This window comes from Oratosquilla oratoria, chromosome 12 (assembly GCF_046742065.1).
Source record: "Oratosquilla oratoria isolate Oo_2021 chromosome 12, ASM4674206v1, whole genome shotgun sequence".
NCBI classification, from domain to species: Eukaryota; Metazoa; Arthropoda; class Malacostraca; order Stomatopoda; family Squillidae; genus Oratosquilla; species Oratosquilla oratoria.
The window spans coordinates 22845393-23055392 of NC_134788.1; the positions used below are offsets into that span (position 1 = coordinate 22845393).

At 41.5% G+C, this 210000-nt stretch overlaps 2 protein-coding genes across 9 annotated transcripts; one reads left to right on the forward strand and one right to left on the reverse strand.

Moving 5' to 3' along the window:
- Positions 1–43711: 43711 nt before the first annotated feature.
- LOC143031092 (5'-3' exoribonuclease 1-like) lies at positions 43712–125912 on the reverse strand. Of its 2 annotated transcripts, XM_076194510.1 has the most exons (21): positions 125658–125912; positions 116005–116136; positions 114805–114899; positions 112066–112279; positions 111046–111210; positions 108048–108644; positions 106865–107341; positions 103401–103562; positions 99477–99644; positions 97579–97743; positions 90907–91103; positions 84096–84297; positions 77005–77128; positions 75669–75835; positions 74720–74895; positions 72438–72627; positions 71162–71282; positions 66545–66768; positions 56123–56245; positions 49666–49812; positions 43712–48884 (listed from the first exon to the last, which is right to left on the reverse strand). In XM_076194510.1, the coding sequence occupies exons 1-21, from the start codon at positions 125730–125732 to the stop codon at positions 47337–47339; spliced, it is 5469 nt and encodes a 1822-aa protein (XP_076050625.1). In that variant the 5' UTR covers positions 125733–125912; the 3' UTR covers positions 43712–47336. The 2 variants fall into 2 exon arrangements, with proteins under 2 accessions (XP_076050625.1, XP_076050626.1); XM_076194511.1 differs by lacking the exon at positions 49666–49812.
- Positions 125913–126638: 726 nt separating this feature from the next.
- LOC143031094 (uncharacterized) lies at positions 126639–163584 on the forward strand. 7 transcript variants are annotated; one of them, XM_076194517.1, is made up of 10 exons: positions 126639–126796; positions 131196–131402; positions 133378–133533; positions 134506–134685; positions 137354–137610; positions 138312–138798; positions 145528–145657; positions 147237–147466; positions 153841–154119; positions 161363–163584. In XM_076194517.1, the coding sequence occupies exons 2-10, from the start codon at positions 131247–131249 to the stop codon at positions 161465–161467; spliced, it is 1980 nt and encodes a 659-aa protein (XP_076050632.1). In that variant the 5' UTR covers positions 126639–126796; positions 131196–131246; the 3' UTR covers positions 161468–163584. The 7 variants fall into 7 exon arrangements, with proteins under 7 accessions (XP_076050632.1, XP_076050636.1, XP_076050637.1 ...); XM_076194521.1 differs by having other exon boundaries at positions 153841–154104; XM_076194522.1 differs by having other exon boundaries at positions 133393–133533.
- The last annotated feature ends 46416 nt before the right edge of the window (positions 163585–210000 follow it).

Here is a 210000-nt window from a genome sequence, read left to right on the forward strand (position 1 = left end):
AAAGTCGATCAACTTTATTTGAAGCTCCCCTGAGCCTGGATCCACATAGAGCAAGACGTTCTCTGGTTTAATGTCCTTGTGAGAAACGCCTGCGTTGAGACATCTTTGGACCGTCTTTACGATGTCACAAAAGAGCCGCTTGATCTGTGGATAGGGGAGCTTACCGCGCTTTTCCATGTAATCATATAATGAGGTCGCTTCGGGCACAAGCTCCATGACCATGTAGAAATTGCCCTCGGAAACGAAACACTCGTGCAGCTGTATGACCCCAGGAACCGCTTGGACCTTCTGCAGGAGAGAGGCCTCCAAGGGCACTCTCGTCCCTTCGCGCCACCCCCAGTTGTCGATGAGGGAGAGAGGGGCTTCCTTGATCGCGACTTGGGTGCCGCTGGCTTGGTCCTTCGCCAGGTAAACACGCCCGAAGCCGCCTTCTCCGAGAGGTTCCTGCACCTCAAATCGGTCTCTCCAATGGGTGTCGTTGCTTTTCTTCATCGCTGTCCAAAAGTCTTCGACCCTGGAGGTGGACGCGACCGATCACGTGACCCGAGGTCGCATCACAGATTGGGTCACTGAGTGCGCTCGTGTTTACGTTCTTTGGCGGGTACGGAACGCAAATTCCTGACCAAACCGAAAATATCTGTTGATGTCAACGTTGGTGTATTTAGGAAGAAGTCCTTTTAGTATTTCTTCGTTGATAATTACTAACGTTCCCTATTAACTGTGCGCATGTATGTTTCACGACTAGCGCACATAAAGAAAAAATGTGTGCACACAAGGTTTTCAAATGATATAAAAATCCATTCAATAAAGAAGTTCCATCCAAGCATCAGGTTGTAGATTCTCTAAAAATATGGTAACTTGTCTACCGTCAAACCAGTAATTGTTTCTTTCTCTCTCTCTCTCTCTCTCTCTCTCTTCTGTTTCCATTTTCGCTCCTTTTTCTTTTCTCGTTTCGTTCCTTATTTCCATTCCGTGTTTTCTCCTTCCATGTCAGTGTTTTCACTTAATCTTATTTTAGCGTTTCTTGTTTTCACTTAATCTTATTTTAGCGTTTCTATCCTATTTCCATTTTCTCGTTTTTCTTTCATTTCCATTTTTCACTTAATTTTATTTTAGCGTTTTTCTCTTCTCTGTCTCTCATTGTTTAAACATTCCTTGTCTGTAAACATGAGTGAGCAAGTGTCTGTGCTTGTGTGTGATGCATCACGGTCTTGGATCACGTGTTGGGCACGTGATCGACAGCTTTTACCCTCCTAGATGAGGATTCATGATATATGATGCGATCTGTGAGTAATTCTGAAATACACGCACACACACACACACACACGACTCGGTGGCGCGGTAGGTAGAGTGTTGGACTGGGAAGTACGGTGGTGCTCGCAGTACATGGTTCGAATCCTGCCCAGGGCCGAAATTATTTCGGTATCGCTGCGCTTCGGGTCGTTACTCTGACTCTCGTGGACAGGGAGTTGGGTGTGTGTGTGTGTGTGTCTGAAAGGTCATAGCATTACCCATAGATCGGTCATACGAGCTCTGGGGCCGTATACACAAAACTTTTTTGTTAGCCTTAACAATCTCTGCTAGCTAGCAGAAAATCACAAAAAGTTATGCACCTATGCTTAACTAACAAATGTTAGCTAGTAAACAGTTGTTTGTCAAGTCCCGCTAAATAATGCTGAAGTTAGCAGCTTATGAACATGTAAATGGACGTATTATTAAAACTTGCACACATAAAACAGTGTTATTAATGCAGTTGTTCAGAATTTATTAATAGAGTATCATGATAGCACATAAATATCGTATGTATGTTTTTTTTTAGGAGTACTTATTGACCAACGACATATGTTTGGAGAAAGGCGCATCGCACCGTATGTTTGTATACATTGGTGCAGTAGAAATTTGTGCTGAGGAAATAAAAATGTATTATTTCATTTATTAAGATTATACAGTATATTGGAGTACTGTAGCTTGCCTGCACTGTATACGAAATATAGATTAATTATCTATTTATTAACAAGATTGGATCTCATGAAAATTGTCCACCCGAGTACCAAACTGAACATTGTCCACTACCCCAGCCGCGCTCTCATGAAGATTGTCCACTACCCCAACCGAGCTCGTATGCCCCACAGATCGCGGCATCCAACACCAAAGTTTAGGTTAGGTTAGGGAACGGTCGGGTCAGCTGAAGATTGTGCACCCAGTCTCGCTCTCATGAAGATTGTCCACCATAATAACGCGCTTGGGGTGGACAATCTTCATGAGATCCATAAGATTATATACTGTAGCATGTATGTAAAGGAAAAAATATATAAATTATATTATTTTATAAACTGTATTTGTTTCAATTCATTTTATCTTTCACTTTTGACTATAAGTGGAATGAAAACTTGGTAGTAGAGAGAGAGAGAGAGAGCACTGCAACAGCAATCACACCTTCATGATACCTCACTCAGCCACTGGTCTACTGCAATATAAAATAATGTACAAAAATTTAGTACAGTTTAGAAAATAAGACTGGCACCAATCACAAATATTTATGCACAGTACTGCATCTCTGAGCAAGGGTAATTAAGTAGATTTGTTTGTTTTAATAAATTTATTACGCCCGTGGGCGGCAAACAATAGTACATCTATCACAGCATTGTGTTAGAGGACATGTCATATATTATATACATTCTTTAAATGGAGACATAATACAATAATCATTCAGGATTCCCCGAAATGGTGATGGCGGGATAGTGGTACTATGTAAGTGTTTACATATAATCATCATGCCCCGTCTCCGGGGAATATTGTCTGTCACTATGGGTCACTGGAGACAATAATACCAAGGGTGTTCGTATTACGACGGTTACGCAGCCCGTACGGTGATCACCGTGGCATATCATCCGTCTAGGAGCCCCGTCACACAAGTCGACTCCCAAGTCCGAGCCGAGCACTGACATATATTGTGCCTTCGTACTGGTCTTGCGTCGGCGTTACTTGTGGCGGTTGGGTAGGAGGTGGTCGTATGGGGCGCGTGACGTCCATGACGTAGGTATAGGCTGCCTTGGAAAGATGGTCCACCGATTAATAAATTCATTGCTTCTGAGGGCGACAAACAATAGTATATTAGTCATATTGTTATGGAAAGAGATACAAAAGGAGGTATGATTGGATTTAACAATCAAAATCCCCCAAAATGGGGGTGGCGAGCTAGGAGTGTATCTAAGTTGTCGTCACTAAGTAAATATTTACATACAGTTATCACGTCTTGTCTCTGTGGAATACTGTCTGTCACAATGGGGCATTGGAGACAGTAGTGTTCAAGAGTGTTGGCGTTAGGGCGGTTACACAGCCTGCATGATGAGTAATGTGGCATATCTTCCGCCTGGGATATTTGCCACACAGGTCGATATCCGAGTCTGAGCCGAGCACTGACAACATTGTGTCTCCGTACCATGGGTCCGCGTCGGCGATACTTGTGGCGGCTGGGTAGGAAGTGGTCGTGGTGTTGAATGGAGACACTGGTGGCTCGTTCCGCATCTCTTCGGCGTGTTGTTATGGTGTGAGTGGCTGCGTGTATTCTGTTTTTGAGGCATGTGAGAGAGGGTACTACGCGTTCGTTATCTAAGACGAAGGCACAAGCTGCTTTGGCAATACGGTCCACAGTGTCGTTGCCAGCAAGGTCGACGTGTGAAGGCATCCATACGAGAGATACGGCCATAGATGCTTCATGAACAACGGCGAGTTGGGTCAGTATGGCCTGTACAACACGATAGTAGTTGGGTCTGGGTGAGGAGAGGGCGTGTAGAGCTGGTTGGGAGTCACAAACGATCACACCATTTACGTTACAGTCTACAAGATATGTTACTGCGTCGAGGATTCCGTGTAGCTCACAAAACGTGGAGCTTGATGTGACAGGTAACCTGCGGCCAATCCATCCAGCTTCCACAGGTGGCTGTAAGGTGGGTGAGTACATGGCACACGCTGCTCTTCCATCAGCCTGTACTGAGCCATCCACGTAGATGACATGCGCTGCGGGGATCTTTGAGGATACGCTGTCGATGGTCTCTAGTGCTAGTTGCTTTTGAAGTGCAGGAAGGTCATCTTTGGAGGTTGGTGTGAAGGTGACGTTAGGGAGGGAGATTCGCCACGGGGGCAAGTCGGGTTCAACCGTTTCTTCAGGGACGTGGATGTCAAGGTTTCTAAGTGTGTTGCACACTGTAGTGACGAGGTTGCGGCCTCCTGGTCGAAGTGGGAGGCGGGGTGCACTGTCAGGTTCGAGCGACGCTCTGATGGTAGCAGTAAAGTTTGGGGACAGATAGGGCGATCGGAGGCATTTTACAGAGAGAATGGCCATGTTAGCATATATTCTCTCTACAAGCGAGGGTAGACCAAGTTCACTTTGCATGTTAACGATGCGAGTCGAAGGAGGGCAACCTAAGATAAATCTCATTACTCTATTTTGGAATTTTTCGAGAGGTTCCAAAGCTCTCCTGGGAAGTTGACAAAGGGCAGGTGATAAGTAGTCAACGAGTGATCGAAGAAATGTGGTGTATAGAGTTCTGACCATTGGTAATGAAGCGCCGGTGGAATTTGTGGCAAGCCACTTGATAGGGTTAAAACGGGCCTGCAGACGATCAAGGAGATCATTAACAAGGGGATGGATACGTTGTCGAGTCGGTATGGCTGGAGTGATCCGGGCTGGTACTCCAAGGTATGTGTACTGTGTGCAATGAGGGATAGCATCACCTCCCATGTTGAACGTCGGTAGTGCTTGGAGAGTGCGAGATGAAAATATTCTGCTCTTCTCAGGGGAAATGATGAGACCACAAGCGGTAGTTGACGTATAGAAGCCATTTAGAACGAATTGGAGGTCAGCGGGCGAGTTGGAATGGATGCAGATGTCGTCCGCGTAGCAGAGAAGGGTTGTACCGGGAACGTTAGGAAGAAGTGAGAGTAAGCGGTGCATCAAGACGTTAAAAAGAAATGGACTTAGTACGCCACCTTGCGGGGTACCGAGTTTGAACTGCTCGTAGGAACTGCACACACCTCGAAAGAGAACACGTGACTTCCTGTTACTCAGATAACCTCGAATCCATCGAAGGAGGTTTCCTTGCACTCCGAAGGTAACCAGCTGGTCAAGAATTATTTCATGGTTGGCTACATCGAAAGCACTTTTGAGGTCCAGGAAGGCAACTACGCTGGTGGGAGAGAGGCGGGTGTAGAGCTCAGTAAGGCAGTGGTGCGTACTTCGACGTGGGAGGAAACCATACAGCTGCGGGGAGAGTTGACCTTGTAGACGATTCATGAGCCGGGCAAGGATGATACGTTCAAGCATCTTGCTGAAGCATGAAGTTAGGGAAATGGGCCTGAATTTATCAGTACCTGGTTTCGGTATCGGAACAATCGTGCTTAAAGTCCAGGCTGCAGGTACATGTCCACGAAGGAGGCAGAGGTTGAAGAGGCGAAGGAGAGGGTTGCCAGGAACTTCCAGTAGGAGTCGGAGCACTTGGTATGTAATGCCGTCATCCCCGGGGGCAGAAGTTTTTGTATTAGCCATGGCTAGTCGTAATTCATTTTCCGTAATCGGGACGTCGTCTTCTTCATCTGGGTGGAGAAGAGCAGCCATTAGGTGGAGATTACGGGTGTTGCGACGAGTGGAGAGTGCCTCTTGGATATGCGTAGGAAGATTGTTAGTCTGTGACTGTGACGACCATAAAGTAATGAGGTCCTGGGCGTAGGCGTCTGGACTGTGATGGAGGGCGCTGGGAGGTTGCTTCTTAACGACCCTTTTTACAAGGCGCCACATGGTCGCGATACTAGTCTGGTGATTTATGGAATCAGTGTATTTCTGCCAAGACTCTGTGTAGGCACAGTTCTGGAGGGCGACCATATTATCCCGTGCTATTTGGTACTGATGTAAAGAATCAGGTGTGGGTTGCGTCTGAAAAGTATGACCAGTAGTCTGTGTAGCTCTCTCCGCTTGGATAATACGGTGGTCCAACGTCCATGAGTGAGGTACAGGGCGGCGTGGTAGGTGAGCTTTGGTTACATAGCGGCTGTAGAAGTCGTGTGTGGTATTCACTAAGGACGTGTATAGTGCGTCGGGGGATAGGAAGTCAAATGTGGGAAGGAGACTAGAGATGTACGAAATATACGTAGGGCAATATTTAGGAGGAATGGATATACGGGTCCGGTGATGAGGAGTTGGAATCCGAGACGGTATGGAGTAGTATAAACTAAGAGCAATATGGTCGGAGAAGAGAGAAGGAATTGCTTGACAGGCGACACGGGATGGCACGAGGCCAGACGTGATGATGTGGTCAACTGTGCCTCCACGTGCATGTGTGGCTCCACCAGTTTCCCATCGTGTGAGTCGGTACCGATGTATGTAGTTGAGTAGAGGGATTCCACTACGGTTGGGGACAGGGGAGGCATCACCAAGAGCAGGATGTCGAGCGTTGAAATCCCCCATATAAATCATTCCACGATTTGTAGGTACTGGGAGGGCAACAAGATTAATAACACCAGGGGCAGAGTATACGTTGCAAAGTCGAAGTTTACCATTGCCCACAGTGACTTCAATTAACTGAAAGGTCATAGTAGTATCCCTGGAGCATCGAAGGAGCTTGTGTGGCATGGATGCGTGGACGTAAGAAATGAGGCCATTCCTGGCTGGATGTATGTACGAGACATAGCCAGACAGCGTAGGTGCTGTGTCGCAAGGCTGAGCACCACCGGGAAAGGCTTCTTGAATAAATATTATCTGGGGGTGATGGCGATGGACATATGCCTTGAGTGCAGTGAGTTTCGTGTTATGGCGTATTCCGAAAGCATTCCAGGAGATGACGTGAAGCGATACGAGATCAGAGAATCTTATTACTATGTGCTTTGCGAGAGCCGGATGAGGTTGGTGTTTGAATGTGGGCGCTGCCAGGCGGAGCATGGGTAGAGGAGTTCAAAGGCGACGAGAGCTTCTCTAGATGGGAGGCAACTGTATCAAGTCGCTCTGTAAGGGCTGTGACAGAGGTGATAACAACTTTGTGAGATTCAACTAGACTGGCAAGTGTGGTTGCTGTGGTAGCCTGTTGGTTAACTAAACTTTCGATACGGGCATCTATGGCATCGAATCGCTTCGTGAGGGCTGAACAGCGGGATTCGAGAGATGCAACAGCTTGGCGAAGAGCTTGTACTTCAGCAGAGTCCGTGGTGCTGGGCGTCGTGAGAGAGGTGGCTGGAAGTGGTGGTGGTCCAAGTCTTTGGGAAGTGGCCGTGGGTGTTCGCTTAGTACAGCCATGCCAAACGTTGACCCCTGGTTTATGACATCGGGGGCACTTCCATCGGGATGTGTCTGGTGGTGGGGATATGGAAGGTTCTGAGGTAGATGCGGAGTCGTCGGACGTGGTGGGTGGAGTGGGTGGGCGGTGAGGGCAGGAATGAGTGTCATGATTCTCCGCGCACCAGGCACACTTTGCGGGAGCGGAGCAGTATCTTGAGATATGTTTGAAGCCCCAGCATTTATAGCACCATGGAATTTCATCTTTCATTTTGCGAAGCTCACAGGGAGGGAGGAAAGGTAGGAAGGGGAACTCTAAGGTAGGCGGCGGTGGTTCAAGTAGGCTCCACGTGATGACTAGTCGGTTGATTGGCGTCCCATTTTGGACGAATCTGCGAGCTGTATGTATGCCTGGATATTCCTTGGCATGAGAAGGATCGATGCTGACAGAGTAACGAGTGAGGAGGTATGTAGGGAATTTACGTGGTCTTTCCGTGGAGTCCTGAGTGACTAGGCGTAAAGATAATATTTCTCCACTCGTGATACCTTTAATGATGTCTTGTCGTTGTCTTGAAACATAGACGAAACGAGATGTAATAGATGACATCTTCACCTCAGCCAGCTCACGATCGAGACGGAAAGACTTGGCAACGTTGGAGAGCCACCGAAGTTTCACGTCACAGCTTGAGTTGTCAGGGAAAGTTAATTTGACATATTTCTCTCTGGGAGCAAAGGCAGGAGCCTGTGACGGCGAAGTATAGGACGAGATTGGGGGGGGGGGGTAGGGGTGGGAGATGGTGTGATATCATAAGCTTGTGGCTCTGTCATTGGATTCTTCTTCGATGATTTAGCAGCAGGAGAAGGTGGTGGGCTGCTATTATTGGAGACTTCATTCAGAGTGCGTTTAGCGGGGGTAAATGGTTGTGGTGCAGAGTTGCCAGATGCAGGAGAATTTCCTTGAGTGTAATGGTTGTAAGTCGTAAGTGGGGGCCATATGTTGATTAGATCTTCATCGTCACTCATAGCGAGATCGGCTTCAACGATGGCAATAGCCTGTGGCCCTGAGTAGTCCATGATTACCACACGTTAAGATAATTCACAGGAGTTCAGGATTTATGAGGCAGTATGCGGGGAGAGCGATTCATCCATGTCGTCACAAACCTCTTACTGCGCATGCGCAGACTTGGCCGCCCTTGACCAGGAAGGTCGGAGGGATAATGTTTTCACAGCTATAGACTAAATTAGTTAATGTTCACACACCGTAATCACAAAAAATGGTAGAGGTGGTCTTATAATATCTCACAGCGCACAACGAAGGGTTGGAACACAATAACACTGCCGGAATTCTAACAAAGAGCACGGAGCTCAAAACTGTAGGACCGGTCACACGCCATATTTGTTTTCCTTTTTGGTAATTAAGTAGAGTACTATACTGTACTGTACTTAACCATTTATTAATTTAGTGAACATATATTGTAATGTATACAGTATACTGTATTGTACAGTATACAGTACAGTGCATTCAGAAAAATTGATAAGGATAAGTAGCACATACCTGAAATGAAAATTGGCAATGTAATCTCGAAATGGATGCCAGTTACGGCCAGCCAGTCTACCAGGACTAGGAGGTATCTCTGCTTCACCTGGCTCTTCTTCTTCTTCATGATTCATCTGCACCTAGTACGTCCCCTTCAACGGCATCGTCGAACAGTTCATCTTCCTCGTTCGGGACTGAAGTTGGTCCCTCACTAAATCAGCAGCCACTGTTATTATACCAGCACGGTTCATCCTGAAGCGTTTGATGAGTTCATCGCCATTGTACTCGTTAAATATGTCCCCTCGCTGTCGTCTCTGTAGTTGTTGTTGTTGCTCCGCCATCTTCTCTACTAACAGGAATTTGCTAAGAGCTTAATAGTCCTCCACAGCACTTTTACCTTAACAGTACTTTTAAGGCCCTAACAAAATTTTTGTATCCACTGTTAGTGCTTAACAGCTAAATGTTAGCCTTAACAGGAATTTGTTACCCTTAACAGCTATTTGTTAGGGCTAACAAGTTTTGTGTATACGGGCCTTGAACTTTAGACAAGATTTTTGAGTTACAACTTTTGGCATGTTAAGTGCAGTATATTCTTGGACCGTGGTAAAAAAAATCCGCTTCGTAAAATGGTTTTCCACTTTTTGCCAATATTATGACTAATGCTTCTGGACTATAAACTCAATAGAAAACGATCGCAGAAAATTTGTGACGTCATGTCGCTTGCCTTTGACCAGCCTCAGCGGAAATACGATCATACATATCTTTCATTTATTTTTCCTCACTCTGCGCCATTAATTGCACTGTTATTTTATGGAGCGAATATATGTATTTTGATACGAATACCTTTATCAGATAAATTTGGCAGTGAGTATTAATTCAAAGAGCAAGAGATCCACTGACGTCTACCAAGGCGAGCTTCCATTGAAAGCGGAATGGCAACTCCCGGGTTTCGAACTCGGGACCCTCGGGACGCAGCCCAGTGATCCTAACCACTGGATCACCGCGACATGAAAAAATAAGAGAAAAAATCAAAAGCACGGCGCCGCCGAGATTCGAACACGGATCTGCTGATACGGTGTCAGCCGTGTGCGCCATCACACCACGGCGCCGTGCACTTAGTAAAGGTAATTAGTACCATATATATTTCATATCGATACTGCAGAGACTTTAACGAAAACTCCTACGGGTAAGGTAATCAGCCCGTATTTTTGTGACCTTATGTTATTGCCCATAATACTGTATTAGTATTAAGTCTGTTAAATGATACAGAAGCAAAAATACACCTTCAATACTTGACAAAAGATAAATCGATTCGTATTGAGGCTGCACGCACCTGCTAATTCTCCAGCGCGGCATATTGTGGTCAGAGAGAAGCGACATGACTTCACCAACGCTTGAGATTCGTTTTCTATGGCATTGGAGAAGAAAGAAGGCTTCGTTGGTAAATAGAGTGATACGAAAACAGCAAGATGAATATTACTGATATAGATATTTATAAGTATGATAAAATGAGAAGTATGAAAGAAGTGAAGAGTGGAAGAGACAAGCGAGAAAGGCAATGAATTGCCTGATGAAAACAGGACCTACGAATTTTAGCAGTTGTATTTTCTGTACTTTTCTTCAATATGCCATGGATCGCGGCACTCTCGTATGTTTGTATGTATTTATGTACGTACGTACGTACGAAAGACCTGTAGATCAGATGTGGGAAATATTTCAAAATACGCTCACTAAGATGATTCAAACTTACATTCCTTTTAAGGACAGACGTCCCCCAAATCAGGCTCGCCCAAAGTGGCTCGACAAGGAAACTGAAAAAAGTATTGGTAAAAAGAGAAAGGCTTATAAGAAATATAAGTGCTCGGGTGCATCTAATGACTATGAAAGTTATGTATCAATACAGAGAGATTTAAAAAAGACAATAAGAAAAAGAAAACGACAATACGAAATGAACATCGCTGATAAATCCAAAGAGAACCCCAAAGAATTCTATAGTTACATTAGAGATAAAAAGGTTGTTAGGAATCACATTGGTCCACTATTATCTGCTGACGGTCAACTTGAATATTCAAATGAAGGAATGTGTGATATCTTAAACAATTATTTTAGCTCGGTATTCGTAAACGAAACACCTCAAAGTGAACTCCAAACTGAAACCTGTGAAAAGTCTAGAGTGAACTTACTACGGTAAATATAACAAAAGAAAAAATTAAAAGGTGTATAGAAAAACTCAAAGTTAATAAAACACCAGGGCCTGACGGTTGGCATCCAAGAATCTTAAAGGAAATGAAAAATGAGATTGTTGTTACATTAGAAATTATTTTCAAGAAATCCATCATATCCGGAGATGTCCCAAGAGAATGGAAGCTAGCTAACGTTACTCCCATATTCAAAAAAGGTGACAAAAAGAAGCCAAATAACTATAGGCCTATAAGTTTGACTTCAATCGTAGGAAAAATAATGGAAACTATCATCAGAGATGCTATCGAACATCATTTAGAAAGTAACCGTTTGATAAATGATAGCCAGCATGGTTTCAGACGGAAACGTTCTTGCGTGACTAACTTACTCGAATTCTACAACACAGTTATCTCGAATTATGACAAAAGAAACAATATAGATTTAATATATCTAGACTTTGCAAAAGCTTTTGATACCGTCCCACACGAAAGACTACTTACTAAATTAGCTTTACGCGGAATAAGTGGTAGCCTATTAGGTTGGACTAGTAATTGGTTGAATGGTCGAAAACAGAGAGTTGTTTTAAATGGAAAAACTTCTAGATGGAAAAATGATACAAGTGGAGTTCCTCAGGGTTCCGTTCTTGGGCCACTTCTATTCATAGTATATATAAATGATATAGACCATGGACTAAAATCTACTGTTTCCAAATTTGCTGATGATACAAAACTGGGCGGAGTGGCAAATGATCACTCAAACCAATTAGATATTCAAGAAGATTTAGATAAATTACAGAAATGGTCTGAAAAGTGGCTCATGAAATTTAACACAAATAAATGCAAGGTAATGCACATAGGTAAAAATAACAGTAAGTACGATTACAAGTTATTTGGAAATTCGTTAACAAAAGTGGATAGTGAAAAAGATCTCGGCGTAATTATTAGTAACGACCTCAAATCATCAAATCAGTGTATTTAAGCCACTCAGAAAGCAAATGAGGTTCTAGGACTGATTGCTCGATCTTTTGACTTTAAAAGTCCATCTCTCATTAACAAGTAATATAAATCGTTAATTCGTCCACATTTGGAAAATGCTGTTTCCGCATGGTCACCGAATCTTATTAAAGACGTTGACAAATTGGAAAAAGCACAACGGCGAGCAACACAACTGATTCTAAATATAAAAAATAAATCATACGTAAATCGACTAAAACAAATGAATTTGTTTTCCGTCAAAAAGCGTAGACTTGATACAGGTCTTTAAGATTCTATAGGGAAGTGACAAAATCAAAAGTGACATTTTTCACACTGAATGAGAATCAAACAAAAAATAATGGTCTCAAACTGTCAGGAAACTTATTTAATTTGGAAGTGGGTAGAAATAACTTCGCCAACCGTGTAGTTAATGAATGGAATAAACTTCCTGCACAGGTAGTGCAATGTAGTTCAGTTCGAAGCTTTAAGAATCATTTAGATAAACACCTAAGGAAAATGCTGTAATGATTATAATTTATTTTATATTATTTGTTTTTGTTTTGTTATAATTTGTCTGTCTGATTTTCATTTATTATTAGTTATATGTCAATTTATTATTATTTACTATTTACCTGTTTGTTTATTATTTAACTATACCTATGCATTTATGTATTTATTTGTTATTTACATTGTTATAGTTCTTATTTATTATTTTATTAATATTATGATTTTTTTTTCGCATCCGACCTAGATATGGACCAAAAGGTCTCCTGTCGGCATGCCCCGCCTTTGTAATCCTTTGTATGTATGTATGTATGTGTGTACGTATAAGAACATAAGAAGAAGAAGAACATAAGAAATAAAGGAGACTGCAAAAGACCATAAGGCCTACACTAGGCAGCTCCGTATCCATCACCACCTGTCGTCCCCATCCATAAAGTTGTCTAATCGTTTTTTAAAACAACTGATAGTTTCAGCGCTTACTACGTGGTTACTAAGTTTATTCCATTCATCGACCACCCTATTTGTAAACCAATTCTTGCCTATTTCCTTCTTAAATCTAAATTTGTCCAGTTTATACCCATTACTGCGAGTCCTGCCCTGTTGTTTTATTATGATGACCTTGTTTGCATCACCCTTGTTATAGCCTTTGATCCACTTGAACACTTCTATTAGATCACCCCGCACTCTGCGTCTTTCCAGAGAGTGTAAGTTTAGGTGCCTAAGCCTCTCTTCGTAAGGCAAATTTCCGAGTCCTTGTATCATTTTGGTCATTCTTCTCTGTACTGATTCTAGTGAATTTATGTCCATTTTGTAGGACGGGGACCAAAACTGTACCGCATAGTCAAGGATGGGTCTAACTATCGCTAGATAGAGTTTAATAATTACCTATGCACTTCTATTTGTTACCGTCCTAGCAATGAAGCCTAATGCCCTGTTTGCTTTATTTCTGGCGCTAATGCACTGCTTCCTGGTTTTAAGTATGTATGTACATACGTACGTAACGTATGTATGTATGTATGTATGTATGTATGTATGTGTGTACGTATGTATGTACGTACGTACGTAACGTATGTACGTACGTATGTATGTATGTATATTACCTTTAGTAATTACCTTTAGTATTGGCCATTAGGTACCCCGAAGGGAAATAAGACCACATACCAAGGTTTGGACGCTGTAGTGGTGTTAGTGTGCAGGTTGCAGACCTCCTATGCATTGAGAGGTCAGCAGGGAAAGTTGTACTTGTAGAGGTCTTTTCTAATAGACAATTCTTTCGCGATTTTACTTTTAAAATATTCTACGGTTTTGGCACTAATGGTTTCTTGGCTCAGCTTGTTCCACGGTTCTGTGATTCTTGCAGGTAGGAAGTTCTAGTTTGGTGTTGTAATTATAGCTTTAAGTTGTGACCTCTGGTCGCTGTACTAAGTGTTAGCTTGAAGATCGCTCTTCCACAGCAGTTGCATTCCCTCCTGTAGTCTACCTGGTCAATGTTCTTCATAATCTTGAAAGCTTGTCTAAGGTCCGCTCTATGCCTTCTAAACTGAAGTGTTGTTGGGAGTTGAAGACTAGCAAGTCGCTCTGAGTAGGATAGGTGAGACAGTCCTGTAACCAATATCGTTGCCCGTCTCTGTACTCTTTGGGGACCAAATTACCGAGGCATACTTCAGGTGAGGGCGAACTAGGCTTTTGTACAGGTGGAGGAAGGCAGTCTTGTCCGTCCATGGCCGTAAAAGTGTGCTTGATTGCTCCAAGTACTCTATTGGCCATTGAACTCCGATGACAAGATGTCTTGTCATTTGGTCAAATAAAACAAAAAATCATAAAACACCAAAATGTTTGATCAAACACCAGAAAAATATGACGTCAGTCCTCGCTTCGCTCGCGCTTCGCTGCGAGCGAAGCGAGGACTGACGTCATATTTTTCTGGTGTTTGATCAAACATTTTGGTGTTTTATGATTTTTTGTTTTATTTGACCAAATGACAAGACATCTTGTCATCGGAGTTCAATGGGTTAAACATGGCTCGAGAACTGCAGCCGCCGCTGATCCACCGTGATCCATTTCTTCCTCCGCTGACACCAGCGTGCGTTCAGGAGATCCATCAGATCCATTCATTCTATATTCATATAGTGGGTTGTTATTTGCCCGGTTCCACCATTTGGACTTGGAATTGGCATCCAGAACGATTGTTTATTATTTATTGTGGATACTTTGTTATATTTATCTGGACCACGATAAGAGAAAATAACTAAATAATCGCTTTAAATATTTACTTTCGAGTGTATGTAATTATGTCAATAGGAATTTTATTTCCTTCTATTGTTATATTTTACTTTTAACGTTACTCGAATGTGTGTGTGTTGGGCTTTCATATGACCACGAAACAGTGTAGTATGCTGAGTTACCACAGGAGAAAGAGATCTTAAAAGCAGCGATTGCATTCGAATAAAGAAAAATCTACTAACGACATTCCAGCAAGCCAAAGGCAGAGCTCATCTTAAAGATAACTAATAAATAGTCAACTTCTTTTGAATGACCATACACCTGTGATTTTACTTCGTTGGTACGCGCGAATTTTTTGTATCAAAGATTTGGCTGATTTGGGCACTTAGAAAAGTGCGAAGGGTATGTAATTAATGTTTTATTCAGTTATACAACTAAGGAATATCATATGTGGTTTAGTTGTGTGAGAATATAGTTTATGGTCCGATGACAGTAGTTGAGGTTTGGAATATAGTTGTATATAATTACCAATTTGTTTATTTATTTATCTATATTTATTTCATAAAATCAACCATTATCCACAAACCGACATATGCACAGGAAATTAATATCCACAGCTTTCCCAGTCCACGCTGGCATTGGCAGTACATGAAGACAGCTGTGTGTGTTTAGTTGTCGACAATTTATTATTATTATTATTATTATTATTATTATTATTATTATTATTATTATTATTATTATTATTATTATTATTATTATTATTATTATTATTATTATCATTATTATTATTATCATTATTATTATTATTATTATCATTATTATTATTATTATTATTACTATCATTATTATTATTATTATCATCATTATTATTATTATTATTATCATTATTATTATTATTATTATTATTATTATTATTATTATTATTATTATTATTATTATTATTATTATTATTATTATTATTATTATTATTATTATTATTATTATTATTATTATTATTATTATTTATTATAGCTTGGTAATTGGACAAATGTGTATAGGTTTGCAGTCTTTTTATTCAGGTATCTAATATCGAATATGTACAGAACTATCCTATTGTAAATTGTGAACGAACTAAATATTTTTGTTACTAAAACAGTAATGACAGAATTGTTGTTGTTATTTATTATTCGGGGGATTTTCTTATCACTACAGTTTTGTTTTATATTATTCGATTTCTTGTATTCATTTAGCAGTTGCTGTCTTCCTTGACTAGGCCGCTTGCGTGACCACAGTCAAGTCGTCTACAACGCCGACTGCGACTTTCCACTTGTTTGTAAAAGTACGCTGTGGTCTTTAGAAACTGTTTTCTGTCGTCGATAACTCGCCCTTGCCATAGTATTGATTATATTTACTTCATTTCTAATAGAGAATTATTGTTATTTTGTTATTCTTCAAGTATATCGTACAAGTATATCAATGGACATCTTCCACAGAGGTATAGAAATATGCGATGACGTTGCAGAATGTTGCGTCACGTTTGGGTCGGCTGCTTGCGTGATGTGTCTGGGGGCGTCTGAGCGATGTATTACGTTCAGTCTCAATGTATCATTCATCACGCATTTCTTAACGGATTCGCGCATTCAAACGTTTGTTGTATACAATTTTTTCAATGCAGTTGATGATCCTTGTGATGAAATTTTCGGAATTGGAAATTGCGATTTTCAGATACACGCACTAACCAATCGTAGATGTGTTTCGGAACTTGTTCCGTCTTAATGTTGGGGACATTGCGTATTTTGGAGATTTTCGTTCGAAAAAGTTTTACCCGTCAGCTGTGCGTCAGTCGTCTCCGTTTTCTATGAGCTGACAGATGGCACTGTAAAACTAGACTGTTTATTCATCTAGGTCAGTAACTGGGGACCGTGACATCCCAGCGAGCAGCAGGTTGACGAGGTGTCTGGTCGTTTCGCTACGATGCATGTCATGGTTGATAATTAAATTAGCATTTTTTAACGACGTGTCGAGGTGAGGCATGTGTTAATTTTGAATTTATTTTATTTATTTGTTAAATTTACATTGTATTAATTTTGGCTACCTCCCTTGGAAGGGGGAAAAAGCCTTGGTATATGTATGTATGTATGTATAAATTTATGGAGTTAAAATGCCTTAGAATATATTTCGTATCACTATATTTTAGTATTATTACTTTTTTGATAGAATGAAAAATTCTAAGGACTGTTCGTTTGAATGGAAACGACTTTGGTTATATTTTTTCGAATTTTCAAATGTCAAGTTAGTGTGCGTCAAATGGCGAAACCAAAGAAAGTATATTTATACGAATGCTAGACACTGCTGGAAGTTAATTATTGTTTTATATACTTTTTATTTTGTATTTTTGTTGGTGTATATTTTGTTTGTTATTATTATTATCATCATTATCATTATTATTTTCCCAGATCGTCATAAAGGCGCGCGTACACACACACACACACACACACACACACACACACGACTCGGTGGCGCGGTTGGTAGAGTCCCAGACTGTCAGTATGGCGGTACCGGCGGTACCTGGTTCGAATTCTGCCTAGAGCTGAAATTATTTAAGTATCGGTGCGCTTCGAGTCGTTACTCCAACTCTCGTGGGCGGGGAGTTGGGTGTGTGTGTGTGCGTGTAAGGTCACAGCATTATCCATAGATCGGTCACACGAGCTCTGAGCTATCTTCCGAGAGGGAAATAGCTGTCGATCACGAGTCCAACACGTGATCCAAAGACCAAGGTGAATCATACACACACATTGTAGGTAGAGATTGCAAAATGAATAAATATTCTACATCTTCCCTCCTCTTCCTCCATAAAAGATCTGGTTCAGCCATATCGGTTGACTTAATCTAGATTAGGTTGCTATGTCAATCGACTTCAGTTAACGTATGGACGTTTAATTAAACTCTCTCTCTCTCTCTCTCTCTCTCTCTCTCTCTCTCTCTCGTGATTTTTATAACAGGTGATTCTACTCATCTTGTTACGACTGGAGAATTGATATCCACTCAAGAAATTTAATCGATAAAATCTTCTCAAAGTATTTCATTTTGTTTGTGTAGTCAATTGACGCTAAAATTTGAAGGAAAAAGAAAATCGATAATTGGTAACAGGGCAAGAAACAAAATGGACGAAGATTTTTGAGAAAAGAACTTTACTAAAACCCAATAAACAAAATTATCTATTTCCTTTGTTATCTTATTTTATGCTTATATTTTTCATGTCTGTTTACATTTTATGTATTTTATTTTTTATTATAGTTTTTAAGTGACCAGCATTCTTATCTGGGAATCCGGGTTCATTTGTGATTATTAATAAACGCGTACCCCTGGGCCGTAGGGGTGCTCAGAGTCCTGTGACGTGTTATCTGCGCGCGAGAGGTGGTTGCCAATTTCCGACTCGCGATTTTTTTTATCAAATCCAACACAAAGTTGGACAAAGCTAACGCAATAAAAATGTGCATTATTATTTATTTATTCGTTTTAAACTTGTAATGAAAACGAAGCATTTTGGAAACAAAAAATGGTACCATGGAGGAATTATAACATTATTATTGTTTAAAAGTATTCGTTTTAAACGTATAATGAAAACGAAGCATTTGGAAAAAAGAAAAAAAAAACGTATCATGGAGGAAGTATAACGGTCTCATTATTCAAACGACTCTGACCGATCTCAAGGTCGCCTCGGTGTGGCCTTGCGCGTGGGTGGGGTTGGGGGGGTTGGGCGGCAAGCGGCCCGGCTGGCTGGCTGGCTGGCTGGCTGGCCCGCCAGCAATGAAAACTGGTAGAATAGGGTCAACGGTTATACGGGTGCAAGTCGAAGTACGACATTGTCGTTTGTTAAAAAAAGAAAAAAGAAGAAGAAAAAAAACAGTCATACGGGTGCAAGTCGATGCTTAGATTGTAGTTTGTTTTTGAAAACCCTTCATCGTCAATTTTTATTATTATTATTATTATTATTATTATTATTATTATTATTATTATTATTATTATTATTATTATTATTATTATTATTATTATTATTATTATTATTATTATTATTATTATTATTATTATTATTATTATTATTATCAATGATGCTATTCTATAGATTGTCGTTTGTTTCTTAAAAAACCCAACAGTCGTCATTCGGGTTCAAGTCGATGCTAAGATTGTCGTTTTTTTTAACCCTTTATCGTCTATTATTATTATTATTATCAATTATGCTATCTTATTATTGATACTATTATTTTATTAATGTTGTACACGGAGAAGGGGCTGCCCAAGACGACGACCAGGTGTGAATTTGTGTCACGTATGCTGCACAAGGTCAATGGGAGGGAAGAAATTGGGCGACTTTGAAAAGATTATTTCTATATTTTCACTTTCTTTATATATTATTGTCATTATATTATTAGACCCCAAGCTATTATCACAATACCATAGGTATTTATTAGAATACAGGCAGAAATACGGGAGAGGACCAGTGTTGTCTTTACGGAGGTTGGGGAATGACCGACGACGTATTTCCCCAGGAACCTATACATGTCGCGTTAGGACTTGACGTCATCACGTGGAGAAGGAAACTGTGTCTAACGTATATGGTTATAATAAGATAGTTCCAGGTCGTTAACAAGGCATCGTAACTTTACGACATAGGATATTCATCGTAACTCCTCTACGACGTCGCCAAGTTCTGAATCTAGATTTTCTATTCTTCGACAAATCTGCTAGATATATGAATTTGAGTAATGAGTTTTTGAAACCCAAATAACGTGTTTAAAATTGCAGAAAATAAGCAGAATTAAGCATTGGACTTTTTTTCGTAAATTTTTGTTTCGATTTTGGTCAAGTTCTTTTTTTCAGTTCTGTCCAACAACGGCCGTCCAGGTCCGCCATAAGACTTTTTCTTTTATTTGATATTTTCCTACACATTCGGGGACCAGAAATTGTGTGTAGGTTCGCATGTTTAATTATATCACGTAGCACACTCGACGATGGAATATTGAATGTACGACAATAATCTGATCCAAGCGTTGTAAATACATCGACGACATTACGTCACGCTTGCATTTCCATCGATTTTCCAATAGGTAGCGCCCTAACAGTAATTTTATTACTTTTATTATAATGAAATATGGTAAATAAAGATAAAATATGTCTTTGGTACCATCTGGTAGCAGTCATAAGAATACCGTAACCACGATTTTTTCAATTTATTTGTTTGTCGTCGACGGTCTAGGTCTGAGGCGCCAAAAATGCGGATGATGTAGATCACGTGACTACAGTCAGGCCTCACCTTTCGCAGATGTTTCCCCGTGGCCTGATGGTTCTCGTTCTAGGCTGAGAACCGTCCATTATATTTCGTCGACGCAACAGTTGCGAAGCGATGAGAAAAGAACTTGCGTGAGGTCAGACAAAATGTCGACTTTTTTCGCGTGTCTGTCGACGCTGGATGGGTCTGGATTTTTCCAGTGATTTCCTGCGTTATTGCGAAAGATTCATCTCTAACTTAAAAAAATAAAAATCGAGAATAACTTCAAGTGAGAGACTGCAGTGTAGTTTGTTGTTAAGGTAAAAGTTATGGGGATATTTTCCCCCTAACGCACAGCTAAAAACAGGATGGTATTCACTTATCTCCGTTTTTTTTTTGTTTTGTTTTTTTTACTCTTTTTCCCTCTGCAATTGTTGCATGGAGAAATGTATTGCTGTTTATCTAATTTAGGCGACGGAAAAAAGATAATATATAATAACGGCAATATGTACTTGTTTATTTGATTTATACATTTATCAATTTATATTTTATTTTATTTATATGTTTTTATTTACTTGTTTGCCCATGAGATAATGTCTGACACGAACGTTGTAGAATAGCGGACGAACAAATCTAGGAAATGAAATTATCGAACCTATGTCAACGTCAGCAGGTGGCAGTCCCCGGATACGACGTACGCGCGCGAGCGCCCTGACCCTCATGTCTTGGCTCAGGCAAGTGGCAATAACCCATTAAACTCCGATGACAAGATGTCTTGTCATTTGATCATCAAACATTTTGTTGTTTTATTATGATTTTTTGTTTTATTTGACCAAATGACAAGACATCTTGTCATCGGAGTTTAATGCGTTAAATAGGTTGGCCCCATTCTGAAGCTCCAACTCGCAGGTGTTAATGGGAACGGCCAAGGTTTTGTGTTTATTTCTATTAACCCATTCAACTCCGATGACAAGATGTCTTGTCATTTGGTCAAATAAAACAAAAAATCATAAAACACCAAAATGTTTGATCAAACACCAGAAAAATATGACGCCAGTCCTCGCTTCGCTGCGAGCGAAGCGAGGATTGGCGTAATATTTTTCTGGTGTTTGATCAAACATTTTGGTGTTTTATGATTTTTTGTTTTATTTGACCAAATGACAAGACATCTTGTCATCGGAGTTGAATGGGTTAAAACACGCCGTTATAATGTGTCAATATTACCGACTGTGCATAAGTATTTTAAGTTCACCTCTCAGATGATAAATTCACCTGGCGCAGAAAAATCTAAACATTACTTTTGAAGATACAAGCACCTGGTCGCTTATTGCATTCACTGAGTGGGCTTTCGGCGTCGTTTTGTCGACATTTTCCCCTTCCCTCTCTTCTCTCGATTGCTTCTTCCCCTTCCTTATTTTTGTCACTTTTTTCTTTATTAACTTGTTTGCTGCAGTCGTTTGTAGAGTTTATTGGTAATTCTTCTTCTTGTGTGCGGTCATGTTACCGAGAATTAAAGCTGTATATATTAACCGAAACTTAGCATAGTAATATGTCCTGGTTTTCCTTAAGGAATTCCTAGCATTTATTATTCATCCAACTAGTAGAGGGAGGATGGGTGAGGAGTTGGGTTTTCCTTGATTTATCTATTATTTTTACTTATTTCTTACTTATCTATTTCTATCAAGTGCAGTTAGTACCATGGGCGATATGGAAAATTCCTAGTTCGGGTCGAAGATGTCTTCTCTTTTGTAGTATACGCAGAGGGATTCAGTGTGCGTGTGTTGAATTTCTACAGCCGACTAGACAACATATCTACTATCAAAATCTACCAGTAGATCAGCTTCTTCTCCCGTGGACCGACAAGCGAGAGAGTGTGGACGTGCTGGTGGACTACAGCGCCCCAGTCCTCATATCGCTCTCCCGTATAGTAGCCAACAGGAGCGGCTCGAGGTGTTGCAAAACACCGCCATGAGGACGATGCTGGGAGCTCCGAGATGGACCAGTGCGTGCGTCATGCAGAACGAGACCCGCCTGGTGCCACTCACCACCAGAGTACAACAGATCGTGGCCTGCCGCGTGGCCAGGGTCCTGCAGCGCGACTCCGAAGGAGTAGCACAGAGAAGACTACGGCTTGCAATGACGCAAGGGAACGATGTCCTCCACCGCAACCCGTGGCTACTCCAGTCCACCCTGGCCACCCGCAGCCTCGCCCAAATTAACAGCTGGCGCTGGCAACACGGCCACCCGGATACCGGCCAGCAAGGCGCTCTGCACCACCGAGGAGGAGCTGCGGCATCACACCCTCATGGCGGTGGCGCAGGTGTCTGAGCCGGGCGGTGCCATATACTACACCGACGGCTCGGTCGACCCCGAAAGTGGCAGGACGGGCGCCTCTGCCATCACCGCTGGGACCGAACTGCTCGAGAGGACGCCGGATTACTGCTCCACCCTGCAGACAGAGCTTGTGGCCATCCACCTGGCCCTGGAGCACGCCCAGAACCGCCAGGAGGCTACTGTGGTCCTACTCACAGACTCCAGGACGGCGTGGCAGGTCCTCCAGCAGCCGTGCCCCAGCGACAACGTGGGACTCGTCACCGCCTGGGCAGCCTGCAGAGCCTCGCCGCACAAGGACGTCGGGTAAGGCTGCACTGGATGCCCAGCCACGTGGGCGTGCGAGGCAATGAGTCCGCCGACGTTGCTGCAAGAAGAGCCGCTGGCGCCCCCCACGTGACCAGGCACGTGCCACCTAGTCTGTCGTACGTGAAGGCGCGAGCCAGGCGTGCCGCAGCCCACCGCGCCCACCAGACTCACCGGCAGTTAGAAGGAGCAAAAAGACAAGCTGCTTGGTACGCCGCCACCACCGACTATCAGACGTTGAGCGCCTTCCATCAACAGCCCAGGGCGGACGGCGTACTGTTGCAGAGAGTTAGGCTGGGCTACTGCACCAGGGAGGAGCTGTACGACGGCTTCCAAGGGCAACAGTGCGATCACTGCGGTAGGCACAGCCGCCACCCGCTGCTGCACTACCTACTGTTCTGCCCGGCCACGGAGGCCCTCCGACCAGCGCCGCAGACCCCCGCCCACCCTGCAGAAGGCAGCCTCCTCAGCAGTCGGGCAACGAGAGCTGCCCTCCTTGTCCGCCACACGCCCATGGACGTAATGCTTGGGGTGCTCAGGGCGGCGCCCCCCCCCTCGCTGACCTCCCTACGCCCTCACCTTCCACCCACTAGGGCACAACAACTCCCCCACTGGCGGGCTGTTGCCCGCATTGTATATCAATGTATGTATAGCTGTACATATTTATACAATAAACCTTTATTAACTTATTAAAGCCGAACAAGCTGGGATCCTGGCGACAGGCGCAGCTTGTGAAGAACGCTGTAGGGCCACTCGACGGCATCCGCCAGACACCGTCAGGCGAATGGCTCATCAGTTGCTTAACTGAGAACCAGCAAGGCCGTCTGCTACGCACCGAGGTCCTCAAATCCGACCACATCGACCCAATCGGAATCATCACGAGAATTCCGAAGACCATCGTCGTAGGGGTCATCAAAGGCGTCCCCCTCGAGGAAGGCGCTGAAAAGTTACTAAGAGCTGATTTGGAGGCCCAGGGCCTCCCAGTCGACGAGATCAAAAGGCTCTCCACAAGGGATGGGTCGGCTACCGGCTCAGTGAGAGTGGCCTTCCTCACGGACGCCTTCCCCTCCACCGTTAAGCTAAGGTACACACTACACCAAGTGGTCCCCTACATTGCCCCCGTGCGGAGGTGCACCAGATGCCAATTGCTGGGGCACTCCAAAAAGGAATGCCGCCGCAAAGCCCCCCGGTGCGCCAAATGCGGAAAAGGCCACTCTACGCAGGAATGCAAGGATCAGCAACTCTTCTGCGTAAACTGCTGCGGAAACCACTCTGCGGCTCATCCCAGATGCCCAGAAGTGGCAATAAGAAGAATAGCGCATGAGCTAAAAAATCAGCGCTACACCCCCTTCTCGGAGGCCCTGATCATCGCCAGGGAACGCTGGGACTCCCACCTAAAGGAGGAGTGGGCGAGGGACCGTGATTTTGCTGTACCGCCTAAACCCACCCAGACAGCAAACTCACACCCACCCCCGCAAACCCCCGCCCCCGCAGTAACCACTACAAATCGGGGGGGAAGCACTCCCCCACCGGACACACGGAACGAACTTTCCCCTCCGAACAGACAGCATGGGCACCCCAAGTCATCCCTGCCACTGGGACCGAGGGCCGAAAGAAGGTTAAAGCAAAGAAACGGAAGTTCAAGGCTGCCAAGCCCAAAGATCGGGGGACAGGTTCACCTAGCATCCCCCCCCCCCCCCATCACGGACGAGGACGACAGCACCCCCATGGATGAAGTCGACAGCGTTCCCGAGGAAGAGAATGACAGCGCGATCTTATCCGAGCTCGCCTCACCAACCCCACCCACCACCCCAGATGCACCATCCGCAGCCAGCACCATCACAAACCTGAAGGCTACTGTCGAGTCCCTACAAAGGGACCTAGCCCGCTCCAGCCCCCAAGCAGCCAAACTCCTGGATGGGATCTTCGTGATCCTCAGCTCAATTGTCGAAATCACCAATAATGGCTGTGCTTAAAATCTTACAGTGGAATTGCAGGGCGATCAACACCGCCCGGGACCTCCTAGTGCAGCACCTGGCGGGGAGCTCCTATCAGGTACTGGCACTACAATCTCTCCACACCCAACCCTACAAATTACCAATCCTGCCAGGGTTTCACTTCCCTCCTTTCTCCGTGACAGACGACACCGGCAAGGTGCACACCGCCACATACGTCTCCAAAGGACTGGCTGCCCGCCCCGGGTCATTTCCGGGCTCTCCCTTGGAAGAGGGCTATGGGGGGGGGGTAACCTCCGTCACCGTACAAGGCGACCGATCGATACACATCCTAAACTACTACAATCCAGTTACGACGTGCCATTTCGAGTGGCTGGGTGCCCTCCCTGATGACTGGATTGTGGTGGGCGACTTTAATCGGCGGGACGCCCTCTGGGAAGACGGATACCCCCACTCCTCCCCGGAAATAACCTCCCAACTGGACGCAGCCGACGTTGTCCTCCTTAATGATGGTGGACCCACTAGGCTGCCTGACAACCCGAATTATAGTACCTCCGCCATAGACCTCTCCTTCGTGTCCCCCAACATCGCGGGAATCACCGAATGGGCGGTCCTGGACGACCCATTATCCTCCGACCACCTCCCCATCACTATCACCGTATCCCTCACCCCCACAATCTCCCCTCCACCTTCCCATGAAAAATTCAACCTGGGAAAAGCGGACTGGATTGCCTACCAAGCCCGTCTAGTCGACGCCCACTTCACACCCGACCTCACCCGCCCGGTAGAGGAATTAAACTCCCTCCTCACCGACACTGTGCTCGCGGCGGCCCGGGCGGCTATTCCTGTGACTGCCACCAGCCAGGGAAGGCGTGGCCATCCCTGGTGGACGAACGAGTGCAAGGAAGCTGTCGAACGAAAGAAACTGGCCTACCAACGACATGAGAGAAGGCTCGGAGGCTGCCTATACTGCAATGAAACAGACCAAAGCTACGTGTAAGAAGACCATAGCCAAGGCTAAATTAAATTATTGGAAGAACACCAAGGAGGATACACTACATCTCACGGAAGCGTGGAAGAGGTTCAAAGTGATAAAGAGCCAATACAACCCCCCCGACGGCGACCTCAAGACCTCCGACAGAAGGATAAGGCCAAGGATAAGGCGGCAAGCTTCCTGAATCACTTTGCAAGCGCGAGATCCTCTACCAGCCTTCCCGCTGACAAGCGAAATTTCAGGGCGGCCCAAGAAGACCAAATGAACCTCTCCCCCGCCCCCCAAAGGGGAGGACACCAACCTCACTCTCTTCGAGCTGAGGTGGGCCCTTAGGGTCACAAAAACCACCAAGATATCCCCAGGGGCGGACCAAATCACGTACCCTCTACTGCGGCACCTTCCCCCCTCCTACCAAGGAGCCCTACTGGCGATCTACAACAAATGCTGGAGGGAAGGGGTGGTGCCAACGGCATGGAAACATGCAATTGTGGTCCCCATCCCCAAGGCGGGCAAGAAGAGGAACCTAGTGGAAAACTACAGGCCCGTGGCCCTTACCTCCCACGTAGGTCCGGCATGGGGTCAAAGGGGCCGGCCTAGGGTCCTTCGTGGGGTCCAGGGGCACCGACCTGACGGGAGCTCTGCTAGGGTTTTTTGTTGGGGCTGAGGAGGGACTCGACATGTTAACGAGGGGGTGGTCTCAGAAAATAAACTCAGATGATGATCATCCACGAACATCTGAACATGGGAGGCATACCATGCTGTTTTGATCCCGGTAAAAAAGTTGATTTTCTAACCTCATTTATCTATTGTTCGAGTGAGGTATATCGAGTTTCCAAACCCACTGCTGAAAGTCTATTATTATCACTTCGCCGAGCTGCTATTCCACTTAGGTTGCAAAAAATGACACGGTACTTTGGGCAGGATTGTAATCAAAAACCCCTCTACATGCTCTGCATGAGCTGGATTAAATGTCTATGAATGGGGTATTATTGTCCGTCAATCATCAAATTGTGTAATTGGGTAAGGAAGGAAATCAAGTGTATATTTTTACCGTGACCAATCCATCATGCTGTATATGCCATAGGAAATTCAGGGCCAATGTGGAAATTCAAAAGCTTCTTATATAGTGTTGTGGGCCCTGGCATCTAATCACCCTTTTAACCCATGTAGCATATACGTCTGTGAAAATTGCTTCATGAAACATTACTTGAAGTAAGCTATATTTCATCAATTGTCGAATAAACAAAAACTGAAATAAAAACAAAAACAAAAAGGTTTTTTGGTTTGTAAAACATTTATATGAATGAAAATGAAATTCATATATAGCTGAACAAACACTTTTGAAACATAAGCACTTCGCTAGAAACTATTTACATATTTCGATAACAAAAATGTAATCCTCTTGCTAAACATAATTGCAAGTTGTTCCTTAAGATTAGTTTTAAACAGATAGAAATACATGTTTTCTTCATTCAGTGTCCTTCATGTGAAAAAGCCAGTAAATCCTTGATGTTTTGACATTTCATGGATTTCAACCATAAACAGATAAAGTTAAAAAAAAAAAGAGAAACTCACGATGATATATCTCAGGAAATATATCGCTCCACCTACTTTAAAATGATACGCCTATTCCTATGGTTGGCAGCAAATGCATCGATAATCATATCCCTGTCCATCATCTTTGCTCTTTGGGAAATGATGTTTAATACTCCAAGATTACTGGTACGTTTGTCACCGCTACTGTTACGAAAGTAGGCTTTCAGTTGCTTTAGGCACGATTAGCTTCTTTCACATGGTGCTGAGTTAACTGGAAGAGTAACACTAATACGCACTAGCTTATACAAATCTATGAATGTATCTTTGTACGGTTGGAGCATGATGGCAAGTTGCATAGGTGTGTCCACTTCCATCCCCTGCTCCTGCTTTCTGGCAATCAACCTTATTAGCTGGTACAGCTCTACGGATAGATGTTTGTCCTCCACCCCGTAGTTTGCAGCCATTCCTGATAGTTTTTCCTTGTTCAAAAAGTTTGGATGATTGGGGTTGAGGGCAGATATTCCAATAAGTACCTGACATGCATCGCCGGAAAACCTTCTTCTCAACTCACAGAGAAACTTGTCTATCACGAAGTAGTAAATCCGTCTCTTGGTAATATCGGAGTCATTCGAATCATCATCTTGTCCTATGCCGGATGTTATGACAAACTCATCCAAGTATCGTGGGGCTGCCCTTTGCCTCTGACGCGCAAGTTGTCTGCGAATCCCTACAGTCAGGCACAATTCTTCAGCATGATCTCGTAGTTGGTCCCAGCTCTCTTCGTTTCTCATCTCTGTGAGACTAGACATCACTGCTTCAACCAAATCAACTGCTGAGGCAAGCTGGAGATCGGGGGACTGGAGTTGATCTGACAAGGTTTTCCTCAAATGCAGCAAACTCTCCATGAACACCAGATTCGTCACAAAATGATGATCCAGAAGGGCAGTGAGTGACCTTGCTCCGCTGGCCCTATCCACATTTCCCCCTTCCATTAAATGTTTTAGGGTTGCAACGATGGCAGGCAAGGTCCTCTTAACAGCTTGGCAGGCTGAGTGCTGGCATGCCCATCTGGTGTCCGATAACCGTTTGAGTTCTATATGTGGTCTTTCTGGGTTCAGCACCTTTTGGAATTTTAGAAATTCCTGATGCACCACCGACGAGGAGAAAAAAATGTACAGTGATTTGATTGTGACGAAAAACTCAGAGATTGACCTTATATTGTTTACACAGTCAACTAAAACGAGGTTTAGCCTATGAGCATAGCAGTGGATGTATACAGCCTGTGAAACATCTTTTCTGAATCTTTCTTGGACCACATTGGTGCAACCCGACATAACTGCCGCTCCATCATAGCACTGACCGACACAGGTACTGTGGTCAATTTTACATTTGGCTAAAGTTTCTTTTATCTTCTGGTGTAACGATTCTGCATCAAGGCCTTCAGCCGGTGTGGAATCCAAGAATTCTTCATGAAGCTCCTGATCATGGAGATACCTCACAACAATAGAGATCTGCTCCTTCTTCGCTATATCCTTCGTTTCGTCCACCATGATGGCAAAGTGCTCTGCTTGTTTCACCTCATCACATATCTTTTTATTGATCATACCTGCTATTATTTCAAATAATTCATTCTGTATATCATGGTGAGTATATTTTGCATTCCCCGGACTGTTAACTTTTTTTGCAACTGCATGATCATATTTGGCTAGCACATTAAGTAATTCCAAAAAGTTTCATCGATTGTCGGATTCATCCCCTTCTCTGTGCCCTCTCTGGGCAACATTTTGGCATGCTGCTCCAAACGTCTGGGCCCTTCTTAAATTCGCTACAGCGCCTTTGGCAGGGAACTGCTAGCCATAGTCTCGGCCGTCAAGCACTTCCTTTTCTTCCTTGAAGGCCGGCCTTTCGTCATCCTTACAGGCCACAGGCCACTCGCCCATGCCCTAGACAGGGTCTCCAACCATCACTCCCCAAGAGTCTCCCGACAGCTGTCATTCCTCTCCCAATTTGATACTCGAATTGAGTATATCAAGGGAGAGGATAACCAGGTGGCCGACGCCTTGTCTAGAATCACCTCCAGCATCCTCCCTGACCACAACATAGACTACTCACGCATCGCCGCATCTCAGAATAACGACAGTGAACTCCGCCTCCTTCGTATGCACGACACCTCATCCTTATAGATAAGACAGCTTCCTAACAACCCCGTACCATTGTGATGTGACGTCTCCACAGGCAAACCCCACCCGTACATCCCCGCCTGCCACCGTAAGGACGTCTTCTCCTCCTTCCATGACCATAGTTATCCGGGCATCCGCGCCACACAACGCCTCATCACGGATCGAGTCGTCTGGCCAGGCATCGACAAGGATGTCAGACAATGGACCCGGACCTGCCTCCCCTGCCAGACGGCCAAGGTTACGCGCCACGTCCACGCACCACTCCAGCGTTTTCCTAAACCCACGGCACGTTTCCAGTCAGTCCATGTGACGTGATGCATCCTACGACCCGTCACACACTGATCAAAGAAATCTTCGGAGCTAGCCTTTCCAAGTTCCCGTAGTTGGCAAGCGTAGTTCGCAAGGGTGTCCCTGCCAGCCAGCGGTCAGCCAATCAGGAACTTGGAAAGCTCCTCACGTTCCCGCCAGGCTCCTTTAAAAGGTCGGCGTTTCGCCGAGATGGGAAGAACAGTACCGACCAGCGCACAAACTACATCTCCTCGTTCAGTCTTCTAGCCGTCCCATCGAGCCCCGCCGTCATCATCTGCTACCGCCTCGCTGACGTTAGGCTCCACGTCCAGCTACAACCATAAGCTCCACTAAGCTGTGGCCTTAGTCCGAGCTTCACCTATATTTCTCATGTGGCACTTCTAGTGTCGCACCTTGTGGCTAATTACCAAAAGAAAGAGATTAGATATTTTGTGTTGATTTTCATTTGTCCTGCCGTTGTTCCGAACCAAATACTACTACAGTAGTGACCATAGAATTGTAGGTTGCACAGCTAAATTCAATTTCAGAGCTGAGAGAAATAAACTAATTTTGAGAAAGAAAATCAGCCTTGCAAAGGTTAAGGATAAGCAGAAATTTCAGTTAGAAATAAAAAATAGATTTAAAGCTCTAGGAACAAACGAGGACAGCGTGAAAGATATTAATTTGAATTTAATGAATATCATTAGGGAATCGGCAAAGAAACTAGGAAGTACAAAAAACATTCGAGAAAACAAATACTCCAAAGCTACAAATGACCTAATAAAAAGAAGGACCATGCAGACCATGCAGGAGAGACGAAATAGAAAGAGTAGAACTAAACAAGCTTATCAATAAAAGGCAGAGATTAGAGAAAAGAAAGAGAATCATGGATGAAATAGAGGAAACTATTCGGAAAGGTAAAAGTATTAGAGTGACCGGGCGCAGACATGCTTTAGGAAGACAGCACGGAAAGTGAACAGCACTCACCAATTTTTTTTTATGAGAGGTGCTTGTAAGCCCTGGCATTGCCGAAGAAGACCAATGATTAATTCTTTCAAAATTAATTATTTCTCCTTCTTTTCTTTCTCTCTTTTCTTTGTTATTTAATTTTATGTTTCATCTTTTTTTTATCTATTGATCTATTTCTTCGTTATTTAATTTTCTTTTTTGATCTTTTTTTATCTACCAATTTCTGCCCATGACGTCACGGCGGATGCCCAAAAGACAACAAACCCAAAGACGGCTAACGATTAATTCTTTCAAAATTAATTATTTCTCCTTCTTTTCTTTCTCTCTTTCTCTTCTTCGTTATTATTATTATTATTTTTTTTTTTTGTCTTCCAATCTCTGCCCATGACGTCACGACGCATGCGCAAAAGACAAGCCCGAAGGCGACCAACGAAAATTAATTCTTTTTCCTTCCTTTCTCTTTTTTCTTTGTTATTTCATTTTGTGTTTTATCTTTTCTATGTATCAATCAATTTTTTTTTTATCTACCAATCTCTGCCAATGACGTCACGGCGCATGCGCAAAAGACGACAAGCGATTAACCTAAAATTCAAAAGTAATTATTTCTCCTTCTTTTCTTTCTCTTTGTTCTTTAATTATATGTTTCATTTTTTTTATCTATCAATCTATTTTTTTTTTATCTAATTTTCTTTTTTGATCCTTTTTTATCTACCAATCTCTGCCCATGACGTCACGGCGCATGTGCAAAAGACAAACCGGAAGACGACCAGCGATTAACCTAAAATTCAAAAATAATTATCTTTTCTTTTCTTTCTGTCTTTCTCTCTTTTCTTTGTTATTTAATTCTGTGTTTTATTATTTTTATGTTTTATCATTTTACCATTATCAATCAAACGCTGCCCATGACGTCACGTCACATGTGGAAAAGACAACAAACCCGGAGACGACAAACGATCACCATAAAATTCAAAATTAACTAATTCTTTTTTCTTCTTTTCTTTCTCTCTTTTCTTCATTATCTATTTTTTATCTTTTTATCTTTTTTTATCTACAAATCTCTGCCTATGACGTCACGACGCATGCGCAAAAGACAACAAACCCAAAGACAACCAACGATTAACCTAAAATTCAAAATTAATTCTTTCTCCTTTTCTTTCTCTCTTTTCTTAGTTATTTAGTTTTGTTTTATATTTTTCTTATCTAGCAATCTTTCTTCGTTATTTTTTTTTTTTTATCTACCAGTCTCTGCCCATGACGTCACGGAGCATGTGCAAAAGACAACAAACCCGAAGACGACCAACGATTAACCTAAAATTCAAAATTCACTTTCTTTCAGATCTAAATTTCTTTCTCCTTCCTTTTTACTTTCCTTTAAATTTCTTTCTTTTTTTTCTTTTTCTTATTTAATTTTTGTTTATCTACCAGTCTCTGCCCATGACGTCACGGCGCATGCGCAAAAGATAACAAACCCGAAGACGATTCAAAATTAATTCTTTCTTCTTTTCTTTCTCTCTTTCTCTCTTTCTTTGTTATTTTGTTATTTATTTTTGTTATTCTATTATCTATTTATCTATTTATCTTTTGATCTATCAATCGCTGCCCATGACGTCACGTTGCATCCAAAAAAGACAACAACAAACCCGAAGACGACAAACGATTCAAAATTCAAAATTAACTAATTTTTTTTTTGTCTTTCTCTCTTTTCTTCATTATTTATTTTTATCTTTTATCTTTTTTATTTATCTATTTTTATTTATCTTTTTTATTTATCTTTATCTTTATATTTATCTTTATATTTATCTTTATATTTATCTTTATATTTATCTTTATCTTTTTTATTTATCTATTTTTATTATTTATCTATTTTTTATTTATCTATCAATCTCTTCCCATGACGTCATGACGCATGCGCAAAAGACAACAAACCCAAAGACGACCAACGATTAACCTAAATTCAAAATTAATTATTTCTCCTTCTTTTCTTTCTCTCTTTCTCTCTTTTCTTGGTTATTTAACTTTTTATTATATTCAATTAGTTGTTTAATATTTTTTTTATCTATCAACCGCTACTCATGACGTCACGTCGCATGCGCAAAAGACAACAAACCCGAAGACGACCAACGATTAACAAAAAAATTAAAATTAACTTTCTTTCAAATTTAAATTTATTTTTCCTTCCTTTCTACTTTCCTTTAAAATTATTTCTCTCTTTTTTCGTTATTTAATTTTCTTTATTATCTTCTTTTATCTACCAGTCTCTGCCCATGACGTCACGGCGCATGCGCAAAAGACAACAAACCCGCAGACGATTATAAAATTCAAAATTAATTCTTTGTCCTTCTTCTCTCTCTTTGTTTCTTATTTTGTCATTTATTTTGTCATTTATTATCTATTTATTTATTTATCTCTTTTATCTATCAATCGCTGCCCATGACGTCACGTTGCATCCGCAAAAAACAACAACAAATCCGAAGACGACAAACGATTCAAAATTCAAAATTAACTAATTCTTTCTCTTTTTGTCTTTCTCTCTTTTCTTCATTTTTTTTCTTTTTTTATTTTTATTTTTCTATTTATCAATCTCTGCTTATGACGTCATGACGCATGCGCAAAAGACAACAAACCCAAAGACGACCAACGATTAACCTGAATTTCAAAATTAATTATTTCTCCTTCTTTTCTTTCTCTCTTTTCTTAGTTATTTAACTTTTTATTATATTCAATTAGTTGTTTAATATTTTTTTATCTATCAACCGCTGCTCATGACGTCACATCGCATGCGCAAAAGACAACAAACCCGAAGACTACCAATGATTAACCAAAAATTTTAAATTAACTTTCTTTCAAATTTAAATTTCTTTCTCCTTCCTTTCTACTTTCCTTTAAATTTCTTTCTCTCTTTTTTCGTTACTTAATTTTCTTTTCTTTTTTTTTCTTTTTTTTTTATCTACCAGTCTCTGCTCATGACGTCACGGCGCATGTACGAACCCGAAGACGGTTATAAAATTCAAAATTAATTTTTTCTCCTTCTTCTCTTTCTCTCTATGTTATTTATTTTTGTTATTTTATTATTTATTTATTATTTATCTCTTATCTATCAATCGCTGCCCATGACGTCACGTTGCATCCGCAAAAGACAACAACAACCCGAAGACGACAAACGATTCAAAATTCAAAATTAACTAATTCTTTCTCTTCCTGACTTTCTCTCTTTTTCTTCATAATTCATTTTTCTTTTTTTATCTATTTTGTTTATTTTTCTTTTTTTATCTATCAATCTCTGCTTATGACGTCATGACGCATGCGCAAAAGACAACAAACCCAAAGACGACCAACGATTAACCTAAAATTCAAAATTAATTATTTCTCCTTTTCTTTCTTTTATTATTTATTTAACTTTTTATTATTTTCAATTAGTTGTTTATTATTTCTTTTTATCTATCATTCGCTGCTCAACCAAAGTGACCAAAATGTGCAGCAGCAACGGCAGGAAGTCGCTGACATGAAGACTTTGCTCAACCAGTTTTTAGCCGAGAAGGGAAGCTATCAACCACCACGTAGCCGCGCTCCACGACAGGATACTGTCTCCTGCTGGTACCATACCCGCTTAGGAGTCAAGGCGCTCAGATGCACACAACCATGCAGCTGGTCGCAGGGAAACTCCAAACGCAGAGGTCGGTATGCACACAGTGCTGCCATCTGGTGAGGTAATGCGTGCTTACTCCTATTGTTAAGAATTGGTGCTTTTATGATAAACTAAATCGTTGAATTGGAAGAGGAACAAGTGGCTGAAGACAGAGGAAGAAGAAGAATAGTTGCCAGTAAGTAAATTCACCACTATGAGATTATCAGAAAGCTTTGCTACAATGACTTAAACAGTTGGAAGAAATTGACCCCAAATTCGAACGCTGTATAAGGATTGAAAGGATAAACGATGCAGAGCATCCATATCATGAGAGAAAAAAAAACAAATCCAAACGAAGTTTACAATGTTCATGAAACGCACAACTCTACCAGTCACTCCCACCATTGCCCCTGCTGCCACCTTAGTACCAACCGTTACCCGACCACGATCTACAACACCGACCGTTACCCCTCCTCCCACCACACCAACAGCTGACCCAGATGATCCACAACCCAGCACCAGCTATCAGCGGCGGCGCCAAGGGGGGACTGGGGGGGGGGGGGGCTTTAGCCTCCCCCAAAAAAGTGGTCAGCCCCCCCCCCCAACTGAAATGAGCAAATTAAAAATTCAAAACGCTCATTAAAATGATTTTATCATGTGGAATTTTTAATGGCCAGGGCTAAAAATTTGTCAGCCATCAGCGCTACCCCTACCATTAACCCCCTCCCCATCTGAAATGAGGACAATATATGTGTATTATTGCGGCGTTATGTAAGTTCAACTGCTTTCATTATATATGACCCACGTCTCAAATCACCTGTAACCCGTTGTAGAAATGTCACACATTACAGATAGCCTATCTGTAATGTGTGACATATATATGCATAGCCTATCTGAGATAGACTATGCAACGAATCAGGGCGTGGCCAGGCGACAATAGTATTCCCAAAGTATATAGACCAGGGGTTCTCAAAGTGGTCGATCGGAACATCCAACTGGTCGATGAATAGCCTGGGGGTCGATGAACAATCAGGGGGTCGGTGAATGTTTACTGCTGGAGTAGAAGAGACCATTTAAAGATAATTTCAAGCTACAAAATTACACTGTATTAATGATTATGCTAATGAACATTTCTAGTTTATACCAATCATTGCTTTAATACCGATAATATAAAAATACTTTATAATAGGTTACAATACATTATTGTAGTGCAGTGGTTCTTAACCTTTTTTTGCAGCGACCCAAAATTTTGCACAAATCAAGCATCGCGACCCAAATTGTCGGTTTTACATTGAAATTTCAAAACACTTCAAATAAATTTTCTGCTTTGGAGTTTTTATTTAATCATGGTCTGCTTAGAATCCTAAAACTAGGCATCATGTATTTTAATTATTACAGTATATAATTATAATATATTTGTAGTGGGAAAATAATTATTTTCTGCAAACCCTTAGCGACCCAATAAAATGGCTTGGCGACCCAAATTTGGGTCGCGACCCAGGGGTTAAGAACCACTGTTGTAGTGGTATATATATATATATATATATATATATATATATATATATAAATTCGACGCACCCAGGTTATATCACATTTGACCTCTGTCACACTCCAAACTTCATCATAGTTCTTAACTCTTCTTAAACTTTTCTTCGCATTCATTCTTATCCTCTACCCACGTTGATTTTTTCTCTGTCATATTTGAGATGGTGCCAATCTGATTGGATCTTATTTATATGGAAAACCAGATATAATTGATTTTAATGACTAATGAGACTGAGTAATTTCTTAAAGACGCAATAGATGAAATCAATTCAAACTAATTAAATAAAATCAATTGAAGTTTCAATTTTACAGCCTTCGTTGTCCGTGCAAGTTTAGCATGTAGTGTTCATAAGCAAGATCCATATTTTAGGCGAAATTGCGTTCTTGGCAACAATAAACTTCAATCAGTTTGATTGGAAACACTTTGAGGAATTTCGTGGTTGTTATTCATGCAGTTTCAATTTTGTTGGTTGTGGGTTTGTTTGTGATTTTGTACATGCTGAGGTTTTCAACTTTTTCAATCTTGTAAATCGTTTTCCCCACATGCAGATGATTTCACTTCTTGTATCTGTTTTTATATTGTGGTGCTGCTATTGATATATGGCCATTTTATGCATAATTATACAAAAAAAAAACCAACTGTATATGTACTTTCCACTATTCTCGTTTCGTTGTGAAGCACATGCTTTTTCTTTCACAGCTCCACTAATAACTATACAGGCTCTTGTTTCTTAAGGATGTTTTCTATTCATTTAGTGGTTGTTGCTCGCAGCACATTAGCGCAGTGGGACCCGCTCGGTTTCGAGTCTAATATTACCAATATTGGATTTTAAACGAATCCAGCGACCCTGTCAAGAAGACACTGTTAAATGTTGTTATTTGATAATAGTGATATTGAGAACGCCGATAATGTTTTATATGAATTTTGGGTGAAAAGACAAAGAGGAAAGATAGAAATGTTAAAGAAGAAATATTAATCTCTTCTTAGAAAATTAGAATCAATGTAAAAATTAATAAGCTTAACATATTTTTGTAACAAAAGTCATCTAAAGGATGGAATATTTATACAAATATTTAACCTGAGCTAACCTAACCGAACCTAATTTAGTTAATTCAGTTAAAACCTAAACCAAACCTAATCTACCTAATGTATTTCCCAATGGTGACAATTGACGAATGAGTCACAAAGTCTATAAGTAGTCCGAATCAGCCATTGCTAGCGAGGGCCGGATGAGCCACGGAAATGAACACAACTTCTGATTGTTAGTGAGTTATGTATAGGGCCTATAGTACTTAAAGAAAAAATCGTCCCACCCCCATTTTTAATCACGAGTTCTATTTTTCTGTATGGGTCGTGGATCGCTTCCTAATTCCCCACAAGAGGCAACGAGTTAATGACGACGATCAAGAACCATATACTTCTAGTTCTACTGAAAATCCGGAGTTGGAAGAGAAGGTGGATGATGACAGTACCCAGAAAAACACAAGACGTCCTCCAGGGCCAAACAACATCAGCCTGCTGCCAAATAGTGGGCCTACCTGTCCTGATTTGAAGAAATATCCTTCACACATGCAAGGTGGTCAGACAAGATCATTCAATAAACGATGGGACCAACAATATTCTTGGCTTGAACATTCCGTGGTCAAAGATGCAGCTTAATGTTTTGTGTGTCGTCATTTTACAACTTCCCATCTTGGTCGAGCTGAACAATCATTCACACACAACGGATTCAAGAATTGGAAGAAGGCAACCATGTCTCTGAAGACTCATGATACTTCAACTTGTCATAAATTTGCGATGCAAGCTTGGGGAGAATTCAAATTGCAGAAAGTTACAGGGACAACAATTTATCAAGCCATTGATGCCGGGCATGCCAAGACAGTGGTGGAAAATCGGCGGTATATTAGAGCAGTTATTGATGTACTTCTCTATACAGCATGTCAAAATGTTGCCCAAAGAGGGCACAGAGAAGGGGATGAATCCGACAATCGAGGAAACTTTTTGGAATTACTTAATGTGCTAGCCAAATATGATTATACAGTTGCAAAAAAAGTTAACGGTCCGGAGAATGCAAAATATACTCACCACGATATACAGAATGAATTATTTGAAATAATGGTAGGTATGATCAGAAAGGAGATGAGTGATGAGGTGAAACAAGAATAGCACTTTGCCATCATGGTGGATGAAACGAAGGATATAGCGAAGAAGGAGCAGATCTCTATTAATTGTTAAGAGGTATCTCCATGATCAGGATCCTGCTTAATGGAGAATTCTTGGATTTCACACCGGCTGAAGGCCTTGATGCAGAATCGTTACTCCAGAAAATAAAAGAAAATTTAGCCAAATGTAAAATTGACCACAGTACCTGATGGAGCGGCAGTTATGTCGATTTGCACCAATGGGGTCCAAGAAAGATTCAGAAGAGATGTTTCACAGGCTGTATAATCCACTGCTATGCTCATAGGCTAAACCTCGTTTTAGTTTACTGTGTAAACAATATAAGGTCAATCTCTGAGTTTTTCGTCACAATCCAATCACTGTACAATTTTTTTCTCCTCGTCGGTGGTGTATCAGGAATTTCTAAAATTCCAAAAGGAGCTGAACCCAGAAAGACCACATATAGAACTCAAACGGTTATCGGACACCAGATGGGCATGCCAACACTCAGCCTGCCAAGCTGTTAAGAGGACCTTGCCTGGCATCGTTGCAACCCTAAAACATTTAATGGAAGGGGGAAATGTGGACAGGGCCATTGGAGCAAGGTCACTCACTGCCCTTCTGGATCACCATTTTGTGACGAATCTGGTGTTCATGGAGAGTTTGCTGCATTTGACGAAAACCTTGTCAGATCAACTCCAGTCCCTCGATCTCCAGCTTGCCTCAGCAGTTGATTTGGTTGAAGCAGTGATGTCTAGTCTCACAGAGATGAGAAACGAAGAGAGCTGGGAGCAACTACGAAATCATGCTGAAGAATTGTGCCAGACTGTAGGGATTCGCAGACAACTTGCACGTCAGAGGCAAAGGGCAGCCCCACGTTACTTGGATGAGTTTGTCATAACATCCGGCATAGGACAAGATGATGATTCGAATGACTCCGATGTTACCAAGAGACGGATTTACTACTCCGTGATAGACAAGTTTCTCTGTGAGTTGAGAAGAAGGTTTTCCGGCGATGCATGTCAGGTACTTATTGGAGTATCTGTCCTCAACTCCAATCATCCAAACTTTTTGAACAGGGAAAAGCTATCAGGAATGGCTGCAAATTACGGGGTGGAGGAAAGATCTATCCGTAGAGCTGCACCAACTAAGAAGGTTGATTGCCAGAAAGCAGGAGCAGGGAATGGAAGTGGACACACCTATGCAACTTGCCATCATGCTCCAACCGTACAAAGATGCATTCATAGATTTGTATAAGCTAGTGCGTATTAATGTTACTCTTCCAGTTAACTCAGCATCATGTGAAAGAAGCTTTTCGTGCCTAAAGCAACTGAAAACCTACTTGTGTAACAGTAGCGGTGACAAACGTACCAGTAATCTTGGAGTAACATCAATTCCCAAAGAGCAAAGATGTGAGACAGGGATACGATTGTCGATGCATTTGCTGCCAACCATAGGAATAGGCGTATCATTTTAAAGTAGGTGGAGCGATGTATTTCCTGAGATATATCATCGTGAGTTTCTCTAACTTTATCTGTTTATGGTTGAAATCCATGAAATGTTAAAACATCAAGGATTTACTAGCTTTTTCATATGAAGGACACTGAATGAAGAAAACATGTATTTCTGTTTTTAAAACTATTCTTAATTAAGGAACAACTTGCAATTAAGTTTAGCAAGAGGATTACATTTTTATTGAAATATGTAAATAGTTTCTAGGGAAGTGCTTACGTTTCAAGTGTTTGTTCAGCTATACATGAATTTCATTTTCATTCATATAAATGTTTTACAAAACCTTTTTTTTTTAAGTCAATTTTCGTTTATTCGACAATTGAAGAAATATAGCCTACTTCAAGTAATGTTTCATGAAGCAATTTACACAGACGTATATGCTACATGGTTAAGGGTGATTAGATGCCAGGGCCCACAATACTATATAAGAAGCTTTTGAATTTCCACATTGGCCCTGAATTTCCTATGGCATGTACTGCATGATGAATTGGTCATGGTAAAAATATACACTTGATTTCCTTCCTTGCCCAATTACACAATTTGATGATTGACAGACAATAATACCCCATTCATAGACATTTAATCCAGCTCAAGAAACCCTAGTCACAGCATGCAGAGCATGTAGAGGGGGATTTGATTACAATCCTGCCCAAAGTACCGTGTCATTTTTTGCAACCTAAGTGGAATAGCAGCTCGGTGAAGTGATAATAATAGACCTCCAGCAGTGGGTTTAGAAACTCGATATACCTCACTCGAACAATAGATGAGGTTAGAAAATCCACTTTTTTACCGGGATCAAAACAGCATGGTATGCCTCCCATGTTCAGATGTTTGTGAATGATCATCATCTGAGTTTATTTTCTGATACCCCCCACCTCGTCAACATGTTGAGTCCCTCCTCAGCCCCCAACAAAAAATCCTAGCAGAGCTCCCATCAGAGCGGTGCCCCTGGACCCTAGGCCGGCCCCTTTGACCCAATGCCGGACCTTGGACTACGCCTTTCGGATTGCTGCTAACGCGGAAATTATAGTACTATAAGCCACCCCAAAATTTTGCTTGTTTCCTCGTCGAACTCCCGTTCCTGTACGTGGTTGCTTCTGGGATACACACACACAGAGCACGGGACCTATGCTAATTTCCCTACCGTCCAACTTCTAACACGATCCCCTTTTGTGGGCTTCCCGCCTTCGTCCACGCGCGCACACACACACATCCACACACCCGTGACCCTTGCCATGTACTGCCACCAATACCGACGCGCGGGCTTTCCCCCTTCTGGGGTCACCGACCCGCGCGCCCTCTTTGTAACAACCCTGTGAGTAGGATCAAGATCAGAGAAACGTGCCACATGCCCATGTTGACGTTTATGAATTATGCTGGTTTTCTACAAGGTTATTCCAATTGTCAATAGATGCTCCTCATTGGTCAACAACTCTCTCTAATACCCAGTCCAGACATACAGGGTGAGGATACACCCTTGCCTCATTCCTGAATTAACAGTGAAGAGGAGGCTGGACACGCCTCTTCCATACTTCACAGTACTCTGTGTCCCAAAAGGATAAGCCAGATATCAAGTCGATAATTACTCCTTGCAGGAATCCCACAGATCTGCAGAAGATCCTAGAGCACCCCAGAATCAAACACCTTCTTGAAATCAAGACAGGGTGCGACAAGAAACCCATGTGGAAACTTATGTCAGCACTCCACAAGAACACGAAATGTGAGAATCCCATCAGTTCTTGACTTACCTGGTATGAACTCAAACTGCTCAGGCTTCTGAGACTTTAGCAGGTATGAATAAAGGGTGAGACGAGTGGAAAACGTCGCTGTGATGTTGTTCTCATATTTGAAGTCAAGGAGGCAAGACGTACTGCGAGATCATTGGAGTAGTAGGGAAATATTCGAAGGTGAAAGGCTGTCGGTTGGTCAGTGTTAAGGAAAGATAATATAGGGAAGCTATCTGTTTACCTTAAGGGGTTATGGTAGTGTCAATCAATCCATTGCCTAAAGTCTCTTGCATAAGACCTGCAGCTTCCAAAAATCCAGCAACAGTCTCCAATTGGGACCATAAGTCACTTGAGAGAAGAGATATTGTGTTCTCTATGTGTGGGGCATAGCAGTATGAGATGTTTGATTTCTTCAGTGTAGTAGTTACATCTGGGGCAGTTTGAGTCTGTATTCATTTCTTGTTCACTTAATCAATACAATGCCCAGGTCTCTCTTGGAAAAGACCTGTAGCCCTCAGGCAACGTCCTCCAGCCGCATCATAAGTCACTCAGAGAAGATATAGAAAGGATTACAAAGGCTGAGCATGCCAACAGGAGACCTTTTGGTCCATAGCTAGGTAGGATGCAAATAAATATATATATACAATAATGATGATAAATAAAATGAATAAAAAATTATGATATAAATAATAATAAATAAAATAAATAAATGCAAAGGTATACTAAAATTGTGTTGATATCCAGGAAATGTTAATGTGGGGCATTGTAATATGCATTTTCTTTCCTGCGTGTGTGTGGTGGTTGCATTTGTTTTTCTTGTATAGTAGAACCATATTACTCCTTGAACGAGAACTCGTTTTAGAGTTCCATCTGTAAGTAATCACATAGTCATGGGATGTTCACTTTTCACACACTGTAGTCGAATGTTGCGTGTGGTTCCTTTTGGGCTAGGGTTCAAGCACAGGTTATGAGGGACTGGATTCTGTCATATTAGATTCTTGGTTCTAGTTCTACCATTAGGGACCTCTTAGTCTGGAGCCACATTTGGCAAGATTTTCTGTAAAAAGTCTCTCTTGAAAGGGTCATTGTGCACCAAAACATTATCCACTATCTGTATTTAGTACAAAGTATTACAGGGGATCTATGCAAGGGTCCACTTTACCTTTGGATCAAAACGGGAACTGGTAGATTAAGAGAAGTTTGGCCATGTGACTATGGTAGTGGTAAATGGTTGTGGCTCAATGATAATTTTGTTATTGACAGCAGCAATCAGTTCCCTCATTATGAGGGGGGTGGGGTTAATTGCTATTGTATCATCATAGTAGACCGGTTTTGAATCCAGGAGGTTTTATCACTGTTGATGGGGAATTGCCACAAAGCAGGGCAGTGGTGCAACAGAAGTGCTTTGTTGCATTTGATATAGCTGCTACTCTCTCCTTGCTTTTGTCACAGTTATATCATCATTTATGCTGTAGTTTGGGTAACCTTGCTCAGGTTGGATCCTCAGCCAGGTAAAATTGAGAAGAATTATCTTTGACCTTTTCCAGACTCCTTCTGATGCTGCAGGGCAAGGAATGCAAGGCCTCAGGAGGATTATTAGGCCTTGGTGGTGGTTACTGCCAAGCCGTACTCCTTTTCAGGCTCCCAAACAGGGCGACCACTAGGTTAGCAGTGCCTACCATGCTGGTTGTGACTAAGGGCACCCAGAAACCACAATCTCCTTCCCCTACATTACACCTATCATTGACTTCCCCAGAGGGAGATGACCCAATGGGGACACACACTGTAAGGAAGTTGTGAGGCAGCAGTTAGCTTTCTTTTGTGGAAGGAGCTCTGGAGGAAGGCATAGTCGTCTATGGCCTACCTTTTGGATGTGGCCTACAAAAATTTTCTTTGGTAGTATGTGGACCACTGGAGTTTTATTTCGGTATGAGGTGCTAAGATAAGAGGGAGGGTGGAGGGGTGTGGAGTGTATTCAGGGATGGAATGGGTGGGAATGATTTTATGCCTTTTCCTTTTTGGCTACCTCCCTTGTAAGGTGGAAAAAGCCTTGGTATATGTATGTATGAACCTGTTTCTTAAGCTTTAATGGTATGGGAGTGCTAACCGTGGCCAAACTAAAGCGGAATGCACCGAGGAACGTGCCCAGCTCTGCTTGTTTGATCCATGATGTCATTTTCATGTCACACGTTTGGAGAGCTTAAAGAATATTCAAATCTGAGTAGAAGTTCTTGCGTACATAGTTTTTATGATTAATTTTTAAGTGCGAGACAGATACTGTATTTGAATTCATGTTCAGTTACTGTCACCTCTCCCAAGTTCCCTTGAATTATATTTCTGAATATGTCCCTGCCTTAGGGCAACATGGTCATTTTTGTGGCTTTGAAAAGAAAATTGCATTTGGCACATACATACCAATGGCTTTTTCGCCCTTAGAAGGGAAGTAGCCAAAAGCAAAGGCATAAAATCTACTCCCACCCATTCCATCTCCACGTCCATTCACCTCCCTCCCTCCCTGTCTATATGGAAGGCATGTATTTGGTAAGTGTGAGAATGGTGATTCTTGAAACCATGCCAGATTTCACTCATAGGTAGAGAACTGGGAAACATATAGAACAATTCCAATTCATTCCACTTCAATAAAAAAACGATAACACATATACTAGTTTATTGCAATATGGATCATAAATGTATTTTCAGTGCACTGGCCAATAGAAAAATATGTTAAAAGGAAGTAGCACTATACTTTCCTTTTCCTTCAGTACTGCAGAAAATACAGTCATTAACATATTTTCAAATGCTTTGTGATTTAGCAATCAATAATGTCCCTGTTATTTTGTGGGCAGCAGGACTTTATCCCAAGATCCTAAAAAATGATGAAAGTCCGTTCCAATTAAGTGTGGGTTTTATTCGTGCCAGAATGAAACTCTGCTGCTGCTGGTGAAAGGAGCCACTCGTACGAAATTGCAAGATATAAAAAATGTTAAAAAGCACTGCTGCTATGCAATGTATCAACCGAAATCTATTAAAAAGTGTTTTATTTGCTTTGAGTAAAATCAAAAAGTCAATTTATATACCAGAATCTCGTTAAAATGTGGAGTCATTTCTGTACTAGAAAATATACGAGGCCAAATGAACTCGACTTATCAAATTTCCAGTGTTATAGTCATTTTGAACATGACCTCAACAAAATTGTACCCCAAGGGTTAATGTAGACCAAAATCTGCCATGGGATGGGTCAACCGGTAACCAGGCAACATCTGAATGACTGCAAAATCAAATCTACATTTCAAACTAGACTATTCCCCTTCCTAAGCTGAGTAGAATCTCTACTTGACCTCTTCAGGACAAATATTCAATTTTTCAAATACTTATGAATGTTGTTCTCACAAACACCACATTATCTTATTTGGATTAGCTGGTATGGAGGAAAAAAAATCTTTACCAGACAATCTTAAACCACCTCTCAAACACCCCTGGATCTTTTAAGGAACATTCAAATTATTCTATTATGGCTATTGCAAATCTTATTCAACATGAGGACACCTCTGGTTCTGAAAGACTTTCCCTTTTCCTCTCACCCCATTTCAGAATTTTTGGAAATCCACTCCCCTACTTAACCCTCAGTATTTGCCTGCTCACAGCAGCTCAACAAAAGTATCTTTCTTCTTGGTTCTGATGATTGGCTGGGTGAAGAGCCTTTGAGGTCATCCTTGGGATGGAGTGTTCTTTTCTGTGTATTTATGACAGCAAAGTGTGGGGTTAGTTTTGTCTGTTTAAAACATCAGGTGAGCATTACAGGGTACAACTATATGTAGAAGTATGCATGAAGTTAGTTCCAATATTGGCACCCATTTTTGTGTCTGCTCTAGTCACTCATGCACAAAGTGATATCCGAAACCAACCTAGTTCTCATGGTAATGTAAAGTTAGTGTAACGACTATGTATTGGAAAGGTGGGTGGGGACTACTGCAGGGATGATGCACCTTTTCTTCATAATACAAGTAACTGCTCTTTTAATTCCTCTTTCCAGGGTATCCATAACAAAAACAGACTGCCACAATTTTTCTAATGCCACCGTTGTTTGTCCCGCAGAATCTGAAGATACTTCTGCGAGCTACTGCGTACACAATTACTTATGATGACAGTAGCAACTCTCTTCCTCAAATTTACAATTATCTAGTGATAGCAGTAGTCATATCTTAAATATTTTGCATTTGTAGTCTACCCATCAACTTGTCTAAAGGATTACCAATTGACTACAAAGTTAAACATTTCCCAATGATGTTAAACATAATTTTGGTGTACTCAAAAGAGTACAAGAACTATATAAACAGCTCCTTTTCTGTAGTATACCATAATTCTTAATTTCTCAGGTTGCTCTTAATTTAGACAGACAGGAGAAAAAATAAATAAATGAAAAAAAAAAAAAAAAATTGAGAAGAGAGGGAGGAGGGTAACAAAAATTCCTATGACTTTCTAATTCGTCATTACCATGTGTGTGTGTGTGTGTGTAAGGGGGGAGCATATGCCACACGTGCGATTGATGACGGTTTTGGATTACATGTTGGACTTGTGCGAGTGTGTGCATGTATTTATTTACCTAATTGTTGTATACAGGAAACCAGCTATTTTCAATGGGTCGTCTCCTACTCTACAATGTGTATGTATTTACCTAGTTGTATCTTATGGGAAGAACGCTAAGCTCGTAGTGACCCGCTTTTGTATCTTTCAGCATCCAGTTTGATCTTAAATTCTTGTACAGTTTTTGCACTCACTGTTTCTTCATTGAATTTGTTCCAGATATCTACCACTCTGTGTGGGAAGCTATTCTTTTTCAGATCTCTTCTGTAATTATCCTTTTCAATTTTGTTTTCATGTCCCCTTGTTTTTCTTTTATCTGTGTGTGAACACATGTGTATATGTGTTTGGGCATATGTGTGTGTACAAAATAAAACAATACATAAAAAAAATCTATATACATTAAAACAAAATCAAAGAAACTCTGTGGTTAAACCACTCCTTGATGGTAAACTACAGGATGCCAGACCTACACTAGGATAAATCTGTCACTGGTTCTAAGATTTTATGATGATCCTTTTCTGGGACAGCGATGAACATCTTTACACACCTGTACCTCTCTTCTCTGTTCAACGTAGAAGAGGAGAACAAAGAAAACTAAAGAAGAAGAAGAGGAAAACAAGAGTAAGATGAAAAAGATGAAGAAAACTACAATGACGATGAAGAAAAGAGATTTACATATTTGCATTTGCTTGGGTGCTGTGTATGTAAAGGAGAAAGACTAACTGTTATGTGGATTAGTTCTTTTGAAAAGAAAATAGGTTCTTTGGATGAAGATTGGTTATATGAAGTTATTTTGCATGTCAATATCTCGTACAAACGAGTAAATACAATTCTGTGTCAGAATTTACAATGTTTTTAAGTTTACAACTTAAAATAATTGGTTTACAATTTTTCATACTTGTCCATCAATGTATATTTTGTTGGGTAAGGAGATAAATAGACTTCAATGGTAAAAAAATACATACCAATGGGAAATGCAATTTTTGCAACTATGCGTATTTTCAGCATTTGACATTTTTTTTTATTATAATTATTTCTTTTATTTATTTATATTTTTCATCAGATGTGGTAAAGGCATTGCTGTGCCTTTTTTACAGGGTATGTCTTCTTCGAGGTACGAGATATTCTATAAACCTGGCATTGCTGTATCTTATCCCACAACCCCCAAACCTAAAGCATCAAGGAATGGTTTGACTATGCGTTCTAAGACAATACTTGGAAAAAGAGAGGGGAAAAAAAAATAATAATAATAAATCCTATTTGTAAGAGAATATCACAACAAAACTCAACTTCTGGTGAATGTATACACCAGCTGTTTAGACAAATACCAAATACACCAGGTTTTTCACAAATACACCAGGTGTTCAGTGAACACACTGGTTCTTCTTACACCAGTTCTTGCATGACTACAGTACTGTGGAAGAATCCAAGGGAACTACCACAGTGACAAAGATATGTTTCAAACAAGCTAGTATTCACACTCGCCAATTCTGTTCAACATTTCCCAATCAAAGAAAAATAAATATAAAGTTCTAATAATCTGTCATACTGCAGCATTTGCAAATACAAGCAAATATAAATATATCTTTTTTTTTTTATTAAGTTTACAAACATTTATCTTTTTTCATAATCTCACTGAGATTAAAAAAATTTATAGTATAATGTTCTACTATAAGAATAGACTTAATTGTGTTATTTGTCATATGCAAACTTTACTGCTAATCGGTTGCGGCCTTGTTTCCTTGGCTTGTTCTGATGCTGGTGTGCATTACCTGCCCCATCTGGCTTTCTCCCCTCATTGTCCACCATACCTTCACTATGGGCACCCAAACCTTGGCCACACTGGAGCACTCGTGTGACCGCCGAAGTTGATGCCTCGTCTAAACAGTTAGATTCCTCCCTATCCTTGGCTTTTCTTGGCGTCTGGTTACGAATCACCTGAGTGGGTACAAAGGCAGACTTGACTGGAGATGTGGCCTTCAGGCACTCAGAATTGACCTCAACCCCCAACAAGGAGGAGGAGGACGTCTGGGCTTCTCCCGGAGGGTTGGGCCTCATGGCAAAAGAGGTACTGGCTCTGTTCCCCTGCTGGAAAGGGTGCGAGTTGTTCTGACTACTCTCCTGCAGGCGTGGTTGAGTCTGCCTGTTCTGGAGGTGCGGATAGATTACGGCCTGGGCCGCTGCCCCGTCGAGCATTGGCTGCGACTCCTTCACCTTCCTGAATCCCTGCTGGTTCCCCTGTGTCTTTGGCTTGAAGCTTTCCTGGTGATGGCTATGCCTGTGGCTGTGGTGCTGTTGATTCATGTTGGAGTTGTGATACTGCTGCTGATTTGTATTTGGGTACTGGTGGTGGCCGTATACAGGAAATACTGGATTGAAGACGGATGATGGTTGGTGGGATTGTGCACCTGGTTTTGAATGACTACCGCCACCTCTTCCCGGTCCCATGGAACTGTTGTTACCATTACCAGCCAGGGTCCCCATTTGACTCATGAAGAGTTCTTGCACAGACACCTCCTTCCGATGGGAGGAACCAGTGGGCTGACTGCTGTGGGAGGAGCTGCAAGTCGAGTCATCTGAAGAAATGTTAAGTATAGCCGACAGAAGCTGAGATGCATCTGTGGCTACCTTTGGTTGATGCCGTGTCTGTGACAGATGCTTTGGCTGCTGCTGCTGCTGTAGCTGTGGGTGCTGCTGTAGCTGTGACTCTGGATGTGACTGCGGCTGCTGGTTGTGATCCAAAGACTGCATCTGTTGCCAAATGTTGTGGAAAACGTGCATACCCTGAGGAGTGCCCGGTGCGGTCATCCCCTTCCCACGGCCCAAACCGTGCAATCCTTGCTGACCTTTAATCTTGACCCCTTCAGGGCCAATGCTGTCTTTGGTGGCCGCATACTGGGACGAGTAAATGACCTGATTGTTGGTGAGGTCCACCACTTTTGCAAAGTACTTGGGCGAAATGCGTCCCTGAGCATCCCCAAGGCTGAGCACCTGGCCGCTCTTGCGTCGTGCCAAGTGAACACCGTGAGTAAGAGCTAATGCTACATCTAAGTAGATGTGCAGCTGGAAGGCCTTGGGTCCTGTGTCGGTGCGCGGTTTACCTATGTGTAGACGAATTGGGTGAGAGGCATCCTTGGCCTGAAGACCATGCTGGGAAATGGAGGACCAGTAGCAGTAGTACGTACCATGTACCAAACACGGCACCTCGGATGCAGACGTGATTGGCACCAGATCGTCCAGCTGAAATACGAGTAATTACTTTACAGCCTCAACCTGAACTGATTCTGTTTACATGCAAAGGATTAAAACACAAATTGATCAGACTATCATTTTCTCAATGCCCCAATCTCGTGATTCCAGGTCTTCAATACAAGAGAGGGGCACAGGTTTTTATCAATGAAATGCAATTCTTTCCCTTACATATATACACCAAAGGCTCCTTCCCCCTTACAAGGGAGGTAGCCAAAAAACAAAGTCATAAAATCCACTCTCACCCATTCCATCCCCAACATACTCCACTCCCATCCACCCTCTTCCCTCCATCTTATCTTGGCACCTCCTGGATGACGGGTCATCCCTGCATCTTGCCCACTGCCCTGGGTCAGAAGCAGTGTTGCAAGACACAGCACATCCACAGCAAAGTGGCTTCATTAAATCGGCAACCCCCCTTCTCTGTCCCTTCATGCAGAAAAGAAGAAGACGGGGAGAAATCCCTTCGGGCTGCGTCAATTTATTTCTCATACATACTCCCTCACCCCCATCCCCCACCCACTCCCCCTCATGCATCACAGCATCATCCATACACAACCCTTCTCCTTTCACCCTTATCTTCTGTCCTCTCCCATCCTTCCTCAACAGACATTCCCCTCTTTCTCAATGCCCCTTTTACCCCACCCATCCATCTCATCCTAGGTCGCCCCCTCATGTTCACTCCTTCTCTAAGATGTTTTATACTTCACCCCATCTCACATGGCTCCACATTCCCAAAGCACTTTATCAACATTCCTTCCACATCACCCACCTGAAATCCTTGATCCTTCCTGTTTCCTTTCTTCCCAGGTGTCTGCTGGGCAAGCATCTGTGCAACCTTTAGCTCTGATGGACTAGGTAGCAAAGCTGCATCTGGAGGCTTGCGTCCATCTGCATCCAAGGTCAAATTTTCTGTTGCCTGCAAAGGACACAGTGCATACATACATATACCAAGGCTTTTTCCCCTTACAAGGGAGGTAGCCAAAAAGGAAAAGGCATAAAATCATTCCCACCCATTCCATCCCTGAATACACTACCCTCCACCCTCCCTCTCATCTTAGCACCTCCTGGATGACGGGTCATCCCTGCACCTTGTCCACTGCCCTGGGTCAGAAGCAGTGTCGCAAGACACAGCACATCCATAGCAAGGCCGCTTCATTAAATCGGCGACCCCCCATTACATAAAAGGAGAAGACAGGGAGAAATCCCTTCGGGCTGCGTCAAATTTTTCTCACACATACTACCTCACCCCCCATCCCCCCACCCATTCCACCTCATGCATCACAACATCATCCATATACAATCATTCTCCATTCACCCGTCTTCTGTCCTCTCCCGTCCTTCCTCAACAGACATGCCCCTCTTCCCCAAAGTCCCCTTAAACCCATCCATCCACTTCATCCTAGGACGTCCCCTCATGTTCACTCCCTCCACATCTGCCTTCCATATCTCTTTTACTAGTCTTTCTTCATTCATTCTTTCCATGTGTCCAAACCATCCTAATACTCTTTCATCAACCCTATCTCCCAACTCCCTTTCCACCCTTGTTCTCCTCCTCATTTCTCACTCTATCTAGCCTAGTAACCCCCATCATACTTCTCAGACACCTCATCTCAAACACATTCAAACTCCTCTCTTCCTCTCTTATGTTCCATGTTTCTGCCCCATACAGTGCTGTTGGTACAATCACTCCTTCATACAGTCTCCTCTTAGCATCCATTCCCAAATGTCTATTCCTCATTACACTCTTTAATCCACCAAGGCATTTACTTGCTTCTCTCAATCTACATTCTACCTCCACCTTCACTCCACCTTTTCCTGCCACATTTGCACCCAAGTATCTTAAACTATCCACTTCCTCCAGTCGCTTTCTTTTAATGCTCACTTCCAGTCTACTGCCACTTTCACCCCTTGTACATCTCATCACCTTACTTTTACCCACATTTATCTTTAGCTTTCTTCTATCACATACTCTCCCAAACTCTGTCACCAACTTCCTCAATCCCTCCTCCGATCCTGCCACAAGCGCAGTGTCGTCCGCAAACAACAGCTGGCTCACCTCCCACTTTTCTCCATTTTCTTTAATCATCTCCAATCCCTGACCCACTACCCTTGCATTTACCTCTCGCACTACCCCATCCACGTATAAGTTGAACAGCCAGGGCGACATAAATCATCCTTGACAAAGTCCCACCTTTACCTCGAACCACTCACTCTCTCCATTTCTAATCCTGACACAAGCTCTACTACTCTCATAAAAACTCTTGACAGCTCCTAGAAGCTTTCCTCCTATCCCGTATATCTGCATAACCTCCCACAGTGCCTTTCTGTCTACCCTATCGTAAGCCTTTTCCAGATCCATAAAAGCCCCAAAACATCCTTCCCCTTTCCTATAGCTTTCTCACATATCTGTCTTACCACAAAGATCTGATCTACACAACCTCTACCCGTCCTAAATCCACACTGTTCCTCACCAATTACTCCCTCTGTCCCTCTCCTAATCCTCTCAATCAAGATCCTCCCATAAGCCTTCCCAACTACACTCAACAAGCAAATCCCTCTGAAACTACTACATTCACACTTGTCCCCTTTTCCCTTGTAAAGAGGAACTATACAGGCACTCCTCCAGTCCTCCGGCACTCTACCCTCTCTCCAGCAAACATTGAATAACCTCACCAGCCAGTCAACCATCACTGTACCTCCTTTTTTTAGACATTCTGCATGGCATCCATCCAGACCAGGTGCCTTACCTGCTTTCATCATCTTAACAACTGCCTTCACTTCATCCTTCCTTATTTCTCCTCCATTTTCCTCACTCATCACGGTCATTTTCTTAGCATTTCCCACTGCAGCTATCTTTCCCTCCCTATCCTCCTTCACATTTCGCAACTCCCTAAAATATTCTGCCCATCTTCCCCTTACTGCCTTCTCTTCCATTATCATCTCTCCATCTGCACCTTTTACCTTTTCTTCTCTACTTGATTCACCTCCTCTTCCTCTCTTAATTTCTTTCCAAAACATCTTTTTTATTACTTTCAAAATTTTCTGTCATACTCTTACCCCATTTCACATCTGCTCTCCTCTTTGCCTCCTTTACCTTTTGCTTTACTTCTCTTTTCTTTTCTTTGTACTTCTCATATGACTCCCTCGTCCTATTTTGTAACCAATCTGTGAAAGCTCGCTTCTTCTCTTCTACAACCTTCTTTGTTTCCTCATCCCACCATTCACTACCCTTCCTTCTATTTCCTCCTGTCCTTCTTGTTCCACACACCATCTTTGCACACTTTGTGACTCCCTCCTTGAACCATCCCCATTCCTCCTCCACACCTAGCTCTACTCTATCCTTTACTCCCTCCCACTCCTCCTTCAGCTTCTTTTTGTACTCCTCCTTTTCCTTTTCATTCAAAGAGTTCACTCTAAGCACCTCCCTAACTTTTGTCCCTTTCCTCTTTCTCCATCTATCCTCCACTCTCAACTTTCCTTCCACCAAAAAATTATCTGATATTCCCCCACCCTCTCCCCTTAGCACATGTACATCCTTAACTCTTCCTATCATAATCCTATTTACCACTACATAATCCATTAACGCTCTATCTACCACCCTTCCATCTACCACCCTCTCCCATGTGTACTTATGCTTGACTTTCTTCCGAAACACTGTATTCGCTATCAACAACTCTCTTTCTAGACACATTTCCACCATCAACTCTCCACTACGATTCTTTCCTGGGACTCCACATTTCCCAACCACTCCATCAATTGGAACATTTCCTACCCTAGCATTAAGGTCTCCCAGTACTATTACATTGACATTTCTCCCTAAATCCTCTATGCACTCATTTAAATATATCCAAAAGGCCTCCCTTTCTTCTACACTCTTCTCACTGCCAGGCCCATATGCACTTACAAAGACCCACATCTCCTTTCCCAGTTTCACCTTCATCCACATTATCCTTGAGGAAACCTCCTTCCACTCCACTACCCATTTACCTATCTCTTCACTTACTAGAATAGCCACCCCTTTCCTCCCTCGCCCTCTCTTCACTCCCAATAACCTCCCACTTACACTCCCAAACTTACACTCACCCTTCCCTTTCAACTAGTTTCACTCAAAGACAACACATCCTTTTTTCTTCTCACAAACATACTACCTATCTCTTCCCTTTTACTCTCATCTGTACCACATCCATGCACATTAAAAGACCCAAACCTTAGGGTGCTGGTCTGAAAACTCCCAGACCCTCTTATGCCTTTACTTTTACTTTTAGGAATGTCCCCTGTGGGGCTACAAGGAGAAGGATGCCTAGTCCCACTCCCCGTCCCTTTCTTCTCGCCTCTTACGATCCAAGTGGGAATACTTGGTGGCAGTGTTCTTTTCCCCCACCACAGAAAAAAGAATACTCAGAGAGGACACAGTACTTTATATAAAAGAACAATTCAAAAAGTCTATGACACATAGAGACATATGAAAGGCCCTTTCCCTATTTATATTACATGGGTGTCTGAAAGATTTCTACACACCACAACCAAAGAGGAAATTCTATTCACACATAGATTATGGTATCACTTGTAATAAAGCATGACCCCCCAAATATATATGTATGTATGTATGTATATATATATACATATATATATATATATACACACACACACACACACTGAATGGTTCCCACAGCAGATATTAATCTTTTTCAAACACATTAACTTTTCACTTTAATTCCATGTCATCACAATCGAGACTGACAAAGAGCTTGACAGAGGCATATGCGGAAACTGCTACATAGTGAAGGCAAGGACTCGAACTCAGCTCCGACATACCAAGTGAACAGTGATTCTAACCCCTGCGCCATCAAGAGAGATATCAGTTGAGCACAGTTTCTTATATTTGTATGCTTGAGTTACATACATATGCATGAATCTTATGCTCAACCCATCCCCGCTATGATGGTGCAATGGTAGTATGTGTGCGTGGGTGTTTTATATATATATTTATCAATTCATTTATTCATTTTTTGTAACCAGGAGTAGCCACTGGATTGGCCCCCAAGTCACCCAAGGAAGATATAGTATGCTGTCCGTATATGGCTATAGTGGGATGGTGTAAGATGTCGTGTTCAGTGTCTTCTCTGGGATAGTTACATCTGGGGCAGTCTGACTACAGTTGTAGTTGTTGTTCCCTAGACTGTCTGTTCGAGCAGTCCTGTCTCCCCAAGGAATGCCACAGCCGAAACTGGGTTTTCCCACAAATCCTTTATAGAGTGTATGTTGTGTTGTTTGCATGCATGATTGTGTATAATGCAGTCTTCCGTTATGTGTTGTATGGTATGGGGTGAAGTGTTACACCCTGGGCAGCTGTTCACAATGCGGTCATCCAGCCTCTTCTGGTAGCTTATAGTTGTTGTTGTCCCCTAGACTGTCTGTCTGAGTAGTCCTGTTTGATTATAGTAGGACTATTCTGTGATGACCTCGTCTTAGTGTTGGACAATGTGCTAAATGCAGTTATGCTAGTATGGCTCTGGCTTCTTGTGAGAGGGTCTTCTCTACTGAACTATTGTCCAAAGGGTTTCCATGTTCAGTGGTCAATCTTGAAGTGCTTCTTTTGTGACCTGGATGTGAAAATGTTTTTGAACTTACATGTTATGTGGTGCGGGTCAAAGGTTATTGTAGATGCAGAGTCATATGCTGCTGGTGTAAGCATTTGCTGTGTATAGGGGGTTGTGTTTGTGAGAGATGGATTAGGGTTGAGGGCTTTTGCACAGAACTGATTCTAACCTTAGGCACAGAGGGAGAGAGTAGAGAGAGAGAGAGAGAGTGAGAGAAAAAAAGAGCTGTTATCTGGTTTGTAGAAGTGACACTCAGAATTACTGGAGGTAAACTTACGTCAAGACTCTATTACGGGGTTTATGGACATGACACTACACATCTCCCGTACATGAGTGATGATGATGTGGTTTAACATCACAAACTCCCCCCTATCAGAAGGCTAGAACGGTGCCCCCTTACAGAGGACTTTGTACATACATACATATACCAAGGCCTTTTCCCCCTTACAAGGGAGGTAGCCAAAAAGGGAAAGGCATAAAATCATTTCCACCCATTCCATCCCTGAATACACTCCACACCCCTCCACCCTCCCTCTTATCTGAGCACCTCCTGGATTTTGTAGCATGGAATTTAATAAACCATGCCCTTGGTTCAACTTTGCCGGTGGCAGGACTTGAACCGCCATCCCCTCGACCTTTGCTGCAAGTAACGATACCCTAACCCACTCAGACAGTGAATGAGTATTGGCTGAATTAAATGGCCTTTTCCCTCGAATTCATGTGATGATTCGGTTTAATGTCGCAAACTCACCCCATGAGGAGGCTCGGATAGTGCCCCTTACAGGACTTTGAAGCATGGAATTCAGTGAACTGTGCACATGGTCTAATCTAACGGCAGGATTCAAACTACCGTCCCCTCAACCTCCGCCACAAGTAGTGACACTCCAACTCGCTCGGCCAGCGAGTATCCATGTGTGAGAAAAATATGAAAAGAGAAGGACCCTAAAGTTCTTGAACTCACTTTAACAATGTGTAGAGACACACAGTGATGTTCTTGTCCCCTATTACAGAGTCAGTAATATTAATAATAATACGTGTAACGATAAATTCCCTCACATGATGGAAGAGGACCTTGATGTTTCTTTTGCCAAGCTTTGTTGCCGTTGAGAATGAGGCATTACAAAAGAAAGGAATGTCTGTTGAGGAAGGAAGGGAGAAGACAGAAGATAGAGGTGAATGGAGAGTGGTTGTGTATAGATGATGCTGTGATGCATGAGGGGGGAGTGGGTGGGGGATGGGGGGAAGGGAGTACGTGTGAAAAATAATTTGACGCAGCCCGAAGGGATTTCTCCCTGTTTTCTCTTTTTTTGCATGAGGGGACAGAGAGTGGGGTCTCCAAATGAATGAAGTGGCCTTGTTGTGGATGTGCTGTGTCAAGCTCCACTGCTTCTGACCCAGGGCAGTGGGCAAGATACAGGGATGACCCATCATCCTAGAGGAGCCATGAAAAGAGAGATGGAGGGAGAGATGGTGAATGGAAGTGGAGTAGGTGGAGATGAAATGGGTGGGAGTGGGATCATGCTTTTTGACTTTGGCTACCTCCCATGTAAGGGGGATAAAGCCCTTGGTGTATGCCAGGGTTTGTGAATAATAATAATTAACAATAATATGAATAAATTCACTCACAGTCAAAGATTGGGTGCCCAATGATGGCGGGGGACCTTGATGTTTCTTTTGCCAAGCTGGGCCAAGATACTGCTGTTGTTGTTGTTCCTGCGGCTGTAGTTTCCATCTGTTTCCTGATGAAGGCTGCAAAAGGCAAGCAACACCATAATTACTTAAAGCTCAGCATGTGAAAGTCCTGGGTTGTCACATTCTGAGTGCATGCAGAGAGAAAGGAGAGGAGAGAGACAAAGAGAGAAAAGACAAAGAGATAATATTCTTATTTACTTATTTATATACCGGAGTGGTTGGGAAGTGGGGAGTGCCAGGAAAAAGTTAAAGTGGAGATGTGTCTAGAGAGAGAGTTGATGATAGCAAATACATTGTTTGGGAAGTAAGTCAAGCATAAGTACACATGGGGGAGGGTGGTACATGGAAGGGTGATAAATAGTGGTATCCAGGAGGAGAGTAGGGAGAATTTTGGATGTACATGTTCTAAGAGGAGAGAGTGAGGGAATATCAAGTAACTTTTTGTAGAAGATAAGTTGAAAGTGAAGGATAGATGGAGAAAGAGGAAACAGACAGAAGGTACGGAGGTGCTTAACCCTTTGGCTGCCTGATGCTGGGAGGATTTATGTTTCCGAAAAATTGCATTTTACCCATAATATATGAAGTTCCTATTTCCTTCTTTTGCATAATATTCTGATGTTGTGGACACCATTCCCAATCCAAATATATCAATATTAGCTTTCTGAGATAATTCATATATTTTTTATGAATATTTTTTTCTGAAAAATAAAAATTTGGGGGAATTAAAGAAAATATATATATACAAGTCATTCTTTTGTATGCCAGTAATACTCAGTAAGGTAGATAATGACCATATGTTATAGGAACAGTGATATAGAGACACATAAGTTGGTCCTGAAGAAAAAAAAAATTACGTAAAAATTTATTTCTTAGGGTACCTAAATTTTCTATCAATAAAACGATTATTCACACATTTTACCATATCACATCTAGCCTATCATAATTTTCTATCACTGGAAGTATTGTAACTAGAATATTTTAAGGCTAAAACGTTTATTGAGAATATATATACGATCGATCAAAATTTTTTTCAGTCGTCTGCAGCTGCTACTGAAGAGAATTACCATACGCTATTATTTGTGGAAAAAATCATTATATTTCCTATTAGTGATTGTAAAACAACTACTCAACATATGAATGACAAAACTTAGCTATGAATCATATATTCGGCCTGTTATGCAGGTTTAAATGCCGATTAAAGTCCATTCGCTCGCACATGTTTACATTCTATCAGCTGATATTGCCGCGTAGATAAGGGCTATTAGTTCATCCACCTGGTAAGAGATGGCAGCACCTACCAGTTGTAAACTTGATCTCTCGTTTCTACAAGGTGTTGGGAGCATGGCGCCATGTTTAAAACGTTTTTTGGCTTGCGGTGCATTTTTGCGAGTTAGGGCTGTCATGAGACTGTTTTAATTTTCGCAAAAATGCGCATTGGGCAGTCAAAGGGTTAAAGTAAACTGCTTCAATGAGAGAAAGAAAAGGAGTACAAGAAGAAGCTGAGAGAGGAGTGGGAGGGAGTGAAGGATAGAGTAGAACTAGGAGTAGAGGAGGATTACAAAGGATCAAAGGCGGAGCATGCCGACAGGAGACCTTTTGGTCCATATCTAGGTCGGATGCGAAAAAAAATCATAATAATAAAATAACAAACAAAAACCATAATAACGTAAATAATAAATAAAATACATAAATAAATGCATAGGTATAGTTAAATAATAATAAAACAGGTAAATACATACATATACCAAGGATTCTTCCCCCTTACCAGGGAGGTAGCCAAAAAAGACAAGGCACAAAATCACTCCCACCCATTCCACCCCCAAAAACACTCCACACCCCTCCACCCTCCCTCCCATCTTAGCACCTCCTAGATGACGGGTCATCCCTGCACCCTGTCCACTGCCCTGGGTCAGAAGCAGTGTCGCAGGACACAGCACATCCACAGCAAGGCCGCTTCATTAAATCGGTGACCCCCCCCCCTCTCCGTCCCCCATATAAAGGAGAGGACGGGAAGAAATCCCTTAAGGCTGCGTCAAAATTTTTGCTCACACACACTACCTCACCCCCCATTCCCCTGTCCATTCCACCTCATGCATCACAACATTTTCCATGTACAACCCGTCCTTCCTCAACAGACATTCCCTTCTTCCCCAAAGCCCCCTTCACCCCATCCATCCATCTCATCCTAGGACGTCCCCTCATGTTCACTCTCTCCACATCTGCCTTCCATACCTCCTTTACTAGTCTTTCTTCACTCATTCTTTCCATGTGTCCAAACCATCCTAATACTCTTTCATCCACCTTATCTCCCAGCTCCCTTTCTACCCCTGTTCTCCTCCTCACCTCCTCATTTCTCACTCTATCAAGCCTATTAACCCCCATCATACTTCTCAGACACTTCATCTCAAACACATTCAAGTTCCTTCTCTCTTCCTCTCTTATGTTCCATGTTTCTGCTCCATACAGTGCTGTTGCCACAATCATACATATACCAAGGCTTCTTCCCCCTTCCAAGGGAGGTAGCCCAAAAGGGAAAGGCATAAAAACACTCCCACCCATTTCATCCCTAAATACCCTCCACACCCCTCCCACCCTTCCTCTCATCTGAGCACCTCCTGGATGACGGGTCATCCCTGCACCCTGCCCACCGCCCTGGGTCAGAAGCAGTGTCGCAAGACACAGTACATCCACAGCGAGGCCGCTTCATTTAATCGGCGACCCCCCCTCTCCGTCCCCCTTTGCATATAAGGCGAGGACGGGGAGAAATCCCTTCGGGCTGCGTCAAAATTTACTCACACATACTACCCCACCCCCCACTTCCCCGTCCATTCCTCCTCATGCAGTCACAACATCATCCATATACAACCATTCTCCACTCACCTCTGTCTTCCGTCCTCTCCCTTCCTTCCTCAACAGACATTCCCCTCTTCCCCAAAGCCCCCTTCACCCCATCCATCCACCTCATCCTAGGACGTCCCCTCATGTTCACTCCCTCCACATCTGCCTTCCATACCTCTTTAACTAGTCTTTCTTCACTCATTCTTTCCATGTGTCCAAACCATCCTAATATTCTTTCATCAACCCTATCTCCCAAATCCTTTTTCACCCCTGTTCTCCTCCTCACCTCCTCATTTCTCACTCTATCTAGCCTAGTAACCCCCACCATACTTCTCAGACACCTCATCTCAAACACATTCAAACTCCTTCTCTCTTCTTCTCTTATGTTCCACGTTTCTGCCCCATACAGTGCTGTTGGCACAATCACTCCTTCATACAGTCTCCTCTTCACATCCATTCCCAAATGTCTATTCCTCATTACACTCTTTAAACCACCAAGGCATTTACTCGCTTCTCTCAATCTACATTCTACCTCCACCTTCACTCCACCTTTTCCTGCTACACTTGCACACAAATATCTAAAACTATCCACTTCCTCCAGTCGCTCTCCCTTAATGTTCACTTCCAGTCTACTGCCACTTTCACCCCTTGTACATCTCATCACCTTACTTTTACCCACATTTATCTTTAGCTTTCTTCTATCACATACTCTCCCAAACTCTGCCACCAGCTTCCTCAATCCCTCCTCTGACCCTGCCACAAGCGCAGTGTCGTCCGCAAACAACAGCTGGCTCACCTCCCACTTTTCTCCATTTTCTTTAACCATCTCCAATCCCTGACTCACTACCCTAGCATTCACCTCTCGCACCACCCCATCCATGTATAAGTTGAACAGCCAGGGCGACATAACGCATCCTTGACGAAGTCCCACCTTTACTTCAAACCACTCACTCTCTCCATTTCTAATCCTAACACATGCTCTACTACTCATAAAAACTCTTGACAGCTCCCAAAAGCTTTCCTCCTATCCCATAAATCTGCATAACCTCCCACAGTGCCTTTCTGTCTACCCTATCATAAGCCTTTTCCAGATCCATGAAAGCCCAAAAAACATCCTTCCCCTTTCCTATAGCTTTCTCACAATCACTCCAGGTAAATAGTAAACAAAACAGGTAAATAATAAATTGACATATACATACATACATATACCAAGGCTTTTTCACCCTTACTAGGGAGGTAGCCAAAAAGGAAAAGGTATAAAATCATTCCCACCCATTCCATCCCCGAAAACACTCCACACCCCTCCACCCTCCCTCCCATCTTAGCACCTCCTAGATGACGGGTCATCCCTGCACCCTGTCCACCAAGCGAGTAAATGCCTTGGTGGATTAAAAAGTGTAATGAGGAATAGAAATTTGGGAATGGATGCTAAGAGGAGACTGTATGAAGGAGTGATTGTGCCAACAGCACTGTATGGAGCAGAAACATGGAACATAAGAGAGGAAGAGAGAAATTGACATATAACTAATAATAAATGAAAATCAGAGAAATGATAACAAAACAAAAACAAATAATATAAAATAAATTATAATCATTACAGCATCTTCCTTAGGTGTTTATCTAAATGATTCTTAAAGCTTCGAACTGAACTACATTGCACTACCTGTGCAGGAAGTTTATTCCATTCATTAACTACACGGTTGGCAAAGTTGTTTCTACCTACTTCCAAATTGAAACTATTTCCGGACAGTTTGAGACCATTGTTTCTTGTCCGATTCTCATTCAATGTGAAAATTTGGTCACTTTTGATGTTGTCAATTCCCTTTAAAATCTTAAAGACCTGTATCAAATCACCTCTGAGTCTACGCTTTTTTAGGGAAAACAGATTCATATGTTTTAGTCGATTTTCGTATGATTTATTTTTGATATTTGGAATCAGTTTTGTGGCTCGCCATTCTACTTTTTCCAGTCTGTCAATGTCTTTAATGAGATTCGGTGACCATACGGAAACAGCATACTCCAAATGTGGACGAACTAACTATTTATATAGCTTGTTAATGAGTGATGGACTTTTGAAATCAAAAGATCGCGCAATCAGCCCTAGAATCTTATTTGCTTTCTCAGAGGCTGAAATACACTGCTTGGATGATTTGAGGTTGTTACTGATAATTACGCCGAGATATTTTTCACTATCCACTTTTGTTAACGAATTTCCAAATAACTTGTAACCGTACTTACTGTTATTTTTACCTATGTGCATTACCTTGCATTTACTTGTGTTAAATTTAATTAGCCACTTTTCAGACCATTGCTGTAATTTATCTAAATCTTCTTGAATATCTAATTGGTTTGAGTGATCATTTGCCACTCCGCACAGTTTTGTATCATCAGCAAATTTGGAAACAGTAGATTTTAGTCCATGGTCTATATCATTTATATATACTATGAATAAAAGTGGTCTAAGAATGAACCTTGAGGAACTCCACTTGTAACATTTTTCCATCTAGAAGTTTTTCCATTTAAAACAACTCTCTGTTTTCGACCATTCAACCAATTACTAGTCCAACCTAATAGGCTACCACTTATTCCGTGCGAAGCTAATTTAGTAAGTAGTCTTTCGTGTGGGACGGTATCAAAAGCTTTTGCAATCTATATTGTTTCTTTTGTCATAATTTGATATAACTGTGTGGTAGAATTCGAGTAAGTTAGTCACGCAAGAACATTTCCGTCTGAAACCATGCTGGCTATCATTTATCAAACGATTACTTTCTAAATGATGTTCGATAGCATCTCTGATGATAGTTTCCATTATTTTTCCTACGATTGAAGTCAAACTTATAGGCCTATAGTTATTTGGTTTCTTTTTGTCACCTTTTTTGAATATGGGAGTAATGTTAGCTAGCTTCCATTCTCTTGGGACATCTCCGGATATGATGGATTTCTTGAAAATAATTTCTAATGGAACAACAATCTCATTTTTCATTTCCTTTAAGATTCTTGGATGCCAACCGTCAGGCCCTGGTGTTTTATTAACTTTGAGTTTATCTATACACCTTTTAATTTTTTCTTTTGTTATATTTACCGTAGTAAGTTTACCCTAGACTTTTCACAGGTTTCAGTTTGGAATTCACTTTGAGGTGTTTCGTTTACGAATACAGAGTTAAAATAATTGTTTAAGACATTACACATTCCTTCGTTTGAATATTCAAGTTGACCGTCAGCAGATAATAGTGGACCAATGTGATTCCTAACAACCTTTTTATATCTAATGTAACTATAGAATTCTTTGGGATTCTCTTTGAATTTATCAGCGATGTTCATTTCGTATTGTCGGTTTCTTTTTCTTATTGTCTTTTTTAAATCGCTCTGTATTGATACATAACTTTGATAGTCATTAGATGCACCCGAGCACTTATATTTCTTGTAAGCCTGTCTCTTTTTAGCAATACTTTTTTCAGTTTCTTTGTCGAGCCACTTTGGGCTAGCCTGATTTGGGGGACGTCTGTCCTTAAAAGGAATGTAAGTTTGAATCATCTTAGTGAGCGTATTTTGAAATATTTCCCACATCTGATCTACAGGTCTTTCGTTTAATTTTGCCTCCCAATCTGTAAGCTGAAGCTCCTGACGTAGTCCTATGAACTGAGCTTTACTGAAATTGGGTATTTTAGAAACACAAGTATCTATTCTAAAATTGTTTAGGAGTTTGAATCTAACTAAGTTGTGATTGCTATTTGCAACAGGTAAATACATACATACATACATATACCAAGGATTCTTCCCCCTTACCAGGGAGGTAGCCAAAAAAGATAAGGCACAAAATCACTCCCACCCATTCCACCACCCTACATCAGTTACCATGCTTTCGCGGCTAGTGATCAAAAGATCGAGTAAGTTTCCATATCTTGTGGGCTCTTTTACATGCTGAATTAAGTAATTGTCACCAAGAAAATCAATCAAGCGACTACCTATATGGCCATGTTCAAGGGTCATCCAATCAATGTCAGTAAAATTGAAATCACCCATTATCAATAAATCCCGGTTGCAGAAACTAGACAGTTCTTGAAATAAGTTTGTTGTCTGCTAATGATAATGTCTTTGGCCTATATGTTACACCTATACAGACACTCCTCTACTTATGTTCATTCGTTTTACGTTTTTTTTTTATTTTACGTTTGAACTGACTGTAAAAAAAAAAAAAATGTAATTTTTTTTTTTTTTTTTAGTTTAGCGCACTCTTCGTAGTTCAAACGATACTTACGCATGACGCTGCATCCATTGTTTACATGGCACAAACGACAGACTGAACGTGCCTTGCCTCCTCCACCATCTCAATTTATGTTGCTTGAATTGATTTGAAATTAATGTTATTATTTTACAATGTTATGTGTATAATTAATGATTTAGGGGTGTTTTATAAGATAAGGTAATAGAATTTACGGATGTATAGTACAGTAACAACTTACGTTCATTTTCAACTTACGTTCGGCCGTTCGGAACATAACTAAAATGTAAGTTGAGGAGAGTCTGTATTTATTTTTTGTCCATTTGTTTGGGTTATTTCAACCCACAAACTATCATATGCATCCTGTTTCATTTTCTCTAAAACACAAGCATGAACATTGTTTTTAACGTACAACAGAACACCCCCACCTTTCTTGTGGTTTCTATCCTGATGAAAGTGTTTAAATCCCGCAATATCAAATTCAGCTTCGAACTCTGTACTATTTAACCATGTCTCAGTTATTCCTATCATATGTAGATTTTCGCTTTTGACATACGCCTGTATTTCTTGAAATTTGTTCCTAATACTACGAGCATTAAAGTACATGGTTTTAAGAAACTCGTGATTATTTCTTTTTGACACATTTTGAGTTTCAATACCATATCTTACATTATCATTTTGTTTTTATTTATACCTTGCTCGATATCATTATTTGGTCCTTCATTGACATTCAATGCCTCATTAACATTTCTCCCATCAAAATTAACATTCACATTTTCCCCATCACCGACATCTGGTCGATCTCGGTCATCCGATCTCTTTTGTACATTTTGTCCCCCTACATCACCGTGATTCACGCCGGCCTCCCGTCGTTCAGTGACATTATGTCCGGCATCCTTTCCTAAAATTATATTTTGTCCTCCAGTGACATTATATCCTACAGTGATGTTTTTTACTCCACTATAATTACATCCTATCGTGATCTTTTCCACTGTCATTACATCCTATCATGATATTTTGGCCTTCGTTGACATTTTGTCCGGTATCCCTTCCTAAAATCATATTTTGTCCTCCACTGACATTATATCCTACCATGATATTTTCTCCTCCATTATCATTACATCCTATCGTGATATTTTGTCCTCCACTATCATTACTTCCCATCGTGATCTTTTGTCCTCCACTGTCATTACATCCCATTGCAACATTTTGTCCTATGACATTACATCCTAATGTAACATTTCATCCTCTAGCGACCTTATATCCTAAAATTATATTTTGTCCTATACTGGCACATTGTTCTACATTAATGCTATACTCTACACTGTTTTCCCAAGTACATTCTATTTCCCCTTCCCTTTGGGCTTCTACCCTAAAAAAGGAGCTAATTCATTACAAACTCCAATGAGGTTTGTAAGAACATCTTTGCCTCTGCGGGTAAGGTGGATCCCATCAGAAGCGTAAAGGTTATGGGGCCTAGAAAAGAGATACCAAGGATCAAGAAAGCGGTATCCCAATTGTGTGCACAATTGCGATATCCTATCATTGATCCCTATGGCTCTACTGTTCCAACACGAGCCTGCGTAGATCCTCGGGAGGATCCCACAGACTACATGACGGCTCCTACGTTCCTTCATCTCCTGAAGAAGGACCTTGTAAATCCGAACAAGCTCCTCTGATCTCACTCTACCTACATCGTTACTTCCCGTATGAACAATCGTAACCGTGTTCTTATGTCCTTGCTCCCTGATGGACTGGGTACAATCGGCGATCCCATGGCCCGGTTGACATACAAGCTTGCAACGTCGCTTAGTCTTCTGCTGCAGGATGTCGTCATAGCCTCGCACCATGGAGCCCCCCACCACCAAGAACTCCTGGTTTCAGCCACTTCATCCTCCAGTAGAGCAAAACGATTGGCTAGAGCCAGCGGTTGCTCCACAGGGCACAAGTCTACCGAACGCGGGTTCGACAAACGAAACCTCACGGAATGCCACTCGCTCACGGCAGTGACAGTAGGGGAAGAAGTGGAATGCTCTTTGGGTTGTGGGGAGGGTTCACTCTTCTCACGGAGCGCACTCCTGAGAAGACGAATTTCCTCCTCACACATCCTGAGATGGACCTCTAGGTTCACGCAACCTTCACAAGCCATTTTGCTCCTCCCTTAGCAATAAAAACGGCAAAGAGAAAATACAAATCAACAACAACAACAAAACAAAGCGGTCTCTCACAAACTAAATACGCGAAGCTTACTCTGCTTACCTTATACTATTTCTCCTACCTTTGGAGTACAGTAACAGAAAACTGTTTTGAATTTAAATAGAACACTACACTTTATCTTATATCTGTAACTGTATAGTGCTATATGTATACAATTACAAAAACACAACACAATCACTTAACACTATTCGGAGATATAAATTTCACAGGTATTCGCTAGCTGGTGTCTGTGCAGAAAAACGAGGTCTCTAGCTGAGGTCACGAGTGGACTTTAAGTACCTCCCTTGTAAGGGGAAAAAAGGCCTTGGTATATGTAAGATTATCTGTCATACTCTTACCCCTTTTCACATTTGCTCTCTTTTTTCTTATGTTTTAGTTCTCTTTTCTGTGGACCTCTCGTATGATTCTCTCTTCCTATTTTGCAACCAATCTGTGAATGCTCATCTCTTCTCTTCTACCACCATCTTTGCTTCATCATTCCTTCTATTTACTCCTGTCCTTCTTGTTCCACATACTATCTTCGCACACTTTGTGACTCCCTCCTTGTACCATCCCCATTCCTCCTCCTCCACTCCTAGTTCTACTCTATCCTTCACTCCCTCCCACTCCTCTCTCAGCTTCTTCTTGTACTCCTTCTCCTTTTCTTTCTCATTTCAGCAGTTTACTCTAAGCACCTCCATACCTTCTGTCCATTTCCTCTTTCTCCATCTATCCTTCACTCTCAATTTACCTTCCACCAAAAATATATATATGTATGTATGTATGTATTTACATGTATGTATGTATATACATGTAAACAGACAAAGCACTGAGATAAGAAGACACACTAAAACCAACCCAGCAGAACATTTTTATACAGAAACCAAAATCCTTCCTACAGAACATCACATAAAAATGATAGGTACATAGATTTATATGCATGATTTCAACAACAGGATGAAGAATAAATCTGCACCACCAGCATACTACTAGCACATCTATGGCAACCAACCACATGCACATCACAAATCATCCATCCAAAAATTCATTCACATTTGGATCACATATGATGTTATGATCTAGTACACGTCCTGACATACCTGTTGTTGCCCATGACCATTCTTCTTGGTCTTTGTACTGGCAGTCTGGAAGCTATTGCTAATTGTTTTACGTTCCCCAAAGGAGACGTTGATTATGGCCGCACGGTGAAGGCGATAGCAACGCTGCACTGATGCCTCTCCTGCAAGTTTGAGCCCTCCAGCAAAGGTCTCGTCAAACAAAATGTCGTACACGGTGTCTACCTCTTTGCCTGCTGGACGGATGCCTAGAAAAACAAAAGAGAAATAGTATCCAGGATCTTACTTTCAACAGAATATAATTGCCAAACATATTAATAATGTATACAGTTTAAAGGTAAACAGAAGACAACTCCTTCAGTGAGTTGGACCAAGGGCACGGTTCATTAAACTCCGATGACAAGATTCTTGTCGTCATTTGGTCAAATAAAACAAAAAATCATAAAACACCAAAAGCAAACAGCACCAGAAAAATATGACGCGAAGCGAGGACTGACGTCATATTTTTCTGGTGCTGTTTGCATTTTGGTGTTTTATGATTTTTTGTTTTATTTGACCAAATGACGACAAGAATCTTGTCATCATCGGAGTTGAATGTGTTAAATTCCATGCTACTAAGTCCTGTCAGGGGTACTGTCCTAGCCTCCTGATAGGGGGAGGTTCTCCATGTTAAACTGAATCAAGCATTGTTATCCCATGATGACAAATTTCTGCCTGCTTCCCACTCTTCTTAACTCACCTCTGCAGTTCACTAAGACCATACAGTATAACAGATCTTGATATACCAGATATCGGATATATTGGATGAAAAATCTGACAGGACAAGCCCTCACTATATCGGATGTGCTATATAGATCTTTGTATATAATGACAGACCCCTGTCCTCATATTGTCCATTATATCGAGGGTTTACTGTAATTTCCAAGCCTACTAATTTCTAATACTGGACAAACTTTGTGATATAATGGATCTGTCTGGTATTTCCATTGGATATAACAGATCCCTGGTTATAATGGATCTTCTGATGTAATGACAGACCCCTGTCCCCATATTGTCCGTTATATAGAGCGTTTACTGTACTGTCATTTCTCTCGTCTGCTTTCTCCTTGTCTTAGGGGGAGATATCATCATTATGATTCTGTTTAACATCACAAACTCCCCAAATCAGGAGAGTAGGTCAATGCCCCTTACAGAGGATTTTGTAGCGTGGAATTTAACGAACCATTCCCTTGGTCCAACTCACTAGCAGAAAGGTTCAAACTGTTGTCATCTCGACCTCTGCCACAAATAAAAATGCTCTAATGTGCTTCTCCATGGGGATGGTGGTTAGTGGAATATATCTATATACCAAGAGCTTTTCCCCCCATACAAGGGAGGGAGCCAAAGTCTAATGGACGCACTCACTCCCACCCATTCCACCATCCTTTTTCATCTTAGCTCCTCATGGATGAAGGGTCATCCTTGTATCCTACCCACTGCCCTGGGTCAGAAGCAATGTAGCAAGACACAGTACACTCACAGCAAGGCCGCTTCACTTATATGTAGTTCAAGATAAAAGTGGATAAAAGTAAAGTGATGAGATGTACAAGATGTACAAGATGTGGCAGCAGACTGGAAGTGAGTATTACCAGAGAGAGACTAGAGGAAGTGGATGTTTTTAGATACTTGGGTGCAAATGTGGCGGGAGAGGGAGGAGTGGAGGTGGAATGTAGATAGAGAGAATCAAGTAAATGCCTTGGGGGATTAAAAAGTATAATGAGAAATAAACTTTTGGGAATGGATGCTAAGAGGAGATTGTATGAAGGAGTGATTGTGCCGACAGCACTGTATTGGGGCAGAAACATGGAACATAAGAGAGGAAGAGAGGAGGGGTTTGAATGTCTTTGAGATGAGGTGCTTAAGAGGTATGATAGGGGTTACTAGGCTGGATAGAGTGAGAAACAAGGTGAGGAGGGGAATGGGGGTGGAAAGGGAGTTGGAAGAGAGGGTGGATGAAAGAGTATTGGGATGATTTGGACACATGGAATGAATGAGTGAAGAAAGATTAGTGAAAGAGGTGTGGAAGGCAGATGTGGAAGGAGTGAACATGAGGGGGCGACCTCGGATGAGATGGATGGATGGAGTGAAGGGGGCATTGGGGAAGAGGGGAATGTCTGTTGAGGAAGGATGGGAGAAGACACAGGATAGGGTGAATGGAGAATGGTTTGTATGGATGATGCTGTGATGCATGGAAAGGAGGGGGTGGGGGATTGGGGGAATATGTGGGGATGGATTGGGTGGGAGTGGATTTTATGCCTTTGTTTTTTGGCTACCTCCCTTGTACGAGGGAAAAAGCCTTTGGTGTATGTATGTATGTACATATACCAATGGCTTTTTCCCCCTTACAAGTGAGGTAGCCAAAGTCAAAGGCATAAATCCACTCCCACCCATTTCATCCCCACATACTCCACTCCCATTCACCATCCCTCCCTCCCTCTCATTTTAGCTCCTCCTGGATGATGGGTCATCCCTGCATCTCGCCCACTGTCCTGGGTCAGAAGTAATGCAGCAAGACACAGCATATCCACAACACGGCCGCTTCATTTAATTGGTGACCCCCTTCCATGTCCCCTCAGGCAGAAAAGGAGAAGATGGGGGAGAAATCCCTTTGGGGTGTGTCAAATATCCCCAACCCCTCCATCCCCCATCCACTCCCATAAATCACAGTGTCATAGATACACAACCATTCTCACATTCACCCCTATTTTCTGTTTCCTCCCTTCCTTCCTTCCTCAACACATATTGCCCTCTTTCCAAATGCCCCTTTTACCCCATCTATCCACCTCATCCTTGTTGACCCCTCATGTTCACACCTTCCACACCTCTTTTCATAATCTTTCTTCACTCATTCTTTCCATGTGTCCAAACCATCCCAATACTCTTTCATCAGCCCTATCTCCCAACTCCCTCTCCACCCCTGTTCTCTTTCTCACCTCGTTTCTCACTCTATCCAACCTAGTAAGCCTTACCATACTTCTCATGCATTTCATCTCTAACACATTTAAATTCTTCCTCTTTTATGTTCCAGGTCTCTGCCCTATGCAGTGCTGCTGGCACAATCAGCCCTTCATACAATCTCCTCTTAGCATCCATTCTAAAATATCTTTCCCAAAAGCTCCCCTTATTCTCAAAAGCTTCACTTATACCATTCATGTTGTCATCCCACCTCACACCTTCCTCTCATCTTATTTCCCTACTCCATACACCCCATTGCCTAAACTTGTATTCTTTTTCTTATTTGTTCTCATACATACATATACCAAGGCTTTTTCCCCCTTACAAGGGAGGTAGCCAAAAAGGAAAAGGAATAAAATCATTCCCACCCATTCCATCCCTAAATACATTCCACTCCCCTTCACCCTCCTTCCCATTTTAGCACCTTCTGGATGACAGGTCATCCTTGCACCTTGTCCACTGCCCTGAGTCAGAGGCAGTGTCGCAAGGCACAGCACATCCACAGCAAGGCCACTTCATTAAATCGGCGACCCCCCCCCTCTCCGTCCCGCCCTGCATAAAAGGAGAAGACGGGGAGAAATCCCTTCGGGCTGCGTCAAATTTTGCTCACACATACTACCTCATCCCCCATCCCATTCCACCTCATGCATCACATCATCATCCATATACAACCATTCTCCATTCACCCCTGTCTTCTGTCCTCTCCCGTCCTTCCTCAACAGACCCCCTCTTCCCCAAAGTCCCCTTCAACCCATCCATCCATCTCATCCTAGGACGTCCACTCATGTTCACTCCCTGCACATCTGCCTTCCATACCTCTTTTACTAGTCTTTCTTCACTCATTCTTTCCATGTCTCCAAACCATCCTAATACTTTTCCATCAACCCTATCTCCCAACTCCCTTTCCACCCCTGTTCTTCTCCTCACCTCCTCATTTCTCACTCTATCTAGCCTAGTAACCCCCATCATACTTCTCAGACACCTCATCTCAAACACATTCAAACTCCTCCTCTCTTCCTCTCTTATGTTCCATGTTTCTGCCCCATACAGTGCTGTTGGCACAATCACTCCTTCATACAGTCTCCTCTTAGCATCCATTCCCAAGTGTCTATTTCACATTACACTTTTTAATCCAACTAAACTAAAATGTCCGCTTCATCTCTCCTCAAATAACTGTTTATCTCTTATCTAGCCAATATCTAGTCACCTTTTTCAGATATCGCTTCCTCAGCTTTTGGCTGTGTCTATGTCACTGGCTCATAGGAGCAGCAGCAGGAGGAGGAGGAGGAGGAGGAGAAGACCACTCATTGATTTTCAGTTCTCCTTTTGTGAAAAGGTGAAGTTATAATCCAATTTGGTACAGAGATAGCCTGGACTCAGTCCAAAGACAGACTGTCACCCCCTTGGAGTTCTGACTCCAAATGGAGGTGAGGGCGTAGACAATTTTTGGTGGTGGTGGTGGAGGAGGAGGAGGAGGAGGAGGAGGAGGAGGAGGTGGAGAACATGCAGCTGGGAGATTGTTCCCTCTTAAAGGACTGTTATTTGAAAGCATCTGTCACTTGACATTCTCACATGTGGAAGAAGAAGAAGAAGAAGAGAAAAAAAAAAAAAAAAACACACACACACACACACACGCAATTCACTGACCAATAATGGTGCCACGGGCACCAAGGGGAACGGAGAAGCCCTCGCGCACGTTGATGATGCGGTCCAGTAGCTCAAATTGGACGGATGGATCTGGTGGAGAGCTACCCTGCAGAGAACTTGGCTGCAACAATACAGAGCACATAAGCAAACATCTTTGTGGAAAGGTATCATTTGTCCATTTGTATGTTTTGCTCATAACAAGCGAGACAATCGTGCTACATACTATGCTTACATTAAAAGAAATCATATACATGACACGACAGGCATATTCCAAGAATTTGATCAACCCAACACGTATGTACACCTAGGTCAGTTAATTCAACACTCGCCAACCGCCACTCATGCTGACATTTGGGCCCAGGACATAAACCCACTTTGGGAATTGGTGGGGCTGTATGTCCTAGGCCAATTTCCAAAGTGGATTTTTATGTCCTGGGCCCAAATGTCCACACAAGTGTGTTAAGAGACCTAGGTGTACATACAGACACATGATAAATATATTGGAAAGCATAAGTTATACTGCTACTAAAACATATTCAATATTATATATTGACAACGAATATAAATGTTCTCTTTAGGATCCACGAGGAGCCAAGACAAAAGGGAGAGAACCTTACACCTTTCCTTTACCACCTCAATGACTTCACTGCCAGATAGTTCCCAAGGACACAAGTGCTGGTAATTACTCACAAAATAATAATACATACATATACCAAGGCTTTTTCCCCCTTACAAGGGAGGTAGCCAAAAAGGAAAAGGCATAAAATCATTCCCACCCATTCCATCCCTGAATACACTCCACACCCCTCCACCCTCCATCTTATCTTAGCACCTCCTGGATGACGGGTCATCCCTGCACTTTGTCCACTGCTCTGTAGAACAGTGGTAACGTACAGGAAAAACAAAATAATAATAATAATAATAATGACTTACTTTTTGGCTAATGTCTCTAGCCTGTACGGGTTCAAAAGTAACAACAGCTATCTATATACCAAGGGCTTTTTCCCCCTTATAAGGGAGGTAGCCAGCCACTCCCATCCACCACCCTTGTTACCCTCTTATCTTAGCTCCTTGTGGATAAAGAGTCATCCCTGTCTCCTGCCCAATGTCTGGGTAAGAAGCAATGCAGCAAGATACAGCACATCCACAGCAAAGCCGTTTCACTTACATAGCACCCCCAACCCCACCCCCTCCCCATCCTCTTATGCGGAGTATTATCCCATGCAAAAGCTCCCGAAAGTGAGAAAGAGAAAGAAATATAACTTTACATTCTCACCTTGAAGAGGAGATGTGGGCGGACTTGCATCTTGATGGCTTTGGCTCGTATGGATTTGACCTTGTTTACTTCCTCAATCACGACCGGCACCAAGGTCTCTTCTGCACTCACCGTGCCACAGGGTCGCCTCTCAGCCTTGGCACAAGCAACTTCCTTCAACCACGCTGTCAACTCAGCCACACGCTCCTTACTGAAAGCAATAAATTGAATAGAGCAGCATTCTTTCACAAAATCAACGCATCAATTTCTTTCACACAATGATGTCTACATAGACGTCACGAGGGCCTAGTGGGTATATGAGGATGCTGGTATTGGCGTTCTGATTTTATTTATTTTGTAGTTGTAGGAAAGTGGGAGGGAGAGGGGTGAATGGGAGTGAAGTATGTGGGGGATGGAATGGGTGGGAGTGGATTTTATGCCTTAGTGTTTTGGCTACCTCCCCTACTGTATAAAGGGGAAACAGCCATTGTTATATGTATGTATGTACTTGTAGCTGAGTGACCACCAAATTCTGTAAGCTGGGCTGATCACATTTTCTATTCATTATTACTCAGAGTGAAAGAAAACGAGTAAATCAGCATTGACTTTATATAATGCGAGTATTGTGATACTTGATCAAATCATCATACATCAGGCATTCAATACTGCACATGAGAATTTGCATTTTATTGAAAAGGTTAAAGAATAAGTACATAAATAAATCAATTATTCAATAAGTAAATCAATGGAAAATTTATGGTATAATACAGTTTAATATCACAGTTCAAATCCCCCAAAACAAAAAGTGCATGTTCAAAAATGTAATACACAGGTCAGTTCCTATACTGTACTTCCCAACTAGGACCAATATCAGGTACCCCACTAGTGGTACTCTTGCAAAATGGACATCAAAGAGAACCGTCTCCCTGTCAATACCCTCACCTCCACTGGGAGGTGCAACCTCAAGGGGCTGACACTCTATCTCTGAACTGGTCCCATGATCTCTATCAACTTCCATTGTATTAAAAACTTCTACTATTCTTCCATTCTACTGCACCCCAGAATCTCTTATTTACAACTTCTGTAACTCCAACTATTTGGTGGATGCCAGACCCCCTGATATCCATCACTCTGAGTCCTCTCACCACTGAGAGGACAGAGTGGACCTGGCCAGGCTGTGATGCAGCTACCATCCAACCCTCCCAAGTTACCAGAGGAAGCCGGATGACTGCATCACAGATAACTCTTCCAGATATAACACTTTACCCCATACAACTCATTATGGAAGACTGCAGTGTACACAATCATGCATGTCAACAACAACACATACTCGATATGAGATTTGTGGGAAAACCTGGTTCTAGCCATGTTGTTCCTCAGGAAGGTGGGACTGCTTAGCCAGATAATCTAGGGGAACAATGACTTTTTGGTGCAGTATTGTCCCAAAGATAGACCAATTGTTTACTGATGACAACATCTTTCATCAGAGAAGACCAATGGTTCCTATGTCCCTCCTACAACTATAAACCAGAAACACTGTCCCACACAAGTAACAATAACTGTGAACTTGTTTCAATAACTGCAAACACACAGCCCCATAATGGTGGGTACTGGTCCTGAGGCATTCTTTGGATTGTTGTCTGTATTGGATTAGTGTAAGACTGTTTCTATGTAGTCATAGGAGGATGAGGACACCAATCATTGGTTATCACTGGCTCTCCGCACCTGATAAGGTGAGGGAAATACAGTGGAAGTAGATAGAGATTTTTGGCCTTGTCCAGAGGGAGGTATGTATCTAGTTGTATTATACAGGAAGGGGAGCTATGCTCGTGGTGTCCCGTCTCTGTACCTCGCAACATCTAGTTTGTTCTTAAATTCTTGTAAAGTGTTTACACACACTATTGTTTTGTCCTATTTGTTCCAGACATCCACCACTCAGTGGATTTTTTTTTTTTTTCCCCAGATCTCTTCTATAACTACCCTTTTTGAGTTTCTTTTCCTGTCCCCTTGTTTTTCTTCTATCCAACTTTAATAAGTCTTCTCTGTCAAGGACTTACATGCCTTTCATGATTCTGTAAATGGCCAATAGATTGCCTTTCTCTTCCAGGGTTGGTTAACACGTTATGATGATGAGAATGTGGTACATGGCATTAATACAACATATACAAGTCTACATGGTCTTCCCAAAGAGAGCAGAGAGGGAGGGGGATACTGCAGACCACTGTGGGGCTGCAGGTTGCCAGTTATTCAGAGGTAAGGCAACCATCAACAACATCTCATCACAAACACTCATTTCAACTCACCATTTTTCTTCAGGGAAGACCTGGTCTTGGTAGAAGAAGTCCTTACTATCAATGTTGGCAGACAGGTGGTCCAACACCTCAGGGAACTTCTGCTGGTATTCTCGTACTGCTTCGACTACCCGGTCTGAGTAAAGCCACTGTGTTGTGTCCTTAGGCCTTTGTGTATATCCAGCAACCTGTGTAAAAAAAAAAAAAATAAATAAACAAATGAATGAATCAATCTATTGCCCTGGGTCTTTTGCAGGGGACCATGGTTCTCAGGTAACCAGCTATGGCCAGTGGGTGAGCCCAGAAGTCACTGAAAGAAGAGATATTGAGCTGTTGTCTGGGGATTGTTAGCTCGGAGCACAGTAGAAAGAGGTGTTCTGTGTCCTCTGTGTGGTGGTTGGATCCAGGACTGTTTTATTCTGTAGCCAGTCCTGTAATCTGTTGATTGTTTTAATGCTGGATGGTATCCTATATGCAAGCATGTTAGTGTGGTTCTTATTTCTCTTATGAGAGGTTTGTCTGTGGGGTTAATGTCTGTGGATTGTTGGTGGAATCTGGTGGCCTGTCTTGAAGAGCTGGCTTGGTGATCTGGATGTGAATGTGTTTTTGTGTGATCTGGTACTGTTGTTAGGTTGTTGAATATGTAGGAATACAACAAAGTCTTGATTTATACATGTAAATTCAAAGTTATACAATGACCCAATATCTGAAAAAAAAACAATAACAATTTATGTGAAGAAAAAGAAGAAGAAATAATTGTGAAGCAATGTGAGATGGGTGTGTGTGAGGTCTAACCCTCTATAATTAATGCAATGAATGTTTCAACTTGTACAAATTTTCATCATGCAAGAATCAAATCCTCACATTAATCAAGACCTTGGTGTAGTATTTTATTTATTTTTTTCAGGGCAGTGAGAGGCTTACATGAGAATCTTAGGATTAAGATAAGAAATGTACTGACCTCTTCGCTCTTTGCATTAGACTTGAGGTTAAGACCAATGTTGAGTTTATTTCTGTTTTCTGTCGAGGCCATCGAGTCAGGAGTAGCTTGGGGACTCAAAAAGACTGACCCGGTTATGCGTGAAAACAAGTGTGACAACATTCCTAACTTCTGTGCTGCCTGGTAGCCTGCAATTCAAAAGGTAAAATAATAATAAAAAAAAATAATAATAATAATAAATAATAATAATAATAATAACATTTTGTGTACCCTTTAACAAATGTATCTTTAAGTAATAAACGGATATATAGAAATGAAATATAGGGTATAAAAATCTTAGAAGTATTTAGTAGTATTCAGTACAAAAAAAAAAGAGTCTAAATTGATATGGGAGACAATAAAGCAAAGAAGTCATCAAATACAAATGACAGTGATAGCACTAAAAAAAAGTATAGGAAAAACACTAATGAATGGTTTGTTAACCACTTCAGTGTGATGATGCCTACTTTGGTATCATGAGACACGAGTGAGTTCCCAAGGATGCCGGCATCGGCGTCTTGATTATATATTTTTTCTTGTGGTTGTACATGAGTTACCCCTGGATTCTGTGAACTGGCTTGATCACATTTTCTGTGTTTATTATCACTCAGAGTAAAAGAGAACAAGTAATACAGTGGTGACTTTATATTTTATAATGCAAGTAGTGTGTTGCATCGTACATATGGCAGCCGATGCTGTGCATGAAAATTTGACTCATATTGAGGCGGCTAAACAGTTCTCACAGCTCACGATACTGCAACTGCTGCTACAGCTGCTATTGCTGATGAGGAGGAGGAGAGGAGAGGACGAGGTGGAGAATGCTGATGATATTGACATTGATAATGGCAATACCATTGCTGCTGAGAAGTGAGAGAGGAGGAAGAGGATTAATCAATCAATCTGTTGCCCTAGGTCTCTCTTACAGGAGAACTACAGCTCCCAAATCACTGTCAACAGCTACTGGAATGGCCCATAAGTCACTCAAGCAAGAAAATATTGTGTTGTTGTCTGGGCAGGGCTAAGGTGGGCCAGTGTACGATGAGGTGTCTGTTGTCTTCTGTGTATTGGTTACATCTGTGACAATCTGTCTCTATGGCCAGGTCTATTCTTTGTTGGTAGGGTTCTAGTTCTGGATAATGATGAAGAGCCTGATATTGTTGTTGTTGATGGGAGAAGGTCAAGGAGGAGGTAGAGACTGATGACAAAGAGGGAAGAACGTATAGGGAGGAGGAGGAGGAGGAAGATGTGACAGAAGACTAGGAGGAGGAGGAAGAAAGGCGGAGGAGAAAAAAATCTAGTAAAATTCTTGAGTACGTACTGTTCATGAATAAAGTTGTGTGCTGGTTAAGATCGATCTGTGTCAAGCTGGGCTCGGTTGGCACGGTCATGCTGATGCGTAGTCGTCCCTTCAGAGCCCGTCCCTCCGCTTCTGCTTCCAGTACCTGAAACATAATTATTACTCAGAACAGCATCAGAGATAGGTATCCATGCTGTGTGTGCATGTGCGTGTATTACCTAGTTTACCTAGTTGTATATTGCGGGAGGAGAGCTATGTTCATAGTGAACTACAGTTGTATCTTTCTATATCCAGTTCTTTCTCAAAATCATGTATAGTTTTAACACTCAATGTTTCCTCTTTCAGTTTGTTCCATGTATCTATTACTCTGTGTGGAAAGCTGTTTTTTTCAGCTCTCTTCTGTAACTGTCTTTCTTAAGTTTCTTCTCGTGTCCTATTGTATTTCTTCTGTCCCATTTTAGTAGGTCATCCCTATCAAGAATTTTCATCCCTTTCATAATTCTGTAGATGGTTATCAAATCACCTTTCTCTTCTTTGTTCCAGAGTTGATATGTTTAATTTGTCCAATCTTTGTTCGTTTGTCAACTTCCAAAGTATTTGTGCCTTCTTTGTCATTGCTCTTTTGTGTGTGTGTGTGCGTGTGTGTGTGTGTGTGTGTGTGTGTGTGTATTATCTAATTGTAGTATACAGGAAAGGAGCTATGCTCGTTGGATCCCATCTCCTATTCTAATTTTCTAACATACCTAGACTCAAGTTTATGTACGGTTCCAACTTAACCTATACCTTTGATTTCCAATAACTGTCTTTCTTAAGTTTCTTCTCGGTCCTGACAAAATTTTCACATTGAATGGGAATCAGACAAGAAACAATGGTCTCAAACTGTCCGGAAATAGATTCAATTTAGAAGTAGGTAGAAACAACTTTGCCAACCATGTAGTTAATGAATGGAATAAACTTCCTGCACAGGTAGTGCAATGTAGTTCAGTTCAAAGCTTTAAGAATCATTTAGATAAACACCTAAGCAAGATGCTGTAATGATTATAATTTATTTTATATTATTTGTTTTTGTTTTGTTATCATTTGTCTGTCTGATTTTCATTTATTATTAGTTACATGTCAATTTATTATTATCTACTATTTACCTGTTTGTTTATTATTCAACTATACCTATGCATTCATTTATGTATTTTATTTGTTATTTACATTATTATAGTTTTTATTTATTATTTTATTATTATTATTATTTTTTTTTTTGCATCTGACCTAGATATGGACCAAAAGGTCTCCTGTCGGCATGCTCCGCCTTTGTAATCCTTTATATTTAGATTTGAACTTACGTATTGTTTGAGCTTGGGCTATATCACCTTCTAAGCTTATTCCACATATTTATACATCTATATCAAAAACTATTTCTTCACATCCTTTCAACATGGGGTCTTTCTTAATTTACTTCCATAACCTCTTAATGCACTCCCACATGTGTGTGTGTGTATTTACCTAGCTGTATTATACAGGAAGGGGAGCTATGCTAAGTGACCCGTTTTTGTATCTCACAAGATCAAGTTTGTTCTTAACCTCTTCACTCCGGGGCACATCGCACGTCTGGCAGCATTAGCTGCCCGACGTGCAATGTTGCGTCATAATAATCGCATTATAAAAAATAAAGTCAGTGCTCAATTGTTCGTTCTCTTTCACCCGTGTATTTTGATAACCATAGAAAATTGATGAAGCCAGTTTAGAAAGAATGGAGATTATGTAGGTACGACTACAATAAATATAATCAAAATGCCGACGTCGGCATCATCGAGTACCCACTTGCTCCTCAGGCCGCCTACGTAGGCGTCACCGTATGGAAGTGGTTAAATTCTTGCTTTGTGTTTGCACACACTATTTCTTCATCCAATTTGTTCCATGTATCTATCACTCTGTGTGGAAAGCTGTTCTTTTTCAGGTCTCTTCTGTAGTTATCCTTTTTGAGTTTCATTGCATGTCCTCTTGTTTTTCCTCTGTCCTGCTTTAATAAGTCCTCCCTATCAAGGCATTCTTTTCCTTTCATAATTCTGTAGATGGTTAGTAGGTCCCCTCATTCTCTTCTTTGTTCTAGGGTTGGCAATTCCAGTTTGACTAGTCTTTGTTCATATGTCAGGTTTGCAAGTGTTGGAACCAACTTTGTCGTTGCTCTTTGTATTTTTTCTAATTTTCTTATATTCTTTTTTTGTACTGGGTGACCATATCAGCACTGCATATTCCAGTTTTGTCCTTATCAGTGTTTGTAATATTTTCTTGATCATTTCCTTATCCAGGTATTTGAAGGCCACTTTTATTGATCTCAACAAACTGTATGTTTCTCCGACTATTTTATCTATATGTTTATCTGGCGACATGTCTTTGGTGATGATTACTCCTAGGTCTCTTTCAGAATTTATTTTCTTTTCTTCTTTTCCATCAATTTTATACGGTCCTTATATGCAAAGGGGGACGGAGAGGGGGGGTCGCCGATTAAATGAAGCGGCCTTGCTGTGGATGTACTGTGTCTTGCGACACTGCTTCTGACCCAGGGCGGTGGGCAGGGTTCAGGGATGACCCGTCATCCAGGAGGTGCTCAGATGAGAGGAAGGGTGGGAGGGGTGTGGAGTGTATTTAGGGATGAAATGGGTGGGAGTGTTTTTATGCCTTTCCTTTTGTGGCTACCTCCCTTGGAAGGGGGAAAAAGCCTTGGTATATGTATGTATGTATGTTATTCTCTTCTTGCTTTTTCCAAATTCAATTATACTGCACTTCTTGATGTTGAATTCTACCTCCCATCTTTTGCTCCACTCTGAGACTTTGTTCAGATCCCTCTGCAATGAGTCACAGCTTATTTCGGAGTTTATTCTCTTTAATAATTTTGAGTCATCTGCAAAGCACTTCATGTAACTTTCAATCCCTTCGTCCATGTCATTTACATATATAGCAAACATTATTGGAGTTGGTACTGACCCCTGTGGGACACCAATACTCATTTCTTCCCATGTGTTTTTGTGTGTGTATATGATTAGAGATGAAGTATTCATCTTCAAAATCTATTAACATCCTTATCTCAGCCTTAAAGAACTGAAACTTTATTTCTGAACTGATTCCAAGCTCTCTCTCTATTAACTTAATGTGTAAGAAATACAGTTCAACTTGACAGAGAGACCTTATTTGGAGGACGAGTGTCAGCCCTAAGTCTAATGTGGAGATGATTGGGTTGACATACATACATATACCAACGGCTTTTTCCCCCTTACACAGGAGGTAGCCAAAAGAAAAAGGCATAGAAACCACTCCCACCCATTCCATCCCTATCACACTCCACTCCCCTCCACCCTCTTCCCTCCCTGTCATCTTGGCACCTCCTGGTATATGTATGTATGTACATGCAGGTATCTGTCACAAGTCCTTTATATAGAAAATAAATGAATTTCAGAAATTTACAGATTACTTAAGATGCATTACAGTATACTGTTTATGTGTTTATTTTATTTACAAACCAAGGTGAGCCAGCTGTTGTTTGCGGACGATACTGCGCTTGTGGCAGGGTCAGAGGAGGGATTGAGGAAGCTGGTGGCAGAGTTTGGGAGAGTATGTGATAGAAGAAAGCTAAAGATAAATGTGGGTAAAAGTAAGGTGATGAGATGTACAAGGGGTGAAAGTGGCAGTAGACTGGAAGTGAGCATTAAGGGAGAGCGACTGGAGGAAGTGGAAAGTTTTAGATACTTGGGTGCAAGTGTAGCAGGAAAAGGTGGAGTGAAGGTGGAGGTAGAATGTAGATTGAGAGAAGCGAGTAAATGCCTTGGTGGTTTAAAGAGTGTAATGAGGAATAGACATTTGGGAATGGATGCGAAGAGGAGACTGTATGAAGGAGTGATTGTGCCAACAGCACTGTATGGGGCAGAAATGTGGAACATAAGAGAAGAAGAGAAGGAGTTTGAATGTGTTTGAGATGAGGTGTCTGAGAAGTATGGTGGGGGTTACTAGGCTAGATAGAGTGAGAAATGAGGAGGTGAGGAGGAGAACAGGAGTGAAAAAGGATTTGGGAGAGAGGGTTGATGAAAGAATATTAGGATGGTTTGGAGACATGGAAAGAATGAGTGAAGAAAGACTAGTAAAGGAGGTATGGAAGGCAGATGTGGAGGGAGTGAACATGAGGGGACGTCCTAGGATGAGGTGGATGGATGGGGTGAAGGGGGCTTTGGGGAAGAGGGGAATGTCTGTTGAGGAAGGAAGGGAGAGGACGGAAGACAGAGGTGAGTGGAGAATGGTTGTATATGGATGATGTGACTGCATGAGGAGGAATGGGCGGGGGAGTGGGGTAGTATGTGTGAGTAAATTTTGACGCAGCCCGAAGGGATTTCTCCCCGTCCTCTCCTTATATGCAAAGGGGGACGGAGAGGGGGGGTCGCCGATTAAATGAAGCGGCCTTGCTGTGGATGTACTGTGTCTTGCGACACTGCTTCTGACCCAGGGCGGTGGGCAGGGTGCAGGGATGACCCGTCATCCAGGAGGTGCTCAGATGAGAGGAAGGGTGGGAGGGGTGTGGAGTGTATTTAGGGATGAAATGGGTGGGAGTGTTTTTATGCCTTTCCCTTTTTGGCTACCTCCCTTGGAAGGGGGAAAAAGCCTTGGTATATGTATGTATGTATGTATGTACAAACCAAGGGCCTTTTCCCCTTGTAAGAGAGCTAATACTTGGGTGCGAATGTAGCAATGGGAAGAGTGGAGGTGGAGGTAGAATGTAGATTGAGAGAAGCATGTAAATGCCTTGGGAGATTAAAAAGTGTAATGAGAAATAGACATTTGGGAATGTATGCTAAAAGTAGATTGTATGAGGGAGTGATTGTGCCGACAGCACTGTATGGGGCAGAAACATGAAACATCAGAGAGGGAGACAGGAGTTTGAATGTGTGATGAGGTGCCTGAGATGTGTGATAGGGGTTACTAGACTGGATAGTGAGAAACAAGGAGGTGAGGAGGAGAACAGGGGTGGAAAGGGAGTTGGGAGATAGGGTTGATGAGAGAGTATTGGTATGGTTTGGACACATGGAAAGAATGAATAAAGAAAGACTAGTAAAAGAGGTGCGGAAGGCAGAGGTGGAAGGAGTGAACATGATGGAGCGACCAAGGATGAGATGGATGGACAGATGGGGTAAAAGGGGCACTGGGAAAGAGGGGAATGTCTGTTGAAGAAGGATGGGAGAAGACAGAAGATAGGGGTGAATGGAGAATGGTTGTGTATGGACAATGCTGTGATGCATGAAAGGGAGTGGGTGGGGGATGGGGGGTGAGGGAGGAGAACAGGGATTTCTCCCTGCCTTCTACATTTCTGCATGAGGGGACGGAGAGGGAGGATCACCGACTTAATAAAGCGGACTTGCAGCGCATGTGCTGTGTCTTGTGACACTGCTTCAGACCCAGGGCAGTGGGCAAGATGCAGGAATAACCAGCCATCCAGGAGGAGCCAAAAGAAGAGGGAGGGAGGGGGGTGGATGGGAGTGGAGTATGTGTGGGGATGGAATGGGTGGGAGTGGATTTTATGCTTTTGGTTTTTTGGCTACTTCCCTTGTAAGGGGGGAAAAAGCCTTTGGTGTGTGTGTGTGTGTGTGTGTGTGTTTGTGTGTGTGTGTGTGCCTTCTACATTTCTGCATGAGGGGACGGAGAGGGAGGATCGCCGACTTAATAAAGCAGACTTGCAGCGCATGTGCTGTGTCTTGTGACACTGCTTCAGACCCAGGGCAGTGGGCAAGATGCAGGAATAACAAGCCATCCAGGAGCCAAAAGAAGAGGGAGGGAGGGGGGTGGATGGGAGTGGAGTATGTGTGGGGATAGAATGGGTGGGAGTGGATTTTATGCTTTTGTTTTTTGGCTACTTCCCTTGTAAGGGGGGAAAAAGCCTTTGGTGTGTGTGTGTGTGTGTGTGTGTGTGTGTGTGTGTGTGTGTGTGTATATTCAACCACAAATCACTTTTAATTCCATGCCATTGCAGTCGAGACTGAAGAATCTCTCGATGGAGGCGATGGAGGCATCCGTTGGAAATTGAAATGTGGACAAGCTGAGGATTCGAACCCAGCTAACCCGTAACAAAGTTACAGTGACTTAAACCAATATGCTGGTTTAAGTCATTGTAACTTTGTTACGGGTTAGCTGGGTTCGAATTCTTGGCTCATCCACGTTTCAATTTCCAACAGATGCCTCCATCGAACAATTCTTCAGTCTTGACTGCGATGGCATAGAATTAAAAGTGATTTGTGGTTGAAAAAAGGTATTAATTGATCACTGGGAACCATTCAGTGTATATGTATATGTATATATATATATATATATATGTATGAGAGGTAGCCAGTCAAAGACACACACCCACTCCCATCCACCACCCTTTCCCCCCTCTCTCATCTTAGCTCCTCTTGGATGAAGGGTCGTCCCTGTTTCCTTTCCACTGCCCGGGTCAGAATCAATGCAGCAAGACAATCTTAATACTTCAAATAGTACTTTGTGTGACTGTAGGAAGTTTGTTCCAATCTCTGTGACCCTGCCACAGTTGGTGGTCCTTCCTATCCACTTCTAAATTAACCTCACACCCTAATGGTCGATGGCCATAGGTTCTTGTCTTCTGTATGACACTAATTTAGAGAAATGTATGAATGGCTGAACCCACACACCCACACGCACTTTATACATTATTTAACCACTTCCATACGGTGACGCCTACGTAGGCGTCATGAGGAGAAAGTGGGTACGCGATGATGCCGACATCAGCGTCTTGATTATTTTTATTGTAGTCGTACCTACGTTACCTCCATTCTCTCTAAACTGGCTTCATCATATTTTCTATTGTTATCAAAATTCACGGGTGAAAGAGAACGAACGATTGAGCACTGACTTTATTCTTTATGCGATTATTATGACGCAACATTGCACGTCGGGCAGCTAATACTGCCAGACGTGCGATGTGCCCCAGAGTGAAGGGGTTAATAAGGTCACTCATAAGACTATGATTGCAAACCAAGCACAACGGCTATTCAACATTCCCCTGAAAATTCCACCTACGTGAAGCGAACGGCGATTACCTCGTCAACTTGAGCAAACAGACGTACCTCGCCCATGCAGCCATAGTAGGGGTGGCCGAGCATGAAAACCTTAGTCCTGGGAGGGAAGAACTCCGCCACTGTGAAGTACTTCTTCAGTCCCGGATCGTGCGCTGCCAAGTCTCGTACCACCATTTGCATCGCATACGGTTGCACCAACGAAGACCACTCTTTCTCCAAAACCATTCGACCTTCATGACCGGGAATGTATCTGGAAATGAGAAGAAAATAAATAGATAAAAAAAATATATATATATATATATAAATCAAGATATATACATACATGCATACATATACAGTGAATCCTCGTTATACGGTACATATGTGTTCCTGAAAACCTTACCGCAAACTGAAATTACTATTGTAGGTTCAATAAAGGTGGTAAAGAAACGATGGAGTGTTCACTTGTTCACAACTTTTAATTTCACAGGGAAAATAACTGTGTCTCACACTCTCATTCGTAAGTAACTCGAATGCCCGCTCATCTCTGACTGACTGCATGACACTATTTCATACTGTTCGCGTGCCCAAGGCAGTTGCTAATTCTAATTTTCCACAATTATACCTAGAGTGAGAAATGAGGAGGTGAGGAAGAGAACAGGGGTGGAAAGGGAGCTGGGAGATAGAGTTGATGAAAGAGTATTAGGATGGTTTGGACACATGGAAAGAATGAGTGAAGAAAGATTAGTAAAAGAAGTGTGGAATGCGGAGGTGGAAGGAGTGAATATGAGGGGGCGTCCTAGGATGAGATGGATAATGGAGAAGGGTTGTGTATAGATGAGGCTGTGATGCATGAGGGGGAGTGGGTGGGGGATGGGGGGTGAGGAAGTATGTATGAGAAAAAATTTGACGCAGCCCGAAGGGATTTCTCCCCGTCTTCTCCTTTCCTGCATGAGGGGACGGAGAGGGGGGAGGGGCACCGAATTTATGAAGTGGCCTTGCTGTGGATGTGCTGTGTCTTGCAACACTGCTTCTGACCCAGGGCAGTGGACAGGATGCAGGGATGACCCATCATCCAGGAGGTGCCAAGATAGGAAGGAGGGAGGAGGGTGGAGGGGAGTGGAATATATGGGAAATGAAATGGGTGGGAGTGATTTCTATGCCTTTTTCTTTTTGGCTACCCCCTGTGTAAGGGGGAAAAAGCCTTTGGTATATGTATGTATATTCCTTGTACACAGAAATTTACATTCATTCATATTTCAGTTATACAATAATTAAAATTTATTCAACTTTCGCATTACAAAATAATTGATAATTTATTATAAACAGAATGGCAATTTGATTGTTCTAGAAGATTCACGCTTGCTACACGCATGCACGTATATACATACACACTTCCAACTACGCATTTACTTGTACAGACGCTCATCAACTTACATTTTAGTTACGTTCCGAACGGCCGAACGTAAGTTGAAAATGAACGTAAGTTGTTACTGTATTATACATCCGTAAATTCTATTACTGTATCTTATAAAAGACCCCTAAATCATTAATTATACACACAACATTGTAAAATAATAACATTAATTTCAAATAAATTAAATTCAAGCAACATAAATTGAGATGGAGGAGGAGGAGGGGGAGGAGAAGGAGGATGAGGATGAGGCAGGGCATGTTCAGTTTGTCGTTTGTGCAATGTAAACAATGGACGCAGCGTCTGCGCAAGTATTGTTTGAACTACGGAGAGCGCACTAAACTAAAAAAATTCACAAAATTCATTTTTTTTTTTTTTTTTTTTTTTACAATATTTTTGAGTCAGTTCAAACGTAAAATCGAAAAAACGTAAAACGAATGAACGTAAGTAGAGGAGCGTCTGTATCTCCTACATGTATACAAAGTGCTACCTTACCATATACCGAACCCAAATTTCAACTTGTGGTAGACATACCTTCTCCCTACTCTTTCCTCTTCAAAATATCTAATTTTACCTCCAAAACATGAGCGGATACCATATCTGTGAATTTTTCTTACCGTAAATAGAATCGAGGGTAGTAATTACCAAATACCATAACTGTGAATTTACTGGATAAAGAACTATCGTATAAGGAGGCCTCACTTTACCAAGGGCCTTTTCCCTTCACAAGGACGGTGGCCAAAGTCAAAGGCATAAATCAACTCCAACCCATTTCACCCCCACATACTCCACTCCCATTCACCACCCTCATTTAATCAACGACCCCTCTTCTCCGTCCCCTTGTCCAGGAAAAGAGAAGACGGGGAGAAATCCTTTCAGGATGCATTGAAATACCATTCACACATACTCCCTCAACCCCCAATCCCCCCTTTCATGCATCACAGCATTATCCATACACAACCACTCACCACTAACTTTTGTCTTTTCCCTTCCTTCTTCAACAGACATCACCCTTTTTCCAAACCCCCCTTTTACCCCATCCATCCAATATTCTGCCCACCTTCCTCTTACTGCCATCTCTTCCATTATCATCTCTCCATCTGCACCTTTTACCTTTTCTTCTCTACTTGATTTACCTCCTCTTCCTCTTCCTGCCATATCGGCGTCTTGATTATATTTATTGTAGTTGCCCCTGCGTAATGACATACTCTCTAAACTGTCTTCATCACATTTTCTATGGTTATCAAAATTCACGGGTGAAAGAGAGAACGATCGATATAAGCGGTGACTATATTTTATGATGCGAGTATTATTACGACACATCGTATGTCTGGCAGCTAATGCTGCCTGCGAGATTTTGGCCCGTACTGAAGAGGTTAATCTTTTAATCTTTTTGTCCTGTTTTGTCTCCTTTTATGTTGTCTTTTTATTTAGAGATTTTCATGATGAATAATACAGAATAAAGAATATAAAACTATTATTACTACACCCTGTATCTAATCATTTCATTTCATGATACATACATAGATCATGATGAAAATGCAATAAAGAATTATCTATATATGAAAATTATTCTTATTGGATCCAATGCTTAATATTAATTTTTAATTGCAAGTTCTTTCAAACTTTGAAAAAATGAGTTGGGGTGCAACAACTCAATATTGAGCAGTTGGGACGCATGAACTACCGATGAAGTAGATTTCGCCCAAATTTCTGGGGCGAATGGACTTGGGGCGGAGTTGGGGCGCAACAACTCAATATTGACCATTTGGGGCGCATGAACTACTGATGAAGTAGATCCGCCCCAACTTCTGGGGCGAATGGACTTGGGGCGCATCGTCACTGGGGCGGATGGACTGTAAACCCTCCTTTTCTTTCTCATTTAAGCAGTTTACTCTAAGGGGTACTCTGGGGTATTGGCTGCTTGTTATTGTGGCAAAGTAGCACGCAGTTGATACTTTAGGATCTATAAGGGGTGCCCCTATGGACCAGAGCCACACATCATTTTGTCTATGATAGAGGACTCTGTTCATAGAGAAATGATGACACTTTTATACTAGGAAGAAATGTCAATGTAATAGTACTGGGAGACCTTAATGCTAGGGTAGGAAATGTTCCAATCGATGGAGTGGTTGGGAAATGTGGAGTTCCAGGAAAGAATCGTAGTGGAGAGTTGATGGTGGAAATGTGTCTAGAAGGAGAGTTGATGATAGCAAATACAGTGGAGGATAGATGGAGAAAGAGGAAAGGGACAAAAGGTAGAGAGGTTCTTAGAGTGAACTCTTTGAATGAAAAGGATAAGGAGAAGGAGTACAAAAAGAAGCTGAAGGAGGAGTGGGAGGGAGTGAAGGATAGAGTAGAGCTAGGTGTGGAGGAGGAATGGGGATGGTTCAAGGAGGGAGTCACAAAGTGTGCAAGGATGGTGTGTGGAACAAGAAGGACAGGAGGAAATAGAAGAAAGGGTAGTGAATGGTGGGATGAGGAAACAAAGAAGGTTGTAGAAGAAAAGAAGCGAGCTTTCACAGATTTGTTACAAAATAGGACGAGGGAGTCATATGAAAGGTACAAAGAAAAGAAAAGAGAAGTAAAGCAAAAGGTAAAGGAGGCAAACAGGAGAGCAGATGTGAAATGGGGTAAGAGTATGACAGAAAATTTTGAAAGTAATAAAAAGATATTTTGGAAAGAAATTAAGAGAGGAAGAGGAGGCAAATCAAGTAGAGAAGAAAAGGTAAAAGGTGCAGATGGAGAGATGATAATGGAAGAGAAGGCAGTAAGGGGAAGATGGGCAGAATATTTTAGGGAGTTGCTAAATGTGAAGGAGGATAGGGAGGGAAAGATAGCTGCAGTGGGAAATGCTAAGAAAATGACCGTGATGAGTGAGGAAAATGGAGGAGAAATAAGGAAGGATGAGGTGAAGGTAGTTGTTAAGATGATGAAAGCAGGTAAGGCACCTGGTCTGAATGGATGCCATGCAGAATGTCTGAAAAAGGGAGGTACAGTGATGGTGGACTGGCTGGTGAGATTATTCAATGTTTGCTGGAGAGAGGGTAGAGTGCCGGAGGACTGGAGGAGTGCCTGTATAGTTCCTCTTTACAAGGGAAAAGGGGACAAGTGTGAATGTAATAGTTTCAGAGGGATTAGCTTGGTAAGTGTAGTTGGGAAGGCTTATGGGAGGATCTTGATTGAGAGGATTAGGAGAGGAACAGAAAGAGTAATTGGTGAGGAACAGTGTGGAGATCAGATCTTTGTGGTAAGACAGATATGTGAGAAAGCTATAGGAAAGGGGAAGGATGTTTTTTGGCCTTTTATGGATCTGGGAAAAGCTTATGATAGGGTAGACAGAAAGGCACTGTGGGAGGTTATGCAGATATACGGGATAGGAGGAAAGCTTCTGGGAGCTGTCAAGAGTTTTTATGAGAGTAGTAGAGCTTGTGTCAGGATTGGAAATAGAGAGTGAGTGGTTCGAGGTAAAGGTGGGACTTCGTCAAGGATATGTTATGTCGCCCTGGCTGTTCAACTTATACATGGATGGGGTGGTGAGAGAGGTAAATGCAAAGGTAGTGGGTCAGGGATTGGAGATGGTTAAAGAAAATGGAGAAAAGTGGGAGGTGAGCCAGCTGTTGTTTGCAGACGACACTGCGCTTGTGGCAGGATTGGAGGAGGGACTGAGGAAGTTGGTGGCAGAGTTTGGGAGAGTATGTGATAGAAGAAAGCTAAAGATAAATGTGGGTAAAAGTAAGGTGATGAGATGTACAAGGGGTGAAAGTGGCAGTAGACTGGAAGTGAGCATTAAGGGAGAGCGACTGGAGGAAGTGGATAGTTTTAGATACTTGGGTGCAAATGTGGCAGGAAAAGGTGGAGTGAAGGTGGAGGTAGAATGTAGATTGAGAGAAGCGAGTAAATGCCTTGGTGGATTAAAGAGTGTAATGAGGAATAGACATTTGGGAATGGATGCTAAGAGGAGACTGTATGAAGGAGTGATTGTGCCAACAGCACTGTATGGGGCAGAAACGTGGAACATAAGAGAAGAAGAGAGAAGGAGTTTGAATGTGTTTGAGATGAGGTGTCTGAGAAGTATGATGGGGGTTACTAGGCTAGACAGAGTGAGAAATGAGGAGGTGAGGAGGAGAATAGGGGTGGAAAAGGAGCTGGGAGATAGGGTTGATGAAAGAATATTAGGATGGTTTGGACACATGTTAAGAATGAGTGAAGAAAGACTAGTAAAAGAGGTATGGAAGGCAGATGTGCAGGGAATGAACATGAGGGGACGTCCTAGGATGAGGTGGATGGATGGGGTGAAGGGGGCTTTGGGGAAGAGGGGAATGTCTGTTGAGGAAGGACGGGAGAGGACAGAAGACAGGGGTGAATGGAGAATGATTGTATATGGATGATGATGTGATTGCATGAGGTGGAATGGGCGGGGGGATGGGGGGTGAGGTAGTATGTGAGAGCAAAATTTTGACGCAGCCTGAAGGGATTTCTCCCCGTCTTCTCCTTTTATGCAATGAGGGGACGGAGAGGGGGGGTCGCCGATATAATGAAGCGGCCTTACTGTGGATGTGCTGTGTCTTGCGACACTGCTTCTGACCCAGGGCAGTGGACAAGGTGCAGGGATGACCCATCATCCAGGAGGTGCTAAGATGAGAGGGAGGGTGGAGGGGTGTGCAGTGTATTCAGGGATGGAATGGGTGGGAGTGATTTTATGCCTTTTCCTTTTTGGCTACCTCCCTTGTAAGGGGGAAAAAGCCTTGGTATATGTATGTACTCTAAGCACCACCCTACCTTCTGTCCTCTTCCTCCTCCATCTATCCTTCACTCTCAACTTACCTTCCACCAAAAAGTTATCTGATATTTCCCCACTCTCCCCTTAAAACATGTATATCCAAAATTCTTCCTACTCTCCTCCTAGGCACCACTACATAGTCCATTACATAGTCCCTATCTACCACCTTTCCATCCACCACCCTCTCCCATGTGTAATTATGCATTACTTTCTTCCTAAACACTGTATTTGCCATCATCAACTCTCTTTCTAGATACATCTCCACCATCAACTCTCCACTACAACTTTTCCTGGAACTCTACACTTCCCAACCACTCCGTCTATTGGTTCATTTCCTACCCTAGCATTAAAATCTTCCAATTCCACTACATTGACATATTCTCCCTAAACCCTCTATGCACTCATTTAAATCTAAAGTATAACTCACATGAACCTCATATGATTCCATTTATTGTCACAGAACTTCCAATTTTAGAGGGCTTGGCTTCCTCACTAGCTTACCTGCCACTACACAGCCTCAACACCTACTTGAATCAGTGCTATAACATAAACTTGAGTGGAATTATGCCTTCTGCTTTGGCTACCTCCCTTGTAAGAGTGAAAAAGCCCTTGGTGTATATATGTATACATGTACGACATAAATTTGCTAACCTTTCCAGTTCAATTTACTATGAACATCTTACCTTCTTCCTGTCATGACCTTTGCATAGATAAGCATCTTTGTGTCACCCGTCTGCACACCCCATCGGTTAAGGTAGTGGCTACAGATGTGATTGCAAGACATGTTGAACTCGTCACGCTGCCGGTTCTCCAGCTGGCTCTCCTGCACCTGCCCACTGACCATGGAAAAGTACGTCTTCCCATCACTCAGTGCTACAACCTGCCAAAAAAAAATATATATATATATACATATATATGGAGAGAGAGAGCCAATTCCCTGTGGTGGGGGAAAAGAATACTGCCCCCAAGTATTCCCACTTGGATTGTAAGAGGCGAGAAGAAAGGGACGGGGATTGGGACTAGGCATCCTTCTCCTTGTAGCCCCACAGGGGACATTCCTAAACGAAAAAGAGAAAGCATAAGAGGGACTGGAATTTCTCGGACCAGCACCCTAAGGTTTGGGTCTTTTAATGTGCGCGGATGTGGTACAGATGAGAGTAAAAGGGAAGAGATAGGTAGTATGTTTGTGAGAAGAAAAATGGATGTGTTGGCTTTGAGTGAAACTAAGTTGAAAGGGAAGGGTGAGTGTAAGTTTGGAAGTGTAAGTGGGAGGTTATCAGGAGTGAAGAGAGGGCGAGGGAGGGAAGGGGTGGCTATTCTAGTAAGTGAAGAGATAGGTAAACGGGTAGTGGAGTGGAAGGAGGTTTCCTCAAGGATAATGTGGATGAAGGTGAAACTGGGAAAGGAGATGTGGGTCTTTGTAAGTGCATATGGGCCTGGCAGTGAGAAGAGTGTAGAAGAAAGGGAGGCCTTTTGGATAGATTTAAATGAGTGCATAGAGGATTTAGGAAGAAATGTCAATGTAATAGTACTGGGAGACCTTAATGCTAGGGTAGGAAATGGTCCAATTGATGGAGTGGTTGGGAAATGTGGAGTTCCAGGAAAGAATCGTAGTGGAGAGTTGATGGTGGAAATGTGTCTAGAAAGAGAGTTGATGATAGCAAATACAGTGTTTTGGAAGAAAGTCAAGCATAAGTACAAATGGGAGAGGGTGGTGGATGGAAGGGTGGTAGATAGAGCACTAATGGATTATGTAGTGGTAAATAGGATTATGATAGGAAGAGTTAAGGATGTACATGTGCTAAGGGGAGAGGGTGGGGGAATATCAGATAATTTTTTGGTGGAAGGTAAGTTGAGAATGGAGGATAGATGGAGAAAGAGGAAAGGGACAAAAGGTAGAGAGGTTCTTAGAGCGAACTCTTTGAATGAAAAGGAAAAGGAGTACGAAAAGAAGCTGAAGGAGGAGTGGGAGGGAGTAAAGGATAGAGTGGAGCTAGGTGTGGAGGAGGAATGGGGATGGTTCAAGGAGGGAGTATAAAGTGTGCAAGGATGGTGTGTGGAACAAGAAGGGCAGGGGGAAATAGAAGAAAGGGTAGTGAATGGTGGGATGAGGAAACAAAGAAGGTTGTAGAAGAGAGGAAGCGAGCTTTCACAGATTGGTTACAAAATAGGACGAGGGAGACATATGAGAGGTACAAAGAAAAGAAAAGAGAAGTAAAGCAAAAGGCAAAGGAGGCAAAGAGGAGAGCAGATGTGAAGTGGGGTAAGAGTATGACAGAAAATTTTGAAAGTAATAAAAAAGATGTTTTGGAAAGAAATTAAGAGAGGAAGAGGAGGCGAATCAAGTAGAGAAGAAAAGGTAAAAGGTGCAGATGGAGAGATGATAATGGAAGAGAAGGCAGTAAGGGGAAGATGGGCAGAATATTTTAGGGAGTTGCTAAATGTGAAGGAGGATAGGGAGGGAAAGATAGCTGCAGTGGGAAATGCTAAGAAAATGACCGTGATGAGTGAGGAAAATGGAGGAGAAATAAGGAAGGATGAGGTGAAGGTAGTTGTTAAGATGATGAAAGCAGGTAAGGCACCTGGTCTGGATGGATGCCATGCAGAATGTCTGAAAAAGGGAGGTACAGTGATGGTGGACTGGCTGGTGAGGTTATTCAATGTTTGCTGGAGAGAGGGTAGAGTGCCCGAGGATTGGAGGAGTGCCTGTATAGTTCCTCTTTACAAGGGAAAAGGGGACAAGTGTGAATGTAGTAGTTTCAGAGGGATTAGCTTGTTAAGTGTAGTTGGGAAGGCTTATGGGAGGATCTTGATTGAGAGGATTAGGAGAGGAACAGAAGGAGTAATTGGTGAGGAACAGTGTGGATTTAGGACGGGTAGAGGTTGTGTAGATCAGATCTTTGTGGTAAGACAGATATGTGAGAAAGCTATAGGAAAGGGGAAGGATGTTTTTTGGCCTTTTATGGATCTGGGAAAAGCTTATGATAGGCTAGACAGAAAGGCACTGTGGGAGGTTATGCAGATATACGGGATAGGAGGAAAGCTTCTGGGAGCTGTCAAGAGTTTTTATGAGAGTAGTAGAGCTTGTGTCAGGATTGGAAATTGAGAGAGTGAGTGGTTCGAGGTAAAGGTGGGACTTCGTCAAGGATGTGTTATGTCGCCCTGGCTGTTCAACTTATACATGGATGGGGTGGTGAGAGAGGTAAATGCAAGGGTAGTGGGTCAGGGATTGGAGATGGTTAAAGAAAATGGAGAAAAGTGGGAGGTGAGCCAGCTGTTGTTTGCGGACGACACTGTGCTTGTGGCAGGATCGGAGGAGGGACTGAGGAAGTTGGTGGCAGAGTTTGGGAGAGTATGTGATAGAAGAAAGCTAAAGATAAATGTGGGTAAAAGTAAGGTGATGAGATGTACAAGGGGTGAAAGTGGCAGTAGACTGGAAGTGAGCATTAAGGGAGAGCGACTGGAGGAAGTGGATAGTTTTAGATACTTGGGTGCAAATGTGGCAGGAAAAGGTGGAGTGAAGGTGGAGGTAGAATGTAGATTGAGAGAAGCGAGTAAATGCCTTGGTGGATTAAAGAGTGTAATGAGGAATAGACATTTGGGAATGGATGCTAAGAGGAGACTGTATGAAGGAGTGATTGTGCCAACAGCACTGTATGGGGAAGAAACATGGAACATAAGAGAAGAAGAGAGGAGTTTGAATGTGTTTGAGATGAGGTGTCTGAGAAGTATGATGGGGGTTAATAGGCTAGATAGAGTGAGAAATGAGGAGGTGAGGAGGAGAATAGGGGTGGAAAAGGAGCTGGGAGATAGGGTTGATGAAAGAATATTAGGATGGTTTGGACACATGGAAAAAATGAGTGAAGAAAGACTAGTAAAAGAGGTATGGAAGGCAGATGTGCAAGGAGTGAATATAAGGGGACGTCCTAGGATGAGGTGGATGGATGGGGTGAAGGGGGCTTTGGGGAAGAGGGGAATGTCTGTTGAGGAAGGAAGGGAGAGGACGGAAGACGGGTGAATGGAGAATGGTTGTATATGGATGATGTTGTGATGCATGAGGTGGAATGGGCGGGGGATGGGGGGTGAGGTACTCGTATGTGTGAGCAAAATTTGACGCAGCCCGAAGGGATTTCTCCCCGTCTTCTTTTATGCATGGGGGGACGGCGAGGGGGGGTCGCCGATTTAATGAAGCGGCCTTGCTGTGGATGTGCTGTGTCTTGTGACACTGCTTCTGACCCAGAGCAGTGGACAAGGTGCAGGGATGACCCGTCATCCAGGAGGTGCTCAGATAAGAGGGAGGGTGGAGGGGTGTGGAGTGTATTCAGGGATGGAATATGTGGAAATGATTTTATGCCTTTCCCTTTTTGGCTACCTCCCTTGTAAGGAGGTAGAAGCCTTGGTATATGTATGTATGTATATATGGAGAGAGCGAGTGATTTGAGGTAAAGGTGGGACTTCGTCAGGGATGTGTTATGTCACCTTGGCTGTTCAATTTATACATGGATGGGGTGGTGCAAGAGGTAAGCATATGGGTAATGGGCTGGGGATTGAAGATGGTTAAAGAAAATGGAGAAAAATGGGAGATATGCCAGTTCTTAGTTGCTGATGACACTGTGCTTGTAACAGGATCAGTGAAGGTATTAAGAAAGTTAGTAACGGAGTTTGGTAAGGTTGAAAGAAGGGAGTTGAAGATACATACATATACCAAAGGCATATGTATGTATCTTTGGTATATGTATGTATCTTTAACTCCCTTCTTTCGACCTTACCAAACTCCATGGAGGGCAGATGTGGAGGGAGTGAACATGAGAGGGCGACCTAGGCTGAGATGGATGGATGGTGTGAAGGGGGCTTTGGGGAAGAGGGGAATGTCTGTTGGGGAAGGACGGGAGAGGACAGAAGACAGGGGTGAATGGAGAATGGTTGTATATGGATGATGTTGTGATGCATGAGGTGGAATGGATGGGGGGATGGGGGGTGAGGTGGTATGTGTGAGAAAAATTTGATGCAGCCTGAAGGGATGTCTCCCTGTCTTCTCCTTTTCTGCATGAGGGGACGGAGAGGGGGGGGGGCGCCAATTTAATGAAGTGGCCTTGCTGTATATGTGCCGTGTCTTGCAACAATGCCCCTGACCCAGGGCAGTGGACAGGATGCAGGGATGACCCGTCATCCAGGAGGTGCCAAAATAAGAGGGAGGGTAGAGGGTGGAGGGGAATGGAGTGTATTTAGGGATGGAATGGGTGGGAATGGTTTTTATGCCTTTTTCTTTTTGGCTACCTCCCTTGTAAGGGGGAAAAAGTCTTTGGTATATGTATGTAAAAGTAAGGTGATGAGATGTAAAAGGGAAGAGGATGGCAGCAAATTAGACACGAGTATTAAGGGAGTGAGGTTGAAGGAAGCGGATTGTTTTAAATACTTGGGTGCAAATGTGGCAGAAAAGGGAGGAGTGTAAGTAGTATGTAGATTGAGAGAAGCAAGTAAATGCCTTGGGGGGTTAAAGAGTGTAATGAGAAATAGACATTTGGGAATGGATACTAAGAGAAGATTGTATAAAGGGGTGATTGTGCCAACAGCACTGTATGGGGCAGAAATGTGGAACATAAGAGAGGAAGAGAAGATATTAAATGTGTTTGAGATGAAATGCCTGAGAAATATGGTAGGGGTTACTAGGCTGGATAGAGTGAGAAATGAGGTGAGAAGAAGAGCAGGGTTGGAAAGAGCATAGGGAGATAGGGTTGATGAAAGAGTATTGGGATGGTTTGGACACATGGAAAGAATGAGTGAAGAAAGACTAGTAAAAGAGGTGTGGAAGGCAGAGGTGGAAGGAGTGAACATGAGGGGACGTCCTAGGATGAGATGGATGGATGGGGTGAAGGGGGCTTTGGGGAAGAGGGGAATGTCTGTTGAAGAAGGAGAGAGAAGACAGAAGATAGGAGTGAGTGGAGAATTGCTGCGTATGGATGATGCTGTGATGCATGGGAGTGGGTGGGGGATTGGGAGGGTGATGGAGTATGTGTGAATATTTTGATACAGCCCGAAGGGATTTCTCCCTGTCTTCTCTTTTTCTACATGAGGGGACGGAGAGGGTGTGTTGCCGATTAAATAAAATGGCCTTGCTGTGGATGTACTGTGTCTTGTTCCATTGCTTCTGACCCAGGGGGGGCAGTGGGTAAGATGAGGAATGACCTGTCATCCTGGAAGAGCCAAGAAAAGAGGAAGGGAGGGGTGGTAACCGGGAGTGGAATATGTGATGACGAAATGTGTGGGACTGGATTTATGCCTTTAATGTTGATTACTTCCCTTGTAAGGGGGTAAAAGGCCCTTGATATATGTATGCACGAGAAAAAATATAACTAGAAAATCACAAATAATATCCCATGGCTTTTGTGTAATTATTATCCCTTCTTTCAACATATATACACACATGAAGTGGAGCTTTTCTTCTTATAAGGGGAGACGAGTCAAAGCATACACCTACCTCACACCTATCCAAAAACCCATCCAGTGTCCTTGTGGATTAAGTGCCACTCTGCTCAGGTGAGAGGCAGTGCAGCGAGACAGAGCACTCATCAAACAGCCATGCGGTTCCTCACCTCGTCCACTCAAGAAATTGACAGAGCAAAGGAGAATATCCCCTCAGGATATCTATCTCCCCATCCACTTACGACCCCTCTCCATTCATTCCCATCTTTTGCATTCTCTCTCTTCCTTGCTAAAGAGCACACAATTCTCTTTTTGCTTTATCTGTCCACCTCATTCTTAGTCTTCCCCTCAAGCTCCTTCCATCGACTTCTGCTTTCCACATTCTTTTTATACGAATTTTTCATCGCTCTATTCCTTCCACATGTCCAAACCATCTTGGCAGTCTATCAAACCTAATTTTTCATAACATGGCCAAGCCACCTAAAAATATATTAATAAAAGAAAAAAGAAACAAATAAATTCTATCTACCAAGAGCTTCTTCCACCAAATCAAACGCACACACCCATTCCATTCCCATCCACCACCCTTTCCTCCCTCTCATCTTAGCTCCTCGTGGATGATGGGTCACCCCTGTCTCCTGTTGCAGCATTGCAACATCCATCTGTATACCATGGGCTTTTCCCCCTTTACAAGGGAAGTAACCAAGTCAAAGGACATGTACCAATTTCCACCCATTTCATTCCCATTTCCCCTCTCATCTTAGCTCATCATGGATGATGGATCATTCCTGTATCCTGCCCACTGCCCTGGGTCACAAGCAATGTAGCAGGACACAGTTGCACTGCAACAAATGAATAAAAATAGATATGCAAAGATGATCTCTTGTTGTAAAGCAGTTTGTGCATTACTTCAACAAGAAGACCTTGCTCACCTTCGCTTCAATCAGATGGGGCCAGGCGACGTAGACGATCTTGTCGAGGAATTGTGCAGCTGCCTGCCGGGCTGGTGGCGTGGGGCTTTCCGTAATCTGAAGAATGAAATTTTCCCCTCGGCTGTTTTGCTGGAACACCTTCACCCCTTCTTTTGCTATATGAACCTGTAAATGTCAACATCAATCAACTACACTTTTCTACAATATTTCATGATAATAACAAAACACCTTCACCACTCCCACTGTGTACTTCTACCTAACTGCCCCCTCCTTTGCTATATGAAGCTGTAAATGTCAACATCAGTCAACTATACTTTTCTAAGATATTTCATGATAAAAACAAAACACCTTCACCAATCCTACTGTGTACTTCTACCTAATTATATACCTAGGGTCTTTTCTCCCTTACGAGGGAGATAGCCAGCCAAGCCATGCACCTTCCTCCACCCATTCTATTTCCATCTGCTACACTTTTTTTTTTCCCTCTCATCTTATGGTACATACATATACCAAAAACTTCTTCCTCCTTAAAAGGGAGTTAGCCAAAAAAACAAAGGCATAAAAACCACTCCCACCCATTCCATTCCCTACATTCTCCCCTCTTATCTTGGCACCTGGATGATGGGTCATCCCTGCATCTCACCCACAGCCCTGGGTCTTAAGGTGGTATTCTTTATAATATATATATATATATATATATATATATATATATATATATATATATATATATATATAAATCCTTGAAAGATTTTTTTTCTTTCAAGAATACCACTGTAAGAATCTTTTGGTAGCATTCTTAAAAAAATTCTTTCCTTATATAAATATTTCCCTTCCAAGGATTTATATAAGATTTAGATCAAGAAAGAATTCTTTTCTAAGAATACCACCGTAAGAATCTTACAGTGGTATTCTTAAAAAATTCTTTCCTCATATAAATCTTTCCTTTCCAAGGATTTTTATAAGATTTATGTCAGGAAAGAATTTTTTTTAGAATACCACTGTAAGAACCTTACAGTGGAATTCTTAAAAAATGCTTTCCTTGTATAAATCTTTCCCTTCCAAGGATTTATTCAAGGAAAGAATTTTTTTTTTAAGAATACCACCTTTAGCTCCTCATGGATGAAGGGTCATCCCTGTCTCCTTCCCATTGACGGCATCAGAAGCAATGCAGCAAGACACAGCACACGGCAATAATGGAAACGGCCAATCACTGACTATATATATTTTAATTTTCACCATCCCTTGTCAGTTTGATGGGAAAGGTCAAACCCTTTGGTAATTGATGGAATGCTACCTCCTACACAGATGAATAAAACTGCCCAAAGGCAGCATGATGAAAAGATTTATCACTACGTCCGAGGCATACAATTTTATTCAGTCTATAAGAACTTTGAGGTTTTCAAGAGGAAAAAAGAAGAAAGTAAAAGAGTGCATGTGTGTTTGTGTGTGTGTATGTATATATATGTGTATGTATGTGTGTGTATATATATATATATATATATATATATATATATATATATATATATATACACATCCTTGTATAGTGGTAATGTTTTGCTGTTTTGAGAGGAGCCAAGAAAAGAGGGAGGGGAGGGAGGGGTGATAAATGTGAGTGGAGTATGTGGGGATGAAATGGATGGGAGTGGATTTAAGCCTTTGACTACCTCCCTTGTAAGAGGGAAAAAGCCTTTGATATATGTATGTATGTATATATATATATATCAATAGGCTTTTTCCTCTTTACAAGTGAGGTAGCCAGCAATGCCATGCAACCCCCCCCTTGACACTCATCCTACTTTCATCACCCATCTCCCTTCTTAGTTCCTTGTTGCATAATAACAGAAACAACACAAATATTTGAATAAATAAAATACATTGTGAGAGTACGAGTCACAAACCGTATGGGGAAGATGCTTGAGCGTTGGAAAACCTGCAAAATAGAGGTCCATGCGCACACCACTTGCCAGTCCTTTGATAAACCTGTGTGACGGTATCATCCATTCATCACGATACACGTGTGTCACTTGAGCATGGTTAACAGCAATGCTGGGGAAATACTCCGGGGCCTGAAAAACATAAATAAATAAATAGAAAAATAAATTAATAACTATTTGCAATGATAATAGGTAAATACACGCAAACATACATATACCAATGGCTTTTTCTCTTTTACATGGGAGGTAGCCAATGTCACAAATTTCTGTCATACTCTTACCCCATTTCACATCTGGTCTCCTCTTTGCTTCATTTATCTTATGTTTTACTTCTCTTTTCTTTATACCTCTCATATGATTCTCTTGTCCTATTTTGTAACCAATCTGTGAATGCTTGTTTCTTCTTTTTCTACAACCTTCTTTACTTCCTCATCCCACCATTCACTACCCTTCCTTCTATTTCCACCCGTCCTCCTTGTTCCACACACCATATTTGCACACCTTGTGACTCCCTCCTTGAACCATCCCCATTCCTCCTCCACTCCTAGTTCTACTCTATCCTTCACTCCCTCCCACTCCTCTCTCAGATTCTTCTTGTACTCCTTCTCCTTTTCTTTCTCATTTAAGCAGTTTACTCTACTCTAAGCACCTTCCTACCTTCTGTCCTTTTCCCCTTTCTCCATCTATACTCCATTCTCAATTTACCTTCCATCAAAAAATTATCTGATATTCCCCCACTCTCTCCCTTTAGAACATGTACACCCAAAACTCTTCCTATTCTTCTCCTGGTTACCACTATATAGTCCATTAACACTTTGACTGCCCAATGCGCATTTTAGCGAAAATTAAAACAGTTTCATGACAGCCCTAACTCGCAAAAATGCACCACAAGCCAAAAAACGTTTTAAACATCACGCCATGGTCCCAACACCTTATAGAAACAAGAGATCAAGTTTACAACCGGTAGGTGCTGCCATCTCTTACCAGGTGGACGAACTAATAGCCCTTATCTACGCGGCAATATCAGCTGATGGAATGTAAACATGTGCGAGCGAATGGACTTTAATCGGCATTTAAACCTGCATAAAAGGCCGAATATATGATTCATAGCTAAGTTTTGTCATTCATATGTTGAGTAGTTGTTTTACAATCACTAAGAAATAGGAAATATAATGATTTTTTCCACAAATAATAGCGTATGGTAATTCTCTTCAGTAGCAGCTGCAGACGACTGAAAAAAAATTTGATCGATCATATATATATTCTCAATAAACGTTTTAGCCTTAAAATATTCTAGTTACAATACTTCCAGTGATAGAAAATTATGATAGGCTAGCTGTGATATGGTAAAATGTGTGAATAATCGTTTTATTGATAGGAAATTTAGGTACCCTAAGAAATAAATTTTTACGTAATTTTTTTTTTTTCAGGACCAACTTATGTGTCTCTATATCATTGTTCCTATAAAATATGGTCATTATCTACCTTACTGAGTATTACTGGCATACAAAAGAATGACTTTTGTATTTTTTTTTTTAATTCCCCAAAATTTTCATTTTTCAGAAAAAAAAAATATTCATAATAAATATATGAATTATCTCAGAAAGCTAATATTGATATATTTGGATTGGGAATGGTGTCCACAACATTAGAATATTATGCAAAAGAAGGAAATAGACACTTCATATATTATGGGTAAAATGCAATTTTTCGGAAACATAAATCCTCCCAGCATCGGGCAGCCAAAGGGTTAAAGCCCTATCTACCACCCTTCCATCTATCACCCTCTCCTAAACACTGTATTTGCCATCATCAACTCTCTAGGCACATATCCACCATCATCTCTCCACTACGATTTTTTCCTGGAACTTCACACTTCCCAACCATTCTGTCTACTGGTTCACCTCCTACCCTAGCATTGAGATCTCCCCATACCACTACACTGCCATTTCTCCCTAAACCCTCTATGCACTCATTTAAATCTATCCAAAAAGCCTCCCTTTCCTCAATGCTCTTCTCACTACCAGGCCCATATGCACTTACAAATACCTACATCTCCCTTACCAGCTTCACCTTCATCCACATAAACCTTGAAGAAACCTCCTTCTACTCCACCATACACTTAACTATCTCTTCACTTACTACTATAGACACACCCTGTCTCCACTCCTGACACCCTCCCAACTACACTTCCAAACTCAAACTCGCCCCTCCCTTTCAACTTGATTTCACTCAAAGCCAACACATTCATCTTTTTTCTCACATACTGCCTATCTCTTCCCTTTTACTCTCATCTGTACCACATCCACATATATTAAAGGACCCAAACCTTAGGGTACTGGTTGGAAAACTCCTCCCAGACCCTCTTAAGCCATTGTTTTTTTTGTTTTTTTTTGGAATGTACCCTTTGGGGCTATAGAGAGTAGGATGTCTAGTCCTAATCACCGTCTCATTCTTATTACCTTTTACTACTCAACTGATGAGATAAGATTAGATAAGATAAGGAGGTGCTAAGATAAGAGGGAGAGTGGAGGGGTGTGGAGTGTATTCAGGGATGGAATGGGTGGGAATGATTTTATGCTTTTTCCTTTTTGGCTACCTCCCTTGTAAGGGGGAAAAAGCTTAGGTATGTTATGTATGTATGTACTACTCAATTGGGAACACTTGATGGTAGCATCCTTTCTCCCTTACCATAGGGTTCGACGAAAAAGGAAATGAATATTCAGAGAGGTGGCAAAGGAGAGTATTAAGAGTAGGGGGACAGCATAACAGATGTGTGGCTCTGGTCCATAGGGGCACCCCATATAGACACGAAAGTATCAGCTACATGCTACTGAGCAGCTTTTAACTCCACAATAACATGCAGCCAATGCCCCACATGGGGGAAATAATAAATAAAATAAAAATAAAACGCTTTCAATACAAATGGCACAAACCATTATCAAATTAAAAATCTTCCAACGGCATTTCTGCATATGTTACATCACCTATCATCCAATATCACATTGTACAAAATAAAGCTTTATGAATATTAACACAATACTCCAAATGCAACCCAACAGAACATTGGCACAAACAAAAATTCTCCATAAAGAAGACAATGTGAAAACAATATGCACACGATGTCAAAGAGCCTCCAACATTGCTCCTCTATTTCATTACATCACAAGCACAATTAATTAAATAGATAGAAAAAATATATATATATATATAAATAAATTAATAACAAAAATAAAGGAAAAACAAGACACACACACTCAGATCATAAAATATGCAATTCAAGAAGGACCACCACCAAACTTCTCTCAAAAAAAGAATAATAATAATAAAAAAAATAAATAAATAAATAAAATAAATAAATAAAATAAATAAATAAATAATGTATAAAAAAATAAATAAATAAATAAATTCCAGACAGTAATAGAAAAAACCCGACCATGAGATGCAAGAACCCCACTAGCACAACCATGCTCAGGTCACCATCCACTACTGAACCAATACCAACACAGACTTAGAGTGCCCACAGATTCAAAGCTGCCCCCAGATGCAGCCATCTCACAAAAGACATAGAACACCTCAGTCTACACTGCCCGACACACACTAGCCATACCCGGACATAGACACAGCTTCCTTGAATGACTTGTGGGTCAATCCAGTGGCTGCTGCCAGTTACCTGGGAGACCTGGGTCTCCTGCAACAGACCTGGGACAATGGACCGATTGATCAAACCTCTAATGTTCATACTGATCAATCTACCTTCTTTAGAAGGTTCATTCATGGGAGAGAGAGAGAGAGAGAGAGAAGGAAAAAAAAAAAAAAAAAAAAAAAAAAAAAAAAAAAAAAAAAAAAAAAGTTCCTCCATACAAATGCATTCTAATGTTGCCTCACCTTAAACTCGCCCAAATTCTGTGAGGTGAAGTCATAGATGTACATGGGCCCGTGCTGGTTACGTCGCAGTTCATCCTCTATGAGTTTCTCGTTACATGGCTTCATGGCTTCTAACAGCGCCTTCTCGTCAAGGAATGGAATTAAAACCACTGCTTCCCAGTCCTGTACAAAGTAAGCAAATTCAAAGTCACTTATTCAAGGCATGAAGTAACAGTCTTCCAAAAGTTAAAAATAAATTATATGCAAGGATTCCATGATGTAGTTAACTACTTTCGTAAGATGATGCCTATGTAGGTGGCATGAGGTACAAGTTGGTATGGGAGGATGCCGGCAGCGTCCGCTCCTTGATTATATTTTTCTTTTGTAGTTGTACATGAGTTAGCCCCCCAGATTCTGTGAACTGGTTTGATTACATTTGTTTATTATTATTACATACATACACCAAAGCCTTTTTTCCCTCTTATAAGGGAGGTAGCCAAAAATTAAAGCCATAAAGACCATTCCCACCCATTCCATCTCTAATACACTCCACTCCCCTTCACCCTCCCTCTTATCTTGGCACCTCCTGGATGATGGGTCATCCCTGCATCTCGTCCACTGCCCTGGGCCAGAAGCAGTGTCACAAGACACAGCACATCCATAGCAAGGCCACTTCATTAAATCGGCAACCTCCCTCTCCGTCCCCTCATACAGAAAAGGAGAAGATAGGGAGAAATCCCTTCAGGCTGCGTCAAATTATTTTTCATACATCTCCCTCCCCCCCATCCATTCCACCTCATGCATCATCCATACACAACCCTTCTCCATTCACCCCTATCTTCTGTCCTCTCCCGTCCTTCCTCAACAGACATTCCCCTCATTCCCAAAGTCCCTTTTCACCCCATCCATCCATCTCTTCCTAGGCTGACCCCTCATGTTCACTCCTTCCACATTTGCCTTCTTTTACTAGTCTTTCTTCACTCATTCTTTCCATTTGTATTACTCAGAGTAAAAGAGAACAAGTAATATGGCAGTGACTTTATATTTTATAATGTGAGTAGTGTGATGCAATTTACATATGGCAGCCAGTGCAGCACACGAGAATTTGAGTCGTACTGAAGTGGTTAAAAGACCCACATCACTCCTGCAATACATTCAAATTCTAATTCTTCCAAGTAACTCACAATATTAAGTTCGGGTTTGCACAAATAGGCACGTACACACAAATTAGATCTTAAGAACTTAGTCATGTTAACCACTTCACTACGGGACTTAAATCTCACGGGCAGCAGCCAATGCCAGCCGTACGACGTGTCGTAATAATACTCGCATCATAAAATATAGTCACGGCTTATATCGATCGTTCTCTCTTTCACCCGTGAATTTTGAAAACCACAGAGAATGGGATTAAAAGAAGATTAGGGAGAATTTAGAAACACCGGGGCGACTACAATAAATATAATCAAGACACCGATATGGCAGCTTCGCGAATCCACTTGCTCCTCATGACGCCTACATGTGTGGCACCGTATGGAAGGGGTTAAAAAATCCTAGAATATGATGATGTCTATATAGGCATCACAAGGCACGAGTGTGCATAAGAGGATGCAGGTGTCGGCATCCTGATTACGGTAAACCCTCAATATAATGGATCTTGACATACTGGATATTGAATATAATGGACAAAAAAATCTGACCGGACAAACCCTTGCTATAACGGATTTTCATCCGTTCTAGTGAGGGATCCTCAGTTATAACGGATCTTCTGATATAATGACAGACCCCTGTCCTCATATCGAGGGTTTACTGTATTTTCTAATCCTACTAATTTCTAATACTGAACAAACTTCAGGATATAATGGATCTGTCCAGTATTTCCATCGGATATAATGGATCTCAGGATATAATGACAGACCCTTGTCCCCATATCGTCCGTTATATCGAGGGTTTAGTGTAAATTTATTTTGTAGTTGTAGATGAGTGACCCCTGTATTCTGTGAACATGCTTGATCTTATTTTCTGTGGTTATTAATATTCAGAGTGAGAGAGAATGAGTATATCAGCTGTAACTTTATATTTCATCATCTGCATATTATGATGCATCATCATACATCAGGCAGCCTAATGTGCCCACTAATATTTGACTTGTACTGAAGAGGTTAACAAGTGAACTACTTCAAAAAATTACTCCCTTCACTCTAGAGCAGTGGTTCCCAAACTATCTTACCTGATGCCATTAACCTTTTTGTTTCCAGTATTCTTGCATTTATTTCTTAGCATTGTTCAGGAAAACAGATTTCTGTTTGTATTAAATTTTAATAATGAAAGCCACTCAAACAAATAATAGTACATTCCAGACATTTTTCTAAGTAACTAAAAACAAAACATTTGGTTCAAAGGGAGCGAAAAAAAAAGTTTGAACATTAGCAAATTGTGGTTGGTATTGGTGATGTGTCCAAAACCTGTAAGGAGGACTAGCTTAATAGAAAATGGGTTGGAGTGACTGCTATAATTATACTTTGCATGTATGTAATGGCAGATATTTGTTCTTTGAATTATTTTATCATTCTAATTAAACAAATATTTTTGAGCAGATGACTTCACACCCCCCTTGTATCCTCCTCACGCCTCCCTAGGGGGGGGCGTGCCCCCCCTAGTTTGGGAACTACTGCTCTAAACCAATGTTTCTCGACCAGGGTTCCCCGTAACCCTAAGGTTCCGCAAAAGGTCCCTAAGAGTTCTGAGAGAACAAGTGAGATAAGCTAATGCACTTTTGATTTTTTATGTAATTTCATATACGTAATATAATTAAACATGCACAACATATTCTCGGTTATTATAATAATGTAATATAGACATCATCCTATCTAACCTATTATTACAATGAAAATAAAATGAGAAAGATATGGTATATGTGTGTTTTTTTAGTTGTGCAGGGGTTCCTTGAGACATGCAATTTATTTTAAAGGTTACGCAAGGGTAAAAAGGTTGAGAAATGCTGCTCTAGACCTTTACAGATTTTCTTCCAGTTAACACCATCTGATTTTACACAGACTCTGGGTCCATCAAGAGTCTCTCAGCAACTACATTTACCCCCTCAACTGGACAAAATGATTTGGCAAAAATCCATACACTAAGTCTCTTAATCTAACACTCACCAACCGCCACTTGTGCAGGCATTTGATCCCAGGACATAAACCCACTTCAGGAATTGGTCCCCCAGGACATAAAACATCACCAATTCCCAAAGTGGGTTTATGTCCTGAGCTTAAACATCAACATAAGTGGATCAAGAGACCACTAGGTATACATATCATGAATTGCTGAGGATAATAATGATCTATTTAAGAACATAATTTACACCTTTTCTCTACCAAGTACAATGAGAAAAAAAATATATATATATATATATATATAATAAACAAATAAAAGTGATACAAATAAATAAATACAACATATACAAAGCATCTAACTGCTTCACTAACCTGTTGTTTGCCATTGAGATCCGTCTCAAACTTTTGCGGGTAGAACTTGCGCAGAGGCGACCCCTCGTCAAGTACAAGGCTCCAATATGCCTTGGGGAGGAGCTTGATGCTGTGAGGAGGAAGAACCCCAAGAAGCTGCTCAAAGGGTAAGAAGGGTTTGCCCAGATTGAAATTCATATCCATGTCGGCAAAGTCCTTGATGTCCGAGATGCACGGACTGTAGTGCTCGGGGTAGAACCAGGACCAGGAGCAGATGCCGTTATAATAGTAATTAAGAATCCACTGGAGGCCACGCACATAACTATGGGCCTGTTCGCGTAACATAGCTGCGTCGACTCGGGTGTAGTCCATCTTGCTCATGTAATAGTTCCTCTTGTACTGACGAAACTCTGCCTCGAAAATACTCTCTTCATCCTCTTCCTCGGGTTGACTGGCAACGCTGCTGCAGTCCGTTTCGTTGTCATTCATGGCTGGATCCTGTTCCCGAACAGAGCAATTGTTTCATTAAACATGTCTTCATTGGATGGCAGCACTCTTCACTTTATCCTGTCTAATACTTAATGCCCATCTTCAAAACATATCAACATCCTTAACCACCAGACTGAGCCCTAGATCTAACTCCCTCTCTCTCTATTGTAAAGGAAAAACCCACTCAACCAATTAACCCATCTAAGTACCTCATGGATGAGGGGCCATCCCTTTCTCCTGCCACACTGTCTGAATTCAATAGCCATGCAGTAAGGTACAGCTCTTCCACACTAGGGCCTAAAGAGCTGAAGGTAGTCTTATCCCGTGCCTCCCCTACTCATCTATGACGTATACAAAAGAGACCAAGGTCCTGAAGGGATTTCTTGTCTATTTTGTTTTCCACATGAGGGGATGGAGAGACAGGGTAGCCTTGTAAGTGCAGTGGCCCTACTGTGGATGTGCTGTGTCTTACTGCATTGCTTCTGACCCAGGCAGTGGGCAGGACACAGGGATGACCTTTCATCCAAGAGGAGCTAAGATAACTGGGAAACAAGGGTGGTGGATGGGAGGGAGTGGATGCATGCTTTGACTTGTCTACTTCCCTTGGTATACAGAAATATATACACCACCCCATCTATATAGACATCCCTTCATCTATTCCCAATATCCATTCATTCTTGTCTTTTACACTATTTCCAACTTCCCTTCAACTGACCTGTGAAATGCCCAGTTTATCCAAAGTCTTTCGAACATGTTCCTCCATCTCATCATCATTCAGGTCCTCCAGGGCCCCAAATGCGTTGTCAAACGGTTCATCATCAAACTGAAATGCTTCGAGCTTCTTGGCTCTATTTTCCGCTTCCCTCCGTGGAGTGAATGCCTTCCCTTCCTCAGCACGTTTTCCCTGGAAGTACTTTAAATCCGCATTGATCTCGTCAAATTTCTCCAGGTCAAATTGTGTCAGCTTCAACATAAACTTTTCAAAGCGTTTCAGGTTGAGCGTGCCTCCCTCGTTCAGATATCCATCTAGGGTGGGCAGAACTTCTTTGTACGTAGTGAAGAGCGTTGGTAAGGCATCTTTGTTGATGTGTAGGTGTGGAAGGTGAGGAATAAAGTCGTTGCCCACCAGGAACCCCATGAAGACCCAATCATCTATGATATTTTCTATGCAATACTCAAAAGGCAACAACTCCCTCAGGCTACTAAACTCGTAGTCTATATATTCCCGCATAAGGCTCAGATGTAGTAGATGGAAAGTCGTTTCCTCTGGGGTGGTGGTGCGTTTCTGGTCTTTCTTCCCTCCAAACCTGACCTGAAAAGAAAAACCAAACATTAACGATCATGTAACCGACTTACAATTCATGTGCATGACCTAGTTATGGACCAAAAGGTCCTGTCAGCATGCTCTTCCTCTATAAGAAAGGTGATCTAATAGCCGTGTTTGAAGCCACGAAAGGTGTGGACATACGTGTGCTCCTCTACTTACAAACACTCAACTTACGAACTTTGAGATGTACAAATAAAGCCTTGAGCCTAATTTACCAGTTTCAAAGGTAAGAAACCTAACAATAAAGTGATGATGTGGTTTAACGTCACACACTCCCCCCTATTGGGAGGCTAGGACGGTGCCCCTTACAGAGGACTTTGTAGCATGGAATTTAATGAACCATGCCCTTGGTTCACCTTTGCCAGTGGCAGGATTCGAACTGCCCTCACCTCGACCTCCGCCGCAAGTAACGACGCCCTAACCCACTCAGCTAGCAAGATTCCATTAAACATTAAAGTATTATTATAGTAAGTAATTTTTGTTTTATGGGAGTGGAGTAAGTGGGAATGAAATGGGTGGGAGTGGATTTATGCTTTTAACTTTGGCTACCTCCCTTGTTAGGGGGAAAAAGCCCTTGGTATATGTATCATGAGTGATGTGTTTTACATATACCAAGGCTTTTTCCCCCTTACAAGGGAGGTAGCCAAAAAGGAAAAGGCATAAAAAACTCCCACCCATTCCACCCCTGATTACACTCCACACCCCTCCACCCTCCCTCTTATCTTAGCACCTCCTGGATGACAGGTCATCCCTGCACCTTGTCCACTGCCCTGGGTCAGAAACAGTGTCGCAAGACAAAGCAAGGCTGCTTCGTTAAATCGGCGACCCCACTCTCCGTCCAATGCATAAAAGGAGAAGACGGGGAGAAATCCCTTCGGGCTACGTCAAATTTTGCTCACACATACTACCTCACCCCCCATTCCACCTCATGCATCACAACATCTTCCATATACAACCATTCTCCATTCACCCCTATCTTCTGTCCTCTCCTGTCCTTCCTCAACAGACATTCCCCTCTTCCCCAAAGCCCCCTTCACCCCATCCATCCACCTCATCCTAGGACGTCCCCTCATGTTCACTCCCTCCACATCTGCCTTCCATACCTCTTTTACTAGTCTTTCTTTACTCATTCTTTCCATGTGTCCAAACCATCCTAATACTCTTTCATCAACCCTATCTCCCAACTCCCTTTCCACCCCTGTTCTCCTCCTCATCTCCTCATTTCTCACTCTATCTAGCCTAGTAACCCCCATCATACTTCTCAGACACCTCATCTCAAACACATTCAAACTCCTTCTCTCTTCCTCTCTTATGTTCCATGTTTCTGCCCCATAAAATCAAGTAAGCAAGTTAAATATAACTGTTCACTTTGTGATTTTTACATTACGCCATCCCTCCATGAAGGTATCCCTCACATAAATCGAGAAATCCCTGTAGTGCAAAGTGCATCCACTTACGAGAAGCTAAGTTTTTGTTCCCTAGATTCTCGGGTCAAGCAGTCCCATCTCCCTCGGGAATGCCATGGCTGCAATGGGGTTTTCCCGCAAATCCCATATAAAGTACTGTGTTGTTGGTATACATGATTGTGTACAATGCAGTTCTCCACAATATATCATATAATATGGAGCTAAGTGTTACTCCTCGGACAGTTGTCTAGGATGCGGTCATCCAGCCTCTTCTGGTAGCTTAGAAGGTCTGGGTGGTGGCCACACTCCGGCCTGGCCATGTGGACTCTGTCCTCTCTGGGGAGAGAGGATTCAGAGGGATGGATATCAGGAGGTCTGGCATGCATCAATGTGTTGGCAAGGACAACAGATGGGTGTAGGGTAGGTATGTGCTTTGACTCAGCCACTCTCCTTATAAGTGGGATAGGGCTTTTTAGTATATGTTTAAGTATGCACGGATGCTCGCTGGCCGAGTGGGTTTGGGCTTCGTTACTTGTGGTGAAGGTCGAAATGACAACAATTCGAACCCTGCATTGGGTGAGTTGAACCAAGGGCATGGTTCGTTAAATTCCACACTACAAAGTCCGTTGTAAGGGGCACCATCCGAGCCTCCCGATAGGGGGGAGTTTGTGACGTTAAACAAAATCATATGTATGCATGTATTCTAAGTTACTACATATTGTCAAACAATCAATTAGTCTCGGATCTCTTGCACTAGACATTCTAGACATAAGCATTTAGGATGCTGACATAGGAAAATAAGTCAAATCTCTGCCATTTTGAACATTTATGTCTAGACTTTGGGGTTAGGACCTTTACTAAATTTGGCCCCAAGACACAGCCACCAAGTGACAATCGTCTGAAAGTCTTTTAAAGCTAATCAGTTCAGCTATGACACAAAATACAAGAGTTGTACAAAACCAATCTCATGAAATACTTGCCTCCTCCCGAAGTAATGAAAAGTGAGGCTCGTGTGAGGTGAGACCCAGCATGATGAGATCGGCATCGAGCCCGTACAAGCAGTGCCGCGTATTAGGGTCGTGGTCAGGCTGAGCTTTGCTGTATCGTATATACTCCATTATCTTGTGCTCTCCTTCACCGGGTGTCTGTAAATAAGTAGAAATAATTGTTAGCTCAATTCTTTACATACATACATCATGTACCAATGGCTTTTCCCCCCTTACCAGGAAAGTAACCAAAGGCATAAATCCACTTCCACACATTCCACTCTTTCCCTCTTTTCTTGGCTCCTCCTGGATGATGGGTCATCATCCCTGCATTTCGCCCACTGTCCTGGGTCAAAAGCAATGCAGCAAGACACAGCACATCCACAGCAAGGCTGCTTCACTTAATTGGTAACCCCTTTCTCTCTCTCCATCCCCTTGTGCAGAGAAAGAGAAGATGGGGAGAAATCCCTTGGGGCTGCATCAATTTATTTCTCACACATACTCCCTCAACTCCAATCCCTCACCCACTCCCTTCCATGCATCACAGCATCATCCATACACAACATCACAGCATCATCCATACACACAGTTCTTTACATGATGGAAAATATATATGTAAACCAAAGACCAGGTCACAGTACATAGCCACATCTTACAAGAGAGAGAGAGAGAGAGAGAGAGAGAAAGAGAGAGAGAGAGAGGGGAGAGAGTGGAGAGAGAGGAGAAAGGGGGAGAGAGAGAGAGAGAAAAGGGTGAGAGGGGGAGAGAGAGAGAAAAGGGTGAGAGGGAGAGAGATAGAGAAGAGAAAGGAGAGAGAGAGAGAGGGGAGGGGGAGAGGGAGAGCAACAATGAGATATGCAACATAAATTTGGTACCACCCCGACACTCAAGAGGTACTGGTGCACTGTCTGTACCGAAGCAGCCAGGATACGGTTGTTCAAGAAACCAGACTGATCTATATCATGCTGAACAACAACCTGTCTCTAGCTGCACACACAATTCCGACCTACTCACCTGATGACCCGAGTAAATAACTTTGCAGTGCTGCCATAGTCGATCGTGTGTGATTTTGTTGGAGACGAAGAACTGTAGCTGCTTGTCAAGGCGATCCATGAATGGTGTACCCGGAGTGATACAGTTGGAGTCAAAACGCGCCTCTTTCGGTAGCTCCTCCCCACGTTCCACAGCCTTTTGTTCTTGTTCTTCTGCCTCGCGTGCTGAGCGGAACCTGGCAAGTGAGGGTGACAGTGAAACATGCTAGTCGCTCTTCCACAATATGGTTCAGTTCGAAGCTTTAAAAATCATTTAGATAAACACCTAAGCAAGATGCTGTAATGACTGTCATTTATTTTACATTCTCTATTTATTTTGTTATCATTTGTCTGTTTGTTTATTATTTGCTTGAATCACTTTTATTATTAGTATGTCAATTATTATTTACTATTTACCTGTTTGTCTATTATTTAACTATATACATTTATTCTATTTATTATTTATATTTATATATATTTATATATATATATATATATATATATAATTTTGCATCCGACCTAGTTATGGACCAAAAGGTTTCCTATCAGCATGCTCTGCTTTTGTAATCCTTTGTAATGAGACAATCCAACCCAGGTGCCTTACCAGCTTTCATCTTTCTTATGATGATTGCTGTTGTTGTTTGCCCTTCAAAGTTGAAGATGGCCATGACATTGCCTTTTATTTTTGTTTTTCTTTTCTTCATTTTATTTTTGTTTTCCTCCCCACCTCCTTTCTTTATGATTAAGTTTAACATCACAACTCCTCCTTTCAAGGCACTATGATGAGGCTGTGAGAATCAACACCATGTGAGATCGATGATGAGGCCCTTTAGAGAGGACTCTGTAGCATGGAATTTAATAAACCATGCCCTTGGTTCAACTCAGCCATGGCAGGGTTCAAACCACTGTCACCTCGACTTCCATCGCAAGTAACGACGCTCCAGTCTGCTCGGCCACCAAGCATCCTCTTGTACCCTGATTGTTCTCTTCTACAACAATCACAGCCCTCCTATCCTCCACATTCAGCAGCTCCCTAAAATAATCTACCTATTTCCCTTCCGTACTGCACTGTTTCGTGTTCAGCTTTCAAGCAGCTGCACTGAGCACCAAGACAGTGAAGAACTGTTACTCCCCCAAGGGGTTGGAAAGCAGTTCTTCAAAGTCTGCCACAGATGTCAAATGAACACTACAAACCCCAACTTCCTGAAAGGGGAGCAGCCCCCCAAGAGGCTGTTACCAATTACCTGAGAGCTACAGGTCAAGCTACAAGTCTTCTGCAGGAGTTACCTTGCTACGTCATACCAAAGTTGTTCTAGCATCTACGGAAGACTTTATTCTAATGCAGTGTTTCTCAACCAGGGTTCCCATCATCTTATCTAACCTATTATTACGATGAAAATAAAATGAGAAAGATATGATATATATACAACCACTCCTCGTTTAACGACCTACTCGGTTAGCGATGACGCGGAGTTACGACGGGATTTATGACAGACCAATATTCATTTAACGTAAATCTCCCATAGTTACGATGTCGTGTACGATAATTAAGTTGGCTGAGGCAAATTTGTATGTTACAATTGAACTTGTACGGTGGATATTAGCTGTGAGGTAGTGTTATGAAGCTTAGGTCTACATTACCATCCTGCAAGCTGCACAAACTACCTGGGCTACAGTATATACCGGTATTGGTAAATTTTTTGTTTCGACCATGAGCGCAATATAGCAATATAAAATTAATTATTAATTTTGTAAATTATAATGTATCAACGTAATATACAATTTTGTGAGCGGAAATAAAAAAAAAAAGTAATTAAGTAACGAAGTCATGTCGGACGAATGGTACACCACGTTTGTTATGATAGATTCCGACATTGAAGAAATGAAAGGATGATAAATTCGTCTAACCTAAACTAACCTAACCTGTGTCCAATAAATCATCACCTGCAAATTAAATATCCGGCTTGTCCTCGTTGTCGTCGTTGTGAGAGACGTTGGCGGGCTTTTCAAACACTCTCTCAGCTTGCGGGGTATACAAAGTTCTTGCAGTTTGAAGGAATGCACGTATCTCTGCACCATAACATTCCTTCAAGAAAATGTACCTGGCGAGGTACTGTCGGAAGTACCGAGGCTGTCAATTGACAGACGACGAGATGGCGTCCCGATCCTATGCTACCGACTTCGTTCATTAGCATATTAGCTTGTAGCAAGGTATTCTTTACTTCCATTTCCGCCCACAAAATTGCATATTACGTTGATACATTTTAATTTACAAAATCAATAATTAATTTTCTATTGCAATATTGCGCCCTTGGTCGAAACTAAAAAAAATACTCCGGTATTTGATATGGAATGTCAGCATACGCGGATTTGGTCATATACGGTAATTTCAGGAACATAACCACGGTAAATTAACAGTAAATAAAGCTTTAATGTACTGTATATTGGAGGGAAAATACACGAAAATAAAGATATATGTATTGCTGGACATTGTACATACGGTACATGTACGTATATGTATACACTTTCGCTTAACGACGGCGACGCTGGTCCCAATTGTCGTTGTTAAACGAAGAGTGGTTGTATATATTTTTTTTGCACAGAGGTTCCTTGAGACATGCAATTTATTTTAAAGGTATGCAAGGTTGAGAAACACTGCTCTAACATCTTGAAAAATCTAACGAGTACTAGAGTACTACCAATCTGGAGAGCTTGTACTAACCTTCTGCCTCGCTGCTGGTTCATTTTCGCACGTGGAGCCACTCCGTCAACAGCCATGAAGAACACTTTTCGTGGCTGGATCAGACGAAACAAAACCTACAAACATCAAAACACATTAAGAGCACTGACACGACCAATTGGCCCATATAATCTCACGACAAAAAGCACAAAGACACCAATTCTCAAATCCACTCCAAGTTTAAAATAAACATGAGTATCAGAGGGTATGTTCCTCCACACAACACCTCACCTCACCTAGGTCTCTTAATCCAACACTTGCTAACCACCATTTGTGCGGACGTTTGGGTCCAGGACATAAACCCACTTCTGGTACTGGTGGCGTTTCAAGTCCAAACCTTCCCGAGGTGGGTTGTGGGCCCACACATCTGCACAAGCAGCAGTTGGCAAATCTTGGATTACGAGACCTAGTTATATAAGGTGGCCAAATCAAAGCATACACCCATCTAAGGCAGGAGACAGGGATGAATGGAGAGTGACTGCATATTGATGAGACAGTTATGCAAGGGAGGGGGGTAAGGGGTTCTTACGGGTGAATGATATTATGACAGACACATCCCGAAGGGACTCCTCCCTGTCTTCTATTCTGCACGAGGGGTCTGAGGGGGGGATCACCAATTAAGTGAAGCAGCCTTGCTGTGAATGTTCTGTGTCTTTCTGCATTGTTTCTGACCCAGGGTAGTGGGCGGGATGCAGGGACAACCCATCATCCACGAGGAGCTAAGATAAGTAGGGGGGAGGGGGCAAGGGTGGTGGATGGGAGTGGAATAAGTGGGAGTACGTACGTACCTCTGACTTGGCTACCTTCCTTATAAGGGGGGAAAGAAGCCCTTGCTACTATCTCTACACTTTGAGGATGATGGGTCACCCCCTTCATCCACCTCACTGCTCAAGTTAGAGGTAACGGAACAAGATCCAACATCTCCACTGCAGGGCCAAACAGCCTAATTTGTTTTGCTTCCACTGCTTCATTTATAGCACCACTCCCCCCAAAAGCCACCGTCATCCACTCAAGATATTCACAGAGTGGACTACATGGCAATTCCTGGGGACCAAGCCTGAGCCTCATACGCTACCGACCATTCCACGAGAACTCCTACGGCCTACATTACCCACGCACATAAAAGCCTGAACAAGATTCCTACTTTTATTTGTATGACGAGGGGATTCAATTAATACTCACCTCAATATAGTGAAAAATATCCTTAAATATTTTCTCTTCTGTGATTCTGAAGTGGGGGTTGGCATCGTCTGGGTGGGAACACACGTGGATAATGCCATTCATATCCAGGTACAGATTGTCAAACTCAGGAATCTGAAAAAAGTAAATAAATAAAATAAATGATAAGAAATACATAAAATAAATAATAAAAAATAAATAAATAAAAACAAAATAAATAAAGATGCATGATTGGACTCTCAAGTCTATACAAATCAGACAAACTAACATTCTATCTGTATAACAAGAGTTCCCCCCCCCTTACTTATAATAAGGGAGGTAGCTAAGTCAGTAGCACATACCTCTTCCCAGCCATTTCACTCCCCTCCACCCTCCCCATGGAAGGTCCGCAGCTGGCGAGGAGACTGAGATACAGATTGTAATAACAATATGATGATGATATGGTTTAACGGCACAAACTCCCCCCTATCGGAAGGCTAGGACGGTGCCCTTCACAGAGGAATTTGTAGCATGCAATTTAATTAACCATGCCTGCAGTTCAACTTTGCTGGTGGCAGGATTTGAACCACCATCCCCTTGACCTTCACCGCAAGTAATGACGCCCTAACCTCCCTCAGTTAGCAAGCCTCCAAATTAACATATTATTGATAAATGAACATTTCTCATTTTTTCATGTTTTGTTCATTCTAAATACCTTTTAACAGTGAGAATGACAACTGATAGACTTCAGAGAGAACCATCTCCCCAGTAATCTTCCAAGCCTATCTTCAAAGCCCTTACTACCCGCAGATTGACGCTCAGCCTCCAGATGAAGCCCAAGACATCTCATAAGAACAGAAGAATGGAGGAGAATGAAAAAGACCTTAAGGCCTACACTAGGCAGTTCCACGTCTCTTTCTACCTGTCATCCCTATCCATAATTATCTCATCTTCTCTTAAAATGACCAACTGTTCCAGCACTCACTACTTGTTAACCACTCTGTTGGTAAAAGAGTCCTTGCACATTTTCTTCTTAAACTACTAACTCTAACTATTCTATCCCCTTTCCAGCTGAATTAACTTAACGAGTGACTGTTCCCTCCTCACTGAAACCCTGATCCGTCCAAAACTGGAATGTGTGTCAGTTGTATGGTCCCCACAAAAAGTGAAGGATAATATGAGCAAGATTGAGAGAAGGCAACCAAGCTGCTCTCCAACCTGGCAGATAAGCCAAACGAGGAAGGACTAAAAGCTCGAGGACTAAAAGATCGAGGGAAGAGGTGATTTGATTACAGTATTCTGGTCACTAATGGGGATAAGCTGCACTGACGGAAGAGATGTTCTGATTAAAGATGAGAGGGATTTAAGAGGTCGCGGGAGGAAATTAAGGAAGACCACCCGTCAAAAGGAGGCGAAGAAATACAATTTTCCATATAAATGCATACCAGCAAATACTTGGAATAGCTTTGAATGTGACATAGCCCAGGCTCAAACAATACACAAGTTCAAACATAAATATGATTATAAGTCAAGAATATAGATTAAGTTGGAACCATATATGAGTTTAAGGGTAGGTATAATAAAAAAAAAAGTTAGAGAATAGGAGATGGGATCCAATGAGCCTTGCTCCTTTCCTGTATACTACAATTAGGTAAATACTAGTGCTGGGCATGTTACCGCTGGACAATTAGCATGTTACCAAAAAATCTATATATAAACATATATGCATTGTATATACATACATACATATATATATACAGATGCTCCTCTACTTACGTTCATTCGTTTTACGTTTTTTCGATTTTACGTTTGAACTGACTGTAAAAAAATATTGTAAAGAAAAAAAAAATTGAGTGAATTTTTTAGTTTAGCGCGCTCTCCGTAGTTCAAACGATACTTGCGCATGACGCTGCGTCCATTGTTTACATTGCACAAATGACAAACTGAACATGCCTTGCCTCCTCCTCCTCCTCCACCATCTCAATTTATGTTGCTTGAATTTAATTTATTTGAAATTAATGTTATTATTTTACAATGTTATGTGTATAATTAATGATTTAGGGGTGTTTTATAAGATACGGTAATAGAATTTACGGATGTATAGTACAGTAACAACTTACGTTCATTTTCAACTTACGTTCGGCCGTTCGGAATGTAACTAAAACGTAAGTTGAGGAGCGTCTGTATATATATATATATATATATATATATATATATATATATATATATACACAGTAGAAGCCCGATTTAACGAACTAATTCAGCCAAGGTCCAGTCCGCTAAAGTGAATTTTCTGTTAAATTGAGCGAGTGAGCGTTGGTGTAACAGTGTTGCCAGAGTGGATTGTAAAAATTCCCTAGTGTACACACACACACATACAGTATATATATTATTGTAAGTGAATTATAGGCAGCACAATCATGAATTGCAAACAACAGAAATGTGCAGTAATTTGTTGCAACATGTGTGTGTGTGTTGTGTAACAATATGAGCTGTCTGTGAATTTTGCGGAATATTAGTCATAGCTTCGTGTTTGGTTCGATGTACATTATTCTAGCGATTAATAGGACTGGGCAGTTGGTTTCTGGATAGTGAGCATTATTGTTGTGTTGTTGCAGAAAACGTAGTTTGTTGTTATAGAAGTGTTTTTCGTGGTGATTACTCTCGCATACTGATTTTGAATTTTCCCATCAACTTACTGTTTCATTATTTTGTTTTCCTATTATACCATCTATTTCTACTTGAACATATTTCTGCTACAATTATACTTTATAAATATACTGAATTATATATTACTGTATATATATTATAGTACGTATATATATTTATATACCTCCAAAATACTAAATTACAAATTTTTCCTTGACTCCACCACCACAATCTGTAACATTGGACTCTGAGACACACATGTGGCCAGTTGACGGAAAATGCTCAACTTAGCGGACCGTTCCCGCTAAGTTGAGCTATTTCTGTAGACACACGTCTGGCCTAGGCTAGTGGAAAATGGTCAACTTAGCGGACCATTTCCGCTAAGTTGAGCAGTTCGCTAATTTGAGCTTCCGCTAAATTGATATCCGTTAAATCAGGCTTCTACTGTATATATATACAGGGGGGTCACCGCAATTCGACTTATCGCAAATTCGACAGTAGCTAATTTATACCCAACCCTCAAGGTTCGACAGCCAGACTCGACAATTCGATATTCAAATCTCGCGCGCCACCCACCCGATCGAATTTGCCGCCACCAGGGCTGCCGTTTCATAGAATTTTGTACCAAAACATAGAAAAATAGCGGCATGTGGCAACTGCACAAGGACACAAGGAAATTTTTTCTACATATCAGTAGGCTGTTCAAAACATTTAAAAGCTCAAGCTGTTGTCTAAGAAAACACTTAACTAGTTATCAAATAATAAATGGCACATCAAAATGTGACTTTTATTGGTAATTATGTTATAATATATTGTACCCCAAAAGATACGTTTTTACGGTTTAGAAAAAAATTCTACGCTCAAGTTTCAGCTTTCTTTTTGCGATAATATAATTTTCTTTTTTTTTTTTTTATATTTCACTGAATATGTTAGGGCATGGGGTTCTTATATAAATTCAAGAATAAAAAACTAGAACCAACATTTTGTCAAAGTTTGACAAGTATATCTTGCTATGAAATCTGCACACGCCTGAGAAAAATGTATGCCCCGGTATGGCAACACTCCCATTCTACACGGCAGTGTAGAAAATACGGTATCCCTGGCCGCCACTCTGTCTCACTCTCACCCAAGCCACGCTCCGCTGTTCCACCTCCACCATGCTTTGCAAATCCACCTCCGGCCCCACCCCTAAGACACACTTTCCTGCCTTTCAAAGATAAGCTTGAGCTTATAAGAAAGTGTGAGGCAGGTATGACTCATTCTGCCAACCACTGAGGCCACACCACCATCACCAAGGTGGAGTTCACCGATGACATGCTTCAGGGGATTTAAGAGGGAGGACAAGGAGGAGGTGGAGGAGCTAGGTGTGTAAGTCCAGTAAAATGCTCTTTTTTTACATATGTTTTGCTAAGTTTTTGCACCATGCGTATGTGGGAGATGGGTTTATCTTTAAATAAAAGTTAGTTTTTTATTGCGAGTGTTTTTATTTCCAAAAATGTACTGTACAGCAGCTTAATGTGTTTAATAAACAAAATTAGATATAAATGAAGCCTTTAATATTACTGATTTAGTCTAAGTTAGTATTTTTTAGAGGTCATAGTGATATTTTGGGGGGGGAGGTTGGTCCCTATCCCCCCTAATTACAATGTATTCCTATGGGAAAAACTGCATCATGATTCGACAAAACCCAGGTTCGACTGATGTTAGACCGCCCCATCCCTGTCGAATTGCGATGACCCCCTGTATATATATATATATATATATGCGCGCGCGTGTATACATGTATATAATGCACATTCATGGAAATATGCCTCAGATTTTTTGGTAACACACTACCTGTCTAGCAGTAATGTGCAAAGCTCTGGTGAATACAGCATACACAATCCAGTATGCCTTCCCACTGAGAATATACAGAAGAGCCCAAGGACTATTGTTACCTATTACGGGGGCTGTGGATTTGCTGTCAGTGAAACTCAAGGTGACAATAATTGTTATTATTGTTTTTAATGGGTATTAAATGTTGACACCAATGATGTCTCTTTTCAAGTGAAGTAATATGATTTTCAATAAACCATAAAAATTAAAGGTCCAGGTAGCTCTGAGCAATTTCATAAACTTGCTCTTTATTCATTTAGCTTTTGAAAAAAAAAATATAAATATACTGTATACATATAATAATAATAATATAATAATATTAATATAATAAACTATTGTTTCATGGTCTACTGAATTGAAACCCAATCACATTGCCTTCTTACAGATCTCTGGGAAGAAATGTTGGACTACTGTTTGTAATGCATTCATGTGGATTTGTTTCTGCCACTGGCTAGGAGGAGAAGAGAAGTTAGTGAGCAGACGTCAGTTCTTATTATACAGAAAAACTGCCCACCAGGGGTTGTTTGTGTTCATAGTGAATACCAGCCATTCTACAGGACAAGAGGGCATCTAAATCTAACTATATTTTTGACCCATATAGGTAAAACAACACAAAGCCACTGGACTAACCAGCATCTTGATGAAATGTCTGTATTCCATCACTGATAAGCTACACTTGTATCAGTGATGGCATCATTACAGTGGAAAGATGGGGTCAGAGAGATGAGAGTGGCAGCAGCGATCAGCAACTTTTTTTTTTTATTAATTAAAATTACTCCAATTATAAAAGGATGCTCTGTGACTCATCCATGGGGGTGCACCTAAAGCCCCTTAAAAATTAACTGCATAAATCTTTTGCTAATAAAACTTATAAAGAGGCAGCATCTTACACGGTCCATCTTGCTTCATGCTAGCACCTCAGAAGTGATGGAAAAACTAATCCTATGCACAAGTTTAATTCAACTTTGGACAACTGTGTGTCTCTCTCATAAGAAGCAAGAACCACTATATTTGTGATCAGGACACCAACCAGCTTGAAGACAAGAGCACCAACACAGAATAGGTCTGGCCATAGTATCAAACTACCCTAGATTTAACCATCACACCATCCTTCACTAACCCCACTCTATCCCCAGACAACAATGCATCATCTATCCCAAATGACCTATGGGTCTATCTGACTATCAGTTACACAGAAGCTGCGGGTCTCATGCAAGAGAGACTTGGGGCAATGGAGATTGATTAATTGTACAATAATACATCTTTATCACATTCAGCAGGTTTCAGTGTCAGTTCTTTTTCGTTGTGTTCAAACACATTACCGATAGACTGAAGAATAGAAAAGATAAAAATACATACATATACCAAAGGCTGTTTCCCCCTTACAAGGGAGGTAGCCAAAAAATAAAGGCATTAAAACCATTCCCGCCCATTCCATCCCTAATACACTCCACTCTCCTCCACCCTCTCTCTTATCTTGGTACCTCCTGGATGATGGTTCATCCCTGCATTTTGTCCACTGCCCTGGGTTAGAAGCAGTGTTGCAAGACACAGCAAGGCCACTTCATTAAATAGGCGACCCCCCTCTCCGTCCCCTCATGGAGAAAAGGGAAAGATGGAGAGAAATTCCTTTGGGCTGCGTCAAATTTTTCTCACACATACTACCCCCTTCCCCCACCCATTCCACATCATCATCCATATACAACCATTCTCCATTCACTTGTCTTCTGTCCTCTCCCATCCTTCCTCAACACATTCCCCTCTTCCCCAAAGCCAGGGAAAAAAAATATTATTTTTCCAGAGCCATTTTTCATTTTTTTTTTAATTTCACCAGAGCCATTTTTTTAATTACCAGAGCCATTTTTGATACTTCCAGAGTCATGTATATATAATTATCAAATGCTCATATTTGTACTTAAATTTATTTACTTTCAATTACTAACCAAACATTTGATTCTCTTTTGTTTTCTCATAAATATGCAAACGAAGTTATAAATGGGATTTCCCAGTTTCCCTCCCAGGCCTCGAGCGAGTTTGCATATGTACAGTGTATGTATGCATACGGTGATGTGGTATTGGGTATGGTGCATTGTACATGCAGTCAGCACGTTGATTGGGCAGCTAGCTCCATGCAACCAATGAACTTCCCTGCATACAGGTATCATGCAATTCGCAACTAGCGACATTATGTAGCACGATAGTCGTGTAGAGTCTAGTCAACATGTACTAGTATACGCATGCATGCAGCTGATACGAAGCTAGGCTTGGTAACCCATTGAACTCTAGCAGCTATACCGTGTACACATACGTACGTACATAAAAAAAAATAAAGTTGATTGATGCGTTACATTTATGATATCGATTGATAATGCAATGATTGATCACGGGTAAGCTGTGTTTGCTCTGATCCTTTCATCAATGGTGATGGGATTCAGGGATTGCCAAATGATGGATAATGCATGAAAAACGTTGAATCTTGCCGCAGGAGTGATGTTTTTTGTGGGGGATCGCTCCTGCTATTGGATTTGCGAGAGCGACATTGGAACTTTCCCGAGCGAAATCGCTCGTCGCTCCCGTGTATTTTTTTCGCTGCCCAAAGCCCCTTTTACCCCATCCATCAATCTCATCCTAGGTTGCCCCCTCATGTTCACTCCCTCCACATCTGCCTTCCACACCTCTTTTACTGGTCTTTCTTCACTCACTTGTGATCTTATAAAACAGGCAACAGAGATCCAGAAGAGCATGGATGACTTCATCTCAGGTAACTGTCTACGATGTAACACTTCACCCCTAACGATACAGCACATTATGGAAGACTGCATTGTGCACAATCAGGCACACAAACAACACAGTATTCACTCTATAAAGGATTTGGGGGGGAAAACCCCACTTCCAACTGTAGTTCCTCAAGGAGACAGGACTACATCCTCACTTCCTTTCGGAGGTCAAGCCCCAAGGCACTCGCATTCAGTTTTTAAGACTGAACTCAAGATTTCTCATTACCAACTCTGATTATATTTCCTCCATCTTTAACCTCTTCAATATGAGTCAAATACTTGTGGGCACATTAGGTTGCCTGATGTACGATGATGCATCACAATACACACATCATAAAATATAAAGTTATAGCTTTTATACCCGTTCTCTTTCACCCACAATGTTTATAACCACAGAAAACACAATCAAGCCTGCTCACAGACTACGGGGTCACCCAGCTACAACTACAAAATACATAAAATCAGGACACCGATAATCAGGGAGAGCCGATAATCAGAAACTGCTCTAGTCAGTGACAGAAACAGTTCCACACTAATACAATGTAGACATCAGTCTAAGATTTATCCCAAGAGGGAGAGGAGGAGGAGGAAAGACACATAAAGCCATCATTTACACGATGCTGTAAGTTTATTTTGGTCAATGATAGTGCAACAACGAAGTGTTCTGCTCTCACTCAAGAAAGTCCTTTGCCTCAGGTCTTTTGCAGGAGACTCGCTGCCCCCAGGTAATCAGCACCAGCCACTAGACTGGCTCAGGTGGACTTCCAAAAAGATTAATGAGAAATAGGTTCTGTGCCTGACAAACTGAATATGTACAACTTTCTAAGATTGTGGAGTTGTAATAGGAAAATGGTCTTTGTGTGCATAAGGATGAACTAGAACACTACAATAACATCAGGTACGAAGTAGTAAAATGTTTGACATCTCTTCAAACAACCACAGGAAATTTGCAGGTCCCATTTGTAAACATGACTCCCTCTTCTAGCAAAACTTCACAAGTTGCAGCAGTTACATTATAGAAAAGTTTTTCCCTTTTGTCCAAACAAGTTAAGGAAAAACATTATTAATTTTGGGTCATTGGGTTTGTAGGCATTAAACAATGTTAGTTTTATGTTAAATATCTTTGTTTGCTAGATTCTCAAATTCTACTAACTTCACAAGTTGCAACAGTTACATCATACAAAAGTTTTGGTATTTTTTTAGTTTCGACCATGGGTGCATATAGCAATAGAAAATTAATTATCAATTTTGTAAATTAAAATGAAAATAAAAAATACCTTGCTACAATCTAATATGCTCATGAACAAAGTCGGTAGCATAGGATCTGGATGCCATCTTGTCGTCTGTCAATTGACGGTCTCGGTACTTCCGACAGTACCTGGTCGGGTACATTTCCTTGAAGGAAATGTTATGGAGTGGAGATACATGCATTCCTTCAAGCTGCAAGAACTTTGTATACCCCGCAAGCTGAGAGAGTGGTTGAAAAGCCCTCCAACGTCTCTCATGACGACGACAACGAGGACGATCCGGATGACATTTAATTTGCAGGTAATGATTTATTAAACACAGGTTAGGTAGGTTAGTTTGGTTTAGACAAATTAATTATCCTTTCATTTCTTCGACATCAGCATCTATCATAACAAACATGGCGTACCATTCGTCTGACACGACTTCGTTACTTACGAAATCTGTTTTAGCACCTTGTTTTTTATTTCTGCTCACAAAATTGCATATTATGTTGATACATTATAATTTCCAAAATTAATAATTAATTTTCTATTGCTATATTGCACCCATGGTCGAAACTAAAAATTGACCAAAGTTTTTCCCTTTTGTCCAAAAAAGTTAAGAAAAAACACAATTAATTTGGAGTCGATGGGCTAGTAGGCATTAAACAATGTTAGTTTCATTTTGAATATCTGTTTGTAAGATTTTGGAATTCTATCAACTTAGAAAATAACAATCTGTATTATCCTAAACATTCACTGATTAACTGCATCCCAAGACCCAAGATTACTCAGAAAAATTTCAATCACGAGTTGAATTTGTTAAACCAATTAACAACATCCCAGGACAACAAAAGGAGCAAAACTCCCTGATAAAGGGCGTAGAGATTCGGCAATAGACACTCCATGTTGGCCAGTTTGTGTAAAGAACTTAAGCAAATATCTAAATAAGCCTAGTCTATCATAACTCTAACAGTAGTGAGTAGTCACTTGATAATTTAGGAAAACTTTGAAGATTTAAACAACTTCGTAAGCCTACATTCGTGCCTTTTCAAACTACCTCTAAATATTCTATGTCCCACAAGCATGTTGGTAGCCATAGCAGTACTGTAATTTTATAAACATCACTATATTATCCTTAGTTACAAACCTGATATTCCTTCACTATCTCGCTCAAGCAAGGATACCGCTCACTTGTCCATCTGTAAAACTTTGGTACTCCCATTGTCGCTTTTGTAAAGTCACTTCTCTCTTTGCAAATGTGGTCAGGTAATAATTAAAGGTTGTTTTCAAGATATATTGTCACGTAAATCTGTCTGCATTTTAGTTTACCAAACAACTCAACTCATCAGATAGCCAATGTTTATATTCGCCTTCAATGGGGAGTGATATGTAAGCGTATTCGTTGGTTCATTCTAAATTTCGTTTGATTATAAAAATTAGGAAGTAATAATGAGTAGTTGAGACTTTGAATTAAATTAAATATCTATCAATTCGAATAATTTTATGGGTCAATATACCTGACATAAGGTTTCAAATTACAAATTACATCACCTCTCAATGGTAGAATGAATTGTCATTTTGAGATTACAATCATGTTATGTTTTAAATATTTTATTTTTTCATGAGATTACAGTCTTCTTTAAGATTATATACTAATATTTAAATCATTAGAAAGTCATTATGACCTATGTTATAATGTGCTATAATATTTTGAGTTAGTTTAAAAATGTATGGGAAATCCGTTGAGTCAGGAAACCATTCTAAGCAAAAATGAACTATATAAATTGCTTTGTTTTGCAAATGCAAAGACGATTGTCATAATAATGCGCCTTCTAATAACTTATAAAGATATTTACGGTATTTCATTTCACAACATCTGTTTATTTACATTTATTATGGTAAATTCACAACAAGGATTGCGGAACCTCTACATACAATATTACGCGTTCAAATACAATCTATAAATGAAAGATGACATTTATGCATCATGTTCCTAGGAGTCAATATATCTTTAAGAAATTAACAGTTTGATATCCCAATTAACCTTTATTCAATTATGATTCACAAATGCATATTTGGAGATGCGTTGCAATAAAATAAAAATTGAATTATACATGATGCTGGCAACTGCAGATCATCTGAGTTGCGTGGTGGGCGGTGAGGTGTAGTCTGTAGAAGACGTAAGCATGAGTGGCCGACCAAGAAGATGTGATTTGTTTATATGTTGAACATTTTGCCGGTGATACATTTACCGTGACTAATGAAACGTTAATAATATTTGCACAGGTGAATGCACTGTTTTGAGTTGAGGGCAGGGAAGTTTATGTATAATAAACACCTATTATACGAATGTCATGACCATAGGGTCAAGTTTCTGTAGTCATAGGCTTGATTGCACTAGGTAAGTTTTATTTGTGTAAAGGTTTATACGTTCCTTTGGTCTCGTAGAATGCCCTAATGATTGTATAATATAGTGTATATGTAGGATATTTTTATATTTTCTTTCAAACGTCAGTTTTATTTTGAATGATTGACAAGGGTATGAATCATTTTTTGGTTGATTCCACCATGGCAAATGGATTCATTGTATTTCAATTAATATTCAACATATTTATTTGGCAATGCAAGGGTACATTGTGCTGTGAAGGAATTTTTTTATTATCAAGTTTTTCTTTGATAAGTTCACCATTTTTTTATATAATGTATTTTATAACCAGTATTAAATCCTGTGTGCTTGGAAATAGTATTTTGCCATAGACTATAGAGGTGGTATGGGATTGTAATGTAGAGATTAAAAAGGATCAGTTTTTTTCTAATTTATTTTTATTATTGTCATTATTTTTCTTACTGTAGTTGGTAACAATACTTGGAATCTATTTACAAGTGCACACTGTTACTGTAGCACTAGATTCACAGGAATCAATTTTTCACTTCTTTCTATTTTGCATTTGAAAGATTATTTTTTCTATGGACTGGTTATATTATTTTTTCTATGGAGTGGTTATATTAGCTTACGTTGGATAATATTTAGCTATTAGACAGAGTAAATTTCATGTTAGATATATGTATTTACGGGATTCTGGAATTTTGACGATTATTACAGCGGCACAAATTATTGAAATGTTATGTTTAGGACATAAAATGTCCCAAAGAAGGTGGTAAGCATGACCTAGCCTTCAGCTACAGCGGTCTCACTAATTGCCGAACAAAACCGATAAAAGCCGAACAAACCAACAAAACCCAAACAAGGACGGTTTTTGCTCAAATGCACACTTCTATATATATATGGTTGCATTATTTGAACTATTTTCTTTAAAATGTGTGATTTCCATGTAATATGATCAAAGAGAAGTTACGTTTTTATCCAGCCCGTCCTCAATGATCATTGGTGGTATGGATCAAACTTCACTCTATTAAGTTTCTTACTATTGTGTTATTAGTGTAATAGACTGCATATAGTTGAATTATTTCAACTCTTTTCTTTAAAATGTGTGATTTTCATATAATTTGACCAAAGAGAAGTTATGTTTTTAGCTTCTGCAAAGTTACCAACTGGTGGTTACAAATTTACCGCTAGCCTGCCATCTATGTTCTGCGAGTGCAGATCATCACTGAGCGTCAGGGTTGCCAGATTGGCATATTTAATGCCAAATTTTGCATTTTTGGCATGTTTTTACTATGGCAGGAACATTTTTGGGGGGGCGTTTTTAAATACCCGGTCATGATTAGAGATCATTCTTTTACTTGTATCAAGAATTAAATGATGATGTATATGGCTGGACGAATCTTAGCTGTGGTCAGTAATTTAGCAGAGGATAAAAACGTAACTTCTTTGATCATATTACATGGAAATCACACATTTTAAAGAAAATAGTTCAAATAATGCAACTATATATGTATAGAAGTGTGCATTTGAGCAAAAACCGTCCTTGTTTGGGTTTTGTTTGGCTTTTATCGGTTTTGTTCGGTTTGTTCGGCAATTAGTGAGACCTCAGCTACAGCATCCTCCAGACACCTCAACTTAATCTTTTCTGTTGGATACTTGTGACTGATGACGGGTTCCTGCACATAGTGGTTCAACGAGAACAATGTCAGAGATGGGGCCCGTCTCCCCGTCAATGTCTTCCTGGGTGCTGACACTGGGTCTTTGGACTAGGTCCCAGGATATTTTTTCGTCAACCATTAAACTCGCGGAGAATTGACAACCAGCGACTGCTACCCTCTTCCTGCTACTTTCGTCTCGTGACAGAGAAGCAGTCCCACACTAATACAATGCAGACGTCAATCAAAGTGTTCTTCATGGAGAGATTGGGATGGCTCGAGGATTATTGCCGGCTGCTACGAGGCTGTGGGTTTTCAATTATCACAGCTCGAGACGGCAATTGATTATCACATGCTTACTATTTTGTCAAGAACATTGGGGTTATTGATGTTTGTGTCTAAACTGTATTGAAAGTAGTTTCATTTGAAGAAATGTATATCATAAGAAAATAGAATTAATTTTTGTCATCATCAATTAGGAGGATGTATTAGGGCATGTTGCTTTAAACGTGGTTCACTCGAGCAGTGTTATAGTACCAAGTTCTCATTTTCTCAGCAGCTTTGCTTGTGTGAGCTGCGGTTCACATGAGTAAAACTGGAAATAATTGTTGAGAAAACAGGGATTTGGTGCTGAAACACTGTTCATGTGAACCGTGCTTTACTTGCACACAGTCATCCATCTCCTTGGTTTCTCGGAAGAAACTTCCGTGCAGACACCCTTCCCTTTTCGAACAACTCTTGACAGGTTCGGTTGACTTGTCATAGCCACAAGTTCTGTGGACCTTCTCTTTGTCTCGTTTATTTTTGGGGACAACCATATGAGTGGGAAATATTCCACATGCACATATAGCCAGAGTTGACATTCATAGATAATGCAGTAAACAGGCCTAGATTAAGTCTCACAGAACAATCTCTTGATTTGATAAAGTCATTCCAGCATTATCCTATGATTCTGAAACATTGAGACATCTTTATGAGCCAGCATTCAATGTCCATGTCTCATAGCCATACAGCAAGACAGGAGCACTGGTATCTTGAAGATTCATATTTTAGTCTTGCATAAATATTGACAGTGTTGTATATTCTGCTTTAACCTCTTCCAATGTAGGCGTCATGAGGCGTGAGTGGGCAGACAAGGATCCCAACGTCAGCATCTTGATTATATTCATTTTGTAGGTGTAACTGAAAGATCCCTGTATTCTGTGAACTGGCCTGTGATCATGCTTTCTGTAGTTATTAATATATTCAGTGATAGAGAAAGAGTAATAAAGCTCCAGTTTTATATTCTATAATGCGAGTATTATGGTGCATCACTGAATCATTGTACATTGGGCATCTGATGCCGTGCGTGAGAATTTAACTCATATTGAAGAAGAGTGACAGACCTGTGAAGGGTTATCTGACATGACTTGCCACCCATATGCACTTCACTACCAAGGTAGGTGAGGTTTACTAAGACCTGAATACCTTCCCCACAAACAGAACTCTTATCATCCAGTAAACCTGCAAATACCAGGACCTAGGTCTTGTTCAGGAAACCTTCTTCCCTTATCTAGAGCAACATAAGGCATATGCACAGATGTCATGGCAATAAGCTCAGAACATCAGATACAAATTGTCAGCCAAAAGCACACAAATTTACCTCAGTGAGCCAGTTATGGAAATCTTTGTTCCTGCTTGCCTCTTTAAAACTTAGATTTCCTCCTATATGTATAGTATTCTGTCACATCCACAATCAAGATCTGAGTGCAGACCCTGCGATCTAAAACCAAAGTAATATAATTGCAGAGTTGGGTGGAGTGACATTCTAATGGTAAACATTACATTATTACATAGCTAGAGGAGTAACATTTGCTGGGAGTGAATATTCTTTCGTACAGAAACAGGGTTGTGCCACTGCTTAGAAGAATCGGTTGTCACACACTCTCTCACTCTCACTCTATCTCTCTCTCTCTAAAGAATGCTTCATGTCAGCTCTGTAGGGATGCCACAAGTCCCTATACTACTTACTGGATAAAGCTGAGGTAGAGTGGAATGGAACAGATTAATTGAGACGTTTTTTGGTGCTGAGCGGATGCCACGGAGATGAACCATTGTCTGGCAGTAACTTGAATAGTGGTAAAAGTGCCATTTGGTAAGAGAAGGGTCAGGAGTGTACATGGGACAGTGGCTAGCACAGGGGCGGGGGGATTGGTTATGTTGTCTGGTGCAATGCTGGTGTAATCCTTTCACTTTTATTCACAAGTTCAACAAATGTTGTCATTCCTTAGAATGGTCAGGCCAAGCAGTCTCATCTCCCATGGCTGGAATGGGGGCTTTTCCCACAACTCTCTTTTAGAGTGTATATTTTGTTGGTGATGTGTGTGATTTTGTAGAACACAGTCTTCCGTAATCTGTTGTATAGTGTGGGGTGATATGCTTTGGTTGTCTATGAAGGATATGTAATCCAGGTCTGTGGGGAAATTCTCTCTTGTGTCGGTCGTCAGGGTGAAATGTATGTTCTGGCTCCTGTTAGGCAGTTCTGTTCAGTTAAGGGAAACTTGCTGGACAGGAAATGGGGTTAAACTTTACGTAATTAACTCGCTTCCATTTACAGTGACCACCTGCTTTCATTCAGGTTTAAAGAAATTGTGATCGTCTTCAGGTTGAGACTGCCAGGAGTTTGTCCGATGGCAAGCAGGTGTGGAGTGTTGCCATGCTAGCACGTTTGTCCAGCATGTTCGCTGCCAACGAGCAAGAGGCGCACGGGCCTGGGGGTCCAGACACGTCCCCATCTCACACTAAGCCCCACACTTCCTCACAGGGTAGCACCGGGAGCCCCTGGCACTCAACACATGCGCGGCACTGTCAGGTAAGTGTTACACTTTGTTAATTATTAGATAATGGCATAATGGAATCCACATATTTTCTACATGTCTTAAATGCCTGTAGGTTGGGGAGAGAAATGGAGAAATCTTCACTCCCTTTTGTTCCCATTCCCATTCCCTGTGCTCTTTCCATTCCTAACCACAAGAGAATTGTACCAAGTTACTTCTCTGCCAGTACCTTGATACATTCCTGGTGTGTCTCTCATGGGGAACAAGTTTGTGCCTTCATCTGCACACTTCAAATCTGTCACCCATGCACTGTATCAGCTACACAGGATTTTTAATATTTATTTTTATTATTGATTATTTATTTATCTTTTACTAATTTTATTATTTTATTTATTTATTTAGCTTTTATTTATTATCAATTTACTTGTTATTATACAGGGTGTCCATAAAGTCTGGACACAGGTAAAAAATAGGTAAAAAAAACAAAACACTTTATTTTTAATCTTTATTTTTATTCAAATAACATCTTCAATATGTTTTCCATCATTTACAATGCAAATATCAATGTATTTCACAAAGTTTTCATGAACTTGATGTAATAAAATTTTGTTGCCCTCAATTTTAGCAAATTTGTCCCTAATTCACTGAGTCAAGTGCATTAAGTCTGTTATTTTTACCGAGTACACTTTCTCCTTTAGCATACCCCAGAAAAAGATATTTAATTTTTTTTATTAATTTCACTATAGATAAAAAATATATATATTTTTTTGTGTCCAGACTTTATGGATACCTTATATATATATATATGTATATATATATATCCAGTTACCCACTTCTTAATTTTGCACTCTCCTCCCTGCTGAATAGACATACCTCATACATCCAAGACCTTTACCCCATCCATCCACCTCATTCTTTATCTTCCTCTCAAATTCACTCCGTTGGCATCTGCTCTCCACACTGTTTGTCTTTCCCTGTTCATTTTTTCCATGTGCCCAAGCCACCTCACCACTCTGCTCTACTCTGACGACTCACTTTCCACCCCTGTCCATCTGCCTCACCTCCACATAGATGCTGACTAGCCAAGTGGATTAGAGCACCACTTTTTGCGGCAGAGGTTGAGGCGATGGCAGTTGGAAGCTGCCACTAGTGAGTTGGACCAAGGGTGTGGTTCCTTAAATTCCATGCTACAGAGTCCTCCGTAATGGGCACTGCCCTAGCCTCCTGATCGGGGGAGTTTGTGATTCTCAAACTTTTTTTGGCCGTGTCCCACCTAATTGCCTTTAAAATCCTGATGTTCCTCCCCCCCCCCCCCCCATGTAGTGATGTTATACAATTCTTATCATTTGAAAAATAAACTCCACTTCAGCTGAAAAAAGCATAAAACCTTGGTTTAAGACTACTTTAACCTCTTCACTCCGGGTCACATCGTACATCTGGCAGCATTAGCTGCCTGACGTGCGATGTTGCGTCATAATAATCGCATTATAAAAAATAAAGTCAGTGCTCAATCGTTTGTTCACTTTCACCCGTGAATTTTGATAACCATAGAAAATATGATGAAGCCAGTTTAGAGAGAATGGAGGTTACATAGGTACGACTACAATAAATATAATCAAGACGCCGACATCATCGCATACCCACTTGCTCCCCATGACACCTACGTAGGCATCACCATATGGAAGTGGTTAAAAGAACAAGGCATCAATGACAAATAAAAAAGAAAAATTAAGTAAAAAAAAAAAAAATTGACCTAGACTTACTCAATTGCCCCCCTTTAAAATCATATTGCCCACATGTGGGGCATATGCCCCACATTGAGAAGCACTGTGTTAAACCAAATCATACAAATTTTGCCACTCTGTCCATTTTTGTAACTCTCGCCCTATTTTTCAAACATCTTAAGCCCATTTCTGCTTCCCAAGCAGTGTTGTATAATCTTTGGTATTTGTCTTGCAGCAACACTGGATAACTCATTTAGTCACTAACTTAGGCAGAACCCTTGAACAGTTTAATCTACCTCAGATTGACAATTCGGAGAGTGTGCTGGAGAAAATTGCGGGTCTGTATGCAGAGCGCCTGTTGAGCGACATAGTGCTTGTGGTTGGGCGTCATGAGTTCCCTGCACATCGGCTCATTCTTTGTGCGTCATCAGACGTCTTCCAGGTAACAGCATGTCAGCTTGTTAGATCTGTTATGTTTTATGGATCTCGTCTGAATTTTGTTCAGTATTATTATTATTGTATATTTCCCTTCATTCACAAGGAGCTGAAATAAGAGGTTGTGTGCCTTGGTTTGGCTACCTCCCTTATGAGGAGGAAGAAGCCTGTGGTATATGGATAGGCAGGATATTATTATTCAAGCTTTTATCATTGTGATAAGGTGTGTGGAAAGGGAGTTGGGAGATAGGGTGGATGACAGAGTATTGGGATAGTTTGGACACATGGAAAGAATGAGTGAAGAGAGACTAGTAAGAGGTATGGAAGGCAGATGTGGAAGGAGTGAACATGAGGGGACGTCCTAGGATGAGATGGATAGATGGGGTGAAGGGGGCTTTGGGGAAGAGGTGAATGTCTGTTGAGGAAGGACAGGAGAGGACAGAAGACAGGGGTGAATGGAGAATGGTTTTATATGGATGCTGTTGTGGTGCATGAGGTGGAATGGGCGGGGGGATGGGGGGTGAGGTAGTATGTGTGAGAAAAATTTGATGCAGGGATTTCTCCCTATCTTCTTCTATTCTGCATGAGGGGTCAGTGAGGGGAAATCTCCTATTTAATGAAGCGGCCTTACTGTGGATGTGCTGTGTCTTGCGACACTGCCTCTGACCCAGGGCAGTGGACAAGATGCAGGGATGACCCATCATCCAGGAGGTGCCAAGAGAAGAGGAAGGGTGGAGGGAAGTGGAATATGTAAGGAATGGAATGGGTGGGAATGGTTTTTATGCCTTTTTCTTTTTGGCTACTTCCCTTGTAAGGGTGAAAAAGGCTTTGGTATATGTATGTATGTATATACCTCCCTTATAAGGGGGAAGAACCCCTTGGTATATAGATGCTATCCTTGTCACTGTCATGGTTTGTCTCTGTGGTCCAACCTGGGTGAGTGAACGTCATTGATTTGTTGTCTTTCTTGCTCGTACAGGTGATGTTGATGAACCCCAACTGGAGTGAGAGTCGGGAGCAGCGCATCGTCCTTCAGGAGGCTTCCGAGTGTGTGGGCGTCTTTGAGCTGTTCCTGCAGTACCTCTATACGGGACGAATTAACGTCTCGCACACCTCCGTCCTGCCCATCCTGGCACTCACAGACAAGTACAACGTCAAGGTACATATAGCTGAGGAAGTATTTTTATTAAGTACAAAGCATGAAATTAACAAACCATGTTCAGAAAGAGTGCTGTAGCTCAAGATTATTGCATTGACTGGTCAGTTTCTTATTTATTAGAAGTAATCCACACTTGTGTGAGTCCCAGAAGTTTTGGATTCTTTTCTAGTGGAAGGGATGATACTGTCATACATGAAAGGGAGTGGGTGGGGATGGGGGGTGAGGGAGTATGTGTGAAAAAATAATTTGACGCAGCCCAAAGTCTTCTTTTTTTCTGCATGAGGGGATGGAGAGGGGGGGGGGTCACCAATTTAATGAAGTGCCGGGCTGTGGAGCTGCTGTGTCTTGCAACACTGCTTCTGACCCAGGGCAGTTGGCGAGATGCAGGGATGACCCCTCATCCAGGAGGAGCCAAGATAAAGAAGGAGGGAGGTGGGTGGGTGGGAGTGGATTTTATGCCTTTGATTTTTGGATACCTCCCTTGTAAGGGGGGAAAAAGCCTTTGGTATATGTATGTATATATATATACAGTCGAACCTCGAATGCCCGGACCCTCGTATGACCAGTCGAGATGAACAAAGGGCAGACTTTTCGAGCAAAGTTCCCTATTTGTCCGGTAGGTGGCAGCGATGGCCGTACACGTGTACTCAAACCCGGCCCAGTCAAGCCGCCACCAGGGCTGCCGTTTCATAGAATTTTGTACCAAAACGTAGTAAAATAGCGGCATGTGGCAACTGCACAAGGACATGAGGAATTTTTTCTACATAGCTGACTGTTAAAAACATTCAAAAACTCAAACTTTTGTTTAAAAATCATAGAACTAGTTATCAAATAATAAATGGTACATCAAAATATGACTTTTATTGGTAATTGTGTTACTCATAAAATATTATACCCCAAAAGATACGTTTTTACGGTGTAGAAAAATTTTCTACGGTAAAGTTTCAGCTTTCTTTTAGCACCAGGGATGCCGTTTCGTAGAATTTTGTACCAAAACGTAGTAAAATAGCGGCATGTGGCAACTGCACAAGGACATGAGGAATTTTTCTCTACATATCAGCTGGCTGTTAAAAACATTCAAAAACTCAAACTTTTGTTTAAAAATCATAGAACTAGTTATCAAATAATAAATGGTACATCAAAATATGACTTTTATTGCTAATTGTGTTACTTATAAAATATCATACCCCAAAAGATACGTTTTTACGGTGTAGAAAAAAAATCTACTCTAAAGTTTCAGCTTTATTTTAGCAATAATAATAAAAAGAAATAATTTTTATATCTTACTGAATATGTTAGGGCATGGGGGACTTATATACATTCAAGAATAAAAAAATAAAAAAACTAGAACCAACATTTTGTCAAAGTTTGACAAGTATATCTTGCTATGAAAGTCTGCACACTCCCGAGAAAAATGTATGCCCCGGTATGGCAACACTCCCATTCTACACGGCAGTGTAGAAAACGTGGCAACCCTGGCTGCCACCACTGTCCCGCGTGCATACCTTCCGATACTTACAGTGTACGTAATAAAAAATACAGTACAGTACACTGTATGTACAGTACATTTACATGCCTGTATTACAGTTATTATTACAGAATTATTAGTATTATAGTATTATTATTATTACAGTATTGTTATTATTACAGTGTTAGAGTATTATTCTTATGTGTTTCTATGCCATATACATTACCTATACGTATACCGCTACGAAAATCTACAGGTGTTAGGGCGACATTTTCATTGACTGGACTTTTGGCATGACCGGACCGCCCTTCCCCCCCAATTAGTACGGGCTTGCGAGGTTCGACTGTATATATATATATATATATATATGTGTGTGTGTGTGTGTGTGTGTACATATATATATTCTTTTTCATTAATTTCTGGAGTGAACACTGGGGTAGGAGGGGAAAAGGCAGAAAAGTGCTGTGTGTACATCATATTTATGCAGGAATTGAAGTAATTGTGTTTGTGATGTTGATGTTTATTTGTATTATGTTCAGGGTATTTTTGTGTTAGAATATTTTCAGAAGTATGTAGGTGTATGTTGACTGCATCCCCAACATATTTCAGTATGTGTTTGTAAATGTGGCCGTAGAAGGTGGATAAAGTATAGCATGGTTTGCACTTCATAGATGTCTGTGAGAAGTCATGGGTTTTGTGTATATAGGACATTCATGTAGGCCTGGGTTGGTTTTTTGTTGACTAAATGATTTAAGTGTGAACATTATATAGAAATGGAGGGACTGCAAGAGACCATAAGGCCTATGCTTGGCAGTTTCACGTCCTTTACCACTGTCATCCCTATCCATAAAGCTATCTAATCTACTCTTAACCCATTAAACTCCGATGACAAGATTCTTGTCATTTGGTCAAATAAAACAAAAAATCATAAAACACCAAAATGTTTGATCAAACACCAGAAGAAGCGAGGACTGACGTCATATTTTTCTGGTGCTGTTTGATCAAACATTTTGGTGTTTTATGATTTTTTGTTTTATTTGACCAAATGACAAGAATCTTGTCATCGGAGTTTAATGGGTTAAAACAACCCATTGTTTCAGTGCTCACTACATGATTACTAAGTCTATTCCATTAATTAACCACTGTTGGTAAACCAGTTCTTCCCTATTTCCTTCGTAAACCTTGGCTTGTGATTCGCAGGACCTGATCGAGACATGTTGTTCGTACATGCGACGTCACGTCGTGTCGGCGTCGCAGCAGAACCAGTTGATACCGTGGTTGCAGTATACCAGTGCCTGTGGACATGCGCAGGTGGCACGCATTTGTATGAACCATCTGCTGTGGAACTTTGAGCAGGTGGCCGCTAGTGAGGACTTTGCCACGTGCGACCTGGATCTCCTCACCACCGTCCTCTCGCAGAATGACCTCGTGGTGCATGACGAAATGACCCTTTACAAGTTAGTATCCTTAGTCTACTACCTCCTTGGTCCACTGGTAATTTGTTTGCCTTTGTGACGTGTAACTGCCATCTTGTCACGCTTGTTCCCCAACCTGCCAAGAAATATAAAAAACACCCAAACACCTATATCACACACAAATACTCTCTTCTCTTCCTCCAAAACCACCAAATACCAGCCTCCGGAAACATATTCATAATCACAAATCACTCACTGCTCCATTAACACACTAAAAGACAAAATATTGCTGCATGCCAGACCCCCTGATATCCATCCCTGTGAATCCTCTCTCCCATGAAAGGACAGAGTCCACCTGGCCAGACTGCGGTGCGGCCACCACCCAGCAGCCCTTCTAAGCTACCAGAAGAGAGTGGATGACTGCATTGTGGACAAATGCTCAGGATGTAACACTTCACCCCATACTATTTAATACATCATGGAAGACTGCATTATACACAATCATGCATGCAAGCAACACAACATACACTCCATAAAGGATTTGTGGGAAAACCCCATTTCGGCCATGGCATTCCTTGGGGAGATGGGACTGCTTGGACAGACAGTCTAGGGAACAACAACAACCTGCTAAATGCTCATGCTGCCATAAGTTGGAATAGTATTTTTTCTGTGACTTTGTGCTGCTCGTCTTTATTAGGCACGGCAAACCGTCCTATTTCGTGTAATTAATATTCGTGTTTCAGTTATGCGGTGCAGTGGTTGCAGCAGCAGGAAGAACGCATGGCCCATCCAAGCCCGGCCACTACACCCGGAGAACACTTCTACTACTATCACCACCATCAGCAACACCCTCCTCCTCAGCACTTCCCTCCCACTACGGAACCTCACGCCAACCAGGGCACTTCGCCTTCGGACTCCTTCCATTTCCAGCACCGACTCATGACCTCACCTGCCCTGACCCGCGCAACCACCACCACCATTTCAACCACCACTGCTACAATAAGTGCCACCACCAGTACTTCTACAACTACGAATGTCTCCATTCCATCGTCTATCACCACCACCACACCTAGTTCCAGCATACCTCCACCACCACCGCCTCCACCGCCACCTCCCCCGTACCATAGCACAGTTGGTGTAACGCCATCCCTAAGCAGAGCTTCCTTACGCCGGGAGTCGACATCCAGCCTGTCGAATAGCAGTGACCGCATCGAATGGCTCACGTATGAGGTGCGTTCATGTCACGTACCTTCAACCTTTCGTTACAGTGATACACATGCCAAATATTTTTATTCAGTTGAAGTGAGACCATATTAATCACTTTTCTTTGCTGATGCCCCTTAAAGAATTAATTCAGGCTAATCCCAAAATGTGGGAGGTTTTGATTATGGCAGTGGGAGGTGTTGGGAGAATGGCTGTAATGATACAGAGTGTGTTGAGAAAGATGACAGTTTGTAAGGCACCTGGGTTAGATGGTTATCATGGGGAATATCTAAGCAAAGGGAGTGTTATGGTGGAATAACTGGGGAGAATGTTTAATGTGTGTCTATGGAAGTGATACACAGTACAAAGGAAGAGGGAACAAGTACGATGGTAGTTTTAGGAGGATCAGTCTATTAAATGTAGTCAGTAAAGTGTATTAATTGAGAGGATTAGGAGGGAGACAGAGAGAGTAATTGGGGAGGAGCATTGTGTGTAAAAGAAGGCGATAAAAGTTTCTGTGGTATGGGAAAACCCAAGAAGTTTTTGGTGAAGGGTAAAGATACCAAGATTTTCATCTATTTCACCCCTTCGATATAATGATGCCTACGTAGGCGTCATAAGGAGCAAGTGGGTACGCAAGGATGCCAATGTCGGCGTCTTGATTATATTTATTGTAGTTGTACCTGCGGGATCCCCATACTCTGTAAACTGGCTTCATCATATTTTCTATGGTTATCAAAATTCACGGGTGAAAGAGAGAACGAGCAATACAGCGGTGATTTTATTTTTAATAATGCGAGTATTATGATGCAACATCGCACGTCTGACAGCTAATGCTGCCCGTGAGATTTTGGCCCAGAGTGAAGGGGTTAACTGTACTAGGGAGGTAGCCAAATTCAAAAGCACTCCCACCCATTCCACTCCCATCCACCACCCTTTCCTCCCTCTCATCTTAGCTCTTTGTGGATGACATGTCATCCCTGTATCCTGCCCAATGCCCTGGGTCAGAACCATTGCAGCAGGACAGCACATGCACAGCAAGGCCACTTCACTTATTCAGTAACCCCCTGCCTCTCCGTCCCCTCATGCAGAAAAAGGGAAGACAGGGAGAAATTCCTCTCAGTTGCATCAAGATAACATTCACACACAACCACTCCCTAATCCACCCCCTCCTAGGCTTTCATATTTTTGAAAAGGGTCAATGAAAGTAAAAAAAGATGTTTAGAAAGAAATTGAGAGGAATAGGAGGTGAATCAAGTAGAGAAGAAAAGGTGAAAGGTGCAGATGGAGAGATGATGATGGAAGAGATGGCAGAAAGAGGAAGATGGCCAGAGTATTTTAGGGAGTTGCTAAATATAAAGGAGGATAGGGAGGGAAAGGTAGTCGCAGTGGGAAGCACTAAGAAAATGACCGTAATGAGTGAGGAAAATGAAGGAGAAATAAAGAAAGATGAGGTGAAGGCAGTTGCTAAGATGATGAGAGCAGGTAAAGCACCTGGGTTGGATGGGTGTCGTGCAGAGTGTCTAAAAAAAGGGAGGTACAGTGATGGTGGAGCGGCTGGTGAGGTTGTTTAAAAGAGGGTGGAGTGCTGAAGGACTGGAGAAGTGCTTGTATAGCTCCACTTTACAAGAGAAAAGGGGACAAGTGTGAGTGTAGTAGTTTCAGACGGATCAGTTTGTAATATAGAAGGCTTATGGGAGGGTTTTGATTGAGAAGATTAGAAGAGGAAAAGAGAGTAATTGGTAAGGAACATTGTGGGTTTAGGACAGGTAGGAGTTGTGTAGATCAGATTTTTGTGATAAGATATGTGAGAAAGCTTTAGGAAATAAGGATGTTTTTTGGGCCTTTATGGATTTGGAAAAGGCTTAACAGAGTAGACAGGCACTGTGGGAGGTATTGCAAGATATATGGGACATACATACATACATATACCAAGGCTTTTTCCCCCTTCCAAGGGAGGTAGCCACAAAGGGAAAGGCATAAAAACACTCCCACCCATTTCATCCCTAAATACACTCCACACCCCTCCCACCCTTCCTCTCATCTGAGCACCTCCTGGATGACGGGTCATCCCTGAACCCTGCCCACCGCCCTGGATGACGGGTCATCCCTGAACCCTGCCCACCGCCCTGGGTCAGAAGCAGTGTCGCAAGACACAGTACATCCACAGCAAGGCCGCTTCATTTAATCGGCGACCCCCCCTCTCCGTCCCCCTTTGCATATAAGGAGAGGACGGGGAGAAATCCCTTCGGGCTGCGTCGAAATTTACTCACACATACTACCCCCCCCCCCACCCCCCCGCCCATTCCACCTCATGCAGTCACAACATCATCCATATACAACCATTCTCCACTCACCTCTGTCTTCCGTCCTCTCCCTTCCTTCCTCAACAGACATTCCCCTCTTCCCCAAAGCCCCCTTCACCCCATCCATCCACCTCATCCTAGGACGTCCCCTCATGTTCACTCCCTCCACATCTGCCTTCCATACCTCCTTTACTAGTCTTTCTTCACTCATTCTTTCCATGTGTCCAAACCATCCTAATATTCTTTCATCAACCCTCTCTCCCAAATCCTTTTTCACCCCTGTTCTCCTCCTCACCTCCTCATTTCTCACTCTATCTAGCCTAGTAACCCCCACCATACTTCTCAGACACCTCATCTCAAACACATTCAAACTCCTTCTCTCTTCTTCTCTTATGTTCCACGTTTCTGCCCCATACAGTGCTGTTGGCACAATCACTCCTTCATACAGTCTCCTCTTCGCATCCATTCCCAAATGTCTATTTCTCATTACACTCTTTAAACCACCAAGGCATTTACTCGCTTCTCTCAATCTACATTCTACCTCCACCTTCACTCCACCTTTTCCTGCTACACTTGCACCCAAGTATCTAAAACTATCCACTTCCTCCAGTTGCTCTCCCTTAATGTTCACTTCCAGTCTACTGCCACTTTCACCCCTTGTACATCTCATCACCTTACTTTTACCCACATTTATCTTTAGCTTTCTTCTATCACATACTCTCCCAAACTCTGCCACCAGCTTCCTCAATCCCTCCTCTGACCCTGCCACAAGCGCAGTGTCGTCCGCAAACAACAGCTGGCTCACCTCCCACTTTTCTCCATTTTCTTTAACCATCTCCAATCCCTGACTCACTACCCTAGCATTCACCTCTCGCACCACCCCATCCATGTATAAGTTGAACAGCCAGGGCGACATAACGCATCCTTGACGAAGTCCCACCTTTACTTCAAACCACTCACTCTCTCCATTTCCAATCCTAACACATGCTCTACTACTCACATAAAAACTCTTGACAGCTCCCAAAAGCTTTCCTCCTATCCCATAAATCTGCATAACCTCCCACAGTGCCTTTCTGTCTACCCTATCATAAGCCTTTTCCAGATCCATAAAAGCCCAAAAAACATCCTTCCCCTTTCCTATAGCTTTCTCACATATCTGTCTTACCACAAAGATCTGATCTACACAACCTCTACCCGTCCTAAATCCACACTGTTCCTCACCAATTACTCCTTCTGTTCCTCTCCTAATCCTCTCAATTAAGATTCTCCCATACGCCTTCCCTACTACACTCAACAGGCTAATCCCTCTGAAATTACTACATTCACACTTGTCCCCTTTTCCCTTGTAAAGAGGAACTATACAGGCACTACTCCAGTCCTCCGGTACTCTACCCTCTCTCCAGCAAACATTAAATAATCTCACCAACCAGTCCACCATCACTGAACCTCCCTTTTTCAGACATTCTGCATGACATCCATCCAGACCAGGTGCCTTACCTGCTTTCATCATCTTTACAACTGCCTTCACCTCATCCTTCCTTATTTCTCCTCCATTCTCCTCACTCATCACTCTCATTTTCTTCGTATTTCCCACTGCAGCTATCTTTCCTTCCCTATCCTCCTTCACATTCAGCAACTCCCTAAAATATTCTGCCCATCTTCCCCTCACTGCCATCTCTTCCATTATCAACTCTCCATCTGTACCTTTTACCTTTTCTTCCCTACTTGATTCGCCTCCTCTTCCTCTCTTAATTTCTTTCCAAAACATCTTTTTATTACTTTCAAAATTTTCTGTCATACTCCTACCCCATTTCACATCTGCTCTCCTCTTTGCCTCCTTTACCTTTTGCTTTACTTCTCTTTTCTTTTCTTTGTACGTCTCATATGACTCCCCTGTCCTCTTTTGTAACCAATCTGTGAATGCTCGCTTCTTCTCTTCTACAACCTTCTTTGGTTGAAGAAAGAAGAAAGTTATTAAGAGCAGTCAAGAATTTTTACAAGAGAAGTAGAGCCTGTGTTAGAATTAGAAATGGAGAGAGTGAGTGGTTTGAGGTAAAGGTGGGACTTTGCCAGGGATGTGCTATGCCATCATGGCTGTTCAATTTATACATGGATGGGGTGGTGTGAGAGGTAAACGTAAGGGTAATGAGTCAGGGATTGAAGATAGTTAAAGAAAATGGAGAAAAGTGGGAGATAAGCTAGTTATTTTGCTAACAACCCTGCACTTGTACCAGGATCAGAGGGATTAAGGAAGTTAATGACAGAGTTTGGGAAGGTGTGCGAAAGAAGGATGGTAAAGATAAATGTGAGTAAAAGTAAGGTAATGAGATGTACAAGGAGAGAATGTGGCAGCAAATTTGAAGTGAGTATTAAGGGAGAGCAACTGGAGGAAGTGGATAGTTATAGATACTTAGGTGCGAATGTGTCAAGAAAGGGAGTGGAGATGAAGGCAGAATGTAGATTGAGAGAAGCGAGTAAATGCCTTAAGGGATTGAAAAGTGTAATGTGAAATAGACATTTGGGAATGGATGCTAAGAGGAGATTTTATGAAGGGGTTATTGTGCAGAAACATGGAACATAAGAGAGGAGGAGATTGAATATGTTTTGAGATGAAATGCCTGAGAAGCACAGTAAGGGTTACTAGATTGAATAGAGTGAGAAACAAAGAGGTGAGGAGGAGAGTGGGGGTGGAAAGGGAATTGGGATAAAGGGTTGATGAATGAGTATTGGGATGGCCTGGACACATGGAAAGAATGAGTGAAGAAAGATTAGTAAAAGAGGTGTGGAGGGAGTGAACATGAGGGGGCGACCAAGGAAGATATGGATAGACGGGGTAGAAGGGGCATTGGGAAAGAGGGGAATGTCTGTTGAGTAAGGGAGAAGATAGAGGTGAGTGGGGAATGGTTGTGTATGGATGATGCTGTGATGCATGGAAGAGAGTGGGTGGGGGATAGGGTGTGTGAGGGAGTAAGTGTGAATGATATTTTGATGAAGCCCGAAGGGATTTCTCCCCGTCTTCTCTTTTTCTGTATGAGGGGACGGAGAGGAGGGTGTCGCCGATTAAATGAAGCGGCCTTGCTATGGATGTGCTGTGTCTTGCTGCATTGCTTCTGATCCGGGGCAGTGGGCAAGATGCAGGGATGACCCGTCATCCAGATGGAGCCAATATAAGAGGGAGGGAGGGGAGTGGAGTATGTGGGGATGGAATGGGTGGGAGTGGATTTTATGCCTTTGTTTTTTGGCCACCTCCCTTGTAAGGGGGGAAGAAGCCATTGTTACACGTATGTATGCCTATGACATGGTAGGTAGGTATTATGGAGTGTTTTGCAGATGTATATGGTAGGAGGAAATCTGTTGAGGGCAATTGAGTTTTTACATTAGCAGAGCTTGTATGAGGATTGAGAATAGAGTGAATGGGTTTAGGTAAAGGTGGGGCTGCTCCAGGGTTGTGTAATGTCACCGTGGTTGTTCAGTGTGGGAGTGGAGAGGGAGTTAAACAGGAGAGTGGTGTGGAGTTGAAGAGTGAGAGAGAAGTGGGAGGTGAGCCAGGTGTTTGTAGACGACACTGTTTGTGGTCGAGTGTGAGGATGGACTGGAGCAGTTGTTCATAGAGTTTATGAGGGTGTGCGAAAAGAGAAAGCTGAAAGTAAGTGTGGACAAAGGTAAGGTGATGAGATCTGTTATGAGTGATGATGGTGGTAGGTTGAAGTGAAAGGCTTTAGGAAGTGAGGAACTTAAAATTTTTGAGGTCATAGGTGGCAGCAAATTGAGTAATGGAGATGGAGGTGAATTATAGTAAAAAGGAGTTAACTATCTTAGTCAATCTAGCAATGCCTTGAATTTTGCTTCATGGATAATCTGCAGACCTGGCTAGCTGGCAACAGTCCTTGGGACCATTGCTAACTGAGACAAGAGTGAGGGGATTAAGGATTCCAACTCTGTTTTTTGCTCTTACAAAGGCACAAGAGGGTGGATGGAGTGCAGGGAACCTTGGGTACAAAGGGAACATCCGTTGAGTAGAGATTGATTGTGAATGGCTGAGGCATTGACATCCTGAGGGGATTTCTCCTCATCCACTGCATGATTCCTCGAGTGAATGAGGCAGGAGGGTCAACTTGTAATGAAGTAGTGGAGATAAACTAGCTTCAGCTGTTGAGGTGCTGCGTCTTGCTGCATTGCTTCTGACGCAAGGAGGGAAGACTCTTTGTCCGCAAGGAGCTCAAATGAGAAAGAAAGAAATTTAGGACGAGTGAACGATGGGTGTATGCCTTGAATTGGCCACCCCGCCATTATTAGAGGGAAAAGGGTTTTGGTATATGTGTTATACACGTCTTTGTATAACTCATATTCTGCCTCCTTCACCTTCCTCCTCCTTCCCCCATGTCCTCACCACACATGTTAATAAAACTTTCTAAAACTGAAATCAACAACAATCTTGTACCACATTCAGGTCATGAAGTACGTACGGTTCCCCATGATGACCCCACGGCAACTGGCTGACCTGCTGCTGGTACCTCTCACCATCCGCTACAAAGAATTCTTTGTCACCCGAATGGCCATTGGTATGTCCTTCCATTCAGGTAAGTTGTGTTTGGTTGAAAGTCTTTCTCCTTGTGAAGAAGTTGGGTCTTAGTTATACGTGAGAGCATGTGATGTGAATTCTGTTACTATTGTATCAATCTGCGTAGGCCACAGGTCTTGTGCAAGAGAGACCACCAGGGGTAACAGATTGATTGACTGATTGTTTCTATTGGAGATTTTGTTTTGCCAGCCATGAGAAGGGTTACTTCAGAATAGGTTCTCAGCATTTATGGTACTACTGTGAACACCTGTACCTGACCAGTGACAACCTATCAGAACAAGTAGTTTAACATTGACTATTCACGAACTGTGTTTATTTGTGCCATGGGTCATAACAGTGGGATAGTTCTTGGTTGCAGAAATTGGGTTAGGAGACCCGCTTATTTTGCATCCCAAATTTGACCATTTTGGTTGTGGATATACGGTCAGGATATCGATGATCGTGTTAATCTTAACCCTCATCATCATGGAGGAAGCTCACTGGCTGAGTGGGTTAGTGTATCGTTACTTGTGGTGAAGGTCAAGGAGGGGATGGCGGTTCCAACCCTGCCTCCGGTGAGGGGTATCATCCTAATGTCCTGATAGCAGTGAGATTGCAACGTTAAACCAAATGGTTGTCATTGTGGAACCAACATGATTGGTGCCACCTTAGTATTTATATCTTATCTCTGTCAGGTATGACGTAGCCCTGCCATCAAATATATGATGGCTAGTCAATAGAGTGTTCATAGTTCTGTGAAAGGAAGAGAGCATTTTAACAGTTTTCCATATTTTGTTTATCCATTCTGACCCAGGGCAGTGGGTAGGATACAGGGATGAGCCATCATCCATGAGGAGCTAAGATGAGAGGGAGGAAAGGGTGGTGGATGGGAGTGGGTACTTGTCTTTTGACTTTGCTACTTTCTTTATAAGGGAGGGGGAGCCTTAGGTATGTAGATAGATGTTTGGTTCAACAGTGTCTCTCCATTGTCTCGACTTCTCTCTTTTCCTTCTCTCTCCTCTTTCTCTTCCTTTTTTTTTCTCCCCCCCTCTCCCCACTTATTACCTAACAAGCCCCCCACCCCCCATAGTGCCTTATAGATACAATCCAAATGAATCTATTGTACATTGCTGCATACATAAACCTATCCTCATGTTGTTATAGCATGTAGGTAGTTTCGTAGCTCTTGTAGACAGTTTTGTTTGGTTGAGAGGTGGACTTTATGTGCTTGGTGGTTTGCAAATTGAGATCCCTTTCATTTGAAGCTACTTTGCTAAGCAGATCCGGGACGGGATATTATTCCACTGAGCAGAAGCTGGCATAGAAATTGTATATAATCATGTGCAGGAATTCACTTCTGATATGCAAATGTGTTGTTTTTAATCTTGGTAACACTAAATGATCCAGCATTAGCAGCATGTAAGGAGATTCTTTTAGTGTTCATAAAAATATCCATCAGTGATTTTTGTTCTCCATATCACCATGTGATGCAGTATAGTTGCAGTATGTAATGATGCTGAGAGGTGTAAAGGATTCAGGTCGGGGGATATAAATACGTATGACAAATCTAATACAAGATTTGCTTCACCTCATTACAGGGCAATGGGAACGTGTTAAAGAAGTCTTAGCAGATCCAGACGGAGCAAGCAGTCTACTGTTTACACCACGGCTGTACACCGCAGAACAGTGGAGTGCGGGGCTGAGCGTGGACAATTTACCCGCTCTTCCACCCTACCACACACGTACACTGGTCTTCTCGACCCCAGCCTCTGCCTCCGAACTTGACTGTGATTCGCAACTAGAGTGGATTGTTGAGCTTTATCCTAAGGTAAGTGTTGTCAAGGGGCCGTGTTAATTAGAAAGGTGAGGTTGATAGCCAGCAATGACTCGACACTTTCCCTCTTTTCCCCTAACATTCAAAACCACTATTTCCCATTAAGAAAGGTGGCTAAACATTAGAAAAGAAAATCCCCACCCCTTTCAGCCCCATTGCACACTTCCCTTTCATTATTATTTATTATTATTATTATTATTATTATTTTTTTTTTTTTAAGCTGTTCAATTTATACATGAATGGGTGGTGCAAGGGTCAGGGATTGGAGATAGTCAAAGAAAATGGAGAAAAATGGGAGATAAGCCAGCTGTTTGCTGACAACACTGCCCTTGTAGCAGGATCAGAGGAGGGATTGAGGAAATTAGTGACAGAGCTTGGGAAGGTGTGCAAATGAAGGAAGTTGAAGATAGATGTGGGTAAAAGTAAGGTGATGAGATGTACAAGGGGAGAAAAAGGCCGCAGGCTGGAAGTGAGTATTAAGGGAGATAAGACTGGAGGAAGTGGATAGTTTGAGATACTTGGGTGCAAATGTGGCAGGAAAGGGAGGAGTGGAGGTGGAGGTAGAATGTAGATTGAGAGAAGCTAGTAAATGCCTTGGGGGGGGCGGTTAAAGTGTAATGAGGAATAGATATTTGGGAATGGATGCTAAGAGGAGGTTATATGGAGCAGTGATTGTGCCGACAGCACTGTATGGAGCAGAAACATGGATCTTAAGAGAGAAGGAGTTTGAGTGTGTTTTAGATGAGGTGTCTGAAAAGTATGATAGAGGTTACTAGGCTGGATAGAGTGAGAAATGAGGTGAGGAGGAGAACAGGGGTGGAAAGGGAGTTGGGAGATAGGGTTGATGAAAGAGTATTGGGATGGTTTGGACACATGGAAAGAATGAATGAAGAAAGAATAGTAAAAGAGGTGTGGAAGGAGAACATGAGGGGTCGACCTAGGATGTGATGGATGGATGGGGTAAAAAGGGCATTGGGGAAGAGGGGAATGTCTGTTGAGGAAGGAAGGGAGAAGATAGGGGTGAGTGGGGAATGGTTGTGTATGGATGATGCTGTGATGCATGACGGGGAGTGGGTGGGGAATGGGCGGGGAGAGTATGTGTAAGAAATAAATTGATGCAGCCTGAAGGGATATCTCTCAGTCTTCTTTTTTGCATGAGGGGACGGAGAGGGGGGGTAACTGAATTTATGAAGTGGCCTTGCTGTGAATGTGCTGTCTTGCAACACTGCTTCTGACCCAAGGCAGTGAGCAAGATGCAGGGATGACCCGTCATCCAGGAGGTGCCAAGATAAGAGGGTGGAGGGGAATGGAGTATGTAGGGGATGGAATGGGTGGGAGTGATTTTTATGCCTTTGTTTTTTGGCTACCTCCCTTATAAAAGGGGGGAAGCCTTTGGTGTATGTATGTATTTATTTATTCTAGCAATACTGGCCTTTATGAGTCTTATAAGTAACATTATGTGTGGTACATACATACATACATATACCAAGGATTTTTTCCCCTTTCAAGGGAGGTAACCATAAAGAAAAAGGCATAAAATCATTCCCACCCATTCCATCCCTGAATACACTCCACTCCCCCCCACCCTTCTTCTTATCTTAGCACCTCCTGGATGATGGGTCATCCCTGCACTTTGTCCACTGCCCTGGGTTAGAGGCAGTGTCGCAAGTCACAGCACATCCACAGCAAGGCTGCTTCAACCCCCCCCCCCTCTCCATCCCCCCATGCATAAAAGGAGAAGATGGGGAGAAATCCCTTCGGGCTGTGTCAAATTTTGCTCACACATACTACCTCACCCCCCATCCCCCCACCCATTCCACCTCATGCATCACAACACCATCCATATACAACCATTTTCCATTCACTCCTCTCCCGTCTTTCCTCAACAGACATTCCCCTCTCCCCAAAGCCCCCTTCACCCCATTTATCCACCTCATCCTAGGACGTCCCCTCATGTTCACTCCCTCCACATCTGCCTTCCATACCTCTTTTATTAGTCTTTCTTCACTCATTCTTTCCATGTGTCCAAACCATCCCAATACTCTTTCATCAACCCTATCTCCCAACTCCCTTTTCACCCCTATTCTCCTCCTCACCTCTTCATTTTTCACTCTATCTAGCCTAGTAACCCCATCATACTTCTCAGACACCTCATCTCAAACACATTCAAACTCCTCTCTTCCTCTCTTATGTTCCATGTTTCTGCCCCATACAGTGCTATTGGCACAATCCTTCATACAGTCTCCTCTTAGCATCCATTCCCGAATGTCTATTCCTCACTACACTTTTTAATCCACCAAGGCATTTACTTGCTTCTCTCAATCTACATTCTGCCTCCACCTCCACCTTTTCCTGCCACTTTTGCACCCAAGTATCTAAAACTATCCACTTCCTCCAGTTTCTCTCCCTTAATGCTCACTTCCAGTCTGCTGCCACTTTCACCCCTTGTACATCTCATCACCTTACTTTTACCCACATTTATCTTCAGCTTTCTTCTTTCACACACTCTCCCAAACTCTGTCACCAACTTACTCAATCTCTCCTCCGATCCTGCCACAAGCGCAGTGTCATCTGGAAACAACAGCTGGCTCACCTCCCACTTTTCTCCATTTTCTTTAACCATCTCCAATCCCTGACCCACCACCCTTGCATTTACCTCTCTCACCACCCCATCCATGTACAAGTTGAACAGCCAGGGCGACATAACGCATCCCTGATGAAGCCCCATCTTTACCATGAACCACTGACTCTCCATTTCTAATCCTGACACATGCTCTACTATTGTAAAATCTCTTGACAGCTCCTAGAAGCTTTCCTCTTATCCCGTATATCTGTAAAACCTCCCACATTGCCTTTCTGTCTACCCAGTCGTAAGCCTTTCCCAGATCCATGAAAGCCCAAAAAACATCCTTTCCCTTTCCTATAGCTTTCTCACATATCTGTCTTACCACAAAAATCTGATCTACACAACCTCTACCCGTCCTAAATCCACACTGTTCCTCACCAATTACTCCTTCTGTTCCTCTCCTAATCCTCTCAATCAAGATCCCCCATAAGCCTTCCCATACATACATATACCAAGGCTTTTTCCCCCTTCCAAGGGAGGTAGCCAAAAAGGGAAAGGCATAAAAACACTCCCACCCATTTCATCTCCAAATACACTCCACACCCCTCCCACCCTTCCTCTCATCTGAGCACCTCCTGGATGACGGGTCATCCCTGCACCCCGCCCACCGCCCTGGGTCAGAAGCAGTGTCGCAAGACACAGTACATCCACAGCAAGGCCGCTTCATTTAATCGGCGACCCCCCTCTCCGTCCCCCTTTGCATATAAGGAGAGGACGGGGAGAAATCCCTTCGGGCTGCGTCAAAATTTACTCACACATACTACCCCACCCCCCACCCCCCGCCCATTCCTCCTCATGCAATCACAACATCATCCATATACAACCATTCTCCACTTACCTCTGTCTTCCGTCCTCTCCCTTCCTTCCTCAACAGACATTCCCCTCTTCCCCAAAGCCCCCTTCACCCCATCCATCCACCTCATCCTAGGACGTCCCCTCATGTTCACTCCCTCCACATCTGCCTTCCATACCTCTTTTACTAGTCTTTCTTCACTCATTCTTTCCATGTGTCCAAACCATCCTAATATTCTTTCATCAACCCTCTCTCCCAAATCCTTTTTCACCCCTGTTCTCCTCCTCACCTCCTCATTTCTCACTCTATCTAGCCTAGTAACCCCCGCCATACTTCTCAGACACCTCATCTCAAACACATTCAAACTCCTTCTCTCTTCTTCTCTTATGTTCCACGTTTCTGCCCCATACAGTGCTGTTGGCACAATCACTCCTTCATACAGTCTCCTCTTCGCATCCATTCCCAAATGTCTATTTCTCATTACACTCTTTAAACCACCAAGGCATTTACTCGCTTCTCTCAATCTACATTCTACCTCCACCTTCACTCCACCTTTTCCTGCTACACTTGCACCCAAGTATCTAAAACTATCCACTTCCTCCAGTTGCTCTCCCTTAATGTTCACTTCCAGTCTACTGCCACTTTCACCCCTTGTACATCTCATCACCTTACTTTTACCCACATTTATCTTTAGCTTTCTTCTATCACATACTCTCCCAAACTCTGCCACCAGCTTCCTCAATCCCTCCTCTGACCCTGCCACAAGCGCAGTGTCGTCCGCAAACAACAGCTGGCTCACCTCCCACTTTTCTCCATTTTCTTTAACCATCTCCAATCCCTGACTCACTACCAACTACACTTAATGAGCTAATCCCTCTAAAACTACTAAACTCACACTTGTCCCCTTTTTCCTTGTAAAGTGGAACTATACAGGCACTCCTCCAGTCCTCGGGCACTTTACCCTCTCTCCAGCAAACATTAAATAACCTCACCAGCCAGTCCACTATCACTGTACCTCCTTTTTTTAGACATTCTGCATGGCATCCATCCAAACCAGGTGCCTTACCTGCTTTCATCATCTTAACAACTGCCTTCACTTCATCCTTATTTCTCCTCCATTTTCCTCACTCATCACGGTCATTTTCTTAGCATTTCCCACTGCAACTATCTTTCTCTCCCTATCCTCCTTCACATTTAGCAACTCCCTAAAATATTCTGCCCATCTTCCCCTTACTGTCTTCTCTTCCATTATCATCTCTCCATCTGCACCTTTTACCTTTTCTTCTCTACTTGATTCGCCTCCTCTTAATTTCTTTCCAAAACATCTTTTTTATTACTTTCAAAATTTTCTGTCATACTCTTACCCCATTTCACATCTGCTCTCCTCTTTGCCTCCTTTACCTTTTGCTTTACTTCTCCTTTCTTTTCTTTGTACCTCTCATATGACTCCCTCGTCCTATTTTGTAACCAATCTGTGGAAGCTCGTTTCTTCTTTTCTACAACCTTCTTTGTTTCCTCATCCCACCATTCACTACCCTTTCTTCTATTTCCTCCTGTCCTTGTTCCACACACCATCTTTGCACACTTTGTGACTCCCTCCTTGAACCATCCCCATTCCTCCTCCTCCACTCCTAGTACTACTCCATCCTTCACTCCCTCTGACTCCTCTCTCAACTTCTTCTTGTACTCCTTCTCCTTTTCCTTTTCATTTAAAGAGTTCACTCTAAGCACCTCCCTACCTTTTGTCCTTTTCCTCTTTCTCCATCTATCCTACATTCTCAACTTACCTTCCACCAAAAAATGATCTGATATTCCCCCACCCTCTCCCCCCTTAGCACATGTGCATCCTTAACTCTTCCTATTATAGTCCTATCTACCACTACATAGTCCATTAACGCTCTATCTACCACCCTTCCATCCACCACCCTCTCCCATGTGTACTTATGCTTGACTTTCTTCCGAAACACTGTATTTGCTATCATCAACTCTCCACTACGATTCTTTCCTGGAACTCCACATTTCCCAACCACTCTGTCAGTTGGTTCATTTCCTACCCTAGCGTTAAGGTCTCCCAGTACTATTACATTGACATTTCTCCCTAATCCCTCTATGCACTCATTTAAATCTATCCAAAAAGCCTCCCTTTCTTCTACACTCTTCTCACTACCAGGCCCATATGCACTTACAAAGACCCACATCTCCTTTCCCAGTTTCACCTTCATCCACATTATCCTTGAGGAAACCTTCCACTCCACTACACATTTACCTATCTCTTCACTTACTAGTATAGCCACCCCTTCTCTCCCTTGCCCTCTCTTCACTCCTGATAACCTCCCACTTACACTCCCAAACTTACACTCGCCCTTCCCTTTCAACTTAGTTTCCCTCAAAGCCAACACATCTTTCTTCTCACAACCATACTACCTATCTCTTCCCTTTTACTCTCATCTGTACCACATCCACGCACATTAAAAGACCCAAACCTTAGGGTGCTTGTTGGAAAATTCCTAGACCCTCTTATGCCTTTACTTTTTTTTAGGAATGCACCCTGTGGGGCTACAGGGAGAAGGATGCCTAGTCCCAATCCCTGTCCCTTTTTTCTCGCCTCTTATGATCCAAGTGGAAATACTTGGTGGCAGTATTCTTTTGCCCCCACCACAGGGTAGGAAATGAATATTCAGAGAAATTGTACAGGGGGTTGGGGGACAGCATAACGGAGGGACAGTCGTAGTATAAAAGTGTCATCATTTCTCTATGAACAGAGTTTTCCTCTATCACAGACAAAATTATGTTTGGCTCTGGTCTGTAGGGGCACCCCAAATTATCAACTGCATTCTACTTTGCCACAATAACATGCAGCCAGTACCCCAGACGGGGTAGACTTGAATAATATGTGATGGATCAAGCATGACATTATAGCCATTGCATATCAGCTTTTGGTTGTTTCAGGGTGTTTGGTTCAAGAAATTCTACCTTATTGTGTGGCAAGGAACCGTGGAAGTGCCCGAGTCGGTGCTGAGGACAGTACGGCTGTCTATTACAGCCAAAGACGTAGAATATGCCAGAGTGCGCATTGCTGTGCTAGTGTATGGCGTGCAAGATGGCATCGAGCATGTCATTAGTGTTGTCACGACAAGTTACATCTTCACGGCCGACGACAACCTCCTTAACCTGGATGACATTCTTCCCTTCGATTGTCTAAATGACCTGCAGGTACATAAGGATCAGGTGGGGGCTGAAGTTCCTGTCTGGAGTAGACTTGTTACCTTGCTGTCTGGAGTAGACCTTGCTTACTTTGATCCTGCAGAGGTGTTCATTACTAGGCTTATATCTTCAGATCTCCCCGTCTTCTCTTTTTCTAGAGAAGGGGGGGTTGCTGATTAAGTGAAGCAGCCTTGCTGCGGATGTGGTGTGTCTTGCTGCATAGCCTCTGACTCAGGGCAGTGGGCAGGATACAGGGATGACCCTTCATCCATGAGGAGCTAAGATGAGAAGGAGAAAAATGTGGTGGATAGGAGTGGAATGGGTGGGAGTGGATACTTGCCATTTAACTTGGCTACCTCCCTTGTAAGAGGGAAAAGCTCATGGTATATAGATTGATGGTTGACTTTTGTGTATGAGAATTTATTGACCTAATTGTAGTATGCATGAAAGGAGCATTGCTTGTTGGGTCCTATCTACTCTTGTTTATCATACCTGACCTCAAATTAATTTATAGCTCCAACTTGGTTATTTACTTAATTTCTGATTATCATATTTAGATTTGAATTGTGAAATTTGAATTTTGAAATAGATTTTTTTAAACATGTTGGAGATGAAATGTCAGAGAAGCATGGCAGGGGCTGTATAGTGAGAAACCTGAAAGTGAGGAGGAAAATGGGTGTGGAAAAGGGAGTTGTTGTTGTCGTTCCCTAGACTGTCTGTCCAAGCAGTCCCGTCTCCCCAAGGAATGCCATAGCCGAAACTGGGTTTTCCCACAAATCCTTTATAGAGCGTATGTTGTGTTGTTTGCGTGCATGATTGTGTATAATGCAGTCTTCCATTATGTGTTGTATGATATGGGGTGAAGTGTTACATCCTGGGCAGCTGTTCACAACGCGGTCATCCAGCCTCTTCTGGTAGCTTAGAAGTGCTGGGTGGTGACCGCACCGCAGTCTGGCCAAGTGGACTCAGTCCTTTCGTGGGAGAGACAGAAGGGTGGATATCAGGGGGTCTGTCATGCAGCAGTGTGTTGTCTTTCAGTGTGTTAATGGAGCGGTGAGTGATATGATTATGAATATGTTTCCGGAGGCTGGTATTTGGTGGTTGTGGAGGAAGAGAAGAGAGTATCTGTGCGTGATAAAGGTCTTTGGGTGTTGTTTTAATGTTTCTTGGTGTGTGTGGGTGTTCTGCTATGTAGTGTAGCGGGTGTAATGTGTTTGTGGTGGCTGCGGCAAGTGTTTGTGTGCCTCTCATGTCGAGGTGGTCCTTGACTTTGAGGACTTTTGTTTCATGGTGTAAATGGTCTGTAGGTGTTGTATTTGTGCAGCCTGTAATTGTTTTTAGGGCTTTGTTTTGTATGATTTGAAGGGTGTTGTGGTGTGTCTCACTGAGATTAGGAGCCCATGCAGGACTCGCATAATTCAACACTGAGCGTATGCATTGTTTGTATATTGTTATATTAGTTTCTTTGTTTTGTCCAAATGTTGTTCCAGTGATTGACTTAAGTGCGTTAAGTCTGGGTGTGCATTTGTTTTTTATGTTTGTGATGTGTTGTTTGAAAGACATGGATGTATCGTATGTTACACCAAGAATTTTCGGTGTGTTTGTGTGTGGTATTAGAGTGTTGTTGATGTAGAGATGAGGTATGTATTTGTGTTCTTTTGTCCAGTTGGTGAGAAGTGTTGCTGTTGATTTGGTTGGAGCTATTTTGAGTCTTTGTGATGAACCATGTGTTGAGTGTGTCAAGGTATGGCTGGATTATTTCTGCAGCTTTGTCTGTGTTACGATGTGTGCATGTGATTGTTCTGTCGTCTGCGTAGGAAGAGATTTGTATTTCTGAGGTGTCTGGCGTGGGTAAGTCATGCATGTATAGATTAAATAGTGTGGGGGATAGAACCGAGCCCTGTGGTACTCCGTTCTTAATGTTTCTGATGTGCGATGATTGGCCATTATATGTCACGTAAGCATTCCTACCTGCCAGATAATTGGCCAGCCATATTTTGGTGTTATTGTGCATGTCTGTGTTATATATTTTATTTGTTAGGTTGTGGCGGGGGATAGCATCAAAAGCTTTACTAATGTCTAATGTTATAAGAAGTGTTCTTTGGTGGGGCCTATCTGAATTGATGCCATCTAAAATTCTTTGTGTGAGGTTTGTCAGAAGAGTGTTTGTGGAGTGTAGTGGCCTAAAACCGTGTTGTGAGTCAGCAAGGGGAATATGTGGTGTGACAAATTTAAGTATTAGGCATTCAATGACTTTAGAGGGGGTGCAGAGAAGTGTGATTGGACGGTGCGATGTTGGGATTGTTGGGTCTTTGTTCGGTTTTGGAATGGTGATTATTTTACCATGCTTCCAGATGTCGGGTATAGTGTTGTGTGAATAGCTGTAGTTTGCAATGTTTGTGAGTGCGTGTATACCTTGTGGTCCAATGTGTTTTAGGTGGATGTTGCTTATGTTATCAGGGCCACAGGCAGATGAGTGCTTGAGACTATGTATTATGAGTTTTGTCTGACTGTCTATGAAGGGTATATAGTCTAAGTCTGTGGGAAAGTCTTTCTTACGTCGAATGGTGCGTCGGTCGTCAGGGTGAGAAGTGAGATGGCTTGTCTGTGCAAAATGACGTATGAGTGCGTTTGCTTGTTGTCTGTTTGAGGGTAGATTATCTGTTGTTGTGATTATTGCTGCGTGAGAGCGTGTAGTGTTACTGTTGGATAGTGTAATGCTTTTGAGTGTTTTGTACAATTTGCTGGTGTTTGTTTTGTGATCAAGTGTATCGATAAAGTTTTGCCAATTTTGTGTTTTTTGTTCATGTATTTTATTGGCAATCACAGTGTTTAGTGTTTGTATTTGGTCTGCTATGTTTTGAGGGATAGGTGTGGGGGTACCGTGTTTAAGTGTGTCACGTTGTCTGATGAGGCTTTGGATTTCTGGTGTGAAGTTGGGGTTGTGTGATTTTCTGTTGCCTCTAGGGATGTATCTCTTGTCTGCATTTTGTATGATTGTATTAAAAGTGTGCACAGCATTGTTTATGTTTGTGATTGGTGTACTGTTAAGTGTTTCAAAATGTTGTTCTGTCTCTTCAGTAAAAGCTTCCCAGTTAGCTCTCTTGTAATTGGTTTGTGTCTGTGGCCGACTGGGGTGCATCTTGTTTTGGTGGTGGTGATGATTGGAAGGTGGTCAGAACCAAGGGTTCCGACCACTCTCCATGATGTTGTTGGGGTTAGGCAGGGGGAGCAAAAGGTGATATCAGGAGAGGAGGGAGTGTAGAGGGCTTGGTGTGGGATATGTGTATGATTATGTGTGTTGTTCATGATAGTCAATGAGTCAAACTGAGTCTGTATATCAAGCCCTCTGTCTGTGTCAGGGTTGTCGACATACCAGGCAGACGACTTGGCATTGAAGTCTCCACCCATGATCAGGTTGGGGATTGAGGCTAGTTGGCTAAAATGAGGCCTGAAGGTGTCTGAAACTGTGGGGGATGATTGGGGGGGAATGTACATGTTAACTATTGTCAGTGTTGATTTGTTGCCTGTGCGGATTCGAATGGATTGGATTTCTGTAGTGTTATCTGTGGTAGGGAGGAGAATTTTGGTTGTGGCACTTGTGTCCACAAAACAGATGGAGTGGTGGATCAGGGTGATGAGTCCACTGCCATAGCCGTCAGTCCAGTCTTGTCTGATGGTGGTGTAATTATGAAATGATGGTGTTTTGTGTGAGTGTCTTAGTTTTGTTTCTTGTAAAATCGCAATGTGTATGTTGTGTTGTTTAAGAAAGTGTTCAAGTTCATGTTTTTTCGTGTTGATACCGTCAATGTTGTGTTGTAATATGTTGATGTTGTGTGTTTTGTATGTGTTGTATGTTGCCGTTTGGGGTTGAGGTTGGGGTGGTAGTGGGGAAGGTGTAGGATCTGGGTCATAGGGGGGGAAAGGAGAGATAGGGGACAAAGGAAGGGGAGTACTAATCGGGGGTAAGGGCAGAGGGAAATTGTGAGTGGGTGAGGGTGCTGGCTGTGGTTGGGGAGGTGGGAGTGGAGTTACTGGAGGGCAGGTAGAACATGTCGGTGTTTGTGTATTGGTTTGTGTCAGCAAGTGTTGTACAAGTGAGGTGGGCCCAGTTTTTGCACATATTGCACTGAACTGAGCCCTTTGTCTGTCTGCTCGAAGTAATGGGTTTAGAGCATGTTGGGCATGTGTATTTTGTGGTGGGCCCAGGATTGCTCTCTACATCTCCAGCTAAAAGTAGAAGAAGAGGGGTGATCGCCGGAAAATCACCCCTTGGTGCAGAAAAAACGTAATATTGCATGGTGGGAAAAAGGATTGTGGTACTCCCCAAGGTAGGCGTAGCTCCTCTTGGGGATCGGTGCCACCTGCGTAGAGCCGGTGGCCAGGGGTAGTTGCTGCCGTTTGGCCCCCAACTCTTGGGGTTGGGGGGTGGTCCCACGACGTAGACGCTGCAGCTCCAGGACCCGGAAAAGGGAGTTGGGAGAGTGGGTTGATGAAAGAGGTACTTATTGTGATGATTTGGAAACATGGAAAAAATGAGTGAAGAAAGATTAGTAAAAGAAGTACATCTCATCACCTTACTTTTACCCACATTCATTTTCAACTTCTTTGGCACATCTTCCCAAACTCTGTCACTAACTTCCTCAGTCCCTCCTCTGATCCTGCTAAACATCAACAAACAATAACTGGCTTATTTCCCACTTTTCTCCATTTTCTTTAACCATCTCCAATCCCTGACCCATTACCCATGCATTTACCTCTCACACCACCCCATTCATGCATAAATTGAACAGCCAAGGTGACATAACACATCCCTGGCAAAGTCCCACCTTTACCTTAAACCACTCACTCTCTCTATTTTTTATTCTAACACAAGCTGTTGTGATTGCTCTTAAGGACTTTTCTCCTATTCCATATATCTGCAATACCTCCCACAGTGCCTTCCTATCTACCCTGTCACAAGCCTTTTCCAAATCCATAAAGACTCAAAAAATATCCATACCTTTTCCTAAAGCTTACTCGCATATCTGCCTTGCTGCAAAAATCTGATCCACACAATCCCTACCTGTCCTAAACCCACATTGCTCCTCACCAATTACTCCCTCTGTTCCTCTCCTAATCCTCTCAGTCAAGACCCTCCCATACACCTTCGCAACTACACTTGACAAACTAATCCCTCTGAAACTACTACACTCACACTTGCCCCCTTTTCCCTTGTAAAGTGGAGCTATACAGGCACTCCTCCAGTCCTCCGACACTCTACCCTCTCTTAAACAAACATTAAATAACCTCGCCAGCCAACCAGTCCACCATGACTGTACCTCCATTTTTAGACATTGTGCATGACACCCATCCAACCCAGGTGCCTTACCTGCTCTCATCATCTTACAACTGCCTTCACCTCATCTTTCCTTATTTCTCCTCCATTTTCCTCACTCGTCACGGTAATTTTCTTAGCGCTTCCCACTGCAGCTACCTTTCCCTTCCTATCTTGCTTCACATTTAGCAACTCCCTAAAATACTCGGCCCATCTTTCTCTTACTGCCATCTCTTCCATTATCAACTCCCTGCACCTTTTACCTTTTCTTCTCTACTTGATTTGCCTCCTCTTCCTCTCTTAATATCTTTCGAAAACCTCTTTTTATTACTTTCAAAATTTTCTGTCATAATACCCTCACCCCATTTCACATCTGCTCTCCTTTATCTTATGCTTTATTTCTCTTTTCTTTGTTCCTCACATATGATTCGTCCTATTTTGTAACCAATCTATGAATGCTTGCTTCTTCTCTTCTACAACCTTCTTTGCCTCCTCATACCCTTCCTTCTATTTCCTCCTGCTGTCCTCCTTGTTCCACACACCATCTTTGCACACCTCTCTTTCCCCTACACTCGTCTCACTACCAGGCCCATATGCACTTACAAAAATCCACATCTCCCTTACCAGCTTCACCTTCATCCACATTAATCTTGAAGAAACCTCCTTCCACTCCACCACATGCTTCACCAGGGGTCAGCTCATAGCCCCTATTTGTTTAACCACCTCATTGAAGTGTTGGTGGAGGAGGTGACAAAAGAGGCACCATGGAGTATGCTCTTTGCAGATGACACAGTGTTGGTATCAGATAGTCGTGAAGAACTGCAGGAGTGGTTGGAGCTGTGGAGGGGGTTATTAGAGGACTATGGGCTGAAGGTAAGCAGACTGAAGACGAGTACCTGGAGTGCAATGTGACTCGGGAAGGCGACCTTTTCATGCAGGACCACAAACTGCCGAAGGTGGAGACCTTCAAATACCTTGGATCTTACGTAGCGAAGGATGGAGATCTAGAAAAAGAGATTGACTACAGGATCAAGTTGGCATGGAACAAACTACAGGATCAAGTTGGCATGGAACAATTGGCGGAGAGTATCAGGGGTGCTATGTGACAAAAAGACAAGTGCCAGAGTAAAAGGAAAGGTGTACAAGACAGTAATGAGACCAGCATTGTTGTATGGAATGGAGACATGGACACTGAAAAAGGTACAAGAAAGGAAGCTGGACGTCGCAGAAATGAGGTTGTTGAAGTGGATGTGTGGGGTGACGAGGTTGGATAGGATAAAGAATAATAGGATCTGCAGTACTATGAAAGTAGTGGAGGCGTCGGTGAAAGCGCAGGAAAGGAGATTACATTGGTTCGGCCATGTGAAGAGAAGAGATGAAAGACTACATGGGAAGGAGAGTGATGGAGATGGAGGTACAGGGGAGATGCAGGCGAGGGAGACCCAAGCTGCAATGGAAGGACAGACTGAGAGAGGACCTTAAGGAGAAACCTCTGGAGGAGGAGCAGGTGATGGACCAAAACAAATGGAAATGACTAGAGAGGAATGGCGACCCCACATGAAAATGGGAAACGTCAACAGGAAAAGAAGAAGTATATAGAAATGGAGCAATTTTTTTTTTATCCTGTCTCCTACTCTCTGATTTATCATACTTAGTCTCATCTTCATTTGCAGTTCCAAATTAATCCATATTCTTGATTTCCAGTTATGTTTAGATTTGAACTCGTATATTGTTCGAACTTGGGCTATATCACCTAAGTTTTTTCCACATATTTATGCATGCATCTATATGGAAAACTATTTCTTCACATCCTTTGGACATTTGGTCTTTCTAAATTTGCTCCCGTGACCTCTTAAAGCCCTCCCATCTTTAATCAGATCTCTTGTGTTTGTGTGATTTTTTTCAAATACTTGACAGCATTGCAGTAAGACCAATTTTGTCTCTTTACAGGAACGCCTTAAGTACTTGCTGGAGCCATGTGACACGCTAAAAGTACACATCGTCATCAGTCCCCTTACGGATCCCAAATTGAATGCCATACCTGGCAACAGATAGCAGTGGAGTTGGCAGGGCCTAGTGCTTGAGAGGCCAGTGTGTCCGGCCATCTGTCTGTCTGTCTTCCCAGCAGCCTGCTGCCCCTGGGGGAAGCGAAAGGTGTTGGCATAGGCCAGTAGTTACTGGGCGGCATATGGAAGTGTTTTGGCATGCAGCTGCACATTTCGTGTATGTTTGTGTCTTTAGTGCACAATGTGCAAACCCATGCCTGCGTTCAAATAAGCATAATGGGACGTTTGGCTGAGCAGCCAGATTGTCACTTGTTAAAGAGTTGGTTGGCCGTTATCATTCACCATGGCTCTGCCAAAGTAAAAGATGAAGGTGATGTGTAAAAGGCTTCAAGCAATTATAGCTTCCATAGAGTGATTATGTGTGTATGTATATGCGTGTGTGTCTGTGTGTTACTGGACGTTGTATGTGTGAATGCATAACATGAGCAAGTGGTGCATGTACAAGAATATAATTTGTCATATACATACTGTATCATGATCAAAGCATTTGTTTAAAAGCACTAAATTTTTATTACTTTGGTGTATGGTAATGTACAATGCATTCTATCAGACTGTTGGCTTTGTGCATATAATTTTTACAGATGGTTCTGGTGGTATGGCACAGACCTCTGACACTGATTCTGAAGCAATTTGTAATTCATACAAGCATAAACAGAGTGTGGATAGTCCGTTACCAGTGACTGGTTTGTACAGCTTTACAAGTAATATGTGAGTTAACAGATGGCTAAGCGATTAACATGTGACTTTGATGCGTCACATGGATAAATTGTAAAGTGTATGTGAGTGTTTGTGTGTAAATGCACACATTATTTTGTATAAACATGTTAATGTATGGTTAATATGCTCATGTACTTTATCATTGCATAATTGATGAACAAACACACCAGTTGGTGTAGGTGTGAAGTGCCATAAAGGTATCTGATGCTCGAAAATGCATATGTTATCCCATTCAACTCCGATGGCAAGATTCTTGTCATTTGGTCAAATAAAACAAAAAATCATAAAACACCAAAATGTTTGATCAAACAGCACCAGAAAAATACGACGTCAGTCCTCGCTTCGCGAAGCGAGGACTGACGTCGTATTTTTCTGGTGTTTGATCAAACATTTTGGTGTTTTATGATTTTTTGTTTTATTTGACCAAATGACACGAATCTTGTCATCGAAGTTGAATGGGTTTTAACGTGCCAGTGCATTGTGTGTATTGAGATAAATGTAACAGGGGCCATATGAGGCTCTCTCTGTGTGCACATGTATAAAATGAGTGTGTGATGTGCTTTCAAGTTACGATGGTTAAGTATTGTTCAAAGCTACCAACACCCATGTTGGACTGCTCCATACCTTGGCTGTATACAAGAACTTTGGTTGGCTGTCTTAACTCCTTTAATAGAGGCACACATTCTTTTTTCTTCTTCCTCCTCCTCCTCAAGTGTTTTGAGTACTGCAAGGTGATTTTGTTTTGTTAAGTGGACTTTATACAAAACTGAGTCTTGATCAATTGAAACCTTGTTTTGCTCCAAGTCTGTCCTTTAACTAAACAAAATTGGCTAGTTTTAGCCAGAAAAAAAAAAGTGTCCCAGTGTTCAAGTGATGAAAATCTCTTGATATGTTAACCATTTGACCCACAGGTTTCCTTCAACTGAATGAAATTGCCTGGTGACCACCTTTGCAGTGAAAGAAGGGTTAAGTACAGTAGTATGAGCACAAGATTGATGTGTCCTATTTCTTCATGTATGAGATCCTTTTGTCATGGAGGAGAAAAATTACACATCAACATTGGGGTAGCATTCTTGTTTATCTTTTCTCAGTGACCACAACCACAGGACTCCCTAGGAATGTTCTTTTATACAAACTAATGTGTGGCTTGCAGTATCCTTGACTTGAGTGTACAGTGTAGACTAGGGTAGCTTATATATCAGGCTTAGAATTTCTTCATCTTTTTTCTTTATCCACTTCTGCAGCAGGGACAGCAGCAACAGTAGCTGTGGAGTATGTGTAAAAATAAACATATGCCTGAACTTGCAGCTGCAGTTCCATTCATTTTGTTTTAACTACTTGGACAAATGACCTTCAATGTTCATGATGTTAATAAAGACGAAAAATAATTCTGTAGTGTTTTGATGGGATAACTAATCAATGGTGAACCTGTTTACAGTTTGTACTAAAAAGCCCAAAAAACATCCTTACCTTTTCCTGTAGCTTTCTCACATATGTCTTACCTCAAAAATCTGATCTACACAACCTCTACCTGTCCTAAACCCACACTGTTCCTCTCCTAATCCTCTCAGTCAAGACCCTCCCATAAGCCTTCCCAACTACACTCAACAAGCTGATCCCTCTGAAACTACTACACTCACACTTGTCCCCCTTTCCCCTGTAAAGTGGAACTATACAGGCACTCCTCCAGTCCTGCACTCTACCCTCTCTTAAGCATTAAATAACCTCACCAGACAGTCCAACATAACTGTACCTCTTATTTTCAGACATTCTTCTCCAATTTCCTCATTCATCATAGTCATTTCCTTTGGTCTGAAAATGGAGGAGAAATAAGGAAAGATGAAGTGAAAGCAGCTGTTAAGATGATGAGAGCAGGTAAGGCACCTGGGTTGGATAGATGCCATGCAAAATGTCTGAAAAAAAGCAGGTACAGTTTTGGTGGACTGGCTGGAGAGGTTATTCACCATGGTCTTTGAATCACGTGTTGGACTCGTGATCGACATCTATTTCCCTCCTGGAAGAGAGCTCGTATGACCGATATATGGGTAATGCTGTGACCATACATGCACACACACCCAACTCCCTGCCCACGAGAGTTTGAGTAATAACTCAAAGTGCAGTGATACAGAAATTATTTCAGCCCTGGGCAGGATTCAGACCCGGAACGCTGTAATGACAGTCGGAGATTCTACCAGCCGCGCCACCGAGTCGTGTATTTACCTAGTTGTATTTTACGGGAAGGGGAGCTATGCTCGTGGTGTCCCGTCTTCATATCTCATCTAGACTGTTTTTAGATTCGTGTTTTGTTTTTGCACACACCCCATTTTCATCTAACTTGTTCCAAACGTCTATTATCCTGTGGGGAAAGCTGTTCTTTTTCAGGTCTCATCTATAATTGCCTTTTTTTATCATCTTTCCGTGTCCTCTCGTATCTCTACTGTCCCATTTTATTTGATCCTCTTTATCAATAATTTCTATGCCTTTCATGATTCTATAAATAGTTATCAAATCTCCTCTCTTCTTTGCTCTAATGTCCGTAGCTCAAGTTTTGCCAGTTTCTCCTCATATGATAGTTCCGAGAGCATTGGTGCCAATTTTGTAATTGCTCTTTGTATTCTTGCAAGTTTTGTTATACATTTTTTTGTACTTGGTGACCATGTCATCACTGCATACTCCAATCTTGGTCTTATCAAAGTGACTAGTAATTTCTTCACCATTTCTTCATCCAGGTATGTAAATGCCACTTTGATTGTTCTGATTAAATTATAAGTTTCTCAAAAAATTCTGTCTATATGTTTCTCAGGTGACATATTCATAATAATGACTCCCAGGTCCTTCTCATTTTCCACTCTTAATTTCATCCTCTCCCAATTTATATGATCCCACTATTCTTTTTTTACTTCTTCCAAATTCCGTTATACTACACTTCTTAATGTTGAATTCCATCTCCCACTTCCTACTTCATTCCCATACTTTAGTGAGATCACTCTGCAGCAACTCACAATCTTCTACAGTGTTCACTTTTTTCAGCAGTTTTGCATTGTCCGCAAAGAAGCTTATATACCTTTCAATTCCTTTATCCATATCAATATATATAGCAAAAATTATTGGGGGCAAAACTGTTCCTTGTGGAATTCCACTAATCACTTCATCCCAATTAGAATGTTTATCTCTTACCACCACTCTCACTTTTCTTTCATGCAAGAAGTCTTCCATCCACGTCAGTAGTTTGCTCTGTATTCCTCCTATAGTTTCTAATTTCTTCAGCAATTTCTTATGTGGCACCTTATCAAAAGCTTTTTTCAGGTCTAGAAATGCACAATCAGCCCATCCATTTCTTGTATTATATCTATTAGTCTTGAATAGAAACACATCAAGTTTGGGACACATGATCTTCCTTGTCTAAATCCAAATTGCCTAGGATTTTTTTTTTTTTTTTTTTGCCCAAATGCCTTACCCATCTAAATTTGATCATTCTTTCACAAATTTTAGCTACTGTACTTGTAAGAGTTATAGTGGGGTCTTCCTTGTTTCCCTCTTTATATTGGTACCATATTTGCTCTATTCCAATCTTCTGGAACTTTTCCTTCAATGAACTGCTTATTAGACTATGTATTTGTCTGTTAGTTCGTTCTGCATTCTCTCAAAATCCAGTTTGCCATTTCATCTGGACCTTGAGATTTTCTAACATTATTTCTTTCTTTGTTACTTCTATCTCTTTCATAGGGGGAACTTTCTCCTCTCACTCGACATCTCTAAGTTGTATGTTCTCCCTCGTAGACACTGATTTAAGATGCCTATTCACAATTCCTGCCATTTCTATTTCGTCTGTGTATTCAACTCCTTGCTGTAGTTTTACCAATTCTTGTTTGTTTTTCAGTTTGTTTACAAATCTATAGAATAATTTTGGTTGATCTTTACATTTTTCTATGACATCCTTTTCATATTTTCTCTTTTCTTCTCTGTGCACTTGTACATATTCATTTTATAACTAGTATATATTTTCCATTTTTCAGGTCTTTTGTCTTCAATTTTATCCAAGCTTTATCCCTTTTGTCTTTTAACTCTCTATATCTTTTGTTGTACCAACATTTTACATATCCTTTTTCTTTTTTTTTTGTCTTGGAACATACTTTTCCACTCCTTTATATATTTTTGTCAAAATATTTCATTTCTCTTCTACTGTTGTTTCCTCCTTGTGTATCCTTTCCTAATCTGCTTTAAAAAAAAAAAAAAAAATTCTCTTATATCAAAATTTGTTTTTCTATACATCAATCTTCCCTTTCTGTATTGTTCGTTTTTGCATGTATTTTTCCTCATTTAGTTCCAGTTCAACTAATATGTGGTCACTTTTAGTGGTGTCTTATATTCAATCTTGTCCACTATTTCAGGTTCTGATGCGATTATTAGGTCCAGTCTCGATGGTTCTTCCCCATTTCTATACCTAGTATTCTCGTGTATCCATTGTGTCATTGTATGTTCTATAATCATATCAAGTAGTACATTTCCCCATAGGTCGTCTCCACCTTTCACTGTCATTTCTTCCCAGCAGATTTCTGTATAATTAAAGTAACCCATTATAACTATTCTTCCTCCATCTTCCATTATCTTATTTAGTGTTATCCTTGTGTCTTCTAACATATTCTTGTGTTCTCTCTCTTCCCACGAAGCCATTTTAGGAGGCACATAATTTACCACAAACTACCTGCTCTTCTTGTCCCTGTCCTCTATTTCCATCATAATCATCTCCACTCTATTCTTTCCATATGTAACATCCCTGACATCTATATCCTTCATAGTCAGGAACATAACTCCACCCCCTTGTTTTAATTCTCTGTTTCTAATCCAATAATTATATGCGGCATGCCCTACACTGTTGGGTGGTTATGGACCTTTCAATTTTGTCTCTACAATTCCTATTATATCCAGTTCTTTTCCCTTCAGGTAATCATTCAGTTCATTCAAGCCTGTTATTAAGCCATCTATATTTGTGAAAGATAATTTTAATTTTCTGCTACCTCCATCCCGTTTTCTGTTTCCCTTCCGTTTTTCTCTGCTATGAACCATTTCCTCACTTTCATATCCACTACTCTCTGATAGAATTTCTAATTGTCTGACTCTGTTCTGTTCTCGTTTTTTTTTTCCTTAGCTTTTATTCTTTTTGTTTTCTCTTCCTCCTTTTCCTCTTTAGTCGTCTCTCTTTAAATCCATACCTGTTTAAACTGATCACTTTTTGCTAGTTTCCCTGTTTTTGATAAGACATTCTCTGCTGTCGTTTGTAACCTGGATTTAACCTTAATTTGTTTGGTCTTGCCTATATTGTATTTTCCCACTCTATATATTTCTTTAATTTCTTTCCTTGTTCATCTTGAACTATTTTTTATACCTTGTTTATTTTTCCTTTCTCCTCTACTCTTGTAGTCCTATTTGGATTATACTTCTCTTCCATTCCTAATATAATTATACATTTCTTTTTATCTGCTAAGTCTTACGATATTTTCCTTCCCTCTCGTCACTTTAATAACTGTGCCCTTAGTTTTTTCTTTCATCTGTTTCACTATATCTCTTAATTAAATTTCGTTATTCTATTGGACTTTTTTCCAACCCTTTACCTCTTTTGCTATGGACTCTTAATATTCCTCTTTAATTCCTCATTCTCATCCTTTACTTCTCTGAACTGTCTTTTTAATTCTTCTGATTCTTAAGTTAGGTTTTGATTCTCCTTTAGTTCTTCCAGTTTATCAACTCCTTGTATAACTAGGGTTAGTTGGCTAAACTTAACCTCCCATGCTTCGTTCATTGTTTTTTTAGTTTCTCCTCTAGACATGCTAGTCGGGGGAGGTTGTCATCTCCCTCATTAAATCCATAGAAGTAATTATCTCCTTTCCATTGAGCTGCTATTATCTACATTTCTACTTTTAATACCTCTGCTCATCTGTTCGACCTCGTCTGTGTCATCTGCACACCTTTTGTTGACACCCCTTCTGACGTCCAAGGCCCATCCCTCCCCTTCCTCATTTTCTTCCTTTTTCCTCAATAATGCCTCCCCTTCTCCTTTTTCTTCACCTGCCCACTACACCACGAGCTTTCTCCTTCCCTACTAATACAACATAGGTACTCCCTCGTTGCTGAAATCCATGAAATTTGCGTTTTTTCCGGAGTTCCAATCTTCGCCGTCAATCCTACTCTGTATGTGTGTGTGTGTGTGTGTGTTTACCTAGTTGTATTTACCTAGTATTATACGGGAAGGGAGCTATGCTCGTGGTGACCCGTCTTTGTATCTTTCAGCATCGTTTTTTTTTCTTAAAATCTTGAATGTATGTGTGTGTGCGTGTGTGTGTAAGTAGATGATGATGATGATGAATAAACAAAGATAAATGATGATAACTCATAGTAATATAAAAAAAATATATATATATAAATAACACAGACATAAGGCTGGTTGAGCACCTTCCTATTACATGTACACTACCTTTACATTAAATCCACCTATTTATCAACTTCATAGATCGAAGGTGAACAGCATCTGTGTAGTAGAAAGGTACATCTGAAGAATTCATATCAAGGTGGAGGCCCAAAGCGGTGCTAGACCCAGTTTGATTGGACGCATTATCTTCGTGACCCTGTTGCATGGTTTTGATACCGTTCCCCATCTGTCATAAATTTTTACCATTACATATGTACTTACTATCGCCAGAACTTATATCTGGTACAACTGTGCCGCGTTCTTAGACCCGACTCGGACAGCTAATGTTCTTCTTGGCTTGAAAGGTGGCCTAAACAAGGTAATTGACGTGTAGCTGTTGTAATGTAACGTAATGCGTAATTTATATCTGCATGTTTACCTACGCGCATTCTCTAGCACAGCAAGCAACATACGTCGATGACACATATGATATACTCGCACCTATACATATATTCTATCCGTATCCAGCCCTACTTTTTCTTGTAACATCCATGTGGATGCCCTATACGTATCCATGTCCATAATGTAATTCTGTATATACTGTACAAGTTTGTCCTACGTAGATAGGTTAGACGCGGCAACTCTGTATGCCCAGGCAGAGACGCCGCAGGGCTACTACCTAGGGTCAGTGAGAAGGAATAATTTGCTTGCGTTGGTCGTTTGTAACTTAATAATACCAGCTACCAAGTAACCTTGACTTTTATTTACCCTATCCACATGTATAATCATTGTTACCCACACCATAACTGGTGACCGCCCGGAGTGACCATTTTACGTGGATAAGAGTACTGAGTGGATCATTAATTCAAAGTGTCTGTTGTGTTTCGCAACTGTGGTATTCCAGTGACGGTTTCGATATTTCGCGTGCCGTATCTAACGGGTACTGTATCGACGACGTATAAAGAAGTTAACTTTCTACACATCCTTCAACCTCATCCTGGAAACAGACCAACCAGCAGCCTGTCCGCCGAAACTATTGCAGACCGGCGCCATGATACAACCATACAGTCGTTCGTCACGCCAGGCGCGACGCAAACAACATCCACAGCAGCAGCATGGACGCCCACATCAATAACGTCAACATTTCCGGTATCAACAGGACTTCCAATTTATTTTGGTGAACATCACCATGTCCTCCACCAAGTTTCATCACGCCGTAGCAAACTTACCCGTTCGAGTCTCAACCAGCTCAGTGATGACGTCAACTCCGCCGACTATGACAGATTGAAGCGGGAGTTCACCATTCACAAGACCCAACCGGAATTGTTTGATGCCCTCGTGCATCAAAACTATATTATGCACGAGAAACCTACGATATTCCTTCGAGGGCTCAGGAAGGTTAGACAACAGTTGAAAGTGACGACGAATTCTTGAAACGCAAGTTTCTGAAAGCAGTTCCCAGTTCTTTGCAAGTTTGGAGTTTTTGTGTCTCATAAAACCACGGTTACGAAAATTAAGTATCATATAACATCTACGTGAAAAGAACTATATTATTGATGATGCAGATAACTTTGGCCTGACTAAGCAACGTCTAATAGACGTTGCTTAGTCAGGCCAAAGTGGAGTGGGAGTAGCTGGGGGGCATTGCACGAGGCCCCGGGACGTACAGACACCCAACCATCCTAAGCCACCCTGTCTCCCTCAAATACTTGGTGTGTGTGTATGTATGTATATATTTATCTCCCTCTACCCGCCATCCATATCTATCTCCTTTCTGTCTAGCCTCCCCCTCTTCCCCCGCCATCTCTCTCTTCTCCTGCCCCTATCTCCCCCTTTCCCATTCCTTAACTGTATGTGTGGACATATAAAAATATCATTTTAATGAGTGCCTCGTGAGTTGTCAAATGTTACAATCAATAAATGTCAATTCATCTTGCATCACTTTCACATGTGCTTGTCCTGGAGACATGATGTATACATCCTTTCTCCCTTGCTCAACAGACATTCCCCTATTGTTCACGCCCCTTTCACCCCATCCATCCATCTTATCTTGGTCATCCCCTCAAGTTCAGTCCCTCCACCTCTTCACTCATTCTTTCCGACTGTCCAAACCATCCTAATATTCTTTCATCAGCCCCATCTGCCATATCTTTTTTTCTTCTTCAACCTCAATCTCCTCCTAGCTCGTTTCTTACTCTATCCAACCTCGTGACCCATGCCATACTTCTCAGGCATTTCATCTCAAGCACATTCAAACTTTTCTTCTATGCCTCATTTTAATTCCAGGTCTCTACCACATACAGTGCGTTGGGGCAATCACCCCTTCATATAGTCTCCTCTTTGTATCCATTCCCAAATGTCTATTTCTCATGATATTTTTTAACCACCCCCCGCGAGGTAATTACTTCTCTCAGTTTACAATTTACATCCACCTCCATTCCTCCCTTTCCTACCTCATGCGACCCCAAATACCCAAAGCTTTCCAATTCTTGCAGCCTCTCTCCTTTAAGACTTCCAACTCGCTGCCAATCTCTCCCCTTATACATCTCATCACCTTGCTTTTGCCCCACCAAACTTCATTACTAACTCCCTTAATCCCACTTCTGACCCTGACACTAGTGCAGTGTCGTCAGCAAGCAACAACTGGCTCACCTTCCCCTTTTCTCAGTTTTCTTTAACCATCTCTAGTCCCCTGTTCATTACTCTCGCCTTTATTTCCCGCATCACCCTATCCATGCACACATTGAATAAACAAGGTGACATGACACATCCCTGACACAGTCCCACCTTTACCTCAAACAATTCACTACCTCCATTTCCAAATCTAATACAGGCTCTGCTACTCTCAGTTTTTCCACAATTCCATATATCTGCAAAACCTCCCACAGTGCCTTCCCGTCTACCTTGTCATACACCTTTTCCAAATCCATAGGGAAGTGTAACAGAAAAGTATTTTGATACTTTTCTACCACTGAAGAAGCACCAGGTGTGAAAACGCATTTTGGCTACAAGCAACTTATGTCTGCTACCCATCAGAATGATATGCAAAGAAACACTTGGATTATTGTATGCAGAATGCTTTAAGAAGCTTGGTCATGTAGGAGAGAGGCGGCCAAAAGCAGTAAATGGGATCCAGTGTATCTAACGTTTCGCCCAGCAGAGCTTCCTCAGAAATAACACAATGGACAAACATCTGACTCCTTGTATAACCCGAGTTTGATAAAACATGAAAATCATACTATGAAACGTAGATGTTTTGAATCTGTTTTACATTATATAAATCTCTAGCAATTTTGGTGACGAGGTAACAAGCAAGTCACGTAAGTTTGTTTACGCTTTTTTCATAATCGTTTCTCCCCTCAAACTTGGGGTATATAAGGAATCGGATGTTTGACCACCTCCGTGACTGCAATATGATAGTACGTAGCAGCCTCTCTTATCACAGGATCACCGTCTACAACATTCACAAACAACCGAGTGGAATGGTGCAGCTGGATGGAGTGATCTCACTTACTATACACAACAGCGTCTTCGTGGGCGGATATTTCAACGCACACCGCCCACTGCTAAAGTCTGTGTCCTCCACCAACTTTATAGGGCGACGCCTGGCTACTGTCATGAAAGAACTGCCAGATGTCTTCCTCAACACCGGGGATGCTAATCACATTCGAGGCGGGAGAGTAGAGCTCACCTTTGTCTCAAAGGACCTAGCTCCTGGTGCCATATGGCGGGTCCACCCCACATTATCTAGCGACCACAATCCCGCCACCAGTATCCTGAGGGTCATCGTTTTCCGAACGCCAATTCCACCTCCACGCTGAAACACTGAGTAAGCAGACTGGTCTAACTTGCAAACTGCCCTGGAAGAATGGTGGGAGGCGTATGAGCCGCCGGAGAACCTAGATGAATGTTAGAGAAACCTAACTGCGGCTATTGGGAGGGTAACGGATGACTCCATCCCAAAGAAGAATCAGGCCAGCTAGTACAATAAGAACTGGTGGTTCTATAAAGAGGAAATCCGACAACAGAGCCACTTCGTCAATATCCACTGTGAACTGTATAAGAAGCGGCCCAGCCCCACAAACCTTGAGCTCCTTCGGGAAGTGTTGAAACCCACTTGAGAAATCACGTCCAGGGTCAGAGATTCAAAATGGCCGGAGTGGTGCGCAAGTTTCAACCAGCACACTGGCTTGTCCGTCCTATGGTCCAAGCTGAGGATGGCTTCCGGCAAGCGACCATCATGACCTCCGGCCCATCCGCATCCACGGCAGGAGTCGGAAAGGTTGGTGAACATGTTCGCCACACGCGGTGCCACTGCCCAGCTACCTGCGGAGATTCAAACCTTACAGCAACAACTGAGACCAGAGAGGGACAGATTCATTGACATCGCTCGGGAGAGACCCGCCGTGACGGACAAGCCTTTCACTCAACGCGATCTCCTCCGTGTTCAGAAAAGCCGGGACACCGTCACAGGGGCGGATCAAGTCACCTACACGATGCTGGCCCACGCCGGACCAACGGGCTAGGCGTCTATTCTATCCTTGATCAACCACTCATGGCTGGCGGGACGCCTCCCGGGGGCGTGGAAAGTGGCCGACATAAAACCTATTCCTAAATCTAGGAATCCCACCAAGTCCCGTCCCATCTCCCTGATGAACTGCACGGCCAAGACTGCAGAACGAATTGTGCTCACCCGCCTCGTGTGGCGCATTGGACCCCTCCTCCCTAACATCTTCGGTTTCACGCGGGGAGTTGGAACCACCGAAAGCATCATGGCCCTGCTGAGCCGGATTAATAACCGCCCCACTGTGGTTGTTTTCCTCGATTTGGAGAAGGCATTCGAATTGGCAAACCCTCATGCCATCCTGACTACCTTGGTGGAGAAAGGTGTTCAGGGCAGACTCCTTGCCTAGATCCAGGACCAGTTACAACACCGGCAGACAAGAGCCAGGTTCCAGGAAAAGCTAAACCATGGGCTGGAACTACTAATCTTACTAGTACATTACATATTTTGGGAATGCTTACAGCATAAATAGGAATAGGTTCCCCTTTATCATTCAACACCTGTAATTTATATACATTCCTTTGTATGTCCTTGCCAGAGGTATGACCACCAAAACTATTATAAGGGACTTCAGTTCTAGTAACCCAATCGGGTTTACATTTCTCTACACAGTTATAAGTGAAATATGTGTGATCACAACCACTGTCAGAGTAATTTGGCGTGGAAAGTATCTCATTTCTTATTCAAGATCTTCACCTTTATAGTTTGTAATACAGTTTTACTACTATAATGGCCTGACAACATAATAACTGTAGAGGAACCATTTGAATTATCATTTATGACATTTACTTGAGGGGCTACATTTAACTTCACACCACACATTGTTACATTATGATTACCTTGTCATTTGTCACATTTGACCTTACATTTTTTTGACCATCTAATGCTAAAAACTTATGACACTTTTCAGACTTATGATTAGTCTTATTGCAAAAGACACAACTATAACACTATCTGTTGTTGAAATGGAATGTAAAGCAGAGGCTGTGTATAGACCTGACTTTCCCTTGCTAAAAGCTCTCTTTTTCTCCCCATTCATCGCAATAGGCTTAGAAATAGAACTACTGGTATGGTTCTTGTACATTTCACTTCTCTCGAGAACTTCTATTTCCTTTTTCAATCACTTTAAATGACCACTCAAGGTCACTTCCATGGCCAACACAGTCTCTTGACCAATTTAGTCTTAAGTCAGCTGGGAGTCTGGAAACAATTATGGGAGTCAAGAGAACTCCACCCTGCTTGCCTTTTACCTTCAAAGCTTCCCGGCCTCTAGTATGTTTTACGACCTCATCTCGGAGTATCCACAACTGAGCAATGTATTTCCTACCTTGTTCGACTGGTACATGCAGAGAAAGAAGAACCTGGACATGTGCACGAGTGATATGCTCAGTCTTTCTAAAACGTTTCTTTGGAAGATCAACAACTGCATTGTAGCTGGCACTGGTGTGTGACACCAGGGCCCCCGAGAGGAAAAAAATGGGCTGGTGCGAGACCTTTTCTGGGGCCCCCCTTTTGGAAGAGGGGGGGGGGCAGAAAATGTCTAGATTGCAATGATTAATTTGTTAAACAAATATTTAATTAAGATAATTCATAATATTTACATAGAAATGTATTTGAATGTGAAATCGCAATTTGAACAGTGTTTCGTACATCGAAAGATCCGTCACTGAGGACGTGCGTGTAGGAATTCCCTTCACGAGGACCATCGTCTCGAGGCGATGGGACATAATAAAAGCAAGTACACCGTCCCATGTGAGCCAGTTTGCACTTCGGTTGCAAACTAGCAGCAGCAGCAGTGGCAGTTTTAACTCTAAATAGGGCCCTGACTTGGTTCTGATCTAGGGTGGACAGCAGAAATGATCTCTTACCTAGCAGCAGAGTTAGAGTGCGCTGAGCGATATTTGCAAGCGTTCCTAGGTTGTGGTTATGGACAGCCGCTAGTGACTTATTATTTACTTTGCAAAATGCTTCTGAATCCAGTGATACAAACCTGAGATTGTCAAAAACTAGGAAACACAACAGTTTAAGAAAAGTACTAACCACAGCCATTATTTATATTTTTATTGGAGATAGATTTATATTAGAAAAGTACTTACACAGACTTATTTTAGAGGACGATACGTCACACATAATTACCCACACACCGGCTGCACCCCCCTACAGGGTTGCCAGGTGGTTCCAACATTTTGTGGCATTAATTTGTGTGAATTTTGGCATTTTTTGGCAACACTAATGCCCAATTTGGCAAGCATTTTGGCAATAAAATTATATATATATATATATATAAATATATATATATACACACATATATATATATATTATATATATATAGAGAGAGAGAGAGAGTGGAGTAGTTACTTGAAAATGGAAGAATATTCTACTTCATCTCTATGAAAACCAAGAATTGTTATCAATGTAAAACCAATAAATTGGAAATAAGTGACTACATACCAGTAATTAAAAATAAGGGATAAAGTCTAGACATGTGTCCAGACACATTTTTTTTTTATTTATTTATTAAGTCATAGGCAGGAGGAAATAGAGCAACAGGTACAAAACTAAACAAGTTTTTTTCATTCCAGGAATTAGGCAATTTCTCCATCAATATGAAACCTTTTACATCTTTATCCACATCAAAACTAGGTTAATCATACATATACTAACATAAAAAAATCTGTATAAATAAAGTTTGATTCCTTCCATTATCCAGCAAAATTTATCAAAGACATCTTATCTCAAAAGACAATGGAACAAAAATTGACCCCATACTATTTGGTATTTTAACTAAAATATATAATAGAAAATAAAAGTTTGATTCCTTCTATTATCCAGCAAAATTTATCAAGACATTTCATAAGACACTTACTAAAATTGACTCATGTATTGTATCTAGGTATATTATAGAAAATAAAGCTTGATTCCTTCCATTATCCAGCAAAATTTATAAAAAAAAATAATTGTTGCATAAGACACTGGAACAAAAATTGACTCACACTATTTGGTATTTTAACAAAAATATATTATATAAAAATAAAAATAAATTTATTCCTTCCATTATGTAGCAAAATTTATCAAAACATTTCATAAGACACTGAACTAAAATGTATCATTGAAATAGCCTTTGTCTGCTTTACATACTCAGTCACCTTTAGAGCATAAAATTATCATCATCCTTATCAAGTCGGTCAAGTATTCCTTCTACCTGTTCTTCTTGTGTTTGATAGGAAATTATACACATTTCTCAAAATTATATACATTTCTCAAAATTTGGCATTTTTATGGCAAAACTACAAAAGTGCCATCAGAATTTGGCAGTTTTTTAAGATATAGCCATATTATGGCACATTTTGCCAAATTTGGCACCACCTGGCAACCCTGCCCCCCTATCGTAGGGCCTGGGTGGCACTCCTTGCACCACATTTTGAGCAGGACCTTCTAATATTGACAATAAATATGTTAACTTGCTAATTACCGGCAAATCTGTGTCATCTATGTGTGATGAAAACTGGTCCCAAAAACTCTGCCACTGGGTAATTTCACCATAAAATTGTGGTCATTCTAACTTGGGAAGTTTTGCATGAACTAAAGACGTGTTGATACCTGCAAATTCGGTGGAATCCTTATCTGGTAATCTGGTACTGCCATTCCTTGTATTTGGTCAGCACATCGTCTTCTTGTTGTCCTAGCCCTCTGCCTTGCTGCATCTGCCTGATGAAGATAATCTTCTAATAGGTTAGGATCGATTTCTAATTCTACCCGACTTGAATTTTTTCTAGCTTAGACAACCTTTTATCAAACTTCTCTAATGCTTCTAGTAGTTCACTAGGGGTAGCAAGTGGATCTCTTACAAGTAATCTACCAGAGGATGCAAAGCTCAGGTGGGCAGTCAGGGGACCACCATGGAATATGAAGTTACAGAAGGTCAACCAGGATGTGGTGAGGACTCCAAGGGCCCCAACTCACCAGTAGGTGCAGCAGAAATACCAGTACAAGTACCCCCTAGTTTTAAGAACTTTGGTGTCGAATTTGCAGTCTCAGATAAAGCTAAATGTAGGAAATGTAGCATCTTTATAAGCAAGGGGGATGTAAGGATGTATAAACGGGCTTATAACTTTAGGTTTCAGAGTTTTTTTTTAAACAATATTATCACATAGTGTGTCTTTTTTAAATCTTTTTGCACGGTTAGAATAGCTTCAAGTATAATTTTAAAGTGTGAAGACAGAAGGAATTGAGTCGATGAGCCAAGTTATACAGGACATGATGGAAGTATTAATTAATGAATATAAACGTGAAGGACTACCTGACAAGACTAGCCATGGAACCGTGAATTCCAGCAAATTTAGGAGTAATGCATTGCCCCCAGGCTCACAACCAGTTGATCCTGACAGACAGATATAATCGTGGTACTGTAGCAAATATTAATTCAAAGCTCCCCTCAGTAACCATTATGTATACAAACGCTGATGTCCTTACCTCAAATAAACTATCAGAACTTAAAGCCAGGCTCCCAGAGATCCAGCCACACTTCATTGCGGTAACAGAGGTTAAACCCAAGCATTACAGTGAGCGACTAAAGGAAGACTTCATGATTGATGATTTTACAACTTACCCATGCAACTTGGAACCTGGTGGTGACAGAGGCATAATGATGTATGTGCATAATAGTATTGTTAAATCTGTTTCACAGGTCAGTGTCGTAACTTCCCTTCGAGAAGCAACACTCCTCGAGGTGTGCCTCCGAGGAAGAGACAAATTTTTACTTGGCTGTATATATATAGAAGCCCTAACTCCACCAATGTGAACAATAGAGAACTTTATGAGCTCTTGCGCACTGTTAGTGGCCTCTCATACTCGCATATCTGTCTGATGGGGGACTTCAATACCCCACATGTTGACTGGGAATTGTACGCCACATCCAAACCTGAAAACTCCCATGAATCGATGCTTCTAGAGACCATCCAAGACTGTTTCCTTTACCAACATGCTGACCAACCTACTAGAGCACGAGGAACTAGATTGGATTTTTACCAATGAACAGGATATGGTATCTGACATACAGTATCATGCCCCTCTTGGATCAAGTGATCATCCAGTACTAATATTCAACTACCATTATTACACAGACCTTTCTAATAATGAAAAAATACAATGCTGGGCACTATGATGGAATTAGAGCATCTCTTGAGGGATCAGAATGGCTCCAAAACTTTGAGGAAGCAACCAAAGCTGTAGATATAGAAGATACCTGGAACATGATTAAGACAAAAATCCATGAGTTAAGAACAGAATATATTCCTATGGTTAAAATAAGCAACATACCCAAGAGGAAGTACGAGTTTCCAATAATACCAAAACTAAGAGGACTTATCAAGAAGAAAAATAAAGCCTACCGCGCCTGGATAGCACGCCGGAATCGGGAGGATGCTGAATCATTTAGACTGAATTATACAAAACTGAGGAACCAGTGTCAACAAAAATGTCGCAAGACTAAACGGAACCATGAACGAAGTATCGCTGAGCAGTCCAAGAGTCAACCCAAAGCAGTTTGGAAATTTTCTAACCAGAAGTTGAAAACCAAATCAGGTGTGGCACCTCTACTAGCAGACCCAGAAAATCCTCACTCTCTTTGTCCTGATGACACGGTGTACACGCATGAGCCATTTGGACCCACACCTGAACCACCAAAATATGTTGAAAATGTTATTAATGAACCACATATCTCTGAATCAAGTGTTATGAAAAAGTTGCCTGGCTTAAATGTCAGTAAGAGCTGTGGTCCAGACGAGATACACCCCAGAATCCTGAAAGAAATATCTGCCTACATTGCTGGACCAATTGCTGTTCTGTTCCGCAAAAGCATTCAACTGGGTGAATTACCGTCTGACTGGAAGGAGGCTCTAGTAGCACCAATCTACAAGAAAGGATAAAAAAAAAAAAAAAAAAAAAAAAAAAAAAAAAAAATGGCAGCTAACTATCGACCAATAAGTCTAACATCAATCTTATGCAAACTTCTTGAATCCTATATCTGTGATGCATCAATCAATCATCTAACTGTCAATAGTGCCTTGTCACTACGTCAGTATGGATTTATACATGGTCGTTCTACAGTCCTGCAGCTCTTGCACTACCTTGATCACTGCGCTGATATAATGGCTAGTGGTGGTGTAGATATTATTTACTTAGACTATGCAAAGGCGTTTGACACAGTCCCCCATCGTCGTCTTCTATCAAAACTCGAGAGCTATGGAATTCAGGTTAAGATCCTAACATGGGTTGAAAGTTTTCTTGTTGGCAGGTGCCAGACAGTCATAGTGAATGGAAAAAAGTCCTCAAGTTGTAATGTATTAAGCGGTATCCCCCAAGGTAGTGCTCTGGGACCCACGCTCTTTACTATCTACAACAATGACCTACCTGACCTCGTACATTCAAACACATACATGTTTGCGGATGATACAAAAGTTCTCCGTCAAATAACCAAATATGAGGATGCCCTTGAGCTGCAAGATTATCTGGATAGGATACAGAGATGGTCCGACAATTGGCTGCTGAAATTTAACCCATCCAAATGTAAAGTTATGTCTGTGGGGGACTTTGAAAATATTGTGCATGCTCATCGTTATCATATCTACGGAGAAGAATTAGAGCACGTTGATGAGAAGGACCTTGGGGTGACAGTAGACTCGGCCTTGAAATTTGAACAACATCTACTTAACAAGATAAAAATAGCTAATTCAATTATGGGTCTCATCCGGCGTGTTTTCTCATACATGAGCCTTGAGATGTTTTGGCTCCTCTACCCAGCCCTTGTCAGAAGTCATCTCGAGTATGCGCAAGCTCTCTGGTCGCCAAGATTCAAGAGGCTAGAGGATAAAATTGAGCAAGTGCAGGTTAGAGCAACCAAACAAGTAGATGGGCTCCAGCACCTTGACTATCCGGAGCGTCTAAAAATCATGAACCTACCAACGCTTAAGTATAGACGGTGCAGGGGAGACCTGATTGAAATCTGGGTTAACCCATTAAACTCCGATGACAAGATGTCTTGTCATTTGGTCAAATAAAACAAAAAATTATAAAACACCAAAATGTTTGATCCAACACCAGAAAAATATGACGTCAGTCCTCCTCGCTTCGCTCGCGAGCGAAGCGAGGAGGACTGACGTCATATTTTTCTGGTGTTGGATCAAACATTTTGGTGTTTTATAATTTTTTGTTTTATTTGACCAAATGACAAGACATCTTGTCATCGGAGTTTAATGGGTTAATCAGTACGAGGAGCAGTTGTGTCCAGCATCCTTCAGGCCCCTGTACAGGCCCAGTCGGTTACACAGCAGGCAGCTTTACCAGCATCGTCCAGCAGACGGCGTGTATGGAGTGCAGCACAACAGCTTCTACTACAGAACGACTACTGTGTGGAACCAACTCCTTGTCGAGGTTGCTGAAGCTACAACACTAAATATGTTTAAAAACCGCCTTGATAGCCACTGGGAAAACCAAGATTTCAAATTTGACCTGACCAAACCGCCACCACAGTCTGGTCAACGCACTGAACATCATGTGAGCGCACCATAGAGTCGTCACCGACTGGTCTGCGATATGTACTTAGTGTAAGTGTAAACGTCCATCTACTTAGTAGCCCTAGTCAACCACCCTTCTGCAGCTTTCTTAGCCTTCTGAAGTTGTTCTATCTTATCTATTACAGTGGATTACACTTGCTAAAATGTTATTAGAAATGTCTTAAAGGGATACTAATTCCCATGTCTGGGCACCATGTGCTCTGTTTATGAGCAGTTCTTTTGAAAAACTAACTTTTTTCTCGGGTGGTGGCAATTGAACTAATCTTGCTTTCCCTTTTTGAAATTGTCTATTTTCTTAATAACAACAATAGAGTCTTATAAAAGTTCTTCAACAATCATCTCCAACATACAGGTACTTAACAAATTTAATTTTCCTTGAGTATGACAAATAATGAATAAAGTTCTTTTAATATCTTAATATATTAATAGTTCACTAAGTATCAAATAATAAATGTAATAAATGTACGACGTTACAACTGAAATAGTTTTGGAACATCTTCATTCCCACTTCTAAACTAACAAAACCTGTAATGATTTCAGAGCCCAAGTAAAGGGTTTAACTAGAATAAACTCAGGCAACCTTGTCCATATATTCTTTAACACCCTAAAACTACGGCAGAGAACGAAAATCCATGAAGAAAAGATGTGCAAATTGTGTAAAAATGAGGCACTTTACGATTTACTGAGAGAAAAGTAAAAATAAATTAAAGGAAACATTACTAACAAAGATCAAGTTGCAGTGAAATGTCTATTCGAAAAATTAAACATAGAAGATAAATATGAAAATATGTACATAATGGAACCAGGACTAAAATTGATGATCGAAGTGAACAGGAAACTGAGAATAGGCGATGTCAATAAAGTAAATTAAACCAAATTGAAGCGCGTGCTGCACGTTACAGATGAAAGTGAATAGGACTTCGTATACAAAACTTGAACCCGGTAAGCTAGCCTATTTCTAAAAGTGGCCTCGCAGTTTCAAGACTATTTGAAATTCCTTAGACATTTGTGAAACGCTGAAAGTTCACAAAGATTGTAACCAAAAAGGGAAGCTACACAGGTAATATAAAAGTAATTTCAAGGCGTTCTCCAGCCAACTACAGCCTACATGGTTGCATTGATGGCTAGAAGTTAAGAGGCCATTATTATGATTGTAGCGGTTTTGGTGTTGGATACTTTGGAAATAATACTGTAGGTCAGTAATGAGATAAAATTAGATATTACTGCGTTGAAAGAGGGGGATGGCTTCATCGGGGGGGGGGGGGTAAACTTTCTTTGGGTTTGGGACACACACACACGAGACACCACGATCATAGCTCCCCTTCCTCTAAAATACTAGGTGAATACACACACACACACACACACAAAACAGCAATTAATGATGTTATATATATTTCAAAAGCTAATAGAAGCACCATATAATCAAGTAAATGTAAAATTAGGTAATTTAGAGATATTTACCAGTATAATTTTTAAATCTATTGGTGTTACTATTAATTTGTGGTATTTACGTATGGGGTTTAGAACTCTCGGAATGATAACAACTAGCTAATGATATAGATAAGAACTGAAGGTGTGAGACTGGCAAATATCTAATATACCAAGTTGTTTGACTGTCCCAATTTGTTTTAATTTTCACCAACATAATTATTAATTTGCATTACATATATGTATTTTTTGAAATGCTCAGAATACTAAGAGCTTGATGTGGATATAGGTAAGAATTGCACTTGTGAACCCTAGCCTAACCTAACTCTTGGGAAATTTAAAGGTGCTTATGGTTATGTATGGGATTAAAAAGATTCAGAATTTCAGCTATGAAAATGGCAAGCATATTACTGTTTACCACTAATGAAGTTCCAGGCCCCAGTCCACTGGCTATGCTATGCTTTGCTGGGCTCTCATATAGTATCAACACTGATAATTATCATTAATGCACATATCAATAACATCATTTGCTTTCTTGAATAATTGGGTATTGAGTGCTTTCTTAAAGATTATCATGGTATCACAGGTCTTGGTGTTATTTTAGTTGTGCACACCTATGTGATATAGCATTACAAAATTAAATATCAATTTTGTAAATTATAATGTATGAATGTAGTATGTGATTTTCTTGGAGGATAAAATAAAATAAACTTGCTTCAGGCAAACCTACTAATGAATGGAGGCGCTAGGATACGATCCAGATGCTTTGCTGTTGTATATCCAGTCACTGTCAATTAGATGATGGCTTTCACATTGTAGACCAGTTGTTCTCCAACTCCAGTTGACATTAATAAGCGCTGTTACAAAAACAATAGGATTTCCTTGGACTTTATGAAAGAACATAGGGTTCTGCCTTCATAAAGATAATTACCTGAGGTGCAACAATAATCACAGGCCATCAGCATCCATGATGAAGACCCGGATGATCTTTAGAATTTGAGGTACCAAATTACTAAATATAGGTTAGGTTAGGTAGGTTAGAATAGATGAATTTAGTGTCCTTTCATTTCATTGACCTCAGCATCTATTAAAACAAACATTGGGAATCATTCACCTGTCGTGACTTTAATAGAAAATAGGATTTAGCAATTTTTTTGTTATTGATTTCCACCCTGAAAATCGCATATTATGTTGATGTATTAATTTACAAAATAATTTTCTATTGCTGTATCATGTAGGTGTGCATAACTAAAATTTTGCCCAATTCTTGACATTTCCAAGTAGCTCATTATATTATCATGGAGCAATCTTTTGAAATGCTGTAAAACCCTTTTCTAAGTTAACTCTTGGCTCAAAGAGCCTGTGCTGCTCAACATTGTGTCTCAGAGCCTTAGGGGTAAGATGCAAGGCCTGCAGTAAATTCCTTATACATCTAGATTTACCAAATAGCTCTGGCTGATGAGTCAGGACACAAATTTTGTAAATCTCACATGCCTTGATTGGCAGCCAACGCAAGTCAATGAGTACTGGTGTTATTCTTTCATGGGGAGGCAGGTCTTTTATGAGTCTAGCAGCTCTGTTCATAACTAGTTGTAACTTATTCAATAGATAATTAGGAAATTCATAATAACACAAATTACAATAGTCCAATTTGGTAATAATATGATTGTGAACAAGCATTTTCATTGTATTTCCATCCAAATATTTTTTGAGAAATGAAATATTCCATAGATGATATCCTGCTGTTCTTACCACTTGATTGATTTGATCCTTGAAAGATAGATTACAGTCTATGATCACACCTAAATCTTTGATTGCTTTTTCTACAGTCATTAAGGTTCCATTAATCTGAAGAGTAGAGATGTCTAACTTTTTGAGATGGTTACTCTTTCCAACAAATAAACATTCTGTTTTATCTTTGTTTAACTTCAGTTGCTTGGAGTTCATCCCTTTTCCCACATCTTTCATTGTCCTACCTATCTTAACTGCAATATTCAATAGTTCATCTAGTGTCCAATAAAACTGTTTATCATTGGCATATAGTTTAAAGTCAACTCCATGTTTACTAAGTATACACCAGAGTTCACTTGTGTACACACAGAAGAGAATAAGGCCCAGTACACAGTATACAGTTTGATAATGTTTAATCCTGTCTCCAACACCTTATTTCTGTAGTATTCCCTTTTTCTTTTCATCACCAGACTGATTTCTATGTTCTTTGCCACTTGATATGCTCTCCTAGCCTCCTGATTTTTATATCTACACCATAGTTTCTCTTTCCTATATATATATTTTTTTTTGCCCTGAGTATTTTAACATTAAACCAAGGTGCATAATCCTTTACTTCTATTTCCTTCTCAACTAAGGGGCACATGGTATTATACTCTTCTCTTGTAATCTTGATATATAACATAACAGGTTACACATTGTCCAGATTCCACTAACCTGTGGTCACATATTTTACTTTTTTCTTCAGAAATTCTCCGTGTGACAGAATTCACTAAGAGTTTTGGTTGAAAATTCCTCTTAAGTCAAAACATAATACTTTTTTAGATAATGGCTCTTTCAAATATGTAACTTCAGAAATTATAAGTTTATGCACAGGGGATATACAGCATACTTCATCAACACACATCTGAACAAGATCATAATTATAGTCACTAAAAATAAGATCTAATACATGACCTCCTTCCAAAGTCACCTCGTTCACTTTGTTGTTAAGATTAAATGAATATATTATCCCCATAAAAGCTGTGACTAAAGAATTTTTAACATCTTCAAACCAAATATTAACATATCCCTAGATATACACATTAGCACTTGCCATATCAACAAACTCAAGGTACAAGTGAAACTCCTTGATAAGCATATTAACTCTTGAGTGCGGAAGCCAATATACTGCAATAAGAATACTTTTCCTGCCAGCAGTTTCACAGTAAACCTCTCTTAACTCAAAAGTTTAAAGTTTCCATTTTACCATCTTTTTCTTCATAATTTTCTTGAATGATTGAGAGAGAAAAATTCCAACTTCATCACCTCTTTTGTTCTCTGTGATCACATGTAAGAATGTATGATTTGTTGGTGTCATCTCATGAATCTTTGCTCTTTCTTAATAGATACCCAAAATTACTAGGATAATATGACCCATTATGGAGATCATACAGGGAAAAATGAAAGTGGAGAACGAAAATGATCTTGGTGTATCAACCTAATAATATCTAAGCATTATATATATGCCCCAGAGAAAGCAAATAGGATGTTCTTGATAGTGGCTCAAATTATTTACTTCCAAAGTCCTGCTGTTAACAAGTTGTATAATGCTGGTCCACCTAAACAGGTACATTATTTTTGGTATTAACTACAAACCTTGTTAAAGACTTTCAGATGGGAGAAAGAGCAGTGACAAGCCTCAAAAGTTGCATCAGATATTAGAAACAAAACATACAAATACCACTGAAAAAAAAGCTCTGTAATCAAGAGAGAATGCGTAGGTTAGGTATAGTTAGAATAGGGGAAGAATTTGCATGTTTTATAGCTTACTCTAACATTTTTTTTTTTTTTTTCATAAATTTCTGGCTTTGCACAATCTACCTTACTCAAAATGCTTATTTCCCAGTGTGTTCCCCAGACATTAGTGGTTGAGGGTGGGGGTTAGTACAAACAAGTGATCTCTGATTGAAACAGAGCATACAATTTGTTCAAATGTACATTAACAATTTTGTGAAATGTGTTTCAGAAGGAATTAGCATGTTGGGTGATTTGCGAATAATAGGATTTATATCCCTAAATGGAATGTAACTTTGGATAATGTATGATGTTTTTTCACACAGTGTCCCTCCAGTCCATTGCATTAAGCTCATATAGACCAGTAAAATGGTCTTTTCTGAAGTCGGGTATCACATATATGCATTTTCTTTAATTTGTGGGTAGTCTGATTGTGGATCCTACAGGCAATGTTTTCACCACCTCCACCAGTTAACATATTTTGGCACCTGGCGAACAGGTGATTGAGTACATTCCCATGCCATTTGTATTCTTTTCCATGTTGCACTAAGTAATTTTTAATAAAGAAATGCGCTCCTACGCGATATATAAATACCAAATTATATATTAATTTCGTAAATTATAGTATATCAACATAATATATGTTTTTCGTGGCGGAAATCAATAAAAAAAATCACCCTAAAAGCAAATACACCGAACGGAGCTGCGACGATTGCTTCGAAACGCCATGTTTGTGTTGTCTGTCCAGTCCCGTCAGTGTCATTTTGATGGCGATGAGTAACTAAACTCGTTGGAGGTTAGATTAGACAAATTTATCAATTTTTAAATTTCTTCGACTTCGGCATCTATCAAAACAAACATGGCATCTCGAAGCTCTCGCCGCGGCTTCGTTCGGTTGTGTATCACTTTTAGCAATTTTTTTTTTGTGATTTCGGCCAAGAAAAACGTATATTGTGTTGATGTATTCTAATATACAAAATTTATATTTAATTTTCAATTTTCTATAACGTATAGGTGTGCACTTTAAATTTATCGGCGGTTGTCTTGCCTGACATCCAATAAATGTCGGTGAAATTTGTATATATCATCAGAACATCACGATTGGAAGAGGCATCTTCCAATGTGTTTGGGTAGCCAGGAGATATTTTCTGTCTATAACACGTTCTGGTATTCTGTCGCAGGATAAAGTCCGTGAAGTCCCCAGACACCAAGAACTCAATCTGTTCAGCCGTTTTAGACGCCAAATCAGTAAAACTGTTGGCAGAGGGGGTGTTCGTTTAGCACCGTCTAGACCAAGGGTCTCCAAAGGGGTTGATGCAAGTATCCATGGGGTCGATAAATACCCAACCTATCATTTCGGAGGAGATTGCTTGCAATCACCATCTGCTGCTCCACACACATCTCCAACAATTTCTCTCCACTTTCATTTCTTCCTGGAGTACCATATCTTTCAACTACACAATAAATTTCTTCATCAACTCGTGCTCTCAAGTCACCCAACACTACCACCCAGCAGATGTGTGATGGGAGCGTTACTGAAAGACTGGTACTGCCCGGTAATCAAACCCCGGGACTTTCCACTGTCCGGGCAGGCGTGCTTACCGATTACACCACTGTCCGCTCTAGTGACTACTGGCTCAGCAATTCATTCCAACGCTTCCCACACAAACTGACAAATCATCCCACAATTCTTTCACGCCCTGATGTTAGGTTTGTTATTGAAACGTGGGTCAATGCAGATGTTGCGCACGCCTGTAGTATAAGGATATGAGAAGTTCAGCTTGTCTGTCTGTCATCATTTGTCTGTCACGAAATACCTCCGGCAATGTGGGACCAATTGTTGCCAAAATATGGAACTTAGATTGGTAGTTTTACCTATAGATTGATCATCACACTTATTTCAAATGACAACAAACAGACTTGGCTCTTTCTGCTAGGAGTATAGGAGAGCATTTGGTAAGAGGGTATTGATAGTGTCAAATGACAGCAAACATATTCTGCTTATTTCTCAGTAATCCATACGACATATGTATTTATCATAGTGTGTTTATACGTGTTTCGATGTTTAAATTTTTTTATTTTCAAATCCAACTTTATATTCAATAAATTTCTTATTCTCTACAAAGGATTACAGACATTTAGAAGCTTTAGTTTTTATTTTCAGGAACAGGATTTAAGAATCCAGATTTCACAAGGAGAGTCGATCATAAATTCTCTACATTCGTTATTGACGCTGGAGGAAAAGTATCATAGTGTGGCTCACGTGATGTAGATTTCTCCCACAAGAGTAGTCTCAAAAAGTATGTAATGAACCACAAAGGAGAGAAACCTTTGTGACGCAGCTTTCACAACAAAAGCAAGTCTTGGACGTCACGTGATGAACCACAAAAGAGAGAAATCTTTGAACTGTAACCATTGCGACGCAGCTTTCACAACAAAGGCAAGTCTTCGACGTCACGTCATGAACCACACAGGAGAGAAACCTTTCCAATGTGACATTTGCGACGCAGGTTTCACAACAAAGGTAAGTCTTGGACGTCACGTGATGAACCACACAGGAGAGAAACCTTTCCATTGTGACCTTTGCACCTCAGCTTTCAAAACAAAGGCAGAGCTTCGACGTCACGTGATGACCCACACAGGAGAGAAACCTTTCCAGTGTGACCTTTGCGACGCAGCTTTCACAAGCAAGTCAAAACTTCGATGTCACGTAATGACCCACACAGGAGAGAAGCCTTTCAAGTGTGAACGTTGCGACGCAGCTTTCACAAGTAAGTCAAATCTTCGGTGTCACATGATGAACCACACAGGAGAGAAGACTTACAAGTGTGACATTTGCGACGAAGCTTTCACAAGTAAGCCAAGTATTCGGTATCACGTGATGACCCACACAGGAGAGAAGCCTTTCCACTGTGACCTTTGCACGGCAGGTTTCACAAGGAAGTCAGAACTTCGACTTCACGTGATGACCCACACCGGAGAGAAACCTTTTCAGTGTGACCTTTGCACCGCAGCTTTCACAACTAAGTCAAAACTTCGCTGTCATGTGATGACCCACACAGGAGAGAAGCCTTTCAAGTGTGACCTTTGCGACGCAGCTTTCGGAAGTAAGTCAAATCTTCGGTGTCATGTGATGACTCATACAGGAGAGAAGACTTTCAAGTGTGACCTTTGCGACGCAGCTTTCACAATTAAATCAACTCTTCGGTGTCACATGATGACCCACACAGGAGAGAAGCCTTTCCACTGTGACCTTTGCACCGCAGCTTTCACAAGGAAAACAGAACTTCGACGTCACGCGATGACCCACACAGGAGAGAAGCCTTTCCACTGTGACCTTTGCGACGCAGCTTTCACATGTAAGTCAAAACTTCGGCGTCATGTGATGACCCACACAGGAGAGAAAACTTTCCAGTGTGATCTTTGCGACGCAGGTTTCACAAGGAAGTCAGAACTTCGACGTCACGTGATGACCCACACAAGAGAGAGCCGTTTCCAGTGTGACCTTTGCAATGCAACTTTCATTGCGAAACGTGACCTCAAATATCATCAGATGACCCACACAGGAAAGAAACTGTCCAAGTGTGAGCTTTGCGAAGCAGTTTTTACAAGAAAGGATCATTTCAAAGTCCACATGATGACCCACACAGGAGAGAAGCCTTTCCAGTGTGACCTTTGCGATAAAGCTTTCGCAAGAACTAATGCCCTCAAATACCACATGATGACCCACACAGGAGAGAAGCCTTTCAAGTGTGACCTTTGCGATACAGCTTTCAGATCAAAGTGTAATCTCACAAAGCACATGGGGACCCACACAGGAGAGAAACCTTTCTAGTGTGAATTTTGCGACAAAGCTGTCATAACGAAATGTGATCTTGGGTGTCACATGAGGACCCACACAAGAGAAAACCTTTCAGTGTGACATTTGCGACGCATCTTTTACAAAAAAAAAAGGGTGGGTCTTAAACATCACGTGATTACTCAAGCAGAAGAGAAGCCTTACAAGTGAGACCTTTACGACAGATCTTCAAATACCCGGTGAGATAACTCTTGTTTGAGGAAGTTACAATTCAAATGTCACACACCGAAAAGGTTTCTCCTCTGTGTGGGCCCTTACGAGTATGCGAGTTTCGAGGCGAGATATTGTCATGACAGTTGTCGGGTAAATGTCACACTTGAAAGGGTTCTCTCTTGTGTGGGTCACCACACAATGAATGAGATAATTTATTTCTCTGGAAGTTGCGTCGTAATGGTCACACTGGAAAGTTTATTCCTCTGCATGGGGACCATGCAGAGGAATAAACTTTCCAGTGTGACAATATCATGACAATATCTCACCTCGAAACTCACATAAGGGCCCACACAGAGAGGAAACGTTTTCGGTGTGACATTTGAATTGTAACTTCCTCAAACAAGAGTTATCTCACCGGATATTTGAAGATCTGTCGTAAAGGTCTCACTTGTAAGGCTTCTCTTCTGCTTGAGTAATCACGTGATGTTTAAGACCCACCCCTTTTTTTTTTTTTTGTAAAAGATGCGTCGCAAATGTCACACTGAATGGTTTTCTCTTGTGTGGGTCCTCATGTGACACCTAAGATCACATTTCGTTATGAAGACAGACGGTGACTACTCTCCTGCTACTTTCTGCCAGTGACATAGAAAGTTTGACCCCATTGATTGCAACAAACACAATATTGCAAGGTTTCTTTCCAGAGAGATCTGTGGAAAGGCGGCCCAAGGACTGATGCGAGCTACTCAGTAAAACTTGGTCAGCAATTGTGAGCATTGACATTGTGCCAAACTCTAGGACATTATTCTCCTTATTTTATTCCTTGGCATCTGCTGGGATGTAGGCCATATTAGGAATGGTGGTTGTAGGTTGTTTGTGGATATATTATTTGTTTGGTCATTTGCAATGTACAGCTTTTGTCGACATTTCTTGTTGGAGGATGGCTCTAGGCATCATGATTTGTGGTCTATCATAGGCTGATACTGTCTTTAACAAATTCTCTCATGCAGACAATATGTAAAGTTGTCAAGTGTTAATGATTTGCAAATTGGAGGATTTTTTAACAACTGAGACAAAGTCGTCCTTTAACATATTGTTTTAACGTGATTTTTTTTTAAATACATGGATGGATATTGAGGAATGTGTCTTGCTTTCTACATAGGCTTCCACGGGGAGGGATATACACGATATTGAACATGCATGAGACTGAAATTACATACGACTCACCACATTGCACACCAGCCCGCAATCCCGTGCCCCTTGAATATTGCTCTGATGTTTGTGTTAATATGTTTAATATATTGTTGACAGCCTTGTTAGTGAAGATGCATAATGTATTGTGAAATGCAGTGCAAGTATATAGGAAACTGAGGATGCAGTTCTTATGAAATATTTGTTGGCAATGGTGACGATCTGGAGGTTGCAGTGAAGTGAAATGATGTTTGTTGTCATGATTGTTTCCACCTTGAATTATATAAACATCAATGCAAATTATCTAAACGTTCTTGTAGCTCATTATGTCTCAATATTGAATAAGAATTTTTTATTAAAGGTCTTACTTAAATGGGTGACTCCTTTATTTATAGACCTTTACAACATGGTGGGCAAATTGGAATTGGGTAGTTATAGAAAAGTGTTGGCTTGATAATCTGACAAACACGTACGAGAAATGAAAGGGCCCAAGAATGTGTGTTTTAATCTCATACTGAGCTTGGAAGGGCGCTAACAAAAGAAAAAGTAAAACGAACAGACATAAAAAGGAATTACATGTAATTCGTCAGCCATTTCGGCTGTGATATGTACTTGAACGATGCTTCTGCTTTGCTGGTCTTGCTCCAAGTGTTGGTGACCTGATCCTAAACCCAGACGGTGGCTCCTGGCCGCAGTTGGTGTCGCCAGCGGCGTTGGCCACCTCTTCTGTCCAACATGTCCTTGTATGATGTTGGATTATTGACTTGTCCCTCAGAGTCTGCCCTCATAGGGAAGTGTAATAGAAAAGTCTCTTGATACTATTCCGCCACTGAAGAAGCACCAGGTGTGAAAACGCATTTTGGCTACAAAAAGCAACTTATGTCTGCTGCCCCCCACAAGAATGATATGCAAAGAAACACTTGGATTATTGCCTGTAGAATGTGTTAATAAGCTTGGTCATGTAGGAGAGAGGCGGCCAAAAGTAGTGTATGGGATCCAGTATATCTAACGTTTCGCCAAGCAAGGCTTCTTCAGAAATAACACAATGGACAAACATCTGACTCCTTGTATAGCCCGAGTTTGATAAAACATGAAAATCATACCATGAAATGTGGATGTTTTAAATCTGCTTTACATTATATAAACCTCTAGCAATTCTGGTAACGAGGTAACAAGCAAGTCACGTAATTTTTGTTTACACTTTTTTCATAATCGTTTCTCCCCTCAAACTCTGAATATATAAGGAGTCAGATGTTTAACCACCTCCGTGACTGCATGATGACAGTACGGAGCAGCCTCCCTCATCACAGGATCACTGACCCTGTGCACTGCGGCGAAGGAGTGGAGGTGATGCCCATACAACTCCAGCTCGGCGGTTTTCCGCTCACCGTCTACAACATTCATAAACAACCGAGTGGAATGGTGCAGCTGGATGAAGTAATCTCACTTGCTATGCACAGCAGCGTCATCATGGGCGGAGATTTCAACGCACACCACCCACTGCTAAAGTCTGTGTCCTCCACCAACTCTACAGGGCGACACCTGGCTACTGTCATGAAAGAACTGCCGGATGTCTTCCTCAACAACGGGGATGCTAATCGCATCCGAGTCGGGAGACTGAAGCTCACCTTTGTCTCAGAGGACCTAGCTCCTGGTGCCATATGGCGGGTCCACCCCACATTAACTAGCGACCATTATCCCGCCACCAGTATCCTGAGGGCCATCGTTCCGCGAACGCCACTTCCACCTCCACGCTGAAACACTGAGTAAGCAGACTGATCTAACTTCCCAGCTGTCCTGTAAGAATGGTGGGAGGCGTATGAGCCGCCGGAGGACCTAGATTAACGTGAGAGAGACCTATCTGCTGCTAGGGGGAGGGCAGCGGGTGCCTCCATCCCAAAGAAGCAGGCCTGCCAGTACCGTAAGAACTGGTGGTTCTATAACGAGGAAATCCGACAACGGAACCACCTCGTCAATATCCACCGTGAACTGTACAAGAAACTGCCCAGCCCCACAAACCTTGAGCTCCTTCGGGAAGTGGTGAAACACGCTCGAGAAATCACGTCCAGAGTCAGAGAGTCAAAGTGGACGGAGTGGTGCGCAAGTTTCAACCAGCACACTGGCTTGTCCGTCCTATGGTCCAAGCTGAGGACGGCCTCCGGCCCACCCGTATTCACGGCAGGAGGCGGAAAGGTTGACGGACATGTTCGCTACACGCGGTGCCACTGCCCAGCTACCTGCGGAGATTCAAACCTTACAGCAACAGCTGAGACTAGAGAAGGACAGATTCACTGACATCTCTCGGGAGAGACCTGACGTGAAGGACAAGCCTTTCACTCAACGTGATCTTATCTGAGCTCAGAAAAACCAGGACACCGCCACAGGGGCGGATCAAGTCACCTACACGATGCTGGCCCATGGCGGACCAACAGGCTAGGCGTCTATTCTATCCTTGATCAACCACTCATGGCTGGCGGGACGCTTCCCGGGGGCGTGGAAAGTGGCCAACATAAAACCTATTCCTAAACCTAGGGATCCCATCAAGTCCCGTCCCATCTCCCTGATGAACTGCACGGCCAAGACTGCAGAACGAATGGTCCTCACCTGCCTCGTGTGGCGCATTGGAGCCCTCCTCCCTAACATCTTCGGTTTCACGCGGGGAGTTGGAACCACCGAAAGCATCATGGCCCTGCTGAGCCGGATTAATAACCGTCCCACTGTGGTTGTTTTCCTCGATTTGGAGAAGGCATTCGAATTGGCAAACCCTCATGCCATCCTGACCGCCTTGGTGGAGAAAGATGTTGAGGGTAGACTCCTTGCCTAGATCCAGGACTAGTTACAGCACCGGCAGGCAAGAGCCAGGTTACAGGAAGAACTAAAACATGGGCTGGAACTTCTAGTCTTACTAGTGGGTTACATATTTTGGGAATGTTTGCAGCATAATTAGGAATAGGTTCCCCTTTATCATTCAACACCTGTAATTTGTATATATCATTTTATATGTCCTTGCCAGAGGTATGACCACCAAAACTACTATAAGGGACTTCAGTTCTAGTAACCCAATCGGGTTTACATTTCTTTACACAGTTATAAGTGACATATGTTCGATCACAACAACTGTCAAGGAGTAATTGGCGTGGAAAATATCTCCTTTCTTATTCAAGATCTTTATAGTTTGTAATACAGTTTTACTACTTTAATGGCCTGACAACATAGCAACTGTAGAGGAACCATTTGAATTATCATTTACTACATTTACTTGAAGGGCTACATTTAACTTCACACCACACATTGTTACATTAAGATTACCTTGACATTTGACCTTACATTTTTTAGTCTTATCACAAAAGGCACAACTACCACTTCCTGTTGTTGAAATGGAATGTAAAGCAGAAGCTATATATAGGCCTGACTTTCCCTTGCTAAAAACTCACTTTTTCTCCACATTCCTCGCAATAGGTTCAGAAACAGAACTACTGGTATGGTTCTTGTACATTTCACTTCTCTCGAGAACTTCTATTTCTCCTTTTCAATCACTTTAATAACCACTCAAGATCACTTCCATGGCCAACACAGTCTCTTGACCATTTTAGTCTTGAATCAGCTGGGAGTCTGGAAACAATTATGGGAGTCAAGAGAACTTCACACTGTTTACCTTTTACCTTCAAAGGTTCCAGGCTTCTTGTGTGTTTTTCGACCTCGTCTCTGAGTATCCACAACTGAGCAATATAGTTCCTACCTTGTTCGACTGGTACCTGTGGAGAAAGACGAGCCTGGACATGTGCACGAATGATATGCTCAGTCTTTCTAAAACGTTCCTTTGGAAGATCAACAACTGTCTTGTAGTTGGCACTGGTGTGTGGCACTCCTTGCACAATTTTTTGAGTAGGACCTTCTTTCTAATAGTGACAATAAATATGTCAACTTGCTAATTACCGGCAAATCTGTGCCATCTGTATGTGATGAAAAGTGGTCGCAGAAACTCTGCCACTGGGCAATTTCACCGTTAAATTTTGGTCATTCTAACTTGGGAAGTTTTGCACGAACTAAAGACGTGTTGATACTTGCAAATCCGGTGGAATCCTTATTTGGTACTACAATTTCTTGTAGTTGGTCAGCACATCGTCCTCTTTTTGGCCTTGCCCTCTGCCTTGCTGCATCTGCCTGATAAAGATAATCTTCTAATAGGTTAGGATCGATTTCTAATTCTACCCGACTTGAATTTGTTTCTAGCTTAGACAACCTTTTATCAAACTCCTCTAATGCTTCTACCAGCTCACAAGGGGGTAGCAAGTCGATCTCTTACTAGTAAACGTCCATCTACTTAGTAGCCAGAAGTCAATCATCCTTCTGCGACTTTCTTAGTCTTCTGAAGTTGTTCCATCTTATCTATTTCAGTGGACTACACTTGCTAAAATATTATTAGAAATGTCTTACCGGATACTAATTCCCGGGACTGGGGACCATGTGCTCAGCTTATGAGCAGTTCTTTTGAAAAATTAACTTTTTTTCTCGGATGGTGGAAATTAGACTCATCTTGCCTATCCTTTTTTAAATTATATATTTTCAAAATAACAACAATAGTCGTCTTATAAAAATTCTCCAACAGTCATCTCCAACATACAAGTACTTAACAAATTTAATTTTCCTTAACCCATTAAACTCCGATGACAAGATTCCTTGTCATTTGGTCAAATAAAACAAAAAATTATAAAACACCAAAATGTTTGATCAAACACCAGAAAAATATGACGTCAGTCCTCGCTTCGCTCGCGAGCGAAGCGAGGAGGACTGACGTCATATTTTTCTGGTGTTTAATCAAACATTTTGGTGTCTTATGATTTTTTGTTTTATTTGACCAAATGACAAGGAGTCTTGTCATCGGAGTTTAATGGGTTAAGTATGACAAATAATGAATAAAGTTCTTATAGTATCTTGATACATTAATAGTTCACTAAGTATCAAATAATGAATGTAATAAATGTACGACATTACAGCTGAAATAGTTTTGGAGTGTCTTCATTCCCGCTTCTAAACTAACAAAACCCGCAATGACTTCAGAGCCCAAGTAAAGGGCTTAACTAAAATAAACTCAGGCAACCTTGTCCATACAATCTTTAACACCCTAAAGTAGTGCTGGGCAAATACCGCTAATTCCAGTACCGGAATTACCGGTAAACAACAATGCCGTTACCGGTATCACCGGTACTTTACCGGTAAAAGACTCGTGAGGTAGTAGTGACGTCCCAAGTTCGAGTCGTCTTTATGACTTAAATCTTTAAACAAATTTCATCCTACTATGATGTGTAGTCACAACTCAAGTTTTGTAACGTCGTCACTATAAAAATCCTGCCTCCTCCTGCATCACGAACGGGTGAAGGAAGCACTAACCAACATGCCTACCGGTGCTATAGGCAAAATGTAAAGGGATATATATATATATATATATATATATATATATATATATATATATATATATATATATCAGAGGTGGGCGCGCGAACCTTTTTTTGGGGTCCGAATCCGAACCCGAATCTTCGCCGGTTTTGGGTTCCGAACCTCCGAATAGCGAACCCGATTTTCAAAATTTCGGTGCGAACATTTATTCCGAACATTTGTCCGCGAACCTCCGAATCTTTAAAAAATAGCAAAGCGAACCTTAATTCCGATACCTTCCGAACATTTCCAAACCTAAATTTCACTCATTCCGAATCTCCGAATCTAAATTTAAAGCTTTCCGATTAAAAAAAGTGTTTTTTAAGATATCTACATTATTTATTAAACAAATTATTATTAGAAAAACAAATTATTAATACAAGACAGTAAAAAGTAAAAACAAAAGTTCACATAACAAAACAGTAAAAACATTTAAAACAAAAATTCACAACACTTCAGTCTTCACTCTTCACTCTTCACAGATTCACTCTAACTTGTCGGCCCTCTCTCTCTCCCTCTTAACCAACTTCAAGTTTCCCTTCATGAAGGTCAGGTTCTCAAAGTTCAGATTGGTCAGAGAGGCTCGCTTTGGCCTCAAAATGTCCGAGCCGAAGCTGAAGTGTCGTTCAGCTGAGGCAGACGAGGGCAGGGGAGTGTTATACTTGATGAAACAGTTCACCCAGTGCTGCCTGTGCTCCTAGGGGAAGTTTGCCGGGGAGATCTTCATGATGCTTGTGCCGAGAATGGCGCCCCAAGTGTCTACTTCCTTGCCGACCTCCTCCTCCAGGTTGGCCACCACCACAGGCTCCTCCTCGTCCTCAAGAAGGAAGGCAAACTCGTCGTACTCGCTGGTGTGGCTGGCCACAGACTGTGGCCTGGAGGTGGGCTGGCTGGAGGCGGAGGCCACATCCCACTCCTTGGACCTGATTTGGGCCACAAGGTCCGACACCATCTTGTCCCTCACCAGGCTGTACAAGTCAGGATTTGTCCTGCATATGTACTTGACCATCTTTAGACGGAACCTGGGATGGAAGGCAGTCGCAAGGAGCTTCTGGTCCTCAAACATGTGTTGAAACCTGAAAAGATTAAGATAAAGGTTAATTTAATTATTGATTAATGATTATTGATTTTTTTTTCATTTCAATTACTATAAAATATGATATTATTTTATTATTTATATAATTATATCATATTATTATTATTATATTAAAGTATTAAAAATATCTACCTTTCAGTGAAGCCCTTTTTGTCTCTGCCATGGTGCTCCTGTGTCCCCAGGAGGTAGGTGACGAGGGGCTTGGCATGCTTGATGCTGTTGTCGTCCCTAAGCAGGTTCAAGTCCCTCTGGAACACCATCAAGTTGGGAAGGAAATTCCCCATGTAGGCATGCTGGTCTGACTGCATTTTGTCCAAAGCATTGGCAACTGGGGCCATAACTTTGACGTACTCGGCGATGACCTCGTTGTCCTCGTCAACAAAGGCGGGGATCGGGTTGGGGCGCATGCTGGTACAGAGATCATTGATCTTTTTACGGGTGTCCAGGTCCTGTAGTAGGCCAGAAAGCATCTTATAGCTGTCATAGCTGGAGTTCCACCACGTCGCGCCAGGAACTTTAATTTTTTTGCCGATAGCATCCTTTATCTCGTTGGCTGCGACAGTTTGGCGGCCCTGGGCATTCCACAAAGACTGTACCTTGGCAGCCGACCTTCTGAAGATATTCCTGCCATCATGGTTCCATTGTGGGACCTGAAAAAAAAAAATATTATTTAATATTTTATTACAATTCACAAATCAAAAAATGATAAATAATAATTTACATATTTTTAGTTTTTACCAAAAGAACAATAAACTATTTAATATTTATAAATTATTAATTTATTAAATTTAGAAAAATAAAATTATTATACTCTGGAAACATCCTCAGACGCCAGGAGGTTCAGAGTGTGTGCACCACACCTCTGGTGTTTAGGCAGGCTAACCTCGGCTTCGTCAGCCTGGTCCAGGGCCTCCTCCATAGATATGACCTGAGGCTCGTCAGCCAGCTCTTCGTCAGGCTTGTCCTCGCCAGGTTGTATGACGACGTCCTCTTGTGCAAAGTTGACAAATGCACTTACATAGTTTGTGCCATTGTCTGTGGTCGTGCAGAGAATCTTGCTGCTGATGCTGAAGTCCTCATGCAGCTTGCTCAAGGACCTCGCCAAGTACTCGGCTGTCTGGCTCTCCTTCACCTCCTTCATGCCCAAGACTGCAGTCGTCCTCTCCAGGGTGGCCTAGTCCAACCACGAGACTGTGGAGCCTATGAAGGCCCGGTTGTGGCTCGACCAGCTGTCGGCAGTGGTGGCCAGGTGTTCCTGCGTGGACATGATCTGGGTGAGCTCATTCTTGGCCCTAGCGCTCATATGCTTGATGTCGTCGCCAAGCTTTTACCTGAACGGCAGCTTGAACTGAGGGTTCAGGTAGTTGAGGAAGGCCCTGAGCGCCTCTGACTCTGTTGTTATGGTGGGCAGTATGTCGCGGATAATCCACTGAAACATGAAAAAGATGTGTGAGTATTTGAAGTTAAATTTTTGTTATAATTTATTTTTATTTATCAAAGTTAATTAATTTATTAAATTATTTTCATACTAAAACAGTAGAACTTTTAAAAATAAAACTTACCTCATAAAACAGGTCAAGGGCCTTCTGCTGGTCAAACCTCTCAGCCATAGCCTCCTCAATACAGCCCTGCCTGAGGCTTTTGGCATCCCGACCACCACCAGAAGCAGAGCGGCCACGTTTGCTGCTGTCATCTAAGGCTGCTTTTAAGGCAGGACTTTCTAAAGGGTGCTTGGTGGCATAATGCTTCTTTAAGTTGCTGTTGGTGTCATTCTGAAGCTTCAGCCTCGCAGTGCAATTTTTCTTGGCGCAGAGGGCAAACCCGGCGTCCCTGCCGACACCACACTTGAAGAAGGGCTTGAAAATGTCCCAGTCTCTGTAGAGGTCCCTTTCCCTCCTGGAACCGTGACTTCCCTCGGCTTGCTCGGCCTCGGTGTCGGCAATGTCCATGTCCTCGGCTCGACTTGTGCCAGGTATCAGCTCCGGACTCGAAAACTCTGGCAGTTGGATATCGCTGGCGTCAGATTCACTCTCAGCGAGGCCGCTTGGGTTCGTGGACCTTGGTGTGTCAGACTGAGCACTAGGGTTTCTCGACCTCGGTGTGGATGTCACGTACTTATCCATTGTCAGCGGTGAGTGTGATGTGAGTAGAGTAGTCTAGCCTCCTTGGGTGTCCTCTCCAGAGTGTTGTCAGTGCAACGGTTGAAGAATGTCTGACTATTGTAGCACTGTTTAACTAAATCGTAACTTACGGGACGCGGTGACAAGAAAGTCTGAAGACTGTGCAGATTTGTAAACACTAAACAAGCGCTCTGATTGGCTGCTGCAGTCACCGGCGCATGCGCGGTGGCTGCGCGTCACTAACAAGCGTTCTGATTGGCTGGCAGCCAGCTGCGGTCACAACATGACGAGTCTGTGTGGTACAGATAAAGCAACGAGTTAAACACCACGAGTATATTTCCAAGTTCAAAGAAGGGCAGTCCAGGCAGTACTACTAGTCTTTGTTTCGCATTACTACACACAGTCACACAGGCTTGCATATCGAGCACATTTCGAGCAGTGGTCATTTGAGACACACACACACACACACACACACACACACACACACACACACACACACACACACACACACACACACACACACACACACACACACACGCCCATACTGAAATAGAAGTAGAGAGAAGCGATAAAGTAAAACACAATGCTAATGGTCAAAGGCGTCTCTAGTTGTTACAGAAACATAGGCGTCACCACATCTGTATGCCGCGGAAAAGTTGAAAACCAATGTTTGGTCGTCTTCGTTTTTTCGATTTTTTTCACGGGATACGGAGGTTCGGATTCGCGAAAAAAAAAGACGTTCCGAACCCGGAAGTCTGAATCTTTTTTGACGTCGGTCTGAACCCGAACCTCCGAACCTCCGAATCCGAACCTCCTTGAGTAAAACAGGAATTTCGGATCACCGTAATAAGTGATCTTCCTTCCCTCGGGAATCAGTTCGATTCCAGGTTTCAAGGATTTTATAGTCTCTGTGGTCTAGTGGTTAGGGCACTGGGAAGGTAATTTACGGATGGCCGAGTACAGCGGGTTCGAATCCTGCATGCAACTGTCACAAAAAAAAAATTTATCGGTTTGATGTCGCTGCTATTAGCGAATTACTCTCATGTATATATATATATATATATATATATATATATATATATATATATATATATGTATATATATGCAGTATATATATATGTATATATATATATATATATACATGTATGTATATGTATACATATGTATGTATATATATATATATATATATATATATATATACATATACACACACACATATATGGGTCTTTTCAGTTTGGCGACGCGGAATTTTTCGATGACTCACAATTAATATAGTTTCGTATGCTGATCACAGAAATAACTTTTCTTTTTCTAGAAATTAAAGAAAATGCAGAAAGAACTGTTTCAATGGTTAAAAATTACCGAGACCTTAGCGGTACATACTTGCTTAATGGTAAAAGTTTACCGGTAACGTTAACGGGACCTTAGCGGTACACTCGTTTAACGGTACAAGTTTACCGGTAACGTTATCGGGACACTGGGCCCGTCAGTACCACCAAACCGAGACGGGCTTACCGAGACCTTAGCGGTACACTCGCTTAACGGTAGAAGTTTACCGGTAACGTTAGCGGTCGCTTAACGGTAGAAGTTTACCGGTAACGTTAGCGGTCGCTTAACGGTACAAGTTTACCGGTAACGTTAGCGGGCCGTGGACGCCATCACCTCTATGATGGTGGTAACACTTCGACCAAATATTACAGCTCAATTCAGTTTCTTTTTTTTATACAGACTAAAATAGATAAATTATTGGCAACCTCTGGCAACCCCATTGCATATTCTGTATATTGAAATAAAGTCAAAATTTCGATAGCCAGTTCTATTTTGTTTACGATATTGTGTTTATGGAGATATCTGGCAACTCTTCCCACCAATCGGAAGCAAGCTATGATTCTAAACAGTAAACACATATGATATTGAATTTTATTGATATCAGTGCGTTATCAAAGTAAGAGGTAGAAACACGCCGCCTATCCAGCCTCCCAGTTTAAATGTCTCTCCTGAAAAATCAATGTTTTTGTCCTTTAATGAGCTATATCTCTGGTTCCATTTTACATATAATTTTGATTGTTATGTCATTGTAAAGGGAAAAAAGTCGTACTTTAATTGGTGCTATAGTATGCTATCTACCGCGCGAGTGAGTGAATGGATGATGTTTGAGGGTGGGTGTGGTGTATACATTTTCGTCTGCGTCTGTCTGCACCCTTTAATTTGTTTAAGAAAAAAAACAAAGGAATCTAACTTTTTTTCATTCATTCTAACAGATTTTCACAGCATTTTTCACTATTCAAAAAAAAAAAAAAAAAAATCATGAAAAAATGCAAAGATAAGATAAAATATAATATTAACAAGTTGTTACCAAGAGTCTAATCTTTCACTTCCTGCATAGGCAGTTGATATGGACACCTTCATGTTCAAGATATATAATCTTCACTATACAATATTATACAACATAGAAATATTCACTACACGTAACATACACATATGATTGAAACAGTTTAGTGGGGAATTATACTAGCTTAGGGAGGGATACCTGAATCCATGAGTAATACCAACCATATCTGCGTTCACTCATAACTGTTCTGACCTCCCCTCCCACCTTTTTTTCAGAAGTTTAGTTCAGCATAACAATGTTTGATGTTTACAAATTGGTTTCCACCTTTGTTTTGCCAGTCATAATATGGTATATGTCTCAGGTAGGTTCCGAGAACAGTTATTATCTGACCTTTTTCCTCAAACTCTTGTTGTATTACTCATTCGAGTACTGGTCCCTAACTCTGGTGCTTCAGGTTATAATGTACTACTCCCTGGTGCTCATAGTAAACGCCCACTCCGTCCTGAGATTCAGGTAAAATGTTAGATTTAATTAATAGGTGACCCTAGCTGCAGTGTTGGATTCTCTATAACTACATGTTGTTACAGATGTAGAATATTGTAGTACTGTATATCATTAATGGTCCTACTCTGATATAGTACTCACTCATACATGTTGATACAGATGTAGAAACTATAACTACATGTTGTTACAGATGTAGAATATTGTAGTATATCATTAATGGCCCTACTCTGATATAGTACTCACTCATACATGTTGATACAGATGTAGAAAAATGCAGTATGTTATTAATGGTACTACTCCGATATAGTACTCACTCATACTGTTTTGTTACAGTTTAACATTACTTTGTTGTTCCTTTGCTTAATGCAATGTTCCTTTTGGATGGTGCTCTAATTTTTGGACTCAATGTTCCTATGTGTACAAACATTTCAGTAATATTAGCAAAACTATAACAATGTTTATGTGTCATATGTGTACTGACTGGTATTACTCATGAGTGTCTCTGGTCCCCTCAACCCCCTATGTATGTTTGTCCGTGTGACTTAATGTAGAATAATTACCTGATGAGGACCACAATGGAAATAAGCGTTCATGCTTTTTGTGTTATCCTCGGCAATTTACATTTATTATTTCGAACTATGTATTCTTGTCATTATTTGCACTTCATGTACATTGATTCATTGCCAAATAAAGTCTATCTATCTATCTATCTAAGTTCACCAGATGAGTTGAACAACTTTTATGACATGCTCACGTATAAGAACTCCCAGATTCCCTTGTACCACTAAAGTCTCTGTAATTTTTTACCATTAATACCGTTTCTTCGGCACTTTCTTTAATTTCTCCAAAAAATTAATGTTATTTCTGTAATCAGCATTCGAAACTATACACCACACACACACACACAGCTCTCTTCCGGGAGGGAAATGGCTACCGATCACGAGTGCAACACGTGATCCAAAGACCAAGGTGACCAAAGTGAATCACACACACACACACACACACACACACACACACACACACACACACACACACACTGTCCAGGGCTGAAATAATTTCAGTATCGCTGCGCTCAGAGTCGTTACTCCAACTCTCGTGGGCGGGGAGTTGGGGGTGCGTGTAAGGTCACAGCATTACCCATAGATCGGTCATACGAGCTCTGAGCTCTCTTCCGAGAGGGAAATAGCTGTCGATCACGAGCCCAGCACGTGATCCAAAGACCAAGGTGAATACTCAAGGATATATTAGATTTCATTGTCAGCATATTTTTATTTGATTTATTTCCTCAATTATTTTTTCATACAAATTAGTTCATATTCTTATTTAGAAACAGAAGCATATTGGCATTTTCATCACTTAAGCGCAGTTGGTAGAACGATGAACTACTAGCATGGTGGTGCGCGTAGTGCTTGGTTCGAATCCTGCCCAGGGCCGAAATTAATTTCGGTACAGCTGCGCTTCGGGTCGTTACTCTGACTCTCGTGGGCGGGGAGTTGGGGGTGTGTGTGTGTGAAAGGTCATAGCATTACCCATAGATCGGACCTACGAGCTCTGAGCTCTCTTCCAGGAGGGAAAATAGCTGTCGATCACGAGTCGAACACGTGATCCAAAAGACCAAAAGACCAAGTGAATACACACACACACACACACACACACACACACACACACACACACACATATATATATATATATATATATATATATATACATATATGTATGTATATATATATATATTATATATATATATATATATATATATATATATATATATATATATATATGGGTCCATTTGGCGACACGCGGAATTTTTCGATGAAACTTTCACACTATAGAGTTTCGTATGCTGATCACAGAAATAACATTAATTCTATTGAGAAATTAAAAAAAAGTGTCGAAAAAAAAAACGTTTTTAATGGTAAAAAATTACCGAGACCTTACTTGCATAATGGTATTAAGTTTAACCGGTAAAATTATCGGGACACTGGGCCCGTCAGTACCGCCAAGCCGATACGCGCTTACCGAGACCTTAGCGGTACTCCCCTTAACGGTATTTTACCGTAAAGTTAGCGGCACACTGGGCCCGTCAATACCGCCAAGCCGAGACGCGCTTACCGAGACCTTAGCGGTACACCCCTTAACGGTATTTTACCGGTAAAGTTAGCGGCACGCTGTGCCCGTTATGTCGCCAGTACCGCCAAGCCGAGACGCGCTTACCGAAACATTAGCGGTTCACCCTTTAACGGTATTTTACCGGTAAAGTTAGCGGCATACTGGGCCCATGCCGTCAGAACGTCACTCAGTACCATCAAGGCGAGACGTGCTTACCGCTCTCAGAGTGTTATGATATAGCTTATCGAGTTATCGGTTAACGGAACCTTAACGGTAACGTACCGTTAAGGTTGTTACCGGTAAAACTGGTAACTTTACCGGTATCTGCCTACCACTACCCTAAAGCTACGGCCCAGAAGGAAAATCCAGGAAGAAAAGATGTGCAAATTGTGTAATAATGAGCCGCTTAATGACTTACTGAAAGAAGAGAAAATTAAAGTAAAATGATTTAATGGAAATATTAATAACGAAAATCAGGAGTAGAGTTGATGAACGAAGTGAACGGAAAACTGGGTACAGGCGATGTCAATAAAATTAATTAAACCAAATGGAAGCGCGTGCTGCGCATTGTAGATTGAAGTAAATAGGACATCGTATATAAAACTTGAACCCGGTAAGCCATTTTTAAAGGTGGCCTCGCAGTTGCTAGACTATTTGAAATTCCTTGGACATCTGTGAAACGCTAAATGTTCACGAAGATTGTAACCAAAAAGGGAAGCAACACAGGTAATATAAAAGTCATTTCAAGGCGTTCGCCAGCCAACTACAGCCTACATGGTTGCATTGATGGCTGGAAGTTGGAAGCCATTATATTTGTAGCTGTTTTGGTGTTGGATACTTTGGAGAGAATACTGTAGGTCAGTAATGAGATAAAATTAAGATATTGATGTGTTGAAAGAAGCCCAATGTTTGAAAACTTGTGGAGGTTGGATGGCTGCATCGGGGGCGGGGGAACTTTTTTTGGGGTTTGGGATACACAAAAAAAAAATATAATAAAAAAATAATAAATAAATAAATAAATAAATAAATGAATAAATAAAAATGAAATAATAATAGCCCTCCAAGAACTAGGAAGTAGTTTACATTATATACTGATGTTATATATATATTTCAAAACCAAGTAAACATAAAATTAGGTAAATACTAAATTAGAGATGTTTGATAGTATTATTTTTAATCTATTGGTGTTACTATTAATTTGTGGTATTTACATATGGGGTTTAGAATACTTAGAATGATAACAACTAGCTAATGATATAAGAACTGAAAGTGTGAGACTGGCAAATATCTAATATACCAAGTTGTTCGACTGTCAATTTGTTTCAATTTGCACCAAGATAACTATTAATTTGCATTACTTACATTGCAGTCATGAACCCTAGCCTAACCTAACTCATGGGAAATCTAAAGGTGTTCGCTTACCCTAATCTAAAAAATAATTGCTGCCAATATTACCATTTATGGTACTTATGTGAATGGGATTCAAAATACTCAAAATTTCAGCTGTGAGAGTGACAAGCATCTTACTGTTTACCACTGATGAAGTTCCAGGCCCCAGTCCACTGGCTATGCTATGCTCCGCTAGGACGTCATATAGTATCAACACCGATAATTATCATTAATGCACATATCAATAACATCATTTGCTTTCTTGAATAAGTAGGTCTTTAGTGCTATGTTATCATGGTATCACTGTTCTTGGTATTATTTTAGTTGTGCACACCTATGCGATATAGCATTAGAAAATTAGATATTAATTTTGTAAATTTTAATAAGTGAACATAGTATGTGATTTCCTTGGCGTAAATAAAAAAAAAAAACAAAAAACTTGCTTCAAGCAAATCTACTATTGAACGAAGGTGCTAGGATATGGTCCAGACACTGTACTGTAACTGTTGTCTTCCAGTCACTGTCAATTAGATGATGGCTTTCATTTTGTGGACCAGGTGTTCTCCAACTCCAGGTGACATTGATAAGTGCTGTTACAAAGGCAATAGGATTTCCTTGGACTTTATTAGAGAACACAGGGTTCTGCCTTCATCAGTTAATTGCCCGAGGTACAACTATAATCACAGGCCATCAGCATCTGTGACGAAGACCTGGATGATCTTTAGAATTTGAGGTACAGAATTACTAGATATAGATTAGGTTATGTAGGTTAGTTAGGTTAGAATAGACAAATTTAGTGTCCTTTCATTTCTTTGGCCTCCGCATTTATCAAAGGAAACATGGGGTATCATTCAACTTCTGCGACTTCATTAGTAGAAAGGTTCTAGCAACTTTTTTGTTATTGATTTTTTGCCAAGTAAATAGCATATTACATTGATGTATTATAATTTACAAAATTAATACTTTACTATTGCTATATCATGTAGGTGTGCACAACTAAAATTTTGCCAAATTCCTGACATTCCCAAGTAGCTCATTATATAATTGTGGAGTAATCTTTTCAAATGCTCTAAAATCCTTTTCCAAGTTAACTCTGGGCTCAAAGAGCCTGTGCTGCTCAACATTGTATCTCAGAACCATAGGGGTATCAAGATGTAAGTCCTGTAATAAATTCTTTATATATCTAGGTTTACCAAATCACACTGGCTGATGAGTCAGGACACAAATTTTGTAAATCATGTGTGCCTTGATTGGCAGCCAACGCAAGTCAATGAGTACTGTTGTTATTCTGTCATGGGGAGGCAGGTCTTTTATGAGTCTAACAGCTTCTTCAATAGATAATTACGAAGTTCATAATAACCCAAATTATAATAGTGCAATTTGCTAATAATATGATTGTGGACAAGCTTTTTCATTGTATTTTCCATCCAAATATTTCTTGAGAAATGAAATATTTTGTAGATGATATCCTGTTGTTCTTACTACTTGATTGATTTGATTCTTGAAAGATAGATTACAGTTTATGATCACACTTTTATCTTTGACTGCTTTTTCTACAGTCATTTTTCCAACAATTAGACATTCTGTTTTATCTTTGTTTAACTTCAGTTGCTTGGAGTTCGTCCATTTCCCACATCTTTCATTGTCATACCTATCTTAACTGCAATATTTACTAGTTCATCCAGTGTTATTTAGTTAGTTAAGGTTTATTCAACAATATAAAATACAATTTAGACATATATATATATATATATATATATATATATATATATATATATATATATATACATATATATACATATATATATATACATATATATATATATATATATATATATATATATATATACAATTTTTTTTACAAAATTTATCATCAGCATATAGTTTAAAGTCAACTCCATGTTTACTAAGTATATGTTAGAGTTCACTTGTGTACACATAGAAGAGAATAAGGTCCAGTCCCTGAGGGACTCCTCTTTGTAAATGTTTAGTGTTGGAAAATGATATTCCTATTTGTACACAAGAAGATCTGTTTTCAAGATGACTCCTGAAATATTTGAGTGCATCACCTTTAATTCCAGTGTTCTTATGGCCTTGAAGTAATACATTATGTGCTACAATAGCAAATGCAGCACTTAAGTTTTTTCATCACTAGACTGATTTTTATGATCTTTGCTACTTGATATTCTCTCCCTACCTCCTCATTTTTATATCTATGCCATATTTTCTCTTTCCTATATGTTTTTCTTTCTTTGCCCTGAGTGTTTCAACATTAAGCCAAGGTGCATACTCCTTTAATACTATTTCCTTCTCAACTAAAGGGCACATGGTATTATACTCTTCTCTTGTTATCTTATTATAAAACAAAACAGGTTAAACATTGTCCAGATTCCACTAACATTTGGTCACACATTTTTTTCCTTCAGAAATTCTCCATGTGACAGAATTCACTAATAATTTTGGTTGAAAATTCCTCTTAGTCGAAACTTGTTTCTTTTTTTAGATACTGCTCTTTCTAATATGCACAGGGGATATACAGCATACGTCATCAACACACATCTTCTGAAGATCATAATTAGTCTCTAAAAATAAAAACTAATATGTGACTGCCTTTAGAAGTCACCTCATTGAGTTTGTTGTTAAGACTAAATGAGTCCAGAAAAGCTGTGACTACAGAATTTTTAACATCTTCAAACCATATATTAACGTATCCACAGATAAACACATTAGCACTTACTATATCAACAAAGTCAAGATACAAGCGAAACTCCATAATAAGCATATTAACTCTTGAATGCGGAGGCCAATATACTACAATAACCAGCAATTTCACAGCAAACCTCTATTAACTCAAAAGTTTAAAGTTTCCATTCTACTGTTTCTTCATAATTTTCTTGAATGATTGATAGAGAAAAATTCCAACTCCATCACCTCTTTTGTTCTCTTTAATCACATGTAAGAATATATGAGTAGTTGGTGTCATCTCATGAATCTTTGCTCTTTCTTAATAGATACCTAAAATTACTAGGATAATATGACCCATTATGGAGACCATACAGGGAAAAATGAAAGTGGAGAACGAAAATGATCTTGGTGTAACAGCCTAAGAATATCTAAACATTATATATATGTCCCAGAGAAAGCAAATAGGATGCTGTGAAGAATTTGTAACATGTTTAAACCATCTATTAAAGTATCCACAGATAAGCACATTACCACTCACCATATCAACAGACTCAAAATGCAAGTGAAATTCCTCAATATACTACAATGAAAATACTTTTCCTGCCAGCAATTTCACAGCAAACCTCTATTAACTCAAAAGTTTCCCATTTTATTTAGCATCTTTTTCTTCATTTTCTTGAATGATTGAGAGAGAAAAATTCCAACTCCATCACCTCTTTTTTTTCTCTCTCACCTCATGTAAGAATGTATGAGTCGCTGATGTCATGAATCTGTGCTCTTTCTAAATAGATACCTAAAATTACTAGGATGATATGAATCATTACAGAGACCATACTGGGAAAAATGAAAGTGGAAAACAAAAATTATCTTAGTGTAACAACCTAAGAATATCTAAGAATTATATATATGCCCCAGAGAAAACAAATAAGATGCTGGTGATAGTGGCTCAAATTGTTTACTTCCAAAGTCCAGCTGTTATCAAGAACTATAATGCTGGTCCACCTATACAGGTACATTATTTTTGGTATGGACTACAAACCTTGTTGGAGAATTTTAGATGTGAGAAAGAACAATGACAAGCCTCAAAATTTACATCATGCATAAGAAACAAAACATACAAATGCCATTGGAAAAAATGTAAGAGAGAGAGAGAATGTATAGGTTAGGTATGGTTAGAATAAGGGAAGAGTGTGCTTGATTTAAAGCTAATTCTAACCATTCTGTCGTTGTTTCTTTTGTAAATTGCAGGCTTTGCACCTCCTACTCAAAATGCTTATCTCCCAGTGTGTTCCCCTGACATTAGTGGTTGAGGGATTGGTGTTAGTATAAACAAGTGATTTCCGATTGAAGCAGAAATACAGTTCGATCAAATTAGAAAAAAAAAAAAAATGTAAAATGTGTTTCAGAACGAATTAGCATGTTGGGTGATTTGCTAATATTAGAATTTATATATCCCTA

Excerpts from the sequence above, each read along its gene's own strand:
- LOC143031094 (XM_076194517.1), top strand. The coding sequence starts at position 131,247 with ATGCTAGCACGTTTGTCCAGCATGTTCGCTGCCAACGAGCAAGAGGCG. Across the intron at positions 133,534-134,505 it reads CGTCATCAGACGTCTTCCAG|GTGATGTTGATGAACCCCAA; the intron begins GTAACAGCATGT and ends TTGCTCGTACAG. Across the intron at positions 147,467-153,840 it reads TTGTTGAGCTTTATCCTAAG|GGTGTTTGGTTCAAGAAATT; the intron begins GTAAGTGTTGTC and ends TGGTTGTTTCAG.
- LOC143031092 (XM_076194510.1), bottom strand. The coding sequence starts at position 125,732 with ATGGGAGTACCAAAGTTTTACAGATGGACAAGTGAGCGGTATCCTTGC. Across the intron at positions 116,137-125,657 it reads AGATAGTGAAGGAATATCAG|ATTCCTGAGTTTGACAATCT; the intron begins GTTTGTAACTAA and ends TACTTTTTTCAG. Across the intron at positions 75,836-77,004 it reads CACAACTTTATTCATGAACA|GCTACCAGGCAGCACAGAAG; the intron begins GTACGTACTCAA and ends TTTGAATTGCAG.